Source organism: Periophthalmus magnuspinnatus, chromosome 5, assembly GCF_009829125.3.
Source record: "Periophthalmus magnuspinnatus isolate fPerMag1 chromosome 5, fPerMag1.2.pri, whole genome shotgun sequence".
NCBI lineage: Eukaryota > Metazoa > Chordata > Actinopteri > Gobiiformes > Gobiidae > Periophthalmus > Periophthalmus magnuspinnatus.
In genome coordinates, this window is record NC_047130.1 from 14,176,102 (window position 1) to 14,403,066 (window position 226,965).

Genomic DNA, 226,965 nt, shown 5'->3' on the forward strand with positions numbered 1-226,965 from the left:
CTCTCTCTCTCTCTCTCTCTCTCTCTGTGGGGCTTCTCTCCTCCCTCTTTCCTCCTTCTATCCTCCCTCCCTCTTTCTTCTTCCCTCTCTCCTGGCGTTACTCCTTTCTTCTCTCTCCTGTGTGGGGTTGCACCTTCTGTCTCCTTCTCTCCCTCTTCCTGCCTCCCTTTCTCCTCCCCCTCTCTATGTGTTTGGTTTCCAGGCGACAGGTGCAGGGCTCCGATTTACCTGAGACACAGCTGTGCTCAGGCCACACCCCTCTGCGGCTTCCTCTGTCCTCAGGGGGGAAGAAGAAGAGGGGCCACTTCCTCTCATGAGAGAGGAGGAATGAAGGAGAGGAGAGAGGAGAGGAGTGAAGGAAAAGGGAGAGGAGAGGGGGCGAGAGAAGAGGAGGGGAGCGGAGCAAGGAGGAAGGGAGATCAGTGAAGGTGAAGGGAGAGCAGGGAGAGGAGGCAAGAGGAGAGAGGAGGAGTGAAGGAGAGGAGAGGTGGGAGGAGGAGAGAGGAGCGAAGGGGAGGAGAGACAAAAAGTCAGAGAGGGGAAAGGAGAAGAGTGAAGGAGAGGAGGATAGAGGAGAGAGGGGGAAAGGAGAGGAGAAGGAGGGGAGAGATCAGGAGGATAGACAAGGAGAGAGGAGTGAAGAAGCAGAGGGAAAAGGAGGAGGAGAAAGGAGAGAAGGACAGAGGAGAGGAGGGGGGAGAGAGGGAGAGACAGAAAAAAAGAGAGGAGAGAAGGAGAGAGGAGAGGAACAAAAGGACAGGACACAAAGGAAAGGAAGGAAGGGATTAGGATGCAGCCCCAGATTTTATTAATAACAGACTCAAGTTCTGTTTACACCAGATACAGAAACAAGTACTACTACTACTACTGCTACTGCTGCTACTACTGCTACTACTGCTACTGCTTCTACTACTACTGCTACTAGTACTACCACTACTGCTACTATAACTACTACTTACTAATACTGCTATTGCTACTACTACTTCTACTATTATTACTACTACTACTACTACTATTGATAATATTACAATACTCAAATTTCAAACTGGATTTCGATACTAAGGAATAGACTCGATGCTTGATACTGATCCCGATACCACGATGATAATAAAAGCACTCTTTCTTTAGACAATAGAATGTGATTTTCCATATTAAATGCTAGTACTTTCTTTTATATTCCCATGTGGTCTTATATCTGTGTAATCCTCAGTGGTCCAGGTAGGTTCCATATCCTACCTAGCAGGTAGGTCTTATACTTGTTCTGATGCAGCTCAAGATCATTCTAAAGATATTCAAGAAAAGTTCATGTTTGTCCTGTCAGTGGGGCGTTTTTAGTATCGATTTCTGTGAATAATGAGGCTCTAGTTTCGGTGCTAGTTTTAGTATCGATTATTACATTTTTTTTCTCACTAGTGTCTTAATAAACTTAATAAAGTGACCACTGTATTTTGTCATGATGATGTCACAGTTTCTGTAAATGAACTCATGATTTCAAAGAGCATCTGAGTCATCTCTGCTTCTGATTGCTCCTTCTGCTCCTCTGGCTCTGCTCCTCTGGCTCTGCTCCTCTGGCTCTGCTCCTCTGGCTCTGCTCGTGCCTGCTCCTCTGGCTCTGCTCCTGTCTGCTCCTCTGGCTCTGCTCCTCTGGCTCTGCTTCTCTGGCTCTGCTCCTCTGGCTCTGCTCCTCTGGCTCTGCTCCTCTGGCTCTGTTCCTTCTGCTCCTCTGGCTCTGCTCCTGCCTGCTCCTCTGGCTCTGCTCCTGCCTGCTCCTCTGGCTCTGTTCCTTCTGCTCCTCTGGCTCTGCTCCTCTGGCTCTGCTAATGTCCGCTCCTGTCAGTAAAAGTATCCCGGTCCATTTCTCTTTAATCCTTTTTCCATCTCTTCCACAGGAGCTGTTCATTCCAGTGGATATTTTTAGACCCCTCCCCCTCCCCCACACACTCTTCGCTCTCACCTGACCCCCCCACCCCACCCCACCCCCACTCCCCAACCATGTCTTGTACTTGTACTGTAAAACAGTACTGTTTGTGTATTTCCTGAGGGCTGAATACAGAATCTTATGGTGATATTTGGGATTAGGCAGCGTCATTAAGTTCTATGTGGTATAGTTATTTTGTGAGTTCTGTTGCAAAAGTGTAGAACTATAGTCTTTATAATCTTTGTGAAACAGGCTCACGCTTTATTTTACATTTACATCATAACTGTAGTTTAGTCAAGACAGGAGGCAGGTGAGGCAGGGGGTGACAGAGGAAGGACGGAAAGGAAGGGCTGCTGGTCTGAGAAAGGGGAGAGAGTGAAGGGCAGGTGGGTTGGGTGGGGGTTGGTGGTTTTTGGGTTATTTGAGCGTCTCACTATTTAGTTGAGATTTATTTGTTCTACAGAGCAACAAAAAGTGTTGAATGTGCCACAGGTCCTCTTCTACAGTACTGTCAAATGTAAAAGAGTCTTTAGAACGGGAAAGGAGAGGGAGAGAGGAAGAGGAGAGGAAGAGACGCAGGAGAGAGGGAGAGACACAGGAGAGAGGGAGAGGATGAGACACAGGAGAGAGGGAGAGACACAGGAGAGAGGGAGAGACACAGGAGAGAGGGAGAGACACAGGAGAGAGGGAGAGAACGAGATGCAGGAGAGAGGGAGAGACACAGGAGAGAGGGAGAGGATGAGACACAGGAGAGAGGGAGAGACACAGGAGAGAGGGAGAGGACGAGATGCAGGAGAGAGGGAGAGACACAGGAGAGAGAGAGAGGATGAGACACAGGAGAGAGGGAGAGACAGGAGAGAGGGAGAGGATGAGACACAGGAGAGAGGGAGAGACACAGGAGAGAGGGAGAGGACGAGATGCAGGAGAGAGGGAGAGACACAGGAGAGAGGGAGAGGGTGAGACACAGGAGAGAGGGAGAGAACGAGATGCAGGAGAGAGGGAGAGACACAGGAGAGAGGGAGAGGATGAGACACAGGAGAGAGGGAGAGACACAGGAGAGAGGGAGAGGACAAGAGGCAGGAGAGAGGGAGAGACAGAGGGAGAGGATGAGACACAGGAGAGAGGGAGAGACACAGGAGAGAGGGAGAGGATGAGACACAGGAGAGAGGGAGAGACAGAGGGAGAGGATGAGACACAGGAGAGAGGGAGAGGACGAGATGCAGGAGAGAGGGAGAGACATAGGAGAGAGGGAGAGGAGAGGAGGATGAGACACGGGAGAGAGGACGAGATGCAGGAGAGAGGGAGAGACACAGGAAAGAGGGAGAGAGGAGAGGAGGACGAGACACAGGAGAAAGGAAGAGACACAAGAGAGAGGTAGAGGACGAGACGCAGGAGTGAGGGAGAGACACAGGAGAGAGGGAGAGGAGGATGAAACACAGGAGAGAGGACGAGATGCAGGAGAGAGGGAGAGACATAGGAAAGAGGAAGAGTAGAGGAGGACGAGACACTGGAGAGGTAGAGACGCAGGAGAGAGGGAGAGACACGGGAGAGAGGGAGAGGATGAGACGCAGGAGAGGGAGAGACACAGGAGAGAGGGAGAGACACGGGAGAGAGGGAGAGGACGAGATGCAGGAGAGAGGGAGGGACACAGGAGAGAGGGAGAGGAGAGGAGGATGAGACACAGGAGAGAGGATGAGACGCAGGAGAGAGGGAGAGACACAGGAAAGAGGGAGAGACACAGGAAAGAGGGAGAGTAGAGGAGGACGAGACACTGGAGAGGTAGAGACGCAGGAGAGAGGGAGAGACACAGGAGAGAGGGAGAGGATGAGACGCAGGAGAGGGAGAGACACAGGAGAGAGAGAGAGGAGATGAGGACGAGACACAGGAGGGAGGGAGAGACATAGGAGAGGGAGAGAGAAACAAGAGAGCGGGAGAGACACAGGACAGATTGTGAGAGGCATAGGTGAGAGGGAGAGAGTGTGACTAGTAAGAGGAGAGAAAAGAGAAGGATGCTCAGGTGTGAGTAGAGAGAGGAGATGGGGAGAGAGGGATGGTCAGGTCTTCTCTCTCAGATTTTGTACATGTCTTCACTTCTTCAGATCTGGAAAAGTTTAAATGGCTTTTTGTTTGTTTGTTTGTTTATTTGTGTTTGTTTGTTTGTTTGTTTGTTTGTATGTATGTATGTATGTATGTATGTATGTATGTATGTATGTATGTATGTATGTATGTATGTATGTATGTATGTATGTATGTATGTATGTATGTATGTATGTATGTATGTATGTATGTATGTATGTATGTATGTATGTATGTTTGTGACAGGGCATGTGAATGGCATGTGCCACAAACATGAATGTAAACAGTGTTTTCTGAGGGGCTGGTTTCAAACAATTACAAATACATTAAATGCCCACATGAATGAGCCCTGAATGTCAGTTCAAATAAAACAACACAATCAAATAAAAACACTTGGAATAAAAGTCCACGTGAGTCTGGGTCCTCAGAAACTGTAGCTCTGTACAACAGCTCCCTCTGGTGGCACAAACAGTGTATCTCATTCTGTAAAATCACCGAACATTTGAGTTCACTTCTGGTTTAAGTTCAGATTCATAATACACAGATGTGCCTCCTGTTTCACTAAATGTGTGTGAGTGGCTTTGATTTTAGTCCCTTTAAATGACTCACGTGAAATTGGGATCAGAAACAGAACTGAAGACAGGACTTCATTGTGATTGAATAATACACCTGTCACGCATACTCAGGCTGACCAATAGGAGGACAAGGGGGCGAGGTGGACAGGGACAGAGGGACAGAGGTATAGGTGCGGAGGGGCAGGTGCGGAGAGGCAGGTGCAGAGTGGCAGGTGCAGAGGTGGACAGGGACAAATATGTACATAGATATAATAGAGACATTTCCACGATTGGCGCAGATCTGTAACTCTGTGGAGACACCACCTGATGCAAGCCTGTGTTTAGACCAGGGCTTTTCACTCCAAGTACCATCAGGTCTAAACCACGTCTAAACCATTTCTAAACCAGGTCTATACCAGGACTATTCCTAGTCTAATCTAGGACTAAACCAGGTCTAAACCAGGCCTACAACAGGACTATTCCAAAACTAAATCAGGACCAAACCAGGGGCTAAACCAGAATTAAACTAGGACTAAATCAGGGACTATTCCAGGTCAAATCTAGGGCTAAACCAGGTTTAAAATCTATAACAGGACTATTCCAGGACTAAACCAGACCTAAAACAGGAGTAAACCATGGATAAAAACAGAACTAAACCAGGACTATATCAGGGACTAAACAAGAACTGAAACAGGACTGAGCCAGGTGTCGCTGTTTGAGAGGAGGATTCGATTTCTTTCTTTGTTCAAACCTGTTCATCCTGTTTAAAGAGAAAAAGAGATAAATGAGCAACAGAAAATCTGACACACAGTGAGGGCATTTGACACACGGGGAGGGCATCTGACACACGGGGAGGGCATCTAACACACAGGGAGGGCATCTGGCACACGGGGAGGGCATCTAACACACAGGGAGGGCATCTGATACACAGATAGGGAATCTGACTCACAGGGAGTAACATTTGTTTTGAAATGTAAACATTAAATCAAGTATAGACTTGTTTACATTTGGAAAAAAAATGTGGGGTACTAAAATTAAGATTAAAGAACAAAAAAACATATTTTTAAAGGGCCCATATTAGGCTATTTTCAGCTCTATATTCTAATGTTGTTTTTTCATCACAAACAGACCTGGAGTTGTGTTTTGTTTCATTCACACATGTTTAACACACAAATCCTGCATAGTTAGGCTGAGTTCTTCTCTCAAAAAGAAAACACTGTATGGAACATACTATTCCACTTTGTGATGTCATGAGGTAATACAGGAAGTGCTCCACTGTGTTTTTAATCTCCTTCACTAGAATCATTTGGATAACTCCGGCCTGGAATTTCCAGTCTCACCTGAACTAAAGGTAAAAGGAGCTGTTAACTTGAAAACTACAGCTTCATGACATCACAAGGTGGAAGAGAGCATTTTGAGGTCTGCAGATGTAGACAGACTAATAACAAAGGGTTACTGAAACGTGTGTGAATGAAACAAAACACAACTACAGGTCTGTTTTTGATGAGGTAACAACATTATAACATGGCTTAAAGCTCACAAGAGTCAGTTTTGTGTAATATAGGATCTTTACTATTAAAATGAAGGCTAAATGTTCTACTGATTCTAAAATTCACTGTTAATGTTTTTCCTATTTTTCCCCCCTCTTTCTGTCCCTCTTCCGTGTGACTGGAGGGAGTGTCTCTCTTTCTCCCTCTCTCTCTCGTCACAGGAGGGAGTCACTCTCTCTCTCTGTCTCCCTCCTGTCCCCGTTTGTCCCTCTCTTTCTTTCTGTCCCGCTCTCTCTCTCTCTCTCTCTCTCTCTCTCTCTCTCTCTCTCTCTCTCTCTCTCTCTCCTCCTGGAGGCTTTCGGAGGAGGGCGGAGGAGGCGGAGGGAGTGTCCGGGTGGAGAGTCTCTGACGTCCGCTGAGAGCAGTGAATACTCCCGGGGAAGTGTGGGAATAACAGAGTGGGCGAGCAGCCAGAGTCCCACAGCGAGGACTAAACCGGGTATAAATCGGGACTAAACCGGATCTAAACCAGGACTAAACCGGGAGTTAACCGGGACTAAACCCGGTCTAAACCAGGATCTAAACCAGAACCTACCCCGGACCTGTGCTTCCGCCGTGTTCCTGGATGTCTGCGTAAAGGAGGTAACTGATTCTTATGGGAAAGTTACGGAGAGGCAACAGGTGCAGCGTTTAACATTATCCAAACTTTATCTAAAAATTTGACGGATTACGTAGGCCACACGCACGTCGTTTTGAACGGGAGCGCGTGCGTGGCTCCGCTGTGAGCGCGTGTTTGGTTTAGGCACTGGTTCAACGACTGCGCGTTCATTTGGAGGTTTTCATCAGTGACTTATTAAAACACTTTTTACTTTTTTGTTTTACGGGTTACGCGCGTAACATGGTGATGTCGTGGCTGTACCGGGGTGCCAAGGTTGAGTTTCTGGGGTGAGAATGTGGGCTGAGGACATTTTAGGGTCCGGAGCGCCCGCGTCCTTCCCGCGGTGCTGGTGGGGTCCGGGTTAGTCGTGTTTGCACAGGCGAGATAAAGCGCAGCGCTGCGGCCTTGGAGCGCAGAGGACAGAGACAGAAGCGATAAAGACACAGAAAACACACGACTGAAACACGAGAAAAACTGAATCTCTCACAGTTTGTTTCTCTGCTCTGATGAGATCTTCTGCTCTGAGACTCTTACTGAGTCAATCACAGAAAACAAGAACACTTAGGGGCGTTCACTCTCAACACACCACACCAAGAGAATGACTAAACTCAACTGGCTTTAAACCAGGAAACCAGGAATAAAACCAGGACTAAAATATACGAGACTAAACCAAGACTAAAGGAGAACCAAAACGTACACGACTAAATCAGGACTAAACCAGGACTAAAGCAGGACTAAGACATGCAGGACTAAAGCAGGACTAAAACAGGACTAAAGCAGGGACTAAAACATGAAGGACTAAACCAGGGACTTAACCAGGACTAAAACATGCAGGACTAGGCAGAACTCCATAAAACATTTGTGTATGCGTTTCACTCACCTTGAGCTGAACCTGAGCAGCCTGAGGTGGACCAGCTGAACTAAACTAAACTCAAATTGACAACTCAGAAAAATGTTTGTTCAAATCCAGAGTCTTACCTTGCACATTAGTGGTGTGATTTTCCAGTAAGAGTACTTTACTACTGCAGTAACTACAACAACTCCTGTGAGTGACAAAAGCTACATGTTCAGTATTAGATTTAAACATTTGTATATCTGAGATACAGAAACTCTCATCATAAATCACATGTTACACTGTCAGCACAGTCAGTACTTTTACCACACCCTACTTTTACTACAGTTCTCAATACTACTACTACATCTTCTACTATTGATACTACTACTATTGTAGTACTCCAGGTTCAGTGCAGTAAAATTGTCTTTTCTCATGTGTTTGTGCAGGTGAAAGTTTAGCTTTTCCTGTGACACAAACACACATGCACGTGCAAACACACATCCATGTTCACACACTCGCATGCACACGCACAAACACACACATGCACACACACATAGATGTGCATGTACACATGCACACACACTCACACATATGCACACAGAGGACACTGACACTCAGGGTACAAACCATAGACTGTATATGATACTAACGTGTCAGTAACCTGTCAAACAGAGACAGCAATCGTCTTGGTAATTATAAAGGTACTGCAGATGTTGAGGTGATAATGCCCTCTGTCACTACGTTTCCACACACCAGGAAAACCAGATAATGCCATGAAAACCAGACAACGCCATGAAAACCAGACAACGCCATGAAAACCAGACAACACCATGAAAACCAAACAATGCCATGAAAACCAGATAATTCCAGAAAAAACAGATAATGTGAGGAAAACTAGATAACGTCAGGAAAACCAGATAATGCCACAAGAACCGGATAACCTTAGGAAAACCAGATAACACTAGGAAAACCGGATAACGTTGGGAAAGCCAGGTCACCAGCCTAGTCCAATTTAAATTGCATTTTTTAAATGTGTGTAAACACAGGAACTACGTCACATCACTTTGCCCAAAGAGCTGCAGCCTGTGACCAACCAGCCATATCACATGTGATCAGTATCATACATGTAAAATTAATGTGTTTCCACTATAGAGAGTACATATAAATGGATATAGCTAACCTGGTAGCTGCCGCATTCTAACGTGGAAGGGCTCCAGATGAGCTGCTATAACTGCTATCCTAAATCGACGTGTACACTGTCATACATGATCAGTGTCATACATGTTCACTAGCATACTTGTTCAATGTCATACGTATTCATTGTCATAGTGTTCAGTGTAATACAAGTTCAACATCACACATGTTCAATGTCATACATGTTCAGGGGTATACATCTTCAGTGGCATACGTGGTGTCATACATGTTCATTGTCATAGTGTTCAGTGTCATATGTGTTCAGCATCATCCATGTACAGTCAGTGTCATATGTGTTCAGAGCCATGCATGTTCAGTGTCATACTATGAGTTCAGTGTCAACGTGTTCAGTGGCATACATGTTCAGTGTCATATGTGTACAGAATCATACATGTTCAGTGTCTTACGTGTTCAGTGCCATGCATGTTCAGTGTTATACTATGAGTTCAGCGTCATGCTTGTTCAGTGCCATGCATGTTCAGTGTCATACTATGAGTTCAGCGTCATACATGTTCAGTGCCATGTGTTCAATGTTATATGTGTTCAGTGTCATACATGTTCAATGTCACGTGTTCAGTGTCATTTGTGTTCAGTGTCACACGCTCAGTGTCATTTGTGTTCAGTGTCACGCGCTCAGTGTCATTTGTGTTCAGTGTCATACGTGTTCAGTGTCATTTGTGTTCAGTGTCATATGTATTCAGTGTCATTTGTGTTCAGTGTCATATGTGTTCAGTGTCATTTGTGTTCAGTGTCATATGTGTTCAGTGTCATTTGTGTTCAGTGCCATATGTGTTCAGTGTCATTTGTGTTCTGTGTCATATGTGTTCAGTGTCATTTGTGTTCAGTGTCATATGTGTTGTGTCATTTGTGTTCAGTGTCATATGTGTTCAGTGTCATTTGTGCTCAGTGTCATATGTTCAGTGTCATATGTGTTCAGTGTCATTTATGTTCAGTGTCATATGTGTTCAGTGTCATTTGTGTTCAGTGTCATATGTGTTCAGTGTCATTTATGTTCAGTGTCATATGTGTTCAGTGTCATTTGTGTTCAGTGTCATTTGTGTTCAGTGTCATATGTGTTCAGTGTCATTTGTGTTCAGTGTCACGTGCTCAGTGTCATATGTGTTCAGTGTCATTTGTGTTCAGTGTCATTTGTGTTCAGTGTCATGTGTTCAGTGTCATATGTGTTCAGTGTCATATGTGTTCAGTGTCATTTGTGTTCAGTGTCATTTGTGTTCAGTGTCATACGTGATCAGTGACATATGTGTTCAGTGTCATTTGTGTTCAGTGTCATACGTGATCAGTGATATATCTCAGACCTCAGTTTGAGAATCATTTCACAAACAGCAGCACGCCCTGTTTCCTGTGAAAAACACATGCAAATCACTCTTTCTCTTCTCTCTCTCTCCTCTCTTCATCGCCCTGTTTCCACTCTTCCTCCCTCGGCTTCTTTCGCCTCTCCTCCCTCTTCCCTCATTCCCATTCTCTTCTTCACTCCCCTCCCTCCTTCTCTCTTTCCCTCCATCTTACTCTCTCCTGTTTTTTCTTTCCGCACAAATGAAGTAACTGAAGTAAATGAAGTAAAAGTGAAGTCATCTTGTTCTAAACCAAACTGCTCCTCCTGTATCTATTTTCACTCCTCCTGAAAAATATACAATTTTTTTCCCCCAGTTTAGTCATTTTTTTAGGTTTCAAATTTTACTTCAAATCATGACATCATGCAAGGGAATTTCATAACACTTAGCTAGTAACTATGTTTACACTGGGCCAAAACTCCTCTAATATACACAGAGATTAATATCCCAGTGCGATCATCAATATGTTTTAGAACTTTCTTCTTTCTGTCCGGTCCCAACCTACACGTATGATAAATGTACAACACGTGTATGGCTCACACATGGATTATGAGGAGGAGAGAAAAAAATTACACTTCAATTTGAAATAAATAGAAAGAGATTTACAAATGTGACACTGGAGAGACAGGTCTGACTCCTCCTACTGGTCCAACTAGAACTGCTCCTCTGGAATTTACACTCAGGAAAGATGAGGGAGAGTGAGTAGGAGAGGAGAAGAGAGGGGAAAGAGGAAGCAGAGAGAGGGAGAGAAAGAAGGAGAGGAGAGAAGGAGAGGTAGGGGTGAGGAGAGTAGCAGAGAAAAAAGGAGGAGAGAGAGAGTAGGGGAAGAGGAGGAAAGGGAGAAGACAAGTAGGAGGCGGCAAGAGGAGGCAGCAAGAGGACGAGAAGGAGAAAGGAGAGGAGAGAAAGAAGGAGGAAGAAAGGATGAGGAGGATTGAGGAGAGGAAGAAGGGAGGAGAGGAGAGTGCAGATGAGAGAGTAGAAAAGGAGAGAGGAGACAGGAGAAGGACTGAAGAGGAGGAGAGAGGACAAGAAGGGGAGATGAGAGGAGGAGAGGACGTGAGAAGAGTGTGGAGAGGAGTGTGCAGAGGAGTGTGCAGAGGAGTGTGCAGAGGAGTGTGCAGAGGAGTGTGGAGAGGAGTGTGCAGAGGAGTGTGCAGAGGAGTGCGCAGAGGAGTGTGGAGAGGAGTGTGCAGAGGAGTGCGCAGAGGAGTGAGGGTTTGACTCCGCCTTCAGGTCGGACCTGCTCCTCTGGAATGACACATGTTCTGTGGAGCTGCATACTTTGACATTTACTCGTGTGTACTTCATGTGTATTACTGTAGGGCATCTGGGGTAAACAATGTGAAACAATGAGAAAGCTAATTAAATGTCGTGAGCGCAGTTAGGGGACCAATCGATCAGAAGCACGTGTTTAGTCAGCTGCAGACTTAATCTTCACTGTGATTGGTGAAACCCTCCTGTCATTCACACAGAGACTGGCGAATCAGAGGAGCAGGTGTTTGCCTCATGTGTTCTCCCATTTGTCTCCACAGATCTTCAGAAGATGGAGAGTTCTGTGGAGGCTTCCTCCACCTCCAAACCGGCGCTGGCTCCTAAACCCCGTCTGACCCCAAAACCCTTCTCTCTGCAGAATCCCACCAAGCTCAAGTCCTTCAGCGCACCCAAGCTCCCCACGTCTCCTAAATCAGGGAGTCTACAGGCAGAATCCACCACAACACCCAAACCAAACACCACACCAGCCAAACCAGGAAGTTTAGAGACCGGGTCCACCAGAACTACATCTAAACCAGGGAATCTAACCACAAATTCAACCGAGACCAAATCCAGCAGGACACCTCCCCAAACGTCTGTTCAGAACGTGCCGGAGAACGCAGATGTCACTGATTCTAAAGGGACCAAACCAGGAGAAGTGCCCATCTCAGAACCTAAGGAAAAGATAACCAATGTGGAAACAAAGGACAGAAGAGAGGAGGAGAGGAGGATGGAGGAGGAGTGGAGGAGGGAGGAGCAGAGGAACGATGAGGTGGTGCTCAGACACTCTCTATCTCCATGGATAGGGAGCAGAAAGCGTCTCTCCTCTGACCTCGTGTCCAAGTTTGAAAATGGAGGTCTGAATGTGCATCCGGTCACTACAGCAATGCCCAAAACAGACGAGAAGAACGAGAAGAACGAAAAGAATGAAAAGAATGAAAAGAACGCAGAGGGTGAGAAGAACACAGAGAACACGGAGAACGAGAGGAACGTGATAGTGGAGAGTGGAGGGAGCATCAAACAAAGAATCAGTCAGCTGTTTGACTCAACGAGAGAGGAGGAGAGAAGGAGAGAAGAAGAGATGAGAGAGGAGGAGAGGAGGGAGGATGAAAAGAGAGAGGAGGAGAGAAGGGAGCAGGAGAGGGAAGAGGAGAGAAAGAGGGAGGAGATGAAGAGAGAGATGGAAAGAAGGGAGGAGCAGAAAAGGATGGAGGAGAGGAGGGAGCAGGAGAGGAGAGAGGAGGCAAGGAGACAAGAGGCCATCAAAGAACAACAAAGGAGGGAGGAAGAAAGGAGGATGGAGGAGAGAAGGATAGAGGAGGAGAGGAAAGAACAACAAAGGAGAGAGGATGAGAGGAGGATGGAGGAGAGAAAGACTGAGGAGCGAACGATGGAGGAGGAGAGGAGACGAGAGGAGGAGAGGAAAGAACAACAGAGAGAGGAAGCGAGGAGAATGGAGCAGAGAAGGAAGGAGGAAGAGAGGAGACGAGAGGAGGAGAGGAAAGAACAACAAAGAGAGGAAGAGTGGAGGATGGAGAAGAGAAAGATGGAGGAAGAGAGGAGACTAGAGGAAGAGAGGAAAGAACAACAGAGAGAGGAAGAGTGGAGGATGGAGAAGAGAAGGATGGAGGAAGAGAGGAGACTAGAGGAGGAGAGGAAAGAACAACAGAGAGAGGAAGAGAGGAGGATGGAGAAAAGAAGGATGGAGGAAGAGAGGAGACGAGAGGAGGAGAGTAAAGAACAACAGAGAGAGGAAGAGTGGAGGATGGAGCAGAGAAGGATAGAGGAAGAGAGGAGACGAGAGGAGGAGAGGAAAGAAAAACAGAGAGAAGAAGAGAGGAGGATGGAGAAGAGAAGGATGGAGGAAGAGAGGAGGCGAGAGGAGGAGAGGAAAGAACAACAGAGAGAGGAAGAGTGGAGGATGGAGCAGAGAAGGATGGAGGAAGAGAGGAGACGAGAGGAGGAGAGGAAAGAACAACAAAGGAGAGAGGAAGAGAGGAGAATGGAGGAGAGGAGACGAGAGGAGGAGAGGAAAGAACAAGAGAGGAAAGAGGAAGAGAGGAAGATGGAGCAGAGAAGGATGGAGGAAGACAGGAGACGAGAGGAGGAGAGGAGGAAGGAGGAGCTGCAGTCCAGAAGGTGAGCACTGCGCCCTCTGCTGGTGCATAGGGGTGTAAATGAGGTTATAAACAATAGTTAAATACAGTCTCACTTTGACTTGTAGCTGTAGTAGTAGTGGCTGGAGTAGCAGCAGTGTTTGAAGCAGCAGCAGTAGTAGCAGTAGCACCATAGTAGTAGTAGTAGTAGTAGTAGTAGTAGTAGTAGTAGTAGTAGTAGTAGTAGTAGTAGTAGTAGTAGTAGTAGTAGTAGTATCAATACTAGCAGTATTTGGAGCAGTAGTAGAGACAGTGTCCTCTTCGAGCTGCAAGTCCAGAACTGTTCAGATATTTGGATAAATATTTTCCAACACTCAGATTCACGTCCAGACAAGAGAGGTATTTAAACTGCTACTTCTACTACTACTACTACTACTACTGCTATTACTACTACTAATGCTATGAACACTACTACTACTACTACTACTACTAGGCTACTGCTACTGCTACTGCTACTGCTACTGCTATTGCTACTGCTACTACTACTACTACTACTACCAGTGATGAGAAGAATACTACTGCTGTTTTTACTGTGTCTATCTCTTTTTTTTAGCCTTTGTATTGATACTTTGTGGTGACATCATGGCGGGGTGGGGTGGGGGGGTTGTGCATGTATCTCTATGATGGAATGTTCAGCAGTTACCATGGTGACACAATGCACACATTAGCAAACACTGAAATTCAAGAACGTGCAAGCATTCATGGTCCTGTTTAGGAGTTTGATTTTCAACAAAAAAGTGACAGTAAGTTACAGTTGGCTAATGCGAGCTAGCTTATGACTGTAATGTTATTTGAGAGAAACTTGATCACATGTTGTAGTTCAGATAAGTCAGTTCTTTATGGTCAGATTGTGTTAAAATAAAGCTCAGATTAAAATCTAACAAAGCCTCAGACAGAGCAGTGCCTATGGTTAGCACTGCACCCAAAGGAAATGCTGATGACCTCAGCTGCAAAGTATCAACATTATACTGGTTTAGCCCTGGATTTGTCTTGATCCTGGTTTAGTCCTGGTTTAGTTCTGGTTTAGTCCTGCTTTAGTCCTGGTTTAGTCCTGCTTTAGTACTGGTTTAGTCCTGCTTTAGTCCTGGTTTAGTCCTGCTTTAGTCCTGATTTAGTCCTGGTTTAGTTCTGGTTTAGTCCTGGTTTAGTCCTGCTTTACTTCTGGTTTGGTCCTGGTTTAGTTCTGGTTTAGTTCTGGTTTAGTCCTGGTTTAGTCCTGGTTTAGTCCTGGTTTAGTCCTTGTTTAGTCCTGATTTAGTCCTGGTTTAGTTCTGGTTTAGTCCTGGTTTAGTTCTGGTTTAGTTCTGGTTTAGTCCTGGTTTAGTCCTTGTTTAGTCCTTGTTTAGTCCTGCTTTAGTCCTGCTTTAGTTCTGCTTTAGTCCTGGTTTAGTCCTGGTTTAGTCCTGATTTAGTCCTGATTTAGTCCTGATTTAGTCCTGCTTTAGTTCTGGTTTAGTCCTGGTTATAATTCTGGTTTAGTCCTGGTTTAGTTCTGGTTTAGTCCTGGTTTAGCCCTGGTTTAGTCCTTGTTTAGTCCTGGTTTAGTCCTGGTTTAGCCCTGGTTTAGTCCTTGTTTAGTCCTGGTTTAGTCCTGATTTAGTCCTTTTTTAGTTTAGTAGTGATTTACTTGGTGAACTAGCACAGACTGAAAACTTGTTGTTTATCTTTCAGGTTTGACCCAGACCGAACACGGATCATCTCAGACGGTTTGGAGCAGACGAGAGGAGCGAAGGAGGAGGAGAGAGAGGAGAAGAGAGAGGAGGGAGTGTTTAACCGTAGGAGCGAGAAGAAGAGGCGATCTGTGAGGTTTGGCGTTGTAGAGACCGATGACGGAACGCCTCCCATTATCCTGGGACCTGACCCAAGCAGCGATGAAGAGGAGGAGGACAAGAATGAGAGAAGGAGGAGAGAGAGGGAGGAGGAGGAGAAGAGGCTGCATGAGGAGTTTGAACTGAGACGAAAGAGGGAGGAGAGAGTGGAGGGCAGAGATGAGGGGGAGGGAGACACAGAGGAGGAGGGAAGGAAAGGAGAGGAGGAGGACAGAAAGAGAAGAGAGGAGGAGGAGGAGAGACTGAGAGAAGTTGAGCGACAAAAGATGGTGGAAGAGATGGAGAGACAAAAACAACAAGAGGAGAGGAAGAGGCAGAGGAGAGAGGAGGAGCAGAGGAGGAGAGAGGAGGAGCAGGAGAGGAGAGAGAAGGAGCAGAGAAGGATAGAGGAGGAGCAGAGGAGGAGAGAGGAGGAGCAGAGGAGGGGAGAGGAGGAGCAGGAGAGGAGAGAGAAGGAGCAGAGAAGGATAGAGGAGGAGCAGAGGAGGAGAGAGGAAGAGGAGAGAAGGATAGAGGGGGAGCAGAGGAGGAGAAAGGAGGAGCAGACGAGGAGGACAGAGGAGGCACACTACCCCCTCCTCCCCTCTGGACTCTCAGGAGGAGACCAGGGCAATGTAGATTTTGAAGATTTCTCAGTGAAAAAGTCTCTCATCGACAGCGTGGACTTTGACGACTTTTCTGTGAAACCAAAAAGACGGAGCTCCAGAGCGGACACCAAAGGAATGAGAGAAGAGAGAGGAGAGGAGGCGAGGTGGAGGGATGAGAGGAAAAGAGAGGAGACAAGAAGGGAGGAGGTGCAGGTGGCCCACAGGCAGGAGCTGAAGGCGGTCAGAGGGGTAGAGGAGAGCAGACCCGCCATGGAGGAACTGAAATGGAGAGAGAGGATGGAGGAGTTCAGTGTGGAGAGGGGGATGGAGGCAGAGAGATGGAGGGAGGAGGAGAAACGAGAGGAGGAGCGAGGAGAGGAGCCAGTGGATACCATAAATATGATGACACCGCAGCAGGAGGAGCAGTCTGTGGATGGAGAGATGGAGGAGGAGGAGAGCGCAGAGGAGGAGACCAGGCCGACGGATGGCCCACGAGAGACGATAGAGAGAGACACCGCTCTGCAGGTGAGAAACCAAAATGTTCTACTGAAGAGGGGCAGAAGAGCAGAAGAGAGGGGCAGAGGAGCAGAGGAGAGGGGCAGAGGACAGGGACAGAGGAGCAGAGGGGCAGGGGAGAGGGGCAGAGAAGCAGAAGAGAGGGGCTCGTCTCTCTCCTTTCCTCCTTAACTCCTCTCTCTGTTTCTCTCTCCTCCTCCTCCCCTCTCTCGTTTCATCACACAGGGTTAAAGCCCCACTGCGGGACATTTCTTCACATTAGAACAGGGTTACTTTGAGGGATGCCTCTCAGATGTTTGAGGTCTGTTCTTGTCTAGGCCTGTCTCTGGTTTCTCTGAGTCTGAGCTGTTCTGACCTGATCCAGATTCCAGTAAAGTCTAAAGGACAAACAGGGACAAACAGGGACAGACAAGGCCAAACAGGGACAGACAGGGACAGGGACGGACAGGGACAGACAGGGAAAGACAAGGCCAAAATGGGACAGATAGGGGCAGACACTGTTAAAGAGGGCCAAACAGGGACAACCAGGGACAACCAGGGACAAACAGGGACAGCCAGGGACAAACACAGGCAGACAGGGATATACAGGGACAAACAGAGACAAACGGGAACAAACCAGGCCCAAGTGAGACAGGTCTGCTGAGAAACCAGGGCAAAGGAATCTAAAGTTACACACACACACACACACACAAATACATACACACAGATGCATGCAGACACACAGACACACACATACAAACACACACACAGATACACACATACAAACACACACACAGATACACACACAAACGCACAGACAGATACACATGCAGACACAGACACAAACATACATACAGACACACACACAGACGCACACAAACACACACTCTGTCAGTCAGAGAGTGACTTCAACAAAATGAACATATGAAACAGCAGCAACCAAAGTTTAGTTTAAACCATAGACTGTATATATATATATATATATATATATATATATATATATATATAAAAATGGACATAGCTAACAGACTAGCCACCTCGTTCACAATAGGAAGTGATCAGGGGCGTGCTTTCGGCTCCATCAACCATTAGAAAACTGTGGCCTCTCTCTGTAACTGCTGCTGCCATCCTCGTCATTTTGGTCTTAAAATGTTTGTATTGACCCGCTTTACATGATCCTGGTGTTTTTATTTCACTACTGTGTCCATAATTCAAGATATGAACATTAATAACAGACAAATCAGCTGCCTTCTTTCCCCAAAGTTGCTCCTATGTTTGATTGACAACGTTGCTAAGTGCTGGTCCTCTGCTAAACCAGTGGTGTGGGCGGGAAGGGGCCTTACGTTCCACAGCCTCTCTCCAGATTGGCTCTTTGGTTGCTATGATACTCGCAGTTGGAATTCCACTAGCCTGGATGAGCTTCATTTGGCCGGAGCCAAACGCTATGGGTGATGTGACTTAGTCCACTTCTTCATGAAGTCTATGGTTTAAACATTTATCAAGGGGATTGTAGAGTGGGTTATTGGGCTTTTGGTGGGTTTGGGAGGAGTGGGGCAGTGAGGTAATGAGACACAGAGACACACAGACACAGAGAAACAGAAGGACAGAGACACAGAGAAACAGAGGGACAGAGACACACAGAAAAAGAGGGACAGAGACAGAGGGAGAGACACACGACATAAAGGGACAGAAGCACACAGACATAAAGGGAAGGAGGCACACAGGCACAGAGGGACACTGAGGCATAGAAACAGACACTCACAGAGGGACAGACACAGAGACAGAGGGACAGAGACACACAGACACAGAGGGACAGAGACATAGAGGGGAAGAACGGACAGACCCAGAGGTGCAAATACACAAAGACACAGTCATAGAGACACAGACACAGAGGGACAGAGACACAGAAGGGACATGTTTTCATTATTATCCACAGAAACACAGAGTGCAGAAAGAAGAGATTTCTGCTTTTGTGGAGAAAAAACGTAAACAAATGTTTTTCTGTTCTGCTGTTGTGACACTTCAGCCAATCAGACTGGAGTATTCGTTTGAACCACCTGATAGGTCCTGACCGCTCTCAGTTTGGTCTGTGCATGTTGTTATCCTCCTCAGAGTTTAGACAGGCCCAGCCTTTTCTGTCAGGTACAATTACATTATTGTTACAATTTTATGAGTCACATTCACCTGAGTACATTCTGTCTCTGTGAGTGTGTGAGGGCGTGCATGTGGGTGGGGGTGCGTGTGTGTGTGTGAAGGCGTGCACATTGCAAATTCAATTGTATTTGTCATCATTTGAAACTCGTTTGACTAAATGTGTTTCACTGGACATTTTAAACATAATTATAAACTGACACAGAGCAACAGGTTTCACCACATGACCAGAAGGTGACCGCTCCTACCTGAGATTAGAACCCACAACCTCCCTGTACCTGCAGCTGCTTCAGAAGGGCTGCATGTGATGAGGGAATTAAAAATATTATTTTTGAAGTTTAGTTTAAAGTCTTTTCTACATTTTTACAAAGGCACAAATCCCGAGTGACCCAAGAGCGACCGAGGGGAAGAAGCCAGCGACAGAGGAGGAGGAGCCAGAGCCCGAGGAGGAGGAGTCAGAGAAGCAGAGACACCCATCCACTCACACATACAGGTGAATGGTCACATTTTTCTGTATCATCATACACAGAGCCTCCCACAGTTCCCTGAGTCTGTACAGATTTGTAGTGTTTGATTGTGTGAGTGCTTTTAGACCTGATGCACTGACACAGATCACCTAACTTCTTTAAACTGTCTAGAACATAGACATATATTAGTAGACGTGACGTTCAATGCTAATGATATTATCCACTTAGCAACACCACAATTAGGTCAGAGCGTGGTTTAAACTGCTGAGTATATAAAGATTTTGATGTCTTATTTTAGATGAAATCCTGGAAGCTTAATAAGATCTGAAGATGAACCAAACATAACGTATTGTTTTCAGTTGCCTGTGCTCACTGGAGCGAGATCTTCCCCAAATAATTTTTTCTTCTGCATTATTTTCTCAATGTGAGCTAGCACATCCCACTGTGTGACAACAGAAACATGGACCACGTCATCACTTCTGACCAATCAGAGTGATAACTTCTAACGTAGTGTTAGAGCGGTCTCATAGTGGAGCAAGGATAAAGCATACAAAGCTAACTTTTAGGTGCTTTGAGGATTTAAACATTCTAAAAAGTTCATGGTATGACAATAGAAAACAATCCTACAGAATCGGCCCATTGTGAAAGCTGTGGACACCCTGTTAGAAACAGGCTGTTTGCATTCACATGCATTGTGCTCTTGGGGAGAATTCTTTGCGGGACGCAGCTCCTGGGAGCTACAATACCTGGAATGGCTACTAGTCGATCTCACTCCAGTACAGAGGGGGAATGTATTATCCAGTTGTCCAGTGTTTAGTTGTGGGGCCCCTTTCTGCTTTAGCCTTTGTTTTGTGTGTTTTCAGGTTTGAGTCTCTGGAGGGCTCCAATGAGTCACACACTGAAGAACCAGAAGAACTTTCTCTCTTCCCCGACGTGAGTCATCCTCTGCACCTCCTCATCCTCTCTTCTGCTCCTCTCCTCTGACCCTCTCTTCTGCTCCTTTGACCTTCTCCTCTCTCCTCTCTTTTGCTCCTCTCCTCAGGTGACACCTCTCCTGGACTCCAAAATTCAGAAGTCAAAGGTGGATTTGGGGAGGAGGAGGAGCAGAAGCAGAAATCCTCGCTCGATTCGACTTACGGCAGAAGAGGCGCGGGACTGGAGAAGCTGTGATTCCACAGGTACTATTACTATTACTACTACTGCTGCTTCTAATAATAATAATACTACACCTCTATCTGTTCTCCAGCTTCATGGCTCTCCCTTCCCTCTTCTTCACTCATGTCCTTCTCTCCCTCTTGTTTTAACCCCTCCCACTCTACCTCTTATATCCTTCTCTCATTTCTCTCATGTACTTCTTTCTCACATCCCTCTCTCTGACCCATCCTTCACTCTCTCTCCTTTCACCCTCTACCCTCATGTACTCTCTCATTCCTCCCTCTCTCTCTCTCTCCTCAGACAGTCCGGTCCTTGTCAGGTTAGACTCACCTGTGGAGGAGCCTCCATTGAAACAGCGCCACCAGAGGGTCAATCTTTTCCCTGGGACTAGTCCTGCGGCTCTCATCGTATGTAACAATACACTGTCCACTGTGCACCTGTCCCACCTGTACAATACATCTGTACAACACACCTGTTCACCTGTACAATACACCTGCCACATGTACAATACACCTGTATACACTATAGAGTCCATGTGTCCCACACTCACATAATTTAAAAGTCCTGTTTCAAATGTGAAGTCCTGAAGATGAAATATATGGTACAGCAGAGTGCAGTGTATAAAAGTTTCTCGGGAGGGGGGTTCTCTACCTGCTTATGTCCATGGAGTATTGTGATGGGGTTAGAGGTGGGATCTGCATGGAGATGTGGCGGTCACCGTGGACAAGGGATGCTTACTATGGATACGTGATTGTTCACACCTGCTGAAGTTTGATGTTGGGCTGTGGCCATACTGGCTTGTGAAAGCCTGTTTTTGTCAGCCCTCTTTTGCTAAGAAAGGCTGAGCCTGGATAGTACTTGGATGGGAGACTGCTGGGAATACCAGGTGCCACAGTGGAGTGCTAGAAGAAAAAACTATCATCGTGTTCTTCGGCAAGACACTTCACCTACATTGCCTAGTATTAATGTGGTGTGTGAGTGTGTTGGTTGTTATTGTTATTATTTTTGTTTTTTTGTCTCAGGCCCAGATAAAGAAGAGGACCTCAGAGCGACACCCAGAGGTACAGGAGAGCACTGAAAATGGACGTGAGGAGAGGGCAGAGTCAGAGGAGGCGACAGGTGTGCCCCTGTCACGCTCCCCCCGGCCCTCTCGCCAAATGGCAGGTGCAATGATGGTGCTACCCCCTATGGACTCAGCAGGGTAAGGGCTCCACTCCATTGTAAATGTGTCAGATGCCCTCCCTTCCCCCAGTATTCCTGTGTGTCAAATGACCTTCCATCCTCCTGTATCCGTGTGTGTCAGATCCCTGTAGCGTTAGACTGAGATGGGGGCAGGCCAAATGTCTGTAGTGAATCTGCAGATGATGTTTCTGTTTCAGTGGTGGCTTGTCTCCTGCTTGGCTCAAAGAACTCAAGTCCAAGAAGAAAATGCAGGATGGAGAAGCTTAGCCTGAGGTAAAAGATGAATCTGAACTTTAAACTCATCCAACAATCCCACGCATTTCAGAACATTTTTAGAGGTCTAAACTACAGAGTTATCAGCTTTTACACCCCATGGAGACACAGGGAGGGCATCTATGTACATCAAACTTTAACCTGTAAAAGTATATTATTATTATTATTTTAAAAGAACCGTAAGATTTAGATTTGAAATTCCATAAACTTGTTCAAAACAAGTCTGCATAATCCCTCAGTCGTCCAGGTCTGATCCATAGCAAACTTCAATCTGTCAACTGGACAAATAGTTGTAGGAGTGAAGACATTTCGCTGCTTATCCAAGCCACTTCTTCGGTTCTGGTCAGATTACTGGTGGACACTGCCTTATATCTATATATAAAACTGGAGACAATAGCTGTTTACAGTTTCAGTGTAGTTAGCCCCTCCCTTCAGATAGATATAAAACAAATATAACTTCTAATGCTGGTTTAGTCTTAATCGCAAAAAGCATTGGACATAATGTCGCATTTATATTCCAATGTTATAATTTGGTGTTTTGGTTCAAGACAATTATCCAATCAGAAAGCAGAATGAGACTCTCATTTTAGTTGCCAGTTCCAGTGCAGAAATCCAGCTGGTTTAAACCTAAAAGGACTCTCTGATCTGAATGGTCACTACCTAAACCCCAGCACCTGCAACCAATCATGAATCAGTGCTAGTGCAGCCTCTGTAGCTCAGTGAGTGAATTCTGGAGGTTCTTTCACAGGCCTATCCATATACTGAGAAAGAGACAAACGTGTATGTTTCTCTTATCTGCAGGGTAAGGCTCTGGGCACACATGTTCAGTTGTGATTGTAGTACATTTTACAGTAAGAGAGCAGGATATAGACAGTTCCTTTAATGTACACTTTTGTCACTCATGTAGGGCAGGGTGAGTGCAGTTGCAATTCAAAGCAGAAGTTAATTAATCACATTGTATTACAGTGTTTTAGTAACTGATAGAGTAATAAAATTGAAATGCTGTTTGGTTAAATGTTGCTTATTAACAGAATAATAACAGATTCCATGTTTCTCAGGTGAGGAGCAGGCCCCTGAGATCTCCTCTCAGACTGTATAGAGTCTTCTACAGACTATATATATATATATATATATATATATATATATATATATATATATATATATATAGATTGAGTGTATGCTCCCTGGAACATTCCTGAAGTTTGTCAACTCTGGAGTACACCTGAGGCCAAACTACTTTGAATAATGTAAATAAGGCATGACTGCTGCATCTCATGCAAAATGAGATGCATGCCAAGAAGGACAGGAGATAAGGGATGGAGGGGGAAGGAGAGGGAGGCGAGGGAGAGAGCAAGGGATAGAGAGAGGGAGGGCCCACAGACTGCATATATAAATGGATATTGCCAATAGTCACAACCAAATTCCAAACAGAAAGTAAGCATGGGTGAGCTTTGACTCGCCCATGCTTACGTAACCATTCTGGCTTTCATTTACTTTTTCTGTAGAAAAAACATGGTCCCTCTCTCTGTAATTGCTGCTGTCAGACCCGTAATTCTGACCTTAAAGGCTGGTTTTAAACCGCTTAACATGATCCTGGGGTTTTTATTTCACTGTTGTCCCTAAAGATATTAACATTAATAACAGACCAATCAGGTGCCTTCTTTTCATGAGGTTGCTCTCGCTAGTGTTAGCTACAGGTTTAATTCATGGGGGGGGGGCACTGTCTTCAACAGACTCCCCTCAGGGCTGTGACATAAGGGTAATTTTAAACTCTGGGTTCTTTAATTTTTTTTTTTTTTTTTTTTTTTGAGATTTTTATAGTTACAGATTTGTACAGATTTGTTAAGATAACGATGTGCGGACTGAAATCCTTTGCATAGAGAATGATTTACAAAAGTATTTTTTTCTGAATATATCAAACTGTACATTATTCTTATGTTGTCTCTGTGATATGATCTGTTCGGTGCAGCCCTTTGGACAGAAAACTGTGGATTTGAAATGGATTCTATGTAAATATATAGAGATAAGATTGTAGCTGTTAGCCTCAGGTCTCATGCACTTTATGAAACTGACCGCCCTTTGGCTCCTGATGCCAAAGGTCTAACACACGTGTGCCTTATCCGCGTTTACTGTAAATGCTTTGAAACAAAAGCCATGTTTTACACTGTGGGAAACAGGGATTTTATTAAAGATTTTATATGTAAACTATTTGTGTGTTTCTTGTTTTTGATTCTGAATATTTCTACCCCAGATGAATCAGGACAGTCAAGCTTCATATTCTAACGTCATCAAGTCAGGACACCGTGCTTTATCACTATCTGGCATTATGAAGCTCCACAGTGACTGCCCACCCATGGTTCCAGAACTAAATTTCCAATTCATTTTTTTCATACTTTAAGAGAAAAAAAAAATGTAATTAAATGTTGGAAAGCTTCCTCAGGGATACTCGGGTACTTGGTGATGAATTACCACAAGACCTGTACTTTGATTACAAATCTGTTTATGAAATTTTATAAACTGATAAGTTATTCAAACATTTAGCAGAATCTTGCATTTTAAGCTTAATGAAACTAATATTTTATGAAATACTCATATCACTCACCCAAATGAGATTGTGAACATAAATTATTATCATTATTACCTAGATAATTCAATAGAAATTAGTCAAATTAACTCTCGTCTTTGTTTTTTCTTTTTTTGTGACATTTACTAAGCGCATTGCTGCTGACCCTTGGTTGTCACACGTTTTAGTCTCACCTGTTTCCTCTTTTTACAGTCTCTCAAACCTTTTTGTCACATTTTGATCGGAGGGTCTCACCTTCGTTCTTTGTGTTGCTTTAGAGCGTTTTATTTGAAGAAATGCCAGGGAGATTTTCTAAAAGTAAACGTGTTCGGATCTTCCGCTGCTGTAGGAGGGAGGCGCTCGGTAATTGGTGGAACAGAGCACTAGTCTCGCCCTCGCGGTGAAACAAACCAATCAGCTCACTCGCTCAGACAGAGGTGGGCGGAGACGCGGAAAATTTGAAAGTTTCCCGGAAGTGCGTATTTTTGTGCCAAAAGTGCGTCCCGCGGCTTCAAAGTGATGGAACTACGAGCATACACGAACCCACTGGACATTTTGGGTGAGTTTGGGTGGAAAAGCTGGTGTTTTAGCTTTATTCTGTGTGAAATACGAGCGTTAAGCTGCGGAGTCGTCGTTATAGACCGTTATTAGATCAGATGAGCCGAGTGTTGTCAGCCGCGTTAGCTTCTCACTCACGCTTTGACATGTCTGTGTTTTTTACTCGTTTAAGTTCTAATTTGACTGATGCCGCCATAGAACAGATACTAAAATACACAAAACACTTTTATTACGACAACATTGCCTTTAAGTTCATGAATCTTTGTTTATGTTTGTTAAAAATCTATTTTGACAAAACGGTCAGAATCTATAGGTTTGACAGTTGGCTTTTTGTGATGATGTGAGGGACTGAATTAAGATGTAGATTATAATACAAATACAAAGAGTTATTAGCCAAACTAATAACAAATAAGATACTATATAAAACAAAGTACGAGATTGCAAATAACTAGAAACAACTAGATATACTAATATGCAATAGACTATTCCATTGAGTTTATTCCATTGTTTCCCGTGAATGCAAGAGACTACGGTGGCCCCCCAGAGTCATAAAACAACCTGGAGGACATTGGTATAACAGAATTACACAATGGAGCTCATCATAGTGTCATAAATTTAAAAGAGACTACACTCATCAAAAATGACTACTTAAAGATTAAATATAGCAGTAAGTGACATTTATACTCCACAAACTGAGAATTATTAATTATTTAAAAAATGATTGAATAGTAATATTTGTGTCACCATAATAACACTGCTATTGTTTACCAAATGAAATGTAAGGTACTATATAAATGCATTTATTATTAGTTATTATTATGAACATGAGGTTGTGAGGCAAGGCATGAGGTTGTGAGGCAAGGCAAGGCAAATTTATTTGTATAGCACAATTCGTACACAAGGTAATTCAAAGTGCTTTACAGAATAAGAAAGACATTAAAATCACACAAATCAAAACATAAATAATCACAAATAATCATCATAAAATTACCATTAAAAGAGAAGAGTGCAGATTAAAAACCTTTCAGTCGTATACACCGCTAAACAGAATCATTTTGAGCCTGGATTTAAACATTGTCAAAGTAGAGGCCTGTCTCACATCTTCAGGAAGACTGTTCCAGGTTTTAGCTGCATAAAACTTAATGCTATTCAGTTCAGTTTATTTTTATAGCACATTTATAACAACTTCAACTGACCAGAGTACAAAATAAAACAAAAAAAGATATCCTGTCTAGCTAGTGTTAAATACCGGGGGGAAAGTAGTGGATGAATTGTATTGTATTAATATTGTAGTGATGTGTTCAGGTGTGTGCCTCTAACTCTGCAGTGATGCTCCAACACTAACTGTATCAGATCATCTCTAGATCAGGAATGTCACAATATTACATTTTAATGTTGTAATGTAACGATGTAGGTCAGTGTAACAATTCTTCAGAATTATTGACCCTATGACCGAACTACAGTGAAGTAATTTATTTTCGTTCATTTGTGTTATCTAACATGTTAGTCTTTGACCTGGTATATCAAATCAAACGTTCTGAATGACCATTTATCATTCATTATATGAAGCTGGAACAGTTTTTCTTTGCACTACTGGGACATTTTTATTATTTTTTTGGCTATATGATGAGATTTAAGCTGTAAAAGGAGTGAGTGGAAATTAGTTTCAATATTATCGTTTATCATCTATATTTACTTGAGCAATATACCAAACTTCAAAATTTGTTGTGATGGGCCTAGTGAGCTGACATCAAGGTGACATCAAGGTGACATAAAGGTGACATGAGGTGACATAAACAACCATATTATAAAAAGCACTTAATATTATTGTATTTTTTGGAGAAGAGGTTACATTGAAATGTGTTGGAGCCTTAACCCAATTTTGTGATTGAGGTCATATTTTCATTATCAAGTTCATTCTTTCTGTTGTGTTTAGATTTTATATTCACTGAAGTTAATGATCTGCGCTTATTCTGGTCATCTCTTGGTGGTTATAGCATTATTTGATAGATTATTTGCTTACATAATAATTTGATCTATTTACATTTTTTCTTGCAGTTATTTATTGCTAATGTGAATCATAGGTTTTGCCTTAGTAATGTTTATTTTTCAGTATTTTGGGGTAAACAATAATAACTAAAGTGGTCCCTCGTTTATTGAGGGGGTTACATTCTAAAAGAACCCGCAATAGGCGAAATCCATGAAGTAGTAAGCTTTATTTTTTACAATTATTATATATGTTTTAAGGCTGTAAAACCCCTCATCACACACTTTATACACTTTTTTCAGACAGGCATGAACATTTTATCATATTTTTCTCTTGTTTAAACACTCAAAGTTCAAACCTTCCTATATTACATACCCCTTCCTCGATGATTGCTTTTAATTTGTGCACAACGTTTTGTCGGCATTGTGGGTTTTGTCGGGGAGAAAACTTGCAAACATACAACACTTCAGAGTCACACTGCAATTGAACATTTTTGTAAATTAGGCAGAATGCATTCTGTACTGTGCAGGAGACACGACACGGAGGAAATTGGTCTATAGTCTCTTAGCCAATCAGGAAGCAGAAAACAATGCGCGTTCATACGCTGTAAAAAAAAAAAACACTGTGGTTGATGTTGCCCTTTTTTAGTCCGCTTCTTTATACTATCTATGGTGGGCGTAACACTTTTTTAAAAAATGTATTTGTCTGTTTTATTTTACAGGAACAGTGTAATTACAAAGAATATGATCTCCGGTCCTTTTGTCCTGTGTTCAGGTGTGACTCTGCAGTGAAGAATCAAATTGGTATTGAATTATCTCTGGATGTATTTATTGTAAGTACTGTATTTGGTTTATTTAATAGGTGCAGGCATGAATAGAGAGAGTGTGACTTCTGTCCTCTTTTGCTGTGCTCTGCAGGTGTGAAACTGCAGTCAAACGACATGTTGAAGTTTAAATATGTGAACCATGGAAGCACCAAGTCTGTGTGCTCCACCACAGACCCCCTCACCAGCCGCAGCTCCAGACTGCACCAGCTCCTACAGGTAAATACATATACATCAGCTCCACCATGGACCCCCCTCACCAGCCGCAGCTCCAGACTGCACAGGTAAACACATCTACACCAGCTCCACCTCGGACCCCATCACCAGCCACAGCTCCAGACTCCACCAGCACCTACAGGTCACTTAACTTACAAACCTACATCCACCCCTACAAGTAACTACACGTACACCAGCTCCACACCCACCCCTACAGATAACTACACGTACACTTACAAACTACATCTACACCTTTACTATATGTACAGACCTCCACAAGATAAAGAATAGCTGCAGATTGCACCAGCTACTACAGGTGAGTATAACATATGACCCCCTGCCACTAAATAACTACACCTGTTACTACAGGTAAAGAACAAACGGCTCCAGACTGCACCAACTTCTACAGGTAGCTACACCCATACACCTGCACCAGGAATCTACAGATACACCACAGCTCCACCATGTAAAAAGGTGCAGGTTTTGAATTCCCACATATGAAATGCCCTTTCTTTTATGTGACCCCTAATAAGCCCCATATTTTTCTGTCATTCCTGTAAATGTTATTTTTTTAGGATTTTTGAGGACTTTTTCCCCATTCAAAAGGCAGAATATTTAAATTTGCACTGCGTTATTGCTACAAGGGAGTGTTGCCAACTCCTTGAGGTCTGCAGAGCAGCATGCAGAGACCCATCTCCTCAGCCCTTCAGCCTACTGCACATGACCTTTAGCTCTCTGAGCTCTTGAAGAAACAAAATCCTCTATGTGGTCCCCTCTCTCCCTCTTTCCTCTCTTATCTCTTCCTGATATTGATGGACCTCTCTCATGTCTGTATTCCATGTTCTCCAGGGCCGTGTGTCTCTGGGTGAACCCCAGACCAGAGCTTTCTCCCTCTCTCCTTCTCTTCCCTCTCTCCCACTCTTTCCTCTCTCCCACCCTTTTGTCTCTTGTCTGTTGTTGATATTGATGTGCATTGTGTTATCGTCCTCTCCAGGGCCGTGTGAGTCTGACTGGACCCCAGACTGGAGCCTCCTCCCTGGGCAGAGAGGAGCTCCTGGAGGCCTTCCTCATGCTATTCCAGGAATGCTCCTCTCCACATCTCATGAAGAACCAGGACGTAGCCAAATTTGTCCACAAGTGTGAGTGCCTATAGCAAACTACAGTAAAATGAAACATGGCTTTCCTTTGAAGAGAAACGGAGAGCTCCAGACCCTCCAGCGCTCTCTTCAGGACTTTATATCTCACTGTTTCTCTCACTCTTTATCTCTGTTCTTCTCACTCTTTATCGCTCTGCTCTTCGCTCACTCTTTATTGCCCTTTGCGTCGCTCACTCTTTATATCTCTGCTCTTCTCTCAATCTTTATCTCTCTGTTCTTCTGTCACTTTTTATCTCTGTTCTTCTCTCAGTCTCAGAGCTGGTGTCAGAGCTCCAGACCCTCCAGCCCTCTCTTCAGGACTTTGAGGAGCGTGCGGTGGTGGGACGTGGACACTTTGCTGAGGTCCGAGTGGTCAGAGAGAAATGTACTGGAGATGTGTACGCGCTCAAAGTCATGAAGAAGGACCTTCTACGCACACAACACAACGTGAGTAGTTATATAAGAATATAACTACTACTACTGCACAAGTACAGCAAGTACTGCCATCACCACAATGTGAGAATTACAAATGTACATTCACTAGCAAGGCCCACATCACAACAATGGTGTACAATAGAGATATTTATTGATGAATAGATGTGGAGGCTGGGTCAAGATTCAGGATGGGGACTATGTCTTTGGCAGTTAGCCCAACTGATACAGGACCCCCCTCTATAGATGTTGAGATCTTCAGGTTGAAAGATGAACAAGAGACACGGGGTGGGAGGAAGGAGTCGAGAGAGTGGAGACAGACGGTGTTGCCAAGATAAATAGGGCTTCTGGGTAATTAGAGGTGTAGTTGAGGTGAGCTGTATTTTGCTGGAGAGGAGCAGAAGGTTGAGGCGTGGACCTGCTCCTGAATCTCAGTCATCATATTAACTCCATAGAATATAAATAATACTGCTCTGTATATGTACAAGTGCATGTACAAGTACTACTAATATTACACAGTTACATACCCGTAAGTACTACTGTACTAACATGTAAGTACTGTTCCTCTTTACAAACTATTATGGCTCAGAAAGCCTAAACTAAATAACAAGTATCCTTGGTGTGACAGGTTTGCCTCTCTGCTCATGCAGAATCATTCATGTAACATTAGTTTAAATTAAAGCTGAATTCCAGTAACTTGGACTTGGTGCAGTATTGTCAGTTATACACTGAACATAGTATTATTTTCTATCACAAGAGGGCGCTGTCATTTAAAGAAACCACAGTGAGCACTTTCAAATAAACATGAAAACAGCAATAAAACCAGCTGTTAATCAGGAGCTCATAAAATTCTGAGTAAAAATATATGTTCATAAAGGCGATGGAGTTCTCTAAATGCCATACATCTGTGCCTCTGTTTAAACTCTTTAGTAAAAGACTGACTTTGCTCTGTGACTCTGTGACTTGCTCTTCTTTTGTATTGAATATAGAATACTATATGTGTTTTTTTGGTGTTCCAGGTTCAGTTTTAGTTGTATGTATCACAGTATTTTGTATATTACGGTGTTTCAGATGATATCACAACATTCTATAGGCCAATCATATTTAATACAGATGGAGACAGCTAAAGTAAATATTGTTTAAACGCAATTTTGTGTTGTAATACAGCAATGTCAGGATGCAGATTTTTTTGTGTGTTCTGTGCTGTTTTCCCCCCTCCCTTCTGTATCTTGGCCGGTGCTAGGCGGAGAATCTAGCACCACCCAATACACACCTGCATTTGCATCTGCATTCAAGCCTCAATCTCTGCAGAACAAAGGGGCTGAGAATTGTTACAGAGGCTGCTAGATCGTCTGGTCATCTTCCTGTATTTCTACAAGTCATCCTTCATATCATCCTCCGGTTTATTTTGTCTGTGTATCCCCCATGATCCCCTCCTTGGAACTACTCAGCACCTCCACCTCCAATCCAGCTCTCCAGGACTGGTACGAACACCTCAACCTCCGACCTAGCTCACCTCAACCGTACAAACACCCCCGCCTCTGACCTCGCTACCCCCGACCTGCTCGAAGACTACGGCATACGACACCGCTCTCAACTGTCTGCTCCATCAACCTTCATTTACATACAGTTGATACGACAGAACGATCTTGCCAACATGGATCAGTCAGACTTGGGGCCGGATCAAATGCTACATTGGGCACTTCACAACAGGGAATCATCATTGGACAACATGAACAAAATAACCAGACCCTGCTCAAATGCAACCACACCCTGACCCAGCTCACCAACCAGGTTTCCTCTTTGCATTCTTCGGTCTTCAGCCCCTGCGGCCACTGCCATCGTCTCCGGCACCGATCCGGACCCATACTCAGGTCAGCCCAGCCACTGCTGTGGCTTTCTTTTTCAATGCTCCTCTATGTTCCAACAGCGTCCTTTCCTGTCCTGACCTGTCCACTCCCGACTTGTCCACTCTTGCCCCAGACCTTCCAGGGACCTCCTCGTGTCCTTTCACCCTCACCTGGACCATTGTAGCTCCACTGGACACAGCTTTTAATCCAGGGACCTCATTGTGTCTTCTGCCCCTCGCCTGGACCATTGTAGTTCTGCTGGACACAATCTTCCATCCAGGGACCTCCTCATGTCTTCTGCCCCTCGCCTGGACCATTGTAGTTCTGCTGGACACAATCTTCCATCCAGGGACCTCCTCATGTCTTCTGCCCCTCGCCTAGACCATTGTAGTTCTGCTGGACACAATCTTCCATCCAGGGACCTCCTCATGTCTTCTGCCCCTCACCTAGACCGTTGTAGCTCCGCTGGACACAGTCTTCCGTCCAGGGACCTCCTCATGTCTGCTGCTCCTCGGCCTGCTCCTCTGCCTCCATGGACCCCAGGCCCTGTTTTCAGGACTTTTGGTCCCCCCAGTTGCTACGATGCTTCTTTGGTCTAGTCACTGATAGCAATAATCAGGTTCAACATTTGTGCTATTACCTTTTGGATATTTCATGGGAAAGTACAATGTAATTAATAGGGAAAACTTGTTTGTTCCCCCGTCTGAGAGTATCATCACATTCTACAATCTGAAAACCAACAATACTGATTGCAAGTGGAGTTCTCGTTGTGTATGTTGGCATGTATTTTATGTTATTATAATACTTGTATGTAGTCCATCCATCCATTTTCTTCCACTTATCTGGGGCCGGGTCACGGGGTCAGCACCCTAAGCAGGGACTTCCAGACCTCCCCCACCCCAGACATGCCCTCCAGCTCCTCTCGACTGGCATTCCCAGGCCAGCCGAGAAACTTACTCTCTGCAGCATGTCCTGGGTCTTACCCGGGGCCTCCTCCTGGTGGGACATGCCCGGAACACCTCCCTAGGGAGGCGTCCAGGAGGCATCCTGAACAGATGCTTGAGCCACCTGAGTTGGATCCTCTCGACGTGTAGAAGCTACAGCTCTACTCCAAGCTCCTCCTGTAAACTCCACATGCTTTACAGAGGTCATTTTCACGCCTTCCCCATTATTTTTGGCCCAAAACATAACTCTGCCACCTCCTTGCTGACTTGTTGGGACATGGTGGCTGCCCACCAACCATCCACCACTCCATCCATCTGGACCATCCAGGGTTGCACGGTGCTCCTCAGTGAATGAGACTGTTTGAAAATTAGTCTTCATGTATTTCTGGGCCCACTGGAGACGTTTCTGCTTGTGAGTATTGGTTAAAGGTGGCTGATTAGAAGGTTTATTCATAACTGCAAACCTCTGGAGGATCCTACACCTTGATGTTCATGGAACTCCAGAGGCATCAGCAGCTTCAAATACCTGTTTGCTGCTTTGTACTGGCGTTTTAGCAGCTGCTCTCTTAATGCAATGTCTTTGTCTGACAAAGAAACCTTCCTCATTGTGGCTTTATCTGCACAAGTCTGTGTATACTTTGAATCCATTACAAATCTCTTAATAGTACGATGATCACGCTTAAGTTTTCGTGAAATATCTTAGGTTTTTATACCTTGTCAACAGGTATTAAACCATTTCACGCTTTTCAGCACTAGAGAGATCCTTTTTCTTTCCCATATTGCTTGAAAATGGTGGTCTGCTTAATAATGTGGAACGTAAGTTAAGTAGTTTTTCCTTTAATTGCAACTAATTGGCACAGGTGTCTGAGAATGATTCCATTGACCCAAAGCTCCCTGAGACACAATACCATCCATGAGTTTCACTGGAAAACAATTTTATATATACACACAGACACATATACGTGTATGTGTGTAATACATTTTCAGGCTTCAGTTAAAACAATTACAACTGTCTGAAAAGATAAGACATATATTTTGTTTAGGTTCACTAATATTCACTAAAGGGAATTAAACTGGTTAGGTGGCGTTGGTTTATGAGAGTGTTCCATAAATGAAGGGCATAAAACCTAAAACCAGAGCATCCAAGCTTTAACTTCCTGGCTGATCTCTTGAGATGTTGCTTCAATATTTCCACACAATGTTCTTTCCTTATGATGCCATCCATGATGCAAACTGTAATTTGGCTTTTTAATGTTTCTTTTGGAGTAATGGCATCTTCCTGGCAGAGTGGCCTTTCAGCCCATGTCGGTCTAGTACTAGTACGCTGTGGATAATGACACATTCTTACCAGCTTCAGCCAGCATCTTCACAGGGTCCTTTACTTTTGTTCTCGAGTTGATCTGCACATTTCGGACCAAAGCGTTCACCTCTGTGGCACAGAACCCGACTTGTGCGACTTGCACGAGTCTGGTTCATGCTTGGGTGCAATTTCCACAAGTTCCTTCCTGATGTCTAGGCTGATTTCTTTTGACTTTCCCATGATGTTACACAAAGAAGCAGTGTGTTTCAGGTGTGCCTTCAAATACATCCACAGGTGTGTCTTTAATTAACTCAAATGTTAATAAACCAATAAAATCTGAATCTTCCAAAGACATGACATCATTATCTGGGTTTTCCCAAATTGTTTAAATGTATAGTAATCTTACTGTATGTAAACCTCTGACATTAACAATTAATGAAAGAATGTCTAAAAAAAATGATCATCCTTATCCTCTCATTATTCTGGCATTTAGCAAATAGAAATAAGTTTGGTAATCCTAACTGACCTAAAACAGGAAAAGTTTAGACCGATTTCAAGTCAAAAAAAGTATATGTGTCTTTTAATATAGTGTATGCAAACAATGGTTTCAATTGTATATGATCTTTGTTTTATTGTAGGTGGTGTTTTATATATTATATATGCTGTTGGTGCTGTTCCAGGTTGTGTTCCATGAGGAGGAGCGCAGGATCCTGTCTCTGAGCTCCAGTCCCTGGATCCCTCAGCTGCTCTACGCCTTCCAGGACCAACAGCATGTGTACCTGGTGAGAAATCTATACTATCTATACTACCGTATAATCTAATTTATACTCAATCCTATTTACAACTCAAACCATTTATAATAACAAAAATAACAACAATAATATTAATAACAATGAGCTCATTTGAACCTGAAGACAGCAGGGGGCGGGACTTGAGGGGACTTGCTGTGGAAACGGCTAAACTGGTTTATATACAGTAAAGGAGTATCCATCCATCCATTTCCTTCTGCTTATCCGGGGCTGGGTCGCAGGGGCAGCAGTCTAAGCAGGGACTCCCAGATTTCCCTCACTCCCAGACTGCAAACAGCAGAAATGAGATCCTGAGGTTCCCAAACCAGACCCCCTCCGGCCCCTGGCTACACCTAGAAATTCTGTCCATAAATACAAAGAACAGAACCGGTGACAAAGGGCAGCCCTGGCATAGTCCAACATGCACTAGGAGCAGGTCTGACTTACTGCCGGCAATGCGGACACAGCTCCTGCTCCGGACAATGGGGGCAGGACAGCCCTTAGCAAAGGGCCCCGGACCCCATACTTCCGGAGCACCCCCCAAAGGGCACTACGAGGGACACAGAAAAATGCCTTCTCCAGATCCACAAAACACATGTGGACTGGTTGGACAAACTCCCATGAATCCTTGAGGACTCAATGGTGAGTATAGAGCTGGTCCCAGTGTTCCACCACCGGGATGAAAACTACACATCGCACTCCTCAGCCTTCTCTGTAAGGTCTACAGGGAAGGCTGAAGAGTGTGATTCCCCTGTAATTGGAACACACCCTTCGGTTCCCCTTCTTAAACCACTCCGGTCTGCCAATCCAGCCGTACCATCCCCGACTGCCATCCGACGTTAAAGAGGCATGTCAGCCACGACAGCCCTACAACATCCAGAGACTTGAGGTACTCGGGATAGATTTTGTCTACCCCCGGAGCCTTGCCACCGAGGAGCTTGCCAACCACCTCAGTGACTTCAGCCAGGGTGATGGAGTCCGCCTCTGGGTCAGTAGTGTCTGTTTCCTTTTTGGAAGACATGACCGTGGGATAGTATTCCTTCCAGGGTCCAACAACATCCCCAGTTGAGATCAGCAGCTCTCCGCCTGCACTGTAAACAGTGTTGGAGAAGCACTGCTTCCCCATCCTGAAGCACCGGACAGAATCTCTTTGAGGCTGTCTAGTAGTCCTCCTCCATGGCCTTCCCGAACTCTTCCCAACCCCGAGTTTTTGCCTCTGTGACCACACAAGCTGCAGCCCCCCTGGTCCGCCGGTACTCGTCAACTGCCTCAGGAGTCCCACAAGCTAACAAGGCTCGATAGGACTCCTTTTTCAGCCTGACAGCATCTCTTACTTCAACATTTATCATAATTCTAGTTTAAAGTAAACAAAAAACTGCTTCTTGTTTTTCGGTTGAGCATTTTACGCTAATGCGAAATCTTACCTGTCTTACCTTAAGAAACTTGAAAAGTAAAATATAAAGTTTTTGGTTCACCGGTTTGTTTACTAGAGGCCAAAGTGGTGTGTACATTTTCCATGCGTTCACATGCAATTTTGTGTGTACATGTAATATGAGCCAGAGCTTATGTTATATTTTATGTGTTTGCTAGTTCTACAGTGTGAAATGTGATGAAGAAGTAAGGCCACAATAAACATCAGTGAAAAGAACTCTTGGGTCTTTCGTGTTTGTGGACAAGCCGGCATATGTTACAGCGTACTTACCTGATTAACTGTTAATATCTACATTAACATACTAGACACGTATTCAGTTTGTAATCTATGTGTTATGTTAGAGTGCTGTACTGCTATTCAACCCGTTGTTCTCTATTTTATTGTTATTATTATAACCTGCCTTTAAAGGTAAAATGTCTGTTCTTGGTCTCGGATTTTATGAAATAAATTTCCCCCAAAAATGAGACTCATAGTCCAGTGCAACTGATATGTTTTTTTTCTTCATTATTATGCATTTTTTTGCTGGTGCGACTTATACTCTGGAGCGACGGATAGTCCGGAAAATACGGTGCAGGTGCAAATGCCATCTGCTCGTCTATGTCTGTCAATATGGCTTTAAAAGTATAATTTTTTCAGATGTTTTTTTTATTGCTCGACCTTTAACTTGGGCTGGTGATGTCACATGCCGGTCACCATGGAAATAAAAATGTAATTGGGGTGGTTGGGGGAGGGGGGCTGCGGACTTTGAGAATGGCTGATGTAGAGTAAAAGACTTTAATGATACCGAACTCTTATATTCAATACATGACCATGACCAAGAGGTACTTAACAAGGACTGAACCGGGACTGGAGCAGGACTGGAGCAGGACTGAAGCAGGACTGAACGGGACGTTCTCTTGGCTGTGTGTCAGGTTTAAATCACTAAATCTGATTGGTTTGTTTTTCCACCTGTGAGTTGGTTCTTCTCTCTCCTTCATCTCTGAGATCTGCGGGCAAGTGTGGACCAACATACAGAGCAGCTCCTCTCTCTCTCCTCTCATCCTCCTGCCCTCTTGCTCTTTTTTTATCCCTCCCTCCTTTCCTCTTCTCTCCCTAACTCTCACCTTCTCTCTTCCTCATCTCTCTTTCCTTTCACCTGCTCTCCTCACCCATCTCTTCTTCCTCCTTGCCTGTTTCCTCACCTCCTGTCTTCCCTTTTTCCTCTTTCCTGTTTCTCCTCTTCCTCCTTGCTCTAACCCCCCCCCCCCCTCCCTGTCTGTCTCCCCCCTCTCTCTCGCAGTTGCTAGGATACTCTGTATTCATTTGCTTTATTCAGAGGAGCTCATTCATGCAGCAGCAAATCCCTTCTCCCTCCTCCTTCTCTCCTCTCCCTCTCTATCTGGCTCTCTTTCGTGATCATATTGTTAAACATACTGACTTTCTGCCTTTTGCTGTGTTCCACCTTGTGATGTCATTCAGAAGTGCTCCTTTGTTCTTAAAGTCCATTCCCCTTTCCATAAAGTCTTTGCTTCACATGCATCATCATGCATACATCTACTTATTTCTCATTCATACATTCTTCATTGTAAAATACTGCTTAACTGTGTCTGCTCCTGAGATGAGCTGTGAGCCTGTGAAAGGCTGACCCTCCTCTTCTCTGCTCTCCTCATCCTTGCTCCTCTTCTCTCCTCTGCTCTCCTCTTTGCTCTTATCCTCTCTGCTATTGTCTTCCTCTTCTTTGCTCTCGTCTCCTCCCGCTTTAGAGCCTTATGTATAGAGAGGGTAGACCTGTTACAAAAACACATTTTGAAGTATGATATATCGCTACAGAGAAATATTGCATAAAAACATAATAGAGAGAGAGGGGAGGTCTCATGTACAGGGAGAGAGGGTGTTTGGTGTATTTTTAGAATGTTTATTCAGAGCAGAGAAATCACAGGAAACCCATATTAACATATGAGGGAGTGCGTCTGTCACTTTTCTAATTTAGGGCTGTGACAAATTGAATCAGAATTATCTGGTTTAGACCTCTACAAACATGTTTTGAAAGGTCACTGTGTGTCAGATGCCCTTATTTTATGTAAAAGCTGCGAACCCTGCCGTTTAGACCTCCACAAATATGTTCTGAAATACATGGGATTAGTTTCAAGTTCAGATTTCATTCTCTGTCCGATGTGAATGCTCCTGGATGAGGTTTTAGGTGTGTTTTGGCAAGGCAAGTTTATTTATATAGCACAATTCATACATGAAGTAATTCAAAGTACTTTACAGAATAAAGAAAGACATTAAAATCACACAAAGCAAAACATAAATAATCATCATCAAATTGACATTAAAACAGAAGAGTGCAGAAAAAAAAAACTTTATAAAAACCTTTCAAACTTATGCACAGCTAAACAAAATTGTTCGCTTAGAGAGGCCAGTGAGCAGGACGTTACAGTAGTCTAGCCTAATGTAGACAAATGCATGGATAAGTCTCTCTAAGTCTGGTTTTGACAGTATGCCTTTGATTTTTGCAATGTTTTTAGATGGGAAAGAGCTACAGATGTTATTGATTTGATGTGGCTGTTAAAGTTCAAGTCTGAGTCCATTATTACCCCTAGATTTCTAGCCTGATTTGAAGGGTTTAGAGAGAGAGACTGGAGGTGACTGCTTACACTTTCTCATGTTTCTGTGGGCCAAAGATGATGACTTCTGTCTTGTCTGAGTTTAGCTGGAAAAAGTTGTTTTGCATCCACACACTGATCTGTTGGATGCAGTGTCAGAGTGAATCCACTGGTCCATGTTCACCTGCTGCCAGTGAGACATAGATCTGAGTGTCATCTGCATAGTTGTGGTAGGATGTATTATTGCTGTGTATTAACTGGCCTTATGGCAGCATGTAGAGATTGAACAACAGGGGTCCCAGGATTGATCCCTGGGGCACCCCACAGGTCAGGGACATTTTACAGATTTTACAAATAGAGATACATTTTCCAATTTCAACAATGTACTCACTGTTTTCTAGATACGACTTGAACCTGTTTAGTGCTATACCAGAGATGCCCACCCAGTCCCCTAGTCTCTGTAAGAGGATCCCATGATCGACAGTGTCAAAAGCAGCACTCAGATCTAACAGGATCAAGACTGAGACTTTACCTGCATCAGTGTTCAGGCGGATGTCATTTGTCACCTTGATAAGAGCAGTCTCAATGCTTAATGGGGTTTAAAACCTGACTGGAAAACATCAAAGGAGTTGTTTATCTGAAGAAAGTTAATAAGCTGTTGGTAAGCAACGTTTTCGAGGACTTTGTCCAAAAACAGAGTCTGACTGTTAAATAAAAAAAACAAAACAAAACTACAAATCTAATCTGCAATTCTTCTCAGAACCAGCCCAGAGAAAGCAGAGAGATGTCTGTATAATCTCTCATGAAGCAGAGAGATGCATGCGTAATCGCATTAAGCAGAGAGGTGCGTGTGTAATCTCACAAAACAGAGATGTGTGTGTAATCTCTCATAGAGCAGAGAGATGTGTGTAATCTCTCATAAAGCAGAGCGACGCGTGTGTAATCTCTCACAAAGTAGAGAGATGTCTGTGTAATTTCTCAAAGCAGAGACGTGTGCGTAATTTCTCATAAAGCAGAGAGAGATCTGTTTAATCTCATAAAACAGACACGTGTGTATAATTTCTCATACAACAGAGAGACGGGTGTGTAATCTCTCATAAAGCAGAGAGACGTTTGTGTAACATCATGAAGTAGAGAGACTCATGTGTAATCTCATAACCCAGAGAGACTTGTGTATAATCTCTCATAAATCAGAGAGACTCATGTGTAATCTCATAACACAGAGAGATGTGTGTGTAATCTCAACAAGCAGAGAGGTGGAGAGCCACAATTTCTGATTCAAACACATCAGAAAAGTGAAGTGGCTTTTGAACAGTTTAAATTAGGGATGTTTAATTTGAATAATTTACTCTTAAAATAATTGTAGACTATTTTACTAATCGTTATTTGCTTATAGAGTGTAAAACCCATTTAAGAGGCTTCTCATTTTTATGGCCTCACTATAGAGTTTCTCTCTATAGGCGATGGAGTACCTTCGTGAGGTGTTTTTTGGGTACGCTCTTGCACATGTCCTTTGCCTCTCTCTGTGGGTGATGGGGTTTTGTTTGGGTACTCTCTCACATCCCTCTCTGTATCTCTCTTGTTTAGGCGATGGAGTACCTCCCTGGAGGAGACCTGCTGTCTCTGCTGAATCGTTATGAAGATCATTTTGATGAGTCCATGGCTCAGTTTTATTTGGCTGAGCTCACAGAGGCTGTCCACGCCGTGCACACGTTAGGATACGTGCACAGGTAACACACCAGGCTGTATATATTGATGGCTAACCTGCTAGCCGCCACTTTACTAACAGGATGTGAGCATGGACGCACTTCTGGCTCCAATTCACTTAACACTGGAAAACTGGCCCCTCTCTCTGTAACTGATGCTGCCAGGCTTGTCATTTTTGTCTTAAAATGTTTGTTAACCCACTCTACATGATCCTGGTTTTCATTAATAAGACAAATCAGGCACCTTCGTTGCCTGAAGTTGCTCCTGCAAGCGTTAGCAACAGGTTTGATTGACAGTGTTCCTAAGCGCCTGCTCCCTGCTGGCTCATTGGTTGCTATGATACTCATGTTTGGAATTCCTAATATGCTTGGCTATGGGTGAGGTCCACTTCTTTATTCAGCCTGTCCCTCATCTGTCCCTTCCCTTTTTTTTCCTGTCTCTCCCCTTCCCTCCCCTTCCCTCCCCTGTCTCTCACCTGTCTCACCCTTGTCCCTCACCTGTCGCTCCCCTGTCCCTCACCTGTCTCTCCTTCCCCTCCCCCTCCCCTCTCTCTCATCTCATCTGTCCCTTACTTGTCCCTCAACTATCCCTTACCTGTCCCTCTCACAGAGACGTGAAGCCAGAGAACATTCTGATTGATCGGACCGGACACATCAAACTGACTGACTTTGGGTCTGTGGCAAAACTCACGGCCGACAGAACGGTGAGTCTTTACTTTAAACTCATGTTAATAATAAACATGTTCAGTTAAATACACGGCTGACACTGTTTTCACTCGGCTGACACTGTTTTCACTACTACATGCTTAGGTCTGTCACCATAACACATTGTGAAGTATGCGATTTTGCTGTAAATATAGGCGATAAATGGCAACCTAAAAGCAGATTTAAACCGCAAAAACTATTCACAATGTATAATATGGTTAAAATCATGAGCTGCAATAAATAAACAGCAGAATGAAACACTTTAGTACTTAGTTTCCATGTGCAATTAGTGATAGAAGTTGTGTATTCAACCCTCTACAGCTCAAATATTATCATATAGCTAAAAAAATAACAAAAAATAACAAATATAAAATCAAACTCACAGCCGACACAACATTGAGTGCCTTTAACATCTTATTTTGTATCAAAGCCTGTATATACCTCTGGACATATCTATCCTGCTAGCCGCCTCATTCCAAACAGGAAGTGAGCATGGGTGCACTTCAGCTCCATCGACTTTCTATTGAAAAAACATCACCTACCTGTCTGTAACTGCTGCTGTCAGGCTTGTTATTCTGACCTTAAAATGTTTGTGTTAACCCTCTCTTTATGATTCTGAGGTTTTTATTTCACTATTTTGTAGCTATGGGTGACATCACACTTCCTTAGTCCACTTCTTTATACAGTCTATGGTCTCAGGTCTTCTCCTCCTCCTTCATGCCTCTGTCCTCCCTGTTGTCTCAGGTCTCCTCCTCCTTACCCGTGGGGACTCAGGACTTCCTCTCCCCGGAGGTGCTGTCTGCACTGGGGGGCTCTGGTGCCTCGTATGGCCCAGAGTGTGACTGGTGGTCTGTGGGAGTCGTGGCTTATGAGATGATCTACAGGAAATCTCCTTTTAGAGACGAGACCACGAGCAAGACAATTGCCAACATTCTCAACTACCAGGTACAATATGTCCCCCATGTTTAAGAGTGTCAGCACACTATATTCAACCAACGTACAAGAGAGAGAGGGATTAGCGCTTTAACTCAACATCCTCACCTAACAAGTACGTAAATGGGTGCACAGACGGGTGCAGGTTTAGTTTAGACCTTTTTACACCTGCTTATATATGTTTTAGACCTGGTTTGGTCCTGGTTTGCACCTGGTTTAGTCCTGGTATAGTTTAGTCTGTGTTAGGCATGTCACAATAATTAATATATCGACTAATCATTCATTATATGAAAGCTTGAACAATATATTTTGTGGCTCAGTATTTATCAGGTGCACATTTTCTTTGCAATAGTGTGGATAATTTGTCATTTTATGTAATAAGGTCAGATTTGAGCTCAGTTATCTGTCACAGCTCAGGCCTTTTAATGATACTGTAGATTTAAAACTGGTTTTCTGGGATTATCCTGCTTTGTGTCAGTGGTATGAAGTAGTTTCAATGTTATCGTTTATTGTGATATTTCTGTAGCGATATATCGTGCTTCAAAATGTGTTATTGTAAAAGTCCTAGTTATTGTGTTTGTTCTGTAGCATCCTCCTGGCTCACTTGTTCTCAGACCTGGTGACGGGTTGGCAGGGCTTGTTGGCCATCAGTTGCTTTGTATTCTAAAAAATTGGTATCAGCGCTGGCCAATGAAAATACCAAATATTGGTCGAGTTCTACTCTGTACATGATGTTCTTGTTTGGTTCTTGTGTTTGCTCCACAGCATTTTCTGAAGTTCTCAGACCTCCCTCATGTCTCAGACTCGTTCTCAGACTTGGTGAGGGGTCTCTTGTGTGGACCCAGAGACAGATTGGACTTTGAGGGTCTGCGCTGTCACCGCTTCTTCAGCTCCACCGACTGGAACAACCTCAGAAAAGGTCAGTCAGTCAGTCAGAAATACTCACTATTACTACAGATTTAAACTATAGAGCAGACTCAACTCTTAAATTAAATAAATTGTACTTGTCTTTATTCCTGATTGATTTTCATGGGCTGGTATCTGCTTTGTTCATAATGATTTGAACATTGTCAATCTGGACTTGTTGCTTTTGCCTTATCAGCTGAAGTGGTCATGTTTTAGCAGATTGAGTTTAAATTTACCCTGGAGGTGTGATGCTAACTGGAGGCACTCGTCTGTGTGATGCTCTGTTACTCAAATTAGGCTTCTCTAATCTGAGCTTTAATTTAATGCAATCTGATCAGAAAGAGCTGACTTATCTGGAACTACAACATGTGAGGTGTTCCCCCTCAAATAACATTACACTTACAGTTGCATTAGCCAACAGTTTTCCATTTTGTATTTCTCCTTGAATTTTCAGACAACCTTAAAACTTTTTTAACAGTGTTTGCTAATGTGTGAATTGTGTCTCCATGGTAAATGATGAACATTCAACCATAACAATACATGTATAACCCCCCCTTTGCACTACAAAGTAACAATAACTCACTGGCGAATACATCCAACTCCAACTGCATTTGGAGATTTAAATTACTTCAAAGATAAAGTTAATAAATGATCAATAGAAAAATTTTCAAAGGCTTCTTGTGGATAGTGTCTTCTCATGACATAGATCAAACCACACAGATGCCAGTCAGTTGTTTGGCAGTGGTGTAGTGGCTGGCATTGTGTGTACAAGTGTGTATGTGTGTGTTTTGTGTATGGCTCTAGTGTCTGTGTGCGTTTCTATATTGGAGAGCTCCTCTGGACCCCAGTCCCCCGTACATCTCCATCTCAAAGCCGCTAACCACTTCTTTGAAGATAATGAGGTATCGATCTTAGCCAGAGAAAAGGGGGGGGGGGGGGGGGGGGGTTAAATAAGCTTTTTTTCTTTTTTTTCATTTTCACTTGTCGCCCCAACCCCAATTTATAATTCCACACTTAGACCCAAAGCAAACAAATTAAACAAAGAGAACAATAGAGTGAGCCAGTAAAGCCATTAAAGGTTGAATGGAGGCCATTAGGGCGGTAAACAATAGCTGTTTACAGTTTCAGTGTAATTGGCTCCTCCCTTCAGACAGATATAAGGCAGTGTTCACCAGCAATCTGACCAGGACTGAAGAAGCGGCTTGGATGAGCAGCAAAACATCTTCACTCCTACAATGTTTTGTCCAACTGACAGATTTAACTTTGGCTTTTACTATGTTTCTGTACTGGGTTTACTGCAGTAAAGGCTGGTGACAGTTGTAGAGTAATGAGAGTGGAGCCTTTGGCACACATCCACATCTTCACCTCTTTCTTTCTCTCTGTCTCTCCCTCTTTTCTCTCTCTCTCCCCCTCTTCTTTTCTTTACCTCCCCCTCCTGTCTTTTCTCAGTCTTTCATACTCACACTCTTTCACTCTCTCTCTCTCCCTCTGCTGTGTCATTTTCCTGTGCAGGAGCCTGTGTAATCTGAACATGTGTATAAAAATAATGAGTAAAACCCCAAATACACAGCTCCCGGATCCAGAGACAAACACTTGTGAATAATTTCTGACATATGTTACATGTAACATGTGTAACAAACAAATATGTATAACATTGCATGCAGGTTACATGTTATACATGTAAGATGTTGAATATGTGTTACATGTTTCATATGTGTCTAACTTGTAACACGTGTAACATGTAACACCCGTGTGTTACGTTTAACATGTATGTGCTGAGCATTTTTGTGTTCTGCAAGAGCCCTGTCCACTTACTGATTTCACAAAAAGGATTCATGAGGGTCTGCTGCAGTGAGACAAGAGAGAGAGAATGAAAGGAGGGAGATACAAGAGGGAGCAAGGGAAAGGGGGGGTGAGTGAAAAAATGAGGGAGAGGAGAGACGAAAGGGAATGAAGGAAAGGGGGAGAGGAGAGATGAGAGCGAGAGAGGGAAAGGTGGAGAGGAGAGATGAGAGCGAGAGAAGGAAAGGTGGAGAGGAGGGATGAGAGCAAGAGAAGGAAAAGTGGAGAGGAAAGATGAGAGCGAGAGAAAGAAAAGTGGAGTGGAGATGAGCGGGAGAGAAGGAAAGGTGGACAGGAGAGATGAGAGAGAGAACGAAAGGTGGAGAGGAGAGATGAGAGGAAAAGGGGGAGAGGAGAGAAGAGAGGGAGAGATAAGCGGGAGTGAGAGAAAGAAAAGGGGAGCCTTCAGTCTCCTCTCTGCTTTCTCTCGCTCCTGGTTCTCACTTGCTCAGTGCTGCACTATGCACCCCCGTCTGTCCGTCTCCCACTCTCCCCCTCTTCCCCACTCTCTCTCCAAGCGTGCTCTTCACTGTTATCACTCCCTCATGGCTGCATACCGCATGCACACACCTCTCTCTCCTCTGTCTGCTCGCTCACTCGCTCAGAGCTGCATTGTGCACTGCTCCCCTCTCTCTCTCTCTCACTGTCTCTCTCTCCAGCGTGCGCTCCTCTATTGGCTTGCTCATTCGCGACTGCACACCCTTCCCACTCTCCCTCTCTCTTCTCTCCCTTCTCATCTCCTCTGTTCGCTCGTTTGTGGCTGCACACGCCTCCATCTCTTTCCTCATTGTCTGTTCTTTTTTCATTCCTCTTCCCCCTCTCCTCCTCAGTGGTCCCTCCGTTCGTGCCGGCGCTCAGCTCTGATGATGACACGTCCAATTTTGAGGATCCGGAGCTGGAGGGAGCCGCTCCTGACTTCGCAGCCCCTCGCGCCCAGCCAGGAGCTCCATCTTCGGGCTTCACGGGCCGCGACCTCCCCTTTCTAGGCTGGTTCTTCTGCCGTGCGCTCAACACACTGGCCAAGGCAGAGTAAGTCCCACACGCCTGCTCCTGTCAGGACTAATCTGCATCATACACCTGAGTCTATATCTCCACTGTGTCTCCTCTCACCTGTGTCTGAACATAGCTGCCTTTTCACATACTCCACCTGTGTTTAACTGTCTATGTGTCTATACCTCTGTACTTACTCGCCCTGTGTTTAAGTGTCTATGTGTCTATGCCTCTGCACATACTCCACCTCCATACAAACATGTTCTGAAATGTTCCTGTGTCAGCTGGCCTCCCTGTGTGTCAGATGCCCTTCCTGTGTCTCCATGGGGTGTCATTCTGCATAAAAGCTGCTAATCCTGTAGTTTAGATCAGTACAAACATGTTCTGAAATGTGATTCTTGTATTATTTTCTTTTTGTGAGTTCTTCTGCATGTGTTTTAAATATGAACTTTGAACTTTTACTAAAACAGAAATCACAAATACAATTGTAATCTCAATGTCAGTCAGAAAAATCAAACATTTGAACCAAATCTGTACATACTACCTATGTTACTACCTGCAAACACACAGCCTCATTTCTAATGGAATTGGCAAAAAACATAATGCACCTTTCTCACTTGTCTCATGTTTTAATGTTCTACCTGTGTCTCTGCCCAAACCAAATAGAACCTCATAATTTAAACCTGTGTCTGTGTTTAACCCTTTAAAGCCTCCTTAAGTGAACATTCAGACTCTTCATTTCTCTGTATTCATCTTTTTCCTAAAATGTTGATTTTGTCTTTAGATTTTCACAAAATGTGGGCCCTTTTTGTTCCATCTCCTCATGCATTGCCTAAAAGGTTCCATAGCTCTTTTCTAATCTATGTTATAATAGTGTTTCCATATCACAAACACAATACCTAAAGCTGTGTTTTGTTTCTTTCACACATATTTTTAATTGTTAAACCCGGCATATTTAGGCTCAGTTCTGCTCTTAAACAGCAGACACTCTTCTACTTTGTGATGTCATGTGGGAGTGCTGTCCTGCATGTTTAAAAGTTCTATATTATATGTGCTTTAACCCATGTTACAATGTTGCTATCTCATCAAAAACATACCTGGAGTTCTGTTTTGTTTCCACCTTGTGATGTCATGAAGAGGTAGTTTTCAAGTTAACAGCTCCTTTTACCTTAGGTTCAGTAGAGAATGGAAATTCCAGGGCTGAAGTAATCCAGAGAATTCTATTGAGTTTAAAAACACAGTGGAGCACTTGCTGTACTACCACATGACATCACAAGGTGGAACAGTGTCTTTTCTGTTCTGAGAGCTCTACTACTCAAACCCTGCATATTTAGACTAACATGTATGAATGAAGCAAAACACATCTCCACGTTGAAAAGGAAACAACATTATAACATGACATAAAGCTTACAAGAATCAGTTTTGTGTAACATAGCATCTTTTAGCATGTGTTCAGTCTGTGCGTTCCTCTGTGTCCTCTCACATTTGAGGCATCTCTGTGTTTTGGATGTTACTGTTTTAAACCTCAGCTGCGCTCCACATGTGCAGAGACACGTGATGAGTCAGTCACACGTATTCTTACCGATTCTTTCTTCTCTGTGTATTTGTGTATCTTCTGTTAATACCTGTGTCTCTCCTGTTACACTGGCCTCCACATGTCCTACTATCACATCTACAGCAGATCTGTCACCAGCATTTTATCAGCTGAAATCTCTCTCTGTCTCCTCTCCTGTCTCCTCTCCTCCTCCCTCCTCTCCTGTCTCCTCTCATCCTCTCCTCCGCCCCTCCTCCCCTCCTATGCTGTCTACTCTCCTCATCTCCTCTTCTGTCTCCTCATCTTCTCCATTCTCATCCTCTCCTCCTCTCCTCCTGTCTCTCTCTCCTCCCCTTTCCCATTCTCATTTCCTTTTCCCTTCTCTATCCTTTTCTCCATTCTCACCCCCCCTTCTGTCTGTGTCATCTCTGTACTTTTCTCTTCTGCCTCTATCTCTCCTATCCTCCCCTCTCTCCTCTCCTCTTCTCCCATCCTCATTAATGCTCTCTCCTTTCCTACTTTCCCTCCTTCCCTCAACATCTACTTATCTTTCACCATCACAATCAGGATTCCCTCTCTCCTCTTCTCCTCTGTCTCCTCCCTCTCTCCTGTTCCTTCTCATTCTCTCCTCCCTCTCTCCTCTTTCTCTTGGTGCAGTTTGGTGTCATGAAGTGTCTCTCCTTTTCCTCCTTCTCTCCTCTCCTCCCTCGCCCCTAATGTAGTTTGGAGTTCTGAGGTGTCTCTCCTCCTCCATCTCTCCTCCTCCCTCTCTCCTGTCCTCCCTTATACGTCCCTCTTGGTGCAGTTTGGTGTTATGCGCCACAGCGCATCATCTCTTAAATGTTTGTTGTTGGCAGAGCAGATCGGGATCCCCCTGCTTCCTCTCTGTTTTATGTCTTTTCCTTTGTGCTATTTTTAAAACCGCAGTAACTATACAAACGCACGAGTTTCTATCAATGAATGAGCCCACCGTGTTTTTGTGTTTGTGTGTGTGTGTGTACATGTGCATGTGTGTGTATTTTTGTGGACATGAGTGAGGTTATTTTGCCATGGTGTCATTGATATGCAGCACTTGGAACCTCAACCCACCTCCTCCCTTCTCTCCTCCGATCTCTCCTCCTTGTGCTCTGTTCCTTCTCTTCTTTATTAGCCGGGGTTTTGGGGTTATAATTGGCGCTAATGCTTCATGCTAATGCTGCTGCTAACCTCCTGTGGTACAAAAATGCTGCGGACTGTTTGGTTGTTTTGGTTTTTTGATTGTTTTGGTGACGCCAGTGCAGCTCTGACTACACACACTGCGCTTCAAGACAGGAGAGAGAAGGAGGGGGAGGGAGAGAAGAGGAGAAGGGAGAAGAGGGGAGAGAAAGGAAAAAAAGAGAGGGGGGGGACCACTATAGCAGAGAATAAGAGGGAGAAAGAACAGCATAGAGGAGGAGAGGAGAGAAGGGGGGAGCATAGATGGAGGATTCGCATGGATGGAGGATATAGCACAGAGAGGTGGAGGAGAAGAGGAGAGAGGGTTGAGAAAAGGAGAGGGAGAGCATAGAGTGTTCTGCAGCGTGTGGTGGAGAGAAGAGGGGAGGGGGAGGCAGGGGAGAAAGAAGGGAGAGGATAGAAGGTGAAAAAGGAGAGAAAGAGGAGCACAGAGGAAAGGATAGCGAGAGCATGGAGTATTCCGCAGCATGTGGTGGAGAGAGGAGAGGGGTGCAGTATTTCCCATAGATTACGGTGACCATGGCGACGACATTGTGGTGCAGACTGTTCCTCGCTCACAACCTGAAAAATGAAATGTGTTTGATCTGTTATTAAATGAGGAGAAAATTAGACAAAGAGGAGGAGGAAAGAGCGAAAGAGAGAAGGAGAAGAGAGAAAGGAGGAGAGAGGAGGGGAGAGGAGGGGAGAGAAGGGGGGGTTGGGGATTTCTATGGTAACTGGTGATGTTTCGACCCGGACACACCCCCTCAGCTCTATACTCACTGCAGCATCTGACACACAGCGAGGGCATCTGATTTGCAGGAGGCTGGTAGGGCATCTGACTCACAGGAGGCTGGGATGGCATCTGAGTCACAGGAGGCTGGGAGGACATCTGACAATTGGACTGAGAGGGCATCTGACTTACAGGACGCTGAGAGGGAATCAGACTCACAGGAGGCAAGGAGCGGATTTGTGTGTGGGCTGTGTCTGGGTATTTCTGTCTCAGTGACTCAGAGTTATTCTGGCTTTGCTTCGGTTCATTCATGTCTCAGACTCAAACACTGGATTTAAACTACGACAGAATCACGTTTCTCTCCCAAACAAAAGAAGTGCTGCCAAAGAGTACAAGGGCACAAGCACAGGGTTGAGTGTGCTGAAAAAGAACACAAGGGCAGAATCCAGGAAATTATATATTTATATAAAGTCAGATTCAACTTGAGAATCATGAGTTTAATCTGACTCCATTGACTTTACACAAACTGGTGAGAGCCCTAATCACATTCTGATGAATACAGTTTAAGGAGTGATCCCATGGTCCTGCCATAGAAAGTGTTAAGAAGTGAACTTAGTGAATGTGACGTCACCCGTAGCATTCAGCTCAAGTTCATCGGGGCTGCAAGTTAAAGGGGTAAATTTGGAGCCGAGTTCCATAATTCCTACCACGGGTATAGCAGGGAGCGGGTGCTTAGGAACACTGTCAATCAAACCTGTTGCTAACATTAGTAGCAGTAGTAGTAGAAGGCGCCAGATTTCTCTCTTATTAATGTTCATATCTTGAGTTACGAACAAAATGGCAAAATGAAAATACCAGGATCACGTATGAACATTTTAAGACTGAAATAACGAGCTCGACAACAGCAGTTTCGGAGAGAGGGTTTTCCAATGTTAAGTGAATTGGAGCCAGAATCAATGGAGCCAGAAGCACGCCCATACTCACTTCTGTTTGGAACGTGGTGGTTAGCTATGTCCGTTTATACAGTCTATGGTGACGTCATACTCCCTTAGTCCACTTCTTTATGCAGTCCTGTGGTCCTCTGGGGTGTTTTGTGTATGTATATGTGTGTCAGTGTTGTCAGTGATGTCTCATTTAAATGTGTGATGTTTGGTTTCAGGTCAGTGTCAGCGGGGCTCAACTCTCCGGCCAAAACCAACTCCATGGAAAAAAAACTGCACCTCAAGACCAGAGAGTTGCAGGACACACAGGACAAGTGTTATAAGGTAAGAGAGGAATGGGGTAGGAGAGAGAGGGGGAGAGGAGAGAGTAGGAGAGAAGGGAGGAGGAGAGGACCAGCAAGGAGAGACCTGAGAGCTGCAGGGCACACGGGACAAGTCTTATAAGGTGAGAGAGGGGGGAGAGGAGAGAGCAGGGGAGAAGGGAGGACGAGAGGATCAATGAGGAGAGACTCGAGAGCTGCAGGGCACACTGGGCAAGTGTTATAAGGTAAAAGAGGAGAGGAGAGAAGATTGCCCCAACGTGCAAGGGGGGTGTGTGGTAGAGATTGAGTAGGTTCTCGTGTCCTCCAGCCTCAGGCCCATAGTAGAGTGTATATGTCTGTATATGTCATAGCATGTGTATATGTCTGTCCCATAGTAAATGTGTTATATATTTGTATAATGATACTTTGCAGCTGATGTCATCAACATTCATTGATGAAGTTAACTGCGTGAAGCTGTTACTCAAGTTAGACTTGAGTAATATATATATATATATATATATATATGTATATGTATATGTATGTATATATATATATATATATATATATATATATATAATACACACACGCACACACGCACGTGTGTGTATATATGCACACATGCACGTGTGTGTATATATGTATATATGTGTGTGTGCAGATGGAGCAGGAGATCTCCAGGTTCCAGCGTAAAATGACTGATCTTGAGTCAGTTCTTCATCAGAAGGATGTGGAGCTCCAGGCCTCAGAGACTCAGAGGAGCATTCTGGAACAGGATCTCGCAACATACATCACAGAGTGCAGTGTGAGTACTACTAATACTAGTAATACTACTACTTTTACTGCTCCCAAAGGGTTATCCCGACTTCCCCTATCTCTTTGCTCTCTAAGTTTGAAGCACTCTCTCCCCCTCCTCTCTTTTCTGCTCATCCTCCCTCTCATTTCTTTCTCCTCTCTTTGTACAGAGTTTAAAACGCAGTCTGGAGGAGGCTCGGGTGGAGGTCTCCAGAGAAGATGACAAAGCCATGCAGCTTCTGCACGACATCCGTGAGCAGAGCAACAAACTACAGGAGATCAAGGAGCAGGTATTACTAATACTAGCACTACTACTGTTACTATTACTACTACTGCTACTACAACAGCTGCTACTACTACTACTACTACTGCTGCTACTACCACAGCTAGTACTCCTTCTACTACCACAGCTGCTACTATGACTACTGCTACTACTAATATTATTACTGCTGCTATTGCTGCTACTGCTGCTACTACATCATCTACAAGCAGGCCAACAAACTGCAGAAGATCAAGGAGCAAGTATTAGTAATACGGTTTCTACCTACTACTACTGTAACTATTACTGCTAATGTTGCTATTACTACTGTTTACTACTATTTCTCATAATGTTTTAGGAATACCACGCTCAGCTGGAGGAGATGCAGGTTTCCATCAGACAGCTGGAGGAGGATCTCTCTGCAGCTCGGAGACGCAGCGACCTGTACGAGAGTGAGCTGAGAGAGTCCAGACAGACAGGAGAGGAGCTGAAAAGGAAAGCTGTGGAGTACCAACAACGCATACAGAAGGTACAGAGGAGAGGGAGAGAGAGATAGGAGGAAAGAGGAGAAGAAAGGGAGGAGAGAAAATGAGAGGAGAGGGGAAGAGAAGGAGGAGAGGGGAAGAGAGGGAGGAGAGGGGAAGAGAGAGGAGAGAAGGGAGAGAGGGAGGAGAGACAGACAGGAGAGGAGCTGAAGAGGAAGGCTATGGATGCGTACCAGCAACTCATACAGAAGGTACAAGAGAGAGGGAGAGGAGGAGAAGCAGAGGGGAGGGGTGAGACAGGGAATGAGGAGAGGAGAGACAGACAGGACTGAAGGACAGAAAACAAAAAAGGAAGGCTGTAGGCAACGCATACAGAAAGTTTACTCTGCACTCCTGCTCTTCCTCCTCAGTGCATTTGTGCTGCTCTGACTCCTGTGGTGTGGAACATGAATTATTAATAATAATTATTTTTTATGAACAATTTTGTTGTTGTTTTTGTGCTGAATTCTGTTTTCATAAGTGGATTTAGGCTTTTGGTTTTGTGTTTGAGGCCAAAGAGCAGGGCAAAGCAGAGGTGGAGGAGCTGCTCTCCAAACTTGAGAAGGTACCTCACATCAACAGGGTCCTAACAACTCACCACCTCACACGGACAGGGTCTAATTCACCAATACCTTACACCGACATCTGTCCTACTATCTCACACCGACACCTCACACCGACACCTCACACCAACAAGATCCTATGTATAATACATACAGCAAACAGCAGCATCTGACGTCTTTAATATGTTAATGATATTAATAAAGTAAAACATATTCCTCTTTTCTTCCTCAGACTAACTCTGAGCAGCAGGTGAAGATCCAGGAGCTGCAGGACAAACTCTCTAAGGTCAGAACATAAAACTACCTTCACCTCAACCCCTCCTGACCTGTCCCTCTTCTCCACCTCTCTCGTTCTCTCTCATCTCACCCTCTCTCCTTCTCTTCTGTTTCCCCCTTTTCATTCTCACGTTTTCTCCTGTCCTCCCCTCTCTTCCTCACCCCCTCTTTCTTTGCGATCTTCTTCTCCTGTGTAAAGGCCCGCTCTCCTCTCTTCTGTCCTTTCTCCTCCTCTCATCCTTCTCTCTTCTCTTGTTTAGGCTGTGAAGGCGAGCTCAGAGGCCACGGAGCTTCTGCAGAATGTGCGTCAGGCCAAAGAACGTTTGGAGAGAGACTTAGAACGCTTGAGGGGAAAGAGTGACAACAGTGACACTTTAAAGCGGAGGCTCAGAGAGGCAGAGGTATTATATGAACACACGCACACACAGACTTAATTAGACCATATCCTGTATACATCTCTGGACATGGTAAACCTGCTAGCAGCTGTGTTCCAAACAGAAAGTAAGTATGAGTGGGATTTGGCTCCAATTCACTTTCTCTTCAAAAAACGAGACCCTTCTCTCTGTAACTGCTGCTGTAAGGCTTGTCATTCTGACCTTCAAATGTTGGTTTTAACTTGGTCTACATGATCCTGAGGATTTTATTTCACTATTTTGTCCCTAAATCAAGATATGAACATTAATAATGGACCAATCTGGTACCTTCTTTCCCCGAGATCACTTACACACGTGGACAAAAGTACCCTTCAGTTAATGAAAGAAAAACTCACGATGGTCACAGAAATAACTTGAATTGGACAAAAGTAATAATAAATAAAAAATCTGTGAAATTTAACCAATGAAAGTCAGACATTGCTTTTCAACCATGCTTCAACAGAATTCCTTAAAAAATAAACTCATGAAGCAAGCCTGGACAAAAATGATGGTACACCTAGACAAGACTGAAAATAATGTGGCCAAAGGGACATGTTAATCCAAGGTGTGTCCACTAATTAGCATCACAGTTGTCTACAATCTTGTAATCAGTCAGTGGCCTATGTACAGGGCTACAGTTTGTCACTGTGCTGTTTGGTGACATAGTGTGTACCACACTCAACATGGACCAGAGGAAGCAAAGGAAAAAGTTGTCTCAGGAGATTAGAATGAAAATTATAGACAAGCATGTTAAAGGTAAAGGCTATAAGATCATCTCCAAGCAGCTTGATGTTCCTGTGACTACAGTTGCACATATTATTCAGAAATTTAAGATCCATGGGATCCATGAGCCAACCTCCCTGGATGAACCCCAAATCAAAGAGACGGAAAAAACGAATGGTCACAAAAGAGCCCAGAAAAACTTCTAAAGAGATTAAACTTCAAGCACAAGGAACATCAGTGTCAGATTGCACCATCCGTCGTTGTTTGAGCCAAAGTGGACTTAATGGGAGACAATCAAGGAGGACACTATTGTTGAAAACAAATCATAAAAAGCCAGACTGGAATTTGCCAAAGTACATGCTAACAAGCCACAAAGCTTCTGGGAGAATGTCCTATGGACAGATGAGACAAAAATTGAACTTTTTGCCAAGGCACATCAGCTCTATGTTCACAGACGGAAGCATATCAAGAAAAGAACACTGTCCCTACTGTGAAACATGGAGGAGGCTCTGTTATGTTCTGGGGCTGCTTTGCTGCATCTGGCACAGAGTGTCTTGAATCTGTGCAGGGTACAATGAAATCTCAAGACTATCAAGGGATTCTAGAGAGAAATGTGCTGGCCAGTGTCAGAAAGCTTGATCTCAGTCGCAGATCACGGGTCTTGCAATAGAACAATGACCCAAAACATAAAACCTAAAAACACCCAAGAATGGCTAAGAGGAAAACATTGGACTATTCTAAAGTGGCCTTCTATGAGCCCTGACCTAAATCCTATTGAGCATCTTTGGAAGGAGCTGAAACATGCTGTCTGGAAAAGGCACCTTTCAAACCTGAGACAACTGGAACAGTTTGCTCATGAGGAGTGGGCCAAAGTACCTTCTGAGAGGTGCAGAAGTCTCTTTGACAGTTACAGGAATCATTTGATTGCAGTGATTGCCTCAAAAGGTTGTGCAACAAAATATTAAGTTAAGGGTACCATCATTTTTGTCAAGGCCTGTTTCATGAGTTTATTTTTTAAATAATTCTGTTGAAACATGGTTAAAAAGCAATGTCTGACTTTCATTGGTTACATTTCATAGAATTTTTATTTATTACTTTTGTCAGATTCAAGTTTTCTGTGACCATTGTGAGTTTTTCTTTCATTAACTGACGGGTACCAATTTGTCCACATGTGTATGCTAGCATTAGCAACCGGTTTGATTGACAGCGTTTCCAAGCACCCGTCCCCAGGTGCTTGGTCACACCTCTGGTGTGGGGGTAATGTCCCTATCCCATGTGGGGGATAGGGGCATTGTTTTATCCTGCAAGTGAATGGGGAGGGACACACTATCATACAGAGCAGAATGTTTCTGAAAATGGAATTCAGCCCATACTTCTATATCTGAAGGAGCCCAGGGTCACAAAGAGTGACCATTTGTGCTTTCAAATTTACATTGCCAGTATGTTTGGTGCTAAGCCTGCTAGTCACAATGAACTTGCTCCTCCTCTCCTCCTTTTACCACAGATGCCCTCCCAGTGTGTTAGATGCCCTCCCTTCCTGTAGTAGACTTGTATGTGTGTGTGTTGTTTTAAGCAGGAGGGCAGGAAGACGTTGGAGAACCAGGTGAAGAGGCTGGAGATGGTGGAGAGACGAGAAAATAAACTGAAGGATGACATCCAGACCAAGTCCCAGCAGATACAGCAGATGGCAGACAAGATACTAGTCAGTACTAATACTAATTCTTTTACTACTACTATAAGATCTTAGTGAGACAGAGCGAGATTAGAGTCATTATGGAGTTAATTCTACTAATGCCACTAATACCACCAATGCTGCTGCTGCTACTAGTACTGCTATTCCTACAACTGCTGCCACTACTTCTACTGCACCCTGGTTTGGGGGCATACTGCTCAGAGCTGAACTCTAGAAGACATGGATACCAGTACTTTTGCTACATACATGAATACTTTTTTGTTCTGTAATTATTTTACCTTTTTTAATTATCTTATGTGAGATTGGGTCAAAATGAGCTGGACCCAAAGCCTTCATCTGGTGGACTTCAGCTTCTTTCATGCAAGTTTGGACTTTTGTCATAAAGGAGTGACTACATGTTTAGGTCTATAGTTAGCAGTGCTGGAAATTGTTCTAATAGAGGCGAGTTCTAGATAGGGATGTCCCCATCTAGTTTTTTGGACCATTGTGGCAGAGAACATAGTGGCAGAGACATTAAGTGATCCTTTAGCCTCTGTTTCTAAAGGCAAGAAGACAGAAGCCTGTCTGAAGCACATGGCTACTTAATGTACATAAATAAGTTACCCCATTCGGCAAGATTGGTTTTCACTCTTAAGACATCGCAGAGATAAAACAAACACTCTTCCTGCCATTAAAAATGTTTTAACTGTTTTAGAGCCTCCTTAGTTTGTGTTTAGGCTGCTTTGGGCATTAGCTGCAGCAGTAACAGCGACAGTTGCTGTATCGGCCCGATCTAGTCATCAAATCCGATCGAAGCTGATGCTCTAAAAATGCTAATCAGCTGATACCGGATCGGGACATCCCTAGTTCTGGACTGTCTATACTGTTGGGAAGATGTTCTGGGGGTGATAACAGGCTGGTATGTTTTTGTTTTGTTTTTTTCCATTTTGTTTAGAATCCAGAGAAACTGATGGCCAATAAGTTCAGCCGAAATTTTGGGTCTAATATGTAGGGGTGATTTTGATTATTTTCTTCAAATTCAGTCATTTAAATTTGCTACAGACTCATCAACAGCCATGTTTCACCTGTAAGATGCCATAAACCGCAGTAGAATCTGGTTCTTCACTAACTCTTCATACTATTCTTTGGATGTTCTCCAAAACTTGCTCAGATGTTGCTCATATGTTATGGACTGTTCCATCTTCTCCGTGTGTGTTCAGGAACTGGAGGAGAATCTGCGTGATGCCCAGTCCACGGCTCAGAGGATGGAGACTCAGCTTGTGCAGAAGGAGCGCCTCTTTGAGGACAAGATCAAGGTTGGAGACTTTTACATAATTTACACAACAATCTTATAGTGTTATAGTGGAAACTGACTTTTTAGTTCACTGATAATACAGTCTATCTGTTAAGATCTATCGCTACATGAATGAGTTTAAAGTGTCCCCGAGAGGAGCTGTGGGGTTTAGCTCCACATGTGAGTAAAAGCAAACTCTTGTGTCTCATGTGAGTTTAAGGTGCTAGAGGCTCAGATGAAGGCCGACCTGGTGTATTTAAACAGCTAAATTTCACCTGTTGTGTATGTCAGGTCTGTTATGTTATCTGTACACTGTGTGCAGGTGCTGGAGGCTCAGATGAAAGCCGATCTTGCAGATAAAGAGACTCTTGAGGCTCGACGAGTTCAACAGGAAGAAGAGACACGAGAGAACTGTAAACTCATCAGTGAACAGAAGGCTGTGAGTACTACTACTACTACTACTACTATTACTACTGTTGCTACTGCTGCTGTAAACTCATCAGTGGGAAAAAGACAGAATACTACTAAAAACTCAGATGCCCTCCCTGTGTCTTGATAGGTTCTTATTCTTTCTAGAGGTCTAAACTACAGGGTTAGCAGTTTTTACCAACATGTTCTGAAATGCCCCTGTGAAATGCCCCTCCAACAGAAAATTGAAACTCCCAACCACATTGAAACTGAAGTAGTCCCTGCTGATATTCCTCTCCTGTTGAGCAAACTGTCTTTGAAGAGAGCAGGAACTGTTTTAGACATGGAGAATGACAGAGTTTTCATGTTCAAGCAGCTTGTGCCTCTGGAGATCACTAGTTCAGGACACCATTGTGTGGACATTAGAGCTGTAAAGGCAGAAGTGAGCTGTAATGACGATGATGTCCTAGTTGTTACTGCAGACATGTCCATAAGAGAAATGCATAAAGTTCTTCTGAAACTTCACAAGCAGTCTGGCCACGCCTCTGCAGAGAGACTGCAGAAGCTCATCCACACCTCTGGAAATACTGATCAAGACTGTCCTTTCATCCTGCAAGAAATCATTCGTGACTGTGAAATATTTCAAAGATACAGCAGAACCAAACCCAAGAAACCATTGGAGATTGTTAACTCTTTCATTCAGTCATGGATAAGTGTCCATGGAGCATCAAAACAGATCTACACTGACAATGGTGGAGAGTTCAACACTGAGGAGATGCAAAACATGGCAGGAAACTTCAACATTGAGAAGAAGACTACAGCAAGATACAGTGCCTGGAACAATGGGTTCTTGGAGAGACACAACATGACACTGACAGAGATCCTCGTGGGAAAATGGGTGTGGGTGGCAAATTGCCTTAGACTGGGCCCTTATGGCTAAGAGCAGTATGATCAATGTGCATGGTTATAGCACATACCAGCTAGTATTTGATCAAAACCTTAATCTCCCTTCTGCTTTAGTTGATAAGCTATCTGCTCTATAGGGCACAACTATGAGCACCAGAGTAGGGCAGCACATAGCGGCTTTACATGCCTCCAGGAGACTTTTCACATGAGCTTTCTGAATGCTCAGAAAGAATAAGGAGGGCACTACTCAAGCTGCTTAGGCCTACAGATGACAAGTATGAGACAGGAGACAAAGCGTTCTATAAACGAGCTGACTGGTCTGGTCTGTGCTGTTTAAAAGACATAGGAGAATCCTTGAACGTGTGCACCTGTTCAGGTCAAGTAAAATGAATGCACAATACTCCTGAAAACAGCTCAGAAAATAAAAGCATAGTGACAATTGCTGTGTCGAAAAGTTCAGATGTTGAATAAAGAGGAGAACAACAACAAATCAATGACAACAGTGAAAGTGAAGTGACAGAAAACCCTAGACAAATTGATGTGACGCCTCCTGAAACAGACCATCATGTTACTTCTAAACTTAAAACTGTAAACGGGGCAGAAGGTCACATTTAGAGACAACAGAGAGGATGGTATTCACTACACTGCCAGAGGTTTAAGCAGAGCAGGGAAAGTCAAAGGGCAGTACAAAGATTGGTACAATGTGCAATATCTTGAGCCAGATGGCAGTGAGGGACAAAAGCAAGCATTAGACATGTCATATGTTGACAACTTTGACATTGAGTCTGAAGATGTGGACACTGATGTTCTTATTGCTAAAGATTTTTTTCATTTAAACAGCAAGAAATCAAGGATTGGCAAAATAATGTTTTTGATGACGTCACAGATAGGGGTCAAAAATCTGTGTCTAGTAAATGGGTCTTTACACTCAAAGAAAAGCCAAATGATATTGTCCCAAAGGCACAGCTTGTAGCAAGAGGTTTTGAAGAGGTAAACATTCAGAGTTTACAGAAAGACTCTCCCACGTGTGCATCTGAGTCACTTAGATTGCTGTTAGCTGTTGCTAGTTAAAGCAAGTGGAAGCTTCACTCTATGGACATCTACCTTTTTGCAGGATATGGAACTCTCGAGAGACATTACATTTGACCCCCACCTGAAGTGGGTGTGAACAATGTACTGTGGAAACTAAACAAATGTGTGTATGGATTTGCAGATGCCTCCCACTACTGGTACAACAAGGTTAAATAACTGATGCTGAACACTGGTAGTAAAATGTCTCAGGTTGATCCTGCAGTGTTCTATTGGCTGAATGACCATTATGAGCTCACAGGTTTACTGCCATGTCATGTAGATAATTTTCTACGTTTTATGTTGTATGTGAAGAACACAAGAGTTTTTCTTATCAAGACTGGACCTTACAACAGTTGGTCATAAAGTACTAGTTCATCAGCACAATTACATTAAAATCTGCAACCAGTCCATTTACAGGACGCTCGGGTTGTGCAGAGAGATGCTCTTTTAAACTATCCAAAGATCCAAAATAGGACAGATCTTGTGGGTTGGTAAACAAACAAAGCCAGATGTAATGTTTGACACATGTAGCCTGGTGTCCAACATTAAAAAGGCTACTGTCCAGTTTATTCATGAAGTGAACAAAGTGATCTGTAAACTTAAGTCAAAATCTTCTCTGCAAAAACATCCTTGTGTTTTGGGAATTTACAATTAGTGCCAAAATAATTTCTATTTTCTAAATGCCAGAATAAGAAGAGAAAGATTTTTTTAGGCAATGTTTCATGTTTATTTTCTTCGAAGATTACGTACATAGTCTTTGGTACCCTTGCGTTTAAACTATGACTTGGGTCAAACATTTTGGATATCCTCCCATTCCTACTGACAGAACTGGTGCAACTGAGCTTTGTAGGCCGCCTTGCTCGTAAATGCCTTTTGCAGATATGCCCATAAATTTTCAATAGGATTAAGATCAGGGCTTTCCAAAACATTGACTTTGTTATGCTTAAGCCACTTTGTAACCAGTTTGGCATTATGCTTCAGGTCATTGTCCATTTAGAAGACCCATTTAAGCCCAAATGAACCTTTCCTGAATAAATTTTTTGGCTGATGTCTTGAGATGTTGCTTCAGTATTTGCACATAGTGTTCTTTCCTCATGATGCCATCTATTTTATAAAGTGCACCAGTGCACCCCAACATATGATGCTGCCATGTTCTCAGGCTTGCAGTCTTCCCCTTTTTTCCTCCAAGCGTAACGATGCTCATTATGGCCAAACAGTTCAATTTTAGTTTCGCCAGACCAAGTGCATGTCTCCAAAAATGAAAGTCTTTGCAAATGCACCCAGGGACAAACTAATCTGGCTTTTCTTTGTTTCTTTTCGAGTAATGGCTTCTTCCTGGCAGAGTGCCCTTTCTGCTCATGTCGGTATAGAATAATCACACACTCTTCTTGTGTCATCTTTGGGACACAGATCCCGTCTCCTTCCTGAGCAGTATGATTGCTGAACATTCCCATGTTTTTTATACTTGCATTTAATTGTTTGAACAAGTGTGGCACCTTCAGGCATCACAAAGCAGTGTGTTTCAGGTGTGCTGTCACATACTTTCACAGGTGTGTCTCGCATAAACAAATATTTGCAATAAACCTATCAAAAGCTTCCAAATACATGACATCATCAATTTGTTTAAATACATAGTAACCTCACTGTATGTAAACTTCTGACTTTGAAGAAAGTAATGAAAAATTGTCTAAGAAATCCTTCTCTCATTGCTCTGGCATTTAACAAATAGAAATAATTGTGCTAATCCTAATTTACCTAAAACAGGAAAAGTTAAGTCTGACTTCATGTCAGACAGTGAGAAAAAAGTGTGTTCTGGTTTCAACGGTACGTTCTGAAATGCATGGGATTCTTGGATGAGTTTAAAGTTCAGATTTCAGTCTTACTTAGATATGAATGCTCCTGAACGCATTTAAAATTTGACCTGGGATTGAATCCTGATTTGAAACCTGAATCTAATCACAAATGTAATACTTGTTTTTTGTGCAGACAATCAACGCCATGGACTCCAAGATGAAGAGCCTGGAGCAGCGCATAGCAGAGCTCTCAGAGGCCAACAAGCTCGCAGCTAACAGCAGCATCTACACACAGAAAAACATGTGAGTTTAACTAGGAAGAGGAGAGGGGTAGAGAAGGAGGTGAGGAACAGAGGAGGAGAGGGGCAGAGCTAGCAGCCAACACCATCATCAACACATAGAAAAACATGAGTTTAACTGTGAAGAGGGAGGGAGTGGAGGAGGACAAAAGAGAAGAATAGGAGAGGGGCAGAGGATGCAGTGGAGAGGTCAGATGATGCAGAGGATGATGTGTCTCTGTGGTTCCAGGAAAGCTCAGGAGGAGATGATCTCAGAGCTACGGCAGCAGAAGTTTTACCTGGAATCTCAGGCTGGAAAACTGGAAGCTCAGAATGCAAAGCTGGAGGAACATCTAGAGAAGATCAGCCAACAGGAGCAGAGCAAGAGGAGCAGACTGCTGGAGCTGGAGAGCAGGCTGAGGGAGGTAAGCGAAACAAACGTACCCTAAACAAACGCACCTACATACCCTGTCAAGGCCCTATATTACACAGAATTGACCTTTGTGAGCTTTAAGCCATGTTATATTGTTGTTACCTCCTCAAAACATACCTGGAGTTGTGTTTTGTTTCATTCACACATGTTTGTGTAACTCTTTATTATTGATCTGTTTATATCTCCAAAGCTCAAAATGCCACGTTCCGCCTTGTGATGTCATGAAGTGGTAGTTTTCAAGTTAACAGCTCCTTTTACCTTTAGTTCAATACAGATTGGCATTTCCAGGGCTGAAATCATCCAAATGATTCTAGTGAACTTCTAGTGACAGCAGGCTCGGAGACTTAATGCACCCTTTAACTATGAGGGTTGAGCAAATCAAGCGTGCCTGTGTGATGGGAGGTAAAAGTGAAAAACATTGGTGATGAGTGAACTTGTTTAGGTTCATTTCATTTTGCAGATACAGCACAGAGAAATCTGAGTCTCATTTACACTGAAGTGTGCTCCAGCCATTCAGAGAAGTCAGCACTGATCTCAGAGCTTTAGGATGGACAGGGAGAGCTGGGATATATGGGGAAAAAAAGAATCATGATCATGAATCATGATCTTTTTGAGGGCAGATGGCACCGCACAGACACCAGAGGCTAAGGGAGAAGGAGACACTGGACCTTCAGTCAAACTGCGAAGACCTAAGTCAAAACTTGTGAAAAATATGTGATTAAAGACGGTCAGAGTGTGTACTGTCCATTACTGTGTGTACTGTACTTAATATGAAAAAACATCATACAAAATATAAAAAACAGTGGATTCACACCACTCCCTCTTGTGCTGTGGAGGTGCTGGTGCTCCATCAGTCCTTCTTCTAGTGTCAGCATGTAGTTCCAGGTGAAGCCTGTAATGACCAGGTTTAAACCTGTGATTTTCTCTGTCACGGTCTGACGTGAGCCTTATTTATACTAGCATCCTCCTCCTACTCCTCCTCTTCCTCCTGCTGCTCCTGTGTCACAGTCACCTGTGGACTCACACTGAATAGTCTTTCTCCTCTCCTCTTTGAGCTCTTTCCCATTTCACTGTCTCTGTAACATTCTCTCACTTGCTCCATCTGCTACAGTTTGTTGTATAAATAAAAGTAGACTCTGTGTTAGTAAAAAAACACTCTTTCTTTAAACAATAGAATGTGATTTTCAAAATTAAATAGTAGTACTTCCTTTTATATTATCTTGTGGCCTTATATCTGTGTCATGACCTCAGGTCATTCAAGATACTTTGGACATACTTTCATACATGTGTGTTTGTGTGTTGACATATGGGCCTGCAGCACTCTCTATAGTTGTTTGTATGTGTTAATAGTTCATAAAGATCCCATTTTGTGCTATTTTCTAATCTAATGATAATGTTATAATGTTGTTTCCTCATCACAAACATACCTGTAGTTGTGTTTTGTTTCATTCAGTCTGACATGTACACAGATAAACACCAAACATCACACTCACATAAACATACATTACAAAAACAGACATTATGCCTCAGCGGGGCCTGTTGTTTAAGAAAGCAATGGCCGCTGGGACCAGGCTTCTACTGAACCGAGCCCTCCTGCACCTGATCGCCCTGTACCTCCGTCCTGAGGGCAGAGGGATTAGATGGTCCTGGAGGGGGTGAGTGGTGTCCTGTGTTATGGCGAGTGCGAAGCGTCCAATAGCCCGATTATTTAGATCTGTTAGATTGGGTGTGGGGAGTCCTATGATTTTAGCAGCTATGTGTGTTACTTTTATGACTTTGGTTAAAGATCATGGCTTAAAGCTCACACCAGTCCATTTTGTGCAATATAGGACCTTTAAATGTGTTCACAGATTGGACTGTACTATCCCCCTGTATTTGAAATGTTCTCTGTAGTTGCATGTGTCGTAGATGTGTGTGTTCATAGTTCATGTGTTTTAATTGTGTTTTGTATTTGTATGTATTTACAGATGGGTCTGCAGCACGAGGAGGAGAAGTTGGAGATCAAGCGTCAGGTGTCGGAGCTGAACCTGTCGCTGCAGGAACGGGAGTCTCAGATCAGCAGCCTCCAGGCAGCTCGCCTGGCTCTGGAGAACCAACTACACCAGGCCAAAACAGAGCTGGAGGAGACCACAGCAGAGGCTGAGGAGGAGATCACTGCTCTGAGGGTGAGGAGGAGGGAGGGGGATTGAGATCGTCTCTTATCCTCTAAGAAGCTCTACTCTAGTAATAGATCATAGTCTCTCCTAGAGACTATGATCTATTACACTCTGAAACACCAAAAATACCAAACTGCTGCGTCTGAGTGGAGAGGAGGAGAGGAGGGGGCGGACCGAAGATTTTCCCAGATCTTTGTTTCACCTGCTTTTAGGAGACAGAACGTTACCTTGTCCTTGTCTTCTCCTCCTCTCCTCCTCTCCTTCTCCTCTGGTATGAACAGCACACTTTGGATGTCCATTTGTTCTGTTGTTGATTTGAGTTTCTTTCATCAGAATCACAGAGATGACATCCAGAGGAAGTTTGATGCTCTGAGGGACAGCTGCTCTGTAAGTCACTACTTCTGCTTAACCACTACACACTGCAACCGCGCTCTATCTGCGACGATAGGATCCGACGCTATAGGGTTAAACTAACTTGCGCTTGTTTATGCGTGTGCAGCGCCCATGACGTGACCTAGGGTCAGGTGTAATCTGACTGGTTGTCCTGTATATTAGTCATGTGACTGGATGGATGACGGGACGTGATCTACCCAAAATGCCTTTGCAATCGACTGGTAGATCGCGATCGACGTAATGAACACCCCTGCGATACTTTTGATCTAGGGCCTAGATCCTACACGCTATCCGTACTATCCACTACTCTCTACACAGTCTCCTACTGTTCAGCCCCACATACTCCTCTCTACACGGTTAACCCTAACCCCTACAATCTGTACTAGGGTTGCACAAACTGTTATCAAATCAAAATCACTGAGTTCATGCAAAGACTGCAATTAGATACTATAATGTCCTCTGTAAAGAACAAAATCTCCTTCCTTTCTATAGAAAAATCTTGTTGTACCTGTAGTTTGGACCTCTTCAAACATGTTCTGAAGTGTCCCTGTGTGAGATGCCCTCCCTGTGTCTCCATAGTGTCTTATTCTTTGTAAAAGCTGCTAACCCTGTAGTTTAGACCTCTTCAAACATGTTCTGAAATCATAGCATTCTTGGGTAAGTTTTAAGTTCAGATTTCAGTCTCTGTCAAATGTGAATGCTCCTGAATGAGTTTAAAATGTGCAGTCTGAACATAATCTTAACTTTTTAATAAACATAAAATGCAAATGTATTCACAACCTCAACACTCTAGGGGTGAATAGTCTCTGTAAAGAGTACTGGTTAGGGAGCAAACATTACACACTGCAAACTACAGAGGACTCCTTCTGTTTGTCACTAAAACTCTTTCACTTCTTTTAAACAGAAATGAACGATTCCATCACACAGTCTGTTTAACCCAAAACTTTCTGAAGAGTGGTGCTCAGTCTGTGGATTAGACTGATAGCTCATTTCTCCACTGACACAGAGCAAAGCATCATGGTCTAGGTAGTTTTCTCTAGACCAGGGCAAGTCTTTTTCACAGTGAATCATTGAAATGATTCACTGTGAAGGTTCCATAGGCGTATAATATTCTATCTGATCTTATACTTGTTCTGTTACAGCTCAAGATCATTCTAAAGATATTCAGGAAAGATTCATTTCTGTCCTGTCAATGGGACTTTTTTAGTATTGATACCTGTGAACAATGAACCTCTAGTTTTGGTACTAGTTTTAGTATCAGTTTTTGCGATACTTTTGACAACACTTGAGACAATAAATACAACTCTGTACTGTGCTGTATTGCGGTTGTGATGGTAGATTTTTTTTAAAGATTTTCTATAAAAGATTATATAGGTTGATTCATGAGGAGGTCTGAGGGACCATATTTAGTCCCTGGGCCATAGTTTGGACACCCTGCTCTAGACCCTGTTACGATTGATACTTTGCAGCTGATGTCATCAGCATTCCCTGGGGAGTGATGATAAATATAGTCACTCCTCTTTCTGAGGCTTATTATACTTTACAGTCTGACTGTAAAGAAATAACTTAGGTGAACTACAACATGTGAGCTGATTTGTGCTGTTAAACAAATCCCTCTCAAATAACATTACAGTCACAGCTAGCTAGCATTAGCCAACAGTTTTTCAGTTAGTCACTCTCACCTTTTTGTTCAAAGTCCAACTAAACAGGACCATGAACACTCGTACTGATCACAGCATTGGTGCCCATCCATCCATTTTCTTCTGCTTATGCGGGGCCGTGTCGCGGGAGCAGCAGTCTAAGCAGGGACTCCCAGACTTCCCTCACCCCAGACACATCCTCCAGCTCCTCTGGTGGCTATTTAAATCCATTTTGTATTTTTTCAGACAATCTTAAAACATATTTGGCAGTGTTCCACAGTGTTCCATTCAACCACAGAAATACATGTAGGACCCCTCCAGCTTGATGTCACTGTAAAGCAGTGGTCGGCAACGTCCGGCCCGGGGAAAATGTTGGCCCTTTGCCAATTTATTTTGGCCCGCCAGAGGATTTTGGACTTTCTTCCGGCATTGATTCTTTAATACTGTCATGATCCGCTCCGTCTGCTCCACGTTTTTCCTCCTGTCCTGCTCGTTCCCTCCCTCACCTGCCGAGCTGGGCTGAGCTCCTGGCTCCTCCTGCGCGCACCTGCAGCTCATCAGCGCGATCACCACCACCTGCTGTGTATAAGAGGAGGCAGGACCAGACACTCAGGGCGAGATCATCTGCGTTTCTACACCCTGTTCAGTGCCGGTTCATCTTCGTTTCAGCCTCATCCCGTTCGGTGCCGGATCGTATGTGCGTCTCCACCCAGCTTGCTGGACCGTCTCAGCTCCAGCGCTCCCAGCTCAGCTCCGACCCTGCTTCCACCCTGCTTCCCAGCCCTGGTACTGTCTGTTTTATCTCTGCATTCCGCGACCCCGGACCCTGGTTAGCACTCTGCGTCCTGCCCTGGTGCTGCCCGCATCGTCATCTCCGCTGCGCTCCACGTTCCGCTCCTGGATCCTGGCCCGTGCCTCACCTCCTGCTCACCGCCGGATCAACCCTCGAACTGCATCATTTGTCATTTCTTTAATAAATACTGTAAATATTCCCCGAGTCTGCATCCTTTGGTCCGCTACACCCACCGTTACGACAAATACCAAGTTATGTGGGCACTGCTACGGGCATTCCACTGCCCATGATGTGCACGTAACACAACATTAAAAGCAAACAATGAACTGGTGTGTACATACACCTTCACCAGTCAAAATCGTGGCTAACTGTTTTTGGACATCTGGTGAGGCAAGTGTGCAGACTGCGCGCAGCTCAAGGAATGTGCACCCGTTACGCTACAGCCTTCTTGCACTTCTGTGGTTAGTTATTCAAAATTCCCTATTTTATTAAAATAAATCACTTAATCACAAAACTGTCAAAATACTCAGTTTGAAGATTTCTTTTAACCGGGGTGGGGACTTGCTTTTTGTCCGCATGTCAGGTTTTATTGTTCCCGACCTTTGCTCATGTTTGACACAACATAAATCCACTTAGCCATGTCAATTTTAAACATTTTTCATTTACGTTGTGATTTTATCACGATCCTTGCTGCACTTGGCATCATCCAAGTCCTACAGCTCTCCCACAGTCGTGCGTAAAGGTGCAGGTCATTACGGCACCAAATGCGGAGTAAGGAAGCCGTTAGTGCGGTATTACGCACGACTAAAAGCCTGTCGTAGTTTAACCTTCGAGGCAGAGCTAAATCGCAGCGATGGTCACAAGAAGACAGCGTGAGAAAAGAATTTTGATGGAGAGATTTGACGATAAGCAATAATTACGCAGCTTCCTGGTTCAAGTAACCGTCTTAGAAAGATTTTATCCTTGTTTAAATCCGCACATTTTAACCACAAAAGTATTAGTTTCAATTAATATCATGAGACAAAGACCTGAATAAATGAGGTAAAACCTTAAAGTGAAAAGTTTTTCATAGCTCTACCTGATACTGTGCGCCTTTAGTATCCATATTACCATGTTCAACAAAGGCATAATTCTTACCAAAACCATAATAAAAGGAGCAAAAGCTTTTGCCTGAGGATTTTTTAATTGGCTGTTTTAGGTGAGTTAAAATGCATGTAATTCATATTTATGTATTTATAAATATATGTAAGCCAATACCTTTACCATCTGGCCCGCCACCTGTGGGCGCTGAAAAAAATTGGCCCGAAGCCAAGCGAAGTTGCCGACCCCTGCTGTAAAGTATCAATTGTCTCCTCTAACCTCCCCTGTGTTGTGTGTGCCCCCTGCAGGTGATCACAGACCTGGAGGAGCAGCTGACTCAGCTCAGTCAGGAGAATGCCGAACTTAATCGGCAGAACTTCTACCTCTCCAAACAGTTGGACGAAGCCTCCGACGACTCAGAAGATCGACTCCAACTAAGCCAGGAGGTGGAGAGGCTGCGGAGGGAGGTGGCAGACCGCGAGATGCATTTAAACAACCAGAAACAAGTATGAAATTACACCACAAAAGTACTACAGACACATTAGAGCATTATACCAAACAGTACAGCTGAGGAGGGGAGGTGGAGAGGTTGAAGAGGGAACTAAAGAGGCTGTTTCTTTCATTGTCATTCTCATTTGTTCCCCATGTTCTCCTTCAGAACATTGAGACCCTGAAGACCACGTGCAGTATGCTGGAAGAGCAGGTGGTGGAGCTGGAAAGTCTGAATGATGAGCTCCTGGAGAAAGAGCGACAGTGGGAGGCATGGAGGTCAGCTTTGGAAGACGAGAAGAACCAATCAGAACGCAGAACCAGGGACCTTCAGAGAGCGCTGGACACAGAGAAACAGAACAGGTAAATATACACACATGTAAAGACACACAGTCCACAGAGAGACCACCTAAAGCACCTCAGAGGTCCCATATTCCCTTTTTTTCTGTTCCTTGTTATAATGCTTCCTCTTCACAAACATACATTGGAAACATTGGTTGTTTCATTCACACATGTTTAACACACAAACCCTGTATATTTAGGCTGAGTTCTTTCAAACAGAAAACACACTATTCCAACTTGCGATGTCATGTTGTAATACAAAAAATGCGCCTCTGTGTTTTTAAACTCCATACACTTTCACTAAAATAATTTGGATGATTTCAGTCCTGGATTTGCCAATTTCTACTGAACAAAAGGTAAAAGGTAGCTGTTAAGTCTGAAAACTCCCACTTCCTGTTCCTTGTGTTCTCCAGGCTCCGTGCAGACCAGCGTAGTACTGAGTCTCGCCAAGCTGTGGAGCTGGCGGTCAAAGAGCACAAAGCCGAGATCCTGGCTCTACAGCAAGCCCTGAAGGAGCAGAGACTCAAAGCTGAGAGTCTGTCTGATACGGTCAGTCTAATATACACTATACACACATACTAACACATACAAATGCACCCTACACACCATAACAAGCCCACACACCACAGCCCTGAAGGATCAGAGGCTCAAAGCCGAAAGTCTGTTTGATTACTGTAAATTATGTAAAATACACACACAAACACATACAAACATACACTACATTTATACAAATATATACTCTATAACAACCCCACTATAAAATCCCACACAGACTCCTCTGTTTGAGACTGTGAGTCTGATGTGTAATTTACAGACATACAAACCAATTAGGATGTCAAGGAGTTAATCAGGACTAAATAAAAAATAAACTGTTTTTTGGAAAACAGACCGAATACAAATGACTTATCAGTCTGTCTGTGTCACAAGACCTGGACTTTCTTTTTCTTAAAGTGTGATGTGATAAAGCAGCTCACAGACAGACAGTGTAAATCAAAGTGAAGGAGGATCCAGTGTTTGGTCCGGGACTCCAAAACAGTGAATAATACTAAAATCATGTTTGATGTGTTACCGTGGGGACAATAACACGTCCTGTCCTCATTAAATAATCCTTAAATGTTGCACTGATCTTTAGTGACCTTTACTGACCTGTGTGTGTGTGTGTGTGTCTTTGTGTGGGTCTTTCTGTGTGCATTTGTTTCTCTCTGTGTCTGCGTGTGTTTATGTTTTCAGTTAAATGACCTGGAGAAGAAACACGCCATGTTGGAGATGAATGCTCGAAGTCTGCAACAGAAGCTGGAGACAGAAAGAGAGCTGAAACAGAGACTTATGGAGGAGGTGAGAGAGAGGAGAAGAGAGAGGGAGGAGACAGCTGGAACAGAGAATTGTGGAGGAGAGGAGAGAGGGAGGAGACAGCTGAAACAGACTTATGAAGGAGGTGTGAGAAAGGAGAGGAGAGAGGAGACAGCTGGAACAGAGACTTATGGAGGAGGTGAGAGAAGGAGGAGACAGAACTGGAACAGAGACTAATGGATGAGGTGAGAGAGGGAGGAGACAGCTGAAACAGACTTATGGAGGAGGTGAGAGAGAGAGGAGAGAGGGAAAAGACAGAGCTGGAACAGAATGAGGGAGGAGACAGAGGAGAGAGGGACGAGACAGCTGAAACAGACTTATGGAGGAGGTAAAGAAGAGGAAAGACAGGGGGAGGCAGAAAGAGAGCTGAGACAGGAAGAGGGCGGAGAGAAACCAAAAGGTATGGATGTAACTACGGTTCTTTGAATCTTGGATGAGCACCAGAGTCAGTACGTCCCTGTACATACACAAAGGGAATCATTCAGTTTGAACGCTTCCTTCTCAGGGATGAAATAGTAGAGACTCATGGAGGAGGTAAGAAAGACGGAGAGTAGAAAGGGAGCGGTGGGGCTAAAATAGAAAAAAACAATATGGACAAATCAGGGGGCAGAGGATGGATATGGGTGAAGAGGAGGTTCTGGCACCAAACATTTTTCCGTGTTTCCTGAAACCCTGTTGATCTGCTCTTTTGTGATGTTTGATTGTTCTGCCTGTGCTTCTGTTTTTCATGTTCCTGTGTTTCCTGTGACCTATGACCTGTAGCAGGGGAAGCTGCAGCAGCAGATGGACCTCCAGAAGAGTCACATCTTCAGACTGACTCAGGGCCTTCAGGATGCTCTGGACCAGACTGACATGTTAAAGACTGAGAGAACTGACCTGGAGTACCAGCTGGAGAACATACAGGTGAGTCTGCTCCTCAGGCTCTGCCCTCTGGCTCAACTCTTGTCTCTTATTTGTTCTTATTATTTGCATTTAAAAAATCTTAAATGTGTAAATCTCAAGATGTAGAAATGTCTTGAGTCTCTGAAGTAAATATTCCTTAGACACATTTCATGTGTTTTTAATGTCTCCTCCAGGGATCAGCAGAATAATTGCTCTCTTTTAATCACTCCTCCTGCTACAGTTTTAATGGTTTTATTTAAGTTGAGGTTTAAACTGTTTCAGGAAAGGAGGTCTAAACCAGGTCTAAACCCAGTTTCTCTCCCTCTGTGTAGGCGGTGTATTCTCATGAGAAGGTGAAGATGGAGGGCACCATCTCACAGCAGACCAAACTCATCGACTTCCTCCAGGCCAAGATGGACCAGCCGGCCAAGAAAAAGAAGGTCTGTGTCTCCTCTCTCTCCTCTTTTTTACTCTCCACCTTGCATCTCCTCTTTCTCCTCACTCATCTTTACTTCTCTCTCCTTTCTCTCCTCTCATGCTCTTCTCTCTTTCTCATAAGGTATCTTTAGGCATGGGCACTACCACAAACAGTGCCCCGACCTCTCTCCTTCAGCTCTCCACTCTCTTCTCTCCTCCTCCTTTGTCCTATTTGTCTCCTCTTTTCCTCTCTCCTCGTCACTCCTCTCATGTCCCTTCATTTCCTCTCATGTTTCCTCTCTCTTATAGGGTATCTTTGGTCGGAAGCGTGAGGACGTTGGCACCACTACAAACGGTGCCCTGACCCCCCTCCCTCAGCCCTCGGTGCCGCTGCAGTACGGGGACATGAAGCTAGCATTAGAGAGAGAGAGGACGCGCTGTGCCGAGCTGGAGGAGGCTCTGCAGAAGATGAGGATCGAACTGCGCTCGCTCAGAGAAGAAGGTCTCCACACTACACTATTGATACTTTGCAGTGACATAACGCTGAGGTTGTTCTACATGTATGCCTTTGGTGGAATGTTCAGCAGTTACCATGGCAACACAATGCACAAACTAGTTAACACAGCCAAAATTTTTTTACGATCGTCAAGAAAAGATACAAAATGAATTTTAATAGCACATTGCCTGTGATCAATACGAGCATTCGAGAAGTGTAGGAGTTTGATTTTCTAACTACAAACTAACTTCTAACTGAAAAACTGTTGGCTAATGCTGGCTAGCTTGTGACTGTAATTTTATTTGAGAAGGACTTGTTTAACAGCACAAATCAGTTCACTTGTAGGTCAGCTAAGTCAGTTTTTTAAGGTCTGATTGTGCTAAAACAAAGCTCAGATTAAGTATAACAAGCCTCAGACAGAGCAGTTCCTACAGTTAACATCACACCCCCAGAGAATGTTGACGACATCAGCTGCAAAGTGTCAATACATTCTGACTATGAAGTAGTACTGCTTTAGACTAATGGTGTACTGACACTATCTAAATACTACACTGCATATATATATATATATAAAACACCTCTTTTATTGAAAGCTTCTTATTTAAAGTGTATCTTTACTGTCCCAGCGATTCACTTTAAGTCCCAGGAGCACATGGCGCCCTCCACTCCAGCTCAGGCCAGACACCAGATCCTCATGAGTGCCATCGTCAAGAGCCCAGAGCACCAGCCTAACCCTGCAAGCCTACTACACCCATCCACACGCTCCAAAGAGAGCTCCACCCCAGAAGGTAGGTACTTCAACCTACACGTACACACACACAGACAGACATACAGACACACAGAGTCCATACATCTGCAGCGAATGGATATCTACACACAGCACAAAGATGCTGCAGATCTGAGATCTGATCTGAGAGCTCTGAAGTCACTTTGTCCTTCTCTGGGCATCCCTGTGTGGTGGTAACATGGTTTTGTACTGTGGTGTCACTGTGTGTTTTGGTTCCTGTCTGGTGATCTCATGCGTGTTATGATTTATGTAAGGTGGCAGGGTGTTCGGTGTACTTATGGTAGTGTTCTGTGTGTGGTGGTTGGCATCTGATGGTTTTGGTGTATGTATGTTCCTGTGTGTGGTGGTTGTCGTATGATGGTGTTGTCTAACGTGGGCGTGGCTCTGTTCTCTCTCTGCCTATCACAGAAAAGAGAAGGGTCACCTTTGAAAGTAAGTCCCTCCCACACCTCCTCTGCATCACTCTGCATGAGTACTGCATGGACCTCCTCTCCCTCTGTTTCTGCGTGTGGACTGTGCTTTCATGAGCTGAGCCATGTTTGTGTTAGAGTGCGAGTAGCAAGTAATTGTGAAGGAAGCAATTGCAGACCAGGTAGAGAGTCGAAAGAAGTTTTATCTCATGAGATGAATGAAGATTATAGACAGCAGGCATATGTGTTACATTTCAAGGGAGTTTGTCCAGGACTTATAGCCTGAGAAAGGTACTATCTATAGAAGGCTAGTCTATGAGCCTTAAACTAATTTTACATACTGTCCATACAAAGTCATATATACCATTAGCTGTTTACTGGAAGGTAGAATACGTCACTAAAAAGATGCTTGCAGTCACTGAATAGATGTATTACAAGACCTCTTGTCAACCTGAAGATGAAGAGCTGTGTCTTGTAACTGAAGTAGCCGGTTACAGTGTAGCCCTCTTAAAATAAGTCATTTTCAAATTCTTAGAGAGAAGCAAGTTCACATTAGTGTTTGTAACACACGGTATTCAACACAAGGTTTAAGAATAAAGCAATAAAACCGAAAAAATCATGCTTTCATAGCACAAACTCTGCTCTCAGTCTCATGTGTGCTCTAATGTGCAGCTCTATAACAGAAAATATGGTCGGATGTATATGTGTAACCCTTTGCTATGGTCAAATGTAGTTGTCTCATTTTGTCTCCTCCCCTAAAAACTTGTGTATTTTACATCTCTACAGGTTTGAATGTTCACTGAGGTTCTTTTGAGCAGCAGAACGTTTGGCATGTTTAGTAGGGATGGGCCGATATGTTTTGGGTTTGGTTTTTTTTGGTTTTTTTGAGCTAATAACAATATCCTATATTTGGCTTGCTGCCGTGGATGATAACTGATATTTGCCGATGCCAATATTTCACATTTAAAATCCATAGTAAGAACAAATTTATCTTAAATTTAAATAAGAATCACAAATAAACTTTTCACTTTTTAAAAATAACAAAATGTATTGTCTGGGATATAAACATACAGCCATATGACACTCTTCTATTTCCATTTATCACTATCAATATCTGCCAATATGATATCGAAGACTCATATTAATATCATATAAATTTTTGTTTGCTCAAAGCTGAAGTTTGGACTTGAAAAATTTAGTCAGGATGTTACCACAAATGTGGTAAAAAAAAAAAAAAAATACCCCCTCATTATCATAATTATATGAAAAGTACTTTTTACTTTTCAGTCCAGTTCAAAAATGTAGTGGAGCAGAAGAGTACGGATGCACGCTCTTAAATGTAGTGAAGTAAAAGTATCCACTGTAAAATGTACTTAAGTACAGATACAGATTCAGTAAAAAGTATAGTACTTCATTACTTTTACTTTATTATCTTCCACCACCGGTCAGTACTGATGCTTGAACTGATATATCGCCCATCCCTGCTGTTTAGTAACTATATCTGTCCACACTAGCCAATTCATTGACTGCTTCCAGCTAGGTACTCCTGACCAGGATCAGGCTCAGACCCTGGCAATCTTTGTGTGTTGATTCCGGCATTCCTTTTGTGTTCTAGAGTCGGGGCGTCGTGTGAAAGAGCGGATGCACCATAACATTCCTCATCGCTTCACTGTGGCTCTAAACATGAGAGCCGCCAAATGTTCTGTGTGTCTGGACACGGTGCACTTCGGAAGGCAAGCAGCTACATGTTTAGGTATGTCAGCGGTGTGAGGGACAGAGGAGAGGGTCAGAAGATGCAGATGAGAGGGTCAGGGGATGCAGAGCAGCAGAGGAGTGACTGTTGCCTCTTGTTGTTGCAGAGTGCCGTGTCCTGTGCCATCCTAAGTGCTCTCCATGCCTCCCTGCCACCTGTGGACTGCCGGCTGAGTTTGCGTCTCATTTCTCAGAGGCGCTGTGTCGGGAGAAGAGCAGCTCTCCAGCTCTGCAGCTCAAAGAAGCCAGTGGACACGTGCGGCTGGAAGGCTGGATGAAGCAGCCCAGGTCAGTCTGAACACTGTTTTAGGTTAAAGGTTAAAGCTACAGTACCTTTTGGAGGGGTCACCTGCATGGAAATAGAAAGTTAAAACTATTTTTTGGAACATGCTCCATGGAAACGAGCAAGAGGGTGGCCTCCTCCAGGCGAAGTAACAGTCAGGATTGTGGAGATGCAAGCCCAACTAGGACACATTTTTTCAGTACAATAAAAACATCCAAAATGGAAAAACATGCTTTTTTATGTCCGTTTAATACTTCCTAACACATGTATATTTTCTCAGGAATGGTAAAAGGGGGCAGCAGGGCTGGGAGCAGAAGTACGTGGTTCTAGACGGAACCAAAGTGTCTGTGTTTGACACTGAGCCTCGAGAAGGTACGAAGAACCCTGAATTAACTCTACTACTACTACTACTCTACTATAACTATAGAGAATATTCATCATACACATGTTTAATAGAGGTCATCGGAACCAAAGTGCCTGTGTTTGACATTGAGCCTCAAGAAGATGCCAACAAATCAAGCCTGCTCTCTTTTGCTAAGCAGGGCTGGGCTTGGTTAATACTTGAATGGCAAAAACATTGTTGCATCCACAGGCAAAGCACGTCACCCACATTGCCTTGTATGAATGTGATGTGTGTTGGTGGTTGGAGGGGTCAGTGGTGCTGATTGGCAGCCTCACTTCCGTCAGTCTGCCCCAGGGCAGCTGTGGCTACAATAGAGCTACAAGAGTTTAAGCATGCAGTGAGAATCATTCACAAGGCTGATTATTTGGAACACACTACACTCTATTCTTACAGTCAAAATGATTAAGATTACTCTATTTGGTAGATTTCTATACAGCTCCTCCAGTAAAAAAAAAATCCAGTAAAAAATCCCTGCTGTCCAATATTCAATAGTGATTGACGGGGAGGACTGCTGTAACAGCCAATAAACCACAGGCTGTGAGCACTACGAGAAGGACTATGTGTTTTATTACACAGTTCTTATTGCTGTTATGTCATTTATTAAGGTTTTATTAATATTACTAATATAACAAGTATGAACGCAGTACAAATACATAATGGCAAACGTATTATAATTATGTTAGTCAAAGCAAACGCCTAACAAACTGTGCAGTGGGAATGGGAGTAAAAAATTTTAACTTGTTTTGACTCCCTTTTGAGCCTTTTTTCAGTGCAGAAAGGTTTTGTTTTTTTATATATTATAATAAGTTGAGTTCCATGACTGTAATGTGTGAAAACAGAAATGAACAAGCATAAATCATGCATAGAGAGATCATCAGAACTCAGGACTAAACCTGCCCCCCTCCTCCTGTTGTCTGCAGACGGTCTTCTGCCTGAGGAAGAGTTTGAGTTGTGTCTTGCTGACGGAGAGGTCACGGTGCATGGAGCTGTGGGAGCCTCCGAACTCATCAACACAGCCAAGTCAGGTCTGCTCCTGTCTACCCACGTCGACCCCTGTCTACTTCTTTGCCTCTTCTCCTCTGGCTCTGCTCCTGTCTGCTCCTGTGGCTCTGCTCGTCTAGCTCAGATCCTGTCTGTTCCTCTGGTTCTGCTCCTCTGAGTCTGCTCCTCTGAGTCAGCTCCGCTTTTAATTTGGCTCTGCTCCTCTGGCCCTGCTCCCCTGGCTCTGCTCCTCTGCCTTTGCTCCTGTGCTCCTCTGGCTCTGCTCCTCTGCTTCTCTGACTCTGCTCCTGTGCTCCTCTGCTCCTCCTCATGTGTGTTCCTCCTCAGATATCCCATACGTTCTGAAGTTGGAGTCCCACCCTTTCACCACGTGCTGGCCAGGTCAATCCCTATACTTCATGGCTCCCAGTTTCCCGGATAAACAGCGCTGGGTGGCCGTTCTAGAGTCTGTTGTGAGCGCAAGCCGAGGGACCAAGGACAAAGGGGAGAGCGAAGCTGTAAGTGTCTCCTCCTCTCTCCTCCTCCTCCTCCTCCTTCTAAACTACACTTTCTCTCACTAAGGAGGTTGTGGATTAGGCTCCTGATCTCTGAGTGGAGTGTGCATGTCCGCTTGATGTTACTGTTGCAGAGGGAGTTGTGTGGCTGTGTCAGATGCCCTGCCATCCTCTTGTATCCCTGTAATGTTAGACTGAAATGAGGGCAGGTCAAATGTCTGAGAATCTGCAGCCCCAGCGTGATGTGACTGCAAAGTATCAATAAGAGCTTTTATTTTCTGCATATATTAAGTAGATCCTTCGTTCACCTCTCCCTCTCTGTCTCTTTGTGCATGTTCCGTGTCCCTATCTCGTTCTGTTCTTTTTATCGCTTGTTTTCTCGGTTTTGTTGATTTTGTTTTGTCTGTTCTGTTGGTTCTCTTCTCTTGGTTCTGCTCTGTCTCTGTTCTGTTGATTTGGTTTTGTTGGTTCTGTTTTGTTTCTGTTCTGTTGGTTCGGTTCTGCTGGTTCTGTTCTGTCTCTGTTCTGTCTTTTTTCTGTTGGTTCTGTTCTATCTTTGTTCTGTTGGTTCTTTTCTGTCTCTGTTCTCCTTTGGTTCTCGTTTTGCTCTTCCTCATTCTCCTTTTCCTCGTTTTTTCGTTCTGTTCCATTGTGACTGTAGACAGGTGGTTCTGGGTCTAAGAAGCAGAAGACTCTTTCTCCTCTGGTGCAGGTACAGTGGGCTGTCGCCGGAGCATGCAGCAGCTCCTCCCTTCCTCTCCTTCCTCTCTCACTCACTCTCTCTTCCTGTTCCTGTCTGTCTCCTCCCTCTCACTTCCTTCACTCGCTCTCCTCCTCTCTCTTCTATAGCATCACTGTGTGCTGTTTGCTGCATGCCTGAGCTTTTTTCTCTCTCTCCCTCCCATCAGTCTCTTCCCTCTCTCTCTCTCTCCCTCTACTGCCTGTCATTCGTTCTCCTCCTCTCTTCTATATAGCACTGCTGTGCGCTGTTTGCTGCATGTCTGAGCTCTTCCAACCCTCTCCCATCAGTTTCTTCCCTTTCCTCCCTCTCCTCCCGCTCAATCTCCTCCCTCTCCTCTCTCTCACTTCCTTTCCTCCTCTCTCCTCCTGTCTCCCCCTCTCTCCTCTCTCTCTCCCCTGCTCTCCCCCTCTCTCCTCTATAGCACCGCTGTTTGCTGCTTTCTGCATGTCTGAGCTCTTTCCTATCTTTCCCTCCCATCAGTCTCTTTCCTCTATCCTCCCTCTCCCTCTCTTCCCTCCCCTGTATAGCACCGCTGTGTGCTGTTTGCTGCATGTCTGAGCTCTTTGAGTTCTTGTTTTGGCTTCAGACTTTGTGCTGCTCCGCTTTGTTTGAAGAGCACATATCAGATGTTCTAAAGTTTGGCTGGTATTAACATTTATTGTCTCCATGCAGATGTTGCTTTTTCTTGAAAGTTCAATAGTGTTGCATTAAATTAAACCATCAAGCTAAGTTAAAGGTCAGATCTGTGAACAGGTGAGTTGTCTCACAGAGTAACAATACCTTTTTTCAAGGCTTTTATTAGAAAAAAACACCTGTAATTGAAGTTATACGAGATACATAACTTTAGTGAAACACTGCAGACAAAACTTTAATGTCTCCATGGAGACAAGCAGATAAAGCGTGACTGGGATCTTTCATTTGTCTTTGTTGATGTCTGCGCCAGGCCACTGCCAAGCCTTGGTTCGTCCTGGCTTAGTACTGGTTTATACTTGGCTCTGTCCCGGTTTAGTCTTGATCCAGTCCAGGTTTAATCCTGATTTTTTTCCTGGTTTATTCAAGGCTTAGTCCTGGCTTAGTCCTGGCTTAGTCCTGGCTTAGTCCTGGCTTAGTCCTGGCTTAGTCCTGGCTTAGTCCTGGCTTAGTCCTGGCTTAGTCCTGGCTTAGTCCTGGTTTAGTCCTGGTTTAGTCCTGGCTTAGTCCTGGCTTAGTCCTGGCTTAGTCCTGGCTTAGTCCTGGCTTAGTCCTGCTTTTGTCCTGGTTGTCCTGCTGTGACTGTGTGCACATGGCTCTCATGGGGTGTGTCTAAGGTGGTTGGTTAAATTGGAGTAATGCCCCCTGCTGGCTCTGTTTGGTCCCTGCATTGTCTGCTTTACTTTTTATCTGTTTGAGGTTAAACTTTAAACTGTTCTGTTTTTTGTTTTTTTTGCGTTTGCACAGAAACTTCTGGGAAACTCTTTACTGAAGCTGGAGGGGGATGACCGTCTGGACATCAACTGCACGCTTCCCCTCACAGACCAGGCAAGTGACAGTGCAGGGTTACACCTTCTAGACTCCGCCTCAGTGTACTGCTCCTCACTGTTTAATCCTCACTTACACCTCCTGTTTTTACGATCAGAGGAACTTCTGTACAGTATAAAATGGTGTTGTTTCCACAGTAACAGTATTATCTCTTATGTATCTCTTATGCAGACCACGGCATCAATATCATGTTGGATGCCTCTAGACGCCTTTGCATTTGAGTTTGAGTTGTACAGTGTTAAATGGTGTTGTTGTACTAACACGGTGTTGTATATGTTACAGATTGTGCTGGTGGGATCAGAGGAGGGACTATACGCTCTAAACGTTATAAAGAACTCTCTGACTCACATCCCAGGACTCAGCTCCGTGTTTCAGATACAGATCCTCAAAGATCTCGACAAACTGCTCATGATCACAGGTATGATGTTACAGTATACTGTTAACATTAGAGATTATTATATTAAAATCAAACTGAGGACAAGAGCATATAGCATAGAGCGAAACTGCTCATCATCACAGGTAATACTTTAATATACAGATTACACCCATTATTACATTAAATACAGATATTCAAATACTCAACTGTTTTGACACTAGAACATCAGGACTAGCTTAATTTAAAACACAAACATAATTCTGAAAAACTTGTTCACTGTAAATGTCTCACATTCACAGGTGGACGTGTCAGTGTCTGTGCTGGAAGCGCACTAGACAACATGGAGCCGCGCGCTCTGCAGTTTTAAAGCACTCCGCATTTCTATTCATGGGTTTCAAGCTATGGCAACCGTGTCCATGGTCATAGCAATTAAGCAAATTAAAACATTATGTTTTGAATGGAGAAGGTCCTCTATGGGTCCTCACAAAGACCTTCAAATCAGGAAGGAATTGTTTGTTTGAAATGAATATGAGTCTGTGTTTGTGATATAACTGTATAAATATATATATATATATTCTACAGGAGAGGAGCGTGCCCTGTGTCTGGTTGACATAAAGAAAATCAAACAGTCTCTGTCTCAGTCTCACCTCCCAGCTCCTCCTGATCTTTGCCCCCTGGTGTTTGACACGGTGAAGGGCTGCCACCTCTTCTCCTCCGGGAAGGTCAGGAATACTCGTACTAATACTACTGCTGCTGATATGATACTACTATCAGTACTCTTACCATTATTACACTGAGAGTGCCACCCCCTCTGCTCTGGGAAGGTCAGGACTACTGCTAATACTAATACTAGCACTACTACTGATACTACTGATATTGCTACTCACTACTGCTGAAACTGTCCTCTCCTCCTCGCCGGAAAGGCTGGACCCGTACTGTCAATACTACTAATACTATCACTACTATCATTACTGTTACTACTACTGACACTACAGATATTAGTGTCACTATTGCTAAGGCTACCACTTCTTCTCCGGGAAGGTCAGGATTCCTACTACTGCTTTAACTCTCAGTTCTCCTGGTTCAGTTACTTCTCCTTTGCTCATGTTCACCTATAACTGTTATCTCTGTAATCGCTTTACACTATGTTCCAAATTATTATGCAAATTATATTTTTCTCTGATTTTGCCAAATCAACCTTTAGAGTACAATTTGAATGTACTCTAAAGGTTGATGACAATTATCCCTATGATAATAGTATTTTTTCAAAAATAAAAACTTAAAATACACTGTTCCAAATTATTATGCACAACAGAGTTTCAAACTATGTTATTTTTCAATAAGAAGCATTAGCATATTACTGAAATCAAAAGCTATTTCAATCAAAACATCTTAACAGCTCGAGTAACATTTAACATAGGACCCCTTATTTGAAATATCTAAGGTTTTTATACTTTGTTCAAGCTATTCAACTATTTCATGCTTTTCAGAGAGATCCTTTTTCTTTCCCATATTGTTTGAAAATGGTGGTCGGCTTAATAATGTGGAATGTCCTTAAGTAGTTTTTCCTTTAATTGGACTTACCTGATAAACTAATTGGCTCAGTGAAATCATTCTCAGACACCTGTGCCAAAGAGCCCTGAAACACAATACCATCCATGAGTTTCACTGGAAAACAATAATAAAGTACCTTTATGACACTTAAACACAATTTGCATAATACTTTGGAACGCAGTGTAGTTTAAACATGTGTTCTGTTCCTCAGATCGACAGCAGCATGTGCATCTGTGCTGCCACTGCCAACAAAATCACCATCCTCCGACACAACGAGAGCCTCAACAAATTCTGCATTAGGAAGGTCAGAATAACCATATATACAACATCTATAAAACAAGGCCTGTCACAATAACACATTTTGAAGCAGAGATATATTGTATAAACAATAATATTGAAATTATTTTATGCTACTGATACAATTAAAATAAAACAAGATCATCCCAATAAAAACATTTTTAAATAGACAGCATCATTAAAAGGCAAGAGATGCAACAAATAGTCGACTGAAACGCTAATTAGCCATAGAAGTGACTTTTTCGACCCTCTACAGCTTAAATCTTTTTGTATTACAACCCTAATAACAAAAATCTTCCCAATTTTTTAAAGAAAAAGAAAAATGCCAACAATAAATACTGAGTTCCCAAAATCTATTGTTCCAGCTTTCATATATTGAATGATAAATGTATAAAGTGATGAATGTGACAGGCCTGTATAACACTAACAACTACTATACAAGCACATCTATAACACACACACACACACACATACACACACACACCCCCACACCCACACACACTGAAACTATAACCACACACATCACCATCCTCCGACACAGTGAAAACCTCAACCTGTTCTGCATCAGGAAGTTGAGAACAAAAAACATATGTATCACATCTATAGACTGAGAATGGCCTACAGTGATGTTTTAAGAAATGTGTTGTATAAATGTACGTGCCATTTGAATAATTCAGGAAACATGGTGATTTCAATAATACTGGATACAGAGCTGTTCTCTATACTTCTCAACTGTGGACGCACAGGTATATTTGTCTCCAAACAGTTTAGGACCTCTTATTGTTTGGCATGTTTTTTATATAGTTTTTCTGTCTGGGTTTTTACTTTGGACCAAAGATATCTACCTAACAACAGTCATTTATATATCACACATATATCACATTGTGACAACACCCCAGAGGGTCAGAGTGTTTACTGTCTCTGTTTAGTTGTTAACTGGATTTCTACAAAATATTTAGCAGAGTTGTAGACTTTTATATTTTTATTAGAATGTAGCACTTCTCAGCATAGTTTAGAACAAGTATGTATGTGTCATATTATCTGTGTTAGTATGAGCCAAGAACATGTGTGTATCATTTAGTAATAGTAAAAACGTGTGATGTGGCATAACAGTTAAAATAGTTACGAAGATGTGTGTGTGATATTTTTCTGTTAATATTGGAGTTAAAACCTGTGTGTTATATCTGTATCAGTATGAATTAAACTGTGTGCATATCCTGTGTCTCAGGAAATGGAGACGTCGGAGCCCTGTAGCTGTATTCACTTCACCGGTTACAGCATCATCATCGGAACAAACAAGTTCTACGAGATTGAGATGAACCAGTACGTCCTGGAAGGTAACCTGCTCTTCATCACATTAAAACTACCTATTGATTCTTCACAGTCACAGTGGTGTTCTATATGCATGCCTATGTTGGGATGTTCAGCAGTTACCATGGGGAAACAATGCACACATTAGCAAACACTGACAAAAGAAAAAAATACAAAATGGATTTAAACAGCACAATTTCAGGAGTCTGGACAACAAAGAGGTGAGAGTGACTAACTGAAAACCTGTTGGCTAAAGCTAGCTAGCTTATGACTGTGATGTTATTTGAGAGGGACTTGTTTAACAGAACAAATCTGTTCACCTGTTGTAGTTCAGCTAAGTCAGTTCTTTGTTGTCAGATTGTGTTACAACAAAGCTTAGATTAAAGTCTAATCTGAGTGTAAGCTTCAGACCGAGCAGTGCTTCAGTTAGCTTCACACCCCCTGGGATTGTTCATGACATCAGTTGCAAAGTATCAATAATTACAGTACATTTAGCATATATTTAAATCAATTTGCTTTGTGTTTTTCAGAGTTCCTTGATAAGAACGATGTGACTCTGGCCTCGGCTGTGTTCGCTGCCTCCTCTCACAGTTTTCCCATCTCCATCATCCAGGTCACCACGGCGCCACAGAAAGACGAGTACCTGCTCTGTTTCCACGGTAACACATCAAACACACACATCCTAACAAACACACCACACTCCCCAAATGAACAGTTGCCTGCTCTGTTTCCGCGGTAACACATCAAGCACACACATCCTAACGACCACACGCACACAAACCACATCCCTCCATAAAACCACAGTGCCTCAGATGGATGAGTACCTGCTCTCTTTCCACGGCAACAGATCACAAACACACAATCTAACAACCATATCAACCAAACACACAAAATGTAAATTCAAACTCCCCATGTTCGGCTGCCAGAGAATCCACAGCTTTCACAGAGAATTCACAACATAAACTTTTTAGAATGTTTAAATCTTCAATCTCTAGCAGCTATCGCTCTGATTTGTCAGAACTGATCACACAGTGCACATTTCTGTCGTCACGCTGAGGGAGGAGCTAGGCAAGTATTGGGGAAATAATGCAGAAGAAAAAAAACTTTTTTGGCATTTTGTGTCAATGAGCTAAGGCCACTGAAAACGACAACACCATCTTTGATTCATCTTCAAATCTTATTATACATCCTAGCCACAGCCCCACAGAAGGGTGAGTACCTGTTCGGTTTCCACAGTTAGCCATCAAATACACCACCATAACCAGCACCACCTACCCCCACACACATCCCATCACACCACAGCACCACAGAAGGACAAGTACCTGCTCGGTTTCCACGGTAGCACACACACACACACAGACCAAACCCTTGAACACTTCCACCATCAGAATGATGTTTGTGTCGCTGCAGAGTTCGGAGTGTTCGTGGACGCGTACGGCCGCAGGAGCAGAACTGATGACATCAAATGGAGCCGCCTCCCCCTGTCCTTCGGTCAGTACCACAGAGAATACTCTTTAATATGTTTAATATCATAGTATCATACGTATGCCTTCCCCGCCCTTCAGTCAATCACAAACAATCCTGTAAATTATATTTAAAATCACTTTGATATCAATGTAATGTCACGCCTTATATACTATTAGGCCTGCTCCTGTCCTTCAGTCTCACACAGCACTGTAAAAACATGGTTAATACCTCTCACTCTTGTGTCTTATCCTGTTTTGCACAGCCTACAGAGAGCCCTACCTGTTTGTGACCTACTTCAACTCTCTGGATGTGATCGAGGTCCAGGGTCACTCTGCTCTGGGGTAAGACTCTACACCACCTTCAGACAAAACACTTTAGAATAAAGGCTTATCTTATTTTCATAGAACATAGAAGAACATTTCTGAAGAGAAATCTAAAGACTTCTGAGTTTTAAAAAGTTGTTTTGTGACTGTTGTTAAAGCTGTTGTCTTCAGAGAGAACAGAGCAGTTCTGTAGAGTTCTCTATGTAAAGTTCTTGTGCCTCTATGTCTGCAGACCTCACTCGTACGCTCACCTGGACATCCCAAACCCTCGGTACCTGGGTCCGGCCATCTCCTCTGGAGCCGTGTATCTGGCCTCCTCCTACCAGAACAAACTGAGGGTCATCTGCTGCAAGGGCAACCTGCTGCAGGGAGGAGAGGGGGCGCTAGAGAGGCAGGGCTCAGGCAGGAGGTAGGTCTAACAGCTATACACCCGTAAACCTTTAGATACAGTCACAGAGGAGAGAGAGAGGGAGGAAGAGGAGAGAGGGAGAGACGAGTAGGAGGGGCAACCTGCTGCACGGAGAACAGGGGGAGCTAAAGAGGCAGGAAGTAAGAATACACCTGTACACCTTTATATGTACTCACAGCGGAAAAGAGGAGGGGGACATTTATACCCACCTGAATATACAGTTGAAACCAGAAGTTTACATACAATACATAAAAAGACAAATATTTTTTGTTTTGTTCTTTCACTGTCTGACCTGAAATCAGTCTAAACTTTTCCTGTTTTAGATCAATTAGGATTACCAAAATTATTTCTATTTGCTTAATGCCAGAATAATGAGAGAAGGATTTTTTTAGGCATCTTTTTCATTACTTTCTTCAAAGTCAGAAGGTTACATACAGTAGTCTATGCATTTAAACAGTTTGGGAAAATCAAGATGATGATGTCATGTCTTTGGAAGCTTCTGATGAAGCATATTGCCAAAATGGTTACAAAGTGGCTTAAGGATAACAAAGTCAGTGTTTTGGAGTGACCATCACAAACCCCTGATCTCAATCCTATTGAAAATTTGTCGGCAGATCTGAAAAGTGCACGAGCAAGGCGCCCTACAAAATGGCTCAGTTACACCAGTTCTGTCAGGAGGAATGGCGTGGAATTCCTGCCAACTATTGTGAGAAGTTTGTGGAAGGATGTCCAAAATGTTTGACCCACGTCATACAGTTTAAAGGCAATGGTACTAAATACTAATGAATGGTACGTAAACATCTGACTGAAAAAAGTAAAAGACAAAAAATTTGTCTTAAAAAATCCTTCTCTCATTATTCTGGCATTTAGGAAATGCAAATAATTTTGGCAATCCTAATTGATCTAAAACAGTAAGAGTTTTGTCTAATTTCATGTCAGAGTGAGAAAAAAAGCATATTTTCATATAGTGTATGTGAACTTCTGGTTTCAACTGCATATACCACAGAGGAGAGGTGAATGAGGTGGGAGGAGTAGAGGGGAGTGAGAAGAGTGAGAGGAGAGTAAGGAAGGAGGAGGAGCAACTTCCTGCAGGGAGGAGACTGGGCATTAGAGAAGCAGGGGTCCGGGAAGAGGTAAGAATGCACCTATACACCCAGAGGAGGAGAGGAGAGAGGTCACCAATTATGTGATGTCCTCTTCAGCAAATCACAGCAGCTCACCACATTTACACTCACATCTAATGCTGCATTCATACCATAGCATCAGGAGCATCAGGTTTACATATAGAGAATACGAGGGATGCTCGTCTAGCCTCGTCCAGCGTTTCCCGATTTGAACAATTTGAGCTTTTGGCGGAATTTGCTGTACGTCACTGAAATTCAAGGATCTCAAATGCAAAGGCTCCAATCAGGCTTTTGGTGTTATTTTGCCACCAATGTTTGAACTCATAAGACAAGCAGCCACAGAGTAAAGACAGAGGACTGAGGAGGTTTGAACTCAGAAAGCACCAATCCATTTCTGATACTGAAAATGATTCTTGATTAAGCCTGTAAAAGCATTTATCAAAACACAATTGAGGTATTATAACAAAACATGTCATGTAACTATGACAACAGAAAAGCTTTACATCAATTGAAGTACAAACATAAGACTTTCTGGGCATCTCTTCAGTTTCAGGCAGAATTGAGACCCGGTCCTGCTCAAGTCTCTGAATCAGACCCTCCTCTTTCCTCCTTTCTCCTCTCTTCTCCTTCCTCCTCTTTCTCTCCTCACCTCATACATGACTATTTCACCTATACTGTCTGAACTCGAAACTAGGGGTCTGCTCTGAGATCAGGAGTCACTGAGGTTGTGTCAAAGGTCACTGAGGTGGGGTCACTCTGGGACCAGGCTCTCGTGGTGGCGCAAATTAAAATCTTAAAAAATGTGGTAAGATGCTATTTTTGTATTATTTTACAGGAGGAAGAGCTCATTTTTTATTTGTGGGAAATTCTGAAGAGTTTTGAAAGTTTGAAATGAAATGTATTTTATATCTAAAAGAAACTTTAAATAAAGAAAATATTTTTGCAGCACTCTGCCCCCACCAAGGTACTGAGTGTGTTACACGTGTGCCATGGAGTGTATGAAACGGCACACGCTGAAGTACAGCAGAACTCAGCTGCACATTTGATCCGAGCCTCATAAACTCAAACGTGCTGCAGCACAAAGTTCAAGGGGAACTAAACACAAACTTAACGTTTTTATCACTGAACTGTATGAAGTTTTAATGGCATTATCTTCTGTTTCTTGGACTTTTTTGGCACCTTTTGTGCAAACTCAGTAAATTCCCAGCTTTCTGGTCCCTAAATCTAAGTTTTTGCTGCCCCCAGTGGACTCTGTGACTCCAAGTACCGTATTTTCCGGACTATATGTCGCTCCGGAGAATAAGTCGCACTAGCGAAAAAATGCACAATAATGAAGAGCAAAACTTATCTAAGTATCACTGGGCTATAAGTCACATTTTTGGAGAAATTTATTTTACAAAATCCGAGACCAAAAACAGACATTTTATCTTTAAAGGCAAGTTATAATAATAACAATAAAATAGACAACAGGCTGACTAGCAGTACAGCACGCTAAAGTAACACATAGACATCAAACTGTCTGGTATGTTTATTTAAGATATTAACAGTTAGTCAGATATGCTACGCTGTACACGCATCCATGTACAAACACCTGAGGTCTATTTTTTGGGGGAATGTCTTGCAATCTACTCGTACTACCTTTGAGATCGACGTATAGGGCACCCCTGAGCTACATTTATTCAGTGTGTTTATGTTGCACTTTTTCACCGAATCAAGTTCCTAGTTTGTGAACTGTGTTCACAGACTATGGCAATAAAAGTCTTCTGATTCTGATTCTGATTCTGACATGAAGCATAGACAGCGAACTGAATACATGTCTGCTATGTTACCGTAAGATATTAACAGTTAATCAAATAGCTTGTTTTTTATGCTTTAGTTAAAAAGTTTACTCTCGATCTCACTCCAAATCATTAAATCCATTGAATTCTTCATCTATGGTGTTGATTCTGAACAACTCGTGCCTGCTCTGGATGTAGATTAAGAACAAGGAAAGACATAACACATCCAGTCATCACCAAATTACCTTGATGACCAGCACCAGAGGACCAGGCCGCACACCAGAGTGGAATAACTTTCTCTTCACTAAATTGTTCATTTTGTAAATATTGTGAGCATATTGATCTGTAAATGTCTTTTTTGTATCATTTGTATTTTTGTATCACTGGTTTATATGTTTCACATTTCATAATCAGTGGAAGCTTCATAATGTTCTCATCCTCACCACTCACTGCCTAGTTAACTTGTGTCACAGTCAGTTCATTGGTTAAGTCTCCTGTCATCCGAAAAGAAGGCTGGTCCTTTAACAGCAAATACTGACCATCACTGACCAGACCTGAGGAATTCAGCTTGAACCTTTGATCAGAGAGGACAGAGACACAGAGCGTCTCCTCTTATCACCTTAGACAAAGAACAAAAGAGACAAGAGAAGAGCCTGAAAAGTTAAAACTTCCAATTATCTTTTCCACAATTTAGTGCCCGTCTTTTGTTTCTTTTTTACCCAAATGACTACAGCTGATCTGATCAAAAGCAAAGCTTTCACATTTTTCCAAATTTAAATATTAGCTTTTTTTGTAGTCAACACCCTTTTCTTTCAATTTGCCTTAATCTGTGACCTGTGCTGCTGTTCGGTTCTCATGGACCCCACCTTCTTATCCTCTTTAGAGGATACAGCGTTCCTCATGGACCCTATCTTATCCTCTTTAGAGGATACAGCATCCTTTCAGTTTGATGCTGCCTAAGCCAAGAGCTATTGTTCAGATCATGCTGCCACTGTCCATCTCAGCCCTTATGATTCTTCAGAACTGACGCCCTGAGGACATTAGAAATCCAAACATCAGACCTCCAAACCACCAGACCTCTAAACCATCAGACCTCTAAACCATCAGACCTCTAAACCATCAGACCTCCAAACCATCAGATTTCCAAACCATCAGACCCCTGGTTCACACAGTGACCCACATCTTCACTTTTCCTGGTCATGTGCACACATCACAGATCGGCTTAAAGCTATTTTCTGATCTATGTCATGTTGTACCCTGATAACAAACATACCTGGAGTTGTGTTTTGTTTCATTGAAAGATCTCAACCTAAATATACAGGGTCTGTGTGTGTCAAACAGAAAACACTCTGTTCCACCTTGTGATGTAATGTGGTAGTACAGGAAGTCTTCCACTGTGGTTTTAAACTCCACACAGCTTCACTAGAATTAATTCCAGCTCAACTATCTCTATTAAACTAAAGGTAAAAAGTTGCGGTTCACCTCAAAATCACAAGTTGGAACAGAGCATTTTGAGCTTTGGAGATGTAGACAGACTAATAATAAAGTGTTACTCAAACATGTGTGAATGAAACAAAACACACCTCTAGGTATGTTTTGAGAAAGTATCAGCATTATAACATGGCTTAAAGCTCACAAGAGTTAAGAGCAATCAACTTGGACCTTAGATAACTCTTATTAGTTTTTCTGATCTTTAATCTTTAGTTTCCAGTCTAAAGTAAACCACACTCACATAATTACATATTTTTCATTTTCAGACAGGTGGAAATTAGGAATATGTTTGTAAAATATATTAAGCCTAAACACATCCGCACGTTACAGGTAGTGACAGAAACATGCTCTGCACTCAATGAGGACTTGCATTTCACTAAACGGTGAGGAAATGGTTGTTTAACTTTGATTATAATAAGAAGCACAAGAGGAGAGAAAGAGGAGAAAAGGTGAGGAGCTGCCACTGCATCAGCGAGAGGGAGGGGATGGAGGGGGTTTGTGGGCAGCAAGAAAGACTGGTCTTTTAGTCAGACTGCAGATTTAAGTCAAAACTTATGAAACGTGACGACAGATGAGGAGCCATAACGAGACCCTGACTCAGAGCTTTCACCTAAACCAGAGTGAGTCTAACCTGCATGACTCATCCTTAGCACCATACGCTCACACTACCACACGATTAGCTTGGTCAATCTCATTATTGAGATTTACCGACATTTAGACCGTGATCTATTGATCTTTGTATTTTTCGTACAGCCCTATGTTGAAGGTAACACCCTTTCAATTAAACAGTGGTGGGAGCGCTTAGCAGCACTGTCAATCAAGCCTGTTGCTAAAGCTAGCTGGAGCAACCTTGGTGGAAGAAACCGTTTGATTGGTTTGGTATTAATGTTCATATCTTGATTTCGGAACAAAATTGTGAAATGAAAACATGTAGACCAGGTTAAAACCAACATTTTCAGTTCAGAATGACAAGCCTGCCAGCAGCAGTTAGAGAGAGAGGGGCAACATTTTTTTCAATAGAAGGTATTGGAGAGCGTCAGTGGAGCGTCTGTCAGTGGAGCATCTGTCAGTGGTTACTTCCTGTGTGGAACGTGGCAGCTTGTGGGTTAGCTATGCCTAGAGGTATAGACATATAGGTACAGACTATGATCAGGACCTATCCAGGACTAAACCAGCAGAATCTAAGGTGCACTCTGTCTCTGACTAAGTTGTATTTACTCTCTCTTTTAGCCCAAACAAACGTGGACCTCCATCTTATAACGAGCACATCACCAAACGTCTGGCTGCCAATCCCCTGGAGCCGAGCACCCCTCATCGTTACAGGGACCCCAGTACAGACCCAGGCACCCCTCACCGCTACCGGGACCCCAGTACAGACCCAGGCACCCCTCACCGCTACCGTGAGGCACGCACAGAGTTCAGACGGGAGCACTCGCCTGGTCGGCCTCTGGACCGTCCCCTGCAGAGGGAAAAGTCACCCGGGCGTGCTCTAGAGGGGCGAGGGGCGGGGTCTCCGGGCCGGGCCCTCACTGACCCCAGACTGGAGCGGTCACCAGGGAGGGCCATGGGGATGGAGTCTCGGCCAGAGCGGTCGCCAGGAAGGGCCATGGACGGGCGCAGAGATAGGTCGCCTGGGCCAGGGGGGCGGGGCCTGGAGAGACTCCACACGGGGTCAGGACGCACGCCCATCAACCCCAGCAAGGTACTACCCCCTGTTGACACTTTGCCGTTTAAAGAGGGGATATTCTGCCAAATAGATTTTTTGATCTTTCTACCATAATGAAGCTTAGAGTAGAACACTTGTGAACTAGTCACAAATGTGCTACGCTACTACAGACCAGCTCTGATCCCAATGTTTGTGTTCTGTTTCAGGTCTGGGACCAGTCCTCTGTTTGAGAGACAAACATCCTGCTGCCTCTGAGAGAGAGGGAGAGAGGGAGGACAGAAAGAGGAGGGAGAGGGGCAGAGAGGAAAAGAGGAGGGAGGAGGTAACGCTTCAGCCCCATCTCCAATCCTCTTCTGCCACATTTTAAAAAGCACACGTAGCATCACAAACACAGCTCCTGTCTGCTCCTCTGGCTCTGCTCCTCTGGCTCTGCTCCTCTGGCTCTGCTCCTTCGTGTACATTGAGCACAATCGAACATACAATCATTAAGACGAGCCCTAGCACAGAGCCCCTCTCCTCTCACCTGCCCTCCCCTGTACATAGGAGACATACTTTTCTATGACGATGTAAAGCGAAGGTGGAATGTCTATTTTTGTTATGCGAGTGATCGTGTCCTGAATGTTCAACTCTGATTGTGTCAAACCTCAAAAAACACAATATCCTCATTTCATTTTGTGAAACATTTGATTCAAGAGGCCCTAAGGAGACCAGACACAAAAATATTTTACGTCCCAATTCAGAAAAAAAAAGACAAATTCTATTGGTTTCTAAACAATTCTGTCACATCCACAAGATTCTAAAACTTGTCATTTAAAATAATCCTCAAAACTTCACAGGGCCCTTTAACCTGCCTCTGGTCTGATTTACTCTCGTCCAGTTGGGTCTAGTTTGGTCCAGCCTCCAGGTCTTACTTTCTGGTGTAAATATCCAAAGCTGCGCAGCTTCTGCCTCTTTTTCATTTGATTAAATATTTGCTCCTCTAGTTGCACAAACACAATCATATATTTTATTATTTCTATCATATTTATTTAGACACTGCTCTTTAAAAGGGAAAATGTCCGTCCATCTTTTTTCTTCTTTTCTCTTCTGTGGGTTTGGGAATCACTCAGACGTCCCATTCCCCAGACACCTCCTCCAGCCTTTTCTTATTTTGAAAATCAACTGAATTCTATATTTTTGTTAATCTAAAAAACTCTATCTGTCGATGTAAAAGTCTCCTCCAGGGGGCGCTCTCCTGAATGTATTTGACTCTGAAAATTGCACCTGTTTATATGGTCTGTCCCTGTGCACCCGTCGGTCCTGCCGCTGTGGTGATTTTGATGTCTGACTTTTATTATCGTTCTGTAGATTTTGTCACAGAATATTAAAGATCATAACCTTTGACCCTTCACCCCGGCTCTGACTCTTGTCTTCTAGAAGTTGGGAGATTTCTTTAAAAACTGACTCTCCCATACAGTTATAATCTTGGGTTTCAGTTTCCTGTTATAGGCAACTTTGAGGACTTTTACCATGAATTGTTAATTGCTATGGGAAGGGTTCTAATTGATACTTTGCAGCTGATGTCATCAACATTCCCTGGGGGTGTGAAGCTAACTGGAGGCACTGCTCTGTCTGAAGCTTTGTTACTCAAGTTGGACTTCAATCTGAGCTTTGTTTTAACGCAATCTGACCATAAAGAAATGACTTAGCTGAACTACAACAGGTGAGCTGATTTGTGCTGTTAAACAAGTCCTGCTCAAATAACATTACAGTCAGAAGCTAGCTATAATTAGCCAACAGTTTTTCAGTCACTCTCGCTTCTTTTATGTAAAATCAAACTCCTAAACAGGACAATGTACGCTTGTATTGATCACAGGCTCCTGGAAATGTGCTCGTTAAATCTATTTTGTGTTCTTTGCTGAGTTTTCAGACTATCTTAAAACATTTTGGCATTGTGTCTCCATGACAACTGATGAACATTCCACCATAGAGATAGATATGGAATGCCCCCAGAGTGATGTCACTGCAAAGTAATAATATTTCAGCATGTTGACACTCATGTATAGATCCCTGTCCTCCATCTGAGAAAATAATATCAAAGTCTGGAACAGAAACTTAACCTGTTCTGCAGTTGAGTTACAAGACACAATAACAGCATGTCTGAGCAGAGTGTGAACTCCCTACTCAGTGGTGGGTAATACTCAGATACATTTACTGAGTAACTTTTTGAAGAATTTGTGCTTTTCTAGCAGCATACTTTTACTCATGAGTAATATTTTTATTGAAGTAAAAGTACACTTACTTGAGTAATATATAGTACATTGTAACAGTACTCTTACTTGAATAAAAGCTTTCTCTTTCCACTGGGAGTAAGTGACTTGAGCTTTATGTCGACAATATGAAATTATTTGAACATTTGTGTTTTTTGCAGCTCCTTCAGATATGATTAAGTTTGGCTCACATTTGTGTCTCTTTGAAAATACCACATTTTGTGACTTATTTCATCTTTTGTCCTTCACATTACATTTAAATTATAAATCAGATGTTATGCCCCGGCAGTTACTCTTTAAGTTACTCTTGAGTAGTACTTTCCCTAAATACTTTTTTTCCCTTACTTGAGAAATTTGTTGGACAACTACTTTGTACTTGTATGTACTTTGTAGCGTGACCTTCTGCTCCTCTTCATTTTAGTTAAAAACATCTCTGCACTGACATAAACACCAGTCTGTATCTCAGGACACCCCACCTCCTTTTTCACCCCACCACCCCACCATACCATTCACACCCTGCTCTCTCTCCTTCCCTCTCCCCCTCTCTTCTCCTCTCTCTCTCCTCCCCCTCTCCTCTCCCTGTCCCCCTCCTCTCCTCCTCTCTCTGCTCTGCGATGTCCTTTTGTGGCTCGTGCTTTTGTGGTGTGTCCATTGTGCTTGTGATTGTTGTGGGGTTATTTTTGGTCCCGCTGCTCGTCAGTAATCTTCTGGATCCGAGCCTCGTCCCTCTGCGCTGGAACAATGGTTTGGCTGATCCTCCTGTGTCCTGTGAGCCGCAGCTGCCCTGGGACGTCAGGGCTGACAGGGGTGACAGGGGCAGAGGAGGGGGGAAAACGTTTATGAAATCTTGTCATTATTTTGTCTCTTTAGGAAATCATTTGTATTTCACCATGCATTTACTGCTTCTGTGTTACAGGTCTCCAGTTCAATTCCCTGACAGGGAGTGGGCATGTTCTTCCTGTGGCTCTGTGGGTTTCATCTTTGTTCATCCTTTAAGGACCTTCCATCATCCTTCAAGGCACTCAAAGCTCTGTACATCAAGGAACCATACACTAGTGTACACAGTCACTGGGGGTGATGTGGATTAAGTGTCTTGCCCAAGGGTACAAGGACAGGATTCATCTGTGAGAGCGGGGTTTGAATCGCCAACTTTCGGATTCAGATCTGGAGATGGGTCCTACTGCTCCTGACAGTTTTAACCCAGAGACACAGGGTTAAACCTGCATTTGGTCAAATGCAGAGAACACATTTCCAGCAGGGACCATAAAGTCGACCTTATACTTGTTGGTGTAAATGTGTCCATGTGTCCAGCTGTAGCTCTCAGCCTCGACAGCGTCCCATCATCTCCTCTAGTGGTAATACTTTTCTGAGGTGAGCCCCCATGTGGATCTGTAAATAGTCCGGACTCACATTTGACCCCAAACGTTTAGCACACTATCACTCTCCACACCCCCTCCTCCGCCACACACCTTCACTTAAAGACTGAAGGGGAATCTAACTCACAACCTTCTTATACTGGGAGGAGGAGACAGGATAACCACTCTGCTACAGTTACACAGGGAGGACATGCACACTCCACTCACATAGATCAAGAGTCTGACCCACAACCTCATGGGGAGAGGGAGGAGACAGGATAACCACTCTGCCACAGTAGTACATTGTGATGGATGCTTGTTTAAAGCTGGTGGTTTACCTGTCACTTCCTAAACAGGCCATAGTTTATTAATATCATCCAGCTCTGGGGAAGAGGGGGATGTCAGGGGTGGGCACGGGGTACAAAAGGCCCCCTCTCGCCCCATTGTTCCTGGATCATTGTTGGACCTCAGCTGCTCCAGACATGGTGAGTGAGGGAGGGACTGTTTGGCTGGGCCGTGACAGTAGAGAGTATTTTTTGTTAAATTCAGAAAACATTTTATTTTGCCAAGTACTTTTTTGTGATTAAACCTGATGTCCTCCCAGTGACTTGACTTAGGGTTAATAAATGCAGATTTTTACTATACAGAGTTCTTTCTTGAACTTTTGAAGCTTAGAACAGTTCTGAGCAGTTTTCAGGAGGAAAGATGGAGGTTGTTGGTTCTGTTCCTGCTTCTGCTGTTGAAGGGCTTCAGTTTTTGTCGTGGTGTGAATGAGGCATCAGTAGAATCATGTTTAAATTAATGTTTAGTGTTTCTGCTGTTTTGCTCAAAGGCACCAAAGAAGGCAAAGAAGCGCACGGCCGAAGGAGCCAACTCCAATGTGTTCTCCATGTTTGAGCAGGCACAGATCCAGGAGTTCAAAGAGGTGGGTATTTTAGTACTACTACTACTACAGTGGCTACTACTGCTACTACTACTATCGCTATTACAACAGATGCTGCAGCTACTGCTTCTAATACTACTACTGCTACTACTACTCCAACTGTTACTTCTATATACATATATGCATTTTACTTCTATTACTCCTACCTCTACTAATTCTACTACTACCATTTATAGTACTACGGCTATTAGTACATGGAGTACAACTACTAAACCTGAATGAGGAGCAGTTGAAGGAACTGTAGTGGCAGAAGAACCCAAACCAAATGTGTGGCCTAAATTTTTACCTGAAACTACTACACATGTGTCTGTGCTGAACCCCTGAGCCACAGGACTATTGTTTATCATGAGCTCAGAGACAGGGGCGCTCATGACAGGTTCTCTGTCCATGGAGAGACAGGAGCAGGACCAAGGGGGGAGACAGGAGTAGAGACGGGCAGGGGGGAGACGAGGGTTCCTCTGTTATGACTGAGATCTATTAGACACAACAGAGAGGGAGAGGTATGAAGGACAGCAGAGGGAGGAGAGGTTTGAGAAGAAACAGCAGCCTCCTCAGATCACAGACCTCCACCAGGGGATGCTACAGTGTCACTACAGCACAGATATGAGCGGATGTGGCTTACTTGGTAAGGCATTCACACCCTGACCCTGAGGTTGGCAGCTTCATCCCTTCCCTCTGTCTGGAGAGACAATGGGGCAAAAAAGTGTTTAGTCAGCCACCGATTGTGCAAGTTCTCCCACTTAAAAAGATGAGAGAGGCCTGTCATTTTCATCATAGGTTTACTCCAACTATGAGAGACAGAATTGGGGGAAAGATTCCAGGAAATCACATTGTAGGATTTTTTATTAATTATTTGGTAAATTTCTCTGTAAAATAAGTATTTGGCCACCTACAAACAAGCAAGATTTAATGGCACCTGTTTGAACTCAATATAGTGTAAAAGACACCGGTCCACAACCTCAAACAGTCAGACTCCAAACTCCACTATGGCCAAGACCAAAGAGCTGTTAAAGGACACAAACAAAATTGTAGACCTGCACCAGGCTGGGAAGACTGAATCTGCAATAGGTAAGCAGCTTGGTGTGAAGAAATCAACTGTGGGAGCAATTATTAGAAAATGGAAGACATACAAGACCAATGATAATCTCCCTCGATCTGGGGCTCCACACAAGATCTCACCGTGGGGTCAAAATGACCAAAAGAATGGTGAGCTAAAATTCCAGAACCACACCGGGCACCTAGTAAATGACCTGCAGAGAGCTGAGACCAAAGAAACAAAGGACTCAAATCCTGCACTGCCACACGTGTCCCCCTGCTTAAGCCAGTGTATGTCCAGGCCCGTCTGAAGTTGCTACAGAGCATTTGGATGATCCAGAAGAGGATTGGGAGAATGTCATATGGTCAGATGAAACCAAAATAGAACGTTTTGGTAAAAACTCAACTTGTCGTGTTTGGAGGAGAAAGAATGCTGAGTTGCAGCCAAAGAACACCATACCCACTATGAAGCATGGGGGTGGAAACATCATGCTTTGGGGCTGTTTTTCTGCAAAGGGACCAGGACGACTGATCCGTGTAAAGGAAAGAATGGGGCCATGTATTGTGAGATTTTGAAAACCTTCTTCCATCAGCAAGGGCATTGAAGATGAAACGTGGCTGGGTCTTTCAGAATGACAATGATCCCAAACACACCGCCCGGGCGAAGAAGGAGTGGATTTGTAAGAAGCATTTCAAGGTCCTGGAGTGGCCTAGGCAGTCTCCAGATCTCAACGCCATAGAAACTCTTTGGAGGGAGTTGAAAGTCCAGTGGAGGAATGGGCCAAACTACCAGCAGCAGTGTGTGAAAAACTTGTGGAGACTTACAGAAAATGTTTGTAATCTACACTTTGTTGGCAATGACAGAGGTCAAAGTATTGAGATTAACTTTTGTTATTGACCAAATACTTATTTTCCACCATAATTTGCAAATAAAGTCTTTAAAAATCAGACAATGTGATTTTCTGGATTTTTTTTCTCATTTTTTCTCTCATAGTTGAAGTGTACCTATGATGGAAATAACAGGCCTCTCTCATCTTTTTAAGTAGGAGAACTTGTGCAAAAACACAATTGGTGGCTGACTAAATACTTTTTTGCCCCACTGTATATCAGAATGTTGTTTTTATGGATTTGTGGATCCAGTCTGGAGGAGACTGTCAGAGGAGAACTCGGGTTTATCTGAGGAGGCTTATGTGCTTTAGTCCGCCACCTCTTCTTCCCTTTTGGTTGAAAAAATAAAATATTCTTTGACCTTTGACCTTTGCTCTCCACAGGCATTCACCATCATGGACCAGAACAGAGATGGCTTCATCGACAAGAACGACCTGAGGGACACATTCGCCGCGCTTGGTCAGACTTTTATTCTGAAAATATATATATTTTTAAATCTTATTCTAAATTAATTCTAAATCTTATTCTAAAAATAAAACTCTTATACTGAAAGAAACTCTTTTTCTGAAAGGTCTTTTAATGTGAAAGAGACAAAAGAGGCTAGTGTGAAAGGGCTTTTACTGTGAAAGATCTCTTATTCTGAAAGGAACATTTACTGTGTCAGAGACTCATACTTAAAAGGAGTTTTATTTTGAAGGAGCTTTAACTGTCAATGTACACATTCATCTGGACAGGTGGAAAGAGTCATGTGTTTATTTTGGCAGGGCTCTTGTTTACTTATGTTTTTATTTTGTTGGTCAGGGCGTCTGAACGTGAAGCAAGAGGAGATCGATGAGATGCTCAAAGAAGCTCCAGGTCCCATCAACTTCACAGTGTTCCTCACCATGTTTGGGGAGAAACTCAAAGGTACTGGGATAGGAGAGTAGACAATACAAAACAAAATCACCAAATATTTTATAAACATGTTTTTGTTTTATTTTAAAGGGGCGGATCCAGAGGAGACCATCCTAAACGCATTCAAAGTCTTTGACCCGGAAGGAAAAGGAGTTCTACGGAAAGACTAGTGAGTCCAGTGGAAGAGCGGTGTAGAGGAGGAGGAGGGACAGAGGAGGAGAGGTGTAGAGGAAGAGGAAGAGAGAGGTGCAGAGGAGGAGAGGTGTTGAGGAAGAGGAGTGGTGTAGAGGGGGGAGAAAGGTGTAGAGGAGGAGGACAGGTGCAAAGGAAGAGGAGGGACAGACAAGGAGAGGTACTGCGAAAGAGAGGTGCACTGAGGAGGAAGAAAGGTACAAAGATAGAGGGGGAGAGGTGCAGAAAAATAGGGGTGCAGAGTAGAGGAGCAGAGGTAGAGGAGGGGAATTGCAGTGAAAGAGTGCTACAGAGGAAGAAGAGGGTGGAGGTGCAAAGCAGAGATAGAGGAGAGGGACAGAGGAAAAGAGGAGGAGGAGAGGATGAGTGGTGCAGAGGAGGGAGAAATCCAGAGGAAAAGAGGTGCAGAGCAGGAGGTTGATATGTTTTTCTTCTTGTTTCAGTGTCACACAGATGCTGACAACTCAGGCTGACCGGTTCTCCTCTGAAGAGGTGAGTCCAGACAGGAGGGCATCTGACACACGGGGAGGGCATCTGACACACGGGGAGGGCATCTGACACACGGGGAGGGCATCTGACACACGGGGAGGGCATCTGACATACTACAGGGAGGGCACCTGATTCTCTGCTCTCTTTAGATGGAGCAGATGTTCGCTGCGTTCCCTCCTGATGTGGCTGGGAACCTGGACTACAAGAACCTGGTACACATAATTACCCACGGAGAGGAGAAGGACCAGGAGTAACCCGAACCTGAGACCGGACCAGAAACCAGACCAGAGACCTGACCAGGACTAGACTTGGACTAGACCAGAGAGCAGGACCAGGTCTAGCCTAGAGGCCAGAATCAGAGACTCAAGACATATCAGAAAGTCCTGAGTCAATACTGGTCTAGACCTTGTTCAGTCCCAGTTCAGACCTGGTTGAGTCCTGGTTTAGTCCTGGTTCAGGACTGGTTTGGTCCTGGTTCAGCTCTTGTTTAAGCCCGTTCATCTCGACATGTCACTGTTCAATGTCAAGTGTTCTTTTATTGAAGAAAATGAAAAAAAAATTCTGTTTAATAAATAAAATGTTTCAAATTGTTTTACATTTCTGCTGCGTTTTTAAGATTTAACAGAGAAGATTTTTTCCTGACCAGGATCCAGGCTAAGACCTGGTCCTGGTCTTTGGTCTGTGTTTGGATTAGAATGAACAGAATGTGCAGTTGTCATTTTCAATTCTTCTGAGATTAAAGTTCCACAGCACCCCCCTCTCTCTCCCTCCTCCTCCCTCACCCTCAAAGCCCCTCCTCCCACCTCCCCCTCTGTCCATCATCTGCAGGATTATAGTAAAAGCCAAAGTTAAATCTGTCAACTGGGCAAAAAGTTGCAGGAGTGAAGACGTTCTGCTGCTCATCCAAGCCGCTTCTTCAGTTCTGGTCAGATTACTGGTGGACACTGCCTTATATCTGTCTGAAGGGAGGGGCTAACTACACTGAAACTGTAAACAGCTACTGTTTACAGTTTCTCTAAGAGAACAATAGAGGTAGCCAGCAGGCTCATTAAAGATGAATGTAGGCTCATTAGGCTGAAACTATAAACAATAGCTGTTTAGAGTTTCAGTGTAGTTAGCCCCTCCCCTCATATAGATATAAAACAGTGTCCACCAGTAATCTGACAAGAACTGAAGAAGCGGCTTGGATGAGCAGCAGAACATCTTCACTCCTACAACATTTTGTCCAGTTGACAGATTTAACTTTGTGTAATCCCTCAGTTGTCCAGGTCTGATCCATAGTGAAAGCCAGACATCTGCAGGATTGTTGAAACATGTGTGAACGACAACTCCAGGAATGTTTCTGAGGAGGATGCTACATTAGAACAGGGTTAAAGCCCCACTGCGAAACATTTCATCACATTAGAAAAGACTAACCCTGTGACTTTGGCTCACTTTGGAACACAGATTAGCTTTAGCCTGTTTGCGATGAAATATTCCAGAGTGAGGCTTTAAACCTGTTCCAATGTGATGAAATTTCCACAGTGGGGCTTTAACCCTGGCCTAATGTGATGAAATGTTCCCTAAAACAAAAGTGTTCCCCTCACATTAGACCACGGTTAAAGTTTCATAATGAACAGCATTTTTCCTCTTGAGGGATGTAAACACTCAGCTCTGGCTCATTTATTATAAATGATACATTTGATTGACCGTGTCCCTCGTGGTGTCCTTTAGGGGGTGCTCTGGGAGTATATGGGGTCCGGGGCTCTTTGCTAAGGGCTGTCCGGTCCCTGTATGACCGGAGCAGGAGCTGTGTTCGCATTGCCGGCAGTAAGTCAGACCTGTTCCCGGTGCATGTTGGACTCCGCCAGGGCTGCCCTTTGTCACCAGTTCTGTTCATTATATTTATGGACAGAATTTCTAGGCGCAGCCAGGGGCCGGAGGGGGTCTGATTTGGGAACCACAGGATTTCATCTCTGCTGTTTGCAGATGATGTTGTCCCGATGGCTTCTTCGAGCCAGGACCTGCAGCAGGCACTGGGGCGGTTTGCAGCCGAGTGTGAAGCGGCTGGGATGAGAATCAGCTCCTCCAAATCCGAGGCCATGGTTCTCGACCGGAAAAAGGTGGTTTGGCTTCTCCGGGTGGGTGGTGAGTCTCTGCCCCAAGTGGAGGAGTTCAAGTATCTCGTGGTCTTGTTCACGAGTGAGGGAAGGATGGAGTGTGAGATTGACAGGCGGATCGGTGCAGCGTCTGCAGTGATGCGGTCGCTGTATCGGTCCGTTGTGGTGAAGAAGGAGCTGAGCCCAAAGGCGAAGCTCTCGATTTACCGGTCAATCTATGTTCCTACCCTCACCTATGGTCATGAGCTCTGAGTAATGACCGAAAGGACAAGGTCGCGGATACAAGCGGCTGAAATGGGTTTCCTGCGCAGGGTGACCGGGCGCACCCTTAGGGATAGGGTGAGGAGCTCGGTCACACGGGAGGAGCTCGAAGTAGAGCCACTGCTCCTACACGTCAAGAGGAACCAGTTGAGGTGGCTCGGGCATCTGCTCAGGATGCCTCCTGGACGCCTCCCTAGGGAGGTGTTCTGGGCATGTCCCACCGGGAGGAGGCCCTGGGGAAGACCCAGGACACGCTGGAGGGACTATGTCTCTCAGCTGGCCTGGGAACGCCTTGGGGTCCCACCGGAGGAGCTGGAGGACGTGTCCGGGGTGAGGGAAGTCTGGGAGTCCCTGCTTAGACTGCTGCCCCCGCGACCCGGCCCCGGATAAGCGGAAGAAAATGGATGGATGGACATTTGATTGACTTTTAATTGAAGTTTTGTTTTAGAATCTAAATTAGACATTTGGAGAAGTAGAGAATAAAAGCCTCAGCATGTTTTTATTTTGAAATAAATAAATAAAATGTGTGAGTCTAAACTGGGCCTGCAAACTTACAAAAGAATTCAGGTAAAACAATTGTAGTTGTGAAAAATCAAATCCAAATGCATTTTGTTTGGGTTTATAATGAGCCTACATGACCCACACATGATAATGTTTAATGTTTGTATGGACTGTCGGAAACATGATGTATTTGAATGGAGACATGCCCAGGGTCTGCACCTGCCCTGTATCTGCACCTGCCCTGGATCTGCACCTGCCCAGGGTCTGCAGCTGTTATCGGTCATGTTTTCTTTTATGAGATTAATGAATCTATTTACGGTCCCTATTAAAGTAAATAGCCCGTTTCGGCGCGGCTTGGTTTGGATCAGTTTCCTCTGGTCTTTAGTCTCCATGCCCCTCCCCCCTCCCCCCACACGCTGCGGTGCCCCGTCCCTCCCCCGAGCGGCGCTGTCCCCGCGCGGTAAGCAGGGGGCGCGCAGGGGACTTAACAGAAGACGAGCCCGGACTGGAGCATCTGTCCCGCGGACAGACCGCCCCGGAGCCGCGTGGAGCCGCAGAACCAGAGATAGAAGCCGACCGAGCGGGGGTAGAGGCGGTAGGAGGGCAGAGCTGTAGCGGTACCGCGCTCCCGGTTCTGAGCTCACAGCATTTCCTGCTCGGACATGGATGATCTCGGTGAGTACAGCACATTGTGGCGTGTGGGCTTTGCGTAAACACGGCACCGCGAAACAGAACCGCAGCGGCACGGACCCAGCGTGGAGGGTCTAGGGTTTATACTGAGGACACCTCAGAGCCGTGTCCGGGCCGCCACGCTCCGGTACAGTACAGTATAGTATAGTATAGTACAGTATAGCACAGTACAGTACAGTAGTGTGTGTTATTGCTGCTGCGGCAGCGGAGGAAACTCCACAGTTGACATAAACAGACTTCTGCTTTTGGCGTCTGTGCGTGAGACGGAAAACGAGAAGGACAGAAGACTTAAGTTATTTTTTGACCAGTAAAAATTTTGAAGTAAAAATTGTTCTTTGGCGTTCGTTTTTTTCCGTTGTTCACTTAACACTCGTTTTTAACATCTGTAATAGTACTTTTAGTTCATTGTAATTCTCTGATTGGCCGATGAGTGCAGGTGTACCTAATGAAGTGGCCAGTCCCTGGATCCTCTGTCTCCTAATGAGCTGCGGTTCTGCACAGACCAGGCTCTAACACACAGAGGCTCTGAGGAGATGCTAATGTTCTTCTAATGATGTTTCAATGACGTTCTAATGTGGTTTCCAGTGTTCTCCGTGTTCTCCACGTTCTCTGTGTTTTCCATGTTCTCTATGTTCTCCATGTTCTCCATGTTCTCTGTGTTCTCCCTGGTGACAGGGTTAAGTTTAGCTGTGGCCTTCTGAGCGTCTGAGGATCAGGTTCAGCTGAGCTAAAAACACCTCATTTACACTTCACGAATGAGAGAAACTAGACCAGGACTAGGACAAGATCCAGGAGTGTTTTTTTCCCCCTTTTTCTCTTAAAAAAAAAAAAAAAAAAAATATATATATATATATATATATATATATATATATATATATATATATATATATATATATGTATATAAATGGCCTACATACACATCACTTAAATCTGGGAGGATCTGGTGGGTCTAAATGGACTGGTGGGTCAAGGGCAGGGGTGGGCAAACTTTTTGACACATGGGCCACAATGGGTTCTGAAGGGGCTGGGCCAGGATATATATGTATATATTACATTGATTTGGCATGTAACATGTAGCAAAGCATGAATATGTATTCATTCTACAAATTGTTTTCCAAATGCATTAATTCAATTAATAATTAATTTATTAAATTTAAGTTCAATAAACAGCAGAAAAATCCTTACCTATTTTAATGTAATTTGGTCACATTCGGCGGGCCGGATTAATAAATGTGTGTTGCCCCCGGGCCGTAGTTTGCCCCATGTCTGGTCTAGGAGGTCTGGGGGGTCTGAAGGGTCTCGGGGGAGGGGGCCTGGAGGATCTAGGTGGTCTGGTGCATCTGGGGGTCCTGTGTTCTGCATTTTAGTTCTTATTCTTTGACAAAAACAATGGGACTGTTACAGCAGATGAGAGCTATATTTGTCGGTGTTTAAAACTTGGCCAATTGGTATAAACTGCTTTTGGCGCCTGTGTGTGACATGGAGCGATAAGGACCAGACACATCATGCAGGTGTCCCTGGATCCTCTGTCTCCTAATGAGCTGCAGTTCTACACAGACCAGGCTCTCACCCAGAGATGCTCAGAGGAGGTTCTCATGTGGTTCTAATGTTCTAACATCGTTCTAATGTGGTTCTCCATGCTGTTCGTGTTCTAGACTGTGCCCGGACTAAAGCCCGGACTAAAGCCCGGACTAAAGCCCGGACTAAAGCCCGGACTAAAGCCCGGACTAAAGCCCGGACTAAAGGAGGACTAAGGCAGCAGAGTATCTTCTATAACCTGTTCTAATGTGATAAAATGTTCCACAGTGGGACTTTAACCTTATTCTATTGTGATGAACCCTGCAGTCAGGGTTCTGCATCCTGGTTAGATTCTGGCTTAGTCCAGGTTTAGACTTGGCCTAGTCTAGTCTTTCACGGCAGAGTGACATAACCATAAATCTTGCACCGTTTTAGTTTTGACTGTAAAGTTTGACTGAGTCAGCACAGGGGTCTAAATCTGGCATGAGTCCTCGTTCAGACCTGGTTTAGAGGTGGTTTAGTTGTGTCTTAGACCTGGCTTAGACCTAGTTTAGTCCTGGTTTAATCCTGGTTCAGTCCTGGTTTATTCCTGGTTTAGTCCTAGTGTGTCATTGCGCCCTTCTGCAAGACGCTTCCTCTCTGCCGACAAGTGAACATGGAGTGTGAGTGATGGTGGTGGGAGGAGGCGAGCTTTGAGAAGTTTGGTAGGTGGTTTTCCATGATTCTTAATTACACTGTGTCTGATGGTCAGGAGTGCCCCTGTCAGGAGTGCCCCTGTCAGGAGTGCCCCTGTCAGGAGTGCCCCTGTCAGGAGTGCCCCTGTCTGGAGTGCCCCTGTGTGGAGTGCCCCTGTGTGGAGTGCCCCTGTGTGGAGTGCCCCTGTGTGGAGTGCCCCTGTGCTTTCAATGCTTTCAATGAACAGATTCTATTTTCCAGTCTCATTTTGGACCCAAATAATTTCCCTCTTTAGTGACATCAACCAGAAATAAACTAGCCAGGACTAAGCCAGGACTGAGCCAGGACTGAGCCAGGACTGAGCCAGGACTGAGCCAGGACTGAGCCAGGACTGAGCCAGGACTGAGCCAGGACTGAGCCAGGACTGAGCCAGGACTGAGCCAGGACTGAGCCAGGACTGAGCCAGGACTGAGCCAGGACTGAGCCAGGACTGAGCCAGGACTGAGCCAGGACTGAGCCAGGACTGAGCCAGGACTGAGCCAGGACTGAGCCAGGACTGAGCCAGGACTGAGCCAGGACTGAGCCAGGCCTGAGCCAGGCCTGAGCCAGGACTGAGCCAGGACTGAGCCAGGACTGAACCAGGACTGAACCAGGACCAGTCTGCTGCCTCTGAGTGTCACTCGGAGAGGTTTTGGTGAAGTGTTCTTTAAACCCTGATCTGAAGTGTCCTAGTTGCTAAATTTAGGATCCTCTGCTCTCCTTTGCTTCTGACCCTCTCCTCTGCGCCTCTGACCCTCTGATTCTCTACGTCTGTGATTCTCTCCTCTGCTCCTCTGACCCTCTCCTCTGCGCCTCTTATTCTCTAGTCTACTTTTCTGACCATCTCCTGCTAATTGGACCCTCTATTCTGCTCCTCTCACCCTCTCATCTGGCCCTTTCCTTTGCTCCTCTGACCCCTCCTCTGCTCCTCTGCTCCTCTGCTCCTCTGTTCTCCTCTGGCCCTATTCTGCTCCTCTGTTCTTCTTGTCTGCTCCTCTGTTCCTTGTCCTCATTTAGATAATTCTTCAGTAAAAGCAGCATCTCCTCAGGCTGGTTCCATCTGTGTGAAGTCAGCATTTAAACGCTGCAGGCTCCAGAACATATGCTCAGGAAAGAGGGAGCAAGAGAGCCATAGGGAGAGAGAGAGAGAGAGAGAGGGGGAGGAATGGGGAAGACAGAGAGTGACAGTCTGATAACGGGAGAAAGAGAATGATGAGAGCTCCAGAGTTGTGGCTGACTAAGCAGTCCCGGGTCCGCTCTCAGCCCTGGATCAGGTGCTTTCTGTGGGCAGAGTGTCTGCGGCAGAGGGTTCTGGGGTTTCTCTGACAGGGAGGGTTTAGTCCTGGCTTAGTCCTGGCTTAGTCCTGGCTTAGTCCTGGTTTAGTCCTAGTTTAGTCCTAGTTTAGTCCTGGCTTAGTCCTGGCTTAGTCCTGGCTTAGTCCTGGCTTAGTCCTGGCTTAGTCCTGGCTTAGTCCTGGCTTAGTCCTGGCTTAGTCCTGGCTTAGTCCTGGCTTAGTCCTGGCTTAGTCCTGGCTTAGTCCTGGCTTAGTCCTGGCTTAGTCCTGGCTTAGTAACTAAAAAAAGTCTCATTAATAACCTTATTCGAGCTTGTGGCCTTCTCACCTGCCTGTGCACCAGGGATGGGACAATAATAAAATTTAGATTCACAATTTATGACCAAAACAATCACGATTAACAATATTGTCACGATAATTATTAAGCCAGGGTTTCAAGTTTTTTTAAAAGTCACTAAAACATCAATTACCATACAATTTGCAGGTGTCTGAGCGATCACCTTTATTTATTTATTTATTTTTTGCTGCAAATGAAATTAACAATGAATGAATAATAAATGTGTCAATTATATAACTCTTGACTATAAAAAATCAACCAACCTGAGAAAGCCCCCAGATAAATGATATGATAAAGGATATGCTGGCATCGCAGCCATCAGCTGTGCAAAATACTATTCAAGCAGCAAAGTTGACACAAACACGTACCATTATTCATACAAATATAATAACAAACTACATTCAGTAGTTTATTTCATGTGGTATGTTGCTTGTGATGGATATTTTCAGCTGAAAGTTGCTTGTGTTTGCCCTGGGAGCCGCAATTTTTTTTCGGCAGGCTCTGCAGATTGGTGGTTCATCTTGTTGGTCTTGTTTTCCAAAGCTGTAATAATTCCACACATCAGACTTCACCTTCTTGAGTGGAAGATATAAATGTGATCCACTATCTGCTCATGGCTAGTGGGCAGGCAGTGGATCTCAGGCTGTGGATCTATCAAGCTATCAAGTTTCATTGTTATGATAGGGCCCCCTTGTGGGCAAACACCAGAACTAACATCTAAACGCTGTATTTGAACCGGAAACATGAGGCAGTCTGGTGACGTAAAGGCGATTATAATCGTGTGCGACGGTTATTAAAAAATGCCACAAACGTGTACTTTTTTGATCATGATTAGCAATATTATTGTATCTTGTCCCGTCCTCACTGTGCACCTGTCTGTGCTCTCGTCTCTGCACCTGTCTGTGCTCTCGTCTCTGCACCTGTCTGTGCTCTTGTGTCTGCACTTGGCTTCTGTCATTCTTCTCATGATGTTTTCTTCAGAAGCAAAAGTACCACCCCAGAACCAAGAACTCTCTCACCACAGGAAGTGACACCTTAGACACGGCCTTCTAACAGCTGCCAACACCTACATGAGCTGTGTGTCAGATGCCCTCCCTGTGTGTCAGGTGCCCTCCCTGTGTGTCAGGTGCCCTCCCTGTGTGTCAGGTGCCCTCCCTGTGTCTCCATGGGGTGTTATTCTGTGTAAATGTTGCTAACCCTATACAGTTTAGACCTCTACAAACGTCTGAAATGGGATTCTTGCATTAGTTTAAAATCTAAAATGGCTGAAGTCTGCGGTTGTGAAAGACGATGCTGCAGGACCTGGATTTTATGAATTCCAAACAGGTTCAAACCCGAATCTAGAATAGAAAACCACAAAACAACTGAGCGAGAGAGAGAGGGAGTGGAAGGGGGAGGAGAGAGAGGGAAAAAGAGAGGAAGGGAGGAGAGAAGGAGAAAGAGAGGAGAGGGAGGAGAGAGAGGAGAGAGGAGCGATTGTGGGTGAGGAGAAAGAGAGAGAGAGAGAGGTGAGAGGGACGGTGATGAGAGGGAGGAAGAGAGAAGGAACATTCAGGCACAGCTCCACCTGGTGGAAACACTCATGTGTCACTTACAGCTAGACAGACGGGTAGTGAGTCAGTCTTGCCTGCTCTTTCTCTCTCCCTCTTTCTCCTCACCAGTCTCACCCCCTCTTCTCATCTCCTCTTCTTTTGTCTCCTCTTCCTCCCCTCTTCTCCTCTTACTTTCTCTTCTCTTCCTCTCCTGTTCCTCCCCTCTTCCTCTCTCTCTTCTTCCTCCCTCTTCTCTTCCTTTCTTTCCTCTTCCTCCTCTGTCTCATCTTCCTCCCTGTCCTCCTCCTCCCTCTCCTCTTCCTCTTCCCTCCAGGTCTGTTTTCTTGCATTAGATTCTTTTATTGTCATGGCTTGTTCAGATTTTCAAACTATTACTCAACTTTTGTTCTGTAAACTCTAATACTCCACAAGACAAGGGCTGGACCAGGAGTAAATCAGGTCTAAACCAGGTCTAAACCAGGTCTAAACCAGGTCTAAACCAGGTCTAAACCAGGTCTAAACCAGGTCTAAACCAGGTCTAAACCAGGACAAAACCAGGACAAAACCAGGACAAAACCAGGACAAAACCAGGACAAAACCAGGACAAAACCAGGACAAAACCAGGACAAAACCAGGTGTAAACTACTACTTCTATGACTGCTACTACTACTATTACTCATCATAACATACTTAAACCTCTAAACTTTAAAGAAATGTACTGTGGGAAATGACTCGGGTCTAGTCCAGGATCTTAACCAGATTTCAGAAGGGTATTAGGAAGGGCTGTGCTATGTATTGCAAAAGCCCCAGCCCTGTGTCCTTCTGCTCTGGACCAGGCTCAGGTCTCAGTGTCTGTCCCCTGTGTGTCTGTGGTGGTCCCAGAGGCATCACAAACATGATAACCATGCTAACCATGCTATCACTGCTGTCTCTCAGTGCTAACGTGGCTAACGCTCTGTCTCCTTTGAGTCTGGCACTGCTCTCCTCCCACAGTTCTGAGCCAAAGTCCAGATTATAGATCATAACTTTATTTAATTATCAGACGGACACCTTAAAAGGACTGACCCTGTGCAAAACCACGACTGTAGTTCTAATCTCTGACACCCATGGAGCATTATGTTATCATTTTAAATCTCAATATCCATCTAAAATGGCTTGACAAAAGAAACAAGTCCACTGATTTCCGTGAAAGAAAACTGTGGTGCCCAATAGGAGCTGACGTTGGTGGTGGTGCGTACGTCTTAGTGGGCATGTACCGCTGGAGGTGAAAATGGGGACAGATCAGCAAAATGGCATCTTGAACACAGGAGAATAAAGATTACTCAAACATGAATCATTCCAAATACAACTTCAGAGGATCAATGAGAAGAAATGACTAGAACATGGTTACAGTTTTGTGCAATGCAGTTTACAGAACAGGTCTGATTTAAAGTGAATTAAAAGTACGTTTGAAGTTTAGACCCGTAGTTCAAGAAGCGTCTGGAGATTCACACCTTGTATTCACACAACTGTTACCATTCTCACTTTGGCTTATGTTTAACTGTTTCAGCACTGACCTGTAACCTCCGGGGTGTGTGTGTGTGTGCGTGCACGCTCACACGCACATGCCTGTAACAGTGTATGTGTGTGTGTGCGCGTGTGTGTGTGTGTAACAGTCCATAGTGTAATCGTCTTCAGAGTGACTCATGTTGAAAGCAAACAGACCTCCGCCCACAGCCTTAACATAAAATCTGACAAATGCATTTCACAACAACACATTTCTACAATACACCGCAGATACTGTTACTACTACTACTACTACTACTAAGGCTTCACTGAACTACTGCTGCCTGCTCCAGAGTCTCTGTGAGTACTGCTTTAGGCTTTTCAATCTATAGTCCAAGTCCTGTATCTCAGACTCAAGGAATTTAACAACCTGCTCTCTGCCCTAACAACTCTTCTTCTTTACCCTCTGCTACTACTGCAGCTGTGTACTACTACTTCTTCTACTAGTACCTGCTCAAGCTGGACTGACAGGAGCTTGCTTTTTGCCTGAGTGTGAGTTTAAAGGGGAAGGGGCAGTGTCTGAACCTAACACCAACAGTAGCACCCATAGCACCCTCCTCCTCCTCGCTCCTCTCCCTCTCTTCCTCACCCTCTTTCCCTTTCTCTCCCCCTTATCACTCCCCCTCTTCCTCTGTCTCTCGCCCTCCTCTCCTTCCTCCCCCACTGTGGGTGCTGTTTTTGGGCTTGTTGTTGTTGGAGCTGCTCCTCTGGGTCTCTGTCCATTTTCTCTTTCCTCAGTTTGGGTTATGCATAGTGCCCATGACACTGTGAGGTATGTCTATTACTACTAATGATAATACTACAACTGCTATTATTATTGCTACTACCACTGCTACTTCTGCTACTACTATTACTGCTACTGCTGGTACTACTACTACTTCTGGTACTACTGCTACAGCTTGATTTAATCCAATTCTTATTTCATGTTTTCATGTCTCCATAATTCAAATGTTTGGTTTCCATCTCACCATAATGTTCTTTGGGCCTGTCCCACATGTTGAGAACCACTAAGACTTATAAACTTAAAAACAAACTTTGTGCTGTTGTTGAAATGATGGTGAATATTTAGTCTCTGCTCGTGGTGTAATCGCAGTCATCACCATACAGCCTTAAAGTTATTTTGGTCTTGCATCTGCATTATCATCAGTATTGGTCTTTTAGTGTATGTATGTGTATATATATATATATATGTGTGTATGCAGTACTGGTGGTATATTTGTGGTAGTGTTTGTGGTATTTCTAGTACTTTTCCAGATCTGAGAGCAGTGTAAGGTTAGCCCTGTCTTTGGTGAGAGGAGCTAAAATAAGAGCATGTGCAGTCAGTGATACAGCCCCACTAAAGCCGCTAATGCTACGTGTCTGCTCTAACCGCTAACACTGCTTATGCTATGTCTGTTGTTACGGCTAACACTGCTAATACCATGTCTGCTGTTACCGCTAACAACTTTGAGTATATTATTATTAAAGTCTCTGCTATTTAATTTTACTGTCTTAAATACATAAAAAGCAGAAGTTCATTTTAAACGGTTTGCAGTGGTTCAAAGTTACTTCTCTCTTACCTTATGCGTTCTGACCATTATAATTATTCACCACAATGAATTTATAAGCACTTTTCACAACTCTAAGACCAGAGTTAAAGCTCACTTCCTGAATCTCAGACACTTCATAACTAGATGCAGGTAGTACACAGTGGACCAGGACTGCACCACAGGACCACATCATGAACTTTATCTGGACTAGACCAGGACTAGACCAGGACTAGACCAGGACTAGACCAGGACTAGACCAGGACTAGACCAGGACTAGACCAGGACTAGACCAAGTGAGATTAAACTGTTTTCATTCTAGAATTAAATTTTGTCAAACTCGATTTATCACTATCAGTGCTTGTTTATCTCACTTTAGTTAATTTATACTGTAGTGTTGTCGTGATACTAAAATTTCAAACTTGATTTTCATATTAAGGAATAGACTCAATATCGATTCCGGTACCACAATGATACTAGAAAAACTCTTTAGACAATATAATGTGATTTTCCACATTAAATGGGATTACTTTATTATCTCTCTCTATTCCCATGTGGCCTTATATCTGTGTAATCCCTCAGTGTCCAGTAGGTTCCATAGTGGTCCATGGGTGTATAATAGTCTGTGTCTTATACTTGTTCTGATGCAGCTCAAATCATTCTAAAGATATTCAGTTTCATTTCTGTCCTGTTAATGGTACTTTTGTAGTACTGATACCTGCAAACAGTTTGGATACTTTTAACATCACTGTTCTACTGGGATTGAAGAGATTGAACTCTGTGGCAGTTTTTGTTTCATGTGGATAGTAGTAATTACAGAGAAGCAGCTGCATCAGAACTAGACTGCTAGAACAACAGTGTAATCATCGTGTAAACCACATGTGTCAAACTCAAGGCCCGGGGGCCAAATGCGGCCCGCGACAAGGTAAATTTAAATGTATGACTGTCTTAAAATATCAGTTTATCAGGAGTTATGCATTTACACAGACATATTTTATATATCTTTGCAAATTTGAGACAAACCATTTTGCTGATGTGGCCCTCGGTGAAATTTAGTTTGGCACATCTGGTGTAAACATTTTAAAGCAGCACTGTGGTACTTTCTCCATGATGACACCAGATGAACATTCTTCAAGTTTAAGTTTAAACAAAGCTATATCATCACCAAGGTGACAAGCTGGTGTAGTGGACCGCTCCAGGCAAAGTGATGAGTCAGGTCTGTGGAGAGAGGTAATGTTGTGGGTCTAAGTTAATAAACTCAGGGATCTTTGTCACTGACTTTAACTTAACAGTGTTTCTGTTATGGATGGGACATATATCACTACCAGCATAGAGATATCGGCCAGTATCAATATTGGTGCCTGCTGATGCAGATATTTGCATTACCTCATTGTCTTTATATCCCAGATAAATTCATTCTGTTATTATTTTTTAAAGTTTTAAATATTGAGTTAATTAGTGATTTTTACTTCAGCTTAAGTTACATTTATGAGCCTTGCCATGATAGACTGTATAAAGAAGTGGACGAGTGATTGTGACATCACCCGTACCGTTTGGCTCTAAATGAAGCTCATTGAGGCTAGAGCAGTTATAGGGGCCAGTTTAGAACCAAGTTCCATATTTGGAATTGCGACTGCAAGTATCATCGGAACCAAAGAGCCAATTTAGGGCGAGGCTGTTCAAGGTAACGCTCCTTTCTGCACACAGCGCTGATTTAGAAAGGAGCAGGTGCTTGGCAACACTGTCAATCAAACCTGTTGCTAACGCTAGTGGGAGTGACCTCGGGGAAAGAAAGCACCTGATTTATCTGTTTATTAATATTCATATCTTGATTTACGGACACAGTAGCCAAATAAAATGGCTACTGGATCATGTAGAGCGGGTTGAGTTGATGGAGCCGGAAGTGCGCCCACATGCACTCCCTATTTGGAACATAGCTGGTTAGCTATGTTAATTTATATATATATACAGTTTATGCTTGCTGTGGAGTTTAAAAGCTAAATATTGGTATCAGCAAATATAAGTTATTGGCCAAAGCAGCAGGCCAAATATTGAATATCGGTATCGTCTCAAAAAAAAAAAGAAAAAGGGAAAAAAAGTCCTATATCGGAATCGGCCCATCCCTGGTTTCATGAAGGTCATAAACTAAAGCAAAGCAGGTTAATGTTTATCAGAGGAGCGGCTGGTTCTAATACAGAGTCTCTAGTTTAAACTGAGCTAGAGACAGGGCAGAACGTGAGTGTTGTCAAAGGCCTTTAAGCCATAACATTAATATGACAAGTTTGTGGTGCTGGTCCCAAACTAATTATGAGAAGGTTCGACATTTGTGGAGCAGAAGTTTGGAGATTACTTTAAAAACATTGGAACTACAGGCCCGGTCTGTAGTATGCAGGTCCTCTTCCTCTTGTGGTCCTGGGGGTGAGCTGTAGCTGTGGGGTGCAAAACATAAATGTCCCATGGTGTAACTTTAGTTGGAGGCTGTAAAAATGAAGAGGGGCCCAGAGGAGGAGGTCATACAACCCGCTGCACTATTTTAAGTCTGATTCTTCGGTTTTAGTTTGTCAGTGGAATTAATTTATGTGAATTAAAACAAATAAAACAAATACAGAAGTGACACCCAATATCTGCTAAAGCCTGACCAAGTCATTCAAGAATCCCATGAACATATCTATAGAGACACAGGGAGGGCATCTGACACAATGAAATATTTCAGAACATATTTGTAGAGGTCTGAACTACAGGGTTAGCAGCTCTCACACAAAATATGACCCCATGGAGACCCAGGGAGAAAAGATGGGAAGAATACTTTGAAAATGGATTCATTTGGGTATTCAGTATTCTGTAACTAAATCTAATATTTTGTAGCATATTCCATGACATGGTCCTATCAGAGTACTGCATTCTGAATACTCTGAATGCACCAAGTTCCATTACATTATAGTGTAATGAGATATACTGTTCCCTCGTTTATTGCGGGAGTTATGTTCCAAAAATAACCTGCAATAGGCGAAATCTGCGAAGTAGAAAGCTTTATTTTTTACAATTATTATATATATTTTAAGGCTGTAAAACCCCTCTCCACACACTTCATACACTTTTCTCACACAGGCATTAACATTTTCGCACATTTCTCTTTTGTTTAAACACCCTTAAAGTTCAAACCTTCATAGATTTTAAAAAATAAGTACAGTATTATGTAATGAAACCAAATACTACACTGTACTGTAAATAAAAAATGACAGCTTTTAGAAATACTGTAACAAATTTAATTTTAATGATCAACCTACGAGGTTGGACACATAAGAAATGATTAACAGTGACTCACGTGTATTTCACATTTCCTCTGACTGCACCTCTTCATCCTGGTTTCCACTCCGCTGTAGTAATGTTCTTTTTCCTGCAGTCACTGAAAGCTAAAGCAGACTCCATCCTTACGATGGTCTTGTTGCAGTTACAGCCCTTTTTGCATCCTTGTTAATACTTATTGCTGATCTTGTCCTTAAGTTATTTTCCTCCTTCTTTATGTGATGAACCGAAGATTCATTTATTCTGTAATGGCGTCCTACAGCCACATAACTTCTACCTTCCCTCACCATGTCCAGAAGTTCAACTTTTTCTGTGATAGTTAGCATCTTCCTCAACCTTTTGGGTGCAGGTGACTTTGTTGGTACAGAAAGTTTTGTTGGGGAGAAAACTTGCAAACATACAGCACTTCAGAGTTACACTGCGATTGAACATTTATGTAAATTTGGCTGAACACATTCTGTACTGTACCGGAGACACGGCACATCCCTTAGCCCATCAGGATGCAGAACACACATGTACATTCATACACTGTTAAAAAAAAAAAAAAAAAAAAGCATGAAAATTGCACCCAAAAAAAAATTGCGAGGCCGCAAAGGTGAACTGCAATATAGTGAGGGACCACTGTAATTTCAAAGAGCTTGACTGTCATGGCTGCACTGTAAAAGTTGTCTTATACTGATACTAATACTGTGCAGTTCAAAAGTACTGTCATATATTCCTTTTAATTCTGGAAAAGTAACTGTATTCTTAACCCTATCAAATGAAAGATTAACTGAACCAGAACACAATTACTCACAAATAGTACTTTCGTATTTTCGGTACATGTATTTAGCTCCTTCTCAACACTGAACATAGAGAGTGCATCTGACACATGGGGAGGTTTAGTCCATATCTCGAGTTGGGGACAAAATGGTGAAATAAAAGCCCTAGGATCATGTAGAGAGGGTAAAACCAACATTTTAAGGTCAGACTGACGAACCTGACAGCAGCAGTTACAAAGAGCACGCCTATGGTCACTTCCTGTTTTGAACCGGCTAGCAGGTTAGCTAAGTCTCTCTCTCTCTCTCTCTCTCTCTCTCTCTCTCTCTCTCTCTCTCTCTCTCTCTCTCTCTCTCTCTCTCTCTCTCTCTCTCTCTCTCTCTCTCTCTCTCTCTCTCTCTCTCTCTCTCTCTCTCTCTCTCTCTCTCTCTCTCTCTCTCTCTCTCTCTCTCTCTCTCTCTCTCTCTCTCTCTCTCTCTCTCTCTCTCTCTCTCTCTCTCTCTCTCTCTCTCTCTCTCTCTCTCTCTCTCTCTCTCTCTCTCTCTCTCTCTCTCTCTCTCTCTCTCTCTCTCTCTCTCTCTCTCTCTCTCTCTCTCTCTCTCTCTCTCTCTCTCTCTCTCTCTCTCTCTCTCTCTCTCTCTCTCTCTCTCTCTCTCCCCTCTGACATGTTTCTTGCTCTTTCCCTCTGACATGTATCCCTCTCTCTCTGCAGATGCTCTGTTGTTGGACCTAGAGTCCTCCACTCTACACATCTCCAAACGCCCCGTGTTTTTGTCGGACCAGAACTACTCTCTCCCTGTGGGGTCAGAAGAGTGCTCTCTATCTGTTGTGTCAGAGCAGTCTCCTGTGTGTGTGGGGAGCCCAGAGTCCCATCAGGAGGTGAACGGAGACGCCCTAACTCAGGTACAAAGAGGAACTGAAACTTTTTATTTAAATAGGAGTATTCTGCAAAATCAAAGAAATAAAAGGCTGGTGGCCCAGCCACCAGGCGCTCGTTCTCGAGCAACCACTCCAATCCTGGCTCCAGGGGTAGGGCTCTGGTGACGCCGGTCCGGGCGACGTAGCTGACCTTGCTCTTTCACTTGTCATACGGAACTTCTGAACCGCTCTTACACCCTGGACCAGTTTGCCATGGGTGACCCTACCAGGGGCGTAAAGCAACCGATAACAGCACCCAGGATCATTCGGGTGCTCAAACATGGTGATCTAAATATGCTGTCTGTTAGCAATTAATACCCCATAGAAGTAAAATTCCCCCTCTTTAATCTTTATTTTGCCAAAATGTGTGTTATGATAGTGTGTGAAAACTCTACTGTGAAACTGTCCAGTCCCCAGACCCTGCCCTGAGTCCCGGCAGCAAATCAGAGCCAACAGCAGAGGACGAGCACATCTACAGGTCAGTGCTCCTCCTAACTCACTGTCTAGACCAAAGTCATTGACCTTACTTCTCCCTTTCTCCTCCCTCACAGCAGAAAGGTTACTGATTTGTTGCATGTTCTCCCTATGTCAGTGTGGAGTTTGCATGTTCTTCCTGTGTCTGTGTGGCAGAATAGTTCAAGATCTAGAGATGGGTCCCACTGCTCCTAGCAGGTTTAACCCAGACACTGAAGAATGGGTCAAATGCAGGTTTAACCCAGGACACTGAAGAATGGAGATATATGGACTTCAGTAACATAGTTTACTCCTAAATTCACCAGAGCATTTCTCAATAGTTTTTGTTCTCTATATAAAATATTGTGCTGAAAATGTGACCCATGAACAGGCCCATGTGAGCAGCAGTGAGTGAGGATGAAGGTATAAATATGACATGCTCATAGACACACACAGTCGGGTTTGGACATGTGCTTGTGTGATATAAAAACACACATAGAACGGCAGGTGCCTGCTTGAGTGGGGTCAGATAATAATAAGCACAACAACATTATTCCTGTACATTCCACAGTCTTCCGGTCAAACCCAAGCCATCGGACAGTCCCATTGCCATGGCTTCTCTAGGTTCAAACCTCTCGGAGCTAGACAGACTTCTGCTCGAGCTGAACACGGTCGACCACGGCACATCAGCCTTCACCACACCAGGTCAGTCACCTCCTCCGCTCCTCCTCTCTCCTCCACTTTCCTTCTGTTTCTTCTCCTCCTTTCCTCCTGTCTCCTCTCCTTCTCTTCTCCTTTCCTCCTCTCTCCTCTCTTTCTCTTCTCCTTTCCTTCATGACAATAATACATATATATCTATTTATATACATGTATTTGAGTAAAATGTGTCTATACCCAGTACAGATATACTGTATAAGCAGCTCTACTGTCTACATCTATTTACAAAGCGTTTTATTGTCCAGAAATTAGGAAGTGCTGGTTAGCATGCTAGTTGTTGCTAGCTGTTCCGTCACAGCAAAACTCTGCTCAGTTCTCTGAAAGTTGTGAAAAGCACTTATGCATTCAGAGCATCCTAATTATTCACCACAATGAGTTGATAAGGTCCACAGCAAACCATTTAAAATGAACTAGATCTCTTTTTCACCGTATTAACAGTAAAAATCAGGCACAGAACTTTAAAATATAAAATTGCCTTAACATTTGTTTATTTTGTACAGAAGAAGCTGCTCCACCGCTGCCCTCGACCTCCATCCTCCTTCAGGCCCAGGAGAACGGTGTGGAGAAACCCAAGAGAGGAGCAGCGGGACAAGGAGAGGAGAGACCCAGTGTGGAGAGCCTCTTGGATCAGCTGGAGACTTCTGTGCCACTGGTGGTCAGTGAGGATCCTTCTGACCCTTGCTCTGACCCGTCCCTGGAGCTCTCGTCTCAGCAGACCTCTCGGATGTCGGCCTCTTCAGCGACTCGAGAACTGGACGAACTAATGGCGTCTCTGTCGGACTTCAAGGTCCAGAGTAACGTGAGTCCTAATCCTTTAATGGGGGGATTTTGCAAACCTGTTTTTTTTATTTTTCTGCCAGGTTTTAGATGCCATCCATGCATATTTGAGGGATCTAATGATCTCTCCTGGGCCCTTACTGTTAGTAGTATGAGCCTGTACAAAGCTCCGCCCACAAGCCTACATCACCCATGCTCCCACACGACAATTCTCCATAAATATACAAAAACATGATACAAAACTACACAGCAACTTGACAAACCTGAAGTGATGTGCAGTAATTTCATTAGCAGGATACATGCTTATTGTGTTGTGATAAGGGTCTGAAGAGGGAGTGACTTAGTGTGGCGAGCAAAGGGAGATGATTGTGAAAGTTATAACACATGTTAATAAGTTCTTATCGGTGAATATAGCATTTTCAAAACATGATCTAAATATGTTATGTGTTAGTAGTGAATGCCCCATAGAAGTAATATGCCCCCTCTTTAAATGGGGTGTATTTTACTTCTCTGGAATATTAAACTCCCCATTTGACTCCGTCCAGGAGAGTTTAAACTACATATGAGAGGCTTTCATGTTTTTTTGTAATTGTGACTTGGATTGGTGGATAGTACCAGGACTGAATATTTATCATACTTTTACATCAGTTAAGTGGCAGTTTGTGAAGAAAAGTACAAACTACAGGAAGTAGTGCTGAGTTGAAAAAACAGAACCCTCTGCCTATGTCATCATCACAGAAAACTCCATCCAAAATGCAGAGACAATTTACGCACAAGGAAGACACTAACACTCACCAAATAAAGCTGTCATCATCATCATCATTTATTTGTATCTGTCTCATCAGAACTATTGTGTAATAATATATAAAGTTCTGGCCCATGGGGTCATTGCATTTGACTACAAGATGAGACAGGTCAAATGAGCAGAGTGAGGGAGGAGCCTGGCCTGTCCTCTCATGCCTGTTTCTTTTTCCTGAGTTCATTTCTGTTCATTCTTTTACCCCTCTTGTCTTCTCCTTCTGTCTTCTCTCCTTTCCTCTCCTCTCTCTCCTCCCTCCCCCTTTCTCTCTCTCTATCTCTCTACCCTCCTCCTCTCTCCTCATCTCCTCTCTCTCCCGCTTTCCTGCATCCTCCTCTCCATTTCTTCTCTCTCTTCTCTTCTCCTCCTCTCCTTTCCTTTCTCTCCACCTCTCTCCTCTATCTCCCATCTCTCCGCCTTCCAAACCTTTGTCTCCATATTTCTATCTATCCTTCCTCTGTCCTCTCCTCCTCGTCCTCTCCTCCTCTCCCTCTCTCTGTGCTTTTGTGTCTCTTCTCTTCTTTAGTCCGGCTCTCAGTTATCCGTAAACCACGAGGAGGTGGAGTCTGTCCCTGCACCTGTCACCGCCCCCTTCCCTGTCAGAGGCAATCAGCTCCCTCCAGCTGAATCAAATGCCCCGCCCTCCCCTCCCCTTGTCTCCCTTGAGTTGCACATTGACGAAGATGGCTCCTCCCCCAAAACCTTCACTTCTGCCCAAAACAAACACGTCAGTGGCGAATCTTTGGTTACCGTGGAAAGGCTGTCTGGGTCCATCACAGCGTGCAGCAGAGACCAGAGCCAAAGCCCGGTTCTAGTCCAGAGCCAAAGCCCGGTCCTAGTCCAGAGACAAAGCCCAGTCCTAGTCCAGAGACAAAGCCCAGCTCCAAGTCCCAAAAACCCAAGTCCAGTTTCGGTCTCGAAGTCTCCCAGTCCTGTGTCCAAAGTCCTGTCTCCGGACCCGATGGAGCCGGGCAAACTGCCACCTCCCGCCCAGCCCAAAGTCTCCAGCCCCATAACCGTCCCGAGGATCGCCAGCCCCGAGCCCAAGAGCGCCAGTCCAGTGCCAATCCCAGTCATCTCCAGTCCCATAACCTTGCCAATGTGTGCCAGTCCAGACCGCTCCAGTCCCATCATGATCCCAATCCTCTCTGCGCCCGCTGTGGCCAGAGCGCCGATGTGTGCCAGTCCAGACCGTTTCAGTCCCATCACGATCCCAACCCTGTCTGCGCCTGCCGTGCCCAGCCCTCTCACCCTCCCGCCCCCCTCCTCCACCACCCTCCCCCGGACTCTCAGCCCTGACCTGGACTCCTCCCTCTCACCACGTCTGTCCAGCCCCGTGACCACGCCCACTGTCACCAGGAAGACGTTCACGGTGCAGAGTCCTGTTTCCTCTCCTGCCCCAGTCTCCTCCCCTGTCTCCTCCCCCACCCCCGTCTTTACTCCCTCACAGACTAAAGTGGACGAGGTGCTGGATCTAACCTGGCCGTGTCGGGAGCCGCTATTCGACGATGCTCTGGACAAACTGTTGTGCTGTGACCAGGCGGGTGCGCTGTCGGGAGAGGAGGAGGTGCACTGGGAGGAGGAGGACGGGACCATCTCTCCCATGACAGAGGGCAGCTGGCTGGAGGAGTGCCTGACTCCACCTTCTTCATGTCCCGGGACTCCTGACGCCTCGCTGGACCTGCCGTCACAGCAGCCGTCTGCTGTGGAGCGTCTGTCCGCCTCGGGGCAGGTACAACTCCAAGAACGCCACAAGAAAAATGTCACTGCAAACCAGCATGAGACCCGCCAACGAGCCTGGAGCATGAGACTGCCTTGTCCTAGAGGAGTGTACTTGAATTCAGGAGATTCAACTTCTTTGAACTTTTTATTTATTTTTCAGACCTAGATAATTTGGGGATGACAGAATTGATATAAAATTTTATCTGTCATAACCATAGACTGTATATATCTCTGGACATAGCTAACCTGCTATCTGATGGCTCCATTGAAACCCTGCTCTTTCTATAAGTGCTGCTGTCAGGCTTGTCATTCTGACCTGCCAAACCAGCAATGTGGGCGGAAAGGGGCGTTACTTTCAAAAGCCTCACTTGCTCTTTCGTTGCTATGATACTTGCGGTCAAAATTCCAAATATGGAAATAGGCTCCAGATCAGCTGCTGTAACTGATAAGCCTCATTTGGAGCCGAACAATATGGGGGATGTCACACTCTCTCAGTCCACTGAAATTATACAGGCTATGATTCAGACCCTGACACTGTGTCTCTGAGGAAAACACTTACACCCTCAGCTCACTGTTGATTCACTGTTTACAATTGTAAATGAGATGATTATTTCTGAATTCACGTCATGTAGACTGATGTAGCACCTCAGAGTCATAGACCGTATAAAGATATGTACGGGCTATGCTCAGAGTGTGACGGCTGTGTCCAAAGCTGAACTCACGCTCGTCTCAGCTGCACATGTTTGGTGCATGTGTGTCCAGCAGGGGGCGTGTCTCCTCTGCTCTCCTCCTCACCTCCACCTCTCCTCCTCTCTCTCTCTCCTCCTCCTCTTCCTAATCTCTACCTCCCCTTCACCTTCCCTCCTCTCTTAATCTCTCCTCTTCTGCTCCTCCTCTCTCTCTTCTCTTTGTCCTGCCTGTCTTCGTCTTCTTGTTCATTGATCATAAACTACTCGTGCTGTGTTGATGTTTTGGATGCTCTGATGCTTCTGCTGGTGTTTCATTTGTAGGAAATGCTCCTTTGATGTTTTGATGGGATGGTATTTTAAAAACATTGAACTTTTACTTAACCGAGTCTGGACTGTGGCCTGTGGCATGAGTCATGAGTTTGGTTTTGTTTGGTTTTGAGCTGATGATGGTTTGGTTTGGCTCTGGTCCTGGTCTGGTTTGGTCTGGTTCTGTAGAATGCTTTTGTGAAGGCTCTGATAGCTCTGTGTCGAGATGAGGTTTGTTTGTGGTTCGTTCTGCTCCATTGGCCCTTCCTTATCCCCTCTTTTCTCCTCACTCCTCCTCACCCCTCCTCCCTCCTCCTCATCCTTCCTCCACACCTCCTCACATTTCCTCCTCTACTCATTTCCCTCCTCTCCTCCTCCTTCTCCTCATCTTCTCAATTTCTCTCCTTTCCTGTCCCTTCCCTCACTCTCCTTACTCCTCTACATTCTTCACTTTACCTCTTTCTTTGCCTCACCCTTCATGCTCCTCCTCTCCTTTCCCTTCCCTTCTCTCTATCCTCATTCCTGTCTTCACCTCCACCTCACCGTTCTCTCACATCTCCCTTCAAACATCCTCTCTCCTGCTCTTTGCATTCTTGCTTTCTCATTTATCGTCTCCATCCTCCCCTTCCTCTCCCATCCTTTCCCCTCCCTCACTCTCCACGCTCCTCCTCCCCTAACCTTACCTCTCCTCTTCCTCCCTCTCACCTCCCCTCCTCTCCTCCTCCCCCGGCCCGTCCAGCTGAAGTCGGTGATCCGTAGAACCAAAGAGACGACGAATGTTCACCCCATGTTTCGCGAAGGCCATCGGAGGAAGATGGGACCGATCCTGGTGCACAAGTCCAACTCCCAGGACCGTCTGATCCAGGAGCTACAGGGAAAGCTGGGAATCGGGCGTGTGGAGAGGAGGAGGAAACAGCAGACAGACGATTGGCTCACAGAAGGAGTGATCGTCATGTCAAACCCGCAGAGGAGCAGAGAAGAGAGGCCAGCGGTCGATAAGGTAGAGAGGAGAGAGGGAGGAGAAAGGGAGGAGAGAGAAGGAGAGAGGAGCAGAGGGGGGATGCCAGCGGTCGATATGGTAGAGAAGGAGGGGAAAGGAGCAGAGAGGAGAGGCCAGCGGTAGAGAGGAGGAGAGAGAGGGAGGACTGGAGCAGAGAGGAGAGGCCAGGGGTTGATAAGGTAGAGAGAAGGAGAGGAGAGGGTAGGCGAGGGAGAGGGGAGAGAGAGAGAGGAGAGAGGAGAAGCCAGTGGTTAAGGTCGAGAGGAGGTGAGAGGGGAGGAAAGAGGGAAGATAGGAGGAGAGAGGTGAGGCCAGCGGCCCATAAGGTAGAGAGGAGAGAGGGAGGGGAAAGGGTGGAGAGAGAGGAGCAGAGAGGGGATGCCAACGGTCGATATGGTAGCGAGCGAGGGGAAAGGGAGGAGACAGGAACGAGAAGGAGAGAAGAGGAGCAAAGAGGAGAGGCCAACGGTCAATAAGGTAGAGAGGGAGGAGAGGGGACAGGAGCAGAGAGGAGAGGCCAGGTGTTGATAAGGTGGAGAGGAGACGGTAGGAGAGGCCAGTGGTTAAGGTCGAGAGGAGGTGAGACGGGAGGAAAGAGGGAAGATAGGAGGAGAGAGGCGAGGCCAGCGGCCCATAAGGTAGAGAGGGGAGGACAGGAGAGAGGATGAGAAGAGAGGAGGAGAGAGGAGAGAAAGGCCATTACATGAGCATCATATACATCCAAATACTGGCCAAAGTAACTCTTAGAACACTGTAAACAAAGCGGGAGGAGGAGAGGGAGGAGAAGCTCTGAATAAGTTAGACAGGAGGAGACGGGGAGAGAGGGAGGAGAAGAGGGAAAACACAGACAGACCGACGGCTAAACAGGACAAGCTATAAAAGAGAGAGAGAGAGTGGAGAGAACAGGAACGAGTGAGCAGCTTCAGCCTGAACATCATATCTGAAGACCTGTGGATGCAGCAAAGACTTAGTCAGTTCTAAAGTTAAAAAAATCAGCTGAGAAAAGTGCAGAGGAGCCAGGCCTCACCATCACAACCCTAACCCGAGTGTTTGATCAGATCAAGAGCAGCCACGGGGAAAAAGCAGTTTGTTACCTCCACGTGTGTTCATGTACTTTTAGCTCAGAAAGGTGACATTTTGACGTCACCAATAATAGTGTCTGTTCATTAACAGCGTTTAACAGAGCTAAGCAGTCAGAGTTGTGGTTGTTAAACTTCTCAAAAGCTAAAGGTTATTTGTCTACTTTTAGGCACTGATCCAACTATTCAGCTCCGATACAGACTTTGATACTATAGCTTTAAGTATGTGCCAGTACTCGATATCAGCCCATACCAGTGCAGTGACTAAAAACAGCATATATATTTTTTAAAGTGAAATAAGAAAAAACTGATCCAAAAGTGTCCTGTAGCTGTTATGTATCTCTCAAGTAAGGCCCGGGTCTTTTCCTGCATAACTCTGCTGCTCTTGTGATAGAGACCGCTCACAGTCTACCCCTAAATTTAGTAACCTTAAGTCTCAAATATTTCAGATCAAATGAAAAACTTAGAACTGATACAGTCCTGTGTATGAGCGTGGTCCGTCAGTAGACCAGAGCTCGGGTTTCAGTGGTTTTAGAAGTTCTTGTGGTTCTAACTGTGACCTGACGGTTGCTGTGTCCCTCTTCAGATCATCATCCCCCCTGACTCCCCCGCCCCGCAGAGGAAGGTGCTGCCGCCCCCTCAGAAACCTGCCCCTCTCCCCCCTCCCCCACCCACTCCTCCTCCGCCCCGAGAACCGACTCCTCCTCCTCCTCCTCCTCCGCCTCCTCCCAAAGAGCCGACACCACCTCCTCCACCCAGGACACCCACGCCTCCCCCGCGAGAGCCCACCCCCCCTCCGAGGGTCCCCACGCCTCCCCCCAGAGAGCCCACACCTCCTCCCCCAAAACAGTTCTCATCGGTCGGCTGCCAGACCGACTATGACCCCATCTTCCCTCCGCTGCAGGCAAAAACTTCCGGCATGTCCTGCGAAATGCTATGGTGTTATTGGGTTTGTGTTATGGCAGAGTGGTGCGAGAAGGTCTGGTGTATGATTCTCAGATAGTGATGTTTCAAACTCAGTTTTGGTACTAAAGTGTAGAATCGATTCTCGATACTCAATACTGATTCTAATACCAAGGTCATAAAAAAAACACTCTTTCTTTAGACAATACAATGTGATAGTAGTGTGGTAGTACTTTATTTTCTATTCTTATGTGGCCTTATATCTGTGTAATCCCTCAGTTGTCCTGGTAGGTTCCATAGTGTATACTAGTCTATGTGTCTTATACTTGTTCTGATACAGCTCAAGATCATTCTAAAGCTATTCAGGAAAGATTCATTTCTCTCCTGTCAAAGAGACTTTTTTAGTATCAATACCTGTGAACAATGAGTATCTAGTTTCTTTACTAGTTGTAGTATCGGTTAGGATCTGATTTTTGATACTTTTGACAACCATATTTGCTACCTGTTCGCATTCTGTTTATGCTGTATCAGAGTGGTTAACCGTGTTGGTGCCACTAAGCGAGAAGGTCTGTGGTTTGATTCCCAGATTATATGGGATGGATTTTGCATGTTCATGTGTTGTGATGCATTGTTAGATTAGTACCAAAGATACTGACACCAGGGGGGAGTAGAGAGTGCCTAGATCTTTATGAGCATCCAGCTCCCTCTATTGTGTGGGCAAGACACTCCTCTCCCAGTGTCAGTGTGCTTGCATGGAATTTGAGTTGAGGCTTAAGTTTTTAAGCCTCTTTGATCCGAGGGGGTAAAGCAGAGCGGACTGTACTAAAGAGATATTTAGATACTCAAAAAGTACAAAATAAAAGTCCAAGAAATTATTAAAGAAAAATAAGTATTTTGGAAAAGTACTACTCAAGTAAGAGTAACTGTCAGGACACAACATCTGATTTGATGAAGTTAATGTAAGTAGACAAAACATTTAAAAAAATATGTCACAAAATGCGGTATTTTCAATGTTGAAATAATTTCATATTGTCAAATAACAGGCTGGGTTTTAGTCATAGACTGTATATATAAATGGACATAGCTAACATACTAGCCACCGAATTTTGAACAGACTGTATAAACAAGTGGACTAAGTGAGTGTTATGTCACTCATAGCGTTCCTCTCACGTCAAATGCTCATAGAGGCTAGAGCAGTTATAGGGGCCAATTTGGAGCCAGGCTCCATATTTAGAATTCCGACTGCGAGTATCATAGCAACCAAAGAGCCAATCTGGAGTGAAGCTGTGGAAGCTAACACCCCTTCCTGCCTGCACCACTGGTTTATTAGGGGCTGGAGTTTACTAACGCTGTAAATCAAACCTGTTGCTAATGCTAGCGGGAGTGACCTCAGGTAAAGAACGCAGCTGGTTGGTTTTCATATTAATGTTAATAGAAAAATGAAAATACCAGGATCATGTAAAACGGGTCAATACGAACATTTTAAGACCAAAATGACGAGTCTGACAGCAGCAGTTACGGGGAGAGGGGCCACAGTTTTCTACTATAAAATGAATTGGCGCCAAAGTCAATGGAGCCGGAAGCACAAACCATGATCACTTCCTATTTGGAACACGGCAGCTAACAGATTAGCTATGTCCATTTATATATACAGTCTATGGTTAGAAACAGGAAGTGAGCATGGGTGCATTTCCAGCTCCACTAACTCTGTCTCCAATTCACTTTACAAACTGTGCCCCCTCTCTCTGTAGCTGCTGCTGTCAGACTCATATTTTGGTCCTAAAATGTTCATATTAACCCGCTCTACATGATCCTGGCGTTTTTAGTTCACTATTGTGTCTGTAAATCAAGATATGAACTTTAATAACAAACAAATCAGGCAGTTTGCTCGTACTAGTGTTAGCAATAGGTTTGACTAAGCGTTTGCTCCCTGCTAAACCAGCGCTATGGGCAGGAAGGGGATCGCTCCGGACTGGCTTTTTGGCTCCACAAAACAAAAAGGTCCTTACATTTGGAAATGTAAGTCTGGAATATGTCTCCTGGGGTAAAAATCCTTGCTGCTTCAGCCAGTGAAGCTTTAGGTTCTGTGATTAACAAGAGGAAAATGTGTAAAAATGTGTCAAAAATGGTTGATGGCACAGCTGTACACAGGGATTCTTCCCCCGGCTTTATAAACTGGGAGGTTTTTTCAAGCCTCTGAAGAAGAAAGACTTTGTGGTTTATATGAGTTGGGAGAAGTGGCAAGTGAAGCTCATTTTTTGTTGTATTGTCCATCTTATGATGAATTTAAAAATACTTTGATTAAATGTTCACCCAGTGAAGCGGCAGATGAGTTTGTTTAAATGAGAGTATTGATGTTTGTAACACGTCTGGCAGCTGGCCTATTGTATTTTGTTAATGGTGTCTTATAAGCTCTTTAAAGGGCTTGGCATTTTTTTGTACACAAGACACAATAATAAAATAAATCAATCAATCCACATATGGGACTCTATTACAAATTGGCGCCTATAACTGTTAGCTTCGATGAGCTTCATTTGACTGGGTCACACTCACTTAGTCCACTTCTTTGTACAGTCTATGGTTTCAATTCTCTTTTTTACAAACACAGCATATCTGGCTCATAGCTTCTAAGAAAACTACATTATGCATTATAATGTATACACGCACGAATGCCAGTATCTCCAAACCTGAGAAGTAAATCAGACAGAACTCCTCACTGAACAGACTAGAGCTTCAATGATCTGATTGTTCAAGTTCATGGCTCTACACATATATGAATAAATGCAGTATCTGATTGTGACATCACAGGATCTCACACCACAGTTTAGATATTTGACTGGAAAAACCTTTGCACATATAACATTTTCTAAGAGTCATAGGCCACCATCAAACTCACCAGAGGTACACAGTATACACGGGCAAGCAGAAACATTTGGAAAGTGCAGTCTTGACATCAGTGGAACTTGCAGGCAGCACATTGGTCTGGACATAGAGTTTACACTGTTGCCTATACATGTCTCTGTCATCTGAGAGGTCACTCATGACATAATGTCCAAGATATCTGATCTCATCTGTGAGCTGGAGGGCATTCCCACATAGAGACAGGACAGGAAAAGAGCGTCTGTCCTCTTTTGATTTTACAATCATAATGTGACTTTCCAGAGCATTGTACTTAATGTTCAAAGCCAAACTGGGAGCAGATATTTAGCAGCTGCTTTAGGCCTGCACTGTAATGACAAAGCAGTACCAAATCATCTGCAGACATTATAGTTAGACATAATCTCCAATGCAACATCCAGGTTTACATTCATGAAGCTGCACAGGCCATTAGCATAGATATTAAAAAAAAGGGGAGACAAGACTCCACCCTGAGGAGGATCAAAGCAGAATTGCCCCATTTCACCTGCAGTGACTGACAGGAGTACCAGAAGTACTCTATTAAAGTAACCTGGAACAGTTGGGTCTGATGATTTGTAGAACAGTTTTCCTTGGTTAATCTGATCAAACATTTTAGACTTGAAAGAAAACACATGAATATTGTGAGCCCCTGGGAATTATATTCATCCAGTATCTTCTACGCAAAGAGTCAGTGCCATGACCACATTTAAAGCCAAACAGATTAGACGTGAACAGATATGAGTCTTCTCCTTAGATAATGAGCTAGCTTTATTTATTTTTAACCCAGCAACTTTTATTCAAGTACTGTTAGACTGTACAATATAGTACTCAAGTAAGAGTACTGTTACACTGTACAGTATATTACTTGAGTAAGAACAGCAGGAGTAGAGGGCCAGAGGAGCTGTGTGAGGAATGCTAAACTCTGCATGGCCGTAACTTAAGCCGCCACATGACAGTGCACTTACAGGACCAATATAACTATGGCCACGCCCCCTGTAAACCCCACCCACATGTTTACTGAGGGATGGTTTCTTCATGGGTTGAGTCTTTTGCCCCCATAACCACGCGTGTGTGTGTGTGTGTGTGTGTGTGTGTGTGTGTGTGTGTGCGTGCGCGCGCATGCTCTGGATAAACTTGATTGTGTGTATTTTTAATGGTATGAATTGTGGAGAACATTTAAAAGCAAATTGTGAATACTGTGAATACTGTACTGCTTTTGTAGTTTTCCAAATAAAAGACTATGATAAAATCCTGTCTGATGTTTGATTTTTCTGCACACATCACAGTCTGTGTCCCTGTAATAAGTGTTTGTTTGTATGTCCTCCTCAGATGCAGCAGGTGGTGCCGGCCGCTCCTCCAAACAAACTGGACAACATGCTGGGCAGCCTCCAGTCCGACCTGAACCGCCTCGGGGTCCAGACTGTGGCCAAAGGTGTCTGCGGAGCCTGCAAGAAACCCATTGTGGGACAGGTGAGAAGGACCAGGCCTGAGACCAGGTCTGAGACCAATTCCAGACCTGGATCAGGGTCCTAGTTCTCTTGAGTCCCAGACCCAGACCCCTGGTCTGTTGCAGGTTGTCACGGCGATGGGCAGGACGTGGCACCCGGAGCACTTTGTGTGCTCTCACTGTCAGGAGGAAATCGGCTCCAGAAACTTCTTTGAGCGTGATGGCGCTCCGTACTGTGAGAGAGACTACCACCAGCTGTTCTCACCACGCTGCCACTACTGCAACGGACCCATCCTAGATGTGAGTGCTGCTGCTGCAACAGACCCATCCTAGATGTCAGTATTAGGAATTCTACTACTGCTACTACAACTACCACTAATACTGCTACTACCAGGTCTAAACCAGGACTAAGCCACGGCTAAGCCAGGGCTGGACTGGAACTGAACCAACTAATTTTCTTAGACAAAATGTGACAAATACAAAAAAATATTTTGTTGTGTTGCTATAGTAACAGTACATCAGATCAGTTTATGGTCTGGGTCTTTCTCTCTCCCCTTTTTGAGTTTATAAAATCTCATTTGAAATTGCTGTTACAGTTTTCATTCTTTTTTCTTTTTTCTTTTTTTTTATTCCATGTTAAATGAAATGGGTCTTATGGCATCCCCTAGTGGCCATCATCATCATTCACACACACACGCACACACACTCATACACCAGTGTATGCAGACACTGGGAGCGAGATGGGTTAAGTGTCTTGCCCAAGGGCACAGCAACAGCAATCATCTGTGGGAGCTGGAATTGCACTGCCAACCTGTGAGTCAGTGGATCTGACGCCTGTACCACTGTTGTTTGTCGAGGGCGGTATTCAAACTACCAATCTTTGGATCAGTGGACAAGTCTACCGACTGAACTACTGTTGCCTGAAATAGTTTTCACTTCACAGCTGTGCCGTGTCAGGGCCAGGGACTGCCAAATGCAAAGCAGAAGAAGAAGCATGAATGAAAGCGTGTGTCCAAACTCTGATTCGTTGAATATGACACATGTTTATCTTTTTATAATATTTCAAACCTAAATAAGTTTTAGATCTTTGATTCATCATGTTTAAACCCAAATCTGTGTTTTTTGTATTACAGAAAGTGGTGACTGCTCTGGATAAAACGTGGCATCCGGAGCATTTTTTCTGCGCTCAGTGTGGAGACTTCTTTGGACCTGACGGTACCAGTGCTTTCACTACTAAACAATAGACGTAATACTCGATACCGATTCCGATAAGATAATGATAATAAAAAACACTCTTTCTTTAGACAGTAGAATGTGATTTTCCACATTAAATGGTCATGCTTTCTTTTCTATTCCCATGTGGCCTTACATCTGTGTAACTCCTTAGTGGTCCAGGTTGGTTCCATAGTGGTCCATGGGTGTATACTAGTCTATGTGGGTTTATACAGGAAAGGCATTTCCATCCTGTTAATGGGACTTTTTAGTATCAATACCTGTGAAAAATGAGCATCTAATTTCGATACTAGTACTATTGATGAGTATCGATACTTTTGACAACCATAGAAGGTACAAAAGGAACAGACTACTTTTACATCTGCATCTGTTACTGTAGATTTCAGTTTGGACACAATTATGACTTTAAAGATCCCCTCCCTGTGTGTCAGATGCCCTCCTTGTAGTTTTAAATGGCTGGTTCTCTGTGTTCCTGCAGGGTTTCATGAGAAGGACGGGAAAGCATTCTGTATGAAAGATTACTTTGAGATGTTTGCTCCAAAGTGTGGAGGCTGCTCCAGAGCCATCCTGGAGAACTACATCTCAGCTCTGAACGCACTGTGGCACCCAGAGTGCTTCGTCTGCAGGGTACAAGACTACTACTACTACTACTACTACTACTACTACTACTGCTACTGCTGTTACTGTTACTACTACTACTGTTACTATTACTACTACTGTTACTATTACTACTACTACTGTTACTACTACTACTGCTACTATTACTACTACTACTGTTACTAGTCTCTTTGTAGCAAATCAGAATACAACATGATAACTTTCCCAATCCTTTCTTCCTTCTCCTGTCCGCCCTCTTGCCACCCCCACCCCTCTTTCGCTCTCTCCCCCTTTTACTCTCTGTCTCTGCTTTCATCCCTGCACACACCCCACTCTACCCCACTCTCTCCTCTCTTCTTTTCTCTCCCTCCCTCAGGAGTGCTACACGCCATTCATAAATGGCAGTTTCTTTGACCACGAGGGGCTCCCGTTCTGTGAGGCGCATTACCACGAGAGGCGGGGCTCACTGTGCTCCGGCTGCCAGCGTCCAATCACAGGGCGCTGCATCACTGCCATGTCCAAGAAGTTCCACCCGGAACACTTCGTCTGCGCCTTCTGCCTCAAACAGCTCAACAAGGGAACGTTCAAGGAACAACAAGACAAGCCATACTGCCATACCTGCTTCTCCAAGCTCTTCAGCTAGAACCATCTGAGACACCCACATACACCCACCTGCAACAGGTCTTCAAACAGGTCTTCAGCTAGAGCCGCATACACCAAGACAGAACCAGGCCCGGGCGATATGGTGCTAAAAATGGAATCGTGATCTCATTCCTGTGATTCACAGTTTCTCGAATGACTACAGCTCTATGGTCAAACACACACTTTATGCTCAATATGTAGATTTTATATATATATATATATATATATATATATATATATATATATATATATAGACACAGACTGGCTCCAATTTACATTCTATTGAAAATCCGTGGCCCCTCTCTGTAACTACTGCTGTCAGGCTCGTCATTCTGACCTTTAAAATGTTGGTTTTAACCCGCTATACAAGATCCTGGGGTTTTATTTCAGTTTTGTCCCTAAATCAAAACATGAACATTAATAATAGACCAATCGGGTTCCTTTTTTCCCCATGGTCGCTCCCGCTAGTATTACCTAAAGGTTTGATTGACAGAGTTGGTAAGTGTGCGCTCCCTGCTAAAACAGTGGTGTGGGCAGAAAGGGGCATTACCTTCAACAGCCTCACTCCTGATTGGCTCTTTAGTTGCTTTGATACTCGTTGTCAGAATTCCAAATATAGAACCGGGCTCCAGATTAACTGCTATAACTGCTAGCCTCAATGAGCATCATTTGGAGCTGAAGGCTATGGGTGCGGTCACTCCCTCAGTCCACGTCTATGGCTCACACATACTTTACGATAAAACACAGAAGTGTTGTCCTTCTCGAGTCTACATGAATTGTAATCAAGTTAAAATCGTGATCTGGTTCCAAGAAAATGTGATATTCATTTTTTGCATTATCGCCCACCAAACTGATACACAGTGGCCAACCACCATTTAACCAGCAACAACCAGCCAACCAGACAAAAGCAGCGAGCCGTGGGTTTCATAGGTCTCATACGTCCCTCTGCTCTGCTTCTCTTAGGGCTTAGGACTCTGCAGCTGTGATTAGGACAGGCTTTTGCCCAAAGAGATTCTCCTTTCATGTTTTTAATGTAACAGAAAAACAGTGGAGGTTCACATTTTGTATTTGACAGAACTACTTACTTTTATAAACAGATGCATGACAATACGACGAGAGCTTGTTTTAAAAGGGACAGGTCACGTCCAGGAGCATTCACATCTGAAAGACTGAAATCTGAACTTTAAACTCGTCCAAGAATCCCATGCATTTCAGAACATGTTTGTAGAAGTCTAAACTACAGGGTTAGCAACTTTTACACAGAATAAGACCCCATGGAGACACAGGGAGGGCATCTGACACACAGCCTCAGTGAGGAGAATTATGAATCAATTAAAATGTGTATTTTTTCTAGAAAACATCAGGTGCCAGAATTTGCAGCTTTACCAAAATGTTTGTGGTGTGTCTTAGAGTCAGGGGTCAAGGGTTAGGTCCTTTCAGATCATGTTCTGTATATGTACTGTGTTTGAGGGAAATGTGTAATAATGGTGATGCTACTGATGTCGATAAACTTATGCAAAAATACAAAGGTTATATCCAGGTGTGTGTTTGGACTGAGTCTACAGGCCGGGACTTATGATGGTGCACGGAAGCAAACTCAGTTAGTCCTGGTTAAATCCTTGTGTAGACGTGGTTTAGTACTTGGACCGTAATAACGTGCATCTGTATTTAATATTGAGAAGCACTTGTGCAAATTTTCATAAAAAGTGCAAAAAGTTTTTTTAAAAAGTGAATGTTTCTATGCAGTGAATCTGAAGCGTGCTAAGCTCTGTGCATGTGGTTTTGGGTCTGTTTTGTGTTAGTCTAAGAATCTGATGTTTACGTTTGTGAAATGTTTTCTGACAGGACTGCGTTCTGTTCGCTTCAGCCAAATGTTTATTTTTGAGTCACACCGATTTCCAAAGAGCTGGTTCCTTTGGCAGGTTTCAAAACAAACCATATTTTACTATGAAAGTGCCACTGTCAAAGTCCTGCTTCGGTCTTGGACTTAACCTGGTCTAGTTCTGGTTCCTGGTTTAGTCCTGGTCTAATCCTGGTCCTGATTGTGGGTTGACCTGCCATTGACCAGGTTCAGTCCTAGATCTCTCTCTTTATTTTTGTGAAAATTGTTTGTGCAATAAAGTTTCACACTGGAACCCCTCAGGACTTCTCTCATGTGTTTGATTAGACTAGAATCATAGATTGTACAAAACATAGAACAGACTGTTTATATCTTTATATCTTTATAGACTGTAAATATAAAAAACATGGCTAACCTGCTAGCCGCCAAATTCCAAATAGGAAGTGAGCATGGGCTCCAATTCACTTTATATTGAAAAATCATAACCCCTCTTTCTGTAACTGCTGTCAGACTCATCATTCTGTGGTCCACATCTCACTGTGGTCCACTGGTTTAGTTCATGTTTTTGGGTCTGAGATTGAAATACTGCAAATAAAGACAACGTTTTATGGAAGTGAGGGGGGTCTTACTCGATCTATAGCTGCAGCAGCTGAACACACTGAGGAGGGTGATTATACACCAGCATGTCAAACAGGTGTAAAAGATCAAACAGGCACATTATGCAAAAGGAAATTTCAAAAAACTTGCTCTGCAACAAGTTTTAAAATTTCAGTCGCGATTTAAATCAACCTGAACAACATTTGACATTGGTCTTTGGTTTTGCCTCTTGGTTAGATCTTAGTCCTGCTTTGGTACTGATTTAGAGTTAGTTTTAGTTCAGGCCTAGTTCCCCAGACACATGTTGAAAAATGCATATTAAGTCGTGGGAATGTAGTGCACGCAGCCGCAGGACCACAGTCGGTCCGTTTCGGGTTTCTGGCAGATCCGGACTCGCTTCTTGGTTAGTTCTTGGAGTTTGAAGACGAGGGCGTTAGGCGCATGTACCGCGTCCTGCGTCTCCAACAGTCGCAGCTCCTCCAGCGTCGCGAGGTTCTTGAGGGCCTCCTCCCGGAGCCCCTCGTGACGGAGGTGCAGGCTGCGGAGACCGGGGAAGAGCCTCGGGATCAGCGCCACCTTGTCCGAGTCCAGAGGCGCGCGTGGGTCCAAGTGGAGGTGACGCAGGTTCGGGAGCTGTGTGGAAAGAGAGGTCATCTCCTCAGAGGTGATCCGCGAGGGGAGCAGCGTGAGGCGGGTCACGGAGGAGGGGATCGACCCGGCAATAGCCCCCACGGGTGGACCGTGGGCCAGCAGCAGAGAGGACAGCAGGGGCAACTCCCGGAGCCATGCCGCGAGCAGGGAGTATCCCCCGGGCTCTTCACTCCTGAAGAACAGGGCCAGGCTCTGAAGACACGGAACCATCTTCAGCATGTCCGTGGATAAACTCCACACTGAGCAGTCCACCAGCTCAAGACTGCGGAGTGCGCGCTGCTCCAGTGGGGGAATGTTCCGTAGTGTGGCGTCCTCTAGGTGCATGTACGGTGGCAGGTGCATGGACAGTGACAGGTGCTGCAGGTGCGGCAAGTGGTAGAGGATCCGGTACAAAACACATTGCGGAGGAATGGTGCACCTACCGTGGAAAGTGAAAGACTGAAGGCGCGTGAACTTTGACAGTGCAAGAAAACCGGGTTCATCAAAGAACGCGCTTTTACAGGAGCACTCACACAGGCGCATGTGCGTGAGCTGCAGTGGAAGGAGCGCGAGGAGTCCGTGCAGAGACACACACAGGGAGCACTGCCGCAGATACACACGCTCCAGGCGCGTGAAGCACCGTAAACTGTCCGCGCGCTCCTGGCAATAACCTGCTATGATCAGCGAGATGAGCTGCGGCAGCTCCGTGGCCACGTGCGCCCAGGTCCTGAGGGCGGTCAGCAGAGCGGAGGTCACTCTCCAGCGGCGCAGCGTGCTCCAAAAATGCGCTCTGTACGCGCCTTTGACCGGTCTCAGCTTCACAGTCCAGTCCCGCCACAGCCCGCTGCTGTCCACGAGCCTCCGCCACAGCGTGCACGTAGCGCGCGCTCTGAGCCGGTCCACGGGAGATAAGAACCCGAACACCAGAGCCCACACTTCATCTGGGAGCCGCGTGTACGGGGTAAACATATTTACAACTTTTACACGTGCACGTAGACTAACGCATGGCGCATGCGCACAATTTATTTTTTTTACCTGTAGGAAACCGAGCGCCTGCGCCACCCCGCGTGCGGGAGCAGCACCGGAGTCACGTGACGTCAAACGTTATTATTATTTATGATTATTGATTAGAATCGGTTTATTTTGTCAAAGGTTTGTTAAGACCATTGACTGTGTTAATAGGACTGCCTCAGAGGTTCATTATATTATCATACGAAAATAAAAAAGATTTGCGCATGACTGACACGAGTTCATCCAATCAGAGCGCTTTTTTGCCGCAGATGCGCTCTGATTGGCTGTTTTAGCCGTATATGAGCCCCTCAGGTCCCTCCTCTTCCTCTTTCTTTCACGCGAGCCTGTGTGAGGTAAGGACGCGCTTTCCCGTGATTACAAAACACATTTAAATTGTTTTTATTTTGTGTTTTCACGCACTGCTCTCCTCCTGCGGGTTGCACTTTCATTTGTAGAGCCGTGTGTAGCTCTCCCCGAGGCTTTAGCTGTGAAAAATTCCGTATTATCCCTTAACTTCTCCTCGTGGCCTCCGTAGCTAGCAGACGTTAGCGGCTAAAGCTAACACCTCCCGCTTATGAACCACATCTGCTCCGTGTCTTTCCCCTGACTGTTTCTTGTCCAAGCCCACTCTGCGCTCGCCATTTTGACATGATTTTAATTTGATTTCTGACGTGGTTCTTATTTTCCCAGATCTTTTTCCTTGTCTTTAAACCGGCTGTGAGGCGATCCTTGGAAGCACTGCAAAGATGCCCAGGGAAGACAGGGCCACGTGGAAGTCCAACTACTTCATGAAAATCATCGTAAGTCTGAGCTGGAGCAGAGAAGCTTTTTGCATTATAACAAAATGAGGGCACATGTCAACATGGAGTAATATTAAACATGTCACACTATAATCTTAGTGTTATAACAGATGAGTGTTTTAAAGACAGTTATTCGTTAAATTTCTATTAATATATTTGTATGTAGTACACAACGGATTTTCAAAAGGTATTCAGTAGGACATTATAGCTTTGGAGATGGTAAAATAACATTGCCACTGCAGTATGAAAACAAATGGTGAGAAAATGTCCCAGAATATTGAAGGGCCATCTACACGTGTAAAGGGTTACCATGTTTATGATGCTGTACTGTTGTCTCCATAGCAACTGCTGGATGACTACCCTCGCTGCTTCATCGTGGGCGCAGACAACGTGGGGTCCAAGCAGATGCAGACAATCCGCATGTCTCTGCGTGGGAAGGCTGTAGTTCTGATGGGGAAAAACACCATGATGAGGAAGGCCATCCGTGGACACTTGGAGAACAACCCGGCGCTGGAAAAGTAAGATGGCAACCAGACTGTATATAGAGATGGGCATGGCTAGCCGCTGCGTTCCAAACAGGAAGTGAGCATGGCCGTGCTTTCGGCTCCATTCACTCTGGCTCCAATTCACTTAACATTGAAAAATTGTCACTCGTCTCTGCTGCAGTGAGCCTCGTCAGTTTGGTCATGAAATGTTCTTACTGACACACTCTATATGATTCTGGGTTTTTATTTTGAAGTGGAGAGATCCACTCCCATGGATGGGCATTAGTTCAGGACTAATTAACATCCATTTGCAGATGGAGTTCAAGTCTGTACGGCCAGAGCCCACTCAGCTAAGGGACAGAAAGAGGCCCACCCACAGGAGGGTGGGAGTCACTCCAGCCAGGCGAGGGAAGGGAGGGTCCAGATCCACAGAACAGGATCAGGGCATAGGGGATCTAGAGTCCAATCATCACTGGGCAGTCAGCGGCAAGGCATCTGAAACGGTTGCAGTAACATGTAAATGGCATTGAACAAACTCCAGGTGAACTGATGAGAACATTAATGGACAAATCAGGTGCCCTCTTTTCCCAAGGTCATGCCTGCTAACCTTAGTAATGGTGGCAATCAAACCTGTTAACTGCCTGCCCGGTTTGCTGCGAGAAGGGTTTTTTTTTTAAGTTTGCAGATTCGTAAAATGTATTTGATGCATGATATCACTGCAATAAAACCTTACCCTAATAAGATTGGTCAACTAAAAATTGGTCAACTATAATTCCATTCATATAAACAACACTTGATTTGTGGCCTTAATCAGCCTTGAGTGTTCATGTTTTGCTTCCATAGTTGCTTGTGTACATCCTGTATGTGGTCAAGTAGCAGGATTAGTTCCAGAGCAGCAGTTCAGTGCTGTGCTGGCGTTCCCCCTGCACAAACTAAACTGTCTCCAGCTATCTCAGTCTGTCTTCGTGTGACGGAACTGGGACGCATGGTCTCAGACAAATGCCACACTACTCCACCAACCACGGCACACTTTAGCTATACTTTTGTAGCCCCTTTTAAATGTCTGGAGTTGCCTTTGTTGTATGCACATTAAAATGTCAACCCTCCCATAATGCAGCAGTAATGTGGGAAGATGTCAAAGTGTAAAATGGATGCAGCTGATGTCATGCCCCTTTTTGTTTTCAGGCTCCTCCCTCACATCAGGGGAAACGTGGGCTTTGTCTTCACTAAAGAGGATCTGGCTGAGGTGCGAGACATGCTGCTGGCCAACAAGGTGAGTCTGACTTTAACTGATACCTTCTAGTGTGCAAACATCTTGGCCAATTCCAGTGTTTCCCATAGATTTTATGTTGGCAAAAGTTTTATTTGAATAATTTCATCTCCAGTATAGTATAAATAAGTATAAATCTCAGTAACTGCCTACATTTAATCTGTAAGAAGTCATTTCTGATGAGTGTAGTCTTACATTTACTATATGATCAACAAAGTGTAGTTCTGTATTAACGGGAAACACTAGGACTCTTTGGCTCTAGTGTTTTTATATCCTTGATATTTAAGTGATCATGTTGGATACAGTTTCTTTGGATGCAACCTGGAGCTTAAGGAGAGCAGCCTAGGTACATTTAAAATTTGAGATCATTTTTTGGTCAAATGAAATGGCATCCCAGAGGATTTAGTTCAAATTGATTGATTGAACTGCAAGATTAATCACAATCTAATCGAAAGTACAGTTTGGCAGAGAATTAAATGTGAATCAGAACTGTCCAAAGTCAAAGCTTCTAGATGGCTTTGGAAATCAACTTAGATTTTTTCAGCAAGTCTGTTCAAATTGTCTCAATCCTTGTCAGAAAACTGGACTTTCCCCAAATGGTGCCGCCCTCTCTAACCCTCCATTCCCCCCCTTCAGGTTCCAGCGGCCGCTCGTGCTGGAGGTATTGCTCCCTGTGATGTGACTGTCCCTGCTCAGAACACTGGACTGGGTCCTGAGAAGACCTCCTTCTTCCAGGCTCTGGGCATCACCACTAAGATCTCCAGAGGAACTATTGAGATCCTGGTATGACGGAGGGTATCTGACACAAAGGGATGCAGGGGAGGGTCTGTGGTATAGTGTGATTTATAGTATCTAGCTGTATTCTCTGTATTTCATTAGCAGGATTAGTTCCAGAGCAGCAGTTCAGTGCTGTGCTGGCGTTCCCCCTGCACAAACCAAACTGTCTCCAGCTATCTCAGTCTGTCTTCGTGTGACGGAACTGGGACGCATGGTCTCAGACAAAATGCTACTCTAATTTTTGAAGATGAGGCATTATATCAAATCTTGTTTTCTACGGTTGGGTTTTAGACATCATCCAGTCATCTTTGATGATTAAACATTCCAAGTATGTTTGGGTAATCTAGTGATCTTTCTCGGTTACAAGTGAAACTTGCAAAACATGTTCTAAATGTTATGACCGATGCAGGGAGAATGGGAGGGCATCTGACATGTTTTCCCCACTTTCCTCAGAGTGACGTTAGCCTGATTAAGACCGGGGATAAAGTTGGAGCCAGCGAGGCCACTCTGCTGAACATGCTGAACATCTCTCCCTTCTCCTTTGGTTTGATCATCCAACAAGTTTACGACAACGGCAGCGTGTACAGCCCCGAGGTGCTGGACATCACTGAGGCCTCTCTGCACACAAAGTTCCTCGAGGTGAGACAAGGAAATGCTGATCTAATAATGAGAACTTTAAAAAGTTAAAGAACCTATTTTATTACTCGATTTTCTGATCTGTTATATTGTCTCCTCAAGAACATACCTGGAGTTATTTTTTATTCACACTTTTAAGTAACCCTTTTAGTCTTTTCAAAATGCTCTGTTCCAGTGTAGTTTTGAAGTTGATGGCTATCTTTTTACTTTTAGTTCAGTAGAGATTGGCAATTCCAGGGCTGAAATCATCCAAATGATTCTAGAGAAGGTGTATGGAGTTTAAAAATGAAGCACCTCCTGTATGACATCACAAGGTGAAAGTGTTTGTGAGAAGTAAACTTAAATATGCAGGGTTTGTGTTAAACAAGTGTAATATCAAAACGTTTACATTTGAATGAAACCACCTTAAACTGGAGTGGCTTCTGGTAGATGTGTAAGGCATTAAATTTGTGCCCTTATTTTAAAACTCCAATGGTTCAAACTGCTAATGAAGTCGGTCGTGTCTGGCGCTTTAGATTTGGTCTATGCAGTGTTATCCATAGATTCTTGGAGACTCTCGTGGCACAACGTTTTCATTTTAGAAAATATGGAGTATAAATGATCATTGCCTAGATTTTATCTTAAATGGGCCAAGACAATGGGCAACAGTGTGATTTTTGTGATGCCCTTATGTCGTCCAGGTTTTTAGACCAAGAGGGGCCACTGTAGTTAATTGTGAAACACTGGTTTGTGTATGTGGTCAAGTAGCAGGATTAGTTCCAGAGCAGCAGTTCAGTGCTGTGCTGGCGTTCCCCCTGCACAAACTAAACTGTCTCCAGCTATCTCAGTCTGTCTTCGTGTGACGGAACTGGGACGCACGGTCTCAGACAAAATACTATAAAGCCTTTTGTATCTGATCTCTCATTTCACTTGTACCCGTCTGAATGTGAGCTGCTGTTCTTGATCTTCTAAACTTTGATCTAAATGTTCTAGGGCGTGAGGAACGTAGCCAGCGTGTGCCTGGAGATCGGGTACCCCACTCTGGCCTCTATCCCTCACTCAATCATCAATGGGTACAAGCGGGTACTCGCTGTCGCCGTAGAGACAGAGTACTCCTTCCCTCTCGCTGATAAGGTACTTTTTTTATTTAAAGGGGGTCACAGTACTGACTTTAAACTAAAGTGCCACAATCATTTTGCTAAATTTCCATGTGGCCAGCCTGAAATATCTTGGTGTCTTAGAAATGACAAAATGGAAAGAATTATCTGAACTACTGAACAGTGCATTTACAGTTGGACATAAAAGCCCCATTATGTAATTTTGCCAATGGATTAAAACATGTTTTGCACTGAAAAAGGAAATGTGTTCTTGCAGAGCCGGCTTGCATCTCCATAAACACGACTGGAACATTTTACATTAAGATGTACATTTTTTATCCCATATCAAAGTGTGGTTTTAGCTTTCAGTTTCCATGTGATCATGCAGTTACTTTTTTACCCTCAGTTGCATAACATCACTTTAAATCAAAATGACACTTGATTCTTGGACTTTCACTGTTAGGACTTTTTGCAAAGTGCTTGTTAGTGTTAAGGGTATTAAATGCTGTCTCTTTCCTGTTCTCTTGCCCCTGCCCCTTCAGGTGAAGGCGTTCCTCGCCGACCCATCAGCCTTTGCGGCTGCAGCTCCAGTGGCTGCAGCAGAGACTGCTGCTGCTGCTCCAGCGGCTGCGGCTAAAGAGGAAGTGAAGGAGGAGAGCGAGGAGTCTGATGACGACATGGGCTTTGGCCTCTTCGACTAAAACTCAACCAGAGAATAAAGTTACTCAAGTGAACCAGAGAATTGTGGCCAATAAACATTTAAACACTGCTTTGTCATTTTGCCAAAACCTTGTTGCATTTCTCAGCCACAGCAAGGCATTAAATCATAAGTAATTAAATGGACAAGGCCTTTAAATGTAATGCTTTTATTTCAAGCAACATAAAAACTGCAGTTGTGCCAAAAATCAACTGCTATCAAACCTATTGTGAATCTGATAATGGCTTTATAAATGCAGAACTGGTATTAAAAACATTTGGTTTGAAACCTGCTTAAATAACCCTGTACATTGACCGTAAAATGCCATGTGATAAAAATCTCCACGTGGGAAGAACTGCAACCAACATCAAATGTCTTTATAGAAATCGTTTGTCATATCTGCACTGTGATTACGCCTTCACAATACTGCAGAGTTACTTTGAAAACTGAACTGTTACAGTAGACTTGAGTTAAAATTGAAAAGACTGAACGTGACAGAATGAAGGCCATTTTAACAGTGCTATAAATGACTTGCCAGGCCAGTCACGATGCCACGCTTTTCCTGTATTTCACAACGTGGGCTCTGGTCCTCCCCAAAGCACGACGCTTATCCACCTGTTAATCATACCCAGCAGCTCGGCCTGTCATATTAAAAGAGGTTTATGCTGAATCAATGAGCAAATCTATGAACACTAATGCATCTGAGGTGAGGGAAATGTGAAAATGTTTCCCCATGAGTCCCTGAAGCCGAAGAACTGACACATCGAGGGAGGGGCCAGACTAACTCTGTAGAGGATTTCAGTCTTTATGCCAGGGAGATTCACACAGGCCATAAATACATGTAAATAATGAACCTAAAATTACTTTTTTATTAAAGCTAAGAAAAGCTATCATTTTGACCATGAAAAAAATTACAAACATTTCATTCTAAATGGTAAAGGTCACATTTTTATATTGCTTTTCCACCTTCAAGACACTCAAAGCATTTTAAATCAAGGAACCACTCACCTATGCACACACACAGACACGGGCTGAGGGGATTAAGTGTCTTGCTCAAGGATACAACAGCAGCATTTATCTGTGGGAGCTCTACCGACTGAAATACTGCCACCCATCAACAGCATTTAACAGTCTTATTACGGGCAGGTTGTTCTATGCCGGCGCGTAATTCCTGTTCTTTTATTGAAGCTAAAAAAAAAAATTGCTTTTACTATGATGCAAACAGAACCATTTAAAAGGTGCACTATGTCACTTTCCTGGTGGAGGATATGGGGCCTCAATGTCTCCATGGAAATACTGAAGGTTCTATATTACACAAAATGGCTCTTGTGAGAATTAAGCCATGTTATAATGCTGTTCCTCAAAAACATACCAGGACTTGTGTTTGGTTTGAATAATCCTTTAAAATGCTCTGTTCTACCTTATGATGTCATGAAGTGGCAGTTTTCACATTTAAAGCCATCTCTCACTGTTAGTTCAGTACAGATTGGTAATTCCAGGGCTGAAATGATCCAAATGATTCTAGTGAAGGTGTGTGGAGTTTACACATTATCATATGACATCACAAGGTGGAACACAGTGTTTTCTGTTTGAGAGAAGAACTGCCTAAATATGCAGGGTTTGTGTTAAACGTGTGAATGAAACAAAACAACTCCACAACTCAGGTCAGGTAAAGCCTCCAGGCCAAGTTACAGGCCAGATCTGTGGAGAGGTGACCCCACTCACACCAGCAATTTATGTGTGTACAGTTGAAACCAGAAGTTTACATGGACTATATAAAAAGACACGTTTTTTTCCCCTCATTGTCTGACATGAAATCAGGCTAAACTGTTCCTGTTTTAGGTTTACCAAAATGATTTCTATTTGCTAAAAGCCAGAATAATGAGAAGGATTTTTTTTGACAAGTTTTCTTTAGTTCAGAGTCAGACGTTTACATACAGTAAGATTACTATCCATTTAAACAATTTGGGGAAAACCCAGATGATGATGTCATGTCTTTGGAAGCTTCTGATTTGGTGTGGTTTATTGACAACATTAGAGTTAAACAGAGACACACCTGTGGATGAAGGCACCGGAGTTTCTTCCTGTAACACCATGAGAAAGTCAAAAGAAATCAGCCAAGACATCAGGAAGAGAATTGTGAACTTGCACAAGTCTGGTTCATCCTTGGGTACAATTACCAGATGCTTGAAGGTGCCACATTCAAACAATTATACACAAGTATAAACATCATGAGAATATCCAGCTATCATTCCGCTCCGGAAGGAAACGGGTTCTGTGTCCCAGAGGTGAACGTGCTTTGGACCAAAATGTGCATATCAACCAAAGATTAAAAGCAAAAGACCTTATGAAGATGCTGGCTGAAGCTGCCAGGAAGAAGCCATTACTCCAAAAGAACCATAAAAAAAAATCCAGTTTACAGTTTGCAAATGTACACGGAGATAAAGACCTTAATTTTTGGAGACATGTCCTGTGGTCTGATCAAACTAAAATTGAACTTTTTGGCCATAATAAGCACTGTTACATTTGGAGGAAAAAGGGGGAAGCTTGCAAGCCTGAGAACACCATCCCAACTGAGAAATATGGGGGTGGCAGCATCGTGTTGTGGGGTTGTTTTGCTGCAGTAGGGACTAGTGCACTTCATAAAATGATGAGGAAAGAACATAATGTGGAAATACTGAAGCAACATCTCAAGACATCAGCCAGGAAGTTAAAGCTTGGACGCAAATGGTCTTCCAAATGGACAATGACTGGAAGCCAAACTGGTTACAAAGTGGCTTAAGGATAACAAAGTCAATGTTTTATTTATTATTTATTTACCTTTATTTAACCAGGATAAAACACTCATTGAGATTAAATATCTCTTTTTCAAGAGTGTCTTGGCCAAGAAGCAAAACACGCACAGGACACAGACATACTCATACTAAACATATACACAGCACACACAGTCACAAGATAAAACATCAGTCCTAATTGAAACATTTGCAAATTGAAAGCTTGCTTTCATAGTCAATTAAGTCTCTTAAATTAGTTCAATGAGATCATATCCTTTAAGTTCAAGTCTCTGCAGCGCAATCTTGGAATGATTTGCAGAGAGTGTCTAAAAAAGTCTTTTTTTCCCAGCTCAGTGCGAACTCTGGGCACAGAGAGCAGGAACAAGTCCTGAGAGCGCAGACTGTGAGCAGTACTACGCTTTACTTCTATGAGCTGCTGAATGTAAGGAGGAACCAATCCCAGAATAGACTTATAGATGAAAAGATACCAATGTTTTAATCTACAAGCAATTAATGAGGGCCATCCCACCCAGGCATACAAAACACAGTGGTGGGTCAACGACTTCATGTTTGTTATAAAATGTAACACAGCGTGATAAACAGTATCCAAAGCATGTAAAGCATCTGCAGAGGCATTCATGTAAATCACATCACCAAAATCAAGAACAGACAAAAATTTTGCCATCACAAGTTTTTTCTTAGCCTCAATGTTTTGAAGTGGCCATCACAAAGCCCTGATCTCAATCCTATTGAAAACTTATGGGCAGATCTGAGGCATGTGCGAGCAAGGCTGCCTACAAACTTGGCTCAGTTACACTAGTTCTGTCAGGAGGAATGGGCCAAAATTCCTGCCAACTATTGTGAGAAGCTTGTGGAAGGATATCCAAAAGGTTTGACCTAAGTCATATAGTTTAAAGGCATTGGTACCAAATAATAATGAAATGTATGTAAACTTCTGACTTTGAGAGAAGGATTTTTTAGACAATTTTTCATTACTTTCTCCATTTAACAAAAAGAAATTATTTTGGTAATCCTAAAACGGGAACAGTTTAGTTTGATTTCATATCAGACAGTGAGAAAAAAAAGTATGTGTCTTTTTATATAGATACATACACTTCTGGTTTCAACTGTATGTTAAAGTATTTTTCTAATTTTAGATACCTTGAAACACCTCGAACTGAATAAAGGCAAGACAGATGTGCAGTGGTGGGAGAAGTATTCATTTTGTTACTTAAATGAAAGTACAGATACCGGAGCAAAAAAAAGTATCACATAAAAAAAAGAAATATACTTAAGTAAATGTATTAAAGTACACACACATTTTGAGATCTAAAAGCTTCAAATATAGTGATTTTGAAATGGATTCATGCTGAATTTTACCGTAAATCAATCGTTTTTCTTTGTATATTTTTATTTGCTCAAACAATAAATGTGTTCAAAATAAATGCTCAGCCTTTTCAGCAGGCCTCAGACAACACTGAAAAATACTTTTACTTTTCATTCCAAAATATGTAGTGGAGTAGAAAATGCAGATACCAGTATTCACTTTAAAACTGACTTAACTAAAATGCAGATACCTAAAATTTGTATTTAAGTTCAGTACTTTACTACTTTGTAACTTTCCATCACTGTAAGCCAAAATGTTCAATAAACAGCATTTCATTAGTCTTATAACGGACAGGTTGCTGTTTCAACGGCCGCATGGATTGGACAGGTTGCTGGTTCTACGCCTGCATGACAGGCCTTGCCTCTTTGGCCCTGAGGTCGACCCCTGATCCAGCAAACCCTGTGCCTCCCCTCTGCAGGTAGATGATGTCACGCTCCGTCAGTTTGTCTCCGCTTACTGGGTCGGTCATGTCTTTCCTTATGAGTTTCTCCACACATTCCTGTGTCACCACAGCACCGGAGGGTCGGAGCACTGCACATGGCACGCTGTTTCCAAGCGCGTCCCGGGTCACGGCGCACACGTACCGCTCCTGTCGACTCAGCAGCTTCACACGGTCCAAACCAGGGTCAACCAGCGTAAAGTGCACCTCCACCAGCTCACTCATCTTAATGGGACGACCAGACATTGGACACAGGACGGTTTTACTCGGCTTCTTCAGCAAAGTGGGTTTAGCTTCAGGGGTCAGAGACGGGATCCAAAAACTGGGCAGAGCTTTGCTGGAGCCGGCCACCGCCACTTCCGCTGTGCCCTCGGGTTTCTGCTCGTCTCTGGAGGTGAACGGGTTGATGGGTTTGGACACGATGTTGCTCTCACTGGTCTTAAAGAGCATAAGACAAGTTAGACCACTCACTAAAACACAATGGAGCTCAACAGTGACAGCCCGCTCTGGTTCTGGAAGTAAATTTTCTATTACTTTTTCCAATAGATTTTTCAAAAAATTCTAATATCATGAGTCTAACCAGCCTCACAGAGGCTAACCAGCTATGTGCTAATTAATATCCATAACACCATTGTTTTAAGTTAAAAAAAACACATTAAAAATTCTAGATTCAGTGAAACACTTTAATAAGTCAGTGGTTTATAAAGATTCAGAAGCAGATTTTAAATAAAATTATAGATCATTCATTACCACAGAGCGGATTAGCCCTGAGCTTGCATACTTTTAATATGATTTTTTTTTTTCAGAAAGTCTATGGGAAAAATGAATGAGAAATGTACTTCTGGAACAGGGGGCAGTCACTGTTGAGCTCCATTAAGACCATTATATTTAAGATATAATGATCTTAAAACAGAACTCTCTACTTTCTATAATTTTCAACAGATTTTTCAACTTTTCTTCACAAATTGCTTCTTGATTGATGTAAAACTATCATTTATATTTACAAAAGATATAATCCCACCAGATTAAGCCAACATTAGAGAATGAACAAAACCTGTCATACTCACTTTAAACTTTTCCATCTTCTCCTTCTCCACAGACTTGGACTCACTCTGGTCTGTGGTCTTCTGCGCCTGCTTTTGCTTCTCATAGGCTTTCATCTTCTTGGCGATGTCGGTCTTTTGGTGCAGAATGTACTCAAGTATGGCCTGTTTCTCGTACAAGTAGCCGTCCGCAGTGACCACGGGGTTTTTACACGGCTGCAGGGAGAGACAGCAGCAGTCAAAGTCTTTGATGGCGTCTTTCCCAAGTCGGATGCTCTGAGTCCCGTATCCTGATGCTGCCGTGTCCTTCTTCTTCTCGTGGTAAGTGTAAACTGCTCCGGCCGTGCAGTTTTTTCCATGACGCGTCATTGTGGAATATATTTAACTGAAATAAACAAAAAACATAACAATTATGAATACAAATAGTGGGCTTATTGATTTGAGGAAATGTCTAGCTGCAAGTTTTCTGAACCAAAGCCGAACCAGGACTGAACCAAGAAATCAGGACTGAACTAGGACTGAATCAGTGCTAAAACAGATAAAATTGAAAAAAAAGAAATATGCATAGAAGAAAAATATGTTAAATCTAATCATTATAATTTAGAGATATAGCCAAATGTTCTGGAAAATATAAATTTTGAAAACATCTCCCCCTTTTGCTTTGCTGCATTGTTAGATACGTAATACAGATACTGCAATCACAGTAAAAAAAAAACCCAACAAAAAACAAACAGCTGGGATTTAAAACTACACTTCTTTTGTACAAAATGTATCAATATGTTTGGGTTCATACATATTACAATTATTTGTAAAATTCCTTTTGTTATATTAGTTATCTGTTTATATGTTATTCATGATCTCTGAGACTGCTGCTGTATCTTGAGGATGAAATCACAACATGAACAGTGAACTCCACTGCTAGAGATACTTATATTTTTTAATCCTCATCATTTCCGTAATTACTACATAGTAAAATAAATGCCACGTTTAACTCATTTGCAGGACTACATCGATCAATGTTTGTGGATTTTTCATAAACCAGGAACTGTGATAGCCGCAGATGCTAAAAGCTAAGAGCTAGCACAACTAGCACAACTGTCACAATTTCCCACACACTTCCATACATTTGAACCTTTTACTAAACTACAAATTCGTGCTTACGTGAGGGACAAATAATGACTATGTTTCCTCTCTTAAACATGCGTAAAGATTAAGAAGATTCGGTTAATTTACCGGATAAAATCTGGTGTTTGCGTCTGCTCCTGAGCGCCGTATGTGGCTCTGGGACCACGTGACTGTACCTGTAATCGCGAGGAGAAAAGAGAGTCAATTATTATTTTTTATTTCAGAATTATAAATGTATAAATTTTGTTATTTATGTTATGTAGCAACATATGGCCCCCTTTAAGTTCTTTTTTTGTTTGTTTGTTGTTGTTTTTTTTGTTCTCTTTTTTTCCAAATGCAAATTGAACCATTGATATATATTGGATTTTGTATGGTTCCTGATTTGTTTGTATTTTGCCTTTTCTACAACCACTTTACTTTTCTCTTGCAGGCGCACTAACCTAGGATTTGCACTGGTGTTTTTTATGGTTTAAATAGAATAATAAATATGTTTTATTTGTGAACCGGAAGTTCTATTTGGTCATACGGAAGTGAGGCGCAGGAGGCAGCTGCGATGGCCGAGGTTTGGGCTTTTTTTAAAAGGTTTTTTGTTGCTCTGATTATGTGGAAAATGCGTGTGCAGGGAGCATTCGTTAAGTTTGATTAATATCTTATTTATTTTGCGGCTCAAATCTAAAACAGTGTCATTTTTCCTCTGCGCAGATGTGTAAACAAACGTGAGCTATATGTTATTAGCATATTAGCCTGTAGCATTAGCGGAGCTTTAAATGTCTCTGTATAAACTCAATAAAACACGATTACAGCAATATTCACGTGAAGATTTTTCCTCTGCGCAGATGTGTAAACAAACGTGAGCTATATGTTATTAGCATATTAGCCTGTAGCATTAGCGGAGCTTTAAATGTCTCTATAAACTCAATAAAACACGATTACAGCAATATTCACGTGAAGTCTTATTTATTTACCGTTTGAAGTAGCTAGTATAGTGGGTGAAATAGAGTTTAGATCCAAATCTTTCCTGAAAAAGTGCATTTATTTTGACATTTGTTGTCTTTAGACGGGATGGTGCTGCTCATGATCTTTAGTGTTACTAAGCATAATCCTCATTGTCAGTCTATTCAGGGGTTGGTGTGTTGGAAGTTTACATGAAACTTCCAATACACCAAACAAAAGAGTACAATCTCAAGCAATGTGTATGATTGTAAGCAAAATATTTAGTTTTAACATTTACAAAAGTGAATCACTGTTGTTGTTTGTGTCAGACCCACAGCCTCCAGGAGCTGCAGACTCCTCCGGTCTCTTCTAAAGTCTTCATCCAGAGAGACTACACCTCAGGGACCATTTGCAGGTTCCAGACCAAGTTCCCCTCGGAGCTTGAGAACCGGGTGAGACTGGGTAAAGTGCATTAGAGCAGATCTGGGCTGCACCAAGTTTTTGATAATAATTATTATATTGTAGTAATAAATTGCATTTAACCACCATGCACCCACCTGTGCCCTTTGATCAGCTGATACTATTCATTCTGTTTGTAGGTGGACAAGCAGCAGTTTGAGGACACAATCCAGACCCTGAATAACCTGTACGCAGAGGCAGAGAAACTTGGGGGGCGGTCCTACCTGGAGGGCTGTTTGGCCTGTCTCACTGCATACACTGTGTTTCTATGTCTGGAGACACACTATGAGAAGGTGGGAAAGAGGGGGGAGGCAGGGGAAGAGAGAGGGAAATATGTACATTTTTATCTAGTACTTTATCTAGTATCTAGTACTTGCTTCATTGCACTGTGGTTAGATGCTAAGCTGCATGTTGTTGCCCTGTACAAGTGCAATGAAGTTGATCAATCAATACTTGATTCAAACAGCTGACGTATCCATGGACTCATTTATGATATGTGATGTTTTCTTTGTCCAGGTTTTGAAGAAGATCTCGAGGTTCATAAAAGACCAAAATGAGAAGATCTATGCCCCCAGAGGCCTGCTGTTGACAGACCCCATTGAGAGGGGGCTCCGAGTCGTATCCTTCAGCCTAGTTTGGACTGGGGCATTCATAACCACACTTTAGCTGTCTAATATTTATTTCTTATTTATTTATGTCAGGGACAGTGCATACATTTTAATGTAAATATACTAGTTTTCGTCTGAATCATTTTCATTTGCATCCCTATTCAATAGACCAGTTTATTTTTAGGTTTATGCTTTTGTACACTGTAAGACCCCATAAGAATAAACGGATTCAGCTGGTTTGTGGTGTGGCACATATGACACACAAGCTCCATGTGAATGTGTTGTGTGTTGGTGCTGGGAGGGGCTGATGGTGCAGATTGGCAGCTTCACTTCTGTCAGTCTGTCCCAGGGCAGGTGTGGCTACAATAGTATCTCACCACTGAGTGTGGAGTGAATGAATAATGACTATAGTGTAAAGCATTATTATTAGCAGTGAAGAAATGCTAGAATCATTACTTTACATCTAATGAATGTGTGTTTAAAGACTTATATCTTAAGCTTTGTACCATTCCTGAACCTTGATACAGGTTGAAATCACTATCTTTGAAGACAGAGGCGTCGGCTCTGGCAGATAAAGCGCACAAGGTACTTTTTAATACCCTAAACCACCTTGTGGAACCTGTTGAGGAAATCAGTGAAGTCAGTGTCATTGTGTGAAAGATTTCTCAGCTTTTTTGTGTAGAAAATGCCATCTATTAGTGACTCAGCTCTGCCCTGTACAGCTGCTGACCCCTCTGTAAACTCCAACTGTTCTGTGATTTTTGAGCACTTTGATCATGTGTCTATTGGTGAACTGTCAAATGTTGTATGACAGCTAAAACCTTCTGACTGTACACTTCACTGTATTCCCTCCAAGCTCCTAGTAGCTTGGTCTCTGTCTTATGGTGATTATGAACACCTCTGAACTCAGGCTCTGTCCCTAGTGCTTTTAAACATGCTGTTGTTCAGCCTTTGCTTCTGTAAATTTATAGGCCAATTTCTAAGCTTCCTTTTTTGTGAAAAGTGTTAGAGAAACTGGTGTTAGAGAAAACCTGGTGCAAATTCAAACCTATTTGGAGGAAAATTGCACCTTTTGAAAAGTTTCAGTCTGACTTTAAAACTTGTCACAGTACTGAGACTGCACTCTTAAGAGTTTTAATGATCTTATTTTAACTGTTGATTCTGGTTTTTCCACTGTTTTGATGCTTTTAGATTTGACCGCAGCATTTAACACTGTAGATTACCAAATTTTGATTTCCTGTTTTGAGAACTATTTTGGCATCAAAGGTGTGGCCCTCAAGTGGTTCAGGTCATACCTTGAAGAAAGATCTTTTTCTGTTCAGCTCAGCCCCCATACTTCAGGCATGGCCCAACTTAGCAGGCATCTCAGGGGTCCATTTTAGGCCTCTTATTGTTTTCTTTGTACATGGTGCCCCTTGGGTTGATTAAAAAAACAACAACAAAAAAAACATACAAAATCTCTTTTCATTGTTTTGCTGATGATGTGCAAGTTTACCTGCCTCTTAAACCCAGCACAGATAGCATCCAAACCCTCTTAAGTTGCCTTCAAGATGTAAAGGACTGGATGCCTCTAAACTTTTTAAAGCTAAATTAATCAAAAACAAAAATTGTGTTATTTTGGGATTTATCTGATGCCAAAACGTCTTTGGGGTCAATCTGCCAGAAATCTTCGTGGTTTTTTTTAGATGGTTGTTTGACCAAATTTGACCCAACAGGTAGTCAGATCTGGCTTTTAAAAACTGTATTTACTTAGTAAGTGAAGCCATACCTGCCTCACACTGACCTGGAGTGTGTCATTTATGCCTTCATTACCTGTAGATTAGAGTACTGTAATTCTCTGTACTGTGGGTAGGACCAGGGCTCCATCTGCCGCTTATAGTTAGTCCCAAATGCTGCAGCGCGCATGCCCACAGGCACCAGGAAATATTAGCACATTTTTCCTGTGTTGGGTTCTCTACACTGGCTCCCTGTCAACTTTGGGATTAACTTTAAGATTCTGATTATGTTTTTTAAATGTCTCCATGAGTTGACCCCTCCCTATTTCTCTGAGCTTCTGCCTGTCCATGTTCCCAGCAGAACACTGAGATCAACAGACCAGATGATTTTGGATGTTCCAAGGTCCTGGCTAAAAACTAAAGGGCACCGAGCTTTTGATGTTGCTGGTCCCAGACTTCGGAACAATCTGTATCTAAGAAAAACCTAATCTCAAAACTCTTATTTGCACTGGCTTTTAACACAAACTGAGCGGGACTTTTTATTGTATTGTATTGTAGTTGTATTGGTCATGTTTTGTTTTACAAGATTGCACTTTATATTACCTTTGTACAGCACTTTGGGCTGTTGTAGTTGTTTTTAGATGTGCTTTATGAATAAATTTGACTTGACAAGGTGTGCTTTTATTTTGAAAAAACACCTCTGGGGCTCCTCGACATTCTGCACATTTAAATAAATCTGATCATTCTCTTTCCAGACTCGGACACACCACCATTTTGTCCCCTCGCCCACTCTGGAGTTTCCAAAACGACTGTACATACATTTGGACCTGTTCTTATTATTTATAAGTTTTCACATGTGTATCTGTAATTATTTTTATTTCCACATTTTTTACACATTGCCATATCGCCTTTGCTGCTTTTAAACTCAACATTTGTTTGTGACACAGAAATACTTTGGACTTCTCTCTCTACTTTGTGTTCTGTGGATTGTATTACATTATTTTTGCTCGTAGCCTTCTAAAGAGGCAGTAGCATGTCGTTAACTGTGCATGAATGTGACAAAATGAAGTGCATAATTAAGTCTTTAAATGCACCTCTGTGTAACCTTTGAAAATGTTAATCTGCACACAAGTTTTTAATATATTTTTTCCTGTTTGTATTTCTTTAATTACTAATGTCTTTAAACCATAATATACTTTAAAATATGCCATTACTGTGTTCTTGTTTCATAAACCACTGTTTCTCTATGTAAATAAATGTGTTTTATCTGAAAATGTAGAACTTATTTTTTGGTATGTTGCTAAATATGTATTATTTATATATATGTGTGTGTATATAAAATAAGCTTTTATTTTGAAAGGGTGAAACCGGAAGCTTACCAGAGTCAGCTCCCGTTTCCTGATGCTAACAATGTTAGCGGCTAACTCTTGATTTCTGTCACTTTTTTTTTTTTGGTGCATTCATTTTTCCGTAGCAAGCTCTGTTTTAAAGTCCACTGGGAATTACAACGGTGAGAGCAACAACAGTTTTAAAATAAATGACCGGGAAAGTGAAGCATGGTGAATGTGATTCTAAAAATGATAACGTGAATACATGTTTTAGAGGATTTTTTTTTCCTGTTTTGAACTTTAACTCCACTGCTACAGTTAGAATTACATTAATATGAAACTGATACAGCAAAATGTCACTGTAAGGAGTAGTGTTAGTTTTAGTTGATGACATGTTTATAGATTTAAAGGGGATGTATTAAGTTGATTTTTCAGGATACATCCATGTATTATATACATGTAAAATCAAATTTAATGAGATTTTAACCATGTTATCACTGTGTTTCCTCATCATTAGTTTATTCAGAGTTTTGGTTGATTCCTGCATGTTTGAGAAATCCTGAATTTGAGGCTTAGTGGTCTGAAAATCTGTTTTCACCTACTGCCAATCCCCACCCACTTGTCTGTAGTTACTAAGATTATTATGAGTTAAACATGCAGGGTCAAAAATATCATGTAACCATTTTCAACAGTAAACACATGTAAATAATCTGCTACTTGTTGCAATGAAATAAAACTATGTAGAGGCAGGACTTGCCTGTTCTGCAGTTTTGAACAGGAACTCAATATGCCAGTTTAGTAAGCATTTTAGATAAATATTGTGGTTTTTAATTAACAAAATAAGATCACCCCTCCATCAACCAGATCACACACATCCTACAACAGCTCCACTGGCTCCCCATCATACACCACATTCAACACAAAATCTTTCAAAGCCCTTCACAGTCTCACACCTCCATATCTCTGAGCTCCTCCACAAGGCCACACCCGCCCTTTCCCTCCACCCCTTCTTCTCTCTCCAGCTTTCTGTCCCCTGTGCTCTTCCTCTCTCCAGCTTTCTGTCCCCTGCGCTCTTCCTCCCTCCAGCTGTCTGTCCCCTGTGCTCCTCCTCTCTCCAGCTCTCTGTCATTTCCACCCCTTCTCCTCTCTCCAGCTCTCTGTCCCCTGTGTTTTTCCTTTCTCCAGCTCTCTGTCCCTGTGCTCCTCCTCTCTTCAGCTCTAGTAGATCCTTCATTTCCTCTGCTCCTCAGCTCTGGAACACTCTCCCTCTTGACCTCTACAACACAGACTCACTCCCACACTTCAAATCCAAACTCAGAACTCATCTGTTTAGACCTGACCTATTCACGTCACACTACCAGCACTGTTCTTTTAACTGTATGCATTCAACTGTGTTTACTGTATATTTTTAGCTTTTGTAAATTAATGCTATTGTACTTATTAATTGTTGTAAGGCAACCTTGTGTGCACTAATAAGTTGCCTAATAAATCAAATGTATTATTATTATTATTATTAGTAGTAGTAGTAGTAGTAGTAGTAGTAGTAGTATTATCAATATCTCTGTTATCCAGGAATCTTCACCCTGGCGTTCCCCTGCATCGATGGAGTGTACCTCCCCAAACACGAGAGTGAGTTTGTGCATCTGGTCTTGGAGGAGCTCGACACATTTGAGCAAGAGGACCAGAGGAGCAGGTATATGTAATGTTTCAGAATTCTGGGAGTATAGTGTTAACCGTGATTGTGTTGTGTCCAGGGTGCTGCTGTTCCCCCCTTTCCCCAGCAGACTGCGCTACTTGACCCACAGGACAGTGGAGGACCGGCCTGAGCTCTGCTCCTTCTCTGTGGGGGAGGGTCTGCTCAGGAGGGTGGCTGTGTGCTTCTGCGATATCAGGTAAAATAACTCTAAACCAAGAGCACTAAACCTTAACCTTAACCCCACAGGTAGAGCCTTTCTCTGTGGGGGAAGGTCTGCTGCAGATGGTGGGGTGGCTGTGTGCTTCTACGACAGGTAAAACCCCTAAACCGCAGGGCTACTGAAACATATACAAATGTCATAACAGAATAATGTTGGATTTAACGTTAACAAATATTTACATTGTTTATTTGATGACTAACCTCAAATTCACTTTTTGTGCTGATTACATTGTTCAAACTGGAGGGAATTCAAGGGAATTTTTTTCAAGTTGGTCATGTGATGTTGCTATGACTTGTCTGGTCAGCTGATTTTAAAACCTAAAGTTTTGATGCTGTCTTCCTACTAATTCCGTCTACACTGACCGGAATTGTCAGTAGTCTGAAAATAATCTATTACAATTGTTCTGTCACGTTTTTAGTGTTGGCCATCAAAAGAAACATTGGCTTGAAAAGAAACATCTAAATACAATCTACCCAAGCTCCTCTCTGTTTGGTCCTTTGTTTGCCAAGTTCTTCTGGCCTTGCAGTTGTTTTCTGGCCTCAAATTAAAGTTAAATTTGTGTCTGTATTTCCAGTCTAAAGCAGAGCTTATCCTCTGCAGTGAAATTCATCTATTTAGACAAACACATATGTCTTTATTATGTGGCGGTCTGGAGCTTGTACATATTTCATTGCATTAAGATTACATTCACTGACTGAGTGTAAAACTACTGAAGTGTTTCTTCTCAGGAGTGAAGTGAAGGAGGACAGTGACCTTGAGAGCAGCAGTCTTTATGAAGAAGTCAAAGAGAGAGACTCAGAACCTAAACCAACGACAGTAAAAAACAGAACACCAAAAAGACCCGACCAGCCACTTTATCTGCCTCGAGCTGTCAGGGAGAGGCAGAGGGGAGCAGGTAGAGGAGGAGGCCGGGGAGTAAGGGAGGAGACAGGAGAGGGTGGAGTAAGGGAGGAGGAGAGAGGAGAGATAGTGGCCAGGGAGAGACAGAGAGGACCTGAGGGAGGAGGGAGTGAAGGGGAGAACAGAGGAAATACTACAGTGAGGGAGGGGGAGAAGAGAAGAGAGGAAGGAGGAGTGAGGGAGGAGCAGAGAGGAGCAGACACCACAGTGAGGGAGGAGCAGAGGAGAGAGGAAGGAGTGAGAGAGAGGGAGCAGAGAAGAGAGAGTGAAGGAGTGAGGGAGAGATTGGAGGATGGGAGCACTGAAGTGAACTCCAACCACGACTCGGCTTTAAACAGTGACGACACAGAGGCATCTTCATGCACACACAGAGCAGAGGACACACCACCATATTGTGACCTGGAGAAGAACCAGGAAGTGAACAGAGTGCAACAGGAAGTGAACAGAGCCAAACAGCAAGTGTGGGATGAGGACATTTTGCAGACGGAGGAGAACAGAGGAGACTGTACTCTCGATCTGAGCTGTGAGTCTGACACAACAGGCGCAGATTCAGACACAGAGGAGATCAGCCAAAAGGTAAGAGCCAGATGCCCTCCCTTTTTCCTATATCCCCATGTCAGATGCCCTCCCATCCCCTGTATCCCTGCGTGTCAGATGGCCTTTCTGTGTGTGAGATTCCCTCCCTGCTCATATTTCCTTGTGTGTTAAATGCCCTCTCTGACTCTCCCTGTGTATCAGATGTGTCGTATCAGATGCCCACCCCGTATGTTGTATCAGATGCCCTTCCTGTGTGTCAGATGCTGTCCTACACAGTCCTGTCTCCTCCTCCTCAGATCCGTGCTCATGTTAAAGGGGGAGTGAGTTTCTGCGTTGACCCGGTGCACAGCGACTTCTCGAGCTTTGAGTCTGTGTCTGTGAACAGCGAAGAGTTCAGCCATGTCATCGAGATTTACGATTTTCCCGTACTATTCAAGACTGAAGACCTGCTGGACGCCTTCACAGAGTACAGGTGCTGCTCCTGTCTGCTCCTCTCTGCTCCTCTCTGCTGCTGTCTGCTCCTCTCTGCTGCTGTCTGCTCCTCTCTGCTGCTGTCTGCTCCTCTCTGCTGCTGTCTGCTCCTCTCTGCTGCTGTCTGCTCCTCTCTGCTGCTGTCTGCTCCTCTCTGCTGCTGTCTGCTCCTCTCTGCTGCTGTCTGCTCCTCTCTGCTGCTGTCTGCTCCTCTGGCTCTGCTCCTCTGGCTCTGCTCCTCTGGTTCTGCTCCTCTGGTTCTGCTCCTCTGGTTCTGCTCCTCTGGCTCTGCTCCTCTGACTCTGCTCCTCTGGTTCTGCTCCTCTGGCTCTGCTCCTCTGACTCTGCTCCTCTGACTCTGCTCCTCTGACTCTGCTCCTCTGGTTCTGCTCCTCTGGCTCTGCTCCTCTGGCTCTGCTCCTCTGGCTCTGCTCCTCTGGCTCTGCTCCTCTGGTTCTGCTCCTCTGGTTCTGCTCCTCTGGCTCTGCTTCTCTGGTCTCTGGTTCTCACTTGTTTTTTTCAGTGATGGAGGGATGAAGATAAAGTGGGTGGATAACACACACGCTTTGGGGATCTTCTCCTGTGAAGCAGCTGGTGAGTGGGATTTTTATTTTATATACACCTTATTAGTTGCACCTGTCCTGGTTCAGTCTTGGTTTAGTCGTGATTAGTCCTGGTTTAGTTCTGGTTTAGTCATGATTTAGTGCTGGTTTAGTTTTGGTTTAGTCTTCATGTCTGTAGTATGATACTAGGTGTTTCTCCTCAGCTGTCCAGGCTCTGTCCATCAGCCACCCTCTGCTGAAGACCCGCGCTCTGTCCCAAGGCAGCAAGAAGGCCAAAGGAAAAGCCCTTCGACGAGCAGGTACACGGTTCTATACTGCTAGTATTGCAACTTCTACTACTATTGCTGCTACTACTACTGCAACTGCTATTACTACTACTACTACTGCTAATACTACTACTACTACTACTACTACTAGTACTACTACTACAGTAACTGCTATTGCTACTACTATCACAACTGCTCTTGCTACTACTACTACTTCTGATACTGCTAATAGTACAAAACTGTATTTAGTCTAATGAACTGTAGAACTTTGATAATTTTTCAGTTTTAAGATGTCGGCTTTAGATTTGATTTGACTCAGACCTCATCCTGGCATCGTGTTTATGTCCAGAGTTCCTGCAGCCTGTTAAGGAGCGTCCCAGAACAGACTGTGCAGTGGCCCGAAGAATGGTGACCCGAGCCCTAGGTCTACAGAGGAGAGGTCCAAGATACTGACCAGTACTGACCAGCAGGGGGTGGGTTACACTCCTGATCTCTCTGAGTGGAGTGTGTGACTGTGGCAGAGTGGTTACCCTGAGGTTGTGAGTTAGACTCCCATTGTTTCTCATTCTTTATTGCAGCGTTGACATTCACACACGTTATACAGACAGACAGACTCAGCCCTTTGAAAATTAAGGGCTCAGAGTCCGAGCTAAAAAACAAAACCCTAAATATTTAATACAATTCAGTTTCACTTAGTTCTGTGGAGGGTCACGACGATTCAGAATAATTTAACAGTTACAAAATATCACTGTAAAACCTGTTTGGAGACGGATTGCACTGATAAAACTCGTACTTTTACTCGAGAAAACTTTGTTCTTTTAGCACAAAAAAATCATCTTCTAAAACATCCATTTGGCATGAAAGATGTGGTATTTTACTTCTATGGGGTATTAAAGAGGGGGTATTTTACTTCTATGAGGTATTAACTGCTAACACGTATTTATATCACCATGTTACCCTTTATTGTTTTGAAAATGCTATATTCAGCCAAAACAACATATTAACACAATTAATTAGTTTAGTTTTTGAGGATCAGCTGCATCCCACTAATGAAACGACTGCACATCACATTGAGTCTGTCAGGTTGCTGTGTACAGTTCTGAATCACGGTTTTGTATATTTATGGATAATTGTGGTGTGAGAGCATGGGCAACGTAGGCTTGTGGGAGGAGTCTTGTACAGAATCGTACAGCTAACCATAAGGAGGTTTCGAATAGGGGCTGGGAGAGATCGCTAGATTACTCAAACATGCATGGATGACATCTAAAATCCCTTCAGGCATGTTTTTGATGAGGGAACGTTATAACATGGGGGAAAGATAAAAATGTATTCATAATACCCCCTCTTTAAACACGATTTCAAATTTCCTTTTACCAAAATGAGCAGCATAAAACAATATATAATTTTAGAAGCATTAAAAATACAAAAAAAAAGTTCTTTGGCATTTGCACAAAAGTAAACATTGTGTCAGATTTCACAAATGAGTCTGTTTCACATGACCTTTGACATAGTTCAGATCATAGCACCAAATACAGAATACTTAAAAACGTTTAAGAGACAGACGTTGTACCTGATCGTAACACAAGACTGGAGACTCACTCATCTCTGTACAAGCAGTGTCGTCTGGGTCCTCTCATCCTGAGTCTTACTGTGTGATTCAAAATGATTACTTTTTATAAATAGAACTCATCTGCATGTTGTGGTGTGGTTGGAAAAATATATAGGGTGTCCATAAAGTCTCTTTACATTTTAAAAATGTATTATTGTACTCAGTGGGTTCCAAAGTTTTTTTCCAAAGTTTCAAATCCAGAAATCAGAGGTGTGATGCCACGGAATGGGTCCATCCCTTCAAGCCAACAATCTGGAAGTGTTTAATTGATGAACTCACGAACATGCACACCCCAATGTGATTACGAACTGTTATACCCACTGAGTACAATAGAACAAATCTAATTCATATATTTTATCACTTGCCTGCCTTTGTAATCTCCTGTATCCCTGTGTGTCAGATGCCCTCCCATCCTTCTGTATCCCTGTAGTATTTGACTGAGATGGGGGCAGTTCAAATATCTAGTGAATCTGCAGATGTTATGGAGTGTCAGATGCCCTCCCAGATGTTGTGGTGTGTTTGGAGAAATTATCAGGGGAACAAATACTTGTGGATTTGACTTTTGTAGATTTGTGATGAAATTACCAGAAAATGACACAGAACACTGGCCTTGCTCCTTTTGATAAAAGTTGGTAGATAAAATGTATCTCCAGTCTTTAACATTGCACCCTGACGGCGTCGATAGAGCGTCCTCTAGTGGTTGTGGTTTGTCGGTGCAGCCTGCTCTACCTGTGAGAGATCTGATTGGTCAAGAGCCCAGGGAATGAGTCATCAGTGTCCGAACTCAGAGATCCACCTGTCAATCAAAAACACACATGTTTAAGTCATCTAACTCTGCTACTGCTCCTGTCTGCTCCTCTGGCTCTGCTCCTCTGGCTCTGCTCCTCTGGCTCTGCTCCTCTGGCTCTGCTCCTCTGGCTCTGCTCCTCTGGCTTTGCGCCTCTGTATTATCTATATTTCCTAATGGTTTCATATTTTTTTCAGATGTGTGACCCCTGTGGAGGATAATCTGCTGCTGCCTTTCCAGAGGCTAACCTTGTGTCAAAATTACAACAGAAAAATGCCACTAAAAACGTTTAGTTTCACATATTTTTTAAGTAAAATCATTTGTTTAGTCAAAAATCACAATTCACCTCATTTTAAAACTGCTATAAACTCAGGATTTATTTAGTGCACAGATATTTGCTGCTGTTACTATTTAGAAGTGTTAAATCTACCATATTTAAAAAGACTTATTACAGTCTAAAACATAAATCTTTATAAAGTTTGTTTGTTTCAGTCGTTTTATAAATGTTTGGTTTAATTTATTCATCTTTTAAAAATAAAATGACTTTTTTGTGTTTAACAAAATCATGTGTCATGCTTTTTCTGTCCAAAAGGGGTCAGTAGAAAGACACAGATTTATTTGGTTTGAGTGACGGACTCAAATTTTATTTATATCTGCCCCTTTGTACTTGTGTGTGCTTTATAGTTATAATCTCTAATATCCATGGACCACTATGTTATAATCTGCAGTTTTTAAATCACAATATTCATCAAGTCCGCTAACTTCCACGTTAGAAAACTATGGTGCCCAATGGAAGCTGATGTCGCCATAAACGCCATCACAACATGCTGTCAGTGCCCTCTATGCATAGCTGCATATCACATAACATTTCTTGATGTCCGGCATCATTGTCAATTGACAATTATTGTCTAAAACATGTACATTATTGCCACGTCTTCAGTTTTGTGACAGAGTTGGATTCTTCATTGTGAAACACAGAAGACATCCTCTGAGCTCATGGAGAGACTCATTTTACACAGCAGTATACATTGCATAAACATGAACTTATTAAGCTGAAATCCAGTTTGTTTAAATCTAAAATGCTCTCTCTCTGATCTGAATGGTCACTACCTAAACCCCAGCACCTGCAGCCAATCATGAATCAGTGCTAGTGCAGCCTCTGCAGCTCAGTGAGTGAAATCTGGAGGTTCTTTCACATGAGGCCTGTCCATAAACTAAGAATGAGACACACTGTATGTGTCTCTGTCTGCAGGTTAAGGCTCTGGACACACAGGCTCAGATGAGATTGTAGTACATTTTACAGTAAGAGGCAAGATATTCACACTTAAAAATATAGTAATGTATGTAATAATATTGTGCATAGGTCACTGGCCTTAAAAGGGGATAACATTTCTGCAAAAATATCTGCTTTAAGATGACAGCATGATAACTACGTACCACCATGCACTTTGTCATTACATATGTGAGTCAAATGTCATAATGCATCACCTATGTGACAGTTGTACGTCCACATTCGGTGTCCATCATATCGAGCTTTACACTTCATCACGTTATTGGAATAATCAGACTCAGCCACTTCAAAGTTTGGGTTTATCACCACCTGAAAATCAGTACAAAGAAACAAGAAAAAAAAATAAATATATATATATATATATATATAAAACACAAAAGCAGAAGAATTCACATATGAGAGAGACTGAACTCTGAGCTTTAAACTCATCAAAGAATCCCATGCAGAACATGTTTGTAGAGGTCAAAACTACAGGGTTTGCAGCTTTTACACAAAATAAGACCCCATGGATAGGCACACGAGGAGGGCATCTGACACACACAGGGAGGGCATTTGACACACAAGGTTATTAGTTTGGCTTATTGGCATAGTTTTGGAGATGCAGGCAGAATATGCAAACTCCACACAGAAAGTTCAGCGGTTTGGGAGGCAGCAATAATAAACCAGGTCTAACACCAGGTCTAATACCAGGTCTACACCAGGTCCAAACCAGGTCTAAACCAAGTTTAAAACTAAGTCAAACCAGGTCCAAAACTAGGTCTAAACCAGGTCTAAACCAGGTGTAAACCAGGTCTAAACCAGGTCCAGACCAGGTCTAAAACCAGGTCTAAACCAAGCCTGAAACTCTAAATCAGACCTAATATCGTGTTTAAACCAGCCCAAAACCAGGACTAAAACCAGGTCTAAGCTAGGTCTAAACTAAATCTGAAACTAGGTCTAAACCAGGTCCAAACCAGGCCTAAACCATGTTTAAAAGTAGGTCTAAACCAGGACTAAAACCAGGTCCAAACCAGGTCTAAACCGGGTCTAAACCAGGTCTAAACCATGTCTAAACCAGGTTTAAACCAGGTCTAAACTAGGTTTAAACCAGGTCTAAACCAAGTCTAAAACTAGGTCTAAACCAGGACTGAAACCAGGTCTAAACCAGGTTTAAACCAGGTTTAAAGCAGATCTTAACCAGGTCAAAACCAGGTCTAAACCAGGCCTAAAACCAGGTTTAAACCAAGACTGAATCAGGGGTTGGACCAAGACTAAAGCAGCTCTTTGTGACTGAATCCTGGGCTGTACCTGGAACATGTAGTCTCCAGGTCGCAGGTCGGTGATGTCGATCCACTGACAGTCGATGTCATGGCGATACGTATCCCAACAGCCCACAGTGATGCCCTGCTGACCGAAGTTTGCACACTCGTATCTCTTCTGGATCCCTAAAGTGTAAATCACACACAAACCGCTATGTTTAACCAACCTCAATACACAGGGAGGGCATCTGACACACAGGGAGGGCATCTGGCACACAGGGAGGGCATCTGGCACACAGGGAGGGCATCTGACACACAGGGATACAGGGGGATGCACATGTTTAATAACAGTCTTGTGGATGTTAAAGGAGAGATTTGACATAGAGTCATGTTTTTAGATTGATATAAACTGTTAATTTCCATGTTTTAAGTTTTAACCTCCACAGTGAGACCAATCCTGATATTTGTGAATCACAAACTCCTGATGATCCCTCTGACCCGACTTCTACTGTTGTGATTGGCCCTGGGCCACCAGTGGTTCAAACCAATCACAGAGCAGCATTGAGATGTGGGCGGAGCCAAATGTGAAGCTTCCAAACAAATCAAAACAAACATGGCAGCACAGACAAACATACTTTATACACAGATGTTCAATTTGTGCCAAATGAGAGAAAGATGTTTGTGCTTTTCTCTCAGCTGGATTTGAATGTTTTTCTGTTCTGCTGTTGTGTTGCTTCAGCCAGGCAGTTTGGAGTAGCCATTTGAACCTCCTGATAGGTCCTGATCGCTCTCAGACCCGGTCCAGATATATAATGTATAACTCCATACACTTACATACATCACTCTGGACTGAGCCAGAACAAACAAAAGCTAGACTTTTTGTAGTACTAATAGTATAGTATTTGTACTAGTACCCTCTTCACAATATGTGTCCTCTAAACAGAACCTGGGCTTGGAGCAGTAGTAGTAGTAGTAGTGGTAGTATTTGTAGTACTTGTACCTTCTTCACAGTACGTGTCCTCTAAACAGAAGCTGGCCTTGTGTCCTTCGGCCACTTTGGTCCCGTTCAGACTCAGTAGATCGTAGTGAGTGAACACCTCCATACTGTGGTAGTGTCTGAAACATACATAACTTTACATTCAAAATAATCATGCCAGAGATCCAAAACCAAACGATCTGACCAACTGATCCAGGACTAAAATAGGACTATCGCAGGACTAAACCAGAACTATCCCAGCTTCATCCCAGGACTATTCCAGGTCTATCCCAGGTCTATCCCAGGATTATCCTAGGACTATCCCAGGTCTATATTTGTAGAGAATGTTGTGGTGCAGACAGACAGAGGAGCGTGTGTTTAAGTCTATCTTTAGTTTTTACAGTGAAACCAAAGACCACAGACACGGCTAATTTAGAGAATATTTATAACTCCAGGACAGGAGACAGGAAATACCAAGTCGGTCACGACCTCTGACCCTGACAGCTGACCCCCCAACTCTTCTGTTTACGTCAGAGACTATGCTCATAAAGTCTTCAGCTCAAACTAAAGACCCACAAACCTCCAGAGAGTTTAGACTGTACCAGGAGAACGGCCAATCAGAGCCCAGAGAAAAGATGGTCTGTACTCAGAGGGTCGCACAGGTGCCCTATGGGAGGATACACAGCAATTCTACATGGAAATGTACTATGACCTTACAGATGTACAGAGCTATGATCCTACAAGTGCACAGATCAGTGACCCTACAGGTGCACAGAGCAGTGATCCTACAACAGTGACCCTACAGGTGCTCAGAGCAGTGACCCTACAGGTGAACAGAGCAGTGACCCTACAGGTGCACAGAGCAGTGACCCTACAGGTGCACAGAGCAGTGACCCTACAGGTTGACAGAGCAGTGACCCTACAGGTGCACAGAGCAGTGACCCTACAACAGTGACCCTACAGGTGCACAGAGCAGTGACCCTACAGGTGCACAGAGCAGTGATCCTACAACAGTGACCCTACAGGTGCTCAGAGCAGTGACCCTACAGGTGAACAGAGCAGTGACCCTACAGGTGCACAGAGCAGTGACCCTACAGGTGCACAGAGCAGTGACCCTACAGGTGCTCAGAGCAGTGACCCTACAGGTTGACAGAGCAGTGACCCTACAGGTGCACAGAGCAGTGACCCTACAACAGTGACCCTACAGGTGCACAGAGCAGTGACCCTACAGGTGCACAGAGCAGTGACCCTATAGGTGCACAGAGCAGTGATCCCACAACAGTGACCCTACAGGTGCTCAGATCAGTGACCCTACAGGTGCTCAGAGCAGTGACCCTACAGGTAGACAGAGCAGTGACCCTACAGGTGCACAGAGCTGTGACCCTACAACAGTGACCCTACAGGTTGACAGAGCAGTGACCCTACAGGTGCACAGAGCAGTGACCCTACAACAGTGACCCTACAGGTGCACAGAGCAGTGACCCTATGGCAGTGACCCTACAGGTATACAGGGCTGGCCCAGTAACTTCACTTCTACATTTTTTATTTGTGTGGTTAATGGTTAATCAGACATTTTATTAAAAACTATTGAAAGGTTTACAGAAACCGGCCAAAGTCAAACTTAAAACAGTTAACTCTTTGTTTAAATGTGCTTTCAAAAGCCAGATCTATTTTAGTGTAATGAAAATGTGACTCCTCCTCCCCTCAGCTCATTTTGATGATATATGAAGGGGATGGGATCAACAAGATACCAAATGGACTCTTCAACTGTATTTTCATCTCTGACTTAAAATGATCTCTGGGCTCAACTTGTCAGTAATAGAGGACCAGATCTGACCCAGGATCCTGGTCCTCTGGTCTGATGCCTGTACCTGGGGAGTACCTGGGGAGTACCTTCCCTATCCAGCCAGAAGCTTTGAGAAATTTTTACTAAAACAAGTGGGTCTGGTTGAGTGGCATGACTGGATTAACCAATCGGAGGCACACATGCTCTGTTTATCAAACCAAACAGAATAGTTTAGGAGGAAAAAGGAAAAAAACAAAACCAGATGACTGAGAAACAGCAGATTTCTAAAGCACCTATTTATCTCAAGTAAAAGGAGTCATATGTTTCGTTCTGAATGACAGAGGTTTGGACAGATGTCCTCTGCATTTGAGAATCAGGTGATACAATGGTCCTACTACAGACACTTCTGGATTCACAGTTTTTGAAGGGACCGGTACTTAGACAAGGGAGCACACCTGACTGTACCTGGCGAACACCTGACTGTACCTGGGGAGTACCTGGGGAGCACCTCACTGTACCTGGAGAGTACCTAGCTGCTGTTACCTATGACACTCATGCCAGATCCAAGACTGGGGCCCGGCTCGTGGCCTGAAGTCAGACTGTCCATTGTTGTGGATCTGGGAGGAGAACCTCATGAGGCGGCGGTAGGAGGTGGGGTCAGCGGAGGAGGCGGAGCTAGAAAGACAGTTCTCCTCCTGAGCACAGGTGAGAGCGTACAGGGGGCGGTCCTCCAGGTACGTCGTCTGCTCCACCACAGGGGCGTTTAGGACCAAGTCTGGAGCAGCTAGAGATGGAGGAAGAGGAAAAGGAGAGAGAGAGAGGAGGGGAGGAAGAGAGAAAGGAGGGGAAGAGAGAGGAGAGAGGAGGAGAGGAGGAGAGAGAGGAGAGTGAAACACAGGAGACAGAGGAGAGAAGGAGAGAGAGGAGAAAGAGAGAGAGAGAGAGAGAGAGAGAGGAGGTGAAGAGAAGGAGGGGATGAAACATAAGAATATTAAGAATATTGTAGTGAAGACATTTCATAGTAGTAGTAGTACTTACTGTGAGTACAGGAGACCCCTGCGGCATAGCGCCCCCCTCCTCTCGGACAGTTCACGTGTTTGCCGTGATGTAAGCATTGGTCCAGGGTTAACTCCGCCCCAGAACACTTCACACCGCTCATCACTACGCCGTCCGTAGTACCATCGCCCTGCCAGTACCACGTCTCCTACAAGTACACACAGAGTACTGCATCACTACATCACTACTGCGTAAGAGTAACGCTGTTGCTAGTGGCGCCATCTCCTCACAGCAAAAAGGTCCCTGGTTTGACTCCCGAGCCTTTCTGTGTGGAGTTTGCATGCTCTCCCTGTGTCTGTGTGAAGTTTGCATGTTCTCTCTGTGTCTGTGTGGAGTTTGCATGTTCTCCCTGTGTCTGTGTGGAATTTGCTTGCTCTCCCTGTGTCTGGATGAAGTTTGCATATTCTCTGTGTCTGTGTGAAGTTTGCATGTTCTCTCTGTGTCTGTGTGGAGTTTGCATGTTCTCCTTATGTCTGTGTATCTGGGTACTCAATAGTTCCAATCCTCCAACTAAGATCATCCTGACCAAGACTAGCTCAAAATCTGGAGATGGGTTTAACCCAGAGAAAATGGAGGATGGATCAAAGGCAGGTTTAATCCAGAGACACTGAAGGCTGGGTTGTAGTAGTCGTCGTAGCAGCATTACTTCATATATGATCCTGTATTTCCCTGAGTGTGCAGTGGTGCCCTCACTCTCCTGACTCAGCCTCTATAAACCACAAGGCTCTAATGTTCCACCGTCTCCACTCTCCACAGACACTGCATTAAACCAGGACTAAACCAGGTCTAAACCAGGTCTAAACCAGGTCTAAACCAGGTCTAAACCAGGTCTAAACCAGGTCTAAACCAGGACTATAATGGGGAGGAGTGGGGGTATAAGAGGGAGGAGAGGGGTATAACTGGGATGAGAGGGGATTTAAGAGAGATGAGAGGGGGTATAAAGGGGAGGAGAGGGGGTTTAAGAGGGAGGAGAGGGGGTATAAAGGGGAGGAGAGGGGGTTTAAGAGGGAGGAGAGGGGGTTGAAGAGGGAGGAGAGGGGGTATAAAGGGGAGGAGAGGGGGTTTAAGAGGGAGGAGAGGGGGTATAAGGGGGAGAAGAGGGGGTATAAAGGAGGTGAGATAAACACACGGGGGGTTATTAATTGTCTGACTCATACATACCTTCCACTGTGATGTCACCTCCTTTATGAGTAAACAAAATGGCCACCTCTGAACTCATTGTTATAATAAAACTCTGAATCTAAATGAGCGAGTTATATTCAGCTAGAGATGTCACTAACTATTCTTTCTGTAAATTACTCAAAAATACTTTTGTTTACACCAGATGTCCTTCCTCTCACATCCAGCCTCATTACTGTTACTGTAGTGGGCATTGGAGAGAAGTGTCTTGCTCAGGGACACATCTACAGTACGTACTTTGAATACGATCACTCGATTTGTTCCTCTAATCTTCTTGTTGGCAGAGTGGTTAGCCCTTTGACACCACTACAGGACTGAAACGTGTGTGAGGCTGGGGATAAGGGGCGCTCTCTTTAAGTTGAACTACTTATCTCTTAAGGTCTATTTATTTGACCAAATGTAAGACAGATGTGTGTAGCTTTTCTGGTCTGGTCTGCCACCTCCTGTCACCATGGAGATAGGCAGGTTTAATGCCACCTGTTGTGGAAAAGCCAAGCAATTACATCTCCATGGAGACAGGCAGAAAACACCAAAAAAGTTCCAAAGTGCACCTGGGTTAGCTGTTTAAAGGCCCCATGTTACACTGCTCCATACACCTTCACTAGAATCATTTAGATGATTTCAGCCCTGGAATTGCCGATCTCTACTGAGTTTACTTCATGACATCACAAGGTGGAACAGAGCATTTTGACCATTGGAGATGTAGACAGACTCCAACTCCAGGTATGTTTTTGAGGAGGTAACAGCTTTATAACATGGCTTAAGCTCACAAAAGTCTATTTTTTTTTATCATATAGGACCTTTAAGCTGAGGAACTGGGACTCACTTAAAAAAACTGTATACGTACAAAAGTGTTCTGTATGTGATTTTCAATATGAAGTTTCTGATCTATGTAAAGACAACCTACCATGAAAATCTCATTTGACCAGAGGAATGAACGAGTTTGAGGAAGTTTGTGGAAGTTTGTGTTTTGTTCCCACACTTTTGATAAGAATTCCACATAAAGTTTTTATAAATGAGAACCCAGGATTTTACAGACCTGCCCTGACGTCAGAGAGAGGACAGTGCAGAACAGGTCACACAGACATCAGAGAGAGAGGCGAGGGGGGATAGAGCAGGTCACACACAGAGCACCATTGGTCACAGTAAAATCTCCAGAAACCCAATAACTGCTCTGCTCCTGCTGAGATAGTATAAACATGGCCGACTCTGCTCCTGCTCTAGACCAGGGGTTGTGGAGTCTCTAAAGCCTGAGCTAAACCAGAATAGAACCAGGACTGAACCGGCTGTCCTGTTTTCGCCTTTTGTTTGATAAGGTTAGTTTGGGGGACGGTTTGGGTTTTAGGTTAGTGATCTCGGCACTGGCTTCTACAGCCCTGTATGGGGTTGGCCCAATGCCGCGTCCTTTTGTTCTGTTTGGCCGGCTCATAAGTTTCACCTTTCTGTTGTTACTTTGTTTTGGGCATGGGACGGGGTTTTGGGCATTTTAAAGTAAATTAAAATTAACTTAAAATAAGATGTTTAACTTATCGTAACCCGTTTGACTCCTATGTCGTCTTTAATATGTTTGATCCACCCGGGTCGTAACAAAATGACTAACAGGTTCATACGGGTGAGTGACAGGTGAGTGACAGGTGAGTGACAGGTGTAGGTGTGTTTTACCTGGAAGGCGTGTGAGGCGAAGCCGAGTCCCAGCTGTCTGCAGACCACCATGGCTTCCATGGTCCCCCAGCCCTCAGAGCAGACAGAGCCCCAGTGCAGAGAGCCATTCCTCTGGGTCAGGACCTCCACACGGCCCTCTAAAGGGTTACGACCTCCACTCAGACGCAGCTACAAGAGAGAGGGAAATATTACTAACTACTATTACTACTACTACTGCTACTGCTACTACTACTACCGCTAGTACTATTGCTCCAGAACCTCCACACAGATGGTCTTATACTAATACTAATACTAATACTATTCAGTAGAGTGCAGTGACTTTTATGAGCAGGCAAGAAGTCTTCAGATGAACATCAATATATAGCCACTTTTTATACAATCTACATTGTAAATGAGTATCTTTATTTTTACTGACATTTTTACTGACATTAAACTGGCATATTTATACATATATACTGAGCCATTTGCAGTCACATTAGAGAAGCCTCGACCTATAGATTATTCACATTTGTCCTGCTCCTACACCTCGTTAATGAACTGAGCTTTCAGTACTATTGTGATCCATGTAATTCATTAAGCGTAATAATAAAGATATGAATGACATATGACAGCTCTACACATGCCTCTGTGGCACAGGCCAACACAAGGTAATGAGATGTTTGGAACCGTAGCTGCTGCAGGGTGCTCAGTGTCTAGTAGGGTGTACTAAAGGACACTGTGACTTCAACCATGCAAACAGGCCGAAGTGAAGGGAAAACGGGATTATTTGGATATAATTCAAAACGATTTAATTATACTTTGAAAAGCAATAATTTTCAAGTTTATTGGACGAGCACTGCTACCTTGGTTACAATTACAATAGCAGACAACCATAGCTACAAGAATAGAGAGAGGAACTCTTAATACTGATACTACTATCATAACTACTGACTTCTATTGAAGAAGCGTGGCCCCTCTCTCTGTAACTGCTGCTGTCAGACTCATCATTCTGACCTTAAAATGTTGGTTTTAACCTGCTCTACATGATACTGGGACTTTTATTTCACAATTTTATCCCTAACATAAATATGAGCATTGCTCCTAGCTAGTATTAGCGACAGATTTGATTGACAGCGTTCTATGCGCCCGTTCCCTGCTAATAGACCAGCAGTGCGAGTGGGAAGGGGTGTTACCTTCAACAACCTCGCTCCTAATTGGCTTTTTGGTTGCTATGATACTCGCGGTCGGATTTCCAAATATGGAACTGGGTTCCAGAATAGCTGCTGTAACTGCTAACCTCAATGAGCTTCATTTGAACCTTAGTCCACTTCTTTGAATAGTCCATGGACTCACCCGTTTATTAAAGCCCATCTCAGGTATGTTGCACCTCACGCCAGCGTCCTCCTCATGGCTGCAGCCGGTGGACTCTCGATTGAAGCGACATTCGGTCAGAGACTTTTCAAACCCGGAGCACAGGACCTCATTCATGTGGACCGGACCCATCCCTGAAGCAGAGATAATAGCAGGGTTAAACCAGGACTAATCCAAGACTAAGTCAGAACTGAAACAGGACTGAACCAGGACTAAACCAGGACTGAACCAGGAGTACATCAGGTTTAAACCAGGTCTAAACCAGGTTTAAACCAGGACTAAACCAGGACTAAGTTAGGACTTAAACAGATCTTAAACAGGACCAAACGGAGATTGAACCAGGGATAAACCAGGACTAAATGAAGACTAAACCAGGAATGAACCAGGACTAAACCAGATCCAAACCAGGGCTAAACCAGGAGTAGACCAAGACTAAACCAGGACTAAACCAGGACTAAACCAGGACTAAACCAGGACTAGACCAGAACTAAACCAGGATTAAACCAGGAGTAAATCAGGTTTAAACCAGCTCTAAACCAGGTTTAAAATAAGATCTAAACCAGGTTTAAACCAGGACTAAACCAGGTCTAGACCAGGTTTAAACCAGGACTAATCCAGGACTAAACCAGGACTAAACCTGGACTAAAGCAGGACTAGACCAGGACTAAACCAGGTTTAAACCAGGACTAAACCAGAGCTAAAACAGTACAGTCCTTTTACATCAATTTGAAATCTTGTTATTTTGGAAAAAGTGAGTTTGTAAAATGATGGTGACAAAAGGTAGTAAAATCTGTGTCCAAGGTGAAGCAGGCTCAGAGGGAATTTAAAATGTCTGCTCTGGTCTGGTTTGGTCTGATCTCGTTTGATTTGGTTAAGCTGGTTTGGTCTGGTTTGGCATGGTCTGGTTTAGTCTGGTCCTACAAGAATGAGTACGACCAGATGCAGACCAAAACTTTACGAAAAAAATAGTAACATGTCATAAGGGAGGAAGCATGTGTTTTAACAAGTAGTTTTCAGGCCTAAACAGGACTAAACCAGGACTGAACCAGGTCCAAACAAGGACCAAACAAGGACTAAAACAGGACTAAATCAGGACTGAACAAGGTCTAAACCAGGAATAAACCTGGACGAAACTAGGACTGAACCAGTCCAAACTAAGACTGAACGAGGTCTAAACCAGTTCCAAACCAGGACTAAACTAGGACTAAACTAGGTGTGAACCAGAACTGAACCAGGATTAAAAACAGGACTAAACCAGGACTAAACAAGAACGTAATCAGGACTAAACTAAGACAGAACCAGGTCCAAACCAGGACTAATTTAAGACTAAACCAGAACTGAACCAGGACTGAACCAGGTCTGAACCAGGAAGATATGTTTTGGTGCTGGACTTTTGCATCTCTGGTCCAGATCTGAATTCCTCTGAACTCATAAACACATTTCACGCTCCTCTAAAGGCTCCAAGATCTGCCACAGCCAAGAACTACCGGTATAGACTTGGTTTAGTCCTGATTTAGACCTTGTTTAATCCTGGTTTAGACCTGGTGTAATGCTGGTTTAGTCCTGGTTCAGTCCTGGTTTAGTCCTGATTCAGTCCTGGTTCAGTCCTGGTTTAGTCCTGATTTAGTCCTAGTTTAGTCCTGGTTTAGACCTGGTTTAGACTTGGTTTGGTTCTCATTTAGTCCGTGTTTCAGTCCAGGTCTGAACATCTGAATCTGATCAAACTTGAGAGTTTTAAATTTCACAGAATGAGAACATTTAAATCCTCCTCAGGATGTTTCCCTAGACTCTGCTGACTCCAGGTCTAGACCAGGACTAAGACTGGGGCAGGACCAGGTCTAGACCCAGACTGGAACCAGGGAAGGACCAGGTCTAAGCCAGGACTTAGATCCAAACAGGACCACTTATACACCAGGACCTAGACTCAAACAGGACCAGTTCTAAACCAAGACTTAGACCCAAACAGGACCAAGTGTGGACCAGGACTTAGACCCAAACAGGACCAGGTGTGGACCAAGACTTAGACCCAAACAGGACCAGGTCTGGATGAGGACTTAGACCCAAACTTAGAACCAAACAAGACCAGAATTAGTCCAGGACGTACTTTAGAACAGTATTTAAACTAGACCAGCACAGAGCCAGGTCTGGACCTGTTCTTGGGGTTAGACCAGGTCAGGAGGAGGAGCTGTAGTTTCTCATGTTCTCAGCTGGTCTGGGTGAAGCCTGTTTTTGTCCTAAATCTAAAACATCTTTAGAGTTTTAAAAGAAGAAACACATACCCTCTCCTCCTCCTCCACTCCTCTGCTCTCCTCTTTCCTTCTCCTCTCTTCCACTCCTTCTCCTCTCTCCTCTCCACCTCCTCTCCTCTGCTCTCCTCCTTTCTTCTCCTCTTTTCCCCTCCCCCTCCTCTCTCCTCTTTACCTCCTCTGCTCTCGTCTCTCTCTCCTCTCTTCCACTCCTCCTCTCTTCTCTTCACCTCCTCTCCTCTGCTCTCGTCTCTCTCTCTCTCTCTCTCTCTCTCCTCTCTTCCACTGCTCTTCTCTCTCCTCCTCACCTCCTCTTTCTCCTCTCCTCCACTCCTCTCTCCTCCTTCTCCTCCTCTTCTCTCTGTTCACCTGTATGTGGGTGAGTATTTCTCACATCTTGTATACATCACATCATGGGGACCTGCCTTCCTTATGGGGATAAAAATCGTGTGTGTTTTATGTGTATGTGTGTGTGCAGGTATGTGCGTGTATGTGTGTGCGTGTTCGTGTGTGTTTGTGTGTGTGCATGTGCACATGTGTGTGAGCGTGTGAGCGTTCATGTGTGTGTGTGAGTGTGGAGCGAGAGAGATCTGTTTTCACTTTGAGACTTCATCTGCTGAGATTTGTCAGATGAGAATCTAAAAATCTGAAGTGAAAAGTGTTCACAGAGAAGCGTTTTTTTGCTGCATGATTCCATAAATCATTCTTCATATATTTCATGTCTTCTCTGTATATAAAATGTAAAAAGTTGTAATAATGAAGGAAAAAAATACAATGAATGATAATGTGTGTCCAGTCCCTCCAGACTCCTCCCCGCAGCCGCTCCCTCCTGGGTCAGTACCTGGCCCATGTGTGCTCCTGTCAGGGCCTCCACCCTCTCCTCTCCCTGCAAGCACTCCTCCCCTCTCCCCTCCCTGCAGGTGCTCTTCCCTCCCTGCACTCCTCCCCGTAGGCACTCCCTCTCCTCTCTCCCTGCAGCTGTTCCTTACCCTGTCCCATCCGTGCTCCTGTCAGAGCCTCCTTGGCGCTCCCGAAGCCCAGCTCTCTGCACACTACGGTGGCGGCTCGGAGGTCCCACTGATCATCGCACACGGTCCCCCACTCGCCATTCTTCAGCACCTCCACGCGCCCCTCACCAATCATGGCCCCGCCCCTCAGACGGACCAGAGGCTGCTGCAGAGAAAGACAGATAGAAACAGGTCTAAAGCAGGACTGAAATGGGACTGAACCATGTCTAAACCAGCTCTGACCAGGACTAAACCAGGTCTGAACCAGGTCTATTTCCCATGTGTGTATCAGTCCATGTGACAGATGATGTTTATCGGTTTTGAGCTTTTCCAGATGATGAAGTTGACCCGCCTCCCCTTTCCTCTCTCTCCTCCTCATCTCACAGACCTGTGCTGTCCTTCAGTCTCGTATCACTCTGTTTGTCTCCTCCTCTCTTCTCTGTCCTCCTCCTCTCTTCTCTCATGTATTCTCTCCTTCAGTCTCCTGGCTCTCTGTGTGTCACCTCCACACGGTTGCATTTGGTTCATAATAATATTACTAAAGCGCTGATCATGTCCATGTTTTTTATGTAGTTTATTTGACAGGGACAATCTACATTAATTAACATTTCTGTAAATGCACCAGAATTAGTCAGATTATTTTTCAGCTATTTTTCATCTGTAGTCCCTGGACCGATGGTAATTGATCATCCTGTGTCCTGTGATCCATCATGTGTTCATATCCATGTTCATGTCCGTGTTCATTGTGCGTGCTCTTGTCCGTGTTCATATCCATGATCATGTGTTCATGTCTATGTCCATGTTCATGTGTTCATGTGTTTATGTCCGTGTTTGTCCGTGTTCATGTGTCCATGTCCGTGTTTGTCCGTGTTCATGTGTTCATGTCCGTGTTTGTCCGTGTTCATGTGTTCATGTCCACGTTTGTCTGTGTTCTTTACATGAAACATGTTTTTACATGAGACACATGTCGAGACGTCGTAAACTTTAAGAGTTGGAAAAATCCTGTCACTGCTCCACAGATAATCACCACAGAAAGATTTGGAATGCTCTCCAGACTTTTCCCCTCGGCTCACTGCAGCTTCAACCACAAGAACATGATGGAGTAACCCCTTTGTGTGAACTACAAACGTATAAACCCATTACAAACAGGGCTCAGTGTGATCAGGCCCGTCCACCGAAACACAACACAGAGGACTGAATATCAAACCCTGATATGACCAGACTGTCACAGTCATGTGACTGTGAGGACTGTGGAGTATTCAGTGATGGGAAGAATACTTTAAAAATGTATTTTGTTACAGAATACTGAATACCCAAATTAAAATGTATTTTGTAATGTACCCTGATACATGGTCCAATCAGAGTCCTGTGTTCTGAATAAACATTTAAATAGGTGATAAATGATGCCCAAGCCCTCATTCCTGTTCAAAGATCTGTGCCTCACTATCTGCAAACAAATGTTCTCATCCCAATCTCTGTAGTGCATGTTCCTGTATATTGATACTTTCATCAGCATTACTTGGGGGTGTGATGCTAACTAGGGCACTGCTCTGTCTGAAGCTCTGTTACTCAAGTTAGACTATAATCTGAGCTTTGTTTTAACACAATGTACAATAGTTTATAATGTGCAATGGGCAATATGCAATATATTATTCATTCATTAATTATTTATTAATATTTTACTTACGGACAATATGCAATATACTAATGAATTTTATCTTTGAGGGCACATGCAATATATTGTAGAATAGCACTATATAAGCCGGGATATTTAGCAATTTCACCTTGCACCTTATCTAAGTCTGTGATCTTTATGTCTGTTTGTTTTATTGTATTGTCTCTCTGGTGTATTGTTTTTACTGTGTGCATTTGTTTTATGATTACATCAGCCTGTCTAGGGACAGCAGATGGAAATTAGCCTTGGGCTACAATCTGTCAACATATTTACATATCTTGTATATGTTCATTAATGTGTTTTGTCCCTATTTAAAAAAATAAAAAATAAAATAAAAATCTGACTATAAAGAACTCTCAAATAACATTAAGCTAGCTAGCATTAGCCAACAGTTTTTCAGTTTCCTTTTTGTTGAAAATCAAACTCCTAAACAGGACCATACTGATAACAGACTCTTGATAATGTGCAGTTTAAATACATTTTCTGTTTTTTTGTTCGTTTTCAGAATCTTAAAATGTTTTTGGCAGTGTTTGCTAATGTGTGCATTGTGTCTCCATGGTAACTGAAGAACATTCTGCCATAGACATACATGTAGAACACTCCCAGAGTAATGTCACTGCAGAGTTTCAATTTTTACCTCCATCCTGTAGGCCTTCCTGAAGCCGGCGCTCACACTGGGGGCAAAGGCTCGTCCCGGTGCACAGCTGACGACCACAGGCCACCCCCCGGAGCAGGTCTGGTTCCCCCTCAGAGGAACGTCCCGGCCCAGTTTACACTCAGACAGACCGGCCTCATTCCCCGAGCAGTTCACCGAATGAGTCCAGAAGTTTTTCTTGCGGCGGGACGCCAACAACCTGCAGAGAGAGGGGAGAGACAAGATAAGAACAATATAATAACCTGTAAAGAAGAGGAGAAAGAAAGATAAGAATGACAGAGTAACTTGAAAAGAGAGAGAGAGAGAGAGAGAGAGTATAAGAACAATAAAATAACCTGAAAAGAAGAGACGGAGAGAGAGAGGATAAGAATGATAGAATCACATCGGAAAAGAGGGAAGGTCAAAACTAAAGGACTGAAAAGGTGAGAAGATAAGAACAATAGAATAGCCTGAAAAGAGGAAGAGAAAAGGAGTAAGGGAGAAGAGAGAGAGAGAGAGGAGGTAAGAGAACTAAGAGAACTAAAGGACAACCTGAAAAGGGGAGGAGAGAGAGGGGATAAGAATGATAGAATAACCTGAAAAGACGAGAGAGAAGGTTAAAACTAAAGAACTGAAAAGGAGGGAGGATAAGAAAGATAGAATAATAACCTGAAAATAGGAAGAGAAAAGGAGTGAAGGAGGGAGGGAGAGAGAGAGAGCGAGGAGGTAAGAGAACTAAAGGACAACCTGAAAAGTAGAGAGAGAGAGGATGAGGTCAAATCTTAAGGACAAACTGCAGAGAAGAAAGGGTCAAAACAAAAGAGACACAGGAAGTTGCCAGATCAAGCAGTAGTATTTGAAGTAGTAGTATTTGCAGTAGTAGTATTTGCAGTAGTAGTATTTGCAGTACTAGTAGTACTCACTTGTATGATTTTGGGTTATAGCGTTTCTCTGTAGGAAAGCCATACATGCCGCAGATGACACGGCTGTTTCTCATAGTCCAGTCCATGTCACAGATCTGCCTCCATTTCCCAGCATCCTTCACTTCCAGGAAACCTTCGGTGATGGGGATCCTTTTCCTGTGAGAGTATGTGGCCCTGATCCGCACATCCTCCACCTGCACGTTTACTCCCTGAATACAAGAAAGACAACAACATGTAAACAAACAAGAAGTCAGCTAAACAAAAAAAGCAAAAGTTCTCAAAACTATCACATATCTCTGTCAATGTTGCAGTATAAGGCCTGGCTAGACTGTGGGTTCATCATGTAAGCGGAACAAGAGCAAAATTTTCATGTAAAATAATAAAACATAATAAAACAGTCAGAAAAGTCACTGACTATAATGTTTAAATGGACAATTAAATGCAGAATTAAACAGTTGTTTTTTAATGCACCACATGGACACAGCCACTGAGAATTATTCAGTTTATTTTACAGCTATTACTTTAAAGGAAGAATGTATTACCTTAAATTTTATTTAAAAAATTGTTTTCCAGATCAGTTCACACAGGTTTGGTAGAATGATAATTTGGTACAACATGAGTTTGGTAGAACATGAGTTTGGTAGAACATGAGTTTGGTGACCTCTCCTCTCTCTCGCTTTCACAATGTCCTCTCTTTCTTTTTTACAGTGCCTTCTCTTCTTTCTCTCTTTCACCCCTCTTACCCCCCCTTTTTCTCTCTCTCTCTTTTGGAGCAGGATCCAAACAGAAGTCATTTGTTTGAGATTAAAGCTGATTATTTTCAAGTACTTTTTGTTTTCTGTCTGCTCCTCCGCTCTCTCTATTCATCATCCCAACACCACCCTCCCTTTCGGTTTTGCTCTCCCCCCTCCTTCTCTCCCACTCTCTCTCCGCCTTCCCCCTAAAACCTCTCTTGTCTCTTTCTTTTTGGGGTTTATCCAGCAATGGTTTCCTCAGACACCCCCTCTTTTTCCTTTGCTTTCAGTCTTTCTCTCCTCTCTTTCTCTCCCTGGTTCCCTCTTTAGCCCCGTCTCTTCCCTCTCCTCTCTGTATTTTTCTCCTCCCTCTCCCTGGTTCCCCCTCTTTTACACCATCTGCCCCCCCATTCTCTCTCTCTCTCTCTCTCTCTCTCTCTGTCCCTCCCCCTGGTTCTCCCTCTTTCTCTCTCTTTTTGCGGTTGGTCCAGAGGTGGTTTCCTGAGTCGCGTCACTCTAAAAGAATGTGTGTGATCAGGAGGAAACTCTGCGCTCTTCATCATCATCCTCTTCATCAACATCTTCATCATAAGCACAGTCCAATACAGACTCTGTCTTATGGCCCTTTTGGAGAAAGAGGCGCCTGATTGATCTGTTATTAATGTCTATATCTTGATTTAGAAAAAATAGTGACATAAAAACCCCAGGATCAGGTAGAGTGGATTAAAACCAACATTTTAAAAATCTCCACACTATTGCAAAGAAATTGTACACACGACAAATATTGAGCCCCAAAATATATAGTTCCAGCTTTCCTATACTGAACAATTAGTCAATAACAGTGATTATTGTGACAGACCTAGGTGTTCTCCACAGCTGTGTACTCTCCACAGCTGTGTACTCCTCACAAAGAGAGAGACATGAGCAGGACTTTTCCATGTGACAGAGGAACATAACATCAGGGAGCATCCAAAACTTTGGTGTCTGTCTACTGCAGAATCATGATCAGGAGAAGGGAAAAAACAATTCTGTCAACCCAACAAAGGTTTTAGAGTGAAGATGTTTGGCATACAGGAACAGGCAGAAGCAGACAGGAGCAGACAGGAACAATCAAAAGAAGGCAGGAGCAGAGACAGGGGTGTGATGTGGTCAGGGGGTCAGAGACGGTCAGGAGACTGGACTGAGTCACTAGAAAAACAACCACCTGAGCACGTGTATGAAGACAAAGACTGTACACATGAGACTAACTCAGGTCTAGACAGGGACTAAACCAGGACTGAACCAGGAATGAACCAGGAATGAACCAGGAATGAACCAGGAATGAACCAGGACTCAAGATTGCTGCTGTTGTTGTTGCTGCTGCTGTTGTTGCTGTTGTTGTTGATGTTATTGTTGTTGTTTTTATGGCTACTGCTGTTGTTGCTGCTATCGTTGTTGTCGTTTCTGTTATTGTTTCAATTGTTGTTATTGCTATTGTTGCCGTTGTTGAAGCTGTTGTTGTTAATGCTCTTGCTTTTGTTACTGCTGTTGTTTCTGTGGTTGTTGCTGTTATTGTTGTTATTGTTTCTGTTGTTGTTGTGATTGTTGCTGTTGTTGTGTTGTTGCTACTGTTGTTGTTGCTGTAGCTGTTTATGGCTGCTGCTGCTGTTGTTCTTACTGTTGTTGTTATAGCTGTTGTTGTTGCTGTTTTTATGGCTGCTACTGTTGTCGCTGCTGCTGTTGTTGTTATTGTTGTAGCTACTGTTGTTGTTACCACTGCTGTTGTTGTTGTATCTGTTATTGTTTCAGTTGTTGCTACTGCTGTTGTTGTTGTTGAAGCTGTTGTTGTTGTTGTTCATTTGTTGTTTCTGTTGTAGTTATTGTAGCTGTTGTTGTTGCTATTGTCGCTGTTGTTGTTAATGCTGTTACTTTTGTTCCTGTTTTGTTGTTGTTGTTGTTCCTGTTTTTTGCTATTGCTGTTGTTGTTGTTACTGTTGTTGCTGTTTGGCGCATATCCTGCTTAGGTCTTGGTGAGTTCGGTCAGTCTGGGTTTACAGTCAGAACATTCCAGTCGTTGGTCACGTTTCCTCAGACTGAGTCCTGATTCATGCTTTTCTGCGGTGGATTTCCAAACTCTCTACATCTGAATGAAATGCCTGTTTACGACTAACGGGAAATATTTGGTCTGAGCGCATGTATATATGGGAGAGGAGGGGGACGCTCAGTCTGGTGGTGGGGTGGGGGGGCATGTGTTCTCTGTGTGAGTGTGTTTGAGTGCAGGGGATGAGGTGAGGGGAAAGTGGGTGAGACGGGTCAGGAAGGTGTGGGCATGTGTTCTCTGTGTGAGTATGTTTGAGTTCAGGGGGTGAGGCGGGTGAGGAGGAGGGGGATGAAACAGGGGTAGATAAGGATGGGGTAGATGTGCATGTGCATGGTGTGTGCAAGGGTGAGAAGGTGAGGAAGTGGGTGAGGCAGGTGACGAGGAAGGGGGTGACTAGGCATGTGTTCTCTGTGTCAACTTATTTGAGTCCAAGGGGTGAGATAGGTGAAACAGGTGAGGAGGGGGCTCATGTTTGAGTGCAGGGGTGAGACAGGTGAGGCGTAGGAAAGTGTGTGGGTGTGCGAGGTGGCAGAGGTGACCTGAGGATTAAGTGAGACAGGTGAGGAGGAGATGGGTGAGAAAGGTGTAGGGGGTGGGAAGTGATGTGGGGTCATAGATGAGTGAAGTGTTCAGTCAGTAATTCCAGCTTAGCACATGGTGTGGAGGAGAGGGTGAGGATGGGGTGAGGAGGAGAGGGGGTGTCATAGATGAGTGGAGCTTTCATGAGTAATAATTCCACACTGGAGAAGTTAGTTCACATTTGAAAGAGAGACAGAGACGAAGGAGGTGTGCACGTGGTCTGTGTATGTGTGTGCAGGTGCTCGGTGAGGGCGGGGTGAGGGGGTGAGGATGAGGTGGTGAGGGGTGATGTCATAGATGAGTGGAGTATTCATGAGTAGTTATTCCAGTATGTTTGGATAGTCCTGAGGATGTGACTCTAAACAGCTGAAAAGTACTTCAAATATCAGATCAAACTGTATGCAGATGTGGGATAAAATAATATTAAACTTTGACTTTTCTGGAGGGTGTGAAGCTAACTGGAGGAACTGCTCTGTCTGAATCTCTGTTACTCAAGTTACGCTTTAATCTGAGCTTTGTTTTAGCACACACTGAGCATAAAGAACTGACTTAGCTGAACTACAACAGATGAACTGTGTGCTGTTAAATGAGTCCCTCTCAAATAACAATACAGACACAAGCTAGCTAGCATTAGCAAACTTTTTCAGTTACAGATCACGCTCACCTTTTTGTTGAAAATCTAACTTCTACTTTAATATTTTATTATTGAGTTTTCAGCTGATAAAAAAATGTTTTGCAATGTTTGCTAGTGTGTGCATTGTGTCGCTATGGTAACTGCTGAACATTCCACCATAGACGTACATAAACCATAAACGTTCCACCCCCCCAGTGTGATGTCGCTGCTAAGTACCAATACATAAATCTTACTTAGAAGTCGAGTGATCAAATATAGATAAAAGATGTTTCAGACCTAAAGCCTCATTGGACAGTTTTTATGAATAGGGTGAAGAGTGGGGAGGGGCATTCGGAAAACCCACAACCCTGAGAGGCACAGTGGTAACCCCAGAGTTGCAGTAATAGTAGTGCATTCAGTATGTTTATCCGATTTCAATATTCAAACTTAAGTAGGCAAACTTAAGTCCAATTACTTTCACTGTAGTGTGTCCTTGAGCAAGACACTCCACCCTTATTCTCCTCTCTCTCTTCTCCCCTTCTTCCATCACCTCCTCCGTCTTTCACTCTTCTTTCCCCTCCCCCTCTTCCTCTCTCTCTTCCTCCTCCTCCCTATTTGGGGTTTACTGGGGATTTCTCAGATCATGTTGAGAGTAATGTCTTTACCATGGGCTCCCTGCTCCAGTGTGTGTGTATGTATGTGTGTCTGTGCACGTGAGCCTGTGCATGTGAGTGTCCACGTACCACTTCTGCACTATCAGGCTGTGTGCACGTGAATCTGGGAATGTCTAAACCTGTGTGTGTGTGTGTGTGTGTGTGTGAGTGCGCACGTGTGTCTGCAGCAGCACTTATAAGGCTGACTGGTGTGTGAGTGTGTGAGTGTGTGCATATGAGCATGCACGTGTGTCTGCAGCAGCACTTATCAGGGTGACTGGACTTTTCCTCTGAAACAGGAAGCCCTCAGCGTGTGGAGTTACGCTGATGTCATAGAACTACCCACACACAGGCTGCCTGTGTGTCCTTGGGCAAGACGCTCCCCCTGTGCCTCCACTGTCTGTGTGTGTGTGGATGAGCTGTGGAGATGAGTAAAAGGACAAACAAACTGAACCAAACCAGATGTGATGGAACAGATGTGTAAAAGAATGGCAGAACACAGGGCTAGACGGAGGAGTGGAAGAGAGAGAGAGAGACAGAGTTCACGTGAGGTGGACAAGTGAGGAGAGGTCATAGTTCAGTTACGCATATACAAAAACATAAAAATCTAACCCCAAAAACACAACTCAAATGCACATGGACGTCTAATGGAGGAACGACAACACCTGTGACCTCTGACCTTAGCGCACTTCTTATAGGAGCCCAGAGGATCACAACACTGCAAATCCATCACTTCCTCCACAAATAACAAAATCTCCTGTTTTATTCTGCATAAAAACTGCTAATCCTCTAGTTTAGATCAAGTCCCTGTGTGTCAGATGCCCTCCCTGTGTCTCCATGGGGTCTTATTCTGCATAAAAGCTGCTAACTCTGTAGTTTAAACATGTTCTGAAATTTCCCCGTGTGTCAGATGCCCTCCCTGTGTGTATTAGTTTGTCAGTTTATATTTCAGTCTTTTTGTCATTTTATCTTGACATGGACAGAGTCACATTATTAAAACAGAATTCTCAAATCTAATCACAATGTTTGTCAGAAAAATCTGAATTTGATATTTTTCTTCAAATTGCGCAGTCTGTCCATCACAAACATAAGTCTATGGTCTTTTCCTGAACTCCATTTGGTCCCTGAGCTCCTCCGATACGCAGAGCTCCAACTCCCAAGACTCCAGAACATGTTTGGAAATCTGAGGAATAGCACAGAATATACACAAGGGTGACGAAAGAGTGGGGGAGAAAGAGAGGGGTAGAAAGAGAGAAAGGGAGGGAGAAAGAGAGGAGGAAGAGAAGTGTGGAAAGACAAGAGGAATGTCCAGATGTGATGTAACAGTTTTAAATGTTTTGATAGTTGTAGAGTTGTTCGGGGGAGGAGTTCCAGACTTTCAGTTTTGTGTCCAGTTAGAGGCTGGAGCAGTAAAGTGACCCAGACCTGCAGCTCGTGTGCACAGCCCCACAGTGAACACCCCGTTTCATTCAGTTTTACCATAGACTTTATGAGAAAAAAAAAAAAAAGTTTGAAAGCTCAGGGCTGATCAGCTCTGTGGTGTGGATCAGGGTCCATTGTGCAGAAAGAGAGAAGAAAGAGAGAAAGAGAAATGACTGAACAAGGAGAAAAGGAAGAGAGAGATGCAAGTGTGCAAAGAGAGAGAGAGAGGACTGAACCAGAGAGAGAAGGAAGAGAAAGAGGCCAGGGTCCAGTGTGCAGGGAGAGAGAGGACTGAACGAGAGAGCAAAAGAGAGAGACCAACGTCCAGTGTGCAGAGAGAGGAGAGAGAGGACTGAACAAGAGAGAGAAGGAAAGGAGAGCGAGATCAGAGTGTGAAAAGGAAGAGAAAGAGACCAGGGTCCAGTGTGTACAAAAAGAGAGAAAGGACTGAATGAGAAAGAGAAGAAAGAGAGAGACCAGGGTACAATGTGCAGAGAGAGAGAGGAGGGACTGAACATGAGAGAGAAGGAAGAGAGAGAGGGAGACCAGGGCCCAGTGTGCAGAGAGAGAGAAAGAGAGTAGAGAGAATAGACAGATGCTTTGGTGAAGGGCAGAAGTAGATGTGATGGATGGAGGAACCTTTCGAAGAACAAACATATTGCATAACATCTGCAGAAACAGAGAGAGAGAGGAGAGATGGAGAGAGAGGTGGAAGGAAAGAGCGGGAGAGAGAGGGAGGAAGAGGAGGAGAGAGGGAGAATGAAGGAGAGAGAGAGAGCGGGGCAGAAGGAGAGTGGAGGTAAAAAGAGGAGACAGGGAAAGAGAGAGAGGAAAGAAGAGGGAGAGAAAGTTGTTTGTAAAGGAGACCTCTGTTGTAATGATCAGAGACTGAATAAACAGCACATACCAGAGGAGCTCCAGAACACGCAATACTGCAAAAGTACTACCACTGCTACAACTATTATAACTGCTACAGTACAGTATTAATACTACAGTAATATCTGCTACTGCAAACATACCGACACTACTATCACTAGACAAAAGTATGAAAAATCAGATACTAATCGATACTAAAACTACTATGAAAACTAGATACTCATTGTTTGCCAGTATCTATACTAAAAAAGTCCCACTGACAGGACAGAAATTAACCTTTCCTAAATTTAGAATGATTTAGGATGATCTTGAGCCACATAGACTAGTAGACACCCATGGACGACAGATATAAGGCCACATGCGAATAGAAAAGAAAATACTACCATTTAATGTGGAAAATCACATTCTACTGTCTGAAGAAAGAATGTTTTTATCATCATGGTATCGAGTCTATTCCTCACTAATTACTACTAACACTACTGCAAATAGCACTAATGAAAACAGACAGAGAGAGGTAAAAGAAGGAACAATCACACTCTTTATTTTCTTTCATCACCTCAGAGTGAAAAATGAGAGGGAAACAGAGGAACAGGAGCACGTGTCAAACCTATGAGATTTATGGAACTAGACTCCAGATTAGCCCTTATAACGGTTCTAGCCTCTGTGAGCTTCATTTGACTGGAGCCAAACACTGTGGGTGACTTCACTTCACTCCCTTAGTCCACTTCTTTATACAGGCTATGCTTAAAATACATTCACCACAAGTTTTAATTTGGACCAAGAGCCATTTCACACACAGTAATAGTATCCGTACCCTCCCTTTGAGTACTTCATGTTCATAGTAATGACACAGTGTAAATAGCCACAGTACTGGGCGTATACAGATCAAGTATTTATGTACAAACATTAAGTGCAGTAGTATTTATTATCTCATCATGGTGTCTAGTACAGGGATAGGGCTGTAGTTTTTACTTGACACTGATAATACTTGTACTGTGTAACTTTTCATGAAGAGGTCTGCCACTTGTTTGTTAATGCTCTGCCCTAAAATGTTCCACAGTATAGAATTAAACGCTCTTACTTTAGACAATAGAATGTGATTTTCCACATTAAATGGTAGTACTTTCTTTTCTATTCCCATGTGGCCTTATATCTGTGTAATCCCTCAGTCGTCCAGGTAGGTACTTTCAGGTACTGAAATTGAAAACAGCTTTTATTTTCAGTTTCTGCATAGTTAGATCCTCCACGTTTCAGTTTTATGCAATTAAAACCTGGAACTTCCTGAAGATGTGGGACAGGCCCCTACTTTGACAATGTTTAAATCCAGGTAGTTCTGTTTAGCTGTGCATACGACTGAAAGGGTTTTATTTTGCCTCTTCTCTTTTAATGTTCATTTTATGATGATTATTTATGATCATTTATGTTTAGATTTGTTAGATTTGTTGTTTAATTTCTTTCTTATTCCTTAAAGCACTTTGAATTACTTTGTGTACCACTTGTGCTACATACATAAACTTGCCTTGCCTATTGCTACTACTAATACTACTAGTGCTACTACTACAGCTGATACTACTAATACTACTACCACTATTACTACTTCTACTACTGCTGATACTGCTACTACTACTACTAATGCTACTACTACTATGACTAATGCTACTGCTGCTGCTACAGTGAACTGTCATACCTCCACTGAATGCTCCACTACATCTGGTACAGTTTAATCTGGCCAAAATTCTTCAAAATACTTTCTTTTAGTCTCAGTCCTGCTCTGTCCAATCACTCAAATCAGACTGAGGCTAGACAGCAGCAGCAACAAGAGACTCCATTAAAACAGGTTTTATCCACCAGATTAAGAAGAGAATCATCAGAAACTATTTGCCAGAAACTAAAGTATTTGCCTGGCAAATCCAGACTGATATCTACTGGTATTTTTTTCTACAGGTTGATATCAGTCTGGTCTCCGCTCCCACTGATGCACCCTGAGCCAGAACCAAACATGGTCATCCAATCAGATTTGTTTATTTCAGTGACGTATGTGAAACTAAGCAGCTCATTGGTCACCCATCATTAACAAACAAAAGGACTTTCCTCCTCCCTCAGATGAACAGTTCATGTTAATTCTTCTCTCACCGATTCTGCAGAAATCCTCCATGTTTTTCAGTGTCCGGAGAGACTTTCGTTCCAGTGGTGGAAGAAGCACTCGATTTTGTTAAGTAAAAGTATAGATACCGTGGAGAAATCACATGAAAAATCTACTCAAGTAAAAGTGTTAAAGTACCTCTTTAAAATTGTACTTAAAGAGCAAAAAGTAAAAGTATTTCGTGCAGATTTTGAGGTCTTCAAAATGTATGTTCAAATGTAGTGATTTTGAAATTAAATTAAATGAATTAAATCGATCTTTTTTCTGGCTGTTTTTATTTCTATATTTTGTTTTTTCTCAAACTACAAATGTGTTAAAAATAAACCTCTCAGCCTTTTCAGCAGGTCTCAACTATCACAAAAAATACTTTTAGTTTTCAGTCCAGTTCAAAAAGGTAGTGGAGTAGGAAGTAAAGATAAAATGTAGTGAAGTAAAAAAAAGTCTCCACTTTAAAATGTACTTAGGTAAAGTACAGATATCTAAAATTTGTACTTAAGTATAGTACTTTACTACTTGACTTCGTTACTTTCCACCACTGTAAACAGCCATATTTTTTTGATACGAACGGACCATGCATGTCCATGATTGGCTAATCCACCTGTCAATCAAGTCCATCCTAACTCTGGGAGATTCACCAATGACCAGACTCATAAAGTATGGTACAAATGTGAGCCCAGGCACACTAATAACAGCAGCAGCACTTCTGAGCCCCAAAGCCACAAGAAAATGTTCACTAAAAACATGACTCCATTTTGCCTGGGACCACACTTCAATACTTTACTTTCAATACTCATTGGTGCATCTTCCCGATTCAGATGGTCTGAGCTTTTAGGTTTCACACGTGTCACTGAAATAAACAAATCTGATTGGACGATCATGTTTGGTTCCGGCTCAAGAGGGAGTGATGACCGGATTAATATCTCTCTGGGTAAAACATACAGAGAAAATCTGGATTTGTCAGGTAAGACTTTATCTATAACTCAGGTTTAAATCTGTAACTCAGGTTTAAATCTATAATTCAGGTTTAAATCTATAATTCAGGTTTACATTGGCGATAAAAAACATTGATATAAAATAGTGATTTATAGATTCTTTCATGCTCCTGAGTCCAGTGAAAACAGGCACAGGCCTCGGAATCACTTTTATTCACAGGAAATATTTGCATCTTCTGGGAAAGAGTTTGGAATTTTTGGACTCAAATGAGACACTCCGTTCAGAAAGAATTCTCAGAAAATATCAAAATATCCACGTAAAGCATATTGACACTACGATCAGTACGTACACAGAACCAGCACTCTCTGCATGTACCCCGTAGGGCTCGTCAAAATCACTGAAAATCAGATACTAATCGATACTAAAGCTAGTATAGAAACTAGATACTCGCAGGTATCGATACTAAAAAAGTCCCATTCACAGGCCAAAAATCGACCTTTCCTGAATGTCTTTAGAATGATCTTGGGCTTAGTATCGAAAAACTTTGTTAACAGAAGAGACAGACTAATGAGAGGCACAAAAGCACTAAAACACACCAAACCACTTTGCCGAGGATCCAGACTCTACACTCCTCCAAAACTTTGTGAAGATGTGAGTCATGTCACTGGTGAATCTCCCTGAGTTCAGATGGGTGTGATTGACAGGTGGATTAGCCCATCAGGAACATGCCTGGCCCAACCGAATCAAAACAAATATGGCTGCTCACGAGGAAAAAAGAAAGGACAAAGATCTCACAGGGGCTGAAAAACATGGAGGATTTCTGCAGAATCAATGAAAGAGGAAAAGATGTAATTTTATTAATTAATGATGAGTAACCAATGAGCTGCTTCGTTTCAAATACACCACTCAAATAAACTAATCTGATTGGGTGGTTTTGTTTGGTTCTGGCTCAAGACGCGACAGAGGGAGTGGAGAACAGACTGATGTCCTTCTGTACAAAAAGTACTTGCCAGAGAACCTCACATGCGCTTTGTGGTTTACACTGCCTCTGATCCTCCAGTGCAGACCCAAATCACTCTTGCTATAGAACAACAGTATTGTGCAGAGTAAATATGCAGGTCTAACACATGTCATACATCATGTGTGTGAGGTCGGAGCTGTTCTGGGTGAGATCGAAGCAGGAATGTGTCTCCAGTTTCAGATTCTCAGTTTTCCAAACTGAGAAGTTCAGACAGGTCCTACAGCAGTGTAAGAGTGTGTGTGTGTGTGTGTGTGTGTGTGGGGTGGGGGTGGGGGTGGGGGGTGGGGTTGTGTGTGGGTGTGTGTCGGCGTGTGTGTGTGGGTGTGTGGGTGTGTGTCGGGGTGTGTCTGTGTGTGTGTCGGGGTGTGTGTGTGTGTGTGTGTGTGTCAGAGGGTTCAGGGGGTTAGGGGGGTCCTGGGGGGGCATGTGCAGACACATGGTCCTGTTAAACTCATCAGTGACAGAGTTGAGCACACAGACTTTCACAGCCCGTCCTCAGTGTGAGCTTCAGCCTGAGTAAGATTCTAATGTGATCCCTGTCCCTGGATTCACTTTCCCGTGTCCTCAGAACTGTCTTTTTGTCCTTGGGAAAGACACTTCACCCAACATGCCCGTGTATGAGTGTGCCCTATCTCCAAACACATCTGTATCGCCAAGCCTCAAATGGGTAAAAAAAAAAAAGCAACTGAGAATTTAAAATTGTAGTATCTCAATAAAACTTAAAATCCAGCACTTGACACTGAGTAAAACCCACACCCAGATGTGCACACCGTTCACGTGGAAGACTAAAGGGGAGAGTGAGGAGGGAGGAGGGGTGGTTTTTGGAGGACTAAAGGGGAGAGTGAGGGGAGAGGAGGGGCAGGACTCTGAGTAAAACCTACCACACTCAGATGTGCACACCATTCATCTGGAGGACTAAAGGGGCGCGAAAGGGGGAAGGGTCTGGAGAGAGGGGGAGGAGTATAAAGGGGAGTGTGAGGGAAGAGGAGGCTCTGGTATAAGGAACAGTGTCAGGTAATGGGTATGCACACTTCAAACTCTCCTCGTGCCGCCAGGTGTTTGTAAGAAACACCTGTCTGTAATCAGGATAGTTCTGTGTGATGTCACATAGTACTTGAAATCACAAAGGCCATTGGTGGCAGCACACACTTAGATTTTGGTGTTTTTGATCACAAAGCTGCAAATGTACCTAGTTAGTAGCAAAAAAAGTAGACTCAGTTCCGCTTTAAGATTGTACACGTCCTATTATGGTGTGCTCACATCGGGGCATCAGGGGCGTCGAGTATACATGCAAAATCTATGGTGGACGCATGTCTAGGCCAGCCAGCATTTTTGTGGAGCGTCGAGTATTTTTCTCCAACGTGCGTCCGTGGTGACTAGAGGTGTCCAACGCGTTTTTGATGCCCTGGTGTGAATGCAGCATTAGAGACAGAACCCTCCCATTGCTTGCACTTATTATTACAATGATTTTACTACCTGATGCTTTCTGTGAATTTAAGTGCATATATTTTTGTAGAGCTTAAAACCACACAGAAGGCCTCTCAAAGCTTCACCAAATCCAACAGTGAAACAGTGGCTTACATATTCACATGAACCCTGAGCCTGAGCACAGACATGATGACCCGCTGTATGTGGAGATACATAGAGATTATACGCAATTACATGGTCACCTTTAATCATCCAATCAGGCACAATGTTACTAAGAATCATGGGAAATAACTGCCTGACACTTTCCCACACAACTGATTATCTGCGATGGTGCGATATCACAATGTCAGAGAAAACTAAAACAACTTCATGTGATCAAGTGCTTCACATGAAACTCAAAAGCAAAAATACAAGCTACATAGATGGGCAATTACAAATACAAAAGTCTAAATACCTGGTTGTGTATGCATTTAAAAAGGGGGGATTTTACTTCTATGAGGTATTAAAGAGGGGGTATTTTACTTTTATGGGGTACTAAAGAGAGGGTATTTTACTTCTGTGGGGTATTAATTGCTAACACATGACATATTCAGATCACCATGTTACTACTGCACATCACATCAGGTTCGTCAAGTTGCTGTGTACAGTTTTGTATTTTTATATATTTATGGAGAATTAGATGGCGTAGGCTTGTGGGCAGAGCCTTGTACAGAATCTTATAGCTAACCGTAGTGAGGGTTCGAATAGGACCCTGGAGAGACACTCAAACATGCGTGGATGACATCTAAAACCTCTTCAGGCATGTTTTTGATGAACAGCATTATAACATGGTAGAAAGCTAAAAAAAATGCTTTTGCATAAATCTTTAAACAGATATTACAGCTGTAAATACCTGGTCATGTGCTTCCGTCCTGATGAAGTGGAACCCTGGGATTCGTCTCTGAGAACAGACCACACCCACATCCTCCGAGTGCTTACAGTCAGACACGCCCACTCCATTTGACTTGCAGTCAAGGAGGGACTTCTCCGATCCCAAGCAGTGCACGTTATCCAGCCAGATACGACCTAAAACATGGACAAAACACAGATATAATACGAATACAAAATGTCAACGAAGCAAATACAACCTTAAAATATGAAAATAACATACTATCCAACCATGGGGCTTTCTGTATTGCCTGGTACGCCATCTGACTTTCAGTATGGAGTTTGCATGTTCTCGCTGTGTCTGTGTGGAGTATACATGTTCTCTCTGTGTCTGTGTGGTGTTTGTGTGGAGTATACATGTTCTCTCTGTGTTTGTGTGAAGTTTGCGTGTTCTCCCTCTGTCTGTATGGATTTCCTCTAGTTTCATCCATCAACCCAAAGTATGCACAATAGGTCAAGTCCTGCCCAAGATCAGCTCAAGGTCTGGAGGTGGGTCCCTGATAAGTTTAACCCAGAGACACTGAAGCGTGGGTCAAATTTTACCTCATTACATAAAAAGAAATACCCACAATAAATACTGAGCCCCAAAATATATTGCTCCACCTTTCCTATATTGAATGATCAGTCGAGATTGACTCTTTGCAGCTGATGTCTTCAACATTCCCTGGCAGTGTGATGCTAACTGTCTGTCTAAAGCTCTGTTACTCAAGTTATACTTTAATATGAGGTTTTTTAACACAATCATAAAGAACTGACTTAGCTGGAACTACAACAGGTGACCTGCTTCATGCTGTTAAACAAGTCCCTCTCAAATAACATTGGAGGGACAAGCTAACTAACATTAGCCAAAGGTTTTTAGTTGGTCACTCTCACCTTTTTGTTGAAAATCAAACTCCTAAATAACCATGAATGCTCGGATTGACCACAGGCTCCTGAAATTGTGCTGTTTAAATACAGTGTCTATGTTTTCTTGAGTTTTCAGATGATCTTAAAACTTTGACAGCGTTTGTTGCATTGTGCCACCGTAGTTTTTGTGGAACATTCCAACGTAGCCATACATGAAGAACACCCACAGCTTGATGTCACCGCAAAGTATCAATAGTATTTATGGTGACAGGCCTAACCAGGATCTTGGCTCAGATGTGGTCATGAATTGTTGATAATAAACTGATGTGCTGTAAAGAGCAGAGTGAGTCATGTTTCTGAAACAGCTGTGAGCAAAGAGAGAGCCATAAACAGAATACTTTCCATCTTCACCAAACAAACATCAGACATATCAGAACATGAGTCCAGTGTAAACAGGGAGAGACAATTAAAGGTTCCATATTATACTGTTTTCTGATCTCTGTTCTAATATTGTTTCCTCATCATAAACAGACCTGGAGTTGTGTTTTGTTTCATTCACACATGTTTAACACACAAACACTGCAAACACTCTGTTCCACCTTGTGATGTCATGTGGTAATACAAGAAGTGCTCCTCTTTGTTTTTTAACTCTATGCACCTTCCATAGAATCATTTGGATAATTTCAGCCCTGGAACAGAGCATTTTGAGCTTTGGAGATGTAGACTAATAATAAAAGATTACTCAAACGTGTGAATGAAACAAAACACAACTCCAAGTATGTTTTTGAGGAGGTAACATTATAACATGGCTTAAAAGTCACAAGAGTCAGTTTTGTGTAATATAGGAATCGCAAAAGAAAAATAAAATCTGTCAACTGGATAAAACGTAGGAGTGAAGACGTTTCGCTGCTCATCCAAGACACTTCTTCACTTCTGGTCAGATTACTGGTGGATATTGTCTTATATCTATCTGAAGGGAGGAGCCAACTATACTGAAACTCAAAACCCCTATTGTTTACTGTTTCTGTTTGTAGGCTAGCTCTATTGTGCAACCCTGAGTGTGTACTGTGCCTGAGTCCAACTTAGCAAAGTCATTCAAGCCACTAATGAGTGATTTCACTCCTATTAGCATCCTGGCAAGCCCTAATGTTCTCTTTGTTTTCTTTGTTTTGCTTTGGGTCTGAGAATGGAGTTATAGATGGAGGATAAATGATGTCTGAGGCCACCATTCCTGTTCAAGGAAGGATTGTCTTTCCTAACAAAAATTGCTTCTTCTTTCAGGGTTTTGTCCTTTGGATGAACCAGTTTCTGTCTTAAAGTGTTTGTAGGATTGAAATAGATCAGAATCTCAAACTGTCTGAAAATGCTCTGAAGTCCACCTGTAATCTGACCAGAACTGAAGAAGCGTCTTGGATGAGCAGCAAAACGTCTTCACTCCTACAATGTTTTGTCCAGTTGATCTGTGTGTGTGAATGTGATCTGTGTGTGTCTGTGTGAACTGTGTGTGTGATCTGTGTGTTTGATCTGTGAGTATGAATGTGATCTGTGTGTGATTTGTGTGTGAGATCTGTGTGTGTGATCTGTGTTTGATCTGTGTGTGTGATTTGTGTGTGAGATCTGTGTGTGTGATCTGTGTTTGATCTGTGTGTGTGATTTGTGTGTGAGATCTGTGTGTGTGATCTGTGTTTGATCTGTGTGTGTGAATGCGATATGTGTGTATGTGTGATCTCTGCACTAAGTCACTCCCCGTTAAGAGCACTATCACAACACAATCAGCGTGCATCCCACTAACACTACTATAGTACAATGTGCAGTACACTGTGTAGTACAGTGTGTAATACAGCGTGTTGTACAGCATACACAGATGGTTTGAGCAGAAGCCAGAGAAAAGTTATGAAAAAAACAGAATCCTTTACATTTGTTTTATGGGATGACTGTTCTGTCCATCCTCCTCTTTATGACCTCCATCTGCTGCTTCTGTCAAACATGTTTCACACGAGTACGGACCATAACTCACTGTTTTGCATGGGACAAGGATCAGACCGGACCATGACTCATTGTTCTGTATGTGTGACTCCCTGTTCTGTATGTGACGAGGATCAGACCGGACCATGACTCCCTGTTCTGTATGTGACAAGGATCAGACCGGACCATGACTCCCTGTTCTGTATGTGATGAGAATCAGACCGGACCATGACTCATTGTTTTGTATGTGATGAAGATCAGACTGGACCATGACTCATTGTTTTGTATGTGATGAAGATCAGACTGGACCATGAGCTCATGTGGCTCTGAAGAATCTGCTGGAACCAGATCTGAGCTGATGTTGTGTAAGGAAAATTTCATTGTACCACAAGAGGAGTTTTGTCTTGGGCGTGAAGAGCAGAGGTGCAAAAACAAGTAGTGAGTGCAGCCACTTGTACAACCATGAGACCTCCCACTCCTTAGACACCTCCTCCTGCTCCTCTGAGGTGAGTTCAGATCACAAGACAAAGCTGATCTCCAAGGGAATCTGGAGTCCTCATTGGTAATTCTAATCCAGAACTAAACCAGGATTAAACCAGGATTAAACCAGGACTGAACCAGAACTAAATCAGGACTGAACCAGGACTAAACCAGGACAACCAGAACTAAATCAGGACTGAACCAGGACTCAACCAGGATTGAAGCAGGATTAAACCAGGACTAAAACAGGACTGATCCAGGACTAAACCAGGACTAAAGCAGGACTAAACCAGGTCTAAACTGGAATAAACCAGGACTAAACCAGGAATAAAACAGGTCTAAAACAGGTCTAAAGCAGGTCTAAAGCAGGTCTTACCTTGTCCCTGTCCGTACTTGGCTCTGGAGGCCCAGGACTCAGCATCGATGAAGCCCAGTTGTCTGCAGACGACTTGGGCCGCACTCAGGGAGAAGTCGTCGTCACACACGGTCCCCCACTCTCCATTCACAAACACCTCCAAACGACCCTCATGAGGCTTCCTCTTCTCCCCAGACAAACGAAGAGCGAATGAGGGGTCAGAGGATGCCATGGAGGGGCAGAGGAGGAGCAGGGAGCAGAAGAGGAGAGAAGAGGGGAGGAGGAGGGAGGGGGAGAGAGAGGGCATGTTTCACTGTGGAGAAAAGGAAAGAGAGATACAGACATTTTTAAAAAGTCATAATTTAGTTCATTGCATCCGTTGCTCCTCTGCCCCTCTCCTCCTCTCCTCCTCTCCTCTCCCCTCTCCTCTGCTCCTATGACCCTCTCTTCTGCTCCTCCTCTCCTCTGCACCTGTCCTCTGCTCCTCTTCTCCTCTGCCCCTCTCTTCTGCTCCTCTGACCCTCTCTTCTACACATCTGCTCCCCTGCCCCTCTCCTCTGCCCCTCTCCTATGCTCTTCTGCCCCTCTCCTTGGCTCCTCTAGCCCTTTCCTCTGCTCCTCTGACTCTCTCCTCTGCTCCTCCTCTCCTCTGCCCCTCTCCTCTGCTCCTCTGACCCTCTCCTCTGCTCCTCTTCGTCCTTGTCTTGAAAAAAGGACAAAAGCACTGACATTTGACTTTGAGGCCCTCTGTAGCTCCTCGCTGCATTCTTCCTAAATTGTCTGAGGTTGAGGTCAGACAATTTAAAGCACGTTTGGATGTTATCTTTGGAATTTCATTTTGTACAACTGCTGGTGCAACGAGGAAGCACTTTTATCAGGCTCAAAAGAGGAGTTGCTCATGACAAAGTTGCTGTGTGTGTAGTGAAAGACATCTGATAAAGGTGAATGGACTTTAAAACCCCAGAGGAGCACCACCTGATGACATCATAAGGTGTAAAAGAAACAACAACTCCAGGTATGTTTCTGAGGAGGAAATACATTAGAACAGGGTTAAAGCCCCACTGCGAGGAATTTGATCACATTAGAACAGGGTTAGAGATGAGAGATGGTTCAGGGGAGCAAGAGTTTTGATGTTGATGTTGTAGAGTTGAGAGTTTGGTTTGGACTCCTTTTTTCTGGAGCTGAATCAAAACCATAAATACAGAGTAGAGCCTAAACATTTTCCATCCTCTTTCTCCCTCCCCTCTCTCTCTCTCTTACACAATGATAAACCTATACTTTCTGTCGGTGGTCTGGACGTGATGTCTTTGGTATTTCATAATATAACTCAGAATCATGAGTCTGTGGAAAAGGAGCCAGAGCCCAGTCTAGATGTCTGTAAGTACCACAGATATATGTAGATGTTTAATACATACATTGGACTGGGCCAGAGGCAGCAGTCTGAGCAGAGACTTCCAGATCCCCACCCTCTCCCCAGACACTTCCTATAGCTCTTCCAGTGGAGGCCAAGAGACATAGTCTCTCTAGAGTGTCTTGGGCCCTCCCTGTGTGTCATTTGACACGCACGGAGGGCATCTGACAGAGCCTCATCCTGGTCGGATATTCCCAAAACTCCTCCCTAGGGAATGGTCCAGAGGGCACGTGCAGGAGCAGCAGTTCTACTCTAAGCTCCTCCTGTGTCTGAACCACTTCTCTCTCACTCTCCCTGTGATAAGGACCTCCTCCTCCTCTGTGTTTGTGCTGCAGAGAGTTGACCCTACAACCTCATCCAACAGTGAAAATGTTGCAGCCTCAGGAGAGAGACAGAGGGAGAGGAGGGGAGAAGAGGGGAGAGGGAGACAGATCAGGAGAGGAGGATAGGGGAAGAGAGGAGAGAGGAGGAAAGAGAAAGAGAAGAAGAGGTGGGGATAAGAGGAGAGAGGAGGGAGGACGCAGAAAGTCAGAGGTTGTGGTTTTGGGGCAGAAAGAGAGTGAGGAGAAGGCGCCTAAGCGAGCTGCGAGCAAGTGAGTGTCCATGCGCGTGTGTGTGTCCGTGCATGTGTGTGAGAGAGAGTGTGTGTTAAACTGTGAGAAAGGGGCTGGCTCATAAAGAAGACATGGACACACTCAAAATCACAGCGTTCTGCGGAGAGTTGAAAATTGATCTGGACAGTCAGAAAGTTAAGTGTTTAACCTTTTGCCAGAGGTTCAAGTAGTAGTTCCAAACTACTACTGCTACTACTACTACTGCTGCTGCTGCTACTACTGCTCGATGAGGTTGTGGGGTCAACTCCCTACAGCACAAACACAGAAGAGAAGGTCATGATCACAGAGATAGTGTGAGAGAGGTGATTCAGATAACACACGGGGGGAAGCTCATCGAGGCTAGTAGTTATAGTGGCTGATTTGCAACCAGGGACAATATTTGGAAATCCAAGCGCGAAATCAAAAAGCCAATCTGGAGCGAGGCTGTTGAAGGTAACACCCCTTCTCACCTGCTCACCTTGGTTTTTAAAAGAGTGGGCACTTAGCAACGCTGTCAATCAAAACTGTTGCTAACACTAGTGGGAGCAATCTCGGGGAAAGAAGGCGCCTTATTGGTCTGTTATTAATGTTCATATCTTCATTTAGGCACAAAATAGTGAAATACAAGGATCATATAGAGCGGGTTAATACAAATATTTTAAGATCAGAATGACGAGTCTGACAAATGCAGTTACAGAGAGAGGGGACACTCTTTTTCAGTAGAAAGTGAATTGGAGTTAAATCATGCCCATGCTTACTTTATGTTTGGAACGCAGCAGCTAGCAGGTTAGCTATGTCCAGAAATATGTACAGTTTATGGTTGAGACGTGATGTAGGGAGTGGGGACCAGACTGATCTCTGTATAAAAGATGCAGACAGATTTCTGGATTTGCCAGGTAAGTGATGCTGACCTGTTTGAGAACACTGATGTCCATGAAGTGACCCTGAACTGTCTCTGCCTCCACCACAGACTGTACAAAGAAGTGGGTTAAGTGAGTGTTCCAAACGAATCATCAAGTCTCATCAAGTCTAGCAGTTATAAGGGTGAATTCGGAGCGGAGTTCCATATTTAGAATTCCAGCTGCGAGTATCATAGCAACCAACGACCCAATCCGGAGTGAGAGTGTTGAAGGTAACGCCCCTTGGCACTTGGCAGGTTCCTCCCTAACACTGTCAATCAAAACTGTTGCTAATGGGAGCGACCTTAGGGAGAGAAGGCACCTGATTAGTCTGTTATTAATGTTCATATCTTGATTTAGGGACAAAATAGTGAAATAATAAACCCAGGATCATGTAGAGTGGGTTAAAACCAACATTTTAAGGTCAGAATGACGAGCCTGTTACAGAGAGAGATAGCAGCAGTTACAGCGAGAGAGAGAGATAGCAGCAGTTACAGAGAGAGAGACTCTGTTAAATCTGTAGCTCTGAACCAGCTTTTATTTTAAAGAGTATCTCTGACACTCTGGTTCCACAGGTTATGTCATGCTTAAATCCATCTAGAACAAGATAAAATTGGTTTTGATACTCTAATGCTAAAAGAATTAGCCAGACACCTAAGTAATCCTATAACTGCAAGCATCAGTCCATTGCACAGGATACATTCTCTGAAGTATAGAAGTCTGCTGCTGTAACTCCAGTTTTCAAAAGTGATAATACTTTTTCTGTTTGTAACTATCGGCAAATTACCATTCAGTATACGGTGTCAAAGGTCACTGAGAGACCTTTGACACCGCTCTACATCTCATTTTACATCTTTGACCCGATACATTTCGCTTTACAGCTAAACACCCAAACTGCCACTTCCTCACTGAAGACATCAAATCATCGCTCGATACAGGTCATGTTGCTGGAGCTATATTTCTCTATTTTAAAAGGGCCTTTGACGCTGTAAGTCATGAACTCCGACTGATGAAAGTGCATAGCTCATTTCTCCCCTGGGCTTTTAAAATGGTTGGAGTCAAACTTGAAGAATAAGTTGATGAATACAATAGAATAATCTGTAAAAATTGTTAACCATCACTCATCCTCTTTCTGTCTTAATACAGGAGTTCCCCAAGGTTCAATACTGGGGTCTTTATTATATTGTGTATTATTATTGTTACCAAAAAACATTGCAATGTTGTTTTTCTGTTTAATAACCTTAATGCTGACCCTAATGTCCTTGTGGCAGGCGGAAGGATCAAAGTTGTGCCTGAGTATACATATCTGCTTCGACAACACTTGAAACACATGTATACTGTGATATTGTCACATGTGAAATATTACTTTACTACATGGGCCGATGCAAATACAGCTACACTCAAACCATTAGAGTCCCTCTTTAAACAAACTATAAAAGTACATAACCGAAAACCACAACAATCCCACCACTGTACAGGCCTACACAGATATAAACTTTTAAATTAGCAAAACATGATTAAATATGTAAACTTGTGCTTAATGTTTAAAGTGGTCCATGGCCTGCCCTCTCCTCCCCTTGGACGGTTTGTAAATCTAAGACCTGATGCTAACTTTCTGTTTGTAGCGTGGCAGCTAGCGGCACAGATATGTCCATTTATATATACAGTCTATGGCCTCACTTTACCCTCACATCACCACGGGCGAGAGAAGGAATGTGTCTCTGTCAACGCCATAAATGACATAAATAACAACAGAGAGAGAGGAGAGAGGGAGGGAGAGAGGGAGGGAGAGAGGGAGAGGGACAGGAATCACAGAAAAAAGAGAAAGAGAGGAGGAAGAAAGAGAGAAAGAGAATGGAAGAAGAGAGAGACAGGGAGAGAGAGGAGGAAGATAAGAGAGGGAGAGAAAGGAGAAGGTAGAGAGAGTAGGAGAAAGAGAAGGAGGAAGAGAAAGAGAGAGAGGAGGGAGAGAGAGGAGGAAGAGAGAAAGAGGGAGAGAGAGAGTAGAAAGAGGGAGAGAGAGAGTAGAAAAAGAGGAACAGAGGTGCTGGAGGCAGTGGAAAATGTGTCTCTTAAACTTTCGTGCTGAGTCTGAACTTGTGACTTGACTAATGTGAGCTGAGGACTCTGATAAACTCAGGACTCTAATGGGCTCTGGACTCTGGTGGGCTCTGGACTCTGATGGGCTCTGGACTCTGGTGGGCTCTGGACTCTGATAAACTCTGGACTCTGATGAGGCCTGGACTCTGCTGAGGTCTGGACTTTGGTGAGGTCTAGACTCTGGTGGGGTCTGGACTCTGATGAGGTCTGTACTATAGTGAGTTCTGGTGAGGTCTCAACTCTGATGGGCTCTGGACTCTGATAAATTCTGGACTCTGTTGAGGTCTGGACTCCGATGAGGTCTAGACTCTGGTGAGGTCTGGACTCTGATGGGCTCTGGATTCTGAAGGGCTCTGGACTCTGGTGAGGTCTGGACTCTGATGGGCTCTGGACTCTGATGGGCTCTGGACTCTGGTGAGGTCTGGACTCTGATGGGCTCTGGATTCTGATGGGCTCTGGACTCTGATGGGCTCTGGATTCTGATGGGCTCTGGACTCTGATGGGCTCTGGATTCTGATGGGCTCTGGACTCTGATGGGCTCTGGACTCTGATAAGGTCTGGACTGCCCTGTTTCTGCTCCTGTTTAAACCTCTGTGTTTCCTCTCACGCAAAGTCAGAGAATCTAAGAGTAACCAAAGAACAGAAGGAGGGCAGGACGATGCCATCTCTCTCACCCCAGCGACTCTCACATCTCAGAGCCTGCTTTTAAGATTCAAGATTCAAGATTTCTTTTATTTGTCTCCCTTAGGAGACATTTTTCTTGGACCAATGGGCTGCTCACACCACAGTAAACAACAGAACCATACACAGGGTGCAATACATCTCTCTCCACACACCGTCACTCATTTTTACATCATTTATCATTTAACAGTTTCACTGAAACAGGTACAAATGAATGTTTATATCTGTTATATCTCCACCGTGGTACCCTGTACCTCCTCCCTGAACTCAATAGTTCATATTCAGGGTACAACACATGTCGGGTCAGAGAGAATGCGGTCTGTCCCCTCATGGCCTGTTCGTAAAGTTCTTGAGGGCTCAGAGGGACAGCACAGCCCATAATTTTCCCCGCTGTCCTCATCAGATTTAAAATTTGAGTTTTTGATTTGACCAGCAAGTTTCCAAACCAGCTGGTGATTTATTGACCAGACAAACTGAAAAATAATTAATTAAAGGCCCTATATTACACAAAACTGACTCTTGTGAGCTTTTAGCCATGTTAGAATGCTGTTACCTCCTTAAAAACATGCCTGAACTTGTGCTTTGTTTCATTCACACTAGTGATGAGATTTTCAGCTCTTTTATGTTATCCAAATCTTTTGAATTAGTTCATTTCAAAGAGCTGTTTTAAAGACTGACTCTTTTACCATTTATTTTGTATGACAGAAGCCAATGAGAGAACTCATTTAATGACAAACTAATCACAGAGAGAAACAACCAAGGCTGACATGTGTTTAAAATGGTTCAAACTGAAAGTGGGGCTGTGTTTACTCTTTGAAATGATGCGGAATCGAAATAAAACGCTGCACTACGATAATCATCATTTTTATGTTGACGTAAACTGTTAATATGATTCCAGATCTGTTTTTGTGCTCAAATCTCACTTGTGTCGCCTGCTCTGCTTCTGTACTGATTGTGTCGGTTCAGTGTTAAAGTGTGAAAATGCATACAAATTAAAAAGAAAAACGATTAGGCTCTTTTAAAAAATTAAATCCGGATCCAGTCGTTCATGTTAAGGAACCGTTCAAAAGAGCCGACTCATTCACAAACGTCTCATCACTAATTTACACATGTTTAAGTCTTTATTATTAATCCGTCTACATCTCCAAAGCTCAAAATGTTCTGTTCTACCTTGTGATGTCATGAAGCAGTAGTTTCCAAGTTAACAGCTCCTTTTACCTTTAGTTCAGTAGAGATCAGTAATTCCAGGGCTGAAATCATCCAAATGATTCTAGTGAAGGTGTGTGGAGTTTAAAAACACACATGACATCACAAAGTGGAACAGTGTGTTTTCTGTTTGAGAGAAGAACTCAGCCTAAATATGCAGGGTTTGTATGTTAAATATGAAACAAAACACAACTCCAGGTCTGTTTGTGATTAGGAAACAACATTATAACATAGATCAGAAAATAGAGTAATATGGAACCTTTAATATCCAACGTTTCAACGCATTCAAACCAGAGACACAACATAAAAAACAAAAAAACAAAAAAGGGGATAGTGGCAAAAAAAAAAAAAAAAAAAAAATACATAAATAAATAAATAAATAAACTTTGCGCCAAAACGAACCATTCAGGAGAAGCATTCCAGTCCGAAAAGAGGAAAGAGACTCGGACATGACCCATCTGAGCCGCAGTTTGAGAACCGTCACGTTTGTGTTCAAAGTTATTATCGCACAGAGAAGTTTGATGCGCAAAATCGTTTTGTAAAAGCAAAGGATAAGTGTAAAAGCAAAGGGTAAGTGTCATTTATCTGACAAACTCAGGACACAAACTTAGACTGAATACATTCCCAAACATCGGCTGTTAATATCACAGAGGATTAAAGACTCTGTGCTGAAGAATCAGACAGAGAAGCACCAAAATGGACCAAGAAAGAAAGTTTAACATGAACTCACGTGAGCAGGAGAGAGTGGTCTGGGGAGAGATGCGTAATGTCCTCTGTCTCCGTGTCTCTGTCCCCCGTGTCTCTGTCCTCTGTGTGTTCGTGAGCCCGTGTGTGTCCGTGCTGTGTCACGCTTCTCCTATATCTGTATGGACAGTGGACAGTGGACAGTAGACTGTGGACTGTGGACTGTGGAGTGTGTGGAATCTCCTCTGCACGCAGAACACACCCCCCGGAGCCCGGAGCCCGCCCCCACACGGCCTTTCCTAGACGTTTGGACCAGACCTACCCCGGTTCCCCGGTACCCACCCCCGGGACTCACTAAATACTGACTAAAATGTTGTTTAAATGTGAAGGATTACTGAAATATGTGTGAACGAAACAAAAATACTACTACGGCTACTGCTGCTACTACTACTACTAATACAATTACTACAATTACTACTACTACAACTACTACTACTACCACTACAATTACTGCTACTCCTAGTACTACTACTACTACTACTACTATTACTACTCTACTCCAAACACAGCTTGTCTGTCTCAGAAGACACTACATTAGAACAGAAGAGTTGGTTCGCGAGTAAAACTCTTTACGGAACTTTGCGGGTGAAATGCTTAGGATTTAGAGCCCTGCATCTCTGCCCCGCCCACAGACTCAGAGTCAGCCAATCACAGCCCGCCTCAGCATCACGCACGTTTCACACGCGCCTTATCTGTCTCTATGGAAACGGGCCAAAAACACAAACACGAGCACGTCCTGGGACATGAAGAGCCACAAATCCCACTGTAATAATCATAATAAGAATCAGATTTCTGGAGTTATCTGAGCTTTTAATGTGAGAAATGTGATTTGAGTGAATTGAGTTCAGACCTGAGCAGGTTTGGATGAGAGACATTTAATAAAAAGGACAGACAAATGAGACAGGCATAAAAATTAAATTATTTCACAGCAGCCTTGTTTATGTTCCAGCTGCGAAAAATCACTGACACGTGTCATCAGGTGGTTTTGATAACCACATCTTTGTTTTTGATTATTATTATTATTATAATTTTTTAAATATTATTCTATCTGACTTTAGAGACATGTGGAAACCCCCAAGCAGCAGAGTTTTGTTTGAAACAGGAGGCAGGAGAATATTTGAAACCTGAGACACAGTGGGATATTCTGAGTCTTAAACAGAGTCTGAAGACGAGTGTTTTTGTGTTCCCTCTGACAGCTGTAAATCTCACATGTACCGCACTGCGGCTTTAAGCAGGACAGGACTCTTTAACCGAGAGTGAATATGAGGAGATAACCTGAGGCCTATCACTTTCTGCAAGTGCACAAAGTCTCTCTGTGAAAGACCCTTGTCCAGCTGCAGGAGTGAGCAACTTTACACTAGAGGAGTACTGTTAAAAACATGTAGGCCTGTCCTGTGTTGGGGAAGTTACTTTGAAAAAGTAAGTTTTCAACAAGTTACTCCTGATGGGGACATCAGGAGTAACTTGTTGAAAATGTAATATATTACACTGCTTAGTTACTGCCGCAACAGTAACTTACTTATGACTCAGACTCAGAGCACATTCTAAATAGAGGCTTTTATTTGACTCATAAACAGCTCAGACAAATATACAAATATCTTTTTGTGAATGCAGCGGCTCCCCAAACCTCAGACACCTCAATATGTACACCTGTCTCCCCAGACTAACTCTGGACCTGGTTTAGACCTAGTTTAGTCCTTATTTAATCTTGGTTTAGTCCTGGTATAGTCCTGGTTTAGTCCTGGTATAGTCCTGGTTTAGTCCTTGTATAGTCCTGGTTTAGTCCTGGTATAGTCCTGGTTTAGTCCTTGTATAGTCCTGGTTTAGTCCTTGTATAGTCCTGGGGGGAGGTGCACTTAACAAAATGTCTGATGGTGATTTACTGTAGACATCAGTTATAGATTTTTATTGTTGAAATATTTAAAGGCACAGCGACACCTCATCACAAAAACAAAACAAAAACATGACCATCGAGTGCTCTTCATATCCTCCATGAGTCTGCATCAGAGCAGCTTCTTTGTGCTGACCACACAACTGTGCAATATTTATTTTTATATTTATACATGTAAAGTGGGAAAAATTTGGCAAAAACCTGCACCACAACATCAGAAATAGAACCAGCATCTCTACAAATGTTCATGTACAAAATGTCTCCTTCAAAGTCCACCTGTGCTTTTCAAAATGTACAAAAATCTGTGCTCCATTTGGCTGAAAATGGTCAGAGTATGAGTTTTGGCAATTCATCAGAGATACAAAAGGATGGGAGGGCATCTGACACACAGGGATACAGGGGCATGGGAGGGCATCTGGCTCTGCTGTAATGGCACATATATTGTGGTTTCATATTGTATTTTAGGCTGGTCCCAGTTTGGAGATGAGTTCGTCGCAGATCTTGGTCAACTCCTCGATCTCTTGATTCTGAAAATGAAAACAACAAAATTATTTCACAAAAATGTCACAGATTTCATATCATTTATAAATAATACACAACTACCTGTTTTTTTTCAGAAACTAACGTAACACTGCCCTCAAGTGTTCACATGTGGAAACGTGGTTTTCAATCTTTTATTGTTTACAACTATGAGTTTTAGTCAAGGTTTAGTCCTGTTTCAGTGTTTCAGTCATGTTTTAGTACCGGTTTAGCCCGGGTTTAGTCTTGTTTAAGTCGAGGTTTAGTCCGGCTTTAGTCCAGTATTAGTCCAGGTTTAGTCCAGGTTTGATCCAGGTTTAGTCCAGGTTTAGTCCAGGTTTAGTCCAGGTTTGGTCCAGGTTTAGTCTGGGTTTAGTCTGGTTTAGTCTGGCACTTTGTTTTACAGAGTGTAATAGTAAAAGTCCACACAGAAAGCTAGTTTGTCCCTTAACCATAGCCCCCGAGCAAGACACTTCATCCTCAGTTTGACCCTGATGTGAGTGATGTGTGGTGGTCAGAGATGAAGGTCAGTCTGCCCCGGGGCAGCTGTGGCTACAGAGGCATCCAACAGTGTGGAATAACAGTAAACCTGATGCCTCAGGATAAATATATTACTATAATGTGTCTAAAGCCTCATTATCATTATGAATAATTAAAGAGGCGATATTTTACTTCTATGGGGTATTCACTGGTAATACATAACGTATTCAGATCACCATGTTACCTTTTGGCCCAAAACAACGTATTAATGTGTTTTATAACTTTCACTTTTGTTTTTGATGCTCTGAGTCTCTCCTCCCTTTCCTCTCCACGCTACGTCACTCCCCCTTCAGAGCACTATCACAACACAATCAGCTGCATCCCACAAATGAAACTACTGCTCATCACATCAGGTTTGTCAAGTTGCTGTGTATTATTTTGTATCATGTTTTTGTATATTTATGGAGAACTGTGTGGGAGCATAGGTGACGTAGGCTTATGGGCGAAGCCTTGGACAAACTCGTACTGTAACTGTAAGGAGGGTTTGAATAGGGCCTGGGAGAGATCACTAGATTACGGAAACATGCATGGATGACATCTAAACCTCTTCAGACATGCTTTTGATGAGGCATTAATAAAGTATTGTGTGGTTAAATCCTCGTTATCATTCTGAACATTAAAGAATGTATACGGAACCTTCTGCTGCACGGCTCTCTCCAGAGACTCTGCCTTCATCTGCTCCTTCCTCAGACTCGCCCCGAGAGCCACCGTCTCAGAAGCTGCTTTGGAGCGCACCTGAGCTATCTCCTGGTTAGCTCTGAAACAGAAAAGACTGCAATTAAATACTCCTACTACGACTTCTACTGCTACTACTGATAGTACTACTATTACTACTAAAACTGCTACTCAGGTGTGTTCTAGAGCCACAGTCTCTGCTGCAGCTTTAGACCGGATCTGAGCGATCGCCTGGTCAGCCCTAAGACAGAATATACCACAAATTAATACTACTACTAGTATTACTACTACTATTATTAACACTCATGCTAATAACGCAACATTTGTTTCATACTTCTAGTATGCATGAGAATTCTTGTTGTAGTATTAATAGTACTAGCAGTAGTAGTATTTGTAGTAGTACTCCTAGCAGTAGTATTTGCTGTGGTAGTATTAGCAGTAGTAGTAGAAATGATATTCAGTACTTGTGTAGTTTTTCCTCAACGTGGGCTTTGAAGCAGTAGTAATGGCATTATTAGTAGTACTAGTCAGAGTAGCAGCAGTTGTAGTATTAGTAGTAGCAGCAGTAGTACTTGTAGTATTTATAATATTAGTAGTATTTGTAGTATTAGCATTCTAGTTTCATACTTGTCTAGCTTCTCCTCGGCGTGGGCCTTGAGCGTCTGGTATCTCTGCTCCTCCTGTTTGATCCTCTGCAGATACTCCTGAGCACATCTCTTCAGCACCTCCTCATTCTGCGTTCACAAAATCAAACCTCATATTACAACATCTGCTCGTTCTATACAAAATCATATATATGTGATCAGAGTAAAAAAATATATTCAAAAATACTGTAAAACACACATTTTTAGCTTAGCTCTTAGTTTAGCTCTCGGCTTAGCTCTGATCTTAGCTCAAAGTCAAAACCGAAGATGAGTTGACCTGGTTTATGGTTAATATCTCAAAAATCACAAAATTTATCGTGGTGAATAATTAGGATGTTCTGAATGCATGAGGTAAGTGAAGAAGCTAGGACTAATTTCTAGACCTAATCTGTTGTCCTAAACTAGAACTACTTTTACTCCAAATCTACCTCATGTTTAAATTGGGTTAGCTAGTTGTCACAATACTCAAATTTCAAACTTCAAAACAAATAGACTCGATACTCAATACCAATTCCGACACCATAATGATAATAAAAACACTCCTTCTTTAGACAATAGAATGTGATTGTGTACTCCCTCAGTGTCCAGTAGGTTCCATAGTGGTCGAGGGTTGTATACTAGTCTATGTGTCTTATACTTACTGATACAGCTCAAGATCATTCTAAATCTATTCAGGAAAGGTACATTTCTATCCTGTCAATGGGACTTTTTAGTATCAATACCTGCAAAAAATTAGTTCTGTACCTTCTTGAAACCCTCGAGGACCCCCTTCATGTTCTCGTATCGTCTGAAGAGCTCCGAGAAGGAACGTTCCACAGACGACAGGTCCGACAGAGCCTGGTCTCTCTCTAAGGTCAGCTGACGGAATGACGCAGAAGAGGACAGGGACTTCTGCTGACGGTCATCCTCTGTACCACATAGAGCAAAACAAAAAGATTGACTGTCTCTCCTCTGTACCATTAGACAAAAACTAATCATATCAAACCCATATATTCAGTGCTCATCGTCAGCACTATAGAGAGAGAGAGAGATGTGACATGCATTCACTATTTATCTTCTGCATCATCAGACGGGCAAACAGAATTCATAAACAAGAATTCAATGTTCTTCCTCTACATCAATGCACTCAGAAAAGCAATATATAAGACATGTATTCACTGTCCCTCCTCTGCACCGTCAGAAAGGCAAACGGTACAAAACTTCTAGTGATCATCCTCTGCATTGTCTTAAACAGATAAAATAACTATTCATCCTCTGCACCATGATTAGAGGATGATCCAGTGTACCACACACAGATAGATCCATAATCATAACTAAACATTCACTATTGATCCTCTGCCCCATCAGACAGGCCTACAGCAGGAGAGGGACTAGTGATCATCCTCTGCATCATCACAAACAGATAAAATATATAAAACCAGTATTCCTTTATCCCTCCTCTGCACCGTTAACCAAAGACTAATTATATCATAACCATATATTCAATGAGCATCCTCTGCACCATCACATATGGAGGCACAATACATGTATTTGCTAACCCTCCTCTGCACCATCAGACAGAAACCACTCATAGCATATCAGATACGGAGGTCCGATACATGTATTCAATATGCTTCCTCTGCACCCCACACAGAAACAGACAATATCATAACCATGTATTCACATCCTCTGCATCATCAGACAGGCAAACAGCAACTCAAAGCTAGTAATCTGAATAAGTATTTTTTAGTACATGTATTTAGTTACCTGTCAACACTGTATATAATGCATTCACTGTTGATCCTCTACATCATCTGCCAGGAAATCCAGTAACATAACCACATATTCTCTGTCCCTCCTCTGCACACATCCAAGCTTTGACCAGCAGGAGGCAGTAACTCACCGATCATCTGTGCCACCGTTTTCTCATATTCAGCCACAATTTTCCTGAGAAGAAAAAAGTGTATTTATGTATATGTGTATATAGTAGTAGTAGTCATGGATGGCAGTAGCAACAGTAGTGGTAGTTGTAGTAGTAGTAGCAGTAACAGTAATATTTGTAGTATTTGTACCTCATCTCCAGCACCTCAGCTCTGCTCTCCTCGTACCTCCTCTTCCACTCCTCCACCTCAAGCTCTTTAGTAAGGATCTGAACAAACATCACCAGAATATAAATACTTTTACTTAAGTACCTCCTTCCTGATGAGTGTGAGCAGAATACAGTATTAGGATAAGTAGTATGTAGTAGTAGAAGTAGTAGTAGTAGCATTAGTAACAATAGAATACCTCCTCCCTGATGAGTGTGAGTAGAATACAGTAGTAGTATAAGCAGTATATAGTAGTAGTAGTAGTAGTACCTCTTCCATGAGGAGTGTGAGCAGAATACAGTAGTAGTATAAATAGTATGTAGTTGTAGTAGTAGTAGTAGTAGTAGTAGCAGTAGTACCTCCTCCCTGATGAGTCTGAGCATAATACAACAGTAGTATTTAGTAGTAGTAGTAGTAGTAGCAGTAGTACCTCCTCCCTGATGAGTGTGAGCACCGCGGCCTTGTCCATCTCGCTCAGAGGAAGTCCAGTCTGAGGATCTAAACTAGGAATTTGGACCAGGGTCTTCTCAGGTTTCATTGAGATCTCGTCCTTTCAAAAACAAAGCACATTTATTATCTCTTATGTTTTACTCTGAAGTTTCACATGTTTTTAACGTGATTTACTCTGAGGTTTTTACCGTGTTTTCAAGAGGAGTTTCATATTCACACTCACCATGTCCTGTTTGGTCCAGCAGGGGGCCTCCTCCTTCTGTGCTGTGCTCTCAGAACCTTCAGAGAAGATCAGATGTAAAAAAAAAAAAAATCATTATTTATCTAGTATTGTATTATTATTAGCTTAACTTCTCTAAAAATTCATTTGAAATCTGACTAAACTTCACTGGAAGTAACTTTCCAGATCCAAACCTGGTCCTGGTCATAGACTGTATATATAAATAGACGTGGCTAACCTGTTAGCTGCTGCGCTCCAGACAAGAAGTGAGCTTCTGCTCCATCGACTGGCTCCAAATTATTTTACATTGAAAAAACTGTCAGCCCCTCTCTCTGTAACTGCTGCTGTCAGACTTGCCATCATCTTAAATTGTTGGTATTAACTCGCTCTACATTATCCTGGGTTTTTTATTTCACTATTTTGTCCCTAAATCAAGATATGAACATTAATAACAGACTAATCAGGTGCCATCTTTCCCTGAGGTCACTCCTGTTAGCGTAACAGGTTTGACTGAGTTTCTAAGCACCCTGCTAAACCAACAGTGTGGGATGGAAGGGGCATCAACAGCCTCACTTCTGATTGGCTCTTTGGTTGCTTTGCTACTCGTGGTTGGAATTCCAAATATGGAACTAAGCTCCAGATTAGCCCCTATAACTGCTAGTCTCGATGAGCTTCATTTGGAGCTGAACATTGTGGCTGACGTCATAGTCCACTTCTTTACACAGTCTATATGTGTGAGGTTACCTCGCTGGACTCTCCTCAGACTTTACCTTCATTGTGCTGCTCCTTTCTCCTTTGCTCCTCCTCTAGACCTCCCTCGATGGTGCTTCTCACCGCTGTGGAGGCCAGCTTCTCTTCATCTGTGGCGTGGTGCTCCCTCTGCGTGATCTCTGGGGTCCGTACCACTACCTCCTCCTGCAGGAAGGCACAAGTACCGCACTGAAAGCCAATGCAATCAGATCTAATAATAAATAATAGAGGCTCTGTGAGTGTGTGCAGAGTTTAGTCCCCACACTGTGAGAAATACCTCTGTTATGTCCTGTGTCTCCTCTGTGTGCGCCGGGACTTTACACGAGCTCCTCAAAACATAAGAAAGTCACATTAAAATGAGTCCATGAAACAGCCCACAAACAGGGGCAGGCTCCTGGTTTAGACCTGGTTTAGACCTGGATTAGTCCTTGTCCAATTTAAGATGAAATGATGAGTTTTCAACTTTTTTTTATATTTGCAATGTGAAATCAGACGCTCTGCTGTTTGTGAGTGGAACCAGAGGAACAATTTTTGACCATCATGTTGTTTGAGGTAATGAAATACTGTGATGAAGAAGGACAGAGACGGATTTACAATGAGAAACAAGTTCTGTTGCTACATTAACCTCAGCTTACTATCACAACTCTGCTACTACTACTTCACACCCACAATCATAAACCTAATTACTGAGCTTTGGATTTCAGAGTTAACATCTTTGAGTAATGAGGTTAGGGGTTTTAAGTTGTTTAGGGCCCCTTATCTACTTTGCAGTGATAAGTAATCAAAAAACTAAAATAATACGTGGGATTTTTGTACTTCAACTATGGGCCAGATGTCACCTTTTCAGTGTACTTCTACTACTGCTACTGCCTGCAAACTGAAGTGTCATACTTCCACCTCTGACATTTAACACACACACGTGCACACTCATATTCACATGCATACACACACACACACACATATGTAGAGTGATCACAGAGTGGACGATGATGACAGAATGACTGATCACTGTTAAAATGGAGAGAGAAAGAGTGAAAAAACTTGCAAGAGATCGGGGGGAAGGAGATAGTACTTACAAGAGCAGACAGAGGAACTCCCCCTGGTGGTGAGTCCTGGAGCAGCAGAGACAAGAGACGCACAGAGTTAGAGACAGAGGACAAGAGACAAGTGGGAAGTACTGGTGCAGTTTTAGTATCACTACTGCAAAATGTACTGCAGTTACAGCTCTGAGACTTTAGCTTGCGCTCAGATAGAAGAATATGTCCTTTTCAGAGACAGTTTGTGAACCTGCCACCAGTTTAAAAGCTTCTGAAACATTTTAGGCCTGTAAATGAATTTTGGTGCCGTGCTGCGACTAAACTCAGACCAGTCCACAGTGAGGCTAAAGGATGGACTGCTGCCAGAAACAAAGACAGTTTGTTTTTGAAAAAAGTAAAGAAGGAGGATTTTGTGCAGATTCCTCATGTGCAGAACAGAGTGATACAGTAATATCATAGAACAGAGTGATACAGTAGAGCTCATGCAGAGTGACGTGCAGTCACTGTAAACTCACTGAGATGGTACACTTACACTCACTTATACACACTGACATACACTTATACACACTTTTTGAGGACTCACATAATTAAAGAAGGGGGTGCTTTACGTCTATGGAGCATTAAAGAGAGGGATATTTTACTTTGATGGGGTATTAACTGCTAACAGATAACATACTGTAAATTTTGGACTATAGAGCACACCTGAATATAAGCCGCACCAGCTAAATTTTAAAAGAAAATCAATGTTGTACATGTATAAGCTACACCTGAATATAAGCCGAAGGTTTTCATGTTGTAACAAGAGATATTTAAACAGAAAGACACTGAAGGTACACTGAAGTTTTTTTTTTTTTTTTAATTTAAGACACACTTTTTTTAAAAACTGTGCCTGAAAATCTGCAATATGGCACCAACATGACAATAACATGGGGTGAAAATACTTACATGTTGAGAAAACAAAATAGCACCAATACGAGCCATTTGCATGTATTTCCTCTGAACGCTTTTGTCAATCTTTTTACATTGACTAAGTCCTTCCTGCTGCTGCCTCCAACGTCGCACCATCGATTCCTTAATGTCAAGCTTATGTACAGTGGCTCTATTTCCTTCTTTGATGCCAGATCAGCTGTCTTTTAACTTAAAAAACGCATCATTTGCATTTTTTTGTGTGTTCTCTATGATGAGGGTGTGTGCATGATGTGCAAAATGTCAGTTCAAACTCAAAACTAGTGTATTCTTCAGCGCATAATCTTTCCCCACGAGTGCCCCCCGGTGGCCGTTAGCCACTAAAAATCTATAAATAACCCGCACCGTTATAAGCTGCAGGGTGCCAAACGTGGGAAAAAATTGCGGCTTATAGACCAAAATTTACGATATTTAGATCACCAGGTTTCCTTTTATTGTTTTGAAAACTGCATTTGAACCATACTTCAGAGTCTCTCGATTAAACCTGCATTTGACCAACCCTCCAGAGATTCTCAGAACTTGAGCTAGCCTTGGTCAGGACTACCTTAGCTGGAGCATTAGCCTACTGTGCTTGTTTTGACTTTTAATGGGGAAGTGGTTGGACAAAGCCCACCCAGACACAGGGAGAACACGCAAACTCCACACAGAAATGCCCTACACCGTCTATAAATGGAACCTGTGATCATTTTGCTGCGAGGAGGGAAGGTTAACCACTCCTCCACTGTTCTGTATCCTGAATATTCCATCTCAGTTTGTATTTTCTGCTGCAGTTTGTGATGCCTGTGTTTACATCCCATAATACTCGAGACAGGAAGTCCCACCAAGGATTTCATTTAAACTTGAGCCAATGTTATTTTCCACAGACGGAGATTAGAAACATGTGTGAGAGGAGAGTGCTGTTACCACGGTAACAGACCAGAGACAGAATGAAAACATGTGGGAATGTACAGGTTTATGTGCCTTTCAGAATACAATTATGTCTCCATATATCATTTAAACAGACAGAGGAGACGCTGAACTTTGTGCCAGTTTTTGTTTGATGTGGATAGGTCTAGTAATTACAGAGATATAAACAATAAACAAAGATATTAACCCGTTAGCCCCACCCCATAAGAATTCTCTGTTCTGACTGTGCTCACTCCTGGCCTACTGTGAATGAACAAAACTTTAAGATAATTGTGAACTCAGTTAATCTCTCAACTTTTTGTGCAAAATCAAACTCCTAAACTGGACCATGGACTCTCGAACTGACCACAGGCTCCTGAAAATGTGCTGTTTAAATCCATTTTGTGTTTTTTTCTTGAGTTTTCAGAGAATCTTAAAATGCTAATGTGTGCATTGTGTCACCATGGTAACTGCTGAACTTTCCACCAACAGAGTTGGACGCTGTTGTGTATTTTGTGTTGATTAGACTTTATAGTACATTCCATTCATGCCCAGATCAACTGTGATTGGAGTTTGAGCTCTGTAGGCCAATGCCTGTGGTCGTGAGAAGATGTAGAAAAACAGGCACTTTTGTGGTATGGGTGAACCATGTGGAATTTGGCGAAAATGTGGATGTTTTATGAAAACCCATGTGTCTAGATGTGGCATGTGAAATCTAGGCTCATTTGGACAAAAAATGTAGGCCGGCAATGTATGGCCGACTTCCTGTTCATCATAGGGCAGTGCAATGATCAGCCTTTTTGCTTGACTCCTTGCGTGTCGCTTCCCAATTCATTTGAAAATTTATATTTTTGTAGGTACATGCAGAACACCCCAGCGTCATGTCACTGCAAAGTATCAATAGGGAGAAATGTCTCTTATCATGTTCTACAATTTGGAAAGCACCTTGAGGATTTCAGTTCTATAACTAATCAAGTCCAAGTCCTAGAACATCAGTCACATGTCATGTCTGAGTCTAGTCTCAGTTCATCAGTCAGGTCCTGAGAGTGAGTCTAGTCCCAGGTCATCAGTCAGGTCCTGAGAGTGAGTCTAGTCCCAGTTCATCAGTCAGGTCCTGAGAGTGAGTCTAGTCCCAGGTCATCAGTCAGGTCCTGAGTCTAGTCCCAGGTCATCAGTCAGGTCCTGAGTCTAGTCCCAGGTCATCATTCAGGTCCTGATCATCATTTCATTTGAAAAATGCCCTTCAAAAGTCCGACTGAGTGCCACTGAGGCAGAACTATGGACAGCACAGCAGACAAAATGTGTTTCTTTGCTTTTTAAGCCTATTTTAAAACATATTATTTATTTGTTTATTTTAGCTCAAAATAGTTTTATACAGCAAAATGGAAAGCTCTCCTCTCCACAGACTGGACATGTACCTTGGGCTTGGGACATCACCTGGCGCTATGGAGGCAAATAAATTTTCTAGTACCGTAGTAAAGACATTTCCAGGCAAAGCAGTAACATCTCCATGGAGACAAGCAGATGGAAGACCCTTTAGTGTAAATGTTACACAGAGCAGCTTTAAACTGGGATTAGGGTTGTCAAAAGTATTGAAAAGCAGTTACTAATTGACACTAAAACTAGTTTAAAACTACATAATCCTTTGAGCTTGTATCCATAACTCCCATTCACAGGATTGAAATATTCTGAATATCGTTAGAATGATCTTGAGCTGTATCAGAACAAGTATAAGACACATAGACGAGTATAGACTCATGGACCACTATAAACCTGGACACTGAGGATTACACAGATATAAGGCCACATAGGAATATAAAAGAAAGTACCATTTAATGTGGAAAATCACATTCTATTGTCTAAAAGTCTTTTTTAATCATCATGGTATCGTAATCGGTATCCTAGTATCAAAATCGAGTTTGAAATATAAAAATCTTGCCAACACTACCCTCTGATGTAAAGTCCAGACTCACCTGATGTTCTGGTCTTCTCTCTGTCTCTCTCTGTCTCTCTTCTCTCCATCCTCTGCACCTCTGCTTTTCATCCTCTGCTCTCCTCCCTCCTCCTCTTCCTCGTTTCTCAGACTTTTCGATGCTTTAAACGGGTCCACCAAATCATCAAACTTCTCCGGGTCAAAACTGTATGAGGTTTTGGGTTTTCCAAGTTTACTTCCTCCTCCAAACGGGTCAAATTTCGGGTCATCCCAGCGGCTCGGGTCCAAATCGTATGCTCCACTTTTTGGAACATCGTCAGTGACAGAAGGAGGCGGAGATGAAGGTTTTTGGGTATTTTCTTTGGGAATTTCTGGAACTTTACCCTCAGATTGTACGTCCAAATCCTCCTCTGCACTTTTCGGTTTTGAAATCTTCCCTTTGTTAAAAGTTTTTCTCTGTCCCAGTTTTTTGGGAGGTGGTTTTGTCACTGTTTTATCGTCCAAACCAACTTCCAAAACAATGGATTTTGCTTTCAAATCTTCTTGTGGATCTAATTCTGGAAACGTTTTGCTGGTGGGTGAATTCTGAATTTATTTGACGCCCCCCGCTTTTGAAACGGGTTAAAACTATCGTCAAAATTTTCTGGATCGAAATTGTAAGTTCCCTTTTTAGGAATTGGAATGTCGTCAACGTTGGGAGGAGGTGGAGATGTAGAGTTTGGTGGATTTGATGTTTCTTGAACGGGGTCCTGCAGGTTCAGAATCCGATTTCATGCCCCTTTTCTCCTCTCCCAGTTTTGGATTTTTGATTTTTAAACTTTGCCAAATTGTTTTTCTTGCTCCTAATTTTTTGGGAGGAGGTTTGGACACAGTTTCCGTTTCATCCAATGTAAATTCTAAAACAACTGGTTTCGCTTTCAAACTCTCGTCTTCAAAATTTGTAAAAGATGAACTCGAACCACGGAGGAGGTGAGTTTTGGATTTTTGAACCTCCACTCGCAAACGGATTAAAACTTTCATCAAAATTCTCTGGATCAAAATATAACTTGCATTTTTGGGAATCGGAATATCATCAAAGTTCAAAGGAGCGGGAGAAGAAGAAGAGTTTTTGCAAATTTGATGTTTCTCAGGAATTTCAGATTTTGGACTTTCGTGTTTTTTCATCCAAATTTAGATTTTCTGTTTGCTTTTAGTTTTGGTTGCAGTTTTTTCGGGGTACACGTTTTTTTTGGAGGTTTGGTCACTGTTTCTTCGTCCAATCCAAATTCTAACACAACCGGTTTCATCTCCTCCTTTTGAAAATCTTTATCTATCTTCAACATTTGCCTCTAGTTTAGGTAAGACGTTGTTGTTGGTGAATTTGGAATTTTTGACCCTTCGCTCATAAACGGGGTAAAACTTTCGTCAAAATTCTCAGGGTCAAATTTATAAGATCCAGTTTTAGGAATTGGAATGTCGTCAAAATTTGTTATTTCTTGAGCAATTTTTTTGGAGGCAAAGGTTTCAGCGTTTTGATCTGAAATCTCCTCCTCTTTTAGCTTTTTGAACTTTAATTGTATTTTTTGCTTCCCAGTTTTTCCGTAGGTTTGGTCGCTGATGTTTCATCCAAATTAAGATCTAGCTCTTCTGTTTCATCTCCTCTTTTTCAAAATCTTTTTCTGATTCTAAATTTCCTTCTAGTTTCGGTATTTCTGAACTTGTAGCAGTCACTGTTGGTGAATTTGGGATTTTCGACCCTCCACTTGAAAATGGGTCAAACTTTCGTTCAAAATTCTCTGGGTCAAATTTATAAGATCCAGTTTTAGGGATTGGAATGTCATCAAAATTTGACAATTCTTGAGTGACATCTGGAGAACTTGTTGGGGATTTTCATCCAAATTTTGTTTTTTTAATCTTACTCATTGCCTTTCTGTTTTCCTTGCTTTTTCAAGGGAGATTCATCAACAGGTTTTTTGCTCAAAATTAAAATCCATTTCTGTTTGTTTTGGCTCCTCTTCGTCGTCTTTCTTCAAACCCCATTTGAGCTTTTAGTTCAGGCATCATGTCACTCACTTCACATGGAGAATTTGGAATTTTTGACCCTCCGCTCGAGAACGGGTCAAAACTTTCATCAAAATTCTCAAGATCAAACTTATAAGACGCTTTAGGAACTGGAATTTCGGTTTTTGATGTATCGGAATTTGATGTATCTTGAGCAACTTCTACAGATTCTGTTTGAGGTTTTTCTTCCAAATTTTGTTTTTTAACTTTGCTCATTGTCTTTTTGATTTGTGTTTTTTCAAGGGAGATTTGGCAAACAGTCTTCTGGTCCTAAATTAAAATCCATTTGTCTTGTTTCTTCTGTGTTGTCTTTTTGACTGTTTAGTTCTGGCATTGTGGTTGCTCGCTCCACACGGAGGAGGGGAATTTGGAATTTTTTGACCCTCCGCTCGAAAATGGGTCAAAACTTTTCATCTATAATTCTCTGGGTCAAATTTGTAAGACACTTTTGGAATTTGAATTTCAGTTTCATCAAAATTTGACAGTTCTGGAACAACTTCTAGAGATTTTGTTGGAGATTTTTCTTCTAAATTTTGCTTTATTAACCTTTGCTCGTTGTCTTTTTGGCTGCTTGTTTTTTCAAAGGAGATTTGGCAACTATTTGTTGGTCCAAATTACCATCCATTTCTGTCCATTTTGATTCCTCTGTGTCGTGTTTTTTAATGACAAGTTCTGGCATTGTGTTGCTCGCTCCACACGGAGGAGGAGAATTTGGAATTTTTGACCCGCCGCTAGAAAAACGGGTCAAAACTTTCATCTAAATTCTCTGGGTCAAATTTGTAAGACACTTTTGGAATTTGAATTTCAGTTTCATCAAATTTGACAGTTCTGGAACAACTTCTAGAGATTTGTTGGAGATTTTTCTTCTAAATTTTGCTTTTTAACTTTGCTCGTTGTCTTTTGGCTGCTTGTTTTTTTCAAAGAGAGATTTGGCAACTATTTTTTGGTCCAAATTACCATCCATTTCTGTCCATTTTGATTCCTCTGTGTCGTGTTTTTTAACGACAAGTTTCTGGCGTTGCATTGCTCGCTCCACACGGAGGAGGAGAATTTGGAATTTTTGACCCGCCGCTAGAAACGGGTCAAAACTTTCGTCGAAATTCTCGGGATCAAACTTATAAGACACTTTGGGAACTGGAATTTCTGCTTCGGCATCGTCCTGTTGGAATTCTTCAGGTGGATTTTGCATTTTGAGCGGAGCAGGTTTGGACTTCTGACTCTTGCAGAATTCATTGTTTTGGGTTTCGGAGTTAAGAGGCAACTTGTCAAACTCGTTATCAAAATGTGGTACTAATCCTTTGCCTTCTCTCTTCACATCTGGTAATATTTCTGTATTTTTTGGAGCAGAATCTGTTATTTGTGAAGTAATTTCTTGAGACTCCATTTTGTTCTCATGTTGGTGCATTTCTGGAGCAGGTGAAGGCGAGGTTGTGACTCTGATTTGTGGAGACACAGAGGGGGGCGGGGCTTTTTCATCATAACATTTTTCTATTTGGATTTCCAGAGGAGCGCTCCCTGGAGGTGTAGGCAGATCTCGGCCCATCTCAAGGCTGAAAACGGGGCTCTGATCTTGGGATACAGCGGAGACAATCAGCCTCTCCTCCACCTCCACATCTGCAATAGAGAGAGAGAGGAAGACGGTTTACAATCAAATGTGACGTCACAGTCCTGGTCGAGGGCCTATTTAGTCCTGGTTTAGCTATAGTTTGGTACAGACCTAGTCCTGGTTTAGTTCCAGTTTAATCTTGGTTAAGTCCTGGTTTAGTCAATCAAATTGTGGATTTAAGACATGTGTAATGTTTACAGTCTGTTCCTCTGAACCTCTCCTCTGCTCCTCTGACCCTCTCCTGTGCTCCTCTGTCATGATGCCTGCATTTCCTGTCTCCCTGTGTGCTCTCCCCCTCCCCTACCTGTCTGCCTGGAGCTGGGCGGAGTTCCTGACTCCTCCCGCACGCACCTGGAGCGCATCAGCGCAATTACCTTCACCTGCTGCCGAGTATATGAGGGCTCGGCAGAAGGCAGAAGACAGAAGCAGAAGACAGGGAGCGCTCCCTGGCTCCCTGTGTGTGTTAAATTAACTATTAAAAACTGAAATTCTCCACTTTGTAAATAAATACTGTGAACTTGCCCTGAGTCTGCACTCCTTGGCCCGCACTAGCCGTTATGACATCCTCTGACCCTCTTCCTCTGCTCCTCTGACCCTCTTCCTCTGCTCCTCTGACCCTCTTCCTCTGCTCCTCTGGCCCTCGCCTCTGCTCCTCTGACTCTCTCCTCTGCTCCTCTGACCCTCTCCTCTGCTCTACTTTATGAATAGAAACATGCTGAGATCAAAAGAGAAGTCTGCATAATAAAACTATCCAAACAGATGTGAGCACAGCTGGAGGTGATGTCTGATTGGCTGTTTGGAGTCATATGACCAGCTCCTGTTTCTAGGTATAATAAAAGAAATCAGTTCAGATCCATGGGTTTCTCTGTGATGACAAATTGAGACTTTTGCCATAGTGATTAACTATTTAAAACAAAATATTACTTTTGAATGGTCAGTAGTCACAAAATGGCGACTATAACAGAAGCTGAAAACTATAAATTCAACTTTTTGTCTAAAGAAAGAGTTTTTATTATCATCGTGACATCGGAGTCTATTCCTTAGTATCAAAATCAAGTTTGAGATTTCTAGTATCGTGACAACATTTTCTTCTCGCTCCTCTGAACCACATGCCTCAGAGCCCTGTCACTGGGTTATTCCTGTAATATTGTGGTGATATTGTGGTGACGTGATGTTGCTAGGAGAGCTCCTCTGTGGCTTTATACTGGAACCTCACAGTCCAAAAACAACAAAACACTTCACTCGTGTTTTCATTTTCCCAAACTGGATTTCTGGGACCTGTGTCATAATGTTCACTGTTCATTTATCTTCCAAATATACTATAAATTAGTACTAAACTAGTACTAAACCAGGACTAAACCAGGACCTAAACCAAGACTAAACAGGACTAAACCAGGACTTAACCAGACTAAACCAGGAACTAAACAGGACTAAACCAGTACTAACCAGGACTAAACCAGGACTAAACCAGGACTAAACCAAGACTAAACAGGACTAAACCAGGACTTAAACCAGCACTTAACCAGAACTAAGCCAGCTTTTAATCAGGACTAAACCAGGACTCACTCAGGACTAAAGCAGTACTCAACCAGGACAAACCCAGGACTAACCCAGGACTAAACCAAGACTTAACCAGGAGTTTAACCAGGACAACCAATGACTAATTCAGGACTAACCCAGGACTAACGTAAGACTAAACCCAGTACTAACCAGGACTAAACCAGGACTAAACCAGAACTAAACCAGGACTAAACAGGACTAAACCAGGACTTAACCAGCAATTAACCAGAACTAAACCAGCTTTTAATCAGGACTAAACCAGGAGTCACTCAGGATTTAAAGCAGGACTAAGCGGAACTAAACCAGGACTAAACCAGAACTAAACCAGGACTTAACTAGAACTAAACCAGCTTTTAATTAGGACTAAACCAGGACTCACTCAGGACTAAAGCAGGACTAAAGCAGAACTCAACCAGGACAAACCCAGGACTAACCCAGGACTAACCCAGGACAAAACCAAGACTTAACCAGGATTTAACCAGGACTATCCAAGGACTACGCCAGGACTAATCCAGGATTAACCCAGGACTAACCCAGGACTAAAAAAGGACTAAACCAGGACTGAACTAAGATTAAACCAAAACTAAATGAGGAATAAACAAGGACTAACCTAGGAGGACTAAACCAGAACTAAACCAGGACTAACCCGGAACTAACCCAGGACTAAACCAGGACCCAACCAAGAGTAAACTAAAACTAAATGAGGACTAAACAAGGCCTAATCCAAGACTAACCCAGGACTATACCAGGACTTTTGGGGTTAATTTTAGCGTCTTGTTTTTGCAGAAATCTGACTTCCTGCTCCTCAGTCACACAGGAAGTCCCGCCCACTGGTCCTCTAATATGTTTGTGACCGTTTTAGGAGGAAGTGCGTGATATTTACAAAACACGTGTTAAAACTGTCATTACTCTGGAGGAACAAAGCCAGCACCATTTTCCCTCACCTTTGACCCCTGACCTCTGCCCCACGAGACAAACAGAGCATAAACAAAGAGCTGAAGCTTTTGTCAAATGCAGACACACACTTCACAGGGACACTAGAGCCTATACCTGAGGCCTGTCAATCAAAAGTCCCGCCTTAAACCAGGACTAGAACAGGACTAAACCAGGTCTAAACCAGGACCAAACCGACACTAAATCAGGGCTAAGACAGGGCTAAACCAGGGCTAGCACAGGACTAGAACAGGACAAAACCTGGACTGAACCAGGCCTGAACCAGGATTGAACCAGGACTAAACCAGGACCAAGTGCGAATGCAGACTACATCATTCACCTTTCACCTGTATTACACGCATTCCACCTTAAACCACAGCACATTCCACACCTGGCAGATGAAGCATGGCGCTGGAATGTGATGTAACTGGATCCTCTGCTGTGTCAGTCCACCTTAAATATTTAACTGCTCCACCAGGTCTGACTCATTCCACCTTAAATGTTCCACCTTGTGTCTTTACAAACTTCATGAAAAGCACTGAGCGACCTCAGGGAAAGAAGTCACCCGATTGATCTATTATTCATTTTCATATCTCATTTAGGGACAAAATAGTGAAATAAAAACAGGTTCATGTAGATCGGGTTGATACAAGCATTTTAAGGTCGGAATGACGAGCCTGACAGCAATATTTACAGAGAGGGGCCAAGGTTTGTCAATAGAAAGTGAATTGGAGGCGGAAGCACGCCCATGCTCACTTCCTGTGATGGCTAGCAGGTTAGCCATGTATATATATACAGTCTGTAGCATCACGCTTATCACTGTTTTATCACATCTGCACTGTATACGTGACCTCTCTACCTGTAGCTCCTGAACTCACCCTGACGGAGGTGACACTGTGTTGTGTTTGTATTGTCACTCTCTGTGTTGAAGTTATCTGATGCTGATTCTTATCATAAAGTATTTTACCTGTTGGGTTTGCTGTGGTCTTTGTTGTGGTCTCCTTTTCTATTGGACCAGGGATAGCAGAGGGAGGAGCGTTTACGTGAGGAGGCGTGTGCACATGAGGAGGAGTGTGCACGGGGCTGGCTGCCTCTGGAGTATCATAGGGTCCATCTGAATCTGAGCTGTAAGAAACACAAAAGTTTTTATTTACATTGTGTATCAAAAATCAGATACAAATAGATACTAACTAGTGTGGAAACTAGTTACAGTACTCATTGTTTGCAATGTTGGGACTTTTTATCGATACTAAAAAAGTCTCATTCACAGGACAGAAATAAACCTTTCCTAAATACCATTAGAATGATCTTGACCTGCATCAGAACAAGTATAAGACACATAGACTAGTATACAGCCATGGACCACTATGGAGTCAACACGCTACTAAAATTTCAAAATCAATTTCGATACCAAGATATAGACTGGATTCTCGATACCACGATGATAATAAAAACACTTCTTTAGTTAGTAGAATGTGATTTTCAGCATTAAATGGTAGTGCTTTCTTTTCTATTCCCATGTGGCCTTATATCTGTGTAATCCTCAGTGTCCAGGTAGGTTCCATAGTGGTCCTTCGGTCAATACTAGTCTATGTGTCTTATACTTGTTCTGATGCAGGTCAAGATCATTCTAATGGTCAAGATCATTCTGAAGATATTCAGGAAAGGTTCATTTCTGTCCTGTCAATGGGACTTTTTTAGTATCGATACCTGTGAGCAATAAGTATCTAGCTGCGATATTAGTTCTAGTATCGATTAGTATCTGATTTTTGATATTTTTATCAACCCTAGTACTGAGGGAGAGTTCTCCATCAGCTCAGGGGGGAGGTTTTAGTCTCTTATTTCTGTGAAGGAAAAACTGAATGGGATTTTTTCATCTTAAATAAACAAAGATAACGTTAGACAGAGATAAGGTAATCCACTGATAAAAGACTTCAACACAACCAGAGGATTGTGAAGCTCAACCCTCCAAACGTCTGCTCCACAAATGTTAAACCTTCTTATTATTAGTTTAGTCGGCTCCACAGACTTGTCATATTAATCTTATGGCTTAAAGTCCTTTCAACTGACAGCAGTCATGTCTTTCAGGTTGAATAATGGTACTTCTTTCTGAAGCTATTGTGAAAAAATCATTTGACTTTTGTTTATTTAAAATGACAGAGAAGCCACTTGTGTCAGTGTTTGTTTCATGTGGTTAGGTCCAGTGATTACACAGATATTAACCATAAACCAAGTCAACACATCTGCAATCTGACAGTTACACAGAAAACTCCATTTGAGAATTCTGACCTGTCTTCAGATCAGGTTAAATCAGACTTATTCTGTAAACTGGACTTTTCAGATCTTTTAATTCTAGTCATTTCTTCTCATTGAGCCTGAAGTTGCATTTGGAATGATTCAGGTTTGAGTAATCTTTAATCACTTATTTTCAAGACACCATTTTGTTGATCTACCCCCGCTTTCATCTCCACCATTACACGCCCACTGTGACGTACGGACTTCCCTCTCCAGTTCCTGCTCCTATGATATTCATAGGATTCTGTAGCGTCACAAAGTCATTTCAGTACAAAAAAATCTACTGCTCGCTAGTGTGATGTACAGCATAAGGACGCTGACACCATGCAGCGCTTTGTTGTGATGCCGTTTAGGTTGACATCAGCTCCCATTGGGCACCGCAATTTCCAAACGCAGTCAGCGGACTTGTTTCTTTCATTAAGTCATTTTAGATGAATATTGTGATTTAAAATGTACAAATTATAACATAATCACAGGTGTCAGAGAAGTACAATAGGGCTTATTTAATTAATTACTCTCAAAGTGATTTCAGATTAAATAACGATGCAAAGAGACAGCAGAGACACAGGAGTTGGTGTCTGTAATAAAAGACTCATTACACCATAATCACTCCATAATTACAATACCACATAACTGCAGTCTGTGTGTACTCTGTGTGTACTGTGTGTGTACTGTGTGTGTATAGTCTGTGGCCTAGAGGAATGCAGTTTTAAGGAACAGAAGTTAGACCAGTTCTGCCTCTGAGCTGCAAAAAAACTTAAATATGAAAATATACTGGTTTAGTCCTGGTTCAGACCTGGCTGAGTACTGGTTTAGACCTGGTTTAGACCTGGTTTTGAGCTGGTTTAGACCTGGTTTAGTCCACGTTTTAGTTATGATCTCGGGGTGTACCTAATAATGGTTTCAGATGGAGTTGATTTGTAAACAACCTTACGCGTTTGAAAAAGAGGGAGGGGCTAAAACCACGACTCTGTTTCTATAAAACCACAACACTTCACCTGCGCGTAAACACGTCACAGCGCCTGCGTAGACGTGACCACACAAACACCACGTGGCCTGACGCAGCATAGACCCCTCACCTGTGCGCACCTTTACCAGAATATTCACCCCATATATGACCGGAGAGTGGACACGGTGTTACGTAAGGGCCGTGTCAAAACAAAACAGAACATAAATCTTCTCAAAGAGTGTTTGATGCTTAATAATTACGTCAGAACAATATATATTTTTGGGCGCTTCTCAATCGCGGTATTCGGTACTCGGTGTCGGCATCTCCTCGGTCGGTCGGTCTGTACTCACTCGTCTCTCTCCTCCGCGGCGGCTCCTCTCTCCCCGAGCGCTGTTTCATCCTCCAGCCGCTGCTCCTCCGTCAAATCCGCGTCGTCCTCCGCTCCTCGCACCGCTGTCCATGTCCATTTGGCCCAAGACACCGGGGACAGCCACGACATATCTCCCCCCCGGTCCCTCTCCTCGGGCTCTCTCTCTCTCCACTAAATGCGCCCTCCTCTATCGCTATTTCATTTTTTTTTTACGTCTCCTCTGCGTTTCCGGACCAAAAGCGCGCAAAATGTCGTCTTCTTTCGCTCCTCCCGCTTCAAACCCGAGCACAGACAATCAACCCAAAGTTATCTCCAGCGGTTTTACGCGCGGTGTCCTCGGCTGCGCTCTGATCAGCTGGTGTCCAAAACGCTCCGCTCCTCTCCAAAACCTCCACCGAACCTCTCCCTACGCCCAGGACGCTCCACAGCCGCTTGTTTCAGGGGTGGAAGCAACAGGAGCAGGGCTAAACCAGCTCTGCTTTGGTGAGATCTACCCCCCCTACGCGGAATGGTTCACTCCGCAGCGCTCTGAGTTTATACAGAGAATAAAACGACAGAAGATCAAGCTCCGCACCGCACTTTGGAACCACAGGAACTCAGCAGTACTAGACTCCGTGCTCCGTGTTCACACATACAGACCTACAGCCTTATATTTTGGTTTGTATACTGTCACTCAAGAAGAAGTACAAAGCAGTGGTCCAACAAGTATTAGGGAAAAGTACTACTCAAGTAATAGTAACTTAAAGAGTAACTGTCCGGGCGTGAAATCTGATTTGGTTTTGAAGGAGCTGCAACAAACACAAATGTTCAAATCATTTTATATTGTTAACATAAAGTTCAAGTCACTTTAGACTTACTCACAGTGGGAAGAGACCTGGTTTAGGTCTTTGGTCCTGTGTTTAGTCTGTGTTTAGGCCTGGTTTAGTCCTGAGTCTTTCCTCTAATAACACAAGGGGATGTGGTCTCTGGTTGTGTGTTTTTGTCTGATTTTAGCTCAAGTCACTTTAGACTTACTCACAGAGGGAAGAGTCCTGGTTTAGGGTCTTTGGTCCTGTGTTTAGTCCTGGTTTAGTCCTGGTTTAGTGCTGAGCTGGCTCTCCTCTGTAATAACATGAGGGGCTGTGATCTTTGTTTACATCTGGGCTTAGTCCTGATTTAGTCCTGAGTCTCTTCTCCGTAAAAATGTGAGGGGCTGTGGTCTCGTACTGTGTTTACATCTGGGTTTAGTCCAGGTTTAGTCATAGTGTAATCCTGGTTTAGTCTTGATTTAGTCCTGGTTTATTCCTGGTTTAGTCCTGGTTTATTCCTGGTTTAGTCTCTGTGTTTACGTCTGTGTAGTTTCTGTCAGAGGTTCCACGTCTCTGGGTCACACCTTCATCATGTCTGAGGGAGGAGGACGCTCAGATGTTTTTGCAGACGGAGGAGGAGCTTTGGACTTCAGGGAGAGGCCACTTTCCAAAAAACGTTTTTAAAAACACAAAACACCACAAGACCCGAGTGTGCAGATGTGAGAGTGGGCGGAGCAAATACAACATTACTCAAGAGGAAGGGAAAGTCTGAGAGTCAGAGCCGGGACTCAACATCAACAGGACCACACATATCTGGACTTCAGAGCACCAACAGAACTAAACCAGGTCTAACAAAGAACTATTCCAGGTCTAATCCAAGTCCAACGTACAGGACTAAACCCGGGCTAAACTAGTACACATGTGGATTAAAGTGGACCAGCCCCGTGGACCAGTGGTACCAGTGCCACAGGTTGAGAAACACTGGTCTAAAGAGTCTATTTGAAACCATTTAAACAACAGAGAGAGAGAAGGAAGAAGAGGAGAGGGAGGAGGGAGAGGTGGGGTGGGGGAGAGAGAGAAGTGAGAGAGGGGGTGAGAGAGAGCAGGGAGAGAGACAGAGAGAAGGAGGAAGAGGAGAGGGAGAAAGGGGAAGGGGGAGGGAGGAAGAGGGAGAAGGGGGAGGGAGAGGGAGGAGGAGGAAGAGGGAGAGACATGAGGGAGAGAGACAGAGGAGAGAGAAGGAGAGGAAGAAGAAGAGGAGAGGGAGAAAGGGTAAGGGGAGGGAGAAAGAGGGAGGAGGAGGAAAGATGAGAGAGAAATAGAAAGGGGGAGAGAAAGGGGGAGAGAGAGGGAAAGGAGGAGGAAAAGGAGAGAGGGAGAAAGGGAGAGAGAAAGAGGGGGAAAGAGAGAGAAGGAAGAGGAGGGGAAGAAAGAAGTGGAGGGATGGAGAGAGAGGAGGAGGCATTAGAGGGAGGAGAGAGAAATGAGAGGGAGAGGAGAGAGGGAAAAGAGGACACAGAAGGAGATAAAGAGAGAGAAAGGAGACAATGGAGGGGGGGTGGAGGAAGTGAGTCAAAAAAGAAGAACAGTAGAATACAGATGGCATCAAAAGTTTGGGCCTTTATAGTGAAAACAAAAAAAAATTGAGCTTTTAAGAAGATTCAAAAACCTCAGTCCGATGATGTCATGGGGGGGGGGGGTATATGTGAGTAAATGCATGTGTGTGAGTATATATATGAGTATATGTGAGTATATGCATGTATATGTACAGTATAGTCCTACATATAGAACTGAGAGGCTAAAAAGTGCCTCCGAGTCAAACCACAGAGCTACACAAAGGAAAACCATCATCATTCTTCTACTGCAGGAGCTCTGTGTGCACATGCATACACATGTGTGCACGCGTGTTTGTATGTGTGTGCCGATTTGTTTGCACGTGTGTGTGTGTGTGGGGGGGGGGGTGCGTGGGGGTGTGTGTGGGCGTGTGTGTGTGTGTGTGTGCATGTAAGGGCGGGGGGGGGGGGGGGGGATTTTACTGTCGAAAAATGTACTTTATTTACTGTTTGACCACAGTGTTTTCTTCTGCTTCTGACCCATCCTAACACCAGGACCCGTCTCAAGATCTGGTTATGATCCTGGTCAGGACGAGGTGGACCACAGGAAGCAAATGACAATAGAAGCTTCTAAACAAACTCAGAGTAAACAAAGATTTAAGTACAAAAACAGACACAACAAACTCCCTCTGGAACTCAAGTACACAAGTACAAGAAGAGAGAAGGAGGAGAGGGTGAGGAGAGAGGAGGAGAGGAGGAGAAAAGGAGATAGAAGTAGACAGGAGGAGAGAGAAGAGATGGAAGGAAGAGAGGAGGACAGAATAGGAAAGCAGGAGTGAGGAGGAGAGAGGAGGAGAGAGGGAGGGATTAAAGAGGAGGAGAAGGGAGGTTAGAGGAGGAGAAAGGAGGAGAAAGAGAGAGAGGGGAGAGAGAGAACGAG

General features: G+C 43.4%; 11 protein-coding genes across 12 annotated transcripts; 7 read left to right on the forward strand and 4 right to left on the reverse strand.

The window, feature by feature from the left end:
• The first annotated feature begins 6,439 nt into the window (after nt 1–6,439).
• On the forward strand, nt 6,440–22,751 carry tnks1bp1 (tankyrase 1 binding protein 1). 2 transcript variants are annotated; one of them, XM_055221706.1, is made up of 11 exons: nt 6,440–6,680; nt 11,613–13,470; nt 15,159–15,800; nt 15,864–16,428; nt 18,921–19,042; nt 19,880–19,949; nt 20,059–20,194; nt 20,472–20,578; nt 21,194–21,372; nt 21,551–21,626; nt 22,669–22,739. In XM_055221706.1, the coding sequence occupies exons 2-10, from the start codon at nt 11,624–11,626 to the stop codon at nt 21,618–21,620; spliced, it is 3,738 nt and encodes a 1,245-aa protein (XP_055077681.1). In that variant the 5' UTR covers nt 6,440–6,680; nt 11,613–11,623; the 3' UTR covers nt 21,621–21,626; nt 22,669–22,739. The 2 variants fall into 2 exon arrangements, with proteins under 2 accessions (XP_055077681.1, XP_055077680.1); XM_055221705.1 differs by having other exon boundaries at nt 15,159–16,428; nt 22,685–22,751.
• Nucleotides 22,752–24,667: 1,916 nt separating this feature from the next.
• Nucleotides 24,668–92,036, forward strand: cita (citron rho-interacting serine/threonine kinase a). Its single transcript, XM_055221667.1, has 49 exons — nt 24,668–24,748; nt 27,509–27,566; nt 27,652–27,776; nt 28,768–28,912; nt 29,181–29,356; nt 34,116–34,217; nt 39,828–39,970; nt 40,557–40,650; nt 41,396–41,596; nt 42,350–42,503; nt 45,163–45,361; nt 49,943–50,048; nt 50,685–50,828; nt 50,989–51,108; nt 51,436–51,606; nt 52,113–52,166; nt 52,397–52,450; nt 52,701–52,841; nt 55,153–55,278; nt 56,469–56,564; nt 56,865–56,981; nt 60,914–61,023; nt 61,249–61,423; nt 63,399–63,596; nt 63,921–63,974; nt 67,802–67,999; nt 68,152–68,345; nt 68,738–68,873; nt 69,555–69,659; nt 70,437–70,577; nt 70,889–70,996; nt 71,283–71,475; nt 72,096–72,257; nt 74,282–74,419; nt 74,526–74,706; nt 74,982–75,073; nt 76,025–76,129; nt 76,434–76,603; nt 78,780–78,860; nt 79,143–79,278; nt 79,819–79,958; nt 81,002–81,094; nt 82,316–82,424; nt 82,929–83,057; nt 83,809–83,889; nt 84,128–84,206; nt 84,421–84,597; nt 90,221–90,692; nt 90,863–92,036. The coding sequence occupies exons 3-49, from the start codon at nt 27,675–27,677 to the stop codon at nt 90,884–90,886; spliced, it is 6,426 nt and encodes a 2,141-aa protein (XP_055077642.1). The 5' UTR covers nt 24,668–24,748; nt 27,509–27,566; nt 27,652–27,674; the 3' UTR covers nt 90,887–92,036.
• A 2,634-nt stretch (nt 92,037–94,670) lies between these two features.
• myl2a (myosin, light chain 2a, regulatory, cardiac, slow) lies at nt 94,671–99,295 on the forward strand. Its single transcript, XM_033966290.2, has 7 exons — nt 94,671–94,745; nt 95,093–95,185; nt 97,510–97,585; nt 97,928–98,032; nt 98,111–98,189; nt 98,656–98,704; nt 98,851–99,295. The coding sequence occupies exons 1-7, from the start codon at nt 94,743–94,745 to the stop codon at nt 98,953–98,955; spliced, it is 510 nt and encodes a 169-aa protein (XP_033822181.1). The 5' UTR covers nt 94,671–94,742; the 3' UTR covers nt 98,956–99,295.
• Nucleotides 99,296–102,036: 2,741 nt separating this feature from the next.
• Nucleotides 102,037–131,176, forward strand: LOC117371515 (mucin-2-like). Its single transcript, XM_055221843.1, has 13 exons — nt 102,037–102,237; nt 115,497–115,687; nt 116,113–116,180; nt 116,727–116,860; nt 117,373–117,671; nt 118,975–120,180; nt 121,905–122,165; nt 123,831–124,148; nt 128,375–128,515; nt 128,619–128,792; nt 129,626–129,707; nt 130,204–130,352; nt 130,699–131,176. Exons 1-13 carry the CDS (start codon nt 102,225–102,227, stop codon nt 130,963–130,965), a joined length of 3,303 nt encoding a protein of 1,100 aa, XP_055077818.1. The 5' UTR covers nt 102,037–102,224; the 3' UTR covers nt 130,966–131,176.
• A 1,212-nt stretch (nt 131,177–132,388) lies between these two features.
• LOC129456271 (F-box/LRR-repeat protein 12-like) lies at nt 132,389–135,019 on the reverse strand. The gene has a single exon (XM_055222092.1). It carries the CDS (start codon nt 134,998–135,000, stop codon nt 133,720–133,722), a length of 1,281 nt encoding a protein of 426 aa, XP_055078067.1. The 5' UTR covers nt 135,001–135,019; the 3' UTR covers nt 132,389–133,719.
• A 689-nt stretch (nt 135,020–135,708) lies between these two features.
• On the forward strand, nt 135,709–140,820 carry rplp0 (ribosomal protein, large, P0). The gene is made up of 7 exons (XM_033967143.2): nt 135,709–135,842; nt 136,185–136,360; nt 137,513–137,600; nt 138,234–138,380; nt 138,828–139,013; nt 139,983–140,123; nt 140,629–140,820. Exons 1-7 carry the CDS (start codon nt 135,789–135,791, stop codon nt 140,785–140,787), a joined length of 951 nt encoding a protein of 316 aa, XP_033823034.1. The 5' UTR covers nt 135,709–135,788; the 3' UTR covers nt 140,788–140,820.
• A 790-nt stretch (nt 140,821–141,610) lies between these two features.
• On the reverse strand, nt 141,611–147,731 carry nosip (nitric oxide synthase interacting protein). Its single transcript, XM_033967144.2, has 3 exons — nt 147,660–147,731; nt 146,451–146,811; nt 141,611–145,821 (listed from the first exon to the last, which is right to left on the reverse strand). Exons 2-3 carry the CDS (start codon nt 146,793–146,795, stop codon nt 145,282–145,284), a joined length of 885 nt encoding a protein of 294 aa, XP_033823035.1. The 5' UTR covers nt 146,796–146,811; nt 147,660–147,731; the 3' UTR covers nt 141,611–145,281.
• Nucleotides 147,732–148,061: 330 nt separating this feature from the next.
• Nucleotides 148,062–152,540, forward strand: LOC117371457 (golgin subfamily A member 7). The gene is made up of 6 exons (XM_033967145.2): nt 148,062–148,113; nt 148,814–148,936; nt 149,084–149,236; nt 149,460–149,561; nt 150,079–150,136; nt 152,022–152,540. The coding sequence occupies exons 1-5, from the start codon at nt 148,105–148,107 to the stop codon at nt 150,124–150,126; spliced, it is 435 nt and encodes a 144-aa protein (XP_033823036.1). The 5' UTR covers nt 148,062–148,104; the 3' UTR covers nt 150,127–150,136; nt 152,022–152,540.
• Nucleotides 152,541–152,715: 175 nt separating this feature from the next.
• On the forward strand, nt 152,716–160,077 carry r3hcc1 (R3H domain and coiled-coil containing 1; the record flags this gene model as incomplete). The annotated part of the gene is made up of 9 exons (XM_055222104.1): nt 152,716–152,776; nt 154,167–154,287; nt 154,349–154,486; nt 155,239–155,986; nt 156,244–156,419; nt 156,942–157,012; nt 157,185–157,280; nt 157,597–157,720; nt 159,841–160,077. Coding segments are annotated over 8 exons (1,515 nt in total), but the record flags the coding sequence as incomplete, so codon positions are not given.
• loxl2a (lysyl oxidase-like 2a) lies at nt 157,803–201,505 on the reverse strand. The gene is made up of 14 exons (XM_033966484.2): nt 201,342–201,505; nt 193,743–194,034; nt 190,041–190,213; nt 176,667–176,875; nt 175,747–175,963; nt 173,417–173,600; nt 170,164–170,315; nt 168,832–168,999; nt 165,973–166,138; nt 165,478–165,718; nt 163,173–163,288; nt 162,222–162,358; nt 161,132–161,243; nt 157,803–159,652 (listed from the first exon to the last, which is right to left on the reverse strand). The coding sequence occupies exons 2-14, from the start codon at nt 194,026–194,028 to the stop codon at nt 159,582–159,584; spliced, it is 2,232 nt and encodes a 743-aa protein (XP_033822375.2). The 5' UTR covers nt 194,029–194,034; nt 201,342–201,505; the 3' UTR covers nt 157,803–159,581.
• Nucleotides 201,506–202,897: 1,392 nt separating this feature from the next.
• Nucleotides 202,898–224,121, reverse strand: LOC117370933 (transforming acidic coiled-coil-containing protein 1-like). Its single transcript, XM_055221844.1, is given in 17 exon segments — nt 202,898–203,773; nt 204,942–205,062; nt 205,608–205,714; nt 206,369–206,532; nt 207,507–207,550; nt 207,676–207,752; nt 208,121–208,240; nt 208,364–208,419; nt 209,131–209,275; nt 209,388–209,439; nt 210,187–210,222; nt 213,972–214,524; nt 214,624–215,098; nt 216,994–217,046; nt 217,049–217,585; nt 221,038–221,195; nt 223,665–224,121. Coding segments are annotated over 17 exon segments (2,913 nt in total). The 5' UTR covers nt 223,814–224,121; the 3' UTR covers nt 202,898–203,707.
• Between the last annotated feature and the right edge of the window lie 2,844 nt (nt 224,122–226,965).

Excerpts from the sequence above, each read along its gene's own strand:
- tnks1bp1 (XM_055221705.1), top strand. The coding sequence starts at position 11,624 with ATGGAGAGTTCTGTGGAGGCTTCCTCCACCTCCAAACCGGCGCTGGCT. Across the intron at positions 16,429-18,920 it reads AGAGAGACACCGCTCTGCAG|GCACAAATCCCGAGTGACCC; the intron begins GTGAGAAACCAA and ends ATTTTTACAAAG. Across the intron at positions 21,373-21,550 it reads CCCCCTATGGACTCAGCAGG|TGGTGGCTTGTCTCCTGCTT; the intron begins GTAAGGGCTCCA and ends TTTCTGTTTCAG.
- cita (XM_055221667.1), top strand. The coding sequence starts at position 27,675 with ATGTTGAAGTTTAAATATGTGAACCATGGAAGCACCAAGTCTGTGTGC. Across the intron at positions 68,346-68,737 it reads GACACAGAGAAACAGAACAG|GCTCCGTGCAGACCAGCGTA; the intron begins GTAAATATACAC and ends TGTGTTCTCCAG. Across the intron at positions 79,279-79,818 it reads CAAACTGCTCATGATCACAG|GAGAGGAGCGTGCCCTGTGT; the intron begins GTATGATGTTAC and ends TATATTCTACAG.
- myl2a (XM_033966290.2), top strand. Across the intron at positions 98,190-98,655 it reads GGAGTTCTACGGAAAGACTA|TGTCACACAGATGCTGACAA; the intron begins GTGAGTCCAGTG and ends TTCTTGTTTCAG. Across the intron at positions 98,705-98,850 it reads ACCGGTTCTCCTCTGAAGAG|ATGGAGCAGATGTTCGCTGC; the intron begins GTGAGTCCAGAC and ends TGCTCTCTTTAG.
- LOC117371515 (XM_055221843.1), top strand. Across the intron at positions 115,688-116,112 it reads ACGGAGACGCCCTAACTCAG|TCCCCAGACCCTGCCCTGAG; the intron begins GTACAAAGAGGA and ends GAAACTGTCCAG. Across the intron at positions 130,353-130,698 it reads CAGAGTGCTTCGTCTGCAGG|GAGTGCTACACGCCATTCAT; the intron begins GTACAAGACTAC and ends TCCCTCCCTCAG.
- LOC129456271 (XM_055222092.1), bottom strand. The coding sequence starts at position 135,000 with ATGTTTACCCCGTACACGCGGCTCCCAGATGAAGTGTGGGCTCTGGTG.
- rplp0 (XM_033967143.2), top strand. The coding sequence starts at position 135,789 with ATGCCCAGGGAAGACAGGGCCACGTGGAAGTCCAACTACTTCATGAAA. Across the intron at positions 136,361-137,512 it reads AACAACCCGGCGCTGGAAAA|GCTCCTCCCTCACATCAGGG; the intron begins GTAAGATGGCAA and ends TTTTGTTTTCAG. Across the intron at positions 138,381-138,827 it reads GAGGAACTATTGAGATCCTG|AGTGACGTTAGCCTGATTAA; the intron begins GTATGACGGAGG and ends CACTTTCCTCAG.
- nosip (XM_033967144.2), bottom strand. The coding sequence starts at position 146,795 with ATGACGCGTCATGGAAAAAACTGCACGGCCGGAGCAGTTTACACTTAC. Across the intron at positions 145,822-146,450 it reads AGAAGATGGAAAAGTTTAAA|ACCAGTGAGAGCAACATCGT; the intron begins GTGAGTATGACA and ends ATGCTCTTTAAG.
- LOC117371457 (XM_033967145.2), top strand. Across the intron at positions 148,937-149,083 it reads CCTCGGAGCTTGAGAACCGG|GTGGACAAGCAGCAGTTTGA; the intron begins GTGAGACTGGGT and ends TTCTGTTTGTAG. Across the intron at positions 149,562-150,078 it reads TTGAGAGGGGGCTCCGAGTC|GTTGAAATCACTATCTTTGA; the intron begins GTATCCTTCAGC and ends ACCTTGATACAG.
- loxl2a (XM_033966484.2), bottom strand. The coding sequence starts at position 194,028 with ATGCCCTCTCTCTCCCCCTCCCTCCTCCTCCCCTCTTCTCTCCTCTTC. Across the intron at positions 165,719-165,972 it reads AGGGGTCTCCTGTACTCACA|CTGCTCCAGACTTGGTCCTA; the intron begins GTAAGTACTACT and ends CTCCATCTCTAG. Across the intron at positions 161,244-162,221 it reads CTGGAGACTACATGTTCCAG|GTGGTGATAAACCCAAACTT; the intron begins GTACAGCCCAGG and ends ACTGATTTTCAG.